Source organism: Tamandua tetradactyla, chromosome 4, assembly GCF_023851605.1.
Source record: "Tamandua tetradactyla isolate mTamTet1 chromosome 4, mTamTet1.pri, whole genome shotgun sequence".
NCBI classification, from domain to species: Eukaryota; Metazoa; Chordata; class Mammalia; order Pilosa; family Myrmecophagidae; genus Tamandua; species Tamandua tetradactyla.
The window spans coordinates 49,020,475-49,308,832 of NC_135330.1; the positions used below are offsets into that span (position 1 = coordinate 49,020,475).

General features: G+C 36.1%; 2 protein-coding genes, 1 non-coding gene and 3 pseudogenes across 4 annotated transcripts; 2 read left to right on the forward strand and 4 right to left on the reverse strand.

Moving 5' to 3' along the window:
- Positions 1 to 9,925: 9,925 nt before the first annotated feature.
- On the forward strand, positions 9,926 to 210,904 carry CDC73 (cell division cycle 73). Of its 2 annotated transcripts, XM_077157291.1 has the most exons (17): positions 9,930 to 10,468; positions 13,031 to 13,136; positions 17,114 to 17,183; positions 22,364 to 22,426; positions 22,503 to 22,555; positions 27,041 to 27,129; positions 50,333 to 50,549; positions 56,305 to 56,403; positions 58,010 to 58,088; positions 68,831 to 68,895; positions 136,791 to 136,848; positions 142,581 to 142,616; positions 142,902 to 142,989; positions 183,713 to 183,874; positions 196,391 to 196,491; positions 206,139 to 206,280; positions 207,192 to 210,904. In XM_077157291.1, the coding sequence occupies exons 1-17, from the start codon at positions 10,338 to 10,340 to the stop codon at positions 207,226 to 207,228; spliced, it is 1,596 nt and encodes a 531-aa protein (XP_077013406.1). In that variant the 5' UTR covers positions 9,930 to 10,337; the 3' UTR covers positions 207,229 to 210,904. The 2 variants fall into 2 exon arrangements, with proteins under 2 accessions (XP_077013407.1, XP_077013406.1); XM_077157292.1 differs by lacking the exons at positions 206,139 to 206,280; positions 207,192 to 210,904 and adding an exon at positions 197,365 to 204,406 and having other exon boundaries at positions 9,926 to 10,468.
- Positions 38,292 to 39,853, reverse strand: LOC143680789 (uncharacterized; annotated as a pseudogene).
- On the reverse strand, positions 115,764 to 125,384 carry B3GALT2 (beta-1,3-galactosyltransferase 2). Its single transcript, XM_077157293.1, has 2 exons — positions 124,776 to 125,384; positions 115,764 to 120,395 (listed from the first exon to the last, which is right to left on the reverse strand). The coding sequence occupies exon 2, from the start codon at positions 120,268 to 120,270 to the stop codon at positions 119,005 to 119,007; it is 1,266 nt and encodes a 421-aa protein (XP_077013408.1). The 5' UTR covers positions 120,271 to 120,395; positions 124,776 to 125,384; the 3' UTR covers positions 115,764 to 119,004.
- A 32,715-nt stretch (positions 210,905 to 243,619) lies between the features above and the next one.
- On the reverse strand, positions 243,620 to 243,912 carry LOC143678943 (protein S100-A10 pseudogene; annotated as a pseudogene).
- Positions 243,913 to 247,838: 3,926 nt separating this feature from the next.
- Positions 247,839 to 247,945, reverse strand: LOC143681812 (U6 spliceosomal RNA). The gene has a single exon (XR_013174870.1). It is a non-coding gene; the product is annotated as a U6 spliceosomal RNA (small nuclear RNA).
- Positions 247,946 to 250,018: 2,073 nt separating this feature from the next.
- On the forward strand, positions 250,019 to 255,825 carry LOC143680236 (high mobility group protein B1 pseudogene; annotated as a pseudogene).
- Positions 255,826 to 288,358: the final 32,533 nt, after the last annotated feature.

Below are 288,358 nucleotides of genomic sequence, written 5' to 3' on the forward strand. Positions count from 1 at the left end.
AGTTTTGATAGTTAATCAAATGGTATTTGAGATGGTGTTTAATTTTTAGATTTTTAAGAATCTCTGTTATCTGAATTTGTAGATTTTTTTTCCTTGTTGCTAGTTACTTAAGCTCCTACAAAATATTGATGGTTCCCTCATACATCACTATCCATTACTCAAACACTAATCCCGGTTAACTCTACTTCCCTTATCAAAAGAAGGAGAACCCTGCAGTTGTTGACCTCTGTTGGGAAACTATTCACAATCCACATATCTTCTGAGACTCCTTTTAATATCCCTGATGTAATTTTGCTAATTGATGGTTCATAAATAAAAAGAATAATTAAAAATTGCCAGGGCTATGCAATCACAACTCAAATTCACTCTTTAAAAAAAAATTTTTTTTAAACATGGCAACATACAAACATGAACATTTTTACCATATGATCATTCCATTCTTGTTATATAATCAATAACTCACAATATCATCACATAGTTGTATATTCATCACCATGATAATTTCTTAGAACATTTGCATCAATTCAGAAAAAGAAATAAAAAGAAAAAAGAAAAAAACTCATACGTACCATGCCCCTTACCCCTCCCTCTCACTGACAGCTAGTATTTCCGTCTACCCAATATATTTTAGCCTTGTTTTCTCCTATTTTTTTTTCTATACTACTGACCACTCCCTTTCATTGATCACTAACATTTCAATCTACTAAATTTATTTTAACATTTGTTCTATCAAATTTACTCTTGAAATAAAAGGTTCTCTCAGAATTCAATCAGTTCAGATTTAAAATTTTTTTCATCCCAAACTGGCAACTGACAAATCATGAGTATATATGTATATGTATACTTCCCCCAAATATTCATATACATATGCATATATATATATATAGATATAGATATACATATGTATGTAAAATCCAAAAGCAGCAACTTCTACAATGACCTCTATAATAAGTCTGTAAAATGGGCAACAAAGTAAAAAACTTTCAGATGCTTTGCTATTATCTAAGGAGGTGGCTGTAATAAAAGTAGAATTTAACAACAATTCTTCATGGCATTAAACACAATAGAAGGGATAAATTAGCAATGACTTGAACTAGCATTAATGGACTAATTTTAAGGGTATTGCTGAGGAGGTTTCCAGTAAGCATTCTACCAGCCAACAAAATTATCTGGCCAAGACTTTAAAGGGATATGGACAGAAGCCAAAACTTCGAGGGCCCTTTGAACACTGATAAATGGATTTTATATAAATTCTCCCAGCATTAAGCTATCCATATGTTGAGGTTGTTATTTGCTTACTCTCAGAATGGGTTGAAGCTTTTCTTTGCTGGTGAACTATGAAGATGGAAAAAATTACTTGACTGTATTTCCAACATTGGGAATTCTAATATATACCTTGTATCAGGGAAACAATTTTCACTGGTATTGTTATTATGACTCTGTTAAACTTTACCTTTTACTCAGAAGCTCTTTTTTTCCCTTATCTTGCATGAACTTTAGCAAAAGCAATACGAATTAATAGAATTCTAAAACTAAAATTAGTCAAGCTCTCAGAAACCTTTGAGCTTTCATGGCCCTTAAGATTGCCATTAGCCTTTATGTCAATGAATCTACTCCATACTCCCTTTGGGACTCACACATTTTCTTTTCATGAGTTAACACCCGCCCCCCTCTGCCCACTCATGCATTTGAAAATTTTACTTCTGTTCCTAGATTCTACCACATTACAGGTTAACCTGAATAAATACTACAAGAGACTTAAAATGCATCCAGATTTATCACTAGAAAGTCCAAACTGCATTTCCAAAATACCCTAAATAGACACTGTATGATATAAAACTTAGGGATTTGGTTTTTTGGAAAAGGAATCAGAAAACAACTGCCCTTGAGCATGATGTGAAGGACCTAATCAGCAACTGTTAACAACCAACATAGCTGTAAAACTCCAAGGTTTCTAACTAAAAAAGACATGTTACTTTCTCCTGATTGCCAGATGTCCTTTCCCTCAGGAGATCTCACAATGAGGATTCCTAGGAATTCTCCAGAAGTTGAAGAATGCAGAAATGGAGAGCTTTTGCCCAAGACAAACAAGATTAATTTTCTAATTTTCTTATTTCTCAGCTATATTGCTAATCTTGCCCATTATTGTATTTTGACATCCTCTATTAACTAAAATTAGGTATCTCAGTATGATCTCCTTTATATTCATACTCTATTTGTGAACTCGCATGGTCTCTTGCATTTAAGAAAAAAACAAGTCCTCTGGTGTGTTATTTTCTGACCATAGTTACTGCTCTGAATTCAGCTAATTGCTGAATCTGTTGTCCTCTTCGTGACTCTACTGATATAAAATTAATGGCTGATCCTTTAAACACTTCAGAAGGTAAATTTCTATGGGTACCTTCTAGTACTTTTGTTTCCCTCAAATAATTAATCCCAAATTTGGTTTTATAAAAGTTGGACCTTGACCCCCACCCACATCAATAATATGTGTCTTCTGAGGTAATTACAATCTTGCCAGTAAAACCTAGCCTATCAGAAATGGGAACTAATACTGGAATAGTTTTGCTACAACCATCAGCTTGCTCTCTTTACAGACATTTCAGGTTACTCTGCTTAACTCTAATCAAGAAACCTGCCTATCAAGAGGCACAACATTGGCTCACTCTTGTGACAAATAATTCTCGTACTCCTGTTCTAGTTTGCTAGCTGCCAGAATGCAACACACCAGAGACGGATTGGCTTTTAATAAAAGGGCATTTATTTCATTAGTTCTTCAGAGGAAAGGCAGCTAACTTTCAACTGAGGTTCTTTCTTATATGGGAAAGCACAGGGTGATCTTTGCTGGCCTTCTCTCCAGGCCTCTGGGTTCCAACAACTTTTCCTGGGATGATTTCTTTTTGCATCTCCAAAAGCTTGGGCTGAACTGCAAGTGCTGAGATAAGGTATGCTGAGCTGTTTGGGCTATGCTATGTTGAACTCTCTCATTTAAGCACCAGCCAATTAAATCAAACATCATTCATTACAGCAGGCATGCCTCTTAGCTGACTGCAGATGTAATGAGCAACAAGATGAGATTCACGTACCATTGCTCATGTCTACAGCAACAGAACTAGGTACCTTCACCCCTGGCCAAGTTGACAACCGAATCTAACTACCACATGTCCACCCCTTTTCAACTTGGAAACTACACGCATCACCTTAAACAATATTAAGGTACAAAAAATTCTCTTCTGGCTGTGGACCTATGAATCTCAAGACAAGTTATCTGGTGCCAATATGCAAAGAAGGGACAGACACAGGATCCATAAGGAGAAATTGGAAGGAAAACCTGCAGGGCAAACACCATTGGATTTCAAAGTCTGAAAATCATTTATCCTTCAGCTTTAGAAAGTGGCAGTCCCACCCTTTCCAAGGGCCTATGCAGTGGCTCACCTCTTTCCAAATCAACCTCAGGGAACACTGAGGAGACCACCTTTTTCTCGGCTCCACTGTCTCCAGGCATCGGGGTCACACCTGGATTTTCTGCCATTTCCAGGCACACACTCAGCCCCTCCATGTGGTGGCAGCCAGGCTCTCCCCAGTCCCCAAGGAGCATGTTGTACCTTCTCAAAGGGCTGAGGAGGCACAACGCTCCCACTGCAACAAAATGGGAGACTCATCCTCTGCCCTCAAGACAAACTTACCCTCTCCACGTATATGGGTGGGTCCACTCTCCTGGCTGAGGTTTCTTGGCTTCACACCCGAGCTTCCATGGTTCTCACTCTGCAAACTCCAATTTGTTCCTTTTGTGTCCCCCTTTGTCCAGATTGGCAGTGGTTTCATTTACACCAACAGTCTCTTCAAGCACTCTAGGACTTCTCCATGCTCTTCACAGTTCCTCCAAAATCTTCCCCTTAGCCATCCAAAAAACCCTTCCTACATATCTGGTATTTGCAAACTGCAGCAGCACCCCACTCTCCGGTACCAAATTCTGTTCTAGTTTGCTAGCTGCCAGAATGCAACATACCAGAGACGGATTGGCTTTTAGTAAAAGGGGATTTATTTCATTAGCTCTTCAGAGGAAAGACAGCTAACTGTCAACTGAGGTTCCTTCTTACGGGGAAGGCACAGGGTGATCTCTGCTGGCCTTCTCTACAGGCCTCTGGGTTCCAACAACTTTCCCTGGGGTGATTTCTTTTTGCATCTCCAAAGGCCTGGGCTGAGATGGGAGTGCTGAGATGAGGTATGCTGAGCTGCTTGGGCTATACTACATTGAACTCTCTCATTTAAGCACCAGCCAATTAAATCAAACATCATAGCTGACTGCAGATGTAATGAGCAACAGATGAGATTCACGTACCATTGCTCATGTCTACAGCAACAGAACTAGGTACCTTCACCTGGCCAAGTTGACAACCGAATCTAACTACCACACTCCCAATACAGTCTGTGCCCCATGAGCATACCACCACACTGCATTTTATGTAGACATCAGGCTTACACTTGCCTGCTGCAGACTAGCATCCTGTGATTTCGAGGTAATTTTTAGAGACTGTTAGATATAGAACTACTACTCCAGTGGATCATGCTTCCCTGAGAAGGAGATCTAGAAACCTCCAACAAGCAGCCAGCACAAATAGATAGAAGTGAAGGTGATTCTCTAGTGGGTCTAGAAGTAATATTACCATATTGAAGATGAACAGGATTGAAAGGGGTTGTATAGATCTACGTGTCCCACTGACTCACACTAGAAATATGAATGAGTTCTTGTAAGAATTACTTCAAAGATATGATTCTTGTATAAAGAGTGTTTAAGTCCAGGGTACAGGGGGAAAACTGCTATTGCATGCTATGAGCTATGTTTAAAAGGAAACTATCAGCACTTACCACAGCAACAGCAAAGGTAAATAATGGGGTGAGGAACAAGAGTTAAGGGGAGGTTTAGATTTCCTATTTGGTGAGGGTTTATTTAGCAGTTTTCTGTCTCTTGGGAACAATGAAATATCTAAAATTGAGAATGTTGATGGCCTGTGGACTTTGGACCCTCTACATGATGCCCAATGAATGCAGGCGGCTGAAGGATGCACTGATGGAGAAGGAGAATGGCGAACAATGGTTTATACTTATAAGCGAAGGCTGTGCTGCTACAAAAAGGAACAACATTGTGAGACATGCAATGATGTGAATGAACGTGTGGGACATTTGGTGAGATAAAATAAGCCAGAAACAAAAAAAACAACCTTTAGAAAATGCTTATAAGAAAACAGGGGCCTAGATTGTAAGCTTTTAGAGCAGGTACATTAAGTCTGGAGCAGTGATTATTATAATCTGGATTTTGAGAGGCTATTTTATATATATAACCTCATATTTAGAGATAAGAATGAAGCCGAACACGTTGGGGTTAAAATAACTCAGAACACAGGGGTAAGGAAGACAGTGTCTATATTTTAGAACCACACATACTCTATGAGACCAATGGAAGAAAGGTTTATTTGATCTGGAACTGAAATTTTCAGTACTGCATAATCTAATTCAACCTATCTGCACAGCTCATTTGAACAACTGAAACACAGAAAGCACAGAATGAGAAAGAGGTCCTTTAATCCTGTATAGATTATTGTAATGCCTGGAAACATCCTAGAGTATATTAACCAGATAATCAAAAAATATCAGCAAAGTCCCCTGAGGGAGGGAAGAAAGACTGTGGAACTATTAAATCTTACCATCAGGGAATCCTGATACTGTGTCAAGCTTTTGGGACACCCAAATCAATAGGCCATGCCCTCGATCATGAGGCTTACTTTTGTGAAGCTTATGTAGGTAGTGGAGAAGCTTAGACTACCTATCGGCATGCCTAACAGTTATTTCTGGAGGGCCTCTGTTGTTGTTCAGATGTGGCCTCAGTCTCTCTAAGACCAAGCTCTGCAAGTGAAATAATTGCCCTCCCTACTACGTGGGACATGACATCCAGGGGTGAAAGTCTCCCTAGTGACGTGGGAGAGGACTCCCAGGGATGAATCCAGACCTGGCACCATGGGATCAACAATTACATTCTGACCAAATGGGAGAAAAGAAGTGTAATTAATAAAGTATCAGTGGCAGAGAGAGTTCAAATGGAGTCAAGAGGCTACTCTAGAGGTTTGTCTTATACAAGCTTGTTACCTATAATTACCTGCCAACCCCAAACTAGGACCATTCCAGCCAATCCTAAAGAACACCTAGGGCAATTTATAAGATTCCACAAGGGTTCCAGGCACTAGAGTAACTTGCCAGAAACCTACAACATCCAGATGGGTCCTTGGTCCAGATAAGTCCTGAAACCTAGCCCAGCCTCTCCAGAACATCAGATAGTTCCATCTCCCTACCCCACATTAGTGACAGACCCTTCCAATATGAAAAATTTAGAACTGCCATAGCCCAAACAACCCTAATAAGAGGTATGGAGAGATCAAAGGGGATGGTGGAATTATACATAGAAGATAGACTTTAACAAAGGAATATGGATGCTGAATCATTAGCTGATATCTCTTAGTCTCTAGTATTTTAGAGCAGCTAAAAGAAGAACCTAAAATTGTGAAATTGTAACCCATGTCAAAGTCTGAAATATTTTCTACAACTAATTGTGGTGCTGTGCTTGGAAATTTATAGCTTTTTGTATATATGTTATTGTTCACAAGCAAGGAAGGAAAAAAAGTCAATTGTGATGATAAGAAAGTATTTAAGCCCTATAGCCTCCTACATTCTGGAGCAGCTAGAAGGAAAAATATGAGAGGATTGTGTGGTAGCCCATGACAAGCTCTGGGATCTACCTTGTAACCACTTTTTGAAGAGTGCTTTGAAAAACTATTGCTTTTTTATTTCTTTGCTTTGTACATATGTTATACTATACCATAAAAAAAAAAGTGAAAAAAAAAGAAGCAAGCTCCGGCTAATTGGGGAAATTTCCAGGTGAAATAACAGATTCCCTCTTCTGGTGTACCATGTTAGCTGCAATTTCCACAGTGGGAACAATACAACTGGAAATGGTGGCCAAATCTTGCTTCTGACCTTAGCAGAAGTTATAAATGACACAACTTCTGGCACATTTTGAACAACAAATAAGTCCAAATCTAAATTCATTAGCCAGAGATATCATAGATAATCATATGGCACTTGAGTTCCTTTTAGGTTGCCAAGGGGACTTTATGGTATAATAAACACTTTTTTTTTTTTTTGGCTGCATCTATGTAAATTTTACAGGACAATTAAAACAATCATGACTATTCTAAAAGAAAAGTCATCTAGAAAAGTCCCACCTAGACTTTGGGACATGTTTTGATGATCTGTTACCAGGATATATTGCAAGGTTTAATAACCATTGTGTTTCTGGTAATCACTTGTGTTCAGAGGCTTGAACAACTCAATCTGCAAACACAAGGAGCAAAAGAATTACTACAGTAGTCCAATTATAGGCTTTGTTACCTTAACAACTTTCCGATCAGCACAGACATGGCAATGGTAAATATCTGAGTATCACAAAATTAATGTCCTGTGATATGACTGTCTCTTCTTGACCAAATAAGGGTACTAAGAAAGAGAATAGCAGCCTCAGACGCCATGCTATTCTCCTTTTAAACATTATTTCACAGAGCACTAATGTCAGCAACTCTGTGATAGTGACAGAGCAGGACCAAAACAAGACCACTTTGTAGTCATATCTGAATGCTGACAAAAGCAAGAACATTGTCCAAACTATAAAACTGACCCCAATCAACCCTCTATACTGGATAATATGAGTCACTGCTTCTTTACCAGCTATAACTTTAACCATGTTTCATTCTTCCTTGCCTTCTGGACAAAAAGTACTAAGATACTTAATCATAGAAATACTCCTGCTTCCCTCAGTATCCAATCCAGGGCAAAGTCCTGATTTCTTGAATTCTCCCCCCAAATCACTTAACACAAACACAAATCCTACAATAAGTCTTTACCTTTAACTGAAACACCCCACAGTTTCCAATAGTGTGCAGATTATATCTCTCCACGAGTCAATAAACTTAACCTTGTTGAACTACAGGCATGTGCTTGGTGGTCTTTGGCTGGAGGATATCAACAGAAATCAAGAAAAAATCAGAAAGTCCTAGATTTCTCTTTTTCTTTACTCTTCTGTTTTCAACTACAGACTATTTCCTAAATATATGTTGAATTTATCCTGCCCTCTCAATCCAGCTGCCACTATTTTAATCTCACACCTTCATTTTCCACTAAAACAACAGCTTTTTATGATAATGCCACTTTCATACATTCTCTACTGTTGCTACATTTCGTTATTCCTCTGTGGAAAATGTTAAAATATTACGGTTAGCATCCCCTGAATGTGATTACATTTTGATGACTTGGTTTGTAACCAAAAGTTTTTTATGGTGGCCAAATGGCCCCAGAGATTAGGATTAAATTTATGTTGATGTAAAAGAAAAAAGTGGTTTATTTTGATGTATTAATTTTGACAGAAAATTGCGTGGATACTTTTATAACTTTTTTTCCCCCTTGCTGACACAAATGACAAATGACTGCAATCACAACATACTCTCATGGGCACAGGTTATGCAATGTTGCAGGCATGCCAAAAATAACTTAGCCATTTCCCACTCAAGAAATGCAGAAGAATGAGTGATGTTTTTATAATAACCATGAAGCTAATCCAATTTTAAAAAATTCTACAAATTTCAGACTAGAGTGTGGGTGGGGGATGTGACAGTCAATTACTACTGGAGGTTCCGATATAAGTACGAATATAGTAGACAGTGTGAGGGATAGATAAAAGAGTAATCCTTTCTTTATAGTGTGTGTTTTGGGGTGAAGTTCAGGAAAATATCAAAGGGTGAAAATATTTGCAGAACAGGAAAGTTTCTCAAATTCATAGTGCAAGATGGCTATAAAACATCGAAAATGAACCATATAGTTCTATATGTATATCCCTCGGTTCTGTACATAACCAAAATTGATATCTTTCAAAGCAAGTCAAGAAATTTTGTCAATCACAAACTTGCCTGCTTCTCCCCTGCTACAGTAAAAGGAATATTAATAATAATAAATTATGGGGCCCAAAGGATATGTTTGGTTCAAGGCACACAGAACAGGTCATAGCATACTGAATTTATTTCAGCACTTCGAGCACAGCAAAGACACCATTGAGCCTTCTGGGTGCCAATAAAAATAGGGTAGTCCGACAGTGTTTTTCTTATTCGCACAGTTTGAGGTTTCTGGTCTCTGATTTTTCCATGAGCATCCTAGAACGGAACCATTTTTATATCCTTTGGGATTAGGGGAGCGGGTTAGGCGATAGGTTGGGAAGTCATTATGTAAGGAACGGTGGGGAATACAATATTTACGATATTTTAATGATTTGCTAGACGCTTTCACCTTCTCACCCAATCCTCACAACATCCTTGAAGCTAATATCTATATATTAACTCCATTTTATCCATTAACCAATCAATGCCGCCAGAAGGTATGTAACTTGACTCAAGTCAGATAGCACCCAATAAATAGCAGTTCACGGAATTCATCTCCTCTGGACTTGCTCTTTTCCACCACGCGAATCCATTAAATCAACTAATCAAAACACCGCTCCCACCCCCGAAAAAAAACAAACCACACCACCACCAACAAAAAAACAAAGAAGCACCCTTCTAAATGGGCTTATTCGAATTGCTAAGCTCTCGAACCCTTTTTCTAGGCCAGGGTCCGACTCAGAAAGAAAGAGGATTCTTGCTTTCTGCAAATCCTTTGCCGAGTTCCACTCTCGCCCAGGTGGGGAACAGAAAGTCTCCCGCCCCTCTCAAGGCAGGTCGTTGAACGCTCTGTGCGCTCTCCAGTCAAACAGGGGCTGACCCGCCGTGCAGGTGCGCGCGCACCTGTCGCCCGGCGAGAGCGCTCCTAGAGTGGGTAGGTGGTCCGCGCGCGTGCGCCCGGTAATGTGCCCCGTGCGTGCGCCCTACGCGAGCGCGGTATCCCTGCGTTCTGCGTTTATTGCCGTGAGTCGGCTCTGTGCCAAGTAAGAGTCTGGGAGGGGCATTTTCCCGACCGGTCGCGGCTCCCCCTGGCGGTGGCCTTGCAGCGCTGGAGACGCGCAGTCAGGCGTTCTCCGCGGGCAGCCGGCGGCGGGGCCTTGCCATATAGCGCGGGGTCCTCGGCGGCCTTGGTGGCTGCTACCCCTGCTGCTGTCGTAGACGAGACGGCTGTTAGTGGTGCTGCTGTTGGTTCGCGGCGGCGGCAGCGGCGGCGGCGGCGGAGGAGGAGGGCGAGGCGACCAGAGAAGGAGGAGGCAGGCGCGGCGGCGGTGGCCGGGGCCGGCGGCGGCGAGGGGGGTGAAGATGGCGGACGTTCTCAGCGTTCTGCGACAGTACAACATCCAGAAGAAGGAGATTGTGGTGAAGGGAGACGAAGTGATCTTCGGGGAGTTCTCCTGGCCCAAGAATGTGAAGACCAACTATGTAGTTTGGGGGTAAGTCCGGCATGGCTGTGGCTCGTGGGTGGTAGGGAAGAGTTGGGCGCCCCCAGGTGATCTCCTTTTTAACCCCTCCCCCCGTTTCCTTTGGGGATGTGGTAAAACAGAGGTGCTCTGGGAAAAAGTTTCTCTCAAGAGCAGAAGTTGCACTTTTGGGACGAGGAGGGAAGGGGAAAAGCGCATTTTAGTGGTCCATCCCTTTAAATCTTTGAAAAGCCAAATGGGAAGGATAACGTGGGAGTTTTCGACTTTGCCAGTCGATTTTACCAATATATATTGGGTGCCATCACTGTGTAGGGCTGGTGCACAAATATTCCTGAAAATAGATGCAAAGGAGCGCGATGTCTGGTGTCGGAGACGTCTCTTTTTGTTCCTTATTTTCTTTCTTCTCTTGGTGGCTGCCATGTGTTGTAACTATCTCCGCTGCGCTTGTAGCTGTTCTATTTTTTTTTTTTTTCTGTATTGGTGATTGGGGAGGGGGATTACCCCTCAAGAAGAGAGAACCAACTTTGTGAAGTCAGGACGCAAGCAAATTTGGTGAATTTGCAGTAGTCATCAAAATCTTTGTTAGATGTGAAAGCAGGGAGTTTACTCAGGGAGAAAGTTGCTTGATGTATAATAATAGAGCTTTACAGATCTAAGTACGAAACTGATGCTGTGAATGGTTTTGGACAGTGTGTTAAAGAGTGATGGTTTAGAATGTTGATCCACGTGGGTTTCTTGAATTTAAATAACTCCGGAAAACATCTAGAGACAGGCTTAATAATCTTTGGTGGCCTTTTTAGTGATGTCACTATCTTTGGTGCTTCATTTGGATATTAGAACCTTGAGCCCGAACTTACATCCTCAGTTTTGTTTAATCGAATAGGTAGAATAGGATGTAATGAAGGGAGCAATGGGCTTTGTGAAGAGTTGATGAAAAGCTAGGGGAAATTTAGTTTTGTTTTTTTTTGGTCTTTGTTTTCTGGCCTAGAGGTTTATGGTTTAATTAGCTTTGTGAAATGTTGATGAAGTGACATTTTTATGAGTTATCTAACTGCTTTTTATTTTCAAAAGAATTATCACTGAAAGAATTGCATTTAATTGGATTTCTAATGAAGATTATTTTCTTTATAAAATGATTTAAAGGGAGAACTCAGTATTCAGAGCAGTTCCGTAATCAATCTGAGGAACAGAAAAATTTTTAAGACCCTAGCCCTGCCTCAGAGGAGGTTAACTTAATCGCAGTAGAGGAGGTAAAACAGATAAATTGATGTGAAGTGTTTTCTAGCTCATAAAAGGAGCAGTCACTTTTGACTGGAGGTATTAGGTAAAGTTTCATAGAAGCTTGTTTGCCAGATAGACATCCATTGCATTTTTATTTAATAAATGAATGAATGAATGAGCTTTAAAGAATGTGTAGGAATTCTGTTTGTGCAAATGGGGGTTAGACTTTCCTGAATGAGGGAACGTACATACAGCCATGAGAACTAGAAGGGGAAAGGTGACAAACAACAGTCTAGTGAAGCCAGTGATAAAGGAATGCTTAGAATAGAAGTTCAGTTGCAAATCACACCAAGAAATATATTTCCATTTAATTTATATGTATGTGTCCATGTGGACATGTAAATATATACATAGATGTGTGTATGCATGTATTTATAACATTAAACAATATTTACTCTTACTGAATACAGTGCATTCTGTTATTTTTTTCTATTCTTTTGTACACTGTTTTCAAAAAACCAAGAAACTAGTTGTTACCTCTATGTTTTCCCTCCATGGTAAAATAATTGATGGTGATGCATGGTTCGACATACACTGATTTAGAGGAAAAATAGGAATATTGGCGAAAAAATAGGTTTGGGATTGGTTATAGTGGGCTATATTTAGATGAATTCGATTTATACATTGACTGTTCTATTTCTGTATGGGAGACTGTAGTAGGAAGGGTGGGATTGGACATTAACATTTATTAAGTAATATGTGCTTTCATTAGAGAGTTTGCACCCCAAGAACACATTGTTTTTTCACAAGTAGAATTGTGTTTTGGTTTACATTATTTGTCTCATTTGGTGTGTGTAATAAGAGTCCTTTGAAATTCATTGTTTCATTTACTGGAAGAATGTTTTTGAGGATGTTATCAGTCTCTTCTTTAGCAGGAGCCATAGGATAAATTTCTTGTAAGCTTTAGCACCAATAATAGTTGCGCTACTCTGGACAGTGTGATTGTTTTCTCTTATGGATCCTATCTAATACATAACAGTTAGGGTCCTCTGTTGACAAAGTTCAGAACCCAGTTTGGGCCTAATTCTAATTAAAATACCTTAGAGTAAGAATTTTGAGTGCTTTTCTTACTTCTTGCTTTTTATTATTGTCTGTCTTTGTTATTTGCTTACTTGTGCCCAAAAGACATTTCTACTTACTAGATTTTATATTGTATGTGTATTTTTGTTAACCATGATTAATCCGTTATTGGATAGCAAAGTGGGTATAGAATAGTAAATATGTAAAATTAATTTTTAAGCCCAAGGAGTTGAATTATAATTGTGAGTAAAAATCTTGCCTTAATTATTTCAGGACTGGAAAGGAAGGCCAACCCAGGGAGTACTACACATTGGATTCTATCTTATTTCTACTTAATAACGTGCACCTTTCTCATCCTGTTTATGTCCGACGTGCAGCCGTAAGTGGAATTCATTTTAAAACTGCTTTTTTGACTTAATTGATATTGGTTATTATTTGACATAAATAGCTTCCCTCTTAGGTTTCGAATTAAAAAATGAAAGATCTGTTTGTAAGAATGTCTCAAAGAGGGTCAAAAATGGGCCACTGTCTGATTTACACGAACGTTTTTCACCTGTGATTTTTTCATGTGTATTTTGTGCAATATTCATAACAACAGAAGTTTTAAAACTATTTATAGTAATGCTTTCTGTTTGTTTTTTGGAGTGCGTGGGCCGGGAATCGAACCTGGCTCTCCCGCATGGAAGGCAAGAATTCTACCCCTGAATTACCTGTGTACCCCCTATAGTGAGGTTTTTAAATTAATATAACTCTAGAAGGATCCTGACATTTGGAACTCTAATCTCAAAAAAACTTTTTATTAATTAAAAAAATTAACAAACAAAACATTAAGATATCATTCCATTCTACATATAAATTAGTAATTCTTAATATCATCACATAGTTGCATATTCATCATTTCTTAGAACATTTGCATAAATTTAGAAAAAGAAATAAAAAAAAACAGAAAAAGAAATAAAACGATAATAGAGAAAAAAAGATTATACATACCATACCCCTTACCCCTCGCTTTCATTTATCACTAGCATTTCAAATTAAATTTATTTTAACATTTGTTCCCCCCTATTATTTATTTTTATTCCATATGTTCTACTCTTCTGTTGATATAGTAGCTAAAAGGAGCATCAGACACAAGGTTTTCACATTCACAGAGTCTCATTGTGAAAGCTATATCATTGCTCAGTCATCATCAAGAAACATGGCTACTGGAACACAGTCATCATCAAGAAACATGGCTACTGGAACACAGCTCTACATTTTCAGGCAGTTCCCTCCAGCCTCTCCACTACATCTTGAACAACAAGGTGATATCTACTTAATACATAAGAATAACCTCCAGGATAACCTCTCAACTCTGTTTGGAATCTCTCAGCCATTGACATTTAGTCTCATTTCACTCTTCCCCCTTTGGTCAAGAAGGTTCTCTCAATCCCTTGATGTTAATTCTCAGCTCATTCTAGGGTTTTTCTCAGTCCCTTGATGCTGAGTCTCAGCTCATTCCAGGATCTCTGTCCCACGTTGCCAGGAAGGTCCACACTCCTGGGAGTCATGTCCCACGCAGAGAGGGGGAGGGTGGTGAGACTGCTCGTCACCACATCTGAGCAACAGAAGAGGCTCTCTTGGGGGTGACTCTTAGACCTAAATTTTAAGTAGACTTGACCTATCCTTTGTGGGGTTAAGTTTCATATGAACAAACCCCAAGACTGGGGGCTCTCAAAAAAACTTTTTTAATGTCATAAGAAAAAAATCAAGATTAATACTTTTAAAAAATTAATCTTAACTCACAGCTTTTTCATACTCTATTGATAACTGCATTTTTTTTCTAGTTTTGTCTACTTTCTGCATCTCAGTGTTTGAAAATGTATTGTTCAGAGGAAGTCTTTAGAAACACTTGAAAGTAACTGGTATCATTCATATAGAATATTATGAGATTCTTCATCTGTGTATGTATTATAGATAAGTAAACAGGTTCACAGTTATTTGGGTATGATAGTTGTGAGACATGGCAAATTGTCGTTAATGCCCAAATACAATTCTCCAGAAAGGTGATAGTGAATTTTACAAATGAGACCCTCCTCTCAATTTTTTTTGGTAAGCTTGAACATCAAGTTTTGGCAGGGTTGGGGGGGTATATGGAATACCTTAGCTTTTAATTATTATTGCTTTAATTTACTTACATGTTTAAAATTAAATATGAAGTGCATTTTATTTGTAAACATTGCCTTTCTCCAGTTCTTTACGGTTCTTGAAATAATTTTATTCAGACTTTACAAACATTATCATCAATGTGTCTTTCATCACTAGAGCCACTTTTTGAGTTATCTAACACTCTTGTTAGGGATGTGTGTGAAATTTAAACTCATTAACTGGCACGAAATTTACTTCTACAACCTTCCACCTTCCCACCCTTCCTAACTAGTAATGGTTGCAATTGTTTCTGGCGAATGTGAGGTATCTTTTCCAAATAATACCTTGCCATTTAAAGTGAGTAAGAAAGGATTCTATTGTCAGATGTGCTTTGTAAGGATCAAATTGTAAGGTTGTTGCTTTCCTGAGTAAGAAATATGTAGTGTTAAATATAAATCAAGTTAAAATTTAAAAATTCGTATTTAGATCTTAAAAAAATAAATCAGTAATTAGCATTTTTTATGTATAAATATATCTACAGTCATTTTGGGGCAATAAAGATGATCTGGATATTTGGGTTAGATTTAGATTATGTTCTTGAGAAACGGTGGTAGAACATAACAGACACCTATAATCGTTACTGTAACCCTTAGGACCCTTGGGCACATAATATTTCTTTTATTTTTCTTAAATATTTGATAAGTTGAAAGGGCAGAATTCTCAAATTCTAAGGTCCTACGAATTTAAAGTTGTTCTCTCCTAACTCCTTTGTCTTATTTGCTCTTGTGAGCAGACCAAGTATTCCTGATCTATAGTGCCTGTTGTAGCATGAGTAGACAGTATCTTTTCAGTTGGCTATAATTTGTGCATAATTCAGTGGTGACCAAACGATGAAATATGTTATCAAACTTAGAAACAATAATTTAAAGAAAAGTAATTCAAATTTTTAACTATTTGTGATAGTCCATGTAGTCTGTTTTTTAAAAAAATACAAGCACAAAAGAACTTGTGGGCTCTTAAGCTTTTATAATTTTATAATTAAAATTTAACTTGACCTTTTTTTAAAGACTGGGATATAGGCTGTTTTTTAAATGATTAAGCCTATATCATTGAGAAATGTGTACAGAGAAATGTATTCACCACTCAGTGTTAGATAATTGCTTGAAGATACTAAGGATACCTTATTGTTATTTCATTGTTGCTCATGTGAGATGGAAAAGGGATTTTGATTATATAATTCTGCCATGATTTGCTTTCCTTACACTGTGTTGTTTGTTTACATTAGTAAAATGAAATGGGAAATTGTGGTAATTACAGGATTCACTGAATTCATGGCCCGAAGATGTGTTGGAGCTGAAAATATAGTTTTATTTGTTTTGCTGACTTCTTTACAAATTGCTAGTGTAGGAGAGAAAATGAAAATTGTCCATTTTAATACTAAATGGGTACATTTTTCAGGCTTAGTTTATCTTTTTTCCCTGTGAACAGTTTATAAACACTGAAGTATAAAAAAGAAATATGTAGTGTAAAAGTTGACAACCACTGTTAACAATTTCCTGTATAATCTCCCAAACTTTTCCTGTGCTTGAACAACAAATATCTATTGTTAATTAGCAAAATTAGTGGTTTTAGTAGCTAATTTAGTTTATTTGAAAGAGTTCAGGTGGAATATTTTGAGGGGATCTGATTTGAGTGTGAGAAAAAAGAACTCTGGATACTCTGATAAAGTGAGAAAGCAGTGGGACTAGAAAGATATTTGCCTCAAACGTGCAGATCCTCATGAGTTCAATTAAAAAGCAAATACTTAGAATAAGCTAAGGAAGAAAAAAAGACTAGAATTAATATTTTCTAGAGGGCTTGAGTTATTGCTTCATTTCTCATGATTATATTTTGTATACTTTATTGGCATTTCAAAAATAAAGTTAGTAAAAGTTGGTGTTTAAAAATTTCCAGGATTTTTGAAGAGATTTTTAGCCTATTTTTTATAATTTTTTTTTTTAAAACACAAAAATTATCATTTCACAGTTCTTTAGGTCAGGAGTCTGACATGAGTCTCACTGGGCTAAAACTAAGATGTCAAGGCTGTGTCCTTTCCCAAACCTCTACAAATATGATATTAAATTTGTTACAAAGACATGTTTGAATAAAATTCAGACATTATGTGATGTTATCTTTACTAAGTTTCATATAGTTATGTATTTGATACCTAATTTAAAATTTCTGCTTCAGACTGAAAACATTCCTGTGGTTAGAAGACCTGATAGGAAAGATCTGCTTGGATATCTCAATGGTGAAGCATGTGAGTAATTTTTAAGTTACTGTCACTCTTAAATAAATAGTTTTTTTTTCTCTATAAATAAGAAGCAGTGGGATGATAATTTATACTACAACTAAATAATTAACTAACCTTCCTGCAGCTGTGTCCATAGCCATGTCTTTTGTTCCTGTTAAGGTGAATGCACTGTCTTTACTCCTAAAACCATTTACCCCTTCTTTGTATAAATTCCATTTCCTTTAAACCTCTTAAAGGCTTTGCTCCTATAAATTGTCATTTCTCTCTTGCATCCTCAATTTTATCCTTTCATCTGCATCCTTCCCTTTAGAATAGACATATAGTAGTATCTTTCATCTTAAAATAGTCGTTTTGATCCCACATCCCTAACATCTGCTGTTCCATTTTTCTTTTCCTGTTTATTGCAAAATTCTGTGAAAGAGTTGTGTGGTATCACCATCACTGCTTCCTCTTCTTTACCTCTACTTCTCTGTTCATTCCACTCTAATCTGACTTTCATCCTCACCAGCCTGCTGAAGTCACTCTTATAAAAGCAGTGCTGACTTAAAGATTGTGAAATCCTTTCTTTTCTCTTCCCCGCAGTTTACTTGCTGTCTTAACTGCACTTGATATAATTGATCACTTCCATTTTGAAAGCCTTTATTCACTTGACATTTGAGATCCTAAACTCTTTTGGTTTTCTTCCTACCCATTACTACTCCTCAGTCTATTCTGCTTACTTTCTTCTGTACTTAATCTCAATTATAAAATTCCCTAGGACTTGAATTTTTTTCCCTTCTCTCTCTGTTTTTTTTTTTTGGCATGGGCAGGCTCCGGGAATCTAACCCGGGTCTCTGGCATGGCAGGTGAGAACTCTGCTACTGAGCCACGTTTGCCCACTCTTCCCTTCTCTTTTGAACCTTTATCTTTAGATGAGTTCTTCCAGTTTCATGCTTTAAATATTCATATGCTGATGATTCTGAGTATTTATCTCCAACACTGAATTCTTCCCTAAGTTCCAGATTTATAAATTCACTGTCAACATCTTCCCTTCAGTGTTCGATAGGCATCTGAAGTTTGATATGTCCAAAATAGTATCTGTTTCTCTGCTTCCCTCCCCCTCACCCCAAATAAAACAAAAACAAAATAATTCAACTTGGTTCTTCCCCAGTTTCGATTATAATTTGGTTCTCCATCCACATGAATGCTTAGGCAGAAACTCTGGTGAAATCTCTGATTTCTCTACTCTCACATCCATTCTATTATCAAGTTCTTTTCTATACCTTTAAAAATAAAATTTCTTAACATTCTGCCTCCACCTGATTTCATCCTCCCTTTCTGGACTGTTGTGTAGTCTCCTTGCAAGTCCACGGTCTTTATTTTCTTAAGTAGAGTTTCCACTTAAGCAGTCAGAGTAAACTGTTTTTGAAAAAAGCACGTAAACTTGATTGTGACACTCACCTGCTCAAGGCCAGCCTTGGCTCTCCATCAAACTTCGAATGAAGCTCATACTCCCTTCCGTGGCTTACAAGTCCTTCCCCTCTACATGATCTTTCTTCTTTCTAAATCGTTATGACCTCATCTTCTGTCAATCTTCCTTTGCTTAATGTAATTCAGTCTCATTGGCCTTTTAGTTATTCTTATTTCAGAGAAGTCTTCGTACTTGCTATTCCATCTCTCTTGAGTTCAGTTTGTCTACATTGATCACATGGCTCACTTCTTCACCTCATTCAGATCTGTGCTCAAATGTCCAACAGAGTGGACCTCTCTCTAAAATGTTGAAAGAGCCTTGCTCTCACTTACCCCACCCCCTTTCTGTCTATGTGTAGTACCATCTTGATATATTTTTCATTAGATCCCTTTCTTTGACCTGAAATTATTTGTGTACTTACATATTGTTTGTCTTCCTCACTGGAAGGAAAGCATTAAGGAGGCAGAAATTCGGCTTGTCCACATTTAAAACTGTGTTAGGTGCAGAGTAGGTGCATAAATGAATTAATAAATGATTATTAATTTCCTGTCTTACAGAATAACAAATAAGTTGGTATTATAATAAAACTGTTAGGTCTCGCCTTTCCTGGGGAGGATTTTACTACCTTTAAGTCATTGATAGCTGTCCTGTCATATATTTTGATCCATGCCTTTAAGCAGTAAGGTTGATTTGCACACGAATCTTGCTTCTATTGTAGAGCTCATCATCAATAGGAATTTTGTTTCCTGTGCTGTCTTCATTTGGTATTCAGCAAGCATTTATTGAATGCTTATTCTTAAATATACTGTGCTGGGTGCTGTGCAAAATACAAATCCCTGTCCAGAACATGTTCACTGTCTCTCATGGTAGACTTATAAACAAATTTAAAATTTTGCAGTAGTGTTTATCCAATTTTTTAAATCTTGAAAATCATGTACATTTGTTAAAAATAGATATATATATATTTTGCTTCAGGAGATCTAGAATATGTCTAGGATTCTTTATTTTTAATAAACATTTCGTGAGTTTGGTGAATAGGCTAGTTTGGGGGGAGTACTTTATAGCAAATTGGTTTTTCTTTTCAGAATCCGGAAAATAATTGCCCTTTATCCATCCACTTCATTTCCTGTAGGACAAATGTATTTAGTCATCAACATATTGCTTTTCTAATTTTTTTATTGCTAATTTAATGGTTTAACAAAAAATTGAGTAAATGTTGAAACAGACCATGGTCTTAGATAGGAAGGTGTCACAGCTTAAAGACGTGTTCTTTTTTTTTTTTCTTTTTAAAATAGTTTTTTCATACGCTATACACAATCCATCCTAAGTGTACAGTCATCAGCTTTTGGTATAATCGCATAGTTACACGTTTACCACCATAGTCAATGTGAGAATATTCTTTCTTCCAGAAAAAAGAAAAATCCCATACCCCTCATATCCCCCTAATAGTGACAATTAGCTTTGGTGTAGTGCCTTTGTTACAATTAATGAAAGAATATTACAGTGTTACTATGAGCTGTAGACCTTAGTTTGCCTTAATTGTATTTTTTCCCATGTACCACCTTATTATTAGCTCTTGTAATAGTAATGTATGTTTGTTCTAGTTCATGTAAGAGCTTTCTTATATTTGTACAGTTACCTGCTATCTTTGTCCATTCAAGGTTTTGCTAAATTATACAGTCTCAGTTTTTATTCTCTAGCTCTTCTCTGGTGACATGCACGACCCAAACCTTCCTCTTTCAACTATACTCACACACAGCCTTGTTACTTGGACATGTAATATTGTGCTACCAACTCAGAGTATTGTGCCATCCTTTTCTGAATCTTTACAATCAACCGTATTAAATGTTAATCCTTAAATACCAATTGCCCAATCTCTATACCCTCTATCTTCTGATAACCTGTGTTCTCAAATTTAACTCTCAGCATTTGCTCATTATAATGGATTCATATTAGTGAGACCACACATTATTTGTCCTTTTGTTTCTGCCTTCTTTCATTCAGCATAATGTCCTCAAGGTTCATCCACCTTGCATCACGACTTCATTCTTTCATACAGCTGCACAAATATTCAAAATGTTAGATCTTAATATAGTTTATACATTTAACATCCCAATAGAAATCCTGACTTTTTTTTTTTTCTTTGAGGAGGAACTAGTGGAACTAATTGGGCAGATTCTGAAGTTCATTTGGTAAAAGAAACAAAGTACAATAAAAATCTGGAGAGTAGCAATGAGAAAACACTGGCCATTTTAGAGTTACGTGCCCCAATAATTTAAAAAATGTGAATGACTAGATAAACTAATAGAGCAACCTTTGCTGTATGTTAGATTAGAAATACATATGAGTTTAACATCTAGTTAAAGTGACAGCTGAGATTAATTGGGGGGAATGGAATTATTCAGTAAATATGTTGATAAAATTTAAAAAGTTCTGCATTACAAAAACAAAAGATATTACAAATTGGGAAAAATTACTTATAACTCATTATCATAGAAAAAGGTCCAATCTAACGGTATGAAGTGGTTCTAGAAATATATATGCAAAAGACCATAACTCAATGAATTGTAGTCATAAGTTCATGGAAAAGGTGATAAAATTATATGAAAAGTGCTTGATTTTATTCATAGTAAGAGAATTGCACATTTAAATGATACAAAAGTACCATTTTTTAGCCTAATGGATCCAAATCCAGAAGTTTGATAATACATGTGAGACTGAGGAAACAGATATACTAATATAATGTTGGTTATGATATCAAATGATGTAACTCCCATTGAAGTAATTTGGCACTTCTATCATAAATACAAATTTAGCATAGAAATCCTGTTTCTAGGTCTTTATCCTAGATATATGTTTGGAAATAAATGAAATGACCTGTATACAAAGTTATTCATTGTGGCATTGTTTATAATTGCAAAAGACTGTTAGAACTGAAGTGCCCATCAGTAGGGGACTAGTTAAATAAATTATAAATAATCCATACATTAGAATACTTTATAGATGATAAAAAGAGTTAAGGAAATGCTCCACATACTAATATGGAGGACTGTTAGAGATATATGGTTAAGTTAAAAAGAATCAAGATGCACAGTTGCGTATAATATGATCCCTTTTGTATAAAAAAGGGGGGAAATAAAAAATATAACTCAGCATTTCCTGTTCCTGCAGAAACTTTAGGAGGATATATAAAAGGCTATCATTGGTTATAGAGGGTGGTGGGAATTAGGTAAATGGGGACAGTATACATGCCTCTTTTGTATAGTTTTATTATTTTAAGCCATTCAAATATTAAATAATTTCATTTAAAGAGTAATTTAAAGTTTTCTTACCAGTTGAGAATAACTAAAAATCGTATTTTGGAAGTCATGCTAACTTAAATAAAACAAAACGAGAAAGTTTCCCTTGTATATTTATGTACTTAGGTTTAGATGCACATTTTATGTGCTTGTTTTGTCATATTGGAGTGTGTTCTTTGAAGTGATCAGTTAATCTCAATCAGATCATCTCAACAGTTTGTAAGCTAAATTGTTAAAAATAGTTTTTTTAATAGGCTTCCTAATACAGACTAGCCTTTTACAATAAAGTGATTCCTATAAAGCTGCTTTATATCTTTTTCTAAGGGAAATCACCATATGGGAAATAAGAAATATAGCAAGACTTGAGCATTTCACTCAGTTTTTAAAGTATGTTTTCAAATATTGGTCTTTTCACATGAATCTTTTTAAATTTTCAGCAACATCAGCAAGTATAGACAGAAGTGCCCCCCTAGAGATAGGTCTTCAGCGATCTACACAAGGTAAGTCTTGTCACATATTTAGTTTGAATCTTCAAAACCTACCCGAAAACTTTATTTACTTCTTTTTTTCTTATAGTTAAAAGAGCTGCAGATGAAGTTTTAGCTGAAGCAAAGAAACCACGAATTGAGGTAATGAAACTTTATTTTAAAGACACTTCATGTTATTAAAATTGTGGTTGTATTAGTAGCCAGAATACTGTGGTCATAATTATCCTAGGAGCTGTTTTCTTGGAAAATTATTGTGGGACAAAGAACAGTTCATATTAATAAGTAGCTCAAACTACAGTTTGGCCCCCTCATGTATTGATTACATATGAAGAAAATTCTCTTAGTTTTTTTTTACCTTTTATATCCTAATTGATGAAAGTATTGAACTAGATTGGGGGTGGCAAATGTTCTTTAAAGGTATAGATAGTGTATATTTTAGGCTTCGTGGGATATATGGTGTCTGTTGAAACTATTTCACCTTGCCATTGTGGCCTAAAAGTAGCCATAACTAACAGGTAAGTGAACAAGTGTGGTTGTGTTCCATTAAAACTTTACAGAAACGGTAGCAGGTCATATTTGGCCTCCTTAGTCAGCTTACCCTTGTAACAAAAGTGGTGTGAGAATTTGCTTCACTCTGAGAAGCAGTGAACATAATATGCTTATTATAGTCACTACTTTAAGATATCAGTATATCAGGTTATAGGTTTATTGTAAGGTTTAATATCCAGCAAGGGGAATATTAGCCTTTGTTAATTTGGATAGTTCACATGAAATAGAAGTCATAAATAAATGTAGTTACCTTTGTATAAGAAAGTTTCTTTATCAACTTGTGCACTGTGTTACAAAGTTAAAGCTTAGGAATTTTATTGTGATTATGACATTATTTATGTGAATTCATAACCAGCTCCCAGCCTGTTACATGTAAACCCTCCTGAAAATAGAGCATAAGGCCCTAGAGGTACACTTAAAATTTGAAAAATAATAAGCTGATTATATGTCAATTAAAATCACAGTATAGGAATAAAAATCTAATTGTCATTAGTGTTAACATTGCTGGAAACCATAAATCCTTTCATTTCAGACTTTTCTAAAAATCAAATAGCTATGTTTATACATTTTTTGCTTGCCATATTAACAGCAACGAATCCACAATTAAGGACAAGAAAGGTAACTGTTAAAGGGACAGAGTTGATTGATAAATACACAGAGTAGAGTTAGTGACAAATTTAATTCTAAAATAATGTAATAATGCCTAAATAATTAAGCATACCTTGAGACATGGACCTGATATTTTTCGGGTAATGAAAACGTAATGAAAGTCATTGTTATTACTTTTTACTAGGTGATGTTCTAAGTACTTTATGTATATTAACTTATTTAGTCTTCATCACAACCTCCTGAAGTTGGTAGTACTATGCATTTCCTTTATGCATAACAGGATCAGAGATAATAAGTGACTTGCTTATTTGCAAGTTTATGAGCTAGTAAATTGCTCAGCCAGGATTGGAATCCAGATAGTCTTGCTGTGAGCCATTCTACTATATTAGTACAAATTTTATAGCAGTAATAGTGTTTTCCCCGGCTCTCTCTTTATGAAAGGAAATTTGACCCACTGTGAACAAATTTTGATTTTGGGATACCATTTATTTGGGAAAACCTCAATATTTAGTTCTTTGAAAATTTCAACTTATCGGCAGTGCTAATTTGCTAGGATTCCAGTAACTTGAAAGATCAACAGGAAATTAGTATAATACAATTATTTCCAGAACATTTGTAGAGATAAATTATGTTAAATGAACAGTTATATTATTTCAGCAGTTTTCAATTCAACAAAAATAAATTGAAGACCTGCAAGGCAGTACACTAGGATAGGAGACAGAAACTTGAAGGTAGAGATTTTTTTTTTCCCTTTTTAAAAATATGCAAACTATTTTATTTCATCTGTGTGTGATGTGCTTTAAGATTGCCATTTCCTTTTTTTTAAATTTTTTAATTTTTTTAAAAACTGTAACAATAAACATTCTTAACATGATCATTTCGTTCTACATATATAATCAGTAATTCACAATATCATCACATAGTTGCATATCATCATCATGATCATTTCTTAGAACATTTGCATCAATTCAGAAAAAGAAAACAGAAAAATATTCATACATACCATACCCCTCACCTTTCACTAACATTTCAATCTAGTAAATTTATTTTAACATTTGTTCCCCCTATTATTTGTTTTTATTCTGTATGTTTTACTTGTCTGTTGATAAGGTAGATAAAAGAAGCATCACACACAAGGTTTTCACAATCATACAGTCACATTGTGAAAGCTGTATCATTATACAGTCATCTTCAAGAGACATGGCTACTGGAACACAGCTCTACATTTTCAGGCAGTTCCCTCCAGCCTTTCCATTCATTTTGACTAACAAAGTGATATCTATTTAATGTGTAAAAATAACCTTCAGGATAACTTCTCAACTCTGTTTGGAATCTGTTAGCCATTGACACTTTATTTTGTCTCATTTCACTCTTCCCCTTTTTGGTCAAGAAGATTTTCTCAGTCCCTTCATGCTGAGTCCTAGCTCATTCTAGGATTTCTGCCCCACGTTGCCAGGAAGGTCCACACCCCTGGGAGTCATGTCCCATGTAGACACGGGGAGGGCGGTGAGTTTGCTTGTTGTGTTGGCTTGAGAGAGAGGCCACATCTCAGCAGCAAAAGAGGTTCTCTTGGGGGTGACTCTTAGGCCTAATTTTAAGTAGGCTTGAACTATTCTTTGTAGGGTTAAGTTTCATATGGACAAACCCCAAGATTGGGGACTCAGCCTATTGTTTTGGTTGTCCCCACTGCTTGTGAGAATATTAAGAATTCTCCATTTAGGGGAGTTGAATTTTTCCCCTTTCTCAGAAGGTAGATATTTTGATCATATTAAAATCTATACTGCACCCCTCTCTGCATGGGACATGACTCCCAGGGGTGTGGACCTTCCTGGCAACGTGGGACAGAGATCCTGGAATGAGCTGAGACTCAGCATCAAGCGATTGAGAAAACCCCTAGAATGAGCTGAGATTCAGCATCAGGGGATTGAGAGAACCTTCTTGATCAAAAGGGGGAAGAGTGAAATGAGACAAAATAAAGTGGCAGTGGCAGAGAGATTCGATACAGAGTTGAGAGGTTATCCTGGAGGTTACTCTTACGCATTAAGTAGATATCATCTTGTTGTTCAAGATGTAGTGGAGATGCTGGAGGGAACTGCCTGAAAATGTAGAGCTGTGTTCCAGTAGCCATGTTTCTTGATGATGATTGAACAATGATATAGCTCTTACAATGTGACTCTGATTGTGAAAGCCTTGTGTCTGATGCTCCGTTTGTCTACCATAACAACAGATGTGTAGAACATATGGAAAAAAATAAGGAATAGGGGGAACAAATGCTAAAGTAAATTTGGTTTGAAATGCTAGTGATAGATGAAGGCGAGGGGTAAGGGGTATGGTATAGATAATCTTTTTTTTTCTGTGATCGTTTTGTTTCTTTTTCTGTTGTCTTTTTATTTCTTTTTCTAAATCGATACATATGCGACTATGTAATGATATTGGGAATTGCTGATTATATATGTGGAATGGAATGATATGTTAACGTTTTTGTTGTTGATTTTTTTAAATTAATAAATACAAAAATTTTAAAAATGAAAAAAAAATCTATACTGCAGTTGTCTTTAAAATCAGCAGTCTCCTAAGGAACTTGAGTAATGTGCCATATACCTTTATTACAAATGCCAAAAGGGTGATGCATCTGCTGAACCATTCTTACATTCATTTTAGCCAGTGTGTCTATTTTAGTTTTCTACATGTCAGTTTAATATTAGAGCATGAATTACAGCTCAGCATTCTTTCTGGATCTTATGAATTAACTGATGTTATTAATAAAATTTCATTTTCTGTTAGCCAGAATATTCCTCAGTTTTCTCATTTGTAAAAATGTGGGCATTGAACTAGATCAGAGTTAAAAATTTGTTTTGTTTTTAAGCAGCAAACACTTTTCAGTCTAAATCATACTTGAAATCCTGATACATAAAATAGATGAAAGTTGAGCTATCAAGTTGGAATTCAGATAAGATGTCGATGTGGCCTTTGGGGCACTTTGTAGGAACCTTCTAATGTTCTGAGGAATATTCTTTGAAAACTATTTAAGTTTCATTTCTAGTGTTTTGATCTGTGCTGAGGTATTCAGGACCTTTAACAACAGATGAAAAATATTTTGATACAAAGTGAAATCTTTGACTTTGGTGAAAGCTTCTCACAGTTCAGTTATTAACTTTCCCAAAGAGAAGGAATTTTTTTGTTGTCAGATGTCTTTCTGAATGAAGGTGGCTATGATATGTTATGAGAAGACCACTTAAACATAGGAGAAAAAGTGGCTGACAAGTTTTTTGCAAGCTTTAGTCAGTTCTAATGTTACGTGATACTGCATATATTTATGACTGTTTTCTTTATATGACCTAAAGCCATTGATAGCGAGAACTTTGTGTGGGAGTATTCGTAAGGAAATGTTATGTGAAGTGTTTTTGTTTTTTTATCCTATTAAAAGTTAAATAAAGTTTTTAAGTATTCACTCAGCGATTATTTCAGGATGAAGAGTGTGTACGCCTTGATAAAGAGAGATTGGCTGCTCGTTTGGAGGGTCACAAAGAAGGGATTGTACAAACTGAACAGATTAGGTAAGGATTTCTTTAGTAGAAAATATGCAAAATATATGTAAGTGTATATGCCAGTAAGTTCAAAAGAAGATGATACGTGGGCATGTTTTATGATAGGGGGATTGGAAGCTGTTGTGCTAATCATGCTTTCTGGAAAGCTTTCGCTTCTTTTTTATTTTAATTCTGTATTGGTTTTCCTTTTTAAAATCAATTCTATAATCCAAGCCTTTAATTTTATCATGTAATCTCTTGCTGATGTGTAGCAGAGATCAGCAGACTTTTTCTGTAGAGTACTTTTGGCTTTGCAGGTCTTACGGTCTCATGCAGATCAACTCTTCAACTCTACCATGATAGGAAAAGCAGCCACAGATAATACATAGTTGTACAGACATGGCTGGAGTTGGCCTTTTATTGAAGTATAATTGACATATAATAAACTGCAGGTATTTAAAGTATACAAGTTGATTATTTTTTATGCATATATACATTTGTAAAATCATCATTGTAATCAAGATAATGAACATAGCCATCATCCCTTAAATTTCCATGAACCATTGTTATCCCTTGTTCCTCCCAATCTTCATGTCTGCCTCTCCCTAGGCAACCAATGGTTTGTTATTATAGATTAGTTTGCTTTTTTAGAGTTACCTTTGAAAGGAGTTATACAGTTACACAGCATGGATTTTTGTTGTTCTAGTTTCTTTTATTTAGTATAATTATTTTGAGACATCCATGTTGTTGGGTGTGTCAATAGTTCATTCTTTTTTTATTGCTGGGTGGTACTATTCCATTGTTTAGATACACCACAGTTTGTCTAACCTGTCACTTACGGACATTTGGGTTATTACCCTATTTGGGCTATTATAACTAAAGCTGCTATGAACATTTGTGTACAAATTTTGGAATGGACATATATTTTCATTTCTCTTAAATACTGAGAAGTGGAATGGCTGGGTCCTATGATAGTATAGATTTAACTTTTTAAAGAAACTTCCAATTTTTTTTCAATATGTGGTTTTACCATTTTGCATTTTGGTTAGGAGTGCATGAGAGTTCTTGTTCCTCCACATCTTGCTAACACTTAGTATAGTCAGTATTTTTAATTTTCACCATTCTAATAGCTATCTCATTGTGGTTTATCTTGTGTTTCCCTAACAATTAATGATCTTGTGAACGTCTTTTCATGTACTTTGCTGTCCCATATTTTCTTTGGTGAAGGGCCTTTTCAAATCTTTGTCCCTTTTTATTGGATTTTCTTTTTACTGAGTTTCAAGAGTATGTTATATGTTTGAATACAAGTCCTTTTTCAGTTATATGTGTTGCAAATATTTCTCCCTGTTTTTTCTTTTTCTTTTTTTTTCTGAGGCTGAAATATTAGGGTTTTTTATAATTTAATGCAGAATGGTTGTTACAATGTGACATAAATGGTTAGCTCCTTGGGGTGGGGGCCTCGGTGTTCCACAAGAAGGCTGAACTGTGTCTGGCCTTTCCCAGGTCCTCAGTGGCTCGCCAAGCTGCAGTGCTCACCTAGGTCCTGAGCTCATGGGAGTTCCACGGCTCTTCTTCCAGCCACTTGCTGGCCTTGGGAGATGTCTATCTCCACCAGGTCCCTGGGCCCAGGAAATGGCAGTGAGGAACATGGAGTGAAGATTGAGGTTCTTAGCTTGCCTTGTGTCATCCTGACGTTTCTATCAACGTGTTCTAGTTTCTGTCTGTGAGGTTATTATAAAATTTCTCTGCCTTCCAACTCAGTGGTGATGATGAAAGTCATGTTAAGGACTTGGGACCTATGGACTCTGAAAAACCGTGCTGCCCTTAACGCCTTTCCACCAACTGTCTGAAGTTACTGGATCTTCTGGAACAGGAGGACCAGGGCAGTGGGCAGGTAGAGCTGCTGACTCTCAGTGACCTAGGCCAGTCACCACCTAAGCACTGTCACTATGGCTTGTTTTTATTTTTTTTATTTTTATTTATTTTTTAAATTCCTTTTTGTGGCTTGTTTTTACATTCTAACAGGGCCTTTCAAAAACCAGAAAATTTTAATTTGGTGGAAAATAGTTTATCTGTATTTTGTGGATTTTTCTTTTGGTATTATATTTAAGAAATATTTGCCTAAACAAGGTCAGTATGATTGCCTCCTTTTTTCTTTTAGAAGTTTTATAGTTTCAGATTTTACATTTAAGTTTGTGATTCAGTTTGAGTTAAATTTTTAGTATTTGGGGTATAAGGAAGGTGTGGAGCAAAAGCTTTTTTAATTTTTTAATGAACTAGGGATCAAAGTTCAACTCTGTGCATATGGATAACCAGTTTTTCCAGCATTATCAGTCGCCACAGAATTGTCTTTGCATCTTTGTAAAAAATCAGTATGTAGGTCTGTTTTTCTGGACCCATTCTGCTCTGCTGATTTATCTGTCTTTATTTCAGTACTGCACTGCTTAACTTTCTGTGCTTTTATAATGTCTTGAAAGTAGGTAGATTTATTAGCCCCTGAACTTTTAAATTTTTTATTTTTTAAACTTGTAATTTTTTAACTTTTTACTTTAGAAACTTGCATACAGCTTAAAATTTTCCATTTTATACAACTCCAAATTTCCCATTTTAAGGAAAATTTAAAAATCATTATAAACATGATTGTGCAACAATGAAAATTTTTACTGTGTAGAGAAAGAGAGAAATTATAAAGTCCTTTATGGTGCTGTTATTTCATTGGTAAAATTCTGCAAAAAATAGCTCACATTTCCAAATTTAGAATTCTAAAGATTATTGATGCAATAATTTTTATTAAAATATACCTAGAGTAATCTGAAAGTACGTCAGTTTTGCAATACAGCTGAGTGGAATTGTTGCAACTGAATGACGATCAAGCCAAAAATGAATGGCACTTTTTTTTTTTTTAATTTTTTATTTTTTTATTTTTTATTAACGGAAAGAAAGAAAAAAAAAAGAAACACAACATTTAGAAATCATACCGTTCTACATATGCACTCAGCAATTCTTAACATCGTCACATAGATGCATGATCATCGTTTCTTAGTACATTTGCATCGGTTTAGAGGAACTAGCAACACAACAGAAAAAGATATAAAATGTTAATATAGAGAAGAGAAATAAAAGTAGTAATAATTGTAAAAAACAACAACAAAAAAACCCTATAGCTCAGATGCAGCTTCATTCAGTGTTTTAACATGATTACTTTACACTTAGGTATTATTGTGCTGTCCATTTTTGAGTTTTTGTATCTAGTCCTGTTGCACAGTCTGTATCCCTTCCACTCCAATTACCCTTTATCTTACCCTGTTGCTAACTCCTGCTGGACTCTGTTACCAATGACATATTTCAAGTTTATTCTCGAATGTCCGTTCACATCAGTGGGACCATACAGTGCTTGTCCTTTAGTTTTTGGCTGGACTCACTCAGCATAATATTCTCTAGGTCCATCCATGTTATTACATGCTTCATAAGTTTATCTTGTCTTAAAGCTGCATAATATTCCATCGTATGTATATACCACAGTTTGTTTAGCCATTCTTCTGTTGATGGACATTTTGGCTGTTTCCATCTCTTTGCAATTGTAAACAACGCTGCTATAAACATCGGTGTGCAAATGTCCGTCTGTGTCTTTGCCCTCAAGTCCTTTGAGTAGATACCTAGCAATGGTATTGCTGGGTCGTATGGCAATTCTATATTCAGCTTTTTGAGGAACCGCCAAACTGCCTTCCACAGTGGTTGCACCATTTGACATTCCCACCAACAGTGGATAAGTGTGCCTCTTTCTCCGCATCCTCTCCAACACTTGTCATTTTTTGTTTTGTTGATAATGGCCATTCTGGTGGGTGTGAGATGATATCTCATTGTGGTTTTGATTTGCATTTCTCTAATGGCCAGGGACATTGAGCATTTCATCATGTGCCTCTTGGCCATCCGTATTTCCTCTTCTGGTAGGTGTCTGTTCAAGTCTTTTTCCCATTTTGTAATTGGGTTGGCTGTCTTTTTGTTGTTGAGTTGAACAATCTCTATATATTCTGGATACTAGACCTTTATCTGATATGTCATTTCCAAATATTATCTCCCATTGTGTAGGCTGTCTTTCTACTTTCTTGATGAAGTTCTTTGATGCACAAAAGTGTTTAATTTTGAGGAGCTCCCATTTATTTCTTTCTTTCTTCACTGCTCTTGCTTTAGGTTTAAGGTCCATAAAACCGCCTCCAGTTGTAAGATCCATAAGATATCTCCCTACATTTTCCTCTAACTGTTTTATGGTCTTGACCTAATGTTTAGATCTTTGACCCATTTTGAGTTAACTTTTGTATAAGGTGTGAGATGCGGGTCTTCTTTCATTCTTACATATGGATATCCAGTTCTCTAGGCACCATTTATTGAAGAGACTGTTCTGTCCCAGGTGAGTTGGCTTGACTGCCTTATCAAAGATCAAATGTCCATAGATGAGAGGGTCTATATCTGAGCACTCTATTCAATTCCATTGGTCGATATATCTATCTTTATGCCAATACCATGCTGTTTTGACCACTGTGGCTTCATAATATGCCTTAAAGTCCGGCATCGCGAGACCTCCAGCTTCGTTTTTTTCCCTCAAGATGTTTTTAGCAATTCGGGGCACCCTGCCCTTCCAGATAAATTTGCTTATTGGTTTTTCTATTTCTGAAAAATAAGTTGTTGGGATTTTGATTGGTATTACATTGAATCTGTAGATCAGTTTAGGTAGGATTGACATCTTAATTATATTTAGTCTTCCAATCCATGAACACGGTATGGCCTTCCATCTATTTAGGTCTTCTGTGATTTCTTTTAGCAGTTTTTTGTAGTTTTCTTTATATAGGTTTTTTGTCTCTTTGGTTAAATTTATTCCTAGGTATTTTATTCTTTTAGTTGCAATTGTAAATGGGATTTGTTTCTTGATTTCCCCCTCAGCTTGTTCATTACTAGTGTATAGAAAAGCTACAGATTTTTGAATGTTGATCTTGTAGCCTGCTACTTTGCTGTACTCATTTATTAGCTCTAGTAGTTTTGTTGTGGATTTTCCCGGATTTTCGACGTATAGTATCATATCGTCTGCAAACAGTGATAGTTTTACTTCTTCCTTTCCAATTTTGATGCCTTGTATTTCTTTTTCTTGTCTAATTGCTTTGGCTAGAACTTCTAACACAATGTTGAATAATAGTGGTGACAGTGGACATCCTTGTCTTGTTCCTGATCTTAGGGGGAAAGTTTTCAATTTTTCCCCATTGAGGATGATATTAGCTGTGGGTTTTTCATATATTCCCTCTATCATTTTAAGGAATTTCCCTTGTATTCCTATCTTTTGAAGTGTTTTCAACAGGAAAGGATGTTGAATCTTGTCAAATGCCTTCTCTGCATCAATTGAGATGATCATGTGATTTTTCTGCTTTGATTTGTTGATGTGGTGTATTACATTAATTGATTTTCTTATGTTGAACCATCCTTGCATACCTGGGATGAATCCTACTTGTTCATGATGTATAATTCTTTTAATGTGTTGTTGGATACGATTTGCTAGAATTTTATTGAGGATTTTTGCCTCTATATTCATTAGAGAGATTGGTCTGTAGTTTTCTTTTTTTGTAATATCTTTGCCTGGTTTTGGTATGAGGGTGATGTTGGCTTCATAGAATGAATTAGGTAGTTTTCCCTCCACTTCGATTATTTTGAAGAGTTTGAGGAGAGTTGGTACTAATTCCTTCGGGAATGTTTGATAGAATTCACATGTGAAGCCGTCTGGTCCTGGACTTTTCTTTTTAGGGAGCTTTTGAATGACTAATTCAATCTCTTTAGTTGTGATTGGTTTGTTGAGGTCATCTATTTCTTCTTGAGTCAAAGTTGGTTGTTCATGTCTTTCTAGGAACCTGTCCATTTCATCTAAATTGTTGTATTTATTAGCGTAAAGTTGTTCATAGTATCCTGTTATTACCTCCTTTATTTCTGTGAGGTCAGTAGTTATGTCTCCTCTTCCATTTCTGATCTTATTTATTTGCATCCTCTCTGTTCTTCTTTTTGTCAATCTTGCTAAGGGCCCATCAATCTTATTGATTTTCTCATAGAACCAACTTCTGGTCTTATTGATTTTCTCTATTGTTTTCAGTTTCATTTATTTCTGCTCTAATCTTTGTTATTTCTTTCCTTTTGCTTGCTTTGGGATTAGTTTGCTGTTCTTTCTCCAGTTCTTCCAAGTGGACAGTTAATTCCTGCATTTTTGCCTTTTCTTCTTTTCTGATATAGGCATTTAGGGCAATAAATTTCCCTCTTAGCACTGCCTTTGCTGCGTCCCATAAGTTTTGCTTCTTGTTTTTTTTTTTTTTTACATGGGCAGGCACCGGGAATCGAACCCGGGTCCTCGGGCATGGCAGGCGAGCACTCTTACCTGCTGAGCCACCGTGGCCTGCCCGCGTCCCATAAGTTTTGAATATGTTGTGTTTTCATTTTCATTCGCCTCGAGGTATTTCCTAATTTCTCTAGCAATTTCTTCTTTGACCCAGTCGTCTAAGGAGTGTGTTAGGAGTGTGTTGTTGAGCCTGCATGTATTTGTGAATTTTCTGGCACTCCGCCTATTATTGATTTCCAACTTCATTCCTTTATGATCTGAGAAAGTGTTGTGTATGATTTCAATCTTTTTAAATTTGTTAAGACTTGCTTTGTGACCCAGCATATGGTCTATCTTTGAGAATGATCCATGAGCACTTGAGAAAAAGGTGTATCCTGCTGTTGTGGGATGTAATCTCCTATAAATGTCTGTTAAGTCTAGCTCATTTATAGTAATATTCAGATTCTCTATTTCTTTATTGATCCTCTGTCTAGATGTTCTGTCCATTGATGAGAGTGGTGAATTGAAGTCACCAACTATTATGGTATATGAGTCTATTTCCCTTTTCAGTGTTTCCAGTGTATTCCTCACGTATTTTAGGGCATTCTGGTTCGGTGTGTAAATATTTATGATTGTTATGTCTTCTTGTTTAATTGTTCCTCTTATTACTATATAGTGTCCTTCTTTGTCTGTTTTAACTGTTTTACATTTGAAGTCTAATTTGTTGGATATTAGTATAGCCACTCCTGCTCTTTTCTGGTTGTTATTTGCATGAAATATCTTTTCCCAACCTTTCACTTTCAACCTATGTTTATCTTTGGGTCTAAGATGTGTTTCCTGTAGACAGCATATAGAAGGATCCTGTTCTTTAATCCATTTCTGCCAATCTATGTCTTTTGATTGGGAAATTCAGTCCATTGACATTTAGTGTTATTACTGTTTGGATAATATTTTCCTCTACCATTTTGTCTTTTGTATTATATATATCATATCTGATTTTCCTTCTTTCTGCACTCTTCTCCATACCTCTCTCTTCTGTCTTTTCGGTTCTGACTCTAGTGCTCCCTTTAGTATTTCTTGCAGAGCTGGTCTCTTGGTCACAAATTCTCTCAGTGACTTTTTGTCTGAGAATGTTTTAATTTCTACCTCATTTTTGAAGGATAGTTTTGGTGGATATAGGAGTCTTGGTTGGCAGTTTTTCTCTTTTAGTAATTTAAATATATCATCCCACTGTCTTCTAGCTTCCATGGTTTCTGCTGAGAAATCTACACATAGTCTTATTGGGTTTCCCTTGTATGTGATGGATTGTTTTTCTCTTGCTGCTTTTAAGATCCTCTCTTTCTCTTTGACCTCTGACATTCTAACTAGTAAGTGTCTTGGAGAGCGCCTATTTGGGTCTGATCTCTTTGGGGTGCGCTGCACCTCTTGGATCTGTAATTTTAGGTCTTTCATAAGAGTTGGGAAATTTTCAGTGATAATTTCTTCCATTAGTTTTTCTCCTCCTTTTCCCTTCTCTTCTCCTTCTGGGACACCCACCACACGTATATTTGTGCGGTTCGTATTGTCCTTGAGTTCCCTGATACCCTGTTCAGATTTTTCCATTCTTTTCCCGATAGTTTCTGTTTCTTTTTGTAATTCAGATATTCCTTCCTCCAAATCACTAATTCTATCTTCTGTCTCTTTAAATCTATCATTGTAGGTATCAATTGTTTTTTTCCATCTTTTCTACTTTATCCTTCACTTCCATAAGTTCTGTGATTTGTTTTTTCAGTTTTTCTATTTCTTCTTTATGTTAACCCCATGTCCTCTTCATGTCCTCCCTCAATTTATCGATTTCATTTTTGAAGAGGTTTTCCATTTCTGTTCGTATATTCAGCATTAGTTGTCTCAGCTCTTGTATCTCATTTGAACTATTGGTTTCTTCCTTTGACTGGGCCATATTCTCAATCTTCTGAGCATGGACCGTTATCTTCTGTTGCTGGCATCTGGGCATTTAGTCAGATTTCCCTGGGTGTCGGACCCAACAAGGTTGTAAGATTTTCCTGTGAAATCTCAGGGTCCTGTTTTTCTTATCCTGCCCAGTAGGTGGCGCTCGTGGCACACATTTGTCTCACGTGTTTGGAATGGATCCCCCCTGGTCACCGATCTCCGCGGCCTGGGGATTTCTGATCCAATTCTCTCTGTTGGTTCAGGGGGCCATGCGTGGTGGGGGCGTCAGTCGCCGCGGCTTGAGGGGACCCTGTGGCTTGTCGCCGGCTGCAGCGGGCCCGGGGAATTCGCCACCAGACCAGGAATCCACCCGTGGGGGAGGGCCACCGCGGCTTGGATAGTCCTCTGATCCGAGACTCGTAGCCGTGGACTCGAAGCGGAGACTCGAAGCCGCCCGCAAAAGAGGTGCGCCGGCCGCCTCGGTTTGGGAAACTTGCCTCTCCGAGACTCTCAGCTGGCCGGGAAGGAGGGAGGGAGTAGCTCCGGCCGCCGCAGCTGCCGCTGCTCGGGAAATCGCGCGCCGCTCGGGGATCTCACCGCAGCCGAGTCTCGCAGTCAGACTAGCCAGTCCAGACTGGGGTACGCTGTGTGTCCATTCCCTGCTGTAGCCCCGGAAGCTGTTCTGCACTGTTTCAGTTCACCTAGTAGTTGCTTTGGAGGAGGAACTAAGACGCACGTACCTTACTAAGCCGCCATCTTGGCCCCGCCTTCTCTCAGCTCTTCTTCATTTGATTCTTGCCCTATATGCAGTACAGTTTTTGAAATTGCAGTTCTTGTGTTACTGTTTCATCTCCAAGAGGAAGCTTCCTTTCCTCTGTTCCTTTCCAGGAATCTTGATCTGTTCTGTTTATTTACTTATTGATTGATTTTACTTTTTTTTTTTAACCTACCCACATAAAGGATCTTTATTAGATGAACCTAAATTTAGAAAACAGTTTGGGTATTGAAACTGCTGTAAACTTTCAACCAACATTTCAACCTAGAGTCTACTGAGGTCCACCATGCTGTAGAATATCCTACTTCTGTGATTTTGAGATAAGGTGATATATTTGTAGGAGCTAGTGGTTGTAGGAGCCGGCAGTTGTCAAACTTGACCGACAGCGCATCCACAGACCAGGGACTTGCCCATTTTGCTTCCCAGAATAAAAGCTGACTTGCTTTTCTATTTTCGCTGGGTAGTATATTCCAGCTTGCAGTAGTATGGTCTCTCTCTTTCTCTGTGGTGTGCAGGGGAGAGTGCCACCAGAGGCTGTGTTTGTGAAGGCACATAGATGTTATTTTTTTTTCTTTATTGTTTTTTCTGAAAGTACTGAAGGAATAAAGATGGTGAAAAAAACTTAGGATAAGAGAATCACTTAAACTTTGGAGCACGGCACTGCTCCTGCCTGAGAACATCAGTGGTGCTGTTGATAGCATCTTCATTTATGAAATGATTCAGTATGTTGCTCACCTCCGTCAGAATGGGATGTGCATTTCCCAGAGAATGAGAGGCAATGATTACTTTCAAATGCAAAGGCAGAAATTCAAAGTTCTCTGCTTTTCGTATGAACAGGGTTTAATAACTTCAGAAACCTAGACAAGTGTAGGGTAAGGACCAACAAGGCTGTAGCCATTTGATATTTTGGAAGTGGCAAATGTACTCCAATGCAGTGGACACAGATGACTGAGGGAAGGAAACTAGAGGGGCGTCAGGGCGTTGTGAGAACTGGCCTTGGCCTCTCACTGTCCATGTTAGTTGCACATCAGGAAGTGTCAGGTCCCGGGTGTCAGTGGCACAGAATAAAACCAAGTTGGGACCCTCATACCTGAAGGGTGAGCATATCCCTGAGTGCTATGTGAAGACTGACTACAATGAGGACAACTGAAGGGTCATATATACACAGACTTAACCCCCTATTTTAGGTATCAGGTAGCTTGGTCAAGCTGAGGCACAGAGGAACTGTGTAACTTAAAAAGATTTTCAGATTCTGCCTCCAAAACAGGGATCACAAGTTCTGAAAGCAGGGTTTGTTTGCAAAATCCAGAATCTTGGACAGATGAGGTCAGATCCATACTCCCCAGGGCAAAATGTGGTGATGATAAGGGACACTGTGGTAGCAGTTGGGAGTTAAGTCAAAAGACAGACATACTGCTGTAATGAATTTTCCCAGAAGCAGAATATAGGTGAGAAAAGTCTGTGGGATTTAGACTAGGATATCTGACAGTGTGTTCAAGTAGAGGATGAGATGTATAGTTTAAATAATTCCTGCGCTGGGGCGGGCCAAAGTATCTCAGCAGGCCGAGTTCTCACCTGCCATGCAGGAGACCTGGGTTCGATTCCCAGTGCCTGCCTATGCAAAAATAAATAATTCCTGCACTGTTGCATCGGTGACTGCACTTTTATACTGAATGTCAGGAATGTGGTTGAAGAGAAAACTAAGACACCCATTAAGTAGCAGACCTCTTATATAAGAGAATGAGGCAGAATAAAATATTTATATATTGTTTTCTTTTTTTTTGTCCTTTTGCTGACAATTTGATAATTTTTCTTAATAGCGAAATGTAATTTCAACAAACCTATTTCTGTATTATTCATGAAACTCCGTTTTGGTTCTGACACCTGCCCTTTCATACCAGTTATTCAGTACTGTTATTCAACTCAGGCAGTACTAAACTAGGAGGAGTGTTTGCCATTTTAAATTCTCAAACCCACAATTTTGAAGCTTTATCCTCAGTAGAGAAAATTACACTATTAATATATGCTGTCATAGTTATTCTTCAAATAACTCTTAATTAAATAGTCTCCAAATAACTCTTAATTCTCTTAAATTCAGTTATCAAAATACTCAAAAGTTTTTCCATGTAAACCACATTCGTGTCATTTTTCTCCAATATGATGTCTCTGATGCTGAATGAGATTTGCAGTCTGGTTGAAGGCTTTCACACATTTATTATATTAATAGGGGTTTCTCGCCTGTGTGAATCCTGATGTTGAGTGAGGTGTGTGCTTCATGTAAAAGCTTTCCCACAGATTTTACATTTGTAAGTTTTTTCTCTAGTATAAATTCTCTTATGTTGGGTGTAGGCCAAATGGTCACTAAAGGTGTTCTCACATATACATGTAATACATGTGTAATAGGATTTTTTCTCAGTTTGAATTCTCCTTTGTTGGGTAGGGGTTGATTAGTCCCTAAAGGCTTTCCCACACAAACCACAACTGTAAAGTTTCTCTCCAGTATGAATTTTATGACGTTGAGCAAAGGACAAATATTCCCTGAAAACTTTCCCACGTTCGTAACATTTATGAGGTTTCTCTCCAGTATAAATTCTCTGATGTTCAGTAAGGGAAGAGTTCACTCTGAAGGCCTTTCCACTTTCATTCATTACATTCAAAAGGTTTCTCTCCAGTGTGAGTTCTCTGATGCCGAAATAAATTTGTACTTTGATTGAAAGCTTTCCATCATTCATTGCATTTATACGGATTGTTTTCACTATGAATATTCTGTTGTTTGGTAAGATGTGACTTGCAGACAAAGGCTTTTTCACGTATATTTAAAAAGTTTCTCACCAATATTTATTCTATGATGGTGGGCGATGTGTATGCTTCATATAAAAACTTTTCCATATAAGTTACATTTGAAAAGTTTTTCTGCAGTATGAATTTTCTGATAAATAAGTGAGGTGCTCACTGAGAAGCCTTACCACATTCCTTGCATTCATAAGTTTCTTACCATTATGAATTCTGTGGTAATGGATAAGGTGAAAGACTTTCCCACATTCTCTACATTCATATAGTTTCTCTTTAGCATGAGTTTTCAGATTTTTGCATCAAGTTTTGCAGTATGAATTTTCTGATGTTTATTAAGGATTGAACTCTTAGAGAAGACTTTTCCATACTCATTGTACACAGGCTTTTTTGCTAGCTTTAACTTTCTGACTCTGAATAAAAGATGAGCTTGTGGTGCAGCACTTCCCATATTCATCGCACTCCTGATCTCTCACCCCAGATATGGTTTACTGGTGAGTGACAACTACTTGCTGCAAATACATCTCCTCCTTGCTGCTATTCTAACAGGCTGTCACATTTCCAGTAACTGTTGAACCTTTCCTTTACCTTCCACTCATCTGGTTCTTCTTCAGGAATATCTGCCTTGTGAGTGAATATCTTATTCACAGAAATAGTCATCTAGTCAAGACAGGAGCCTCCTGAGGCATCCTATAGTATCCATTCTTCCCCTTTTCCCAACCGGGAAACCATATTTAGTCTGGGTCCTAAGAGTCCTAGAGTGACCAGGTAGCTGTAGTTCTCCAGCATCACATCCTTGTACGGGCCTCCTGTGCAGGGTTCAGTTGCCCCCATTTGTTCTAGGTGAAGAGTATGGCTACATCCTTAAATATCACTGATTCCTGTACCATGGTTGGCAGGCGCCTGAGGGCCATTCCTTCTTCTAAGAGCCCTCTTAGGGAAGGGCAAAGCAGGGAAGGAGACAGGTTTGGATCTTTGTGGCAGCTGGGGTCTCTTGGGCTGGGAACTCCTGCATACTACTGGGTTGCCCTTGGAGGAGCCTCTCAGCCCACAGAGAGATGGTGATAGCCACATCACAGGGCAGATACATTGAGCCTAGGGCCTGGCTCAGGAGTCTGAACTGTGCTTGCATGTTGCACCTGTTCTGTTTTTGTGTACAATTTTCTCTGCAGCTCCTATGATTTGTTTTAATTCTCTCACTCAGTGTCTGTTTTCCTTATACTTTTCAGTTTTAGGACCTGTACTGTCTTAGAGCAGTACTTTAAACCCCTTGCTCTTTTTTTTTTCCTCTGTAAGACTTTTGTGTCTCTGTTTTTTCTCAGTTAGGTATCCTGCCCAAGGAAGCCAGGTGGGGTCACTTCAGAAAGGTGGGTCACATCAGAGAAGTCCATTTTACCTTCAGGTGGTCTACCTGACCAAAACCGAATTGACTGAGGGCATAACAATTCTTATAAGCCTTTCTATTGCAGTCTTTTTTTTTTTTTTTGCCCCTAGGGGTCCTTTTGCATTCATTACTCTTCAGCAATTTGTGTTCTGTCCTGGGTCTCTGTGAACTTAGGACCCTGTACTTGGTTACACATGGAGTTCTAACTAACTTCTGTGAATCGCTCTACAGTTTCTGTACACGGTGATGGGAGGGACCTGGGTGGCCCTGCCTCTGTCCTGCACAGACCAAGTGAGGTGCAGAAAACAGGAACCAACTGGTGGTCTGTTAGAAAGAACACCATACTTGAAAGAGAATAAGTACTCACCCGATTGTGGAGAAGAGAATAATTTATTCATGGTCTTGTAAGAACGGGAGCATACCTGAAAAATGGTGGTCGGCATGCTGAGCAACTAAAAGCCATGATATTTATCTAACCCGCAGTTCCTTCCCCTGTTTCTCCACTGATTGGATACTCCAGAGTTTACAGCCTATCCCAATAATCTAACTAATTTGAATTTCCTGCTGAAGGTTCCCCCTTTGTTTATGTTTACGTTTTTAATGACGCTGGCCATTAAGGATTTGGCACCAGTTCTAAGCTTGCATCAGAGGCCCTCCCCTTTCCCTGCCTCCCATCATCTTTTGTGAAAGCTAAACTCCTTTGATTCTTATAGATCCAGGACAGAATTCTACCGGAGATTCTTCTGTTTCTTTGATTCAGCATTTGTGGAGTCCTTCTTCAGTCTCTGCTGTCCTCCAGAGATCTAGCAAGAGGGATTTGTTCTGTTATTCGTTAAAGCTCTGGGGAGGCATTTTCAGGGGATGTCTTATGTCACCATGTTGATGATATCATTCTCTGATTTTGTTTCATTTGTTTTGAAGCTCTCTTATTAGATGTAAATGTTTAATATTATTGTATCCTCTTGATGAATTTTATTACATGTAAATGTTTAATATTTTTGTATCTACTTGATGAATTGACCTTTTAAAATGTAAAGATATGTAGAATGTCCCTATCCCTGGCAGTAGTCTTTGCTAAAAAATATTTTTCTCTTATTAACTGAGATACTCCTAACACTTTTGACTTGTGTTGGTGTATTGTATATCTTTTCCATCCTTCTACTTTTAACCTAAGTGTCCTTATACTTTTAAGTGCATTTTTGTTTAGACCATTTACATTTAATGTGATTATTGATTATAGTTAATTTAAACCCATCATTTTACTGTAGTGTTCTATTTGTCTCTTCTCCTTTTCTGACTTCCTGTGGATTAAATGAATATTTGTTTTAATTCCATTTTATTTTCTCTATTGGCTCATTAGCAGAACTCTTTGTTTTGTTATTTTAGTGTTTGTTTTAGATTTTATAATATGCATGCTATATTATTACAGTCTTCCTTCAAGGGTAGACCACCACTTCACATGAAGGATAGGAACCTTATAGTAGCATGCTTCTATTTCTTTCCTCCTGGCCTTTGTGATACTATTGTCATTAATTTTTACTTGTGAAGACCTCAGCCTCTTCATAAAGACACATATTTTTTAAATAAGAATAACCTTGTTAAAAAAAAAGAAGATAAATGGCTGTTTAAAATAATTCTTATTTAAGCAGTCATTTATCTTCTTTTTTTTTTTTTTGCATGGGCAGGCACCGGGAATCAAACCTGGGACTCTGGTATGGCAGGCGAGAATTCTGCCTGCTGAGCCACCATGGCCCTCCCTCATTTATCTTTTAAGGAGATTTAAATAATAAGAAAAAATTCTTGTATATTTACATACCATTTCCAGTACTCTTAATTCCTTTGTGTAAATTCATATACCCATTGATTTCCTTATACCTGAGGTACCTCTTTTGATATTTCTTTTTGTGCAAGTCTGCTGGTGAATACTTCTTTCTGCTTTTTTGTTTCAGAAGAAGTCTTTATTTCACCTTAATTTTTTTTTGCACGGACTGGCACTGGAAATCAAACTTGGGTCTCCGGCATGGCAAGCGAGAATTCTGCCACAATCACACCGCCCTCACCTTATTTTTTTAAAATGATTTTTGCTGAATACAAAATTCTAGTACATTTTTAAAGTACTTTGAAGATGTTCTACTGTGTTCTTGATTGCTTGTTTCTTAGGAGAAATCTGTAATTCTTATATTTAATCTTTTTTTTTTGAAGTGTTTGTCCCCTCCCCAACCCCTGGTACTTTAAAAACTTTCCCTATCATTGGTTTTGAGGCATTTAATTACGTTCAGTCATGATGTAGCTTGGAGTCTTTTTCATGTTTCTTGTACTTGAGGTCCATTGAGCGTCTTTGGAGTATCCTGAGTTTATAATTCTCATGAGATTTGGAAAAATTCTGGCATTGTTTATTCAGATGTGTTTTTCTTTTCCCTCTTCCTAGACTTCAGCTTCTCAAATTCTGCTTGATGTTATCTCATAGCATTCTTACATCCTTTCCTTTTTTCTTTTTTTTGTCTTTTTTTTTCTAAGTTTATTCTCTTTGTGGATTTTTTTTTCCTGTTCAATTTGAATAGTTTATATTGTGTTCTTAAGTTCACTAACCTTTTATTTTGCAATCCAATGCATTATATTTCTAGCCTGTATCTTTGTAGATTTCATCTCTGGAAGTTTGTTTTGGCCTTTTTAAAAATGTATGTATGTATATATTCCATGTTCTGTTAACTTGTTGAACATATGGAATATGGTTATAATAACTGTTTCAATGTTTCTGCTAATTTTAACACCTGTGTCACTTTGCAGTTTGTTGAGTTGACTGATATTTTTCTTCATTTTGGCTAATTTTTCTGCTTTTTTTTGCATGCCAGTAATCTTTTTTCTCCTAACTTTTTTATTGTCTAGTATAATATATATATACATATATATACGAAGCAAAGAAATAAAAAAGCAATAATTTTCAAAGCAATCTTCAACAGGTAGTTACAGGACATATCCCAGAGTTTGTCATGGGCTACCATACAATCCTCAGATTTTTCCTACTAGCTACTCCAGAATATGGGAGACTAGAAGGAATAAATATTTGTTTATCATAATAGTCAACCTATTTTCTTCTGTTTTTGTGAAAAATAACATCTATACCAAAAAGCAATAAATTTCAAGAGCACGGCACCACAATATTTCAGAGCTTAACCTGCGTTACAGTTCCACAATTTAGGTTTTTACTTCCAGCTGCTCTAAAATACTGGAGACTAAAAAAGATATCAGTTTAATGATTCAGCATTCATATTCATTTGTTAAACCCTATCTTCACTGTATAACTCCACCATCACCTTTGATCTTTCCATCCCTTTCTCTCTTTTTTAAATTATTTATTTATTTTTATAGTTTATTCATTTTTATTTATGATACATATCCACATATAGACACAAACATTCTTATCATATGATCATTCTGTTCTTTTTATATCATCAATAACTCACACTATCATCACATAGTTGTGTATTCATCATCATGATCATTTCTTAGAACATCTGCATCAATTCAGAAAAAGCAAAAAAAAGAAAACAGAAAAAACTTCATACATACCATACCCTTACCCCTCCCCTTCACCGATCACCAGCATTTCAATCTGCTAAACTTATTTTAACATTTGTTCCCCCTATTATTTATATTTATTTAAAAAAATATTTTTATTGATAAACATACAAACACAAGCATTCCTAACATACAAACATTCCATACATGGTATACAATCAGTGGCTCACAGTATCATCACATAGTTGTGTATTCATCACCATGATCATTTCTTAGAATATTTGCATCACTCCAGAAAAAGAAATAAAAAGAAAAAACTCATATATATCATACCCCTTACCCTTCCCTCTCATTGTTCACTAATATTTCCCTTTACCCAATTTATTTTAACATTTGTCCCCCATTATTTATTTATTTATTTTTGCATTAAAAAAATTCATTTATTAATTAAAAAAACTAAGAACAAACAAAAACATTAACGTATCAGTCCATTCTACATGTTAATCAGTAATTCTCAATATCATCACATAGTTGCATATTCATCATTTCTTAGAATATTTGCATCATCAATTCAGAAAAATAAATAAAAAGACAACTGAAAAAGAAATAAAACGATAACAGAAAAAAAAAGATTATATATACCATACCCCTTACCCCTCACTTTCATTTATCACTAGCATTTCAAACTAAATTTATTTTAACATTTGTTCCCCCTAATCCTTATTTTTATTCCATATGTTCTACTCTTCTGTTGACATGGTAGATAAAAGGAGCATCAGACACAAGGTTTTCACAATCACACAGTCACATTGTGAAAGCTATGTCATTATTCAATCATCCTCAAGAAACATGGCTACTGGAACACAACTCTACATTTTCAGGCAGTTTCCTCCAGCCTCTCCACTACATCTTGAATAACAAGGTGATGTCTACTTAACCTCCAGGATAACCTCTCGACTCTGTTTGGAATCTCTCAGCCATTGACACTTTGTCTCATTTCACTCTTCCCCCTTTTGGTCAAGAAGGTTTTCTCAGTCCCCTGATGCTGAGTCTCAGCTCATTCTAGGGTTTTTCTCAATCCCCTGATGCTGAGTCTCAGCTCATTCTAGGATTTCTGTCCCACGTTGCCAGGAAGGTCCACACCCCTGGAAGTCATGTCTCACATGGACAGGGGGAGGGTGGTGAGATTGCTTGTTGTGTTGGCTGGAGAGAGAGGCCACATCTGAGCAATGAAAGAGGCTCTCTTGGGGGTGACTCTTAGGCCTAAGTTTTAAGTAGACTTGACATTATCCTTTGCAGGGTAAAGTTTCATATGAACAAACCCCAAGACTGAGGGCTAAGCCTATAGCTTTGGTTGTCCACACTGCTTGTGAGAATATCAAGAATTCACCTTGGGGAAGTTGAATTTCTCCCTGTTCTCACCATTCCCTGAAGGGGACTTTGCGAATACTTTTCCACTCAATGATCAAATCACTCTGGGATTCATCAGGGCATCACTCTGGACAAACCAACAAAATTATTTATTTTTAATCCATATTTTTAACTCATCCATCCATACTGTAGATAAAAAGCATCAGACACAAGGTTTTCACAATTACATAGTTACATTGCAAAAACTTTATCATTATACAATCATCTTCAAGAAATATGGCTACTGGAACACAGCTGAACAGTTTCAGGCACTTGCTACGGGAACACTGCTCTACGGTTTCAGACACTTCCTTCTAGCCTCTCTAATATGCCATAAACTAAAAAGGGGATATCTTTATTAGGTGTAAGAATAACCTCCAGGATAACCTCTCATCTCTGTTTGAAATCTCTCAGCCACTGACACTTTATTTTGTCTCATTTCTCTCTTCCCCCTTTTGGTAAAGAAGATTTTCTCAATCCCTTGATGCCGAGTACCCAGTTCATTCTAGGATTTCTGTCCCACATTGCCAGGGATGTTTACACCTCTGGGAGTCATGTCCCATGTAGAGAGTTGGGGAGGGCAGTGTGTGTGCTTGCTGTGTTGGCTGAGAGATAGGCCACATCTGAGCAACAAAAGAGGTTCTCTGGGGGTGACTCTTAGGCCTAATTTTAAGTAGGCTTAGCCTAGCCTTTGCAGGGATAAGTTTCATATGAACAAACTGCAACATTGAGGGCTCCGCCTATTGATTTTGTTGTCCCCATTGCTTATGAGAACATCAGGAATTCTCCAAATGGGGATGTTAAATTTCCCCCCTTTCTCACCATTCCCCCAAGGTCCATCCCTCTCTTTAGGGGTGTTTGGACTATGGCCATTCTAACTTTTTCATGTTGGAAGGGTCTGTCACTAATATGGGATAGGGAGATGGGACTAATCTGATGTTCTGGAGAAGCTGGGCCCTCTAGGTTTCAGGACTTATCTGGACTAGGGACCTATCTGGAGGTTGTAGGTTTCTGGAAAGTAACTCTAGTGCATGACACCCTTGTGGAATCTTTTGTATTGCCCTAGGTGTTCTTTAGGATTGTATGCCAGTAATCTTTAATAATAATCTTGGATACCAGACATTGTGAATTTTACCTTATTGAGTGCTATATGCTTTTCTATTTCTGTAAGTCTTCAGCTTTGCATTGGGGCACCATTAAATTACTTGGAAATTGTTTTTTTCCTTTTGGGTTTTGATATTAAGATTTGCTATATGAACAGTGTTGAATTAGGGGTAATTATTCCCATTGGCTAAGGCAAGGTCATTTATTCTGGTTACTCTACCAAAAGCCCCATGAATATGGAGTTTTCAGTCTGGTTAATGGGAGCAGGTACTATTCTTGACCCTGTGTGAGGGCTGGGCATTGTTCCCTGTAATCCTTGTGGATGAGTTTTCCCCACAGGCTCAGATAATTTCCTCATACCTAAGTACTAGTATTTTGTGGGAGTACTCAAGGGAGACCCTCTGTATTGCTCTCCTTTTCTCAGGTACTCTGGCCTCTGAATTTTAGTGACCTTGGTTTTACCAGACTCCCAGCTCGATATTTCTCCAACAAAAGAAGTCCTCTAAAAGTTCTGCCTGTGTTCTCCCTATGCCATGTCTTGAGAACCCTTAAGGAAGTAAACTGGGCAGTTTTAAGACTTGCCTTGATTGCATCTCATTTCTCAGGGATCACTGTCTTTCTTTCTTTTTTTTTTTTTTTATTAATTAACGGAAAAAGCCAGAAATTAACCCAACATTTAGAAATCATACCATTCTACGTATGCAATAAGTAATTCCTAACATCATCACATAGATGCATGATCATCATTTCTTAGTACATTTGCATCGGTTTAGAGGAACTAGCAACACAACAGAAAAAGATATAGAATGTTAATATAGAGAAAAGAAATAAAAGTAATAATAATAGTAAAAAAAAAACAAAACCAAAAAAAACCTATAGCTCAGATGCAGCTTCATTCAGTGTTTTAACATGATTACTTTACACTTAGGTATTATTGTGCTGTCCATTTTTGAGTTTTTGTATCTAGTCCTGTTGCACAGTCTGTATCCCTTCAGCTCCAATTACCCATTATCTTACCCTGTTTCTAACTCCTGCTGGACTCTATTACCAGTGACATATTCCAAGTTTATTCTCGAATGTCCGTTCACATCAGTGGGACCATACAGTATTTGTCCTTTAGTTTTTGGCTGGACTCACTCAGCATAATGTTCTCTAGGTCCATCCATATTATTACATGCTTCATAAGTTTATCTTGTCTTAAAGCTGCATAATATTCCATCGTATGTATATACCACAGTTTGTTTAGCCATTCTTCTGTTGATGGACATTTTGGCTGTTTCCATCTCTTTGCAATTGTAAATAACACTGCTATAAACATTGGTGTGCAAATGTCCGTTTGTGTCTTTGCCCTTAAGTCCTTTGAGTAGTTACCTAGCAATGGTATTGCTGGGTCGTATGGCAGTTCTATATTCAGCTTTTTGAGGAACCGCCAAACTGCCTTCCACAGTGGTTGCACCATTTGACATTCCCACCAGCAGTGGATAAGTGTGCCTCTTTCTCTGCATCCTCTCCAGCACTTGTCATTTTCTGTTTTGTTGATAATGGCCATTCTGGTGGGTGTGAGATGATATCTCATTGTGGTTTTGATTTGCATTTCTCTAATGGCCAGGGACATTGAACATTTCTTCATGTGCCTCTTGGCCATCCGTATTTCCTCTTCTGGTAGGTGTCTGTTCAAGTCTTTTTCCCATTTTGTAATTGGGTTGGCTGTCTTTTTGTTGTTGAGTTGAACAATCTCTTTATAAATTCTGGATACTAGACCTTTATCTGATATGTCATTTCCAAGTATTATCTCCCATTGTGTAGGCTGTCTTTCTACTTTCTTGATGAAGTTCTTTGATGCACAAAAGTGTTTAATTTTGAGGAGCTCCCATTTATTTATTTCCTTCTTCAGTGCTCTTGCTTTAGGTTTAAGGTCCATAAAACCGCCTCCAATTGTAAGTTTCATAAGATATCTCCCTACATTTTCCTCTAACTGTTTTATGGTCTTAGACCTAATGTTTAGATCTTTGACCCATTTTGAGTTAACTTTTGTATAAGGTGTGAGATATGGGTCTTCTTTCATTCTTTTGCATATGGATATCCAGTTCTCTAGGCACCATTTATTGAAGAGACTGTTCTGTCCCAGGTGAGTTGGCTTGACTGCCTTATCAAAGATCAAATGTCCATAGATGAGAGGGTCTATATCTGAGCACTCTATTCGATTCCATTGGTCGATATATCTATCTTTATGCCAATACCATGCTGTTTTGACCACTGTGGCTTCATAATATGCCTTAAAGTCCGGCAGCGCGAGACCTCCAGCTTCGTTTTTTTTCCTCAAGATGTTTTTAGCAATTCGGGGCATCCTGCCCTTCCAGATAAATTTGCTTATTGGTTTTTCTATTTCTGAAAAATAAGTTGTTGGGATTTTGATTGGTATTGCATTGAATCTGTAGATCAATTTAGGTAGGATTCACATCTTAATTATATTTAGTCTTCCAGTCCATGAACACGGTATGCCCTTCCATCTATTTAGGTCTTCTGTGATTTCTTTTAGCAGTTTTTTGTAGTTTTCTTTATATAGGTTTTTTTGTCTCTTTAGTTAAATTTGTTCCTAGGTATTTTATTCTTTTAGTTGCAATTGTAAATGGGATTTGTTTCTTGATTTCCCCCTCAGCTTGTTCATTACTAGTGTATAGAAATGCTACAGATTTTTGAATGTTGATCTTGTAACCTGCTACTTTGCTGTACTCATTTATTAGCTCTAGTAGTTTTGTTGTGGATTTTTCCGGGTTTTCGATCACTGTCTTTCATTGCTTGATATCCAGTGTCTAGAAAACTATAGTTCTGTAGTTTTGACTAGTTGTTTCAAGGCGAGAGGGTTAATTCAGTCTGTATTGCTTCATTTTGTCTGTAAGTGAAAGTTCAGTGCAGACTTTAAGACTTGATTATAGTTTAGATGCATATTTGAATTCAGTCCCAGGTGTGCTGGTATGCTTTGGATTTAAGGAAGAATTACAAAGTATTATACAAAATGAGTCAAATATCAGATACCTATTAAGTACTACTTACTATAAAGTACCGACATACCTAATATAAATAAAATAATACTATATAATACTATTGTGTTTAAACCTGCAGTAATTTCTGTCCTTTTTCCAGATTTTGCTTAAACATAATTCAAGATTTTCATCTTGTGACTAAAGTAATATTTTTGTCTATTGTTAAGGTACCCAAACACTTTTTAGCTCTTCTTATTTTACATTGTTTAAAAAGACACTAAGTTTAATATTATCATCTTCTGAAATCTAAACTTTCAGTCATAAACTGTTCTCTTATAATTTTGAAAGCCTAGCCTGTCTTTGCTGTTTTGCCTGTTATTTCAAGCAAAGGAAAGAAAAAAATCTTTAAAATATGCGTTCATCTTCTAGCAATTGAAAGGAGTGTATCTTTATGTGGCATTTGGCTACAAAGCTCTGTTACTTGTAGAATTGTGGTATTGCGTGCTATGGCATTCAGGTTTAAAACCTTGAAGTAAATTTTGAGGAAAAGTTAATTTTTGAATTCTTTACAAAATGAATTTTCACTCTCCTTTTAGGGTGGCCTCTGTGTGTGTGTGTGTGTGTATTTGTATAATTTTCATAGATAGATGGCATTAGCAGTAAAAGTCTCAAAAAATATAAAGATAAAAACACCCAAATTAATGGATTGATGCTTTTTTTGGGAAGACATGAGAAAACATACGTGAAGAATTTTGTTGCATTGATCTTTCTAAGAACTTATTACTTTGCTTATAGAGTAATACCTCTGCGGGAACCCTTTATCATCTATAAAATATCAAGTATGTGAGTTTTGCAGTTAAGAAGAAAACATTTAATCATTGCCATTTAAAAAGAAAATGTTTTTCCCAGGAGCTTGTAAATATAAGAAAATATATTTATTTTGTCATTGAGGAATCTTTGCTGTGAAAATTTAAAAACTAAATTACTTTTAGGTCTTTGTCTGAGGCTATGTCAGTGGAAAAAATTGCTGCAATCAAAGCCAAAATTATGGCTAAGAAAAGATCTACTATCAAGACTGATCTAGATGATGATATCACTGCCCTTAAACAGCGGAGTTTTGTGGATGCTGAGGTAGATGTGACCCGAGATATTGTCAGCAGAGAAAGAGTGTGGAGGACTCGTACAACTATCTTACAAAGCACAGGAAAGGTAATTAAAATATTTTTATTCATTGAGTGCATGCTTGTGTTTAATGTCAGTGGTTATAGAAATGGTTAAAATCTATGAGGAGGAGGTTTCTGATTTTTATCTTTTTTTTTTTTTTTTTTTCTTTTTGCATGGGCAGGCACCAGGAATCGAACTTGGTGGCAGGCAAGAACTCTGCCTACTAAGCCACTGTGGCCCACCCCTGATTTTTATCTTTTTGACTGTTCAGTAATGTAGTTTCTAAGTTGCCATTTTTATCATCTGTTCTAGCCAGTACTTGTTGGTCACCAAAGAAGCAAGTGCAAAATTGTGATTGGAAATGTGAGCCCCTTTGTGTACACATCATTTGTAAATCCAAAGAGTGACCTGATTTTCTCCTGGAATCAGGTTTTTTCTCTAAATTAGAGAACACAGGGAGTATTGATGGCAAGCTGTCTCTTCAATAATAATGTTGTTACTGTTTTTCCCCCACAAAGTAGAAAATGTATGGGAATTAATCAGCAAATATTTATTGAGTGTATTTCGTACATTGTATTTTGTTGTGTGAATGCAGCTTTATTTTGTTTCTTATGAATAGAGTTTTTTTGGCCCTCTACTTGTGTGTGATTTTCCTCTTTCCTTTCTTCTGTCCTTTCTCCTTCCCTCCTTCCCTTCCTTGCATTTCACTATTACAAATACTGCCTTAAAGAACACCTGTATACACACATTTGTATAAACTTCTTATCTTTGATTCCTGAAAGGGGGATTGCTAATCAGAGGAGATGTGCGCTTTCAGTTTCAAAAGATAGGAATTTAAAAGATACTGGGTGTCTAGTATCTTAATGACTCTCAAAAAAATTTGCATCATTTCTGCTTCACGTATTTCCTCTGGCTTTCCCTCTCCCAACCACCTCTTCTAAATATTACTTAATTAACTTCACTAATGGACAGTGGATTATAGTGCTGATTTGGAAGAACATTTGAAGAAGTGTTGTAGATTACTGATGAAACTGAACATTAACATTCTTTAAGGCAAACTTTTTTTTTTGCGGAGTTTTGGAGGTCTGGCCTTAAATTTACTATGCAGTTTCAGTAGGAACATAGCTCTTAGCAAAGAGTATGTGAAGGAAAGAGTCATTTCCTTTCCTTTTGTACTTTGACTTGTTCTAAAAGTGTTTGAGACAGAGATTGAGAATCATTCTCTGGAGCCTAGAATTATAAAGGAATCTGAGATTATGAATAGACTTCCATTTCCCATTTTTTGTGTCTGTGATAAGGTACTCGTTTTCTTTGCCTAATAAGTCCAATTAATATTGTGACATATAATTGTACTAATGATCATTATAATTATTGAAAAATCTGAAACTCATAGTAAAAAATAAAACACAAGTGATATGGTTTGCCTTATTTTTAGTTCAAGCATTATGTTTTCACATAACTCAGGTGAACAATTTTATTTGAGCTCTAGGTGGCGGGATTATACCATCATTTTAAAATTCAGTGCTAGTTCTAGTTTAATTTAATGTTGTGGTGCCATGCCAGCCACTGTAGCTTTTTTAAAAATAAGTTAATTTAAGGATTATTTGTTAACTATGTTTGTATCTATGAGTATTAACATTTTAAAAAATGAAAAAAAAATGTTTTTACTCAGTCTCCCAGTATGTTGTCTTCATCTGGTAAATTCTAAAAATATCCTTAGTTACTCATAGCCCTAGAATATCCTAAAAGTTTAGATTCACCTTCATTATTAATAGTTATTAGGTACTTATTTTTTGAGTTTCATGAGTAAAAGACAAGTTCAAGATTTCGCAAGAAATATGAAATATATTACTTTATGCAGTTATCTGTTGCAAGCACTCAAAATAAGTCAACCTGATCATTTAATGCCATTCAGAAACTTACACAAAATAGTCTATGTTTGCTATTTAAAAATTGATAAAGAGACCAGTGTAAGGAATGTGATAATCATCTACAAGTTTGGCACCCCAAAATAGCTATAATTACTTTTTTTTTTTTTTTTGCCTGGGTAGGCACCGGGAATCGAACCCGGGTCTCTGGCATGGCAGCTGAGAACTTTGCCTGCTGAGCCACCGTGGTCTGCCCTGAAATAACATTTTGATTGATCCTTCTGAAGTTTGTGTCTCGTTTGAAACTTTATTATTATTATTATTATTATTATTATTATTATTATTATTATTATTATTTTGAGTCCATGGTCCGAGAATCTAACCTGGGTCTCCATGAAATATGAGCATTCTGCCACTGAACCACCCATGTACCCTGAAACTTTATTATTTTTGAAATATTGAAATTTGATTTTCATAGTTTTCAACTATTTTCATAATGGAACTAGGCCTTTTTTATTTGAATAACTGTGTTCAAACTTTTTGAAAATGAAGGAAGTAAGCCTGTTCCTTCAAGGAAAGCAACTGACAGTAAGTATTTCTTGTCTGATAAAATGTGAACTTTCATGAGAGAAACAGAATTTTGAAATTTCTTTCTGCCATTGTGACTACAATAGCTTCTCAATTCTTATTTCTAATGAGGTCTGTGATAATTAAGAATGTAATTTGTTGTTAATATGTTAATACTTGGAATTTGCGTAATTCACTGATATGCTATTTTCAGATGACCAGATGCATGTTGTTACACAGTCATGCTTGGTAGAAGATACATTCAAATTGCAAGATAGATGAATAGATTTTAAAGTAAAAGAATACAAAAAGTTTATGAATGTGGTTTCAATATTACAGTAGCCTTGAAGAAACGATTTACTGTACTTGGTATGCTATCAAAAAGAAAATATCCACAGTTATCTGAAAAAGCCATTATGATTATCCTCCCTTTCCAAACTTCCTCAAATTTTTTCAAGTAATTTGCCCAGAACAAGATACTGTACTAAATATTGAATTAAGAAGCAGGTGTAAGAATATGGCTATGTTCTATTAAGCCATATATACAGGGATTGCAAAAATTTAAAACAGTACCACTCCTTTTTTAAATGCAATCTTATTGAGATATATCCACACATCATACTGTCCATCCAAAGCGTACCATCAGTGGTTCCCAGTATCATCACATAATTTTGTACAGTCATCACCACAATAAATTCTAGAACATTTTTATTGCTCTAATAATAATAATCACAATGAGAAGAAATAAAAATATAAAGACAATCCATTATTATCCCATACTCCTTATCCACAGACCCCTTATCGTTGACCCCTGATATTGATGTGGTACATTTGTTACTATTGAGAGAATTTTAAGATATTATTGTTATTATAGTTCATAGTTTGCAGTAGGTATATTTTCTCCCAAATACCCCTCTCTTATTAACTCTTTGTTATAGTGACATATGTTTGTTCTAGTTCATAAGAGAACTTTTAAAATTTGTACTGTTAATCACAACATTCAGAAGATTCACTGTGTTATACAGTACATGGTTTAACCTCTGGCTTTCCTTCAGGTGACATATATGTCTCTAAACTATCACTTTCAGCCACATTCACTTACAGTTCAGCACTGTTAATTATACCCATTATAATGTGCTACCATCACCTCTGTCCATCTCCAAATGTTTAAGTTCAACCTAGGTAAGCATTCTGCAAATAATAAATAACTCATCCCCATTCTCTAGCCTCACTCTATCCCCTGGTAACTTATATTCTATATTTTATGTCTATGAGTTTACATATTATAATTAGTTCATATTAGTGAGATCATACAATTGTTGTCCATTTGTGTATGACTCATTTCACTCAACATAATGTCTTCAAGGTTCATCCGTGTTGTTGCATGTTTCAGAATTTCATTTTTTCTTGCTAGCGAATAATATTCCATCATATGTATATACCGCATTTTGTTTATCCATTCATCTGTTGATGGACACTTGGGTTCTTTCCATTTCTTGCAGTGCCACTCTCTCATCACTTTTTTTTTTTCGTTTTTTTGAAAATAGTCTTTCCTAAAAATGTGTTACTTATATGCTTATACACTTAATAAAATCTAGAAATTTATTTTAAGGAATTAATAGTTTTAAAAATGTCTTAGTTTTAAAATTTAAATACAAATTATGGTAGATACAACTTACATAAACCAAAGCTGTTTAGGGTTCACAATAACTTTTTTAAATGTAAAGAGGTCCTGAGATCTTTACCTGCTGCCCTTTAAGGAATATAGGAACTTATATTGTTACTTTAAGTAGGGCGGTGTTAATATTCACATTTCAAGCTGCTTCTCATTTTATGTACATATTTGTTTGCATTTATTTGTGTAAATATTTATTGAACATCTGCAAGATAGCCACTGACTAGTGATTTATTGGTTCTAGCTGTCAATAGAGGTTATATTCTTTAGTAGGAGACAGAAAATTAAAAAGATAGTAATTGTGATATGTGCCATCATAGGATTGGCACCCAGGAAAAGCACCTAATTTAGTTGATAATAAAGGGAAAAGAATATACCTAAAGAATAAAAAGGTGTGAGGGATGAAGTTGGAAGAGTGCTGCAAAATGAGGGAGTAGTGTGCTTAACTGCTAGAAAAGATAGATCATACTGCTTTTGAGGAACTGAGAGAAAATTAGTATGCCTAGAAAGTGAGAGTACTTCTCTATAGTTCACCTCAGCCACCACCTTTCTGTTCCCATGTAGCTCCTGAGCTTTTTTCCATTTCATGGCCTTTGCATTTAGTAACCCTCTGCCAAAAGCACTTTTCTCTTAGGTATTTGCATGGTGGAGTATTTCTTTCTTCATTTTTCGACTCACAAATGAACCTCTTTAACCTTTCTGTGAAACGAGGGACCCCTCTCTACCCAGAGTTACTGTTTAGGACAGTACTTGTCTTACCCTGTTCTGTGATTATCTTTGTTTATTTTTCTCGGCTTCCCTCATTAGAAAATAAGGTTCACAAGTTCAGGGGCCATGTTTCTTGGTCCATTGATGATGGGCCAAGATGGTCCATCTTGACCATCATTGTATTCAAGAACCACCTTGGTGTTTGATTTATAATAGATACTTAATACATATTTTTTAAAATATTGAGTGAATGATAGGCAGAATAAGAAGAGTCCTCAAAAGAATTGTTAGGTATGTAGAAGGAAAAACACAGATCAGTGCCTGCCCATGAGGAAACAAAAAACAGAAAACAAAGAAAATAGTAGCTCCAGAGGCCAAGGAGGAATGTTTCATGAAGGAATGAGTAATCAGAGTAGTGAGCTGTGTTGAATGTTGCTAAGATTATTCATCAAAAGTTAATTTGTAAACACTTCTCAGTTTACAAATCTTTGAAAAGTGTTTAATTGACCCCAACAGTATCTCAAAATTTGCAACATTATATGTAAAGTGTAGCAGTTTGAAATTAGCACTTGGAGTTTACTATATCTAGAAGAAAATATAGTAGTTGATCTCTTTCAAAAGTAGGAAGGCTTTTTTGACAATGAATTTGTTATATTTTAATTTTATAGCTTGTTTCAGGGTTAAATATTTCAATAAATACAGAATATGAATGCACTTAAAACAAGTTTTGCAGTTTAAATAAAATGAAAATAATAGAATGAATAATATTGGGTTTATAATAATTGATTTCTGGATCAATTTCCCAGTAGCTGTTGAATATCTTTAGTCAGTTTGTATTTGTGTGTTTATAATTATGATATCTCATTATGTTAGAGCAGGGAAGAATTGCTAGGAAGAAAACTTAGTTTTGAATTGTTTATTAAGTTGAATTTTGTATATTTTAATTTTAAGTGTACTTAATTAGAATCCATTTATATTTTAGAATTTTTCCAAGAATATTTTTGCAATTCTTCAGTCTGTAAAAGCCAGAGAAGAAGGACGTGCACCAGAACAGCGACCAGCCCCAAACTCAGCACCTGTGGTAAGAATGTTTTACTGCTTATATAATAAAATAATTGTAATGAAAATGCCACTTGTATTTCAGTGTTGCAATTTTTAAGACATCTTATCTTAAACATTTTTAGATCATCAGTATGTTCTAAACCTTTTCCTGCTTTACTTGCCTGAAGAATATGAAAACTCCCACCATTAAAAATATTTTACTTCAGTGGTAATTTTTAAAAAAATTTTTGTTTTATTTTTGTGTATTTATTTTTTTCCCAGTGGTAATTTTTAACTGGAGGTGTATCTGGGTCAGTCTAATAGTGGTTAATTATGAAAAACCCTCTTGAGTAATTATTTTAGGTTAAGAGTTATCTTCCAGTTTGGGGTTCTTTTTTGAAATCACTGATATCTCTGGCATCTTGGTGGATGTATCATGTTTCTCTTGATCATCAGTCATATAGGCCTTTAATTGTGTCTCAGTTTCAGCTACTCTGAGTTTTGACTGCCTTCATCTCTGAGGTACCATATAGCCTTACAAAGTAAATTTCATGTATGACATATAACCTGTATTTAAACGTCTTTGTGCTTAAAGTTTAGTAGGAGATGGAGAAGAGTGAAAAGGTAGTGGGACAAGTGCTGTGGTGGTAAAGAATGTGTTGCTTTTAATTATGAATGAGTTGATTTTGTGAACAGTAGTTGATGGGAAACATGTCTAACAGTTTTATCATTATCTTTTTATCATGAATAATCTCTCTATACTTCCATAATCATTGGAGTATTAACTATAGAAATGTTTATCTAGTGACAACCTGGATAGCTATCTTTTATTTGAATAATATTTGGGGTACAGTGCTATTGTAGGATGTAACAAAATGAAGAGTATTTTAGTCTTCATGAAAACCATGAATTTCTATAGCAATTTGGGGAATATTCTTTAAATAAGCTCTTTTAGATTATTACCAACTGTGAGTTTTAGATAAAGAATTTGTGAATTAAATTATGCACCTTAGACAGCCTTTTCTATGTATTTCAAAAGAAATCACTTTTGGTACTTTAAACTGTATGGGTTCATTGGGTATATGGTTGTGTCATTTGTTAAAGATGAATAATTTGCTGGATAATTCAGTTAAAAGGTTCTAAATGTCAGCTTAGTAAACTTTGAATTAAACCTTTTTTTGATTTAAAAAATATTTGTAATTGAAGGGAGAATGTTATTTCAAATGTTGAACTAGTGTGTTTTTTAAGGTGTACGTTTTTATGTTTTACCCAAATGAAAAATTATATTGTCTAAAAAAATCTGCATAACATTCTAAAGTTCTAGGAAAAAGTTTAAGTAACCAGAATGAAATTATTAAAGTGTATTATATTTTTGCTGTTTCTAAGAGTTTTACTTTTTGCCTTACTGCAAATATACTTGAAGCCGTTTGCTCTTGTTTCTGATGAGAATGGTAATTTTCTAACAATAAAAAAATGCCTTGAAAATGAACCTCAAGTGACTGATGTACCTACCCTCCCAATCTTTGTATTATTGTCTATAGTAAAAAAAACTTATAAAATATGTATCCGTGTCATAATTTTAATTATGAATATTAAATAAGTAAAATTTAGAAATATCAAAATATAACTCAATTTAATTTGTACAGGATCCCACATTGCGTACCAAACAACCTATCCCAGCTGCCTACAACAGATATGACCAGGAAAGATTCAAAGGAAAAGAAGGCAAGTTGCTTAATTTTCATCTCCCTTTTATTGTGGTTGAAGTAGTGGAGACTGATGGTTAACAAACCATAGGTTGGCCAACTATGGTCTGTGGGCCAAATCTAGTTTACCACGTTTTTGGAAATAAAATTTTATTGGCACACAATCATGCTCCTTCATTTATAAATTTTCTAAGGCTGCTTTAGCACTCTGATAGCAGGATTGAGTTGTACACCGTATAGTCTGCAAAACTAAAACTATTTACTTTCTAACCCTTTATAGAAAATGTTTGCCAACCTCTGGTTAATAGCAAGGCTTCTGGGTCCAGATTGCCTGTGTTGCATTTACTTTTTGTGTGGAACTTTGGCAAGGTACTTTAACTCCTCTCTGTATCAGTTTCCTCATGTGTTATTAAATGCTAATAGTAGTAAGTAGTACCTACCTCTTAGGGTTATTGTGGGGATTAAATTAGTTAATAGAAACGAAGTCCTTAGAATAGTGCTTGGTATTTAATAAGTATCCCTAAGTGTTTGCTGTTATTAATACTAGTGCTGTTTGGTGATTCTGTATATCAAATCATGTTTTCTCAATTATAAATTGAGAACTTGGGAAAAAACTTAGAGCAGTGATGTGAGGACTTGTTTTGTGATAGTCTGTATGGTATGCTTGGTAATGCAGTTAGGGAACCATTTCTTTGTTAGTGAGATGGGGCTCTTGTGAGTTAACTGCCTGTCAGTATCTTTATTCATCTTGACTTGATTCAAGAAATAATGAGATTGGAGCACTGGAAGTTTAACACTGATTATTTTTCTGCATAATCTGAAATCTCCATTTAAGTTTCTTTAAAGGATATGTTACCTTGATGTGATAAATTTTGTGTGCAGACTTCACTTACTGAAGGCATGAGCTGAATATGTTCCATAGAAAGACGGTGGTCTATTCTTTTATTCACTGCAGTATTTTTCTGGTAGAATGAAATAAAGCAGGGATTGGCAAACTACAGCTCACAGACCGAAGCCTGCCCTCCATGTGTCAATTCCAATCATGCCAGTTTGTTTGCGTGTATTGTCTGTGCTACTTCTGTGCTACTGCATAATTCAGTAGTTGTCACAGAGACCACATGGTCTGTGGGAAGTAAAATATTTACTATGTGGCCTTCGGTAGGGTTGCACACAAACTTATGTAGGTTCTGCAGCAACTTCAGTAACTTCCAACACCAACACTGTGGGTACTAAAGTTCAGTTAGCAGCTGCCAAGACTGTAGTAACTCAGTTCAAATTCAATTCTGACTCTTGATTACAGGGAATTAGGGCCAACTCCGCAGGTTGAGGGCAATCCTCTACAAGATTGTCCTTCAGGCACCAGTTGCAAGTTTGGGGACCAGACTACATGTACTTCTGACCAAGTGGCTACTGGGGGTTCTGACCATTACCCTTAGGTTCTGTAATTTTCTAGAACAACTCAGATCTCACTGAAAGTGCTACACCTTTATTATAGTAAAAGGATACAAATAAGAAGAGGCCAAAAGAATAGAGGCATAGGGTGAAATCTAGGAGGGATTCAAAGGTAAGCTTCCATGTCTTCTCCACTTGGAGTCAGACCATGTCTTCCTGGCACAGAGATGTATGTTATCAATTGTGAAAGCTCCTCTGATAGGCATGAATGACTGAGCTGAGTGTCTGGAGTTTATATGGGATTTCATTTTGTAGACATGATTGGTGAATTCAATCTCCAAACGAACTCAAGCCCCCATCCTTAACCCCCACTCCTGGTTGGGAGGTTGGTCTAACATGACATGACTCAAAGCTCTAACCCTCTTGGTCTTTCTGGTTATCAGGTTTGGTCCTGGGTCCACTGCAAGTATCAAAAGATACTCCTATCACAAGAATTTCTAGAGATGTAGAGATTACCTCCCTAGGAAATTGGGACAAGCACCAACCAAGTTTTCTATTATACTATTGGCCCTTTTCAGAGAAAGTGTGTTAACCCCAGACATATTGTACTCTGTCCTGGAATCCCAATTCTTATTTATAATATTGCTTTTCTACAAACTATATAATGTATGCCTTATGATTAATACTTTTGGGAAATAGCTTTTTATAATTTTGGGATTTCTCTTGTTTTGGATGCTTCTAGTGGTACTGTAGTTGAGTATTAGAAGTAAATAATTTGGGGGTTTAAAGTATTCAGTCTTAATTTTTTGTATTCCCAACCAACTATGTGAACCTTGAATATAATTGCAGAGATGGCTTTAATCAGCTTCTATACAGTAGGCTTGTTGGTGTGTATTGAATTTGTATTTGACTAGGGTTCTTTTTAAAGTGTTTTCAGTATGTAATTAATTTTTTTATATTTAACTTTTTTTATTGTATAGTATAACATATATACAAGGCAAAGAAATAAGAAAGCAACAGTTTTCAAAGCACTCTTTGACAAGTAGTTACAGGACATATCCCAGAGTTTGTCATAAGCTATCATGCGCTCCTCGTATTTTTCCTTCTAGCTGCTCCAGAGTATAGGGAGCTTGAGGGCTTAAATTTTTTGTATCACCACAATCAACTTTTTTCTTCATTTTTTAATGAAAAATGGTATATATAAAAAGCTATAAATTTCCAAGCATAGCACCACAGTTAGTTGTAGAACATATTTTGGAGTTTGATATGGGTTACAGTTCCACAATTTTAGGTTTTTACTGCTCTAAGATACTGGAGACTAAAAGAGATACCAGTTTAATGATTCAGCATTCATATTCATTTGTTAAATCCTGTCCTTTCTGTGTAACTCCACCATCACCTTTGATCTTTCCATCCCTCTCTTTAGGGGTGTTTGGGCTATGGTAGTTCTAAATTTTCATATTGGAAGGGTCTGTCACTAATATGGGGTAGGAAGATGGAACTTTCTGATGTTCTGAAGAGGCTGGGCTAGTTTTCAGGACTTATCTGGACCAGGGACCCATTGGAAAGTTGTAGGTTTCTGAAAAGTTACTCTAGTGCATGGAACCCTTGTGGAATCTTATATATTGCTCTAGGTTTCTTTAGGATTGGCTGGAATGGTTTTGGTTGGGGGTTGGCAGGTTATGATAGGTAGCAAGGTCTGCCTGAAGCTTGCATTAGAGCAACCTTGAGAGTAGCCTCTTGACTCTATTTGAACACTCTCTGCCGCTGATACTTTATTAGTTACACTTCTTTTCCCCCCTTTTGGTTAGGATGGAATTGTTGATCCCACAGTGCCATGTCTGGATTCATCCTTCGGAGTCATCTCCCACATAGCAGAGAGACTTTCACCCCTAGATGTCATGTACCATGTAGGGGGGGTGGCAATGATTTCACTTGCAGAGTTGGGCTTAGAGAGACTGAGACCACATCTGAGCAACAACAGAGGTCCCCCAGAAGTAACTTTTAGGCATACCTGTAGGTAGTCTAAGCTTCTCTGCTATCTATGTAAGCTTTACAAGAAGAAGCCTCATGATTGAGGGCATGGCCCATTGATTTGGGTGTCCCTAAAGTTTGACACAGTATCAGATGATTCCCTGATGGTAAGGTTTAATAGTTCCGTATTCTTTCTCCCATCCCTTAGGGGACTTTGTCGATATATTTTGATTACCTGTGTAATATACTCCAGGATGTATCCAGGCATTACAATAATCTATAGAGGATTAAAAGACCTCTTTCTTGTTTTGTGCTCCCTGTGTTTCAATTGTTCAAATGAGCTGTACAGATAGGTTAAATTAGATTATGCAGTACCGAAAATTTCAGTTCCAGATCAAATAAACCTTTCCTCCATTGGTCTCACAGGAGTATGTGTGGTTCTAAAATATAGATCTTGTCTTCCTTACCCTCCCTGAATTACTGAATTACTTTAACCCCAACCTGATTGTCTTTGTTCTTATGTCTAAATGTCAGTATATCTAAGTATATAAAACAGCCTCTTGAAATCCAGAAATAATAATTACCATTCCGGACTAAATGTGTCTGCTATAAAAGCTTACAGTCTAGGTCCCTGTTTTCTTGTAAGCATTTTCTAAAGGAGACCATACTGTTATATGTTCTTTTGTTTCTGGCTTATTTTGCCTCACCAAATATCCCACACGTTCGTTCACATCATTGCTTACCTCATGATTCCTTTTTTGTAGGAGCACAATATTCGTTCATAAGTATGCACCATCATTTGCCAATCTACTTCTTAGTCATTGCATCCTTTTGCCACCTGCATTCCTCAGGGATCATGTATAGCGTCCAAAATCCACTGTCCATCATCACTCTCAGTTTTAGATAATTTCATTGTTCCCAAGAGAAAGAAAACCAGTAAACACACCCTCGCTAGTTAGGAAATCTAAACCTCCTCTTAACTCTTGTTCCTGTGCCCATTATTTACCTGTGCTGTTGCTCTGGTAGTGCTGATGGTTTTCTTTTGAACATAGCTCATAGCATACAATAGCAGTTTTTCCCCGTACTCTGGATTTAAATACTCTTTGTACAAGAATCGTATCTTTGAAGTGATTCTTGAGAGAACTAATTCATATTTCTAGTGTTAGTCAGTGGGACACATAGGTCTGTACAACCACTTTCAATCCGGTTTATCTTCACAATGGTAATATTATTTATAGGCCTGCTAGAGAACAATCTTCACTCCTGTCTATTCCCTTACATTGGAGTTCAACCTCATTAGCTAACGTTTCACCCATCCCTAGCTTCTGTGTATCTCTGAGTCCCTTATATTCTGTATTATAAGCCTTTGATTATACCTTTACGCTGGTCATAAAAGTGGAATCATACAGTATCTATCCTTTTGTGTCTGGCTAATTTCACTCAGCATTATGTCTTCAAGTCTCATCCATTTTGTCATGTGCTTCAGGACATCATTTTGTCTTATTGTTGCATAATATTCCATTGTACGTATATACCACATTTTGTTGATCCACTTGTCTGTTGAAGGGCATTTGGTTTGTTTCCATCTTTTGGCAACTGTGAATAATGCTGCTAAGAACATTGGTGTGCAATGTCTGTTTTTGTTGTAGCTGTCAGCTCTTCTGGGTATATACCAAGTCGTGCTATTGCTGGGTCATAGGGCAACTCAATATTTAGTTTCCTAGGGAACTGCCAAACAGTCTTCCATAGTGGCTTGCACCATTATACATTCCCACCAGCAGTTCATAAGTGTCCCAGTTTCTCTACATCTTCTCCAACAGTTATAGTTTCCTGTTTGTTTAATAGCAGCCATTCTTATAGGCGTGAGGTGGTATCTCATTGTAATCTCGATCTGCGTTTCCCTTTTAGCCAGTGAAAATCAGTATCTCTTCATGTGCTTTTGAGCCATCTTTAGCCCATTTTATAATTGGGTTGTTTGTTTTTGTTGTTGAGTTTAAGATTTCTTTGTATATACAGAAAATCAAACCTTTGTCCAATATGTGATCTCCAAATATTTTCTCCCGTTGAGTTGGCTGTCTCTTCACCTTTTTGTTAGTTGTTTTGAGGTACAGAAGCATTAGATTTTGAGGAGTTCCCATTTATCTATTTTTTCTGTTGTTCTTTGTGCTTTGGTGTAAAATTTAGGAAGCTGCCTCCTATTACTAGGTCTTGAAGATGTTTTCTTACATTTTTTTCTAGAAGCTTTATGGTGCTAGTTCTTATATCTAGTTTGATCCACTTTGAGTTAATTTTTGTTTAGGGTGTAAAATAGGTGTCCTCTTTTATTCTCTTGGTTGTTGATATCCAGTTCTTCCATTCCCAGTTATTGAAAAGACTATTTTGTCCCAGTTCAGAGGATTTAGGGGCCTTGTCAAAAATCAGTTGACTATAGATTTGGTGGTCTATTTCTGCACTGGTGATTTGATTCCATTGGTCAGTGCTTCTGTCTTTGTACCAGTACTATGTTGTTTTGACCACTGTGGCTTTATAGGTGGTTTTAAAGTCAGGGAGTGTTAGTCCTCCCACTTCGTTCTTCTTTTTTAAGATGCTTTTAGCTATTTGGGGTTTTCTTTCCCTTCCAGATGAATTTGATAATTAGCTTTTCCAAATCTTCAGATTACGTTGTTGGAATTTTGATTGGTACTGTGTTGAATCTGTAAATCAATTTGGGGAGAATTAACATGTTAACTATATTTAGCCTTCCTGTCCATGAGCAGGAAATGTCTTTCTACCCATTTAGATCTCCTTTGATTTCTTTTAGCAGTGTTATGTAGTTTTCTGTGTACAAGTCCTTTACATCCCTACTTAAGTTCATTCGTAAGTACTTGATTCTTTTAGTTGCTGTTTTGAATGGAATTTTTTCCTTAACTGACTCTTCAGCTAGGTCATTGTGTATAGAAATGTTACTGATTTTTTCACATTAATTTTATATCCTGCCACCTTGCTGAATTTGTTTATTAGGTCAGGTAACTTTGCTATAGATTTCTCAGGATCTCCCAAGTATAGCATTATATCATGTGCAAATAATGAGAGTTTTACTTCTTCCTTTCCAACTTGGATGCCTTTTACTTCTTTGTCCTGCCTGATTGCTTTAGCTAGAACTTCTAGCACAATGTTGAATAACAGTGGTGACAGTGGGCATCCTTGTTCTGTACCTGATCTTAGGGGGAAAGCTTCCAGTCTCTCTCCATTGAGTACGTTGCTGGCTATTGATTTTTCATATACGCCTTATCATGTTGAGGTAGTTACCTTTGATTTCTATCCTGTGGAGTGTTTTTATCAGAAAAGGATGCTGGATTTTGTCGATAGCTTTTTCAGCATCAGTCGAGATGATCATGTGATTTTTCTGTTTCAGTTTATTAATGTGCTGTATCACATCTGTTGATTTTCTTTTGTTGAGCCATCTGTGCATTCCTGGCATAAACCCCACTTGGACATGGTGTGTAATTCTTTTAATGTCTTGTATTCAGTTTGCTAATAGTGTATTGAAATTTTTGCATCTATGTCGTTAGGGAGATTGGTCTGTAGTTTTCCTTTCTTATAGCATCTTTATCCGATTTTGGTATTAAAATGATGTTAGCTTTATAAAATGAGTTAGATAGAGTTTCTTTTTCCTCAATTGTTTGGAAAAATTTGAGCAGTAGATGTTAGTTCTTTTTGGAATGTTAGATGAAATTCTCCTGTGAAGCCATCTGGCCCTGGTCTTTTCTTTGTAGGAAGAATTTTGATGACTGATTGAATCTCTTTACTTGGAATTGGTTTGTTGAGATCTTCTGTTTCTTCCTGAGTCAGTGTAGCTTGTTTGCCTGTCTCCAGGAATTTGTCCATTTCCTCTAAGTTGTCTAATTTGTTGGCTTATAGTTGTTCATAGTATCCTCTTATGGTTTCTTTTATTTCTTCAGGGTCTGTGATAATGCACCCATTCTCATTTCTGATATTGTTTATTTGCATCCTCTCTCTCTTTTTCTTTGCCAGTCTTGCTAGTGGCCCATCAATTTTATTGATTTTCTCAAAGAACCAACTTTTGGTTTCATTGACTCTTTCTGTTGTTCATTTGTTCTCCAATTCACTTATCTCTGCTTTAATCTTTGTTGTTTCTCTTCTTCTGTTTGCTTTTGGGTTTGTTTGCTGTTTTTTCTCAAGTTCCTCCAGGTGTGTCCTTGTTTTTTGCTCTTATTTTTTTAATAAAGGCATTTAGGGCAATAAATTTCCCTCTCAACACAACCTTTGCTGCATCCCATAAGTTCTGGTAAGTTATATTCTCATTTTCATTCATCTCCAGATTACTAATGATTCCTCTAGCCATTTCTTCTTTGACCCACTGGTTGTTTAAGAGTGTGTTATTTAATCTCTCTATATTTGTGAATGTTCTTGTTCTTCGGTGTTTCTTGAGATCCATCCTCATCCCATTGTGATCAGAGAAAGTGATTTGAATAGTTTCAGTGTTTTTAAATTTATCAAGACCTGTTTTGTGCCCCAGCATATGATCTATTGTGGAGAATGTTCCATGAGGACTAGAGAAGAATATATAACTTTGTGTTTTAGGTTACAATGACCTATATATGTCTGTTAGGTCTAAATCATTTATCAAGTTATTTAACTTCTCTATTTCCTCATTGATCTTCAGTCTGGTTTTTCTGTCTATAGAGAAGAGTGGTGTAGTGAAGTCTCCTATTATTGTTAAAACATCTATCTCTCCCTTCAGTTTTGTTAATGTCTGTCTTATGTACTTTGGAGCGCCTTGATTGGGAACATAAACATATATGATTGTTTTATCTTCTTGGTGAATTGTCCCTTTAATTAGTATATAGTGTCTTACTTTGTCTCTTATGATGTCTTTACCTTTAAAGTCTATTTTGTCTGATGCTAGTATCACTATTCCTGATTTCTTTTGGTTACAACTTGCCTGGGAAATCTTTTTCCATCCCTTTACTTTCAATCTGTTTTTTATCCTTGTGTCTAAGATGAGTCCCTTGTAAACAGAAATATAGCTGGATTACGTTTCTTAATCCATTCTGCCGTTGTGTATCTTTTAATTGGTAAGTTTAGTCCATTAACATTCAGAGTTATTACTGAAAAGGCATTTCTTGAATCCACCATCTTATCTTTTTAATTTTATTTTTTAGATCTATATGTTCTTTCCCTCTTTCTCTTTGTATTCTTTAAATTACCTTTAGTGGTACTCTTCAGTTCTGTGCCCTTCTCCAGACCTCTCTCTCCTGCCTTTTTTTTCAACTGGCGGAACTCCTTTTAGTATTTCTTACAGGCCTGATCCCTTATTGACAAATTTGTTCTGAACTTCTTTGTCTGTGAAAATGTGACTCTCTCCCTCAGTTTCGAAGGACAATTTGACTAGATATAGAATTCTTGGCTGGAAGTCTTTTCTCTTAGAGGATCTTGAATATATCATACCACTGCCTTTTCCCCTCCAAGGTGGTATTTGAGTAGTCTGAACTCCATCTCATTTGGTTTCCCTTGTGTTTAGTAGATTGTTTTTCTCTTGCTCCTTTCAGGATTTTCTCCTTCTCTATAACGTTTGACAGATTGATTAGTATGTGCCTTGGGGAAGGCCTGTTTGGATTTATTCTGTTTGGAGTTTGTTGGGCTTCTGTGACTTGCATATTTATGTCATTTATGAGGGTTGGAAAGTTTCCCCCCCTACTCTCCTGTCCCTTTACTACTTTCTGTTCTGTCTGGGACACCAATGATTCTTAAATTTGTGTGCTTTGTTTTGTCTATCATTTCCCTGAGATCCCATTCAAGTTTTTCCATCTTTTTTCGCCATTTGCTGTTTTGTGTCTTCGAAATCAGTTATCCTGTCCTCTGTATCACTTATTCTTTCTTCTGTCTCTTCAGATCTGGTGTTGTGTGCCTCTAGTATGTTATTTATTTAGTCAACAGAGTCTTTAATCTCTATGATATGTGTTTTTCTATTTATTCTTTCAAATTCCTCTTTATATTCTTCTACTGTCTTCTTGATCTCCTTTATGTCATTTGCTTTCCCATTTATTTTAGCAAATAGAGTTGCACAAACATCTTTGATTAGTTATTCCAACGTCTGTGTCTCCTCTGCTGTTTTAATTTGGTAATTAGGCAGGGCTTTATCTGTCTGCATTGTGATATGCTTAGTGATCTTCTGCTGTCTTTGTGGCATGTAAATATCTTGATTGATTTACTTTGGGAGTTGATTTCTTTCAGTAGTCTAAGGCCTTGTGTTTGCGGCATGGTTGTACAGCAGAGAGCAGGGTACAGGGTGGGGCACTTACTGTGGTGATTTGTTTCAGGTCAGGTATAAGCGCAGGTTGGGGATGTTGAATGTGGGCACCCAGCAGCTAGGAATGTAGCTATGCGGGTGCACCGATCTGGAGGGCGTAACCCTGGTGTGCGCTGGTGTAAGGTACAAGGCCCTTTGTGCACATGCGTAGAGCTGTGGCAGCAGGTCGGTGTTATGCCTTTGTGGGTTGGGGGCAGATGTGACCGGGCTGCGTAGGTCAACACTTTCTTAGAGCTGGGAAATGTGGGTGAGGGCCATGTATATGTGCAGTTCTAGGACTGCTATAAAGGGCTGTTTACAGAGTGAATGATGTGATTGGTGGCCTGTGCGCTTGCGTGGCCAAGGAATGCCGTAAAATGATGTGCAGAAATCAGGGGGGCAGAATGATGTGGTGTGACACCATGGGCAGGAAACAGGGGTAGCCTGGGTATTGAGGTTAGTGCCTGTAGCCTTTATGCGCTGGCATCAATCTGCAGGGAACAGGCAGGAGGCTGTAATGCTCTGGAGGGGTACAGAAGAGGTTGGGCTGTACTTGTAGTGGGGATGTGAGGCAGGTACGTGCACTGGGGTCTGGTGGGGTGGGGGCACCTGGAGTGTGAGGAATGGAAGCATGTGACCAGGTTCAGGTATGTGGGATTTGGGGTGAGTCGCTGGTCATGGGTTTGCTCTGGTGAGGGTAACGTGCCCAGGGAAAATGGCCTGGCTGACTGCCTAGTCTCCAGTTCCTGTCCGTGCACTCCCATGGGCTCTGCCTCCATACCAGACTCTTGTTTTTCTACCACTGAGTTCCTTGGCCTCTGCAACTAGGGCTGCCCCATATGGTGCAGAAGGCTCCCCCAGCTCAGCTGTAGTCCTAAATCACCACCTCAGTCGCCCTTCTGTCCCTTCTCTAACTTATCTGTAGAGCAGGGCTAATCTCGAGCTACTCTGTTCGTCCATCTTCCTGGAAGTCTGTAATTTAATTTTATAGTAGCTTCAAGATTTTGCTAGACTGTTTTAACAGAGATATAATGTAGACTATTTGTATTTGCTGTCGGTCATGAAATATATAAAATTTAAGAGTAAATCCCTTTTCTTTATAGAAACGGAAGGCTTTAAAATTGACACTATGGGCACCTACCATGGTATGACGCTGAAATCTGTAACGGTAAGTAAACTGTTGACTGCAAGGTTCTTTTGTCCTTGGTAGTTTATGTGAGTAGCAGGTGTTGAGGAAACATCTAGTACTTTCTGTTTCACATTTATTTTCAATGACCAGTTCTGTTAATAGATATATGGGTAAATTATTTGATACAAAAGTGTCCTGTTTTTTATTCTTTTTTTTTAACTATGTTAAGTATGTTTAAATAAAGTGCTGTTTTTCTTAACCTATAAATTAGACAGTTTTAACCTACTTGGCGTATTTAAAGCCAGCAAGAAAAGTAAAATGGCTCATTTTGGCCTAGTTCTTCTCAATAACATCTGCTTATGTTCTTTAAAATGTAGTCTTACATGCTTTAAAAAGAATAGAATACAGTGGTTAATGAAATGTTTCTGAAATACATACATAACAAAATACTTGGATGTGCACAAATATAAACCTTTGGTTTACTTCTAGTATACTTTCATTTTTATTTTGTTAATTCCCTAAAGATAGGTATTTATAGATGTTATGACCAAGTCATATTTAACATTTTTAGTTTTTTTTTTTTTGTTTGCATGGGCAGGCACCGGGAATTGAACCTGGGTCTCTGACATGGCAGGCAAGAAGTCCGCCTGCTGAGCCACTGTGGCCCACCCAACACTTTTACTTTTTATTTAACCAATGATAGGATGTAGTGAGGTAGAGCATGATTTCTGTTTACTTTATGTTGCGTATTTATTTTATAGAGCTTTATACATTTTATACTTTAAGATTTATAGTATACTAATTAGAATACCTACATACTTAGAATACAAATACCTAAGTCACTTTTATCTTTGTGAATCATTAGATATTTAAGGACTCAGTGTGGCATGGAATCATTTATATATTTGCTGTGGGATTGGTAAGAATTAAGATATCTTTATATACTTGGAATTTGCCGTGCTTTACTCATTTCCAGAAGCAGATAGCAAATATAAAGAAACTGATTTAAAATGGGATTTTTTTTCTTTTTCTGGTTTTCAAATTGGGATTATTAGATGTTTTGTTAATATACTAGTTAATTGTCATCAGATATGTCTTGATGTTACTGAAATTGTATGCAAATATGTTAATTCATACATCATGTACTTATTAAAACGTGTGTCAGACTCTGTTCTAGTTCCTGGGAATATGGCTGTGAATATGACAGATGGGATTTCTTTAAAAAGAGTAGGTAGAGAGGCCTCTCTGAGGAGGGAACAATTAAGCAGAGACCTGATGGAAGAGCGTTCCATGTGAGGTAGAGGCAGGAGTCAAGGCTGAGGCCCTGGCGAAGAATAGCAAGAAAGTTAGTCTTGTCCGAGCTTACTGAATGTGGGGAAATAAGTAATAAGAAATTAGATATTCCCATCATATGATATCTGGCCCATTTTTTTCTGATTTCAAAGTAAAGTTAATGAGCGTTAGATTTAGCTTAAATTCTGATATTATTCAGTTATGGACATTTTCTTTAGGACAGAACTTGTCTACTGGTCATTCCCCAAATGAATTGTTTTCTTTAGGTTGCCATCAAAATAAGTTTTTTGTTGAATGTTGTCATTATTTTTACTTTGATCTCGTTTCATGGCTCTGAAATGCCATGGCATTGATTTCATTATCTCAGCTCCTATGCATGCATTGAAATGCTATTGTTTCTACAGTGATGCTTTTTTACAGAGCAGTTTTTCTAAAAGCGAAGGGCAGTTTCTTCATTTTTTTTGAACAGTTTGAGGATATGACTTACTTATCAAAGACTTTGATGCCAAATGTACTTAGAAGAGAGGTGAATTCAAACTATTCCATACTGTCTGACTTTAAAGAAATCACAAAGACATAATTGTATAAGAATGCACTAGAAAGACTTAGTGTCTTAATCCCCGGTTTCAATTTCTGTGCTGCTTTTGACCCGATATATTTAGCATTTGTTGTAAAGAGAATACATAGGAAAGTTTAAACTTGAAATCTTTATTCAGATAATTGTTTCTTCTTAGTTGAATCTCACGTTTATGTTTCCAATTAAACATTTTTTTCCTCCTTTTATCTCTTTTGGCATTATTACTTACTTGTAAGTTTTACCAACTTTCTACCTTGGTCTCTGGTTGAGTGATTCTCTCTTACAGTATCCGCAAGGCTGTTAATAATCTGTGTTGAAAGGCTTTGCTGCACAGATGTACTTCTTTTCTAATTTATGTATAGTTTATTATTAGGTAATTTTCTCATTTCTTGCTATTGCTGTTCTTTATGGTTTTGATGTGCTTAGTTAGTATGCATAGTTACTGCAGTTAGAATCAATCTATGTTAGGACTGATGTAATATCTTTTGAATTCAAGATACCAGAGTGCTCTTAGATCCCAAATAAATTAATAATTGACTGTGCAGATGGTTAAAAATTTTGATGCCAAAAAACAAATAAACAAACAAACAAAAAACCCCAGGGTTTTCCCCATCTTTTGTGTGTTCTAGAGGAAGATGTGTGTTTTGGAAATAATATTTCTTAAAACTCAAGTTGTTGAAGTTTACTATAGAAACAAATGCACAGCCAGGATGTTTTAGGAAGGCTGTATGTTTTGTAGTATTTGGTAATATTTCATAAAAGTTCCAATTTATTATAGGAATAGAGCCCAATATCTTTAAAGTTAAAAGTTTCTTTAGTTGGATCTCAGGTTAACTATTAACTTTGGGCAAGAAATATGTCTCACAATAAAGGTTCCAGAGGAATAAGACATGAAAATGTTGGAGAATTGCTAGGGGGCTTTCGGAGTTAAGAGGTTTTTCCCAAAATGCATTACTTAATACTAGGGATTGAATCTGGACAGAAGGTCCCATGGGTTTGAACCCATTTGTAAGTAGAATCTTTGAAGATGTTATTGGTTAAGGTGTGCCCACACTGAATGAGGATGGATCTTAATCCAGTATGGTTTAACTGTCCTTATAAGCAAAGGAAATTGGACATGGAAAAGAAGCCATGGAGCTGCAGACAAGGCTACAAGGTTTTTGCAGAATTTGTAAGAACAGAAGCAGTTCCTGAAAGGGACAAAGAAGAGATTAATTGAAAGAAGAATGACTTCAAGAGCAGAACTATGTAAGCTGAGGTCCTGACTGAAGAGTTCTAAGGTTGAAAGAGGCCCACTGACATGTGGAAAGGGTAGGGCCCTCCTGTGCTTGCAAAGGGATGAACCTTAAGCCCCTTTATTCAGGGAGAGTGCTACCGTCCCAACGCTTAGAGATGATGGGGGCTTTTGTTCCAGTGTTTCCTGAAAGCCTGGCTTTCTGATGCTTGGAGAGGGTGTGACACATATACCTCAGTGTTCAGGGACCTCAGTGTTCAGGGAGAGCATGGTGGCAGCACAAACCCTTGAAATTGGTAGGGTTGCTTCTCCTTCAGGCCCTGAGAATGAAGAATCAAACTACAAATGGCTCTCAACTTTGAGTTCTAATGGAGCTTGTCCTACTGCATTTCAGACTTGTTTGGGACCCATTGTATTTTCTTCCCATTTTCTTTTTCTGGATTACCTGTCCTACCATGTGTATCAGGAGCAAATAACTTCTTTCTAGGTTTTATAGGCCCACAGATGGAGAGGAATTTTGCCCTATGATGGACCATGCCCATAACTTTTGTGATGAGATTTTGTATTTAGCCTTGTTCTGCAGTGGTCGAAGGCTTTGGGATGTTGTGATGGAAAGAATATATTTGCGTATGAGAAGAATTTGCCTGTTTTGGGGTCCAGAGTGCAGATTGTTGGTGATTGAATCATGTCTTCCATAAAGGGCATGTTCACATCCCAATCCCTGGTCTCGTGGGAGTGAATCCAATTGTAAATAGGACTTTTGAAGATGTTATTAGTTAAAAGGTATCCAAACTGAATGAGGGTGGGCCTCAATCCAGTATGACTGAAGTGTCCATATAATCAAAGGAAATTGGACACAGAGGAAAAGGCATGGGGATCAGCCAGAAAGTTGGAAGTCAACAGAACCCAGAAGAGAAAAGATAGGATACAGCATGTGCATTGCCATTATGACAGAAAAGCCATGGAACCCCAAAGATTTCCAGCAAGCCAGAAGATACTGACCCCAGGAAGAAGCAAACCTTCTAGCCTCTGAAACTGCGAGTCAGCCATTGTATGGTATTTGTTTTAGCAACTGGGAAACCATAGGTTTAAGAAGCATTAGATTAAACAGATTTTGTGGTACAGGCATCTCATTGTTTTAATCTCTGAATATTTAAGTATGCATTTTTCCCAAGCTTATTTATACCTACAGTTTATCCTTCCCCACCTCTGTTTGGAAATAGCTCCGTGAAGGAACTAGTGTTTGATAGAATCAGTTTAAGAAAAGCTGCCTTAGTAGTATATTTTGGGAGTACAGGCCATTCAATGAGGAGACCAGAATATATCTTCATGAATTCCTTTTGTGAAAGAAACCATCTTAGACTAAGAAATTGGCACTTGACAGTGCTTTTCATTCTATAATAAATAAGGGTAGATGATGGAGACCTGTCTTTGCTAGTTGAGTAGCCCCAAACCCATCTGAGGTTCCCCTGGAGAAACAATAGGAAGATATAATCACATTTCACTCTTGTAATATTTATAAGGATTTGGTAATTACATTGACGGGAGAACAGTTTCGTTTTAAACTCCCAATCTGGTTTGTTCATTTTCAGCTGGAAGGGTCACAAACTCGCACCTTTTTTTTCTTTCCCTTATTCCTGTAGAAGCACAGAATATCATTGGTTCCCAGTTACTTGCTGTCTTCGTTTTTGAAGAAGCATTTTGCATTCTGACATTGTGCAGATTGAAAGCTTTCCCTTAAGAACTTCATTGAATTAATTAACAGACATCCTAGTTCTTGCAGTAAATCTTTTTGCAGAACCGTTTTTCTGATAGTAAACTTAGATGAATTTCCATGATCTGTGTTGAGATGTGAAAATATCACCATCATCTTTCAATTTAAGGAGGGTCCAGCTCTTAAAAGCAAGAATACATGCATTAATAATCCACCCTTCTGTCTTACTCTCCTCCACTTTCCATTTTGTAAAACCTCCTTCATTCTTATTTGGTTATTGGTTAATTTGTTGTTCATCTCAGTGTTATAGGAGTGCTTTTGTCGCCACTATTGTTCTGGAGTTGGATGTAGGGCCCATACCAGCAGAAGATGGAGATAGTTCCTTAAGACTTTCTTACTTAGGACGCTCCTTTACTTCCCACCTTCCTTTCTGTCTTCAACAAATATTTGTTGAGTGGTTGCCATGTTATGTGCTGTACTAGGTGGTAAGATATCAAAGGTAAACCAAACCAAACAAGTTCTCACGGACTTTGCAGTCTAAAGGAGAAGAGACACATTTATCAGCCATTCATATATAAAATTATGATCAAGCTAAGTGTGTAGAGGAGAGGTATATTGTTCCAGGAAAGCCTAAAATTGGGGGATTTGTTGTAGGAGTCAAAATACTTCACTGAGGAGGTAATACTTGAAGTAAGATCTGAATTTTCAGTACGAGTTAACAAGGGGCAGGAAAGCATGTTTTAGAAACAGTGAACAAACAATATGAGTAAAAAGTGCATGGTAGGACAAGACTTGAAAGAAGACTATTTGCTTGTTGTGCAAACTTTACATACCTGTAGGAATGTTTAATTATAATAGATTTGTAATAAAACATACCAAGGACCACATTTTCTTCCTCTTCTCAGAGTCAGATGCAGCTTGTCCATAAGTGCCAAAAAACTGACATCACATGGCCTCTTTTCGAATATTTGTGGAATTGTTTGTTGTCCTTATCTAAATGTGGCCCCTAATTTATTAAACATTTATTGTAATTAAATTTTTTTTACAGATAAATTTGTTTTTACTGAAGGAGTTACTTTTCTTTCAATCCTTTATAAAACAATAGCAATTAAAAACTTCATTTTTGAAAGTAAAATATTTACATATGAACAAATAACTGCAAAATTTACACAAAAAAATGGGAAGACGGATTTCCTAAAAGACAAAAGGTGTGACAGTTTTCAGGTGTTGATAAAAAATACGAGCATTTAGTTCACATGTGCAAATTAAAGTCTAATGTGAGAATTCACATGGAGAAAGCCAAAGTATTTACAGTCATAAAAGTACTATCCATAGACAATTTATTGTAATAACCTCTGAAAATATAAAGAACCAATTAGTATATTTGTAATAAAAAAATAGGTACAAAGCAAGGACTCTGCTCCAGCATGTGGGAAGGTGACCCACAGCCTGTGCAATCTGTTATTGCAAAATAATTATCCTGTCCAGAGCCATTATATTCTAATCTCACGTAGGGGGGAGGGCAATGTTTTCACTTGCAGAGTTGAGCTTAGAGAGAGTGAGGCCACATCTGAGTTACAAAAGAGGTCCTCCAGAAGTATCACTTAGCTCTGCTACCAACATAAGCTTCACAAGAGTAAGCCTCAAGATCAGGGGCTTGGCCTATTGATTTGGATGTCCCTAATGTCTGACATAGTATCAGGAGTTTCCCCAGTGGTAAAGTTTAATAGTTCCATATTTTTCTCCTGTTTCTCAAGGGACTTTGCCAATACTTTTTAATTATCTGCCTAATATATTCTGGGATGTAACTAGGCATTACCTTAAGCTATACAGATCGAAGGCTTCTTATCCTAGGTTTCCTATGTTTCAGTTGTTCAAATCAGCTATCCAAACAGGTTGAGTTATATTATGTGCTACAAAAAATTTAGGTTCCAGACAAAATAAACCTTTCTACCTTTTTTCTCAAAGAGTAGGTACATTTCTAAAATATAGACAATGTCTTCCTTACCCTGTGTTGTGAATTACCTTAATCCCAGTCTGATCGGCTTCATTCTTGTCTCTAAATAACAGGTTATAGATATATAAAACATCCTCTCAAAATCCAGAAATAAAAATTACCACTTGGATTAAATGTGTCTGCTAGCTTATAGTCTAGGCCCCTGTATTCTTTTAAGCATTTTCTAAAGGAGACCATACAATAATTGTTCTTTCATTTCTGGCTTATTTTGCCTCACCAAATGTCCCACAGGTTCATTCATGTTGTTGCATGCCTCTCCGCTTCGTTCTTTTTTGTAGCAACATAATATTTGATCCTATAGGTGGCAGGGAATTTTAATGCATATAAATTGAAAGTTTATGTAATGTTACCTTTATTCATCTTACTGGAATTTATTGAAAATCCATTTCGTATTGGATGGTACTTTTGGTATAAGCCTATACAATTATACTTCATTAATTTAGCTGTGTATTTCATTTAAGGATAATTATTGGTTTAATCAAAACATCTCTATCTGTAGCATTTACTTTAAAATTAATTCACCAATGACCTTGTATTTAATATCACATTCACAGATCTCTTTGGGCTTTTATTTTTTGCATGGGCAGGCATCAGGAATCAAACCCAAGTCTCTGGCATGGCAGGTGAGAACTCGACCTGCTGAGCCACTGTGGCCTACCCTGGGCTTATTTTTGAAAGAAACGTAGACAAAGATTTTGTTGGCAGAAATGTCAGTAGTTGTCTGGAAACCGTTACGTAAATTTTTAAAAAACTTTTTAAATTGTATAATATGTATACAAAACAAAGGAATAAAAAGGCAACAGTTTTCAAAGCATTCTTCAACAGGTAGTTACAGGACAGATCCCAGAGTTTGTCATGGGCTACCATACGATCCTCTCAGATTTTTCCTTCTAGCTGTTCTAGAATGTAGGAGGCTAGAAGGAATAAATATTTTTTTTTATCATCATGATTGACTTTTTTTCTTTTTTGTGAAAAATAACATATATACCAAAAAGCAATAAATTTCAAAGCACAGCACCACAATTAGTTGTACAGCAGATTTCAGAGTTTGGCATGGGTTACAATTCCACAATTTTAAGTTTTTACTTCTAGCTACTCTAAGATACTGGAGACTAAAAGAGATATCAATTTAATGATTCATCAGTCATAATCATTTGTTAAATCCTATCTTCTGTTATGTAATTTTTAATAATGTTATCATCACCTGTCTTACAGTGTTTAATATTGATCATTGTGAGAATAGGACAAAACATAAACAAATTTGGAAATACTGTATTTTTTTAACAACATGATAAATATATATACTATGTAATTTCAGTTTGATTATATATTACTCTTTTGATTGTAGTTCCATGTGTAATGTTATAATTACACATGACTCTCAGAATTGCACAAGAACAAATTTTAGTTTTCCTTAAGTTTAATACTCTTTTCTTGGACGTACTACAGATGAACTTTTTGTTGCAATTCCACAGCTTTAATCTATTCAATTTTAAAACAAATAGAATCAGCATTAAAAGTATTTCACCAGTTTTAAATACAAACTACTTCTCAATGTGTTTTAGACTAACCACTACTTTTCTTGAATATACACATGGTTTTATTTTATATATTTCTCCTAATATTTTAAAGAAAAGAGTTTAATTTTTAATGTTTCTTTTTAGTTCGTAAGTGGTTTATCAATTCATTCATATGAAAAAACCAATATATTTAATAACATCCTATTTTGGTATGTTTAGATATGTTCTTGATGGTTACTTTTCCGTTTGCCATTTTGGCTGAGGGTTAGTTTCCTGTATCAATTTCTAGGTCTTCATAAAGTGATTTAAATCTTCAATAAATTTTCAATCTATTATTTAAATCCCGCATTCAAAACTTTTTCTTAGCTGTTTTAATGTTCATTGGATTATCTAATTAGCTCATCCCCTAACTCCCCCATCCCTGTTCCCCCACAGCCTTCCAAGCACCACATTTGATTTTTAATTCTAAGTTTTGGTTTCTTTTCCAGGTCTTTTTCTTGATGGATGTTTCTTTTAGTGTTGTTCTTCTTGTCTTTCCTGCTTCTCATGTTCCTCTGTGAGTGACTGTTCCCATGTTTTTAAAAAAATATCTATTTTAAGCTCTTCCTTGCTTCTGGTCAGGTCAGATCTTACTATTTAGATACTTAAGTGCTTATTTGAAATTTCAGAATGCTGCTTTGCTGTGAATTAGTTAAAGCCATATCCTTTTAAAATGCTTAGGAATTAAAGTTTTTTAAGATTTTTATTTTTGTTTTTATTGGAAACAGAGTCATACCATAAAACTCAGGTAATTGTCCCACTGTTGCACTTTTATATGTCATAGTTTATGTTCTCGTGGAAAAAGCATTTAGATTTTTATAATAGTATAAAAGATCAAATGCAGAATTATTTTGAAATCAGCTCGCGTTAACATGATTTTTATAAGTTACGATTAAAGTCGCAAAGAATTGATTCAGTTGTTCGTCACCATCTATAAGTGGTAAAATTTGGATGCTATCAGTCATTTATCTCATCATTTATCTCCCTCCAATTTTTTTTTTTATATACAGACTTCAGTTTTCTCACAGTGTCTTTTCGTTATTTCTGTCTTCTGTGTGTTGCCATTAGCAATCTGTAATCGAATTCCTTATATATTTTGGTATACAAAGTTTGAAAATTGAAATTAAGTAGCTCTTTGATACTTTTGAAGTACCAGAATCCTCATTTATATTATGTAAAAGTCTTTTAGTTTTCTTTTGAACAACAGCAAAAAACCCTCACAAGTTCTCCTTCTGATATGATTAGAATCTTTAAATAATTTATCTTAAAATGTTACACAAAATATTTCATAGCATACTTAGGAATTGTTGAGTTTTCTAATAGTAGATTTGTAGATACATTGTAATTATTCAAGAACTTTGATGTATATCATCACTTTTATATTGTAAAAATTATTTTAACAATAACAGAGAAAGAACTTTCAAAGCTTTAACTATTGAAATACATTTTGATGTTGGGAAAATATTTTTTCTTTATCTAAATTAAATGTAATTGATATAATTTACCTTACACTTTCTAATCATTTTTGGGGCAACCTGTGATATGGTTTGATTTATTTGTATTTCTGGGTAAAAAATTACAGTATAATTTAGCATTTTTGAAAAGTTTGTATAGTTTTTTTAAACTTTAAAATGAAAACATCAACATAAAAGTCATGGTAAGGTAAATATTAAAAAAAAACATGCTTTTTTATCAGTATGACACACTGATAGTAATACATTTATATTTTATATAGCAGCCCTCTTATAGATCACTGAAGACCAATCTGGTTTTCTTTCTTTATTTTTATTTTATTTTTACAATTGATGATAGCACATTTTTAAAATTGTACTTTTAAAAAAATATATTTTTATTGTAAATAGCAAACAAACGTACAAACATTCTTGACATGGTTACAATCATTGGCTCACAATAGCATCACATAGTTGTGTATTCATCACCATGATCATTTTTTTTGACATTTGCATCTCTCCAGCAAAAGAAATAAAAGAAAAACTCATACACGCCATACCCCTTACTTACCCCTCCCTCTCACTGACTACTAATAGTTCAATCTATTCAAATTCCAATCTGGTTTTAAATGCCTGAAGATTTTTCAACACTATTCTTGATAAGTAACAATTCAAAGGATATATAACTGCTTGTGATGAGTAGTGGTGCAGAGGATTGTGTTGCCTGGGAAAGAGCAGCTATTTGTATCCCAAGTCGCCTCTTAAAGTCACATTGCCGTAGTAATTTGCCATGGCCCAAAGAAAGGCTGAGACTGGGTGATGTTAGTACACCATGAGAGATCTGATTCATTTTAATCAGTATTATGAGAGTAACATCTGAAATGAAAAGCTGATTTATTTACAGTGAAAAATTCAATTGACAAGAACAGTGGACATTTAGATCTACTGTTTGACACATATTTATTCTCCTTTTTAAAGAAGCTGCATGGGAAACCACAGAATAATGAATTGGGTGCAACAGTGAGCACATAATAAACTATATACTTCAAATGTTTAAATGGTATTAGAATAAGTTAGTTTGGTGTCTGCATTTCTTCATTAAGGAAAGACCTGTTATAAGGCCAAGGCCCTCGCAGTGGTGAGATAGGTTGTCATCATTTGCTACTGTGATTTCTGTATTTCTTGTTTTGTCACTAACCCCTCTCCAGAAGGATATATTTGTGCTTTAGATGTATTGATTACTGATTCAGTTTTAGGCCTGACATCTCATCCTATACCATTTGACTTGTTAAAAAGTGTTGGTGAGGAAACAAGCTTTTTTTTTTTTTTCTTTCTTTGTGTCCTGGATAGCAGGGGTCACATTTCATTCTTTTTTCTTGTGAGTATCCCCTTATTGCAGCACTATTTGTTGAATTTTTGTTTTGTTTGTTTTTTCATTTGTTTGGGAAGTGCATGGGTTGGGAGCCAAACCCGGGTCTGCCACATGGCTGACAAGAATTCTGTCACTGAGTACCCTCACATCCCCTGGAAATGAGCTGTTTTGAATGTGAAATTCATAAAGTAGTTGACACAATCTGATTTGACGCAAGGCAGAGGAGGCAGTAGTAGAATGAACTTGATTCAAGTTTGCCATAGGCCTACCAATTAGTCCAGTTTAGTTTTGTTGATTTGGAAGGAGAGGCAGGGATGGGCATTGCCTGCTGGGTTTTGGAAATCACTTATAAGTTCTACCTGTTACGTAATCTCACAGGTTGATAATACACAATTTAATGTGATTTACTTGAATCTCACTCTCCTGATTAATTCAATAATTTTAATGATATAAAACATTGCAGTTTAAGCATTTCCTTTGTATAAAACTATTTTTAGAATTGGAGTGTAATGGATGAGTACAAAAATTAAAGATGAAGTGCAAATATAAGCACCATTTATGAAACTTTATAAATAGACATGTAATAATTTTTTCTTGAGGAACATTTTACATAGTTCAAGGAGATCACTTTTTTCTTTTCTTTTTTCTATTGTAAAAACTTAACATACAAACTTATATTTTTGGCATAAAAACATTCCATACATGGTGTACAATCAGTGGTTCACAATATCATCATGTAGTTGTATATTCATCACTATGATATATTTTTTTTAACATTTGCATCACTCCCGCAAAAGAAATAAAAAGAAAAAAAAATTCATACATACCATACTCCTCACCCCCCCTCTCATTGACCACTAGTGAGTGTTTCCACCTATGCAATTTATTTTACTCTTTGTCACCCCTATTATTTATTTATTTATCTATATTTTTTAGTCATCTGTCTATACCCTGGATATAAGGAGTAGCTCACCCAAGGTTCTCACAATCACACAGTCATATTGTAAACATTATGTCTTTATATAATTTTCTTCAAAAATCTAGACTACTGGAACACAGCTCAGCAGTTTCAGCTACTTCCCTCTAGCTACTCCAATACGCCATAAGCTAAAAAAGGATATCCATATAGTGCATAACCTCTCTATATAAGATAACCTCTAGACTCTGAAATCTTGCAGCCTCTAAAACTTAAATTTGTCTCATTTCTCTCTTCCCCCTTTTGGTCAAGAAGATTTGATCTCTTGATGCCAGGTCCTGGCTTGCACCAGGCTTTCTGTACCATGTTGCCAGGGAGATTTATACCTCTGGGAGTCCCATCCCATGTGGGGGGAGGCACGGCAGTGAGTTCACATGCTGAGTTGGCTTAGAGAGAGAGGTCACATCTGAGCAACAAAAGAGGTTCTTTGGGGGTGACTCAGGCCTAATTTTAATAGGCTTAGCTTATCCTTTGCAGGAATAAATTTCATAGGGGCGAACCCCAAGATTGAGGGCTCGGCCTATTGATTTGGTTGTCCCCACTACTTGTGAGAATATCAGAAATTCTCCAAAATGGGAAGGTGAATTTTCCCCCTTTCTCTCCATTTCCCCAAGTGGACTTTGCAAATATTTCTTTATTCACTGTACAGCTTACTCAGGGATTTATCGGGGCATCACACTAACTTGGACAAACCTACAAAATCTCATGCCCTGTTCAAGGTTCCATGTACTTATGGTGTTCAATTAAACTGCCTATATATGTTAAATTAGGAAATGCACTAGTCAAAATAGAAATTTTGTAGCAAATAAAACATTCCTTGCTTTAGTCTCACACAGAAATTGAAGCTCTAAAATATGAATGACCATCTATTTTCAACACCCAAGGAGAGCACTTTTAAAAATGCCACTCTCATCTGTTTGAAAGATGTAACTATATACTTGGTATAATCAAAGTGTGAAGGATTTTTTAAAATAAGAACAATTGATGGGTTTATAGAAAATTTTTCTGATTTTAGTTTACATTTCACTCAATAGGTTATACTTAAGATATTTAGTTGAAATTACTGAAGCTATTTTCAGTAATAGAAGGAGGAAATAACCTTCTCTCATACACATACATATATATTGCATATACTTCCCTGCCTCCCAGCAGACAAAAGTAATACATAAATAAAAATGTGCCTAAGGTCACCACTGGTACATTTAAAGTAAATATGTTAGTATTCATATTTGGTCTACAATGAAAAACCTGCTTTTTTTCATTTTGGCTTTTATTTCCTTATGCATTGACTTGTGTTTGCCTGTAAAAATAAGGAAGTCATCTTTTACTACATAACTGAATTTTGCGTATAAGCTCTGTTTTACTCTATAATTGTAGGTTGAATTCATTAAGAAACACTTATCAAGTTTGTAGCAAAAATAATTTCCAAAGCCATTCAGTGTTTTTATCCAAGCTGAATTCTTACAGATTTTAGTGGAAATTGTTTTTAACTAATGTGAATATGGATATTTTGAGTCAGATATGAATAAAGGTAATTGATATGGAAGAATTTGTATGGTTTAAGTGTGATTTCACTTATGTTTCTAGTTTTTAATGATTTTAAGGAGTTTAAATGTTAGTGATTTAAATCAGGGTTTTCAAGTATTTTCTGTAAAAGGCCAGATACCAAATATAGGCCTTGTGGACTAGCAGGCAAAATTGAAGAAATTCTCTGGGTACTGTCTTTATATAACAAGAGGTAAATAAAATTTTCACAAATTTTTAATGACAAATATACACAACTAAAATATTCTGTAATACAGGTCTACTGATGAGAAAAATGGAGTTTCCTCTGGGATGGGATAACAGTTTGTTTAATTGGGATTCAAAATTAGTGTTCCATGGCGTTAAAATTCATTATAAGTGGTCATCTCTTAATGCTGATCTGTAATGGAATTTTATGCATTTCATCTTTGAAAAAATATCTTCATACATATTGGAATCTCCAAATTGAAATCCGTCTATGAACATATGCAGATGATATTAGTTGAGCATATTTGCCACTTAAAATTCTCTAAGTATTTGCCTTTTTAGCATGCCATTGCATTGCAGATTAATCAATTCTAGTTGAAGTTTATATGGAATCTCAAATTTACAGTTAAATGGATTTTGAAATACAGAAATTTCTTTTCTACTTATATCAAGGTCGTAGGAATGTTGCCTGAATTCTGGTTTGAGTTTTGAAAATATGTGTTCAAATTTGTGTGGGAATGGAGACCTCACCTCGTTTTAATTTTTGGCATCATGGGGTATGTATAAAGAATCCTGAGATTACTTGTAATTCAAATAGTCTTAGTTGTCATCAAAAGCAATTTTACCAAGTATGAATTTCTCATAAGCCCAGTTTTGCCTTGTTAATTTTGTTTTCTAGGATTCATTAAGAAATAAGTATCAGGGTGTATGGGTAGGTTATGGTAAAATGCTTGCCTTCCATGCGAGAGACCCGGTTTTGATTCCCAGACCATGCAAAAGAAACAATTTTCACGTCTGTTGCAGAAGCTAATTTCCAGAGCCATTCTGTGTTTGATAAGAGTGGTTGAGGGTTTCAATCTTGGCCCTGAACTAAAAAATTCTTAATAAAACTTTACCACTGCTAAAGCATTGAACTTCTGTGCATGGTAGGGCAAATGAAGAGTATTTCTGACAGAAAATTATGGAATTGATAATGGTTAAACCCACAAAAGTGAATGAAGTTCACTGCTGTCAATAACAGCTTAATAGCACGTGATACCACTATTAGTTGTAACACGTCTTAGTATATTCCACTTAATGTTGTATTTCATTAGTAATTTCTGAACTTTGAAAATATTCTTGCCTGTAATTGTTCTTTGCAGGTCGTTTGGTTTGTAAAAGGCTAATTCTTCAGTCAATTTAAATAGAGCAGTCACTTTTTGAATATATTATTCAGTTTTATCAGTAGCATGTGTTGCCTCATCAAGAGCCAAAAAAATAAAAAGACAAGAACGCTTGAAATTGGTTACTTTGGCTTTTAATTGACTCTGTATTGCAACCATCATCCTCAGTTCTTTAAGCAGTGGTTTTTGATGAAAGACTAATAGTCTTAAGCAAGGTTATTTTCTCTGGATATATTCTTGCAGCTATTGCAGTCAAATATAATTTCATAGGCAAACTGTTCTCCTTGTGTGGCTAACAAATGAATTTTCAGAAATTTTGATTGCAATCTTATCTTCATTTTTAGTTTTTGTGAAGACGTTCTGCTGTGATAAAATATTTTATATTTTTTATTTTCTAGTTTTTTGATCATTGCTTTTCTTTGATTTGCAATTCTTGTGATGAGTGCTTGGTCTGATAATGTTGACATATATTCTTTTAGCACAGCTTTAGTGTCATTGCATAATAAACACAGTGCTTTGCTATCTAATTCAATAACAAAATAATCCATACTTCATTGTGCCTTTAATTACCATTCTTCCTTTCTTGGTTTGTTATGATTGATTATGCACAGGCAGTAAGAAATAAAATAAAATCTAAACATTACTGTATGACAAAAAAGGAATCTTTTGTATTTATTCAATATGTTTGTGCCTACTGTATGCCAGGCAGTGTTAAATTCATTCAGTGATGAAACAGGAGGGTGGGGGAACAAAATCATAGGTGCTAAGTGCTTTGTAGAGAATTAAAATAGGATGAAGTGATATAACTGCGTTACTGTGACTTGTAGTTATCAATTAGTGCTAAACGATAAGAATGCCGTATAAGGTCTCTTACTGTAGCTACTCAGTTCTGCTTTTGTAGCACAAGTCAGTGAGTAAACATAGCTGCAATGTTATAAACTTCCATTATGGACACTGAAATATGAATTTTGTGTAATTTCACGTCATGAAATATTATTTTAGATACTATTTAGAAATTTTTCCATCATTTAAAAATGTAAAATCTGGTTTTGATTAATGGACCATACAGCAGGGGGCAGCAGATTGGATTTGGCATACGGCTGTAGTTTGTTGACTCTTGCCTTAAATTTTTATTCTAATTTTTTTTTACTAGGGAAGTTGTGGGTTTACAGAACAAACATGTACAAAATATAGGATTCCCATATACCACCCCACCACCAACACCTGGCATTGGTATGGAACATTTGTTACAATTGATGATAGCACTTTTTAATAATTGTACTATTAATTAAAGTCCATGGTTTAATTTTCGGTCCACTGTGAAGTATAGTTCCATGGATTTTTAAAAAAAAATTATTGTTACCATATATATAATTTAACATTTCCCCTTTTAATCATATTCATATATATATATTTCAGTGCTGTTATTGGTTTTACGATGTTGTCTACCATCAATACCATCTGTTACCTACACCTTTTCATCATTCCAAATATTGTATATTTGAAGCCTTAACTTCCCATTCCCTATCACAATCCCATCCCCTGGTAACCTGTCTTCTAAATTCTGACTCCATGAATTTGCTTTTTTTAATTGTTTCAAATCAATGAGATCATATACTATTTGTCTTTTTGTGCCTGGCTTATTTCACTTAACATGGTATCTCAAGGTTCAGCCGTATTGTCAAATATATCAGGACCGGGCCATGGTGGCTCAGCAGGCAAGAATGCTTGCCTGCCATGCCAGAGGACCCGGGTTCGATTCCCGGTGCCTGCCCATGTAAAAAAAACATATATGTATATATATATATTAGGACCTTTTTCCTTTTTACATCCTTGACTTAAATTTTATCCGCTGATATAGTGACCAGTGATTTTTTTCCTACTATTTTAAGCAATCAATAATTGAGTTGAGTTTTATGTACTTAGGAATTAATATTTAGTTGAATTTTAGGAAGGATTCTATTTAAGCACACAAATTCCTAACGTATGCATTAAGTAAAAATGCCAGCTTTTACGTTAAACTTGTGAGTAGAGACAATTACATGATGACTGTTGCCTGTGTACTGTGGTTAAAATTATTGTTTCTAGGTTCCTAGGAAATGTAAAAATATTAAGTGAAAATTGTAATTGATGGGTTTGGATTATACTAAAACAGTGAGAAGTTGTATTATAAGATATATTTCCTAGTGCTGAAAGAATGTGAATTTTATCAGTAAATCTTCTGTAATCAATATTTTTTACTTAAAACCAAATCGAGAATGGGTTTTTGCTATTTTTTAAAAAAGAAAGCTTCTCATAGTAAATGAAAGAATATATTGACTTGTTAAGACATCCTCCTGATTTTTGACAACATGGTATTTGAGGGAAAATTAAAAGCTTTTTAAATCTGTCAACCAGGCTGAGAAAAGTTATGTAACGGACAAAGGAACAGTTTGTTAAAGAAGCTTTGTGAGCTAGCTGATAAATTAGAAGAGCAGGACAGTGATAAGCATGGGGAAGAACAGAAGATTAGCAAGCCTGTAGGTTGTAGGGCTTTATAAGTGTTCCTGCCTTAAATAAGTCTGATGAGGTATACAGCCCACTCCAGTTAAACTAAATGGAAAGGGTTCTGCTTCAATATTTTGACAACTTGTGAATCATCTCCTATGGCCCAGTTGTATTATAGGCACAACATTATTTCCTCCACATCCACTCATTTTTTCCAGTCACTGTGGAAACTACAGTGATCTGACACTGCATCCTTAACTTGTATTTGCAACCTACCTTCTTTATCTCCTCCCCACCCCATCTTCTAAATTGTCAGGTTTTTCCAGGTATGAGGCCATAACTTTAGTCATCAGCTTAAGACTCTTATTTTTCCTAAGCTTTTATTATGTCTAATGGCAAGATGTACTAGTTTGATTGTAGACAAATTTTCTGGACCGAAACAGCTTGTACAGTGGGAAATAGGTTTTTTTTTTTTTTTGAAGTGAATCTTTGTGTGCTCTTAGACAGACCTGCCCATATTCTCAAGATATGAGTAATACCAAAGCAGGTTTTAATGATACCTTTTATCTTACCTGAACCTAATGGGGGAAGACAAAGGAAGACAAAGTCTGGTGCCCTGGTCTAGGGGAACATCAGCCTCAGTGGTGAAAGGGGCACATTTTTCTTATTTGTCCTCTGAGAAGCAGTGCTACTTTGTGTTTTTTTCTCCTATAAGGGAGTCCTGTTTACAAATCGATTGTCCAAAGGCAGTACCTTTTTCTTTTTTCCCCTTACTTTCTTAACTATGAAAATTTCGAACATAAATAGAATTAGAGAAAGTAGAATGTGATTTTCCACATGCCCATCACACAAGTTCTATAATTATCATTTTTAAACCACCTGTCTCTTATTCCTGTAGTACTTTCTAGCAAAACCCAGATACTCTCATTTTATGCCTATATACTTTACATCTTTAAAAAATGCAGATTTTTTCTACATAGCCAAAATGGCATTATCTCATACTCACTTCACATTCCATTTTCTTTGATTTTCTGAAAAATGCCATTTTTTTTTTGCAGTTCATTTGTTGAAAATAGGATTCAAACAAGCCCCACAAGTTGCATTTAGTTTTTAGGATTCTTAAGTTTCTTTTCTTCTAGATTGGAGGTTTATAATCTTTTTTGGTGTCATGGACACACTTGGCAGCCTTGTAAAAACTATGGACCCTCTCTCAAAGAATGTTTTTACTGCCTAAAATAAAATATATACGGTAGGTAAACTTCCCCTTTCAGGATGACAGAATGAGACATTTTAGGGCTGCTTTCCCCACATAGAAGCTTTGAACAACCATCAAGAATTGACAGAAACATGTGTCTTAAAGGTCCAGAAAACAGTTAAAGGATTGCAGTAATAGGGCAAGTGCTGAATTGAGAAAAAGGCTACTTAAAAGCAGTAGGATCCCAGGGTGGATCTCTGGTCTCAGAGGGAGCGAAGTAACTCTTATGAACATCCTGGGACCATGTATGTCTGGCCCAGTCTGTCTGGTGGTGGTCTGGGGGACTTGGTGTCCCAGAACTTGACTTGAGTATAGATGGCACCTCTCTTAGAGAATGCTGTGGGAGAGCAGCAAATGGTCTGCCTGGGAAATGCATTACCTATGGCTGTAGGACATATAGGCATACCTTGTTTTATTGCACTTTGCTTTATTGTGCTTTGCAGATACTATATGTTTTACAGCTTGAAGGTTTGTGGCAGCCCTCCATCGAGCATATCTAATGGTACCATTTTTCCAACAGCCTGTGCTCACTTTGTAACTCTGTGCCATATTTAATAATTCCCACAATATTTCAAACTTTTTCATTATCTTTATTATCTGTTATAGTGGTCTGTGATATGCGATCTTTGATGTTATTGTAACTGTTTTGGGGCGCCTTATAAGACAGCAAAGTTAATCGCTAAACGTCTAACTGCTCCACTGACTTGCCTTTCCCCCATCCTTTCCCTCTCCTCAGGCCTTCCTAATCCCTGAAACGCAATATTGCAACTAATAACCCTACAGTGGCCTCTAAGTGTTGAAGTGGAAGGAAGAGTTGCATGTCTCATTTTAAATAAAAAACTAGAAATGATTAAGTTTAGTGAGGAAGGATGTTGAAAGACAAAATAAGCCAAAAGCTGGGCCTCTTGCTCTAAACAGAGAAGTTAGTGAATGCAAAGGAGAAGTTCTTGAAGGAAATTAAAACTATTACTCCAGTGAATATATGAACGATAAGGAAGCAAAATAACCTTATTGCTGATACAAGCACAGTTTTAGTGTTCTGGATAGAAGATCAAAGCTGCCATAACATTCCATGAGGTCAAAACCTAATCCATAGAAAGGTCTTAACCTTTTTCAGTGCAAGGCTGAGAGAAGTAAGGAAGCTGCAGAATAAATGTTTGAAGCTGGAAAAGGTTGATTCATGAGGTTTAAGAAAAGAAGCCAACTCCATAACATAAAAAGTACAAAATGAAGCAACAAGATGCTTATATAGAAGCTGCAGCAAGTCATCCAGAAGATCTAAGAAATTGAAGGTAGCTACACTAAACAGATTTTCACTGTAGACAAAACAGGCTTTCATTGTAGAAGATGCCATCTAGGACTTTCATAGCTAGGGAGAAGTTAATGCCTGACTTTCAAGCTTCACAGGATAAGCTCATTCCCTTGTTAGGTGTTAGTGCAGCTGGTGACTTAAATTAAGCCAATGCTTATTTACCATTCTGAAAATACTAGGGCCCTTAAGAATGATGCTAAACCTACTCTGCCTATGCTTTATTAATGTAACAACAAAGTCTAGATGACAGCAATCTGTTTACAATATGGCTTATTGAATATTTTAAACCCTCTGTTAGAAATGCACTGCTCAGAACAAAAAGATGCCTTTCAAAGTATTATTGGCTTATTGACATTGCACCTGGTCACCCAAGAGTCTGATTGCGATATACAACAAGATAAATGTTGTTTTCATGCCTGCTGACACAACTTCCATTTTGCAGCCTATAGATCAAAGAGTAATTTTGACCTTCAAATCTTACTTAAGAAATGCATTTCGTAAGGTTATAGTTGCTATAGATAGTGCGTCCCTTGATAGATGTGTGCAAAGTATGTTGAAAACTTTCTGGAAAAGATTCATGTTCTAGATGCCATTAAGAACATTCGTGATTCATGGAAGGAGATCAAAATATCAACATGAAAAGGAGTTTGGAAGAACTTAAGGATTTCATCCCTCATGGATGACTTTGAAAGTTTCAAGATTTTGGTTGGGGAAGTAATTCCAGGGTGGTGGAAATAGCAAGAAAACTAGAATTAAAAGTGGAGCCTGATGATGTGACTGAGTTGCTTCAATCTCGACGATGAAACTTTAGCAGATGAGGAGTTGTTTCTAACGGATGATCAAAGAACCTGGTTTCTTGAGAATGGAATTTACTCTTTGTGAAGTTGCTATGAATATTTTTGAACTAAGAAAAGATTTAGAATATTGAATCAACATAGTTGATAAATCAGTAGCAGGGTAGGAGAGAAATGACTCTTAATTTTGAAAGAAGTTATACTATGAGTAAAATGTTCTCAAACAGTGTTGCATGCTACAGAGAAATCTTCTGTGAAAGGAAGAGTCCATTAATGTGGCAAACTTTGTCTTATTGTAAGCAATTGTTTCAGCCATGCAAACCTTCAGCAACCACTACCCTGATCAGTCAGAAGCCATTGACATTCAGGCATGACCTTCCACCAGCGAAAAGATTATGACTCACTAAAGCCTCAGATGATTGCATTTTTTAAATCATATATTTTTAAAAGCATTAGGGTATGTACTTTTTTTAGACATAATGCTTTTGCACACTTAATAGACTACAGTGGTAGTGTAGACATAGCTTTTATATGCACTGAGAAACCAAAAAAATTGTGTGACTTGCTTTTTTGCAATATTTGCTTTCATTGCTTTCTTGTGGTGGTCTGGAACAGAGCCCTCAGTATCCCTGAGGTATGTCTCTGCAGTGCTCAGGCTTGAGCCTGTTTCCTCAGAAAGAGGGGACATTTGTATCCTTGTAAACAGTGGCTTTCTTAGGACCATATGCACATTGCTGAAGATGAGACAGGAGCTGAAAGGACCAGGGAGGTTATGCTTTGTCCTGGAGCTGATCCCCAAACACATTGTGTGGATAAGCCCTAAAGAAATGTCTGCCAAGACTCAGAAATGTATTTTCTTTTGTTTCCTTCTTTTCTTTTTAACTTATTTATAACATACATACAAAGCAAAGAAAGGAAAAAGCAATAGTTTTCAAAGCACTCTTCAGCAAGTAGTTACAGGACAGATTCCAGAATTTGTCATGGGCTAACATACAGCTGCTCAGATTTTTCCTCCTAACTGCTCCAGAATATAGGAGGCTAGAAGGCTTAAATATTTTTTTATCACCACAGTCGACTTTTTTCTTTCTTTTTTTTGTGAAAAATAACATATATACCAAAAAGCAATAAATTTCAAAGCAGAGCACCACAATTAGTTGTAGAACATATTTCAGAGTTTGGCATGGGTTACAATTCCACAAATTTAGATTTTTATTTCTAGCTTCTCTAAGGTACTGGAGACTAAAAGAGATACAAGTTTGAGATATCAGCTGAAAAATGATTCAGCATTCATACTCATTTGTTAAATCCTATCTTCACTGTATAACTCCACCATCACCTTTGATCTTTCCATCACTCTCTGTAGGGATGTTTGAGCTATGACAATTCAGGATTTTTCATATTGCATGGGACTGTCACTAATATGGGGTAGGGAGATGGAATTTTGAGAGGCTGGGCCCTCTAGGTTTCAGGACTTTTCTGGTCCAGGAAACATCTGGAAGTTGTAGGTTTCTGGAAAGTTACTCTAGTACATGGAACCCTTATGGAATCTTATATATTACTCTAGGTGTTCTTTAGGATTAGCTGGAATGGTCCTGGTTGGAGTTTGGCAGGTTGTGATAGGTAGCAAGGTCTTAACTGATGCTTGCGTAAGAGTAATTGTCAGAGTAGCCTCTCGACTCTATTTGAAACTCTCTCTGCCGCTGATACTTTATTAGTTGCACTTCTTTTCTCCCTTTGGGTCAGGGTGAAATTGTTGATTCCATGGTGCCAGGGCTGGATTCATACCTTGGAGTCATCTCCCAAGTCATCAGGGAGATTTTCATCCCTGAGTGTCTTGTCCTATGTAGGGGGGAGGGCAATGATTTCATTTGCAGAGTTGGGCTTAGAGTGAGGCCACACCTGAGCACAAAAGAGGTCCTTCAGGAGTAACTCGTAGACATACCTATATGTAGGTTAAGCTTCTCCGCTACTTACATGAGCTTCACAAGTGTAAGGGCATGGTCTGTTGATTTGGGTGTCCCTAAAGTTTGACGCAGTATCAAGGGATTTCCTGATGGTAAAATTTAATAGTTCCATATTTTCTCTCCCATCCCTCAAGGTACTTTGCCAATACAGTTTGATTATCTGCTCAGTATACTCTAGGATGTATCCAGGCATTATATTAGGCTATACAGGATTAAAGGATGTCTTTCTTATCTTGGGCTTCCTGTGTTTCAGTTGTTCAAATGAAATGTTCAAATTCAACAACTAGGTTGAATTAGATTATGTGCTATAGAATATTTCAGTTCTAGACCAGATAAGCCTTTCTTCCTTTGGTCTCAAAGAGTATGTGTGGTTCTAAAATATAGACCTTGTCTTCCTTACCCCTGGGTTCTGAATGACTTTAACCCCAACCTGATTGCCTTTGTTCTTATCTCTAAATATCAAATGTATCTCAGTATATAAAACAACCTCTTGAAATCCAGAAATAATAATTGCCACTTCAGACTAAATGTGTCTGATATAAAAGCTTACAGTCTAGGCCCCTGTTTTCTTGTGAGCATTTTCTAAAGGAGACCGTACCATTGTTGTTCTTTTGTTTCTGGTTTATTTTGCCTCACCAAATGTCCCACATGTTCGTTCATATCAATGCTTGCCTCACGACTTCATTCCTTTTTTGTAGGAGCACAACCTTCGTTCATAAGTATACACCATCATTCGCTGATCTTCTTCTCAATCAGTGCATCCTTTAACCACCTGCATTCCTCAGGGATCATGTATAGGGTCCAAAGTCCACTGTCCATCAACACTCTTATTAAATAATTTTATTGTTCCCGAGAGAAAGAAAATCAATAAACACACCCTCGCCAGCAAGGAAATCTAAACTTCCTCTTAACTCTTGTCCCTCCCCCCATTATTTATCTCTGCTGTTGCTCTGGTAGTGCTGATGGTTTCCTTTCAAGCATAGCCCATGGTATGCAATAACAGTTTCCCCCCTGTACCAAACATAGAGTTAAAACCCCACAATAACAAAAATTAAAAATTTTTGGAGGGGTTCAGCAGCTGATTGGAGCTGGTAGAAGAAAGAGGCAGTTAACTTGAAGATAAGACAATTGAAATCACTTAGTCTGAGATCAGAAAGAAGAAACAATGAAAAAAGCCTGGGGAACTGTGGGACAGCATCATGCATTCCATTATACTTTGTGGAAGTCCCAGAAGAAGAAAGAGAGAAAGGAGTAGAGAGACCATTAAAAGAAATAGTGGCTGAAAACTTCTCAAATTTAACAAAAGCATCAGTGTACACATGCAATATGTTCAATGACTCCAAATAGGATAACCCAAATAGACCCACACTATAGCATAAATACAATTTGATAGTTTTGGTGTAGTTAAAACTATCAAATACTAGAGATAAAGAGAGAATTCTGGAAGCTGCAATAGAGAAGAAACGTGTAACTTAAAAGAAGCCTAAATCAGTTTTAAGTGTTGTTTTCTCATTGGAAACCATGGGAGCAAGAAGGCAGTGGGATGACATGCTTATGATACTGAAAGCAAAAAATGCTCAACTAAAAATTTTGTGTCTGGCAAAAGTGTCTTTCAAAATCAAAGGAGAGATTAAGAAATACCAAGATGAACAAAAGCTAGGGAGTTTGTCAGCATTAGACTGGTCCAACTAGACATGCTAAAGAGAATTCTTCAGGTTGAAAAGAAAGGACACTAAATGATAGATAAAAGCTCCATGGAGAAAGAAAGATCTCCTGTGAGTGAAGCAGCATGGGTGAATATAAATACCTGTACTATTGTAGTTTTTGTTGTAACTCCATCTTTTAGTTCTTACAGGCTGTAAAAAGCAAATGCGTAAAATGGAATGATGAATCAGTGATTTTGGACTCATGTATAAACATGTTATTCATGACAAGATCTATATAAAGATGGGTGGGGTGAACAAGATTTAGGGCCATAGTTTGTGATGCTGCTGAAATTAAGTTGATATCAAAGCCAATGAGATAGAGATTTATGATACTGATTTTAAGTCTCATGGTAACTGTAAAGATAATATTAGAATATGCAAAGCTCATAGAGACAGAAATTAGACTATAAGATTCCAGGAGCAAGGTGGGCAGTGGGAAATGGGAAGTTATTGCATAATGAACATAGGATGTGTGTTTGGGGAGATGGGAAAGCTTTAGTACAATTTTTTTTTTTTAAATTAAGAGAAACTACAGAGGCAGTGACAATTAAATGCAATATATGATCCTGAACGGGATCTAGCAAGGGAGGAGAATAGACTCAAAAGGACACTAGTGGGTCATAGGCAGTAATTAAATTTAGACTGAACTCAACATCAATATTAAATTCTGTGAACTTGATAACCATTTTTAAGGTGGTCACAAATGAATATCCTTGTTCATAGTATATGTACATGGCAGTATTGAGTTTAAGGTGTATGATTTATATAACCTATACTCAAATGGTCAGAAAATGGATTGATAAGTAAAGAGATAGATGAATGGGATAGAATGATACTGTAAATGTAGCAGAATGTTAAATTGGTGGGATTTGAGTATATGGAGGATTAGGGGTACGTTGGAGTTCTTTGTATGGGGTTTGTATTATTTTGTAATTGTCACATGAGTTTGAAAGTATTTCAAAATAAAACTATATAGGATGACAGAGTAACTGTATTGATATATAATTATCAAATATTTTAGGGCAGTGCAGTCGTGGCTCAGTGGCAGAATTCTCACCTGCCATGTGAGAGACCAGGTTCAATTCCCAGAGCCTGCCCATGCAAAAAAAAAAAAAATTAAAATTAAAAACAATATCTTTTAAAAATACAACTTTTGACATGGTGATTTCTGCTGCTTTACCAGTGCATTAAAGAACAACATGTAATGACAAATGCAATAAATGCTTTACTTTTTATGTAGTCATGAGAATAATATTTCAAGATATATAAAACAATTATGATGTGTTATGAAAATATCTATTTTCTATTGTTGACAAAGTCACAGCCATTGCTAATAGTATTGGGGTTTACTAAAAAGACCCCCCTGACCCCCATCTAAATTGAGGAACTTTCTGAATTCTTTCTATAATCCTTTCTCTAGAGTAGAGACATTCATGCGTTAAGACTGGTCCTAAGCTTGCAATTCTGCTTCACTGGCTTTTTCTTTTCCACAAATGTGTAAAGTTCTTCTCAGCTTCCTGGTCTTTGTCCTTGCAATTCCTTTACCTGGAACATTCATCATGCTATTAATAAGACTGGCTCCTCATATTTTAGATGTTAGTTTTCAAGTCATTTTTAGAGGGAAACTGTTGCCATTTTTTTCTTCTAATAATTGTGTTGTTCACTTGTTTAACTATCTCCCTTCAAATATAAGTATCTAAAAGATAGAAACCATGTCTGTCTTGTCTTCCACTATATCCCTTGTGCTTAAAAAGAGTACTTGGTACATAGGTGTTGCATCTATATTCATAAGAGATATTGGGCTGTAGTTTTTTTTGAAGTCTCTTTACCTGGCTTTGCTTTGAGGGTGATTTTGGCCTTATAGAAATGAATGAGGGAATGTTCCATCCTCTTCAGTTCTTTGGATGAGTTTGAGCAGAATTAAGTCTTCTTGGAATGTTTGGTAGAATTCCCTTGTGAAGCCATTTGGCCCTGGGCTTTTTTCTGTAGGGAGGTTTTTGTTAACTGATTCAATCTCTGTAATATTTATTTTGTGGAGGTCTTCTTTTTGCTCTTAAATGAATGTAGGTAGTTTGTATGGTTTCTGTGAATTTGTCCGTTTCAACTAGGTTATGTAATTTATTTCTGTATAGTTGTTCACAGTATCCTCTTACAGTCTTTATTTCAGCATGGTTGGTAGTAGTGTCCCCCTTTTCATTTTTAATTTTCGTTATTTGTATTCTGTTTTATTGTCAGTCTAGCTAAATGTTTTTCAATTTTATTGACCTTTTCAGTGAACCAATTTTTGGTATTGTTAATTGTCTTTTTTTTCCTCTGTCTATTCCATTTGTCTCAGCTCTAATTGTTGATATTTCTTTCTCCTTGCTTTGTGCTTCATTTAATTTTTTTTTTCTAGCTTTTCCTATTTGAGGTTAGGACTCTGATTTGAAGTCTTCTCTTCTTTTTTTTTTAACATGGGCAGGCACTGGGAATCGAACCCGGGTCCTTTGGCATGGCAGGCAAGCATTCTTGCCTGCTGAGCCACCGTGGCCCACCCTGAAATCTTCTCTTTTAATGTAAGCATTTAGAGTTATAAATTTTCCTCTTAGCACTGCTTCACTGCATCCCATATATTTTGGTATGTTGTAGTTTCATTTTCATTCTCTTCAGCATATTTGCTATCATTCCCCTTAGGATATTTCCTTCCAATTTCCTCTTTAACCATTTGTTGTTTTAAAGTATGTTGTTTAATTTCACAGTTCTTTTATTGATTTATAGGTTCATTCTGTTGTGGCCAGAGAATATATATGGTATTATATCTGTATTTTTAAATTTATTGAGACATGTTTTGTGACCCAGTATATGGTCTTTCCCTGAGAATGGTCCATGTACATTCAAGAAGAATGTATATTCTTTTTGTGTTGTGTGCAGTGTTCTATGTATATGTCTGTTAAGGTCTAGTTGGTTTCTTGTTATATTTCCTTGTGAATCTTGTAATTTTCTGTCCATTATTGAATGTAGCGTATTAAGGTCTTTAATACACTCTTCAGTTATTTCAATATTTGTGTCCTGTATTTTGGGTTCTGCAATTAATTGCATATCCTTGTATATAATTGTTACATCTTTTTGATGAATTGTCCGTTTTATTAGTATATACTGTTTAGATTTGTTTAGTTTATCTGTTGTTTGTATACTAGCCCAGCTTTCTTTTGGTTCCTACTGCTTGATAAGCTTTTTCCATCCTATTACTTTCAACCTACTTCTGTCTTTGAATTTAAGGTGAGTCTCTTAGGTCTTAGGGTCATGCTTTTTTTTTTTATATTGTACACAAAAACCATACAAATGTTATTTACATACCCACATTCTGTACATGGTGTACAATCAGTGGCTCACAATATCATCATACAGTTGTGTATTCATCACCATGATCATTTTGTAGATCATTTGCATCACTCCAGAAAAAGAACTGAAAAGAAAAAACTCATACATACCATACCCCTCACCCTTCCCTCTCATTGACCGCTAGTATTTTTATCTACCCAATATGTTTTAACCTTTGTTCCTCCTATTTTTTTCCTATATCCCTTACCGTTCCCTTTCATTGATCACTAGTATTTCAGTCTACTCAATTAATGTTAACATTTGTTCCCTCTATTATTTATTTATTTTTAAACCATATTTTTTACTCATCTGATCATACCATAGATAAAAGGAGCATCAGACACAAGGTTTTCACAATCACACAGTCACATAGTGAAAGCTTTATCACTATACATTCATCTTCAAGAAATATGGCTACTGGAACACAGCTCTACAGTTTTTTTTTTACATTTTTTTAATTTAAAAAATTAACAACAAACAAACAAAACAATAAGATATCATTCCATTCTACATATATAATCAGTAATTCTTAATATCATCACATAGTTGCATATTCATCATTTTTTAGAACATTTGCATCGATTTAGAAAAAGACAACAGAAAAAGAAATAAAATGATAATAGAGAAAAAAAGTTATGCATACCATATCCCTTACCCCTCGCTTTCATTTACCTCTAGCATTTCAAACTAAATTTATTTTAACATTTGTTCCCCCTATTATTTATTTTTATTCCATATGTTCTACTTTTTGTTGATATGGTAGATAAAAGGAGCATCAAACACATGGTTTTCACATTCACAGAATCACATTGTGAAAGCTATATCATTGTTCAACCATCATCAAGAAACATGGCTACTGGAACACAGCACTACATTTTCAGGCAGTTCCCTCCAGCCTCTCCGCTACATCTTGAACAACAAGGTGATATCTATTTAATGCATAAGAATAACCTCCAGGATAATCTCTCGACTCTGTTTGGAATCTCTCAGCCATTGACACTTAGTCTCATTTCACTCTTCCCCCTTTTGGTCGAGAAGGTTCTCTCAATACCTTGAAGTTAATTCTCAGCTCATTCTAGGGTTTTTTCTCAGTCCCTTGATGCTGAGTCTCAGCTCATTCCAGGATCTCTGTCCCACGTTGCCAGGACAGAGTCAAGTCCCATGCAGAGAGGGGGAGGGTGGTGAGACTGCTCATCATGTTTGCTGGAGGGAGAGGCCACATCTGAGCAACAAAAGAGGTTCTCTTGCGGGTGACTCTTAGGCCTAAATTTTAAGTAGACTTGACCTATCCTTTGTGGGATTAAGTTTCATATGAACAAACCCCAAGACTGGGGGCTCTGCCTGTAGCTTTGGTTGTCCACACTGCTTGTGACAATATCGAGAATTCTACTTGGGGAAGTTGAATTTTTTCCCACTCTCACCATTCCCCGAAGGGGGCTTGCAAATACTTTTCCACTCACTGATCAGATCACTCCAGGATTCATCTGGGCATCACTCTGGACAAACCAACAAATAATTCTCATGTCCTACCCGAGATTCCAAGTACTTATGACGTTCAATCAGACTATCTCCATAAGTTATATTAGGAAATGCTCTAGTCAGAATATAAATTTTGTAACAAATAAACATTTTTTGTGTTAGTCTCACACATAAGGTGACATATTAAAATATTAATTACCATCTATTTTCAGCACCCTGCAATAATGACATTCCTTTATTCTTCCTCATGCAAAAACATTTTTAAAATTTGTACATTGTACATTTCACTATTGTTATACACTCTAGGCATTCCTAGATTATACCATCTTGATCTTTACCATCTATCTTTCTTTCTGATTTCATTTATGTCCCCAGCCCTACTCCCTCTATCATTCTCACATGCAGCTTCATTCAGTGTTTTAACATAATTGTATTACAGTTAGGTAGTATTGTGCTGTCCATTTCTGAGTTTTTATATTCAGTCCTGTTGCACAATCTGTATCCCTTCAACTCCAATTACCCAATATCTTACCCTATTTCTATCTCCTGATGGTCTCTGTTACCAAAGAGATATTCCAAGTTTATTCACTAATGTCAGTTCATATCAGTGAGACCATACAGTATTTGTCCTTTTGTTTCTGGCTAATCACACGCAGCATAATGTCCTTAAGGTCCATTCATGTTGTTAGATACTTCATAACTTTATTCTGTCTTACAGCTGCATAATATTCCATCTTATGTAAATGTCACAGTTCGTTTAGTCAGCTGTCTGTTGATGGACATTTTGGCTGTTTCCATCTCTTGGTAATTGTTAATAATGCTGCTATAAAGATTGCTGTGTAAATGTCCATTTGTGTCCTTGGCCTCGTGTCCTTTGAGTAGAGACAGCATATAAATGGGTCCTGTTTTTTAATCCATTCTGCCAGACTGTGTCTTTTGATTGGAGAGTTTAATCCATTAACATTCAGTGCTATTATTGCATGGGTAGTACTTTCTTCTACTATTTTGCCTTCTGGATTTTATATGTCATATCTAATTTTCCTTCTTTTTACCTTTACTCATAGTCTTCCTTTCTACACTCTTCTCCACACCTCTCTCTTCTGTCTTCGTATCTGTCTCTAGTGTTCCCTTTAGTATTTCTTGCAGAGCTGGTCTCTTGGTCACAAATTCTCTCAGTGATTTTTTGTCTGAAAATGTTTTAATTTCTCCCTCATTTTTGAAGGGCAATTTTGCTGGATATAGAATTCTTGGTTGGCAGTTTTTCTCTTTTAGTAATTTAAATATATCATCCCACTGTCTTCTCGCCTCCATGGTTTCTGCTGAGAAATCTACACATGGTCTTATTGGGTTTCCCTTGTATGTGATGGATTGCTTTTCTCTTGCTGCTTTCAAGATCCTCTCTTTCTGACTAGTGTCTTGGAGAACATCTATTTGGATCTATTCTCTTTGGGGTACACTGCACTTCTTGGATCTGTAATTTTAGGTCTTTCATAAGAGTTGGGAAATTTTCAGTGATAATTTCTTCCATTATTTTTCTCCTGCTTTCCCCTTCTCTTCTCCTTCCAGGACACCCACAACATGTATATTTGTGTGCTTCATATTATTCAATTCCCTGAGTCCCTGCTCATATTTTTCCATTCTTTTCCCTATAGTTTCTGTTTCTTTCTGGATTTCAGATGTTCCATCTTCCAGTTCACTAATCCTAACCTCTGTCTCTTGAAATCTACCATTGTAGATTTCCATTGTTTTTTTCATCTCTTCTACTGTACCTTTCATTCCCATAAGTTTTGTGATCTGTTTTTTCAGACTTTCCATTTCTTCTTTTTTTCATTCCTTGCCTTCTTCATGTCCTCCCTCAATTCATTGATTTGGTTTTTGATGAGGTTTTCCATTTCAGTTCGTATATTCAGAATTAGTTGTTTCAGCTCCAGTATCTCATTTGAACTATTGGTTTGTTCCTTTGACTGGGTCATATCTTCAATTTTCCTGGTGTGATTTGTTATTTTTTGCTGGCATCTAGACATTTAATTACCTTAATTAGTTTATTCTGGAGATTGCTTTCACTTATCTTACTTAGGGTTTTCTTGCTGGATGAGTTTGTTGTCTGTCTGTTTTTTGACCTTCAGTTCAGCTTTTTCTGGACCTCTAGCTTAGGTTTTGTTTACCAAGGATAATTTTTCTGTTCTTGTTTTCTTGTTTCTTGTCCTGCTTGTAATGTGCCTTTTCCCTCCCCACCCTTAGGAGGGTCTACATAGATAATACAGACTTCAGCCAAGTTTTCCCAGACTAAAATGGACTTCTGTCAGGGGGAAGAAGTCACCTGCATCAGTTTTCCCTGAGTGTGAGACCCAGCAGGTTAAAAGACTTTCCTGTGAAGTCTCTGGGATCTGTTTTTCTTATCCTGCCCAGTATGTGGCACTTGTTTGCCTGCGGGTCCCACCAGCAAAAGATGTTGTGGCACCTTCAAGTTTGGAAGGCTCTCCCTCCTTGGGGCGTGGTGGAGACAGAGGAGAGGTTGTAGGCTGGTTTTAATGGCTTCAAATTGCCGAGCCCTGGGTTCTGAATTCCTTGAGAGAAGGATTCCACCTGAGTTGGGCTTCACCCCTCCCCTGGGGAAGGCACAGGCGGGAGACAGCCTTGAAAGCAGTCCGTTTCTGCCTATGCCTGGGGCAGCTGCAGCCCGAGTAGTCCCGCCGCTGAATCCAGAGACAGCCAAGCCTCTGTAGAGACAGCCACAAAAATCTCCGTTTCGTCCTCTTTCCTCCCCTTCGGTTAGCCCAATAAGCAACCTCCACCTTGATCAGTTTCGCCTATTTTTAGTAGTCAAGATTTGTTAATTAATGCCACAGTTGCTGTTTGGTTGGACTTAGTCCTTGCTGCTGTTAGAGTGTCTTTCCTTTCCCTCTGGGAAGCCGCCTGTGGGGGAGGAGTGCCGGGCGCCAGCCGCCGTGGCTTGGGGAACTCACGGTTCCGGGGAGGCTCATAGCCGGTCCAGCTGGTCCAGACTGAAGCATGCTGTGTGTCCAGTTGCTGTCGTGGCTCCAGGAGCTGTTCTGTACTGTTTCTGATTATTTAGTAGTTGTGGTGGAGGATGAACTAAAACATGCACCTTGCTAAGCCGCCATCTTGGCCCTTCATTTCCAGCTCTACAGTTTTACACACTTCCCTCTAAGTGTAATACACCTTAAACTAAAAAGGGGATATCTATATAACATGTAAGAATAACCTCCAGGATAACCTCTCGACTCTGTTTGAAATCTTTCAGCCACTAACACTTTATTTTGTCTCATATCTCTTTTCCCCCTTTTGGTCAGAAGATTTTCTCAATACCTTGATGCCAAGTACCAGCTCATCCTAGGATTTTTGTCCTACATTGCCAGGGAGGTTTACACCCCTGGGAATCATGTCCCAAGTTGAGAGGCGGGAGGGCAGTGAGTTTGCTTGCTGTGTTGGCTGATAGACCACATCTGAGCAACAAGAGTTCTCTGGGGGGGACTTTTAGGCCTAATTTTAAGTAGGCTTAGCCTATTCTTTGTGGGATAAGTTTCATATGAACAAACTCCAAAATTTGAGCGCTTGACCTACTGATTTTGTTGTCCCCACTGCTTGCGAGAATGTCAGGAATTCTCTAAATGGGGTAGTTGAATTTTCTCCCTTTCTTTCCATTCCCCCAAGGGGACTTTGCAAAAACTTCTTTATTCACTGTTCGAATCATCTTTGGATTTATTGGGGCATCACATTGAACAAACCTACAGAATCTCATGCCTTATTCAAGGTTCCATGTACTTATGGTGTTGAATTAACCTGTCCATGTAAGTTATATGAGGAAATGTACTAGTTAAAATATAAATTTTGTACCAAATAAACATTTTTTGCTTTATGCATTCCTAGATTAGACCATCTCAGTCTTTATCATCTATCTTTCCTTCTGTTTTCATATGTGCCTCTAGCCCTCCTCCATCATTTTCACATTCCACTTCATTCAGTGTACTTACATTATTGTCAGGTAGTACTGTGCTATCCATTTCTAAATTTTTATAATCAGTCCTGTTGTACAATCCGAATCCCTTCAGGTCCAGTTACCCTATATCTATCCTATTTCTATCTCCTGATGACCTCTGTTCTTAACTGAAATTTTCCAAGTTCACATATTAATGTTAGTTAATAACATTACATACAGTAATTTGTCCCTTTGTTTCTGGCTAATCTCATTCAGCATAATGTCCTCAAGGTCGATCTACGTTGTTACATGCTTCATGAATTAATTCTGTCTTACAGCTGCATAATATTCCATCATATGTATATACCACAGCTTGTTTAGCCACTCTTCTGTTTTTTGTTTGCTCGTTTTATTAATTTTTTAACTTTTTAAAAAAATATAATAAATAAACGCAAACATTCTTAACTTATCATTCTGTTCTACATATGTAATCAGTAATTCACAATATCATCACATAGTTGTGTATTCATCATCGTGATCATTTTGTAGAACATTTGCATCACTCCAGAAAAAGAACTGAAAAAACTCATGCATATAATACCCCTTGCTCCTCCCTTTCATTGATCACTAACATTTCAATCTAAATTTATTTTAACATTTGTTCCCCCCATTATTTATTTTTATGCCATATGTTTTACTCGTCAGTTGATAAGGTAGATAAAAGGAGCATCAGACTCAAGGTTTTCACAATCACACTGTCACACTGTGAAAGCTATATCATTATACAATCATCTTCAAGAAACATGGCTACTGGAACACAGCTCTACATTTTCAGCAGTTCCCTCCAGCCTCTCCATTTCAGCCACTCTTCTGTTGATGGACATTTGGGCTGTTTCCATCTCTTGGCAATTGTTAATAATGCTGCTGTAAACATTGGTATGCAAATGTCTGTTTCTGTCTTTGCCCTAATGTCCTCTGAGTAGATGCCTAGCGATTGTATTGCCGAATCATATGGCAGTTCTATACTTTGCTTCCTGAGGAGCCACCAAAATGCCTTCCACAGCAGTTGTACCATTTTACATTCCCACCAACAGTGGATAAGTATGCCTCTTTCTGCACATCCTCTCCAGTACTTGTCATTTCTGTTTTTATTGATAATGGCCATTCTGGTGTGTGTGAGATGATATCTCATTGTGGTTTTGATTTGCATTTCCTAATAGCCATGGAAGTTGAGTATCTTTTTTTTTTTTTAAATTTTTTACATGGGCAGGCACCGAGAATCAAACCCGGGTCCTCTCTCATGGCAGGCAAGCATTCTTGCCTGCTAAGCCACCGTGGCCCACCCTGAGCATCTTTTCATGTGCCTTTTAGCCATTTGTATTTCCTCTTCTGAAAAGTTTCTTTTGCCCATTTTCTAATTGGGTTGTCTTTTTTGTTGTTGAGTTGAACAGTCTCTTTATATGTTCTGCATACTAGACCCTTATTAGGTATGTTGTTTCCAAATATCCTCTCCCATTGTGCAGGCTGTCTTTTACTTTCTTGACATAGTTCTTTGATGAACAAAAGTGTTTTAATTTTGAGGACTTCCCATTTATCTATCGCTTTCTTCAATACTCATGTTTTTGGTGTAAGATCTAGGAAACTGCCTCCTATTACAAGTTTTATAAGATATTTCCCTACTTTTTCTTCTAAAAGTTTTATGGTTATAGATCTAATGTTTAGGTCTTCGATCCATTTTGGGTTAATTTTTGTGTAGGATATGAGATATGTATCCTGTTTCATTGTTTTGCATGTGAATATCCAGTTCTCCAAGTGCCACTTTTTGAAGAGACTGTTCGGTCCCAGGTGAATTGGTTTGACTGCCTTATCACAGATCAAGTGTCCATAGATGAGAGGGTCTATAATTGAACACTATTCGATTCCATTGCTCAATATGTCTTTCTTTAGGCCGGCACCATGCTGTTTTGACCACTGTAGCTTTGTCGTAATATGCCTTAAGTCAGGTAGTGTGAGATCTCCAACTTCATTTTTCTTTCTTGGGATATTTTTAGCTATTCGGGGCACCCTGTCCTTCCAAATTAATTTGGTTATTGGTTTTGCTATTTCTGCAAAGTAAGTTGGGATTTTAATTGGTAGTGTATTGAATCTATAAGTTAATTTAGGTAGAATTGACATCTTAACTATAATTTAGTCTTCCAGTCCATGAACACGGTATGCCCATCCATTTATTTAGGCCCTCAGTGATTTCTTTGAGCAATTTCTTGTAGTTTTCTTCATATAGGTCTTTTGTATCCTTAGTTACATTTATTCCCAAATGTTTTATTCTTTTGGTTGCAATTGAAAATAGAATTTTTTTTCATTTCCCCCTCAGATTGCTCATTATTAGTATATGGAAACACTGGAGATTTTTAAGTGTTGATCTTGTAGCCTGCCACTTTGCTGTATGCATTAATTAGCTCTAGTTATTTTGCTGTGGGTTTTTCAGGGTTTTTGACATATAGTATCATATGATCTGCAAACAGTGAGAGTTTTACTTTTTCCTTTCTAATTTGGATGCCTTGTATTTCTTTTTCTTGTCTAATTGCTCTGGCTAGAACTTCCAACATAATGTTGAATAAGGTGACTGGACATCCTTATCTTGTTCCTGATCGTAAGAAATAAGCTGGGATTTTCTCTTTCAGCTTTCAGAAATCTCTCCTTGTTCTTTGGATTTGATAGTGTGACCAGTATGTGATGGCATATATTTTTTCTTCATGTTTACCCTGTTTGGTGTTCTGTGAGCTTCTTGGATGTGCACATTCATGTCTTTTGCTAGTTTTGGAAAGTTCTCTGTCGTTATTCCTTCTGCCTCTTTCCCTCTTCTCTTTCTGGAACTCCAGTAATGTCTATATTGGTATGTGTTCTAGTTTACTAGCTGCGAAACACAATATTCCAGAAGCAGAACAGCTTTTAAAAGGGGCGAGTTTATTAAGTTGCTAGTTTACAGTTCTAAATTATGAAAATGTCCAAATTGAAGCAAGACTGTAGAAATGTCCCATCTTAGGCATCCAGGGAAAGATCCTTTGGTTCAAGAAGGCCAGTGAAGTTCAGGGTTTCTCTCTTAAATGGAAAGGCACGTGGCAGACATGGCAGCGTCTGCTAGCTTTCTCTCCAACCTTCTTGTTTCATGAAGCTCCCCCAGGAGTATAATCTCCAAGGTCTCTGTTGTGGCTCTAAAAGTGACTCCCTCCAAAATGTTTCCTCTTTTAAAAGATTCCAGTAAACTAATCAAGACCCATGTGGACTAGGTGAAGTCATATCTCCCTATAATCCAAGGTTAATACCCATGATTGGTGAGTCACATCTCCATGGAAAGAGTCAAAAATCTCCCAGCTGGCAATATTGAATTAGGGTTAAGGAAATGATATTTCTGGGGATCCACCACAGATTCAACCCGCACAGTATGCTTGATGGCATCCCAGAGGTGTTTTAGACTATTTTAGCTTTTGATAATTCCTCTTTCCCTTGCTCTTCTGCCTGACTCATTTCAGGTGTTTTATATACAAATTCAGATTCTTCTTTCTGCTAGTTCTAATGTGCTCCTGAAACTCTTCTGGGTACTTTTGATTTCAATTATTGTTGTTTTCAACTCCAGGAGTTCTGTTCAGTTTCTTTTTAAAATTTCTGTCTCTTTGCTGATATTCTCACCTTGTTCATTCATTGTTTCTCTGATATTCTTTAGTTCTTTCTCTGTATTTTCCTTCATCTCTTTAAACATTTTCAAGTTTTTTTTAAAGAAACTTTTATCACTATGTCCATATTCTTGTCTTTGTTGCTCTTTTCTGGATTTTTTTCCTCTTCCTATAGAATGACCGTTATTTCATGTTTCTGTGTTTTTCTTATACTTTTGTTGCACACTGATCATTTTAATATTTTATAATGTTAGCCCCTGGATTTATTCTCTGAGATGTCTGATTTTTGATTTTGTAACCATCTGGTGATAAGATAGGTTTTCTTTAGCTTCTGCCATCTTTTTCACAAAGGTTTACTCAAGGCAAATGCAGTATACAGGCTTTTCCTTATCTTTATGGTCTTCTGTGTTATCCTGAGCTTTTTTTCTTATCAGTTGTTTTGGAGATCACCTCCTTACAGGAATTTGGTTCTCCCCGCTACTTCCTCGGGGACAGACCTCCCACTCACAGTTTGAAGCTGACAAGCCTTCACACCAGACATGCTGCCTTTATAATTTTTTACATACCTTTAGTTGTCTCGTGCCGCTTTTGCCTGGAGAGCAAATTATGGTAGAAGCAGCATTCAGGAGAAGACTTTCCCAAATTAGTCTTTCTCATCTGAAGTGAATTCTGGGACCCACAGTGGAATGCAGACAATATCCAAAGTTACCTCTGTGAAGAGTCAGTTAAGACATTAAGCAATTTTTTCATGGCTTCCCAAAGCTGAGATTTCTTGACCTTCCCAGTAAATTCAGCCTTTTAATTAACTGTGCTCCATAGCCCTGAGGAAGCACAGAGTCCTCAAGTTACCACTGCCACCCCTGTCCATCAGTTCAGGATGGGTTGAAACAGTGACTGTCACTTTCTTTGTCTGGGGCACGTTTAACCAATAAGGTTGCCTTCAGAGCAAAAATGTGAGGCTGTTTTATTGACTCAGATTTCAGTTCAGAGTTGCTAATCCCAGAAATTTTTTTGTTTGCTTTTTAAATCAATCCTGAGGAATAAAGGGGATAATTTACAGAACAAGAGGAAGAAGACCAGAATGAGATCAAAAGATTGGGTAGAAAAATTACCTTTATCAAGGAAGAGAATCTTTCGTTGACCTGTAACTAGTCAAAGACTTTAAGGATTTTGATATTTATCATAAGAACACGTGAAGAGTATTTTGGGAAGAAAATAAAGAAGTGTTTGCAAAGACTCTTAGGGACTGGGGGAAAAACGTTGAAATATCAAACTTTTCCACCTTGGGAATTCGTAATATTCTTGCAAGCATTAGGGACTCCCAATTTAGTCAAACCCTTGCTCTTGGGGCCTGCCCTTATGAACCTTATTTCTGCAAAGGAGAAGCTAAGCCTACTTATAATTATGCCTAAGAGTCACCCCCAGAGAACCTCTTTTGTTGTTCAGATGTGGGCCCTCTCTGCCAACTCTGCAGGTAAACTCACTTCACTCCTCCCTATGTGAGACATGACTCCCAGGGATGAGCTTGCCCCTGGCATTTGGTATTGAGAATGCCCTCTTGACCAAAAAGGGGAAAAGAAATGAAACACAAAACAAAGTTTCAGTGGCTGAAAGATTTCAGATAGTTGAGAGGTCCTTCTGGAGGTTATTCTTATATATTATGTAGATATTCCTTTTAAGTTTCTAGTGTATTAAAATAGGTTGAAGGATATACCTGAAACTGTTGAACTGTAATCCTGTAAACTGGATTATCTTGATGATAACTGTAAATCTTTATAGCTTTTATCATGTGACTGTGTGAGTGTTAAAACTTGGTAACTAATACTACTTTTATTCAGTGTATGGGCAGATGAATAATAAAGACAAAATAAATAAATAAGAGGGAGGATAAGTGGTCTGGAATGATTTGGGTGTTCTTTATTTTTATTTTTTTCTTGGAGTAATGAAAATGTTCTAAAATTGTGATGATGAATGACAACTATATGTGATACTGCGAGCCATTGATTGTATGCTTTGGATGGATTATTTGGTGTGTAAATATTTCTGAATAAAATTGCATTTAAAAAAAGAAGTGTGGGAAGCCATTGAAGTAGAAGGATGATATGATTTACTTGAAAGTACCATTCTGGATATAATATGGGTACATATTGCCTGGATATGAGGAAATTGGTTGAAAAGTTACTGCAGTAGTTCAAATGAGATACTGTATTAGAGGGAAGGATAGTGGTAAGATGAAGAGAAGTGGTTGAATTCCTTTAGGAATCCAAGTCTTTGTGATAGAAGGATATGGGTGGAAGGAGGTGGCAAGGATGACACCTGGTATTGTGATGTGGGTAGTCATCTAGGGATAGCCATTTAGTGTGATAGGATTTGCTGAAAGAATACCAGATTTGGGTATGAGAGAAGATAATTTGAATTTAAAAATACTTACTGTTCAGCAGAAGTGTAGAGACATAGAAATACCTTGTATTGTGGGTTATATTTAATGAATGTTAATTGAAAACTCTGTGTGTGTCCATGTGTGTTTGTATGTATGTATGTGTGTGTTGCCCTTAAGATTCAGATTACTACAAGAGAAAGTCTGATCATCTTAGCTTGATGAAAACAAGACATGGTACCTTGATTTTCAGTCTTACTAAAACTTCCCAAATTGAGGACAGGGTACCTTCCCGAAGTACATTTGCCAGTTCTAGGAATTTTCTAGAATTTTAACTAATCACTATTATTCAGTTTTTAGCAGTATACCATATCCACCTGTTGAAACTCTAATATATTTTAGAAGTAGGGTTTTAATCTGTTTCCCGATTTTTTTCTAACTTAATAAATAAGTAGTTCATTTTTATCAGATCTGGGCTCTGTGCTTTTTTTTTTTCCCTTAGTGCCATAGTTTTCTGTAATATGCAGATATTACTTCCACAAATAGTAAAAGGTCATTATTCTTTATAAAAGTACAAAACTATGTTTTTAAAAATACATGTAACTGGGCAGGCCACGATGTCTCAGCAGGCAGTTTTCGCCTGCCATACCAAAGAACCCGGGTTGTTTCCCAGTGCCTGCCCATGCAAAAAAAAAAAAAAAAAAAAAAAAAGATACATGTAACTTAGCTGCCAAAACTTCCTCCAAGAAGAATAGTTCTGATTCTTACAGACTTCCTGGGTGTAGGAGAGGCTTGGAAGTGGAGAGCGGAGAGGTCAGAGACTGCAGACTTAGGAGGGGTGAGGCGGTGTTTCTAGGAAGAACCTGCACGACAGCCCTGAGCCCAAATGGTGGACGCACAAACACCCATTTACCGGTGGTGCCACTGCCCTGGATGCATGGTCAGAAGAGGGCAGCGAGGGAGTAGGACGTGGAAGGCTGTGAGTGCAGGCAGCAGACAGGGCTGGTGCAACCTGGGGGATGGCAGCGGGACACAGGGCTGGTAGCCAGCAGGGGTGGTAAGCTCCTGACGTGGCAGCTCAGCAGCTGGCCAGGAAGATGCCTCAGGAAGAAAAGAATAAACAGAGATGATATCCTAAACTTGAGCTTGTGGGCTGCTTACACTTTTGGCAAAAGAAAACTTCAGTAGTGAAAGCTGGAAAAGTAAAATGAGCAGATGGTGAATAGATGCCGAGAGAAGGATGAGCCTCTGTTACACTGTGTGGAATCACCCACTCGTGAAATCGCCTGCTCATGGAATCACCCACTTGTGGGATGACCCACTCATGGGATGACCCGCTCATGGGATCACCCACTTGTGGGATGATCGCCCATGGAATCACCTTCTCGTGGGATCACCCACTCTTGGAATCACCCACTATGGACTCTCCTGCTCATGGATCACCCACTCATGGAATAACCCACTCATGGAAATCACTCATTCGTGGAATCTCCAACTTGTGTAATCACTTACTCATGGAATCACCTGCTCATGGAATCATGTTCTTAAGGGATCTCCTGCTCATGAAAACACTCTCTTGTGGAATCACATTCTCATGGAATCACCCACTTGTGGATTGTCCTGTTCATGGAATCTCCTGCTCATGGAAACATATTCTCATGGAATCATTCACATGTGCAATCAGCCACTTGTAGAATCACTCACTCACAGAATTACTCACTCATAGAGTCACCTGTTCATAGGATCGCCTGCTCATGGAATCGCGTGCTCATGGAATCATACACTCATGGGGTCATGTTCTTGTAATTTCCCCTGCTCGTGGAATCATTCACTAATGGAATCTCCTCCTTGTGTGGTCACATTATCGTGGAATCACTGATTCATGAAATCACATTCTCATGGAATCACTTATGGAATCTCCTGCTCGTGGAATCACTTTCTCGTGAAATCACTTACTCGTGGAATCACTCACTTGTGGAATCATGTTCTCATGAAATCATGCATATAGATGGTTTGACACAAATGCACCATGCGCATGTGTATCACACAGAAAACCTATTGTAATCCTTGTATTAAGAGCCTTTGAATTGCCTGCAAATCAAGTCCATGAAGGCAGAAATTATCTGCGAGTACAGACAAGTTAGTATATGGGAGGGACACCCTGCCAGGTTTGTCTGCTTTCTCAGGAGTCAGGTCCAGAAGTCTGGTTTTGCAGAACCGCCTGGCCAGCAGCTCAGCTGACATATACCTATCCTTATGGGTATGACGTAGACCCATCCCTGGTTGTCAGGCTGGGTGAGCAGCCAGGCCAGCTGCCCCCTTGTCATCCCTTTCACTGGCCTCTGGGAAAACAGGATCCTGACTGAAGTGGGCTGTGTGTTTTTAACAGTGATTCAAGCCAGGGCTTTTTGTAAAGTTTCTTAGTTCTGCGAAGAAATTTTCTACTCTCTTCCAGTTGAGGCATAATGGTAATCCAGATTTGATTGCTGTTTTTCCTTTTCTGATGCTCAGCTTTCCCCATACTTCTCATCCAAGCGCTTATCTCCTCTCCCCCCAAAATGTGTGTGTATAATCAGTCCACCTGTACTCATTATTATCATCACCCATTTATGGTTATATGGTGGCATCCTTTAGAATAAGTAATATATTTTATTTTTATTCAATTAAGTTTGCTTTCTGTACCTATTTTAGTGCTTAGGCACTTTAAGCATAGGTTTTTACAGAACATCAATAGAATATTCTTAATCTAAATTATTTACGTTATAAAATGAGCAGCTTGGAAGGACTCTGAAAGATTCTCTGCCTCACCTGTCAAAATTCCATCACATTTTATTGTAACTGCTTTTTTTTTCCCCTTTCCCTTGCTGGTTCAACTGAAGCTACAAAATGGTGACCATATTCTTTTTTCCTTTATTTGTCAGTTTGAAAGTTGGTTTCTTTGCTTCCTCCATTGGGGGCCAGGATTTTTTGTTATCGTCATTGTGAACTTGAAGATTTTTATATATTTGTTTTTCAGTTCATTTTAGTTAAAATCTATTTTGTTGCCCAAATTACCTCTTTTAGACCAGTTGGGACCCTTACAAAGTTTCAACATGACTTCATTAGTCTGCTAATGCTGCTTTGATTTTGCATGTGCTCATCTAGTGTATTCTCTGACCTAGAACTGAAATTAACCATTTCTACAAAGATTTGTTGTTCTTTTTTTAGTCAGTGATATTTAGAGACTACAGTTGTCATGTTTAGAGTGTTCTTTGCTATTGTTTCACTTTGTGTCTCTCTGGTATTTTCAGTAGGAAATTTATTTTTCTTTTTTAATGAGAGATAATCTCATTATATTTGTGTTGTTATTTTTTATGTAAATTCAAAATTATAGTTTTTTCCTTAAATTTGTTGGTTTTGTACTTGTATCTCTTTCTTCTGAGACTAAATGTTTTGTTTTGAAACATCTTCGTGTGATTTTTGTTTGCTCTGTTTAATTTCAAAATAACAATTCTAATATTACTATTTGCTATAAGATAGATGAATGCATTTTTTTTCCTTAGACTATATTCCAGTACGAATATTCAGCCTGAATATGGTCCCAATCCCATATAGATGGACATTTAGATTGTTTCTTTTCTTCTGCTACTATAAAATATGTCTGTTTTTATTTAGTCTTATGCATATTTTATTTCATACTGTTATCAGTGTATTTTGGGGAGAAATTCATTGATGCAGGATTTCTGGGTAAAGGATAGTTGCTTATGTAATTTTGCTGGATGTTAGTGAATTCCCCTCCATTAAGAGTTGTACCATTTGCATCCCCACCAGTATATATTAGTGTGTTTCTTTCCCCACAGGTTTCTGAATAGAATATGGTATTAGACTTAATGTTTTGCTAATTTAATAGCTGAAGAATGCTTTTTCAGTGAAGTTTTATTTGTATTTCTCTTATTGCGACCAAGGTTGATCATGTTTAGGAGCCATATCATTCTTTCTCTGTTAACTGTCTATTAAATAATTTTTTACCCGTTTTTCTGTTAGAATGTTTTTTTCTGTCTCTTTCTCATTATAACATATTGGGAATATGAATCTTTATAGGTTGCAAATTTCTTTTCCAAGCTTATCATTTATCTTCTGATTTTGTTGGTGTTTCTATTGCCATGTTTTGTTTTCAAATTATGTAATCTGTTTATAAATCTTTTGCTTCAGAATTTTGTCATAATTAGAAAAGTTTACTCCTCCCCCAAGTTTAAAGGAATTCACATATTCTCTTCATAGAACTGTTTTGTTGTTTACATTTAGATATTTGATCCATGCAGAAGCTATTCTGATAGATTGGTGAAGAACAGATCCAGTCTTTCTTCATCCAACCATGGATAACCATGGTTATCAAACATCGTTTATTAGAGACACATCATATCTTGTCTTTCATTACAGTGCCAGTGCCTATACTGGAAATAGTAAACTTTCAATAAATATTGGATGAGTGAAAAAAGTATCCCTTAAAGATCTTCTAGTCTGGCAACTTTGTTAAAATGTTGATTATCATAAATATTTAGAAATTCTTTAAAATATTTGACATTTATTTATTTGATGAGTGAATTTAGTGAACACAGTAAATATTTGCCAATTTCACAAGTTATATTAAAGTCCAAACTTTAACGTAATTCTCATTAGCTTGTTAATGACCTTATTTTACTTTGAGTGTAAATGCACAAAAATTTGAAAATGCAAAAGAATATGAGAAGGAAAATAGCCATTATTCTGTCAACCAGAGATCATTACTCTTCAGTTTTTTGCTGTTTATTTAATTTTATATTTTGGTATATGGTTATAGAATAGAGACCACACTGTACATTGTTTTGTATCTTGATTATTTTTTTTGCTTAACTATCGTTGAGTGCTTTTCCATGTTATTAAATAGTCTTTGAATTTCATTTTTAAGTGATTATAATTTTCCAGTAACTCTACTATAGTTTATTTCATCTCTGTTTTGGAAATGTAAAATATTTTCTGTGTTTTATTTTCCTGATTATTACCTTGTTATAGATTTTTAGTTGTGGACTAATAGTTCAAGGGCTCATGTTGCGTATTTTAAAACTGTTTTTAAAAAGACTGTACCAATTTAGTCTACCATTGGCAGTGCACATGGAACTTCGCAATTTTCTATATCTGCATAGTCTATGATTTTTAAAAATATATCCCAGTTTGATAGGTAAGGATGGGACATAGTTTCTAAGAGCATTTATAAGACTGCCATTGAGGCTGAATAATTTATTTATTGGATGATTTTATTATTGTGATTTAGTTTTTAGGATTTCTGGTCAAATTTTCAATATTCTATTGGAGTATCAATGACTTCTTACTGCTTCATAAGAATCCTTTGTATCAAGGATATTATCTTGCTGTTAATTATTGTAAATATTTCCTCAGTTTACAGTGTGCATTTTATATGTGGTGGAAGTTAATTTTCTTTATGTAAATGTTATTCTGTTTATCTTTTCTTGCTTGATTTCTTTCTCTGGCTTTGTACTTTGAAAGTCCTTCTCCCTCTATAATTAATTAAATGGTGATTCCTTACCTCCACATAAATGTTTAACAGTATTTGACACAGAGGATTTTGCTAGTTACCAGCACAGTATTGTTCTTACTTGGCTCCACCTGAGATTTATTTTTATAGTAGTATAAATAAATAATATGAGGACTTAACTTGACTCCTAAATATTAATTTCCAAGGATTAGCTAGTAGTTTTGTTGAACAATGAAATATTGAAATGATGTATTAAATCCTAATGCGTTCATGATACTGAGTTATTAGAAATATTAGGGTCATTTTCACATCTTTATTTTTCTTGATTTGATGCCTAATTCATGTGTTATTTCACACAATAATTGTTGTTGCTCTGTATTAAGTTCTTCATTATCATTATTTTTAGTATTTTCGTAGTTATTGATAATTATATTTCCATATTTAACATTATAATAATTTTGTGATTTCCAAACCCCCACACTAAAAACTTAAAAAATGACAAACAAAAAGGATTTGACTGTGCTTACCCTGACCCTATATACATTTATAAGGATTTTTTTCCCAGAGAATTCAGAAAATGCAGATGAACAAAACATTGGGAAAGAGTTAATTGGGGAAGGATTTCCATTTTTAATGTACCTAAAAAATGGTCTTTTTTTGGTCCCAATTATTATCTCAGTAAAATTTAGTTTTTTGCATGGAAATGTAGTTTTCTACATTTATTTTTTATTGTGATTATTTATTCTTAAGAAAATTTTGTGGTTGTGAATTAGTTTTTTCTGTACATATTTTAGTATTTTAATCTGGCTTTTGACTGATTTTTCTGGTTCTTTTTGCTCTTTGAATCAGTTGATTCTGTTGGGTTTTCTACACATACATGAAAAACACTTCTTTTTTCTTTTCTGTAGTCATTCCTGTTTCATTTTAACAGTCTTTGAGGTAGTTCCCCAATTTTCTTTCTTTTTTTTTTTTTAGCAATGGAATCCCTCTTTGAAATGAACTAGAACCCCTTCATATAAAACATAACATCACCAATGCCATTAAAGTAGGGGCAGAACTCTAGAGTACCACCCTTTGGTTTCACTAGTTATTATGTAAGCACCTGGAGAAATTAGTTTGAAAACTATTGTTAAATCATAAAACAATATCTAATTACAGGCTTAATGAGCATTTTTATTTCTATTCTGAATTTTGTCTGCCAATTAAGTATGATTTTGGGTAATAGAATATTGATCCAGTTATTCCTTCTATTTTTAATTTTTTAAAGAGTAATGTTTAAAATTTGTAGGTGGGGAAAATGTTTTATTAATCCCCTTTAAGGTAATCTATCAAGATGGTTAAAATTTGATTTTATTAACTTACTTCATACCCTCAGTATATAAGAAAATTTTCATTGCCATCAGAGCCTCATGTTAGTTCCCGTATATTATCTGTAATCAGACTTTGTAGTTGTGACAGTGAAGCAAATGGCCCTTAGTTTTATTATATTCTGCGAATTAGTTATCTTTTAAGCACATTCAATTGAAAATTCATTTATAAAAGCGTGACTTTAACATTTATGTAGTTATTGCTTTCTCTCATTTAGTATTTAGTTTTTATGCTGCTGTTGCCCTATTTTCATTTTTTGTAAATATTGAAGATACTGTTTAAAGTGAGATTGAAATGTAGAGTCTGTAGAATTCAGCTTGAAGTTGAAATATTTGTATTAATAAATATACTGAGGCAATTGGATGCTTTAGTTCCAGTTGTGTTTTAGCTCAGCCATTTGCTTTGGGAAAGGGAGAGGAAAAAATTCAGTGTAGATATCAGTGTAAATGTTTTTTCTTCCTCCTCTAGAAAATTATGTCTTGAGACCATTAAGGTTTTATAGTTACTTCGTATTTGATGGAGGGTGGGAGGATGTTAGGGGAGTGCAATACTGACAAGATTCTCCCTGAAACTGAAAGTGTCTCTTTCTAGTATTTAGTAGACACTCCTCTCAGAGTATAACTTAATGGATATTTCAGTATTCTGTGCAATATCCTAGAAATGTATGTATGGTGGGGTATTTTATTTTTTTGCTTACTACCTCACCACACATCAGTGGTGACTAAACAGTACAGTGAGTAAATGTAATACCATTTTTGTCTATTAAAAATTAATTGTACTTCAAAAGCAACACCTTTTATAATTTCTAGGTGCCATTTGCATTCCTTTTACAGATGTGCCTCAGTGCCAGAGGAGCAAGAGATAAGCAGTATGCACATGCTTTTTACCAGACATCCACAACTAAGGATAAGAGCTAATAGAATTCTTCTCCTTCCCTTTTCTTTATTTGCATCCAACATCAGGTTCCCAGTGTTTGAAAATGGCTCTGAAACCTCCAGGCCCTAGCAGAGATTTGCAACTCAGGCAGAGAATGGGAGAACAGGAGACAGGCTGATTTTGCTTAGTTTTTTAGACTTTTTTCAGGTGTCATATGTGAGATGTATATATCAGAATAGGTTAATGGTTATCAGCATTGTCTTTGAAATGAAACCCTGCTGCTTTATGCTTTACAATCTTAGGTATTTAACCTCTTACAATGAGTATTTCTTTCCTTTCACTTACTGTTGTTTATAAAGATCATATGAAATAATTCATGTAAAATGATTTAGCACAGAGCCAGGCACACAGTGCTTGCTCAATCAGTAAATCATTCATGCTGCTGTTACTTGTATTATTTTTGTAAGATTGTTGGAAATATCTATTAATAAGATTCTAGTTGAGATCGTAAATGATATATGTAAAGGGATGAGGAGAAATCTAAATTATTTGGTTGAATTAGAATTTTGTCACCCTAAATTTTAATCACAATAAGTTAGTATAAGTATAAAGTGACATTTTTCATCTTCCAATATATTTACTGAAAATTTGTTTGAACATGAGATTACGTGGTTGTCATTCCTGTGATTTTTTTTCTTTACCAAATACTGTGTTACCATTTAAAATTTTATTTTCAGATATAATAAAATTACAAAGTATAGGGCATGAAGAAGGCATAGTAAACACTTGAGATGTTTAAATAGCAGCTTATTTTCTTCAAGAAATCAACACATATACTGCTGAGAGTGGAAGGTCAAAAACAGATTAATAATAGAATATTTATTTTTAAATAAGAATTTTAAAAAGTACTGAGAAACTTTACTGATTGATCCATTATCTTTTGAGAGTTATAGTGTAATCAGTCTACCATTTTTTTTAAGATTGTATTATCAGGAATAATGGAATAATTTTTAATTGATGCCTGAATAGGAGGAATTGAGGTATCTGTCAAGAATTGTTTCTGCCTAAGTCGTTTTTTAAACCTGAATTTTTCAAGAAGGAAAAATGATCTTTTAAAGATCTTGCAGTAATCATATTTTGGACAACTAGAACTTGGGTCTGTCTCTCCTTGTGTGCATATATCCTCTCCCCGTTCTTTTACTTCTGAAGTAATTCTATATTGAGGGAAGGTTTCCTTTTTGTCTTTTATCAACTAATTTATCTGATTTCATATTATCCTTTTATGTGGCTTTTATTTAATAATTTTGGTCATTCTGTAGTCCTTATAAAATAAATTAAGTGAAAAAATAGATTTGAACTGAGAACTATAGAGTGTTATATAGGTCAGCTTTCAGAATTACTATAGGTATAATAGAATGCTTAGGTCACTGATTTAAAAATGGTAGATAAATTGAGTGTAAGAATTCAGCATATTAAGTTCTTTATTAAATGGTTTCTGAGACTTTCAGCTTTAACAAATGTTATAGTTCTGTTCTGGTGATTTGGGATAAAAATTGTTGTTATTATGTTAAGTAATATCCTGCCTAAATTAAAGTTGATAAATTTATACACTTATCTTTTAAAAATTATTTTTAAGTTAGTGGGCTAGTATTTCTTGATTTCAAAATTTGTGTGGAGTCAAACAAAATCACTGTGAAAATATCTGTACCATAACACTCAGGAAGATTTTTTTTTGTTTACCTTATTTTTTTATTAAAAACCGGATAAAAGTGCATCATATACATTGTTCATCCTAGAATCAAGTGTTCATCAAACATTCATAGCCTTTCCCACCTTCAAAAAAAGTTTTTAAGTGGTGATGCAGAATAGTTCCCATTGCCAAACTAAAAATTGCAGGTTTGTAAACTTGGCACTCAAACAAAGAAATAGGTGCCATAAATTAAGTATTGGCATGTGTACACCTGCTGTCAGGAAATAAACTTCCCATATGTTGCAGTTTGGCAGACATGCATCCTTAAAATGTATTGAATGAAACTGCTGTTGTTCTCTTTATCCTTTATCTTTTTTCATCAGTACATCCTCTTTGTGCCTCTAAGTGACTGCTCTTGCTCAGTTAGAGGAACATGATATATTTTTACAGTCAGATATACTTGAAGTTAAATGGTGGTACTCTATAAAAGAGCAAAGTATCTGATTTAATTGAATAGCTCATTGAAATACTAGTTTGGCCCTCCACACCAATGAGGACTCAAAATTTGACTGTTTTGAAACATTTTATAACTTTTTAATAAAAACTTGAGCCTGAGACACATTGATTTTTCATATTTTATCACGTCTTGTCAAAAAAATTTTCCCCAATAAATGTAAGTATTAATGAAAGGAATCTCAGTTACTTTAAAAAAGTAAATATTTAGATGAGAACTGCATTGTTGAAACATCTGAACTTTATAGATTTGTTTGTGAAATAACTAAATCTTATTGCATGGAATATAGTTTGAGAACTCTAGAATAGTCAGGTCAGAAATTTTGTCCTTTGCACAGTTACAAAGTTTCCTTAAAATTGATGGTAATGTTTTATTTACATTTAAATTGTGTATTGAAATGAAAAACTAAAACTAAATCTTTTGACTCTCTCCATTTCTGAAATAGTGGAAAATAAAATGCAAATATATTTTATTGGTGTCTAAAATAAGGATTGAACCATTGATGTATGCATGCTTGTCATTTGCATGTTAATACATGGAGTCCCTTCATACAGTTTTTATAGATTCTTTTGGGATACCTTTTTGATATATAATGTTAGTTGTTAAGAATTGCCCTCTTCAGAAATTAAAAAAATATTTCTTGAACTCCTTTACATGATGAGTTTTAACTAAAACTTGTCCTATGGATGTATCAGTTTTAACTATACATGCTTTTAGCAATATTTACAGGTTGCACATTTGAAAAAATTGTCTTTTCTAGTGTAGTTTACGATGGCGATACCTCCCTGCCTTTTCTTTTGCTGCATTGGTACAGGCGTTGTGCTTATTTTGTTGCAAATGGTTCCAGTATTTTATCAGTTCACTAGGCTGGAACTGATGAGAGGTAATTAGGTGGCTGTATTTACAGCTTGAATAAGAAACTCGCCAGTGATTGAATACAAACTCATTGGGAGGGGGCACAGGATCAATTCTCAACTTGGCAAGACAGATCCCCACATACACATCTTCCAAGTGCAAACGACGGATACTTAAAGAAACTTTAAATATCTTTTCTGCCAAATCTCCAGAAAAAACATAACCAGTTCCAGAACAGAAGACAGGGTAGCGCTCACTTGGATAGAGGTCTGGTGGCATGTACCACTTGCTATCTTTGTTTCGATTGGGTGCATATCCTCTCATTAGGTAACCAGTAAAATAGTTATGTTTAGGAGGCAGATCTGGCTTCAGTAACTTATGTATTAAATATTCAGTGTTGACAAACATGTCACTGTCAGTTTTCATAACATATGGAATATGTGGACAGTATGTTGCAACCCAGTTCATCCCCATTAGTGTTTTAATGGTCAAATTGTAGTATGTGTCTAAATATTCCTGTTGAATGATATCATGATGTTGTCTGCTTTCTTCCAGTATTGCATGCTGAAGGTAGCCATTTAGCTTAATACTTATGCCCAACAGAAATATGCGTGTGATTTGAATACCAGGTGCTAGGCTTTCATTGCCCCAAGTTTGCCGAATAGCTTTTCTAGCTTCTATTTGTCCGGGTTCTGCAGCTATTAGTAGTATTAGAAAAGGATTTTTCTCCTGGCATTTTTCAGGCTCATTGATAATATATTTGAAATAAGAATTTGGATATCCAGTACCTTTTTCATTGTAAATGGTTCCATTGGCACTAAGTGTATTCTCCAACCCTGTAACTCCTTGTGGTGACAGGTCTGTGTTATTGGAATTAGTTGCCGTTTGAGGTCGTAGAGTTTGAGGAGCAGTTTCTTTCCAAATATTCCGAAGGGAGCTGTGGTTTGTCTCACTTTTTGTAGAACGAAATCCTCGGAAAGTGTATGTCACAGGATTATCTTTGAATCCAGCTTTGCTTGGCAGCCAGTCATGATGATTGAAAAACAAAAACATAGCAAAAAGAAATACTAGAGAGAGTACACCAATAAGATGAGTACGGAACAGAGACCTCTTAGCATTCCAGGACATCTTTGCAAAGCACCAATGTCTTCTTCTCCACTGAAGCATGTTGTAAATATCCAGTAATGGGATGTGAGGAAATGGTGGCTTAGTGATGTTTTCGTCTCCTGAATCAGTACTGTTCTTTGGTAATCATTTTCCAGTTTCGTCACGTTGTGTCCCTTGCCGTCATTCTACAGAGATGGAGCATAAAAGTTGACAAAATGTTAAATATTACAAAACTGCCTGAAAGAGGGACATTAGAAGCTTATAATTTGTTTCCCCTTGTTAACAAAACTAATAATGTGCAGGATTAATTTCTTTAAAAGCATAACTTTGTAGTGAAATGAACACTATTTTCTCCCACTTATTTCATTTTTCAGTAGTTCTGACCATTTGTTGTTTTGACCCAAGTTAAAGATTGTATGCTTGTAGAAAAGGAAATATTACTGGATTCCTGAGAAAGCATGTGAAAAGGCCTTAAAGCAGGTGGAAAATTTATAGGCATTAATTAAAATTGATTTGATATACCATTGGTGATATGGTACACAGTCAGCACCCTTTTTTGTAAAATGGTCATGTATCAGTTGTGGGACAGACGGTGCAAGGTTGATTATGGCAGAGTTCTGTTAGTCACAGTACACTGCTTGGCATGTTTCCATTGGCCCCTGCTGTGTTGAGAAAGTCAGTGAGAAGATGCACCTGTCAAAATTAATTTTCAGGGTCCAGTAACTTTAGTGCAGGATTTTTAGAGAATAATAAATGGTAAACATTTTCAAGTACTCTTCTGATTTTAACTTTTCACTTCAAATATGAGGTATTCAGGAAATCATCGTCCTAACTTAGACTTAAGATTGATTTCAAAATATAGCAAGTAGTGATCGTTAATTGTCTATGGCCCTAACAGAGCACTGTGATATTTCTCAGTTTAGTCTTCACATTAGGATTAAACAAAGAATTACTTTTAACAGCTTTTCCAGATTTCCTACAAAATATAAGCAGTAGTTCCAATCACATCCAATTATTTAAATTTCAAGAAATACATATTTTCAAGATTCTTGAATTATGTTGTATTCTCAGTTTGCATATACAGAATTTGATAAATTGTTAGAAGTTTTGATGTGCCTTAGATTTTAAAAAGACGATAAAATTTCAGTGAGGTTTTCATTTACTACACATCGAGAACTGGCTGTGTTATCTTTGAACAAGGTTTTCTGTGTATAGCACAAACTTGATCATGGTTTTCATCTCTTAGTTTTTCTGGGCCAAAGCATAGGGTAGAAAGTGGGTGAGGCTTGAATTCCATTAAAAGAGGAAGAATTCTTTTGGAAGGGAGACTGGTAAATGTGTATTTTAATTTCTTTCAACTCTTAATTGTGAAAATTATTTCTTTAAGCAAAAGAAAACTAAGCAACGAATTTTAAAAAATTAATGTAGGAACATTTGTTTATTTGAAATTATATACATATATAAATTTATATGTTCATTTAGTCTGTGATAGTGAATAACTCATGGTCAGTAACAAATTTGCTTAACATTAAGATGAAATTTAATTGTTTTTTGAAGATAATAGGATATATATGGAAATCCTTATATAATTGGTTAATTACAAAGTAAAATTCACATATGTAATGTTAGTTACTTCAGAAATACTGGTTTGGAAGGTATTAGGTATACATGAATGAATGCTTATTTTAGTAACAGCCACTAGGAGGAGCAAGTAGGTGGGAATTTGAATGAATTGTTAAAGTACAGGCAGCAGCGTTTGATAATTTCTAGTTTCTAAAATTATGTAATACTTTTACAAGTTATGGTATTTCTCAAATGTAAAGAATTATTTAATCATTTTGAGAGAAATGAACGCTGTGATTCTTTAAGTTTTAGGAAGTTAAAAACAAATAATGGAGTTTTTAATCACATGAAATTTAGTTGTTCTTTACTATAATGAAGACCAGGGCTATTCATTGTACAAGTTAAACATAGCTCTGCTATGGCTAAGCTGAGAATAATAATGCTGAGTGTTCTGATATAGAAACTTACTTTCCCTCCTTTGTAAATAGTTGGCCATTTTGTTTAAACCAAGAAGCTATTTCTGAGTTTTTAATTTCAAATAAAGTATTTATAAACAACCCCCCCCCCCCCAATAAAAAAGTAGCTATTAGGAATTAAGGATCATGTGTTTCAAAAAACAAAAATTTCTTTTAAAATTTTTTTGATAATCTGTTTTAAACATTGCAGTGTAAATTAAATTTACAGCTTTCTGTTGATATAATAATGTTTGGAATCTGGTTGAAGTGCAGTCATTTAGATCTTTTAAAAATATGAATTTGATGTTTTAAGAGGCAATGGATGTAAGATCAGATGTTTGAATGAATGAATAAAGGAGTGCAGAACTGAATAAAGGTAGACATAGTAGTCATAAGTGGTAGTGTATTTGTGAAAACAATATATTTGAAGTGCTATCTCCAAATTATTTCAGTGAGACAGAAGACAAAAATTACTTTATGTTGTAATCTAGCATTAATACATAGGTTTTGGTCCTAATGATTTTATAGCAGTATGTGATAGAGATATCAACATGCATCTTGTTTAAATTTCCTGGTATTTAAAATTTGTAAATATTAAGCTGCCAATGTTTGAAATCCATATATACCTATTTGTTAATCTCTTACGATAAATTAAGTGCATATGTCTAGTCTTTAAAAATGCCTTATTAAAAGTTTCTTAGATACTTATTTTTTTTCTGTTAAAAAGAAAGTACAATTGAAGTAACTGTTCTTCCGTTTTATTAAATGATAAAATAATTCCCCAGTTAGTACCTGTTGTATTTAAATTCTTGAAATATGGGAACAAGATAAGAAAGTAATATTTTGGGGATTCAGAGTGGTTTTGTACTTTTACCTTTTTAGGATAGCATTAGCTCTGATTCATCTATTATAATTTTTTATGATAATACTTTCAAGTTAATACATGTTTAGATCTTACGCTTTTAAGTTCATGGGGGGACAATATTACTGTTCAGTTGCTTTGTACACACACATACACTGTTTTTTATCATTTTACTTTTAATAGTGTTGATATCTTTAGTCTATTAGAATAGTTATGAATTTATGTTGCTTTAATTAAAAATAGCTTCACTTTTGCTTTGAGATGATCTAGCTTGTAAAAAATGTTTAATAGGTGACTAACATTGAGAGATAAAGGCACTAAAAATGGACTTAAGGTTTCTGCCACCTATTTTTTGTTATTGAATACTATCTGATACCAGTCTGTATTTGAATAAAAATTCATGGCTATGAGTGAGAATTGATAATGAGATATAACAGTAATAGGGCTTGTGATAAACTTGTGTGATTTTCACTTTTTAATTTTAGAGTGAAATGCTTACGTATATCTTAAAAATATTTGCCTTTTGTTATTAAATAATAGGCTTTTGAGTAGTGTGTGAAATTGAGGAAAATTCAGGATCTTTGATAGCTTTGTAAAAAATTTTAGGAACATCTTTTGGGTTCTTGAGCCCTAAGTTGATGTTATAACTGTGATTCCTTTTAAAACAGTTTATTAGATTTATCTCTGCCCTGTACATACATATAGTGGCAGTAATTCGATACAACATATTAATATAGCCTGGAAGCACACTAGCTACATTTATCTTTAATTTTTGACCTTGTATTTCTATTCATGGATGTTTCTGTTTCAGAGTATTTTCATATTATGTTTTTAAATTTTGATTTTTAAATTATCATCAGGAATAACCATAGATTTTACTGTTTAAAAACAGTATGTTATCTAAAATAAAAGGCCAGCACTTCAAATGGGGAAATTTTTAGAAACTATTAATATCTCTTTGTTTAAAGTTGTATCATGGACACTGTAATAATATGCAAATCTACTTGGTGTTATTCTCTGCATAAACTCACACTACTTATGTGATCCTATGCGATGCTTACCTTTTGGGTTTCTTATAGCTTGGTAATAACTTAAAATTTGTTGATATTCTCTAGGCTTTGTTCATTGTGTTTATTTGGGAAGATGACTTGGAGGGAAGATTTTGTTAATAAAATGACTTGTTATATATATTAACATTTTATTTTAAAAGGACTTTGGAAAAAGCTCTTAATATTAAGATAATCTTTGATACTATTTAATGTAATTTCACTGTATTGTCTCTTTAGATAGCCATTTTTTTTTAAGGACATTTTGATTTACTTGATAAGTATTCAGTTTGACCTAATTTGCTAAGGGATAACTGTATTTTCTTTAGAGGGCTACAGATTTTTTTTTTTAAGTTTAATTTCTCTGAGAGTGCTTTAAGTACATCTTGTTACTATTTGCCTTTCCCCTCTTCTATTTCTGTAATCCAGTATTACTCCGAGCTATGTAGTTAACTGAATAAAGCAGTGGCAGCTTGCCTTCTGAACAATGACAGATTTAAAAATCATATTTTTAGAAAACCTTTCATAGTTTTAATGGCAATGAACTGTATGAACTTGTTTGTCAGATATTATTTCCTCCTCGGCTTTAAACAGGTAACAGACATTTAAATGAACATCATATACAAGGTTTTGACATACCTTCCTTGGTCAGGCCATTTATGGTGAGAGGATCATGCCCACTGAAAATACTTTTGGCACGCCATCACTTCAGCCTAAAAAGATGCTATCGAACATGCGCACATCCCCCAACAGTCTGCCTCCTGCGATTGCTTTTCACAGTATTCAAAGTGTCCATCTGTCTGCTTATCTTCGAGTTACCTTCCTTGTTTATATGGGTCCTAGTCTTCAGAGATTTTTCCTTTCTTTCTCTCTCTCTCTTTAAACAAAAGAACGATAGTTGTCCGTTCTGTTTGGAGCACTGTTGACTCTTCCCGATAGTTGATGCATTGAAGCTTTCTACATCTGCTGTTTTCCTGGCTGGACAATGCAGTGCTGTGTTCTCTTCTCAGTATCCATATTTCTGGTAATAACAGTGAGCTGCAATGTAAAGCAGCCAGAGCTAGAATGTAGTGCTTCGTTATATTGGAAAAGAATAGGATTTACCTCTTGTCTTTCGTTGTTGCCTGGCAGCTGCAAGAAGGATTTTGAGCAGTTTTACTGGGATTCTTTTCTGTAATATGAAATCCACGGTTCCTCAGCTGCTGCACAGGCAGGCAGCAGTTTAAATGTGGGCTTGACAGATGCTCTCTTCTGACAGAGCAGAATTTAACGTCACTGCTTGGCTGAATCCCACGTGATTGTTTGCATTCATTTTGACTAAAAACCTAAGGTAGGGAGAAGCTTAAGAGATTTTACTTCTATACTATCAAAATTATATATATTCAATGCAAGTGTAGTGATGAGTGAATAATACGAAAATGGGATGATTATGAAATGAATGGCTATGATGTTTTTTCTAGCTTATTTCCTGTTTTCACTTTAAGCTTAAGTACAGGCTTTATAAATGTTTTCAGTGTTAGATGTTGGTTTTCATGTTTCTTACATGTTTCATAGGGCATAAGTAATAAATACTTCTATCTGTAACTTGGTAAAATTTAACCCTTTCAGTGCACTCTTCTCCTTGAAGCTTTTTTCTCAAATTGTTCCTGTTTTACTAATATCCAGTAAGACTCATAAACCGTTTATCTTTTATCTGTAACTTGGATTTTTCTCCCTGTTCTCTGGCATTTATATAAATCAGCAGTCGTGGATTGCCCTGGTGACATGTGGTGTGATACAACCTACTTCTTTTTTGCTTTTATGTGGTTTCTAGTGCTCTTGAGGTAGAGAAACTATTTTTTAATCTCTTCTTCATGTCCGTATTTTTCTTTTATTTCTCCTTTTCATTAAAGTACATGTATGAGAGATTTCAACAAAGTGATATTGTAGATATAGCATACTTATACAGAATCGTCTGGGTGAGTAATGAGGTTTTACTAATTATACTTATCTGAATATTTCAGGATGGTAACTTGCCATTATACAGATTCTGCAGTAGGTATTAGAGCCTTCTAAAACGTTTGTTTGTATGGTTAGTGTCCTGGGCATCCTGGTACCTTGCTCATTGTTTTCTGTAAAGCACTCTGACAGTGTCATTTAAAAAAATACAGACTTAATTATTGATTTTAATTAGCAATTAACATCTGAAAATCTAAAATTTTGGAGCTTAAGCTGTTGTGTTTGTAGTCACGTATGCTCTTCATCTTGCCCATGTCTTCTAGTAATTGCTGTTAAATTTTATTTAATGTTTGTTTACTTTTTGTCCTCGTATTTTTGCATCTAGGTGATGAAAATACTTTGTAATTTTAGAAGTCTTGTGATTCTGTATTTTAGAAGTATATGTGACTTTTCTAGAAATGCTAACAGGAATATTAAGAATTTTATAAATAGGAAACATGAGGCCTAGAGCTTGGCTTTTTCCAAGTGTTAAAGGACAGGACTAAACTTAGGTTTCTTGGCTTTAGTCCTGATATCACCATACTAAAATGCCTACCACTCTTCTTTTTTTTTTTTTTTTTGTTTAAATAAGATACATTTAGATAGCAGCATAATACTTAGGTATTCTCCAAAGCTTGTAGACATGGATTTTTTAGATCAGTCTTTACTAATGATTGCTTCTATAGTATTTGATTATTTGATTATGCAGATAGCATCAGGTTACCATTTATTTATTGTTTACCCAAAGTCAGGCTGCATGTTAAGCCTGCCTGAGCTGTTTTATAAATGACTTTTTTCTTATAGTAAATTTATTATTGGACTACTCATTTTAAAGCTGATGAACTAGTTACTAGAGTAGTTAAATAGTTAGCCCAAATACCAGTTAATTAGTGATGAGAAAGGAAGCCAAGCTGGGAATTACAGCAAGATTTTCTGAGTCCATAGGCTCTGTACTTAACCATTATGATCATAATGCTGGAAAAATTATGGGAACTTTTTTATAGCACTGGCATAGCATATCCAGAAATCATAGCTAGACTTACAAATGGATTTTTAGAATATAAAATAAAATTTTAATATTATAAAATATGAATTTTATAGTATAAAATTATATTTTTGCTTTACTTACTTGTTCAGCAAATACATATTGAGGACTACCATATGCCAACATTTGCATGTAGGCACAGTTTATTAAATGCTGGGAATACAATGAATTAGACCCATTCCCTACCCTTTCCTCCAGGGGAGGAAATACAATTTTTTTTGCCAGCTCTTTTGATTGAACTCTCTTTCAGTGCCCCACCAGATTTATTATGTATCTTGCCTGTTAATAGAACTCCATGGATAACCTGCCCATTAGTTGTTCCCTCCAATATTGGACTGAGGCCCTGAATTTCTGGAGGGCTTTTGTCTCAACTATGCTTGTTTCAACTATGGGACAGTGTTTATATAGCAGAAGAGACTCTCTAAAACTACTAACAAAAGGTACCTATGTACCTAATACAGAAATTACTTCAAACCTTTAAAAACACCTGCAACCTGTTTCTTAAGTTTGCCTGGTTAAGAACTTTACATAAAGTACAGAAAAACAAAAGCAGACATGAGATAAAAGTTCTAATGACTTTTCCTAGCAAACCTACATGTTCTCTAACCAAGAGAAACTGCAGTCTTATGACAGACAAGCTTATACATGTTAGTTTAGTTTCTTTTAAAGTCTGAATTCTATGGTTTAAACTAACTCAGTAAATGTGACAAGTCTCTTTTGTCATACTCAGCAAACTGACAGTTATTTTGTTAAGTTTTATAGTTACAAATGTCTTATGATTTTTACTTGTATAAATCTACTTTTTAATCTTAAAATGCATCTCTGATGGAAAAAGTCATTATGTTGAGCTTTATGGCCATAACTATCCAGGCTAATTTTGGGATTTTCCTGGGCATGTCTATCTAGAATAGCCCTCAAAGAGTCAGATGTTAAAGACAGGATTTGTAATACCTCCTAATTTTTAGTTTCTGCTAGATATAGAAATAATTATTCTATTATTCATGAATAAAATGGTTATTTTATTTCATTTATTAAAAATGCTGCTCAAGTAGCTCACTAATAGTGAAGGTAAGTCATTTCATGGACCTATATAATCTATTTTATATCTTTTTAAGTTTAGCTATATGTTCTTGACAGAAAAGGGTTGAGGAAGAATATGCTACCCAGGGCTAGTGATTTCCTTTCATTGAGAAAGAGCAAATGCCCTTAAGCAATATGAGAAGGAAAAACAGGAATCTGTTTTCTGCATTCCTGTTTTCCTGGTCTGCATTCCTGTTTTTTCTTTAGTATGTGTAAGCCTAAATGTGTGCCTTTTATTTCAGCTGGTGCTTACCTAAAGAACTAGCTATCCCTTCCAGTGCTGGGAGAAAAATCTTAATGTTTTGAATCAGATGTAGTTTCCATGATACTATTCTGAAAACTGTCATTTGACACACTTACTTAGTCAAATTTTAGTTTTATTGAGTCAGTTTACAATTATAGCAATATTTGGTTGGAGTTTATCTCTCTACTGTTTTGACTTAAAGTTAGTTGCAATCTTTTCATTACAGAAAAGATTTGGACAAATGTCATGTTTTGATTATTTAATATTGATAACTAGTTTTTGTTTTTTGAAGAAAAATTATTAAATGTTTATTTAAAATAAATAAATAAAATTAAAATGTTTATTAAGAGTTTAGAATTTTCCTCTGAAATCATTTGGGTGATTTTTGAACCAGCTTTACTTTTCTTTGCACTCACAAAACAAGAATTAGCCTGACTTCAAATTAGCAATCTCTGAATGACCACAAGTGTCAGTGTTTGCCTGCTTTATTTTTCTGCTTCATTTTGTACCAAGTTATGCAGCCGATATCCTGTTAATGTAAGAAATTCTTTCTACTTTAAAGCAAAGTTAAACTTTAAATTTTCTTTCATAACTAATTATAAACACATTTATCTGTTTTAATTCATCTAAACTGTAAATTATCCTAAGGATAAATATAAGCATTTAAAATGAGCAGTGACTTTGATAAGTACTTTAATATTTTACTTGTTCATTATTTGTTTTTGTTTTTATAACATAACTTTCAGTTTAGCATAAATCAACTTAAATCATTTGTTTTTTTTTAGCCCACACAGGTGCTATTGGTTAGAGCTGTGGATCTCAATGAAAGGGAATGGGGAGTGGGGGATTGGGAGGGTGAGCTACTTAGAGATGGTGATGCTTTCTGGAAGTTTGTGAGGGTATTTTTTGTTAATAACATGATTGATGGACATTTAGTGAGTGGGGTCAGGAAAGGTATTAGTCAAGTAGTATGTGGGGAGGTCTCATACAACAGCAAATAGTTCCATGTTCTCCAGGACTTTTGAATGTCCTATTGGATAGTTGTGTGAGTGAAAAATTTGCTTTACAAGTAAGTGAATCTAGAACCTAACTAGAATAGTCTTTTTTCTACAGTTTTAACATGCGCTGAATTTTCTGTGAGTTAACTACAGTGTCCAACAATGGAAAACTGTATTTTGTTCTGAACTTTACCACTAATTCACCATTTTGAAAAATTGTATTATCTATGACAGTGATACTCATAGTAATTGAATTTCCAATATAGTATACCAGTCTGGCCATTTAGATTACTGCATTTGCTAGGATTTTATGTATAGGTACCGACAACTGATTGATTACTTCATTGTGTCTTCTGATAGTTATGCTTGAGAACTTAATTGAACAAACTGCGATGCACATTATTTTTATTATAAATTGTTTTTTCCCTTTTTATTAGGAAATTGATTTATTAGGGTATTGATTTTATAACAAGATTATTTATATAGGTTGGTTATATTACCTGTATTACCCCAGATAGTTAAAAGAGTCAATTGGAAATATTTCTTATGTAAAGGGGGTGTTTTGAGTTTGATAGGACTGTGAAGCTCACTTGGGTTAGCACCTTTGAATGAATTATTTCAGGTGCCTTATTCCCCACTCCCTGCTCCCAATACATTGCTGTTATTTAAAATTCTCAACAGTATCAACTCATTACAAAGTATAACAGAGTTTTGGTACATTCAGGTAGATTTAACACGTTGAAACTTAAAATTTCACTAACAAGCATAATTACTCAAGTACAAACGATTTAGAAATGGAAGATATTTCTTATTTTTAATGGAAATGTCAGATAAGGAAGTAAAGAAAGTGTCGGTAATGAGTAAACAGAATGTTTTTTCTAGAGAACTTTTTTGATGCGAGACGGTATTGTTGAGCATGCTCAATTCTGAATCCATGTAGCTATCTCCGTTGTAATTGTTTATGGTCTGATTGGAGGTAGTGACTTTAGTATGAAAGAAACTCTGTGATGCAGAAAAAAAGGCAGCAAAGGTTATGAACTAGAGTGCCATAGTATTTGACTTTAGTGTTTGATTCCTTCCCCCATCCTACTTCTAAGAGAATGTCTAAAGGGTTCATTTACCTTCCGTTGTACAAGCTATAGGGAAGTATGAGCTACATCACTAATTTTTTTACTTTCAAGGAATTTATAAACTTGGTAGGGACATAGATCATTATAAAGGTAAAATAACTGTAAATAAATGTTAAAGTTGTTTTCTTCATGTACAAATTAAATTCTCATGTGATTCATTATGGTGTCATTCACTCTTAACTGATTTTTTAAAAACTTTTTTATTGTATAGTATAACATGTACAAAGCAAAGAAATAAAAGCAATAGTTTTCTAAACACTCTTCAATAAGTAGTTATAGGACAGATCCCAGAGTTTGTCATGGGCTACCATACAATCCTCTCAGATTTTTCCTTCTATAGCTACTCCAGAATATAGGAGGGTAGAAGTCTTAAATAGTTTTTTTATCACCACAGTCAATTTTTTTTCTTTCTTTTTTTTTTTTGTGAAAAATAGTGACTATTTTGGTATTTTTTTTACTTTTGTTTGTGTGTGTCTAGTTAAGTAAATATAGGTCTATGTTTTATTTTAGCTTCCTTAGTGAATTTGATTCATGTTAAGTGGTGTTACAGTACTATTTCCCATTCTGCATATGTTCACAGTGATTGTAATTCTGTGGTTCCCTAAACAACCAGATTAATACCTCATTCCAAACTTGTGCTCTTTGATTGTGGGAGTTGGTTTTATTCACATGGTACAGAAGAAGACCGAATTTTTTTTATTTTATTTTTTTTAAGGCCAGATGTGTTTTATCCAACCTGTCATATTCAGCTGCCAGAAGATTAGCTAGTGTGGTACAAAACAAGAGAAACATTAAAATTAAAAATGGTTTTGAACATACCTGTATGTTCATTGTAATAAGAACTCCTTTATTTCTACTTTAAAAGTTACTTGAGTTACTTCCAAGTTAACAAATGCTTAAAATATATATTAAAAAACCCAGAATCCAATTTAGCAGAATCCATATACCCACAATTCAAATTTAATAGATGCTACGATTTTGCCGTATCTATTTTTTTTTAACTCTTTCTGTTTTTTAAAGACCAAAGCCTTCTGCTTTAGTCTTGAAACACCATTCATGGTTATTTGATTGCTAAGAAGAACGAATTTATATGACTAAACCATTATATCTTCGTCTTTGAAGAAACCCATATTGTATTATAGTTTCAAATTTAACCAGTTAATCGGACACTTTAAATTGTACTGTAATGGTATTATTCCTGGTGGAAAGGTGTTCCTATATTAAGATAATGGAATTTTAGAAATAATTAGACCTTTGAGGTCATCTAAAATTCTAGCTTGCTCTTACACATGAGGTAACTAAAACCCTGAGAGGTTGTGAATTGTTGAAAGTTCCACGCTTAATGTCTTAGAACCAGTTAAGACTCTAGGTCTCAAGACTTTTAAATGAAGATTCTTTGCACTGATTAAAACACAACATTGTGTTGGTTCTTTTAATCCCTGAATGTCCATAAAATTCATTTCATAAATATAAATGATACTGTGGGTCTTTTACCTTACCCATGCCCCAATGCTATTATAAAAATAATCCTGCTAGTTTTAAGTGAAGAAAGATAGTTCTTGATTAATTCTCAGTGAAATGTAAAAAGAATTGTTCATTTGTGCTAGAAGGTATGTTCTCATTATAGAATTTGATATTAAAGGAGATCGAAGCCCATGCTTTAGTTTGTTTCTTAAGCAGTTCTCTGATTAAGCGTTTCAACTGCATTCACATGGCTATCGTTTTTTAAATCAGATAAATATATTAAAAAATGCTTTTTTCGATATGCAAAAGTATGCCCTTAAAAGGAGTTTGCATGTCTGTATTGATAGATTTAATTACCTTCATGCATCTTACATATCTACTACCAGCTGGAATAATGTACACTTTAACTCAGGGACACATAAAAAAACTGTCTTAGCATGCTCACTGTTTTAGAATATGTTAGTGAATTTGTAGAGATAAGATTTTCACAATCCTTCTGTTACACCTTAAACACTTAATTTTCATCTAAATTTTATACTTGCCTTTTTTTGTGTGTGATTCATTCATTTTTGAACCAGTTTAATTTTCAACCAAGAAGGCGTTCTAAAGAAAGATGAATACAAAACTGATACTAATTTAGGTTTTTAATCAGTGAATGTCTGGCTTCTTTGTGATATTTAGTCATTAGTGCTGTGTATCCCAATTTTGTCTGTGACTATAAGGAAAATGAATATTCTATTCCCAGGTGAAAGTTTTAATTACTATGAGTAGATTTGGATAGGAATAGAATTTTTTCTTTTTCTTTTATTGAGATTAGAATATTCATTTTAGTCCAGGCTCTTTGTATTTTTCAAGTAGCAGAAACCCACTCAAGTCAACTTAAGTAAAAGATATATATTATAATGACATAAGGATATGTCACAGAACCCAAGACTGAGAAGTATAACTTGTCCTTTAAAAGAACACAGTGTGAAATTGGAAAGTTGTCAGAAATCCAGGAAGCTTTTCTCTGTTTCTGTTTGGGACCACATGGCCACATCTCACTTTTTCTTTATCTGTTCACCAGCTTTTTGCTCCTTTGTGCACATAGTAAGCCAGCAAAGCTGTATATACCTGTAGCTCAGATTGCTAAATCCTTATTTATCATTTCTTCCCCTCCTTTGATCATTCTCTCAAACTAAATTTCTAAGCCAACAAAGCTGTATATACCTGTAGCTCAGATTGCTAAATCCTTATTTATCATTTCTCCCCCTCCTTTGATCATTCTCTCAAACTTTGGGGATATCTGATAATGACCATTTTAACTCTTCATGCTGGAAAGGAGTGTTGACCTTATGGGACAGAGGAATGAAACTGGTTGATTTTTTTTATGAGAAACTAGTACTTCTGTGTTTCAGGGCATAAGAACAATCTGGAGGACTTAAGTTTCTGAAAAAATAAACTTAGAAAAACTTCTGTAGAGTCTTAGATTGAGCCCAGGGTATTCTTTAGGGTTTTCAGGAATATTGTGGATTAGGGCTTGGCATCCCATGGCAATTTGCAATATATGGCTGAAACTTGCATAAGAGTTACTTCTAGAATGACCTCTTAACTCTGTTTGAAATCCCCTAGCCACTGAAACTTTATTTTGCTTCATTTCTGTCCCCCCTTTTGTTAAGAAGGTATTATCAATCCCACAATGCCATGGCTAGGCTCATCCCTGGGAGTTATGTGCCACGTTGCCAGGGGAACTAACACCCCTGGGAGTTATGTCCCATTAGGGAAGAGGACAGCAGTTTATTTGCAGAGTTGACTTAGAGAGAGTGGCAACATCTGAGCAACTAAAGAGGTTCTCTGGGGGTGATTCTTAGGCATAATTATAAGTAGGCTTAGCTTTGACATTGCAGAAATAAGTTGTAAGGGCAAGCTTCCAGATCAAGGGCTTGGCTAATTAAATTGTGAGTCCCTAGTACTTGAGAGAATACCAAGAATTCCACAGGTGGGAAAGTTTAATAGTTCCACATTTTCCCCTAGTCCCTCAAGGGGATTTTGCAAATGCTTTTATTTTCTGCCCCAAATATTCTGGAATGTCTTGGGGTATAACATTATCCTGTAGAGAATAATATGATTTCATTCCCTATTCTGGGTTCCATGTAGATTGTTTGAATATAGTTATATGTTTGTATATTAAATGTAGTTATATATTATATATATAGTTATACTATAATGACTTTGGCAACTGAGGTTTTTAATAATTCTAAGAAGATAAAATTAGATAAAAATTTAATTTGTAACTTATAGAAGTTTGTCTCAACTGATAAAAAGGTGTGAGGGAGCTGTGTAGAGTGATGAGATAGAGGATTTCAATGAGTCATATAGTCAGAAGGGTTAGGGGTAGAATAGGCCTTTGCAGACCACTAAAAATGGGTATGATGAAAGGGATGATGTATTCCAGGATCTCTTGTCTTGCATTCTAGCTTCATTTTTCTCCTGCTGATGACTTTTCTTCATGAGTCAAGGGATATGGTTGTTAGTAATTCTAGACTTACCCTCTTGTGACCCCATGGCTTTAACAGGTAGCTTCAGTTTGTATAAAAAAGTCCTTGGACTATCACTGCATTGTCTAGCACATATGCCTTTCTTAGTGACTAGGGTTTATTGCAAAAATGAAGTGATTTGGGCTGGGAGGGGGTCAGGACAAAGACTGTTTACCAGGCAAAAAGAAAATCCTCATTATTGCTATTTAAAGGGATCAAGATTTAAGTTTATTCAAAAGTAGGCAAATTTTCAAGGATTATAATTTATAACAGAAAAGACTTTCTGCATATTATTTATATATATATTGACCCATGTTGTAAAAGCCATACTCTTTATTCATTTATTAAAGCAATTTTAGTAGTCTGTTAGATCTTTTTGTACACATAGAACTATATTCAAGTGATTTCAGAATTAGTCAGTGCTTTGCAACAGAATAATAGCTTTTGTTTAAATCCAGCCAGACTTATGGTAAAATGTAGACAAAGACTTTTTTTTATTAAGTATGTGCTCATTGTTCTTTTCCTGTCTCATTTCCTGTTTTTTTTTCCCTCTTTCTGTCTTATACTTAAGCCCTGCTTCCAAGAACCAGTGTTTACATATTGGAATATTATAAATGATATAGTTAAAGTTTACTCTTGTTATTTTAAGATACAATGTTTGGTTGATTTCATTTTATGCAAGAGCATGGGATAAAAAGCTGAAGTCACTTTAATTGAATTCTTATCTAATGTCTCTCCCTTGGCTTCTGATTTTTTAAAATCTAGACTCAGTTCCATTCAACAAACATCACTTGAGTACTTCTGTGAACTGTGATTACAAAAAAATTAAAACATTTAGACATGTACTTAGAGACAAATATGAAAAGAAAACTTCAACTTACTGTAATGATAGTGACTATTTAATATACTCCCCATCTTAACAGTGATTTGCTTATTTTTAAAGTTTTACTAGAGTATTATACTTGAAGGGAAATGAACATATCAGAAGTAAGCTTGATGAATTTTTACAACCAACACATCAATGAAACCAACACCCAGAGTGACTCAGTTTTAAATGCAGCAATATATAACTAAATGCATCATACTGAAAAAGAATATTCTGCTGCTGTTGGGTGATTTATTTTTAGTTCAAGCAGTTTTTGTTAGTTGCTATTATTGTTTCTTCCAGTAGAGAATGGGGTCTCTTGTTATTCTAACTGAATGCTAAGTATACAAGATATCGTGGGATAGCCTGCTCTCCAGAATGTTTTACTACATTAAATCACAATATTTGAAAAGAATGTAGTATGATAAAATAGGCTTTATTTAGGGATATTTATTTGGAAATATTTCTTGTGATTCTAATATTGATTTTCATTGTGAATTTTTGTAATTCACCTCATATTTGTCAGATTTCCTTCTGTTGACTACTAAAAGAGTAAAATCTCTGAGTTCACTTTTGTGAGATTTACATTTTGCATCTTTCTATAAGGAAAAATTTTTATGGAAATTACTGTGACTATTATTGAAAATACTTCTCCCAAGATAGACAACTTTTAAGTATCTTAAGTACGTTGGAGACATCTGTTTGTGAGTATATAATTGACATACTTCAACACTTAGCATATTTCCTTGTGCATATTACATACCCAGTAATTAGTTGAGATTTGTAATTCATCTTTTAAGATGTTCTCATCTGGTCTTAAATCAAATGTAACAAATCTCATCTTTATAAATGTGATTTTTTTTTGCAATATTTTGATTGTATTTAATTATTTGAAATTTTTTTGTACACTTGAAAGTAACTTTGTTTATATTTTTCTAATAGAAGTACGTGTATCATTTTATTTGTTTTGAGACTGTTTAGGGAGAAAAAGGTGACTTGATTTAAGAATATGTAATGACATTTCTAATAATATTAAAATTGTCAACAATTAAGCAATTCATTAAATACTTGAAAGATATTACATGTGTACAGTAAGGACTTTATGGCCACAATTAAATTTATTTTCCACTAAAGATACCTGTCACTACATCATGATAATGAAGAGAAGTTCCCTTCTGTGCGCTGTTTTTTTTTTTTTTAACTCTTAAGGTCATACCATGTTTGATGGAAGGAATGAGAGAGAGAGAGCTAAGGGATTGCTTTACAGTAAATTAAAATATTTAACTCTTATATAAAGGAATTTTGACATCACATATTAACTTTATTCTTTTAAAGGAGGGTGCATCTGCCCGTAAGACTCAGACTCCTGCAGCACAGCCAGTTCCAAGACCAGGTAAAAATATGAAACTTTGTTTTTTGTTTTTTCCCAAGTGGTTACACCAGTGAAAGTTTCTTGATATATTTAATATGTTGAAAGGTCATTTTCTTTAAATCAACTGTTGTTTAAATAGATCTTAAAACTGTGGTAGTATAAGAAATTATCATACTTTTATGTCTTTATATTTATATATAATTATATTATGCAACATAAAATATTATAGTGAGCTGTTTATTTTACTATAGTACTTTTAAACAGCTTAGCTGGGTTTTGCAATATTCTTTACTGTATAATTTTCTCAAAATTTGATTCAAAGGTGATTGATAAAATAGGTTATGTAACACTACATTTTTGAATAATGACTTCTAAGTAATACCATTGGAACATTTACTTGGATAAATATAGTTGAGTTAAAGAAAATTTTTAAGAAAATGTTTTTATTTTCAGATGTTAGAAAAATGTTTTAAAGGTCTGTTTATGTGTGTCTCCTCACCAATGCCCGGTCCTAGTTCCATGATAATATGTTACATTTAGCAAAATTTTAGTTCTGGGCAGTACTACCTGTCTTATTTATCTCTTTAGTGTTCCTGAAAAGGATTATAAAGAAAATGAAAAGGTAGAGGCAAGAGTTTAATTGGCTGATCTTCCTCATGAATTTGGCAGTATCAATAGTAGTGCAGATTTGGATGTCGTTTGTTCACAGTATAAAATAAATACTATAATACTCATAAAGTCATTCTAAAAGTTCTGTAGATTACAAATATCACCTAATTCTGGAAACACTTTAAAAGTATGGTATTAAGATTACATGGGGTTTATATTGAGATGGTTTTATAGGCTATTTGACTATGTTCTGAATGGGAGTTTAGGATTAGTCAGTCTAAGGAAGATCACATGAGAAATTCAGAAATGGTATAAAAGGGGAGAAATCACCATCTGAGGATTTTAACCCAGTTGTATGTTCTATGATGTTAAATTGTTTCCTTTTTACATTTTCTCATAATCAATTTGGCAAAAAAAGGTATGGGGAAGGCACTGATACCTAAATAAACTATTTTATTCCAGAGTGTAGGTGGATTAAATGAACTTAAGTGGTCTGGTCTGGGTTTTACCAGCCAGTTATGTGATCTTGGGCAAGATGGGTCTTTTCAACTCTTAATATTCTATCATTCCTTTTGTACTACCCTACCAGGATGCACTGCAGCTTAACCTTACACAAATTAATCTGAACGAATGTGTCTTAATATCTTTTAAGTACTCTGATAACCTGTTAATGTGAGCTCTCTTCTTCTTTTTTCCATTTTCTACTTGACAGTCATAGTTCGGTATTTTGTAACACTCATTTTGCAACAAGAGCTGATTTGAATGAATGTGAATGGTTTATAATCTTTATTCGTCCTATTTTTTTGTTTTGCTGCAGAAATATTAAATGTATTTCTGTGGTTCTGCTCAGTTTTGAAAGGCTATTATGTGATATATGTGTTCACCTGCATTCTTTTCCCTCTATTTTTCTGTAAGTTCTTTTTTCTTTTTTTTTAACTTTTTTCATTGTATGGTATAGCATATATACCAAGCAAAGAAATAAAAAAGCAACAGTTTTCAATGCACTCTTCAAAAGTGGTTACAGAATAGATCCCAGTTTGTTGTGGGCCACCTCTCATATTTTTCCTTCTAGCTGCTCCAGAATATAGAAGACTAGAGGGCTTAAATACTTTTTTATCATCACAGTCAACTTTTTTTCTTTCTTTTTTTATGAACAATAACATATATACAAAAAGCTATAAATTTCTAAGCACAGCACCACGATTAGTAATAGAACATATTTCAGAGTTTGAAATGGGTTACAATTTCACAATTTTAGGTTTTTACTTCTAGCTGCTCTAAAATACTAGAGACTAAAGGAGATATCAATTTAATGATTCAGCATTCATATTCATTTAATTCCTAACTTCTGTATGTAATTCCACCATCACCTTTGATCTTTCCATACCTCTCATTGGGGCTGTTTGGGCTATGACAGTTCTTAATTTTTGATATTGGAAGGGTCTGTCACTAATATGGGGTAGGGAGAAGGAACTATCTGATGTTTGGAGAGGCTGGGCTATGTTTCAGGACTTATCTGGACGAGGGACCCATCTGGAGTTTGTAGATTTCTGCCAAGTTACTCTAGTGCCTGGAACCCTTGTGAAATTGCCCTAGGTGCTCTTTAGGATTGACTGGAATGGTCCTGGTTGATGGTTGGCAGATTATGATAGATAGTAAGGTTTACCTGAAGCTTGCGTGAACGCAACCTCCAGCGTAGCCTCTTCGACCACGGATACTTTATTAATTGCATTTCTTTTCCCCCATTTGGTCAGGATGTAAGTGTTGATCCCACGGTGTAAGGTCTGGATTCATCACTGGGAGTCCTCTCCCACTTTGCCAGTGAGACTTTCACCCCTGGATGTCACGTCCCACATAGGGGGTGGGCATTAATTTCACTTGCAGAGTTGGGCTTAGAGAGAGTGAGGCACATCTGAGCAGCAGCAAAGGTCCTCCAGGAGAAACTCTTAGACATGCCTATAGTACTTATGCTACCTACGCAAGCTTCACAAAAGTATGCTTCATGATCAAGGGGATGGCCTATTGATTTGGGTGTCCCTAAAGTTTGACACAGTATTAGGGGTTCCCTGATGGTAAGGTTTAATAGTTCCATAGTCTTTTTCCCTTCCCTTAGGGGACTTTGCCAATACTTTTTGATTATCCACTTAATATACTCTAGGATGTATACAGACATTGCGATAATCTATACAGGATTAAAGGACCTCTTTCTCATTCTGTGCTCTCTGTGTTTCAGTTGTTCAAGTGAGCTATGCAGATAGGTTGAATTAGATTATGCAGTACTGAAAATTTCAGTTCCAGATCAAATAAACCTTTCTTCGATTGGTGCCAAAGAGTATGTGTGGTTCTAAAATATAAACACTGTCTTCCTTATCCCTGTGTTCTGAATTACTTTAACCCCAACCTGTTCAGCTTCATTGTTATCTCTAAATATCAGGTTATATATATAAAACAGCCTCTCAGAATCCAGAAAGAATGATCACCAGTCTGGACTTAATGGGTCTGCTCTAAAAGCTTACAGTCTAGGCCTCTGTTTTCTTATAAGCATTTTCTAAGGATGACCATACCATTGGTTTTTTTGTTTCTGGGCTATTTTGTCTCACCGAATGTCCCAAATGTTCATTCGCATTGTTGCATGCCTCACAACATTGTTCTGTTTTGTAGCTGCACAGCCTTCGTTCATAAGTATACGCATCGTTCGCCATTCTACGTCTCTTGTCAGTGCATCCTGCAGCCACCTACATTCATCGGGCATCATGTAAAGGGCCCATAGTCCACAGTCCATCAACATTTTCAATTTTAAATACTTTCATTGTTCCCAAAGAGACAGAAAACCAGAAAACACAGCCTCACCAAATAGAACATGTAAACCTCCTCTTAACTCTTGTCCCTCACCCCATTATTTACCTCTGCTGTTGCTGTGGTAGTGCTGATGGTTTCCACCTGCATTTTTTAAATTTGAAAAATGTAAACACCTAAAGCATAACTGGCAAGGTAGTATGTTATAGATGAGCAGTACAGATTTTTAGTAGTATTTGTTTGGTAGATTTTTTGGTCATTTGGAAATGGGCTCCAATCCATCTATTCCCTCCTTCAGTGAGGGGATTTAAAGATGGAGTTCCATTTTTTATTTATCCTCTCATCAAATATTTATTTAGCATTAATTGTGTCAGGCAAATACTAGGTAAATTTCAAGTTTTAATGTTTAAGTATTTACATTTATTCCCAAGCTCTAAAAATTCCTTTAAGGAATATCAACTACCAAGCAGCACGTGTTTTCCGATGGATTAAAAAGCATAAGCCTTTGAATAAACCATAGTCCTGGACTGGACTCATTTTCTTTTTATAGCCAGCTTCCGTCTCTTGTACCTGCCTACCTCTTTCAAATCCATACACATATCCACATTTCATTTTTCTAGCTTCTAATCAGTAGATTATCTGAGGTGAATAGGTGATTGTACCTCTAGTTTATCTGCTTATTATTGCTCATGTGAGCCTGAGAGAAAAAGTTAGTGTCCTAGATATTTTATAAACATTTCTTAGGCTATTCAGCTATTTAACTTACGACCTAAGTGCTGACTGAAGTGCTTCTGCACTCATTTACATAGTTTTAAAAATCTGTGCACTAGTGATTTCCAAACTTATATCCCCAATTCAGACATTTCTTCTTAGTTCTAATACCTTATAACAACTGTTTAACACTTAGATATTCCATAGGCATCTTAAAACTGATTTTAAAAAATTATTCCGTTATTTCTCCCGAGATCTCTTGCTCTGTACTTTTCTGCTTCTTCTTAAATAAGTGACAACACTATCAACCCTTCATTCTTTCTATTTCCTTACTTGTTTTTTGTTGTTCCCTTTAGTTATTCTCAGAGCAACTCCTGTCTCCTATTTATCCATATATGTAACCATCCTGTCATCCCTTTATCCCTCCAACAAATACCAAATATTTATTGAGGATATCTTATATGCCTGATGACAGTCTCGTTAATCAGATTTATCCATCAGTCCTTTTTCCTATTTATAAAAAACGATTTAAGAATGTTTTAGTATTTTTTCTCAGCAAGATGAAAGATGAGAAGGCTATAATAAATATGCATGTGTGTGAGTTTGTATTTGTGTGTATATCTTTCTGCTTTATGTGACTGTGAAAGGATCATACTACTGAACTCTGTAATACTTTATACCAATAAAATAGCTATACAAAAGATTATAAAGTATTAGTTGAACTGTATCATTTTACTGCCTTAAAACAAAACGTTCCCCAAGAGTGTGTGCTTAGTAAATTACCTTTAAAGGTAGTATCCTCTTATTATCTGATATTGAATTAGAATGTTCTGTCTCCTAAATATAACATTTATTTATTTTTGTGATTAAAAAAGAAAATCCTCATTATAGCACATGGCACGCATAGAAGGCAGCCAGTAAATTTTTATTGCATGGATAAATTCTGAAAATAGGACAAGCAGCACTTTTTAATCCTAAAATGTGGCCATTTTTTTTAACTCAGCTATTTTTACTGTTACTATGTCAACAAATATTTCTGTACATTTTAAGTTCTATTGCATATAGAAATAATAAATATATAATTATTTGTTTTATTAATAAAATGGTCAATTCCAGATAGCATAGACCTTCATGTACACTTGACTCATTGCTTATAGTATGCTCCTCCTCTATTAATAAATAAGAATTTAAAAATAGAAAAAAGGTAAGAAATTTTTTCATCTAGGTCTTTAGCTTCCAATAATTTTCCTTTCTCCTTCTTCTAAAACGATTAAGCACGTCCTCCCCATCGCATCTTTCCATCTCCCAGTGTTATGTGCTCTTGTAGTACTGTGTACTTCTTTTTTGTGTTCGTTACACTGGTAGTCAATTACTTGTGAAATTACTTCTTTCCTTTGTTAAATCTTAGTAGCCACTGTATATATCCACTTTCCATAGATTGTTGTATAATGCTAAGGAATTTTAACATTTTTATACAGCAGAGAAATAGCTATATTGTTTGAGAAGATTGCAGTACTTTTTTTTTTTACTAGTCACATGTGAATACAAGCAATTTTTAGGCCTTACTTGTTTTGTAAATTTCAAAATAAGAATATGATTTTTATGACACTCAACATTGTAATTTTTTTTCCTTACAGTTTCCCAAGCAAGACCTCCCCCAAATCAAAAGAAAGGTGAGGAGGGCATGCACATGGTTCTAAATTTACTCTAAAAAGTTAATATGAATAAATGAAATTATGAAAGTAGGGTTAATTCTGTGCAGCTATATTAATTGTTTGTGCTTTGTATCCATACTGATTATTAAGAGTTTTGAACATTACCCTTGATTTAAAATATTCCTTAACTCAAAAAAGTTATAATGACAAATTTATCAGCTTTTAGTTTTAGTAGGGAAAGTAGCTATAATTCCTTTTAATAATAATAGTATAATTGGTAGCTTTAAAATTTTGTCTTTACAGGATCTCGAACACCCATTATCATAATTCCAGCAGCTACCACCTCTTTAATAACCATGCTTAATGCAAAAGACCTACTGCAGGATCTGAAGTAAGTAATGTTAAACTATTCTTTTCATGGGATTATCTTCAGATGTCATGGAGAACTAACCAGCAGTTACTGATCCAATATTCATTTGGAGGAAATCATATTTCAGTTTCTGCACTATTGACTTTATAGATAGTCTGAAGTATAATTTTTCACAACATGATACCTTCTTATGTTTAGATCCTTTAAGAAACTGTGAAGTCCTAATGAAAAGGATACTATTTTAACTATAAATATAAATTATGTTTTGATATTTTTTTCCTTGAAGAGCTTTGAGGAGATTCTAATCTCATTCTCCCACCTCTCCTTTCTTTCTTCCTCCACTCAATTTCAATTGAAGAATGGAAAAAGTGGTATATAAACTCACTGTATATTAAATATCGACACTGGAGGGTGAGGGTGGGGGCATATTTATTTAATAGAGACAAAATTTATTTAGCTTATTTAGTTGTGAAAGTTAAGTAAATGAAAAAGGAACCTGTGCCCTATGTTACAGTTTCTAGATGCTTAACTTCTTGAAATTTTTAATGTCTTCACTTCCCATTTCCTTTCTAAAATAAGTACAGTTGTGCTCAAATTGTTCTTTAAAACATACGTCATGGTAGTGGGTACCAAAGAAATCTCTCCCCTCTCCAACAAGCTTCATACTTAAAAATTTAAAGTTTGTACATGTTTTCCAGAAGCATTTATCTTTATATGTATTAATATGAGAAGATATGCCACTTTTAGAGACTGTGACTGTGTACTACGTTTTTAATCTTTATGTTACCTCATGGATTGACTTATTCATAGAAGGAAAATGGTAATGTTAAGATTTTGAATACTCTCCAACAATCTCTGCATTTGCCAGGCTTTAAATGAGCCGTGGTTCAGTGGTGTTCAATGCTGTCATCTTTATTAGATCAGTATGGCACATAGTTAGTGACACTAGTGATTTCTTGATATTTATTTTTATACATGACAAATTGATACCTACCTCTTATTTTGAATTTCACATACCGGGTTCTTGTGAATTATTTGTGTTCTGATGTGTTGTATGTATCTGTTCAATTGTGGACAGATCTTTTTCTAAGTCATTACACTTTCCTGTGTTATAGGTTGGTTTAAAATTGGCTGTCTTCTTTCACTAAAACCCCAAAAGTGGAATGTGTATGTTTCTGTGTGTATGCAAATGTTCTCGACTACTATGCACGGGGAGACACCTGTATTTCTCTTCTTTTTAACAAATTCCCTTTCTCTTTGCCAGTGGTGATACTAGGATTAATCAGTTAAAAATGCTCATTTTAATAAAATATTTTCAAGGGGAAAACATTATTTCTTGTTGTCCCCATATATGGGCTTATGAACTAGGTTAGGAAATAATTTATTAACATTTATTGAAGGATTCACATGGTGTCAATGTGGAAATGCTGTTCAAAAGAAACAGAAGGCACTCTAGTCTTTAAATTGTTTTTCTCAATAGGTTTTGTTCCAGTCATATTCATTTAAAAAATGAGTAAATATTTTACATATTCATTTAACCATTGCCAGGTGATACAGGGTTTTAAATAAGTGTGCTGGTTTGAAATGATGTATGTACCCTAGAAAAGCCATGTTTTAATCCTAATCCCATTTTGTAAAGGTAGCTGTTTTTTGTAATCCCTATTCAACATTGTATGCCTGAAACTGTAATTAGATCATCTCCCTGGAAATGTGATTTAATCGAGTGGTTGTTAGGCTAGATTAGATGGATGTGTGTCTCCACCCATTTGGGTGGGTCTTGATTAGTTTCTGGAGTCCTATGAAAGAGGAAACATTTTGGAGAATAAGAGAGATTCAGAGAGAGCAGAACAACATAGCCACCAAGAAGCAGAGTCCACCAGCCAGCAACCTTTGGAAATGAAGAAGGAAAATGCTTCCCAGGAGCTTTCATGAAGGGAAGCCAGGAAAGGAAGCTAGCAGATGATGCCGTATTTACCATGTGCCCTTCCAGATGAGAGAGGAACCTTGACTGTGTTCACCATGTGCCTTTCCAGATGAGAGAGAAACTCTGACTGTGTTTGCCATGTGCCCTTCCACTTGAGAAAGAAACCCTGAACTTCATTGGCCTTCTTGAACCAAGGTATCTTTCCCTGGATGCCTTAGATTGGACATTTCTATAGACTTGCTTTAATTGGGACATTTTCTCGGCCTTAGAACTGTAAACTAGCAACTTATTAAATTCCCCTTTTTAAAAGCCATCCTGTTTCTGGTATATTGCATTCCAGCAGCTAGCAAACTAGAACAATAAGTAAGACAGTTCCTTCTATCAGGGGAAAGAAATGGGAAGAACCCTTCAAAGTTATAATGTTTTGTGAGTTAAGAGAGGCTGTGATCACTTAGAAAGAAGAGGCTTAACTGTATTCTGCTATAACTTTTTCAGTTTGGTGATTTCTTATATCTTCAGTAACTTCTTTTATACCCTTTAGAATTTCAAAAATATATTACATAGAAGTTGTCAAGTTGTTCAGTTATCTTGTATGTGTGGTAATGATTTAATTCTGCCATTTGTTAGGAATTTGGACTTTTGTTCACTAATCTTTAGCATAACTTTATGTGGAGAAATCCTGAACTGAAGACATGTCCTTTAAAAGTGGTTTTATGATTGCTTTTGCTCAGTGATCCAAGAATATCCAAAACCTAAAGTCAGGTTTTTTACGTTCAGTTCTTGATCTGAGGATTTCTAGTCCACCGGGTAGTACAAATTCAAATTCAGATCAGACATGAGTGATATTGTGTTGGCCCTTGGTTGACAGTTATCAGGGAGTCTTTTTTCTTTTCGTATTCCAGAGCCAGATCAAGACATTTAATTGGAAAAACTCTCCTCCCACCACTTCTGTTCCCCGTAGTTTGCTCTTTTATTGGTTTTGTGGCTCTTCTATGGTTCCACATATATACAGGTACTTCTGTCTGGTTTATTTGTGTCCTTTGTGGGTGGTAAAAACCAAGTCTGAAGACTACATGCCCCATCTTCTTTCTTTCACTGAAGCACCAATGCACTTGATAGGTTGTTAGTTTTTTCTTCATTTCTGGCCCATGACTATTTTCTTTCTCGTTTAACTGTATACATTCCAAAAGGTATTTTTATATATTTTATCTAGCATTTCTATCCATTTTGTAGTGGGAGAGTCTTTTTGATATCTGGCACTCTGCATTATTGGCACTCAAAATTTGTATGATATATTTAAGCCTCTCAGTAATGATGTGTGAGCCTGCGAAATGTATATTGCTCTTTTAAATCTACAGCAATTTTCTTAATTCATGCTTCTTAGTTGTCTGAATTGTATACCTGAGGAAATTAAAAATGCACAATATTTATAAAATATGTCTCTCTCCACTTAGTATACTATTTGGTATTGGAATACAGTCAACATTAGGAATAAAACGTTTTAATCCTTATTTGGTAAGGCAAAATGATGCCCTAGTTATGAGACAGATTGAGATGAATTTGGTGATTGATCTCATTTGAGGGAATTACTGTGTATGTTGAGTTTGTTCTTTGGACAAACATCTATTGAGTAGTAACTAAAAGCAAAGTTCTGTGGTGGAGAAATACATAAGCTCAACACTCTAGACACTCGTGGTAGTAGAGCTAGTGTGTTGTGAGTCATTGCTTGAAACTGATGAAAGATAAAATATGTCAAGGCATTATTATATGAAGTACAGTGAAAAATACAATTTCCTTTGACGCTTAAAAAACTTGAAGAATCACATCTTGAAGTTCAGCTCAAAATAAAATTGAGCCTCAACAGTCATCAGCCACTAAAAGCTTTACCTAGTTTCTCTCATAAATTACATGTTATTAGTGAGAATGTATATAACAATAGTGATTTTTCATAATCTAAAGAAATAACTTGAAATTTATTGATTCTAGAATCTGAGACCTCAAAAGAAATATGAAATATATCTAACGTCATGCCAGAAACCCGGGTTCATTTCCCAGAGCCTACCCATGCCAAAAAAAATTTTAAAAAAAGAAGAAGAAAATACTTCTAGCTTGACCCGCTCTTTTCCTCAGTGGAAATACTAAGACGTAAAAGAACCTTAAAGCTTACCCTGCTTAGTCACAGAGGAGAAAATACAATTAGCTATCTTGATGACTGACTGGCATGGTCACTTTCCCGTCAGACAGTTAGAGGAACCTAACAAATATTCAGATTAAGAAATACGGTGTTTTTCTGTACCTGACAGTTGTATGATAACCATCAAGAACAAAATAAACTCTACTCAAAATTCAAGGCATTGGATTTATTGTTAGAATAATTAAAATACCTGGTAATCTTAATGATCTAATGTTTAAAACTTCTTGTTAAATATTTTCAGTAGTAACTAGGAAAATATTTTCACATAGTAACATGATATCCAAAAGAAGAATGTGACATTCTCTTTATCCTCTCAGTAAAGCAACAATGACAACTCTGAGAAGGAAAACAAAAGTATCCTCACTTCCAAAGAGAAAACATACTGGTTCTAATTAACTTATGACTGATTAAAAACGAGGAAAAAAGTTGCAGTATTACTGATTTTAGTAAGTGCAGAATTGAGTTTTACAAACCTCCAACTTAAATTGCTTAAAAAAATCTAGGTAATCTACCGCATACTAATATAGCCACACATTGTGTTTTTTCTTTAGTACTTTTGAATGGCAAAATTCTCAAAAAACTTTTTTCCATTAACAGTATGGGAGAAAAAGAATATTTATATTTTATCAGGCATTTATGGTTAGCTTTCAACATTCTAGCAGATGTTGTATCGCCTAGCAGAGTGAGTCTTTTGATTGAATATGCCACCCAATGAGATTCTTCCTTCAAGTAAAATACAATTGGTTGAATAAGAAATATAATTTTGGCCTCGCTCTGAAAATATTATGTCAGACTCACACAGAAATGGATTTTATTAATTGCTTTTAAAAGAAAGGTTTGATTTTTTGTGTACGCATTCATGTATTCTTTCTACCTTCTTTCAGGAGTAGTGTTCTCATCATTTATATACTGGAAATATATGCATCTGTTTTGGTTTGGTTTGGTTTGCTTTTATGATGGTTTCTGTGTCTTGTAATTTATCATCTAGTCTTTCAGCCTCAGTTGTGAGTTCTTAAGAGACAAAGCTTGTTGAAGGTGTATCCACATTATTTAAACGGTGTTTATCTAATAGCAAGTATTAAATAAATATTTGAGGAAAGAGAAAGGGAAACACACTGGGGAAATTGGTGAATGAGGATTTGTGTACCTGAAATCAGAAATTGTTCGTTTTTATTTTTTCATGTTTTTATGCAACCTGTTACTTCATTAAGTATATTTATCTCTAATTTTAAATTCCATTTATGATATATGATAGTTGTTTCTGTACCAGGGACTTGATTCTAGTTCCGTGAAGCTGGGCTTTTTGCACATTACTGCATTTGAATCAGATGATCTTTAAGGTCTCTTTTAACTCTTGATGTTAAGATTTGTGTATTTAGTATTATCTAATCCTTACTAATTTTTAATAACTGTCAACTATCCTGTTTTATAAATATATGTTTGAATGGTTACATAAAATTTACAGTAAATGTGTGTAATGTTAAAAATTAGTTAAAAAGAAATCGATTTTAATTCTCCAATGTCCACAGCCTTTGAAATATTTATCTGAATATATTATAACTGATACTTAAATATTATTTTATAAGACGAGAGTAAACAGTGGAAAAATATCACAAAGTAAATTTACTCCCTTTTTCCATTGTTTTACTACAGAGAAGCAAAACAATTAGACAACATTCTCAGGATAGACCATGCCTAATTTTTCTTCTAAGTTATCTTCATTGTTTAACACCTCATTGCAACTGACATCTCCCCTACAGTTTGAATCAGCTGGAGGCTTTGCTGTGTAATTAATGCATAATTGAAACCTCCTCCACATAATTATAGTATTGGCTGTAACCCATAACTTATGTTGGCATAGATTCTATTTGGTTTCATGTATATTTGAGAATTTTTTCAGTTTTCTAGTCCATCAATAAATAATTGAAACAAAAAACCCAGCTTAACCTTTAATATGCTAAATAACAGTTATGGTTATATTATGGTAATATTAAAAAACTACATTTTGCATTTATAAACATGATCTAAGGAAAATTTTAGCCTCATAGGACAGAATTCTAAAGAGAAGGAATTGCACAGTACTCCAGAGATATGCAGAGAGTACCCCGTGCATTAGCTGAATACTGTTTGGGATATGCATGAGAGGAAATGAGGCCCAGGAAACAACCACTGGGGGGGAAAATAGGTGGATTTACTTGATATTACACAGGGCTGAAAATAGTTCAAGTTCTCAACAGCTACAGAAACACAAAATGATACAGTCACTTTGGAAAACAGTATGGGAATTTCTTATTTTTTCTCATTACATTGAAGATATTGTTACAGTGTTTTCTCGTTTCCTTTGATGATGATGTGAGCAATTAGTGTGACCGTGACGCCTATGAAGGAAATCTCCTTTATCTGATTATTTTAAAAACCATTTTAAATTCTGTGCCTATGTGGATTTCTTTTTTTCAATATCCAAGTTGGGATTTGTTAGCATTCTTAAATCTATTTGACCTCGTATTTTTCATCGGTTCTGAAAACTCTTGGCCCCCTCTGTCTTTGGATATTGTCTCTGTACCCTCTTTCTTTCCATTCCTTTTTTGGAACTCAAAGTAAGACCGTTTTTCATATTTCATAAACTATCCTGTTTTCTATTTCTTTGTCCTTCTGTGACCTGCATTCTATTTTTTTGAAGTTGTTGCTTTATTACCAGATTACAGGAACCACAAGGCTTCACTATGTTTTGCTATAAAATACCAAAAACAGTAACAGTAATAATAATGCTTTATCTCATAGGGAAAGTAAACATATTATTTCTTTTTTTCCAAACAACACTGCAATATTATTATATTTATATTGGAATTTTTTTAAGTTTTCTTTTTCTTTTTTATTGCTATATATTATGTATTCACAAACTGTGTAATCTTCCAAAGTGTACACTCAGAAATTCACATTATCATCATAGCTGTGCATTTCTCATCACAATCAACTATTTCTTTCTTTTTTGTGAAAAATAGCATGTACAGAAAAAACGAATTTCAAAGCACATTCATAACAATAAGTTGTAGAACAGATTTCAGGATTTTGTATGGGCTACAATTCCACAATTTTAGCTTTTTAATTTTAGCTCCTCTAAAATACTGGAGACTAAAGAAAATCAATATATTCAGCAGTCATCCTCATTTGTTAAATCCTATCCTGTCTGTATAATTCCACTATCACCTTTGACCTTTCTCTCACTCTTTAGGGGTATTTGGGCTATTCCCATTCTAACTTTTTCACATTGGAAGGGGCTGTTAATAATATGGATTGGAACTAGCTGATGTTCTGGAGAGGCTGGGCCCTCTGCATTTCACAACTTATTTGGTCTAGGGACCCATCTGGAGGCTGTAGGTTTCTGGAAAATTACCCTAGTGCACGGAACCTTTGTAGAATCTTATGTAACACTCTAGTTGTTCTTTCAGATTTCCAGGAGTGGTTTTGGTTGGGGTTTGTGAGCTATGGTAGATAGCAGTGTCTAACTGAATTTTGTGTAAGAGTGACCTGCCAGAGTAGCCTCTCGACTCTATTTGAACTTTCTCAGCCAACTAATAACTTATTGGTCAAGATGGCATTGTTGATCCCTCGAGACCAGGGGCAGGCTTATCCCTGGGAGTCATCTCCCACGCTACCAAGAAGACTTTCATCCCTGGATGTCATGTCTGACAGCGGGGAGTGATTTCACTTGCAGAGTTGAGCTTATAGAGAGAAAGTCTACTTCTGAGCGACAAAAGAGGTTCTCTGGCTCTTAGGCTTAACCTAGGTAGGTTAAGCTTCTTCGGTATATATAATAACTTTACAAGAGCAAGCCTCAAGATCAAGGTCTTGGCCTATTCATTTGGGTGTCACTAATATTTGACACAGTATCAGGGGTTTCCCTGGTGGTAAAGTTTTAATAGTTCATATTTTTAATCCTATCCCTCAAGGGACTTTGCTAATACTTTTTTTTTATTAAATGTTTTTTTGTTAAGTATAGCCTATATAGAAAGAAAAAGCAGTGATTTTCAATGTACACTTCAACTGGTACAGATTTCAGAGTTTGTTATGGGTTATCATTCCACTATTTCAGATAATTCCTTCTAGCTGCTCCATAATACTGGAGATAAGAAGAAAAATTTTTTTTTCTTTTTTATGAAGAATAACTTTTATTCAAATAATACATTTCAAAGCACATCACAACAGTTGGTTGTAGAACAGATTTCAGAGTTTGGTATGGATTACAATTCCACAGTTTTAGGTTTTTACTTCTAGCTGCTCTAAGATACCAGAGACTATAAGAAATATTACTTTAATGATTCAGCAATCATACTCTTTTGTTAAACCCGACCTTCGCTGTATAACTCCACCATCACCTTTGTTCTTCTTCCACTCTTTAGGAGTATTTGGGTTATGCCCATTCTAACTTTTTCGTGTTGGAAGGGGCTGTCAGTAATATGTGATAGGGAAATGGGGTGATTTGATGTTCTAGAGAGGCTGGGTCCTCTGCATTTCAGGACTTAAGTGATTCAGGGTCCCATCTGGTGGCTATAGGTTCCTGGAATGTTAACCTAGCATGTGGAACCTTTGTAGAATATTATATAATGCCCTAGGTATTTTTTAGGATTCACTGGAATGCTTTTGGTTGGGGTTTGGCAAGTTATGGTAGGTAGCAGTATCTATCTGAAGCTTCCGTAAGAGTGACCTCCAGAGTAGCCTGTTGACTCTATTTGAAACTCTCTTAGCTACTGATAATTTATTTGTTACGCTTTTTCCCCCCTTTGATTAGGATGATATTGTTGATCCCATAGTGCCAGGGGCAGGCTCATCTCTGGGAGTCGTCTCCATCACCACCCTTTCACCCCTGGATTTCATGTCCCATGTAGGTGGGGAAAGCAATGATTTCACTTGCAGAGTTGGGCTTAGAAAGAGAAAGGCCACATCTGAGCAACAAAAGAAGTCCTCTGGAGGTGACTCTTAGGCATAACCTATAGGTAGGCTAAGATTTTCTGCTACATACATAAGCTTCACAAGAGCAAGCCTCAAGATCAAGGGCTTGGCCTACTGATTTGGGTGTCACAGTGTTTGACAGAGTATCAGGAGTTTCCCTGGTGGTAAAGTTTAATAGTTCTGTAATTTTTCTCCCATCTCTCAAGGGACTTTGCCAGTACTTCTTGATTATCTGCTTAATTTACTCTGGGATATATTCAGGTATTACATTAAGCCATGCTGGATTAAAGGCCCTCATTCTTATTCTGGGCTCCCTGTATTTGAATTGTTTAAGTGATCTATCCAGACAAGTTAACTTAGATTATGTGCTACAGAAAATTTAGGTTCTAGACAAAATAAAACTTTCTTCCTTTGGTTCCAAAGAGTAGGTGAAGTTCTAAAATACAGATAATGTTTTCCTTACCTTTGTATTCTGAATTACCTTAATCCCGACCTGATAGGCTTCATTCTTACCTCTAAGTACCAGGTTATACATATGTATAGCAGCCCCTCAAAATCCAGAAATAACAGTTACCACTTCAGACTAAGTATGACTGCTGTAAGAGTTTATAGTCTAGGCCTTGGTTTTCTTAGAAGTATTTTCTAAATGAGATCATAAAATATTTACTCTTTGGTTTCTGGTTTATCTTGTCTCACCAAATGTCCCACAGACTCATTCACATTTTTGTATGCCTCCAGTTTGGCTCCTTTTTGTAGAAGCACCGTGTTCGAGCATATGTTTAACACCATTGTTCGCCAGTCTACTTCTCAGTCAGTGTATCTTTCAGCCACCCCCGTTTACTGTGCCTCATATGTAATGTCCAAAGTCAACATTCCATCAGCACTCTTGATTTTGGATAATTTCATTGTTCCCAAGAGAAAGATAGCCACCTCATCACCAAATAGAAAATCCAAACCTCCCCCTACTCTTGGCCCTCTCCCCATTATGTACCCCTGGTATTTCTGTGGTTGATGATGTTTTCCTGTTAAACACAGCATAGCAATAGCATTTTTCCCTCTATACCCCCAAATTATACACACTTTGTACAAGATTCATACCCTTGCAGTAGTTCATGTAAGAACTGATTTATATTTGTTAATTGGTGGGATACATGAGTCTATACAACCCCTTTCAATCATGTTTACCTTCAATATGGTAATATTACTTATAGACCCATTAGTGAACTGGTTTCACCTCTATGTGTTCCCTTTCAGCTACGTTCAATCTCATTAGCAAACTGTTCACCCATCTCAAGCTTCTGTGTTTATCTAAGTTCCCTATATTCTGTATTATAAGCCTCTAATTTTACATTTACTGTGGTCATAAAAGGGGAATCATACAGTGTCTGTTCATTTGTGTCTGGCATATTTCACTCAGATTATGTCCTCAGGGCTCATCCATCTTGTGTATTTCAGGACATCATTTTGTCTTTATTGCTGCATAATATTCTATCGTATGTATATGCCACATTTTTTTAATCCACTCATCTGTTGATGGGTACTTGGATTGTTTCACCTTGTGATGATTGTGAATAGTGCTGCTGTGAACATTGGTGTGCAAATCTCTGTTTGTGTCACTGCTTTCAGCTCTTCTGGGTATATACCATATAGTGATATTGCCAGACCATAGGGCAACTCAATATTTAGTTTTCTGAGGAACTGCCAGACTTGCTTCTACAGCGGTTAGACCATTATATATTCACACCAGCAGTGCGTAAGTGTCCCAATTTCTCCACATCCTCTCCAGCATTTGTAGCTTCTTGTTTGTTTAATAGCAGCCATTCTTATAGGTGTGAGGTGGTATCTTATTGTAGCTTGATCTCCATTTCCCTTATAACTAATGAGAATGAGCATCTCTTCATGTACTTTTTAGCCATCTGTATTTCCTTTTCAGAAAAATGTCTATTCATATCTTTAGCCCACTTTGTAATTGGGTTGCTTGTTCTTTCATTGTTGAGTTGTATGATTTTTTTTTAACTTTTTTAATTTTATAGTATAACATATATACAAAGCAAAGAAATAAAAAAGCAATAGTTTTCAATGCACTCTTCAAAAAGTGATTATAGGATAAATCCCAGAGTTTGTCATGGGCTACCTTTTTGTATACGGGATATCAAAACTATCTATCTGTTGTGTGATTTCCAAATATTTTCTCCCATTGAGTTGGCCGCTTCTTCACCTTTTTGACAAAAGTCTTTTGTGACACAAAAGCATTTGATTTTGAGGAGTTCCCATTTATCTATTTTATCTTTTCTTGCTTGTGCTTTGGATGTAAAGTTTAAGAAGCTACCTTACCTTCTATTACTAGGTCTTAAAGGTGTTTCCATACATTTTCTTCTAGTAGCTTTATGGTAATGTTTCTTGTATTTAGGTGTTTGTTCCAGTTTTTTTTTTCCAATTTTTTTTTTATTTAAGAAAACAAACAGTACACTTAGATCCACTAAAATGGGTATCTTTGTTAGTTTAGCCATAAGCATATTTAAATAAAGTATTCATATAATCATTGTAAAACCTGTGTTTGTACAGTAAGTTTCATAAACCAATTTAAAATTAAGGCAACAAGGGAAAAATTCAGATAGCAAAGTTCTTAAATTCGAAATATTAAACCCTAACTTAGATATCATTTGATCAGCTGTCAAAACTGAATGTTCTTAATATGTCAAGTAGAAAGTTCTTGCAAATATCTTGTATTGCTGTAGTAATGACCTGTTACTAAATATTTTCCTGATTTCAGAAAAATATGTAGAGAGAGATATTTGTACAATTAACATATGAAAATCTTAACCACCAAAAATGGATATCTTGGTTAGTTTATCCATAGGCATACTTAAAAAAAAAATCTAAGTAAGCATTATAAAGCCTGTTTGTACAATATGTTTCATAAACCAGTTTAAAATTAAAGCAAGGAAGGAAAAAATCTATAGATACAGATACTAAGTTTCTTAAATTCTAAATATAAAATACTATCTTAAATACCATTTGATTAACTGTCAAAATTGTGTGTATTCTCAAAATATCAGGTGAAAAGTTAGTATAAATATCCATTTTGCTACAGTAGTGAGCTGTGTTACTAAATATTTTCAAATTTTTGATTTCAGGAATTTATTTTATCTAATATTGCTATAGCTGCCCATAGTTTTCTTTTTACCGTTTTGTTGTTGTTGTAAAGTATAACATGTAACATATATATAGAAAGAAAAAAACAATAATTTTCAAAGGACACTTCTGCTGTCAGCTACAGAACAGGTCCCAGAGTTTTTCATGGGCTACCATGCCCTTATCTCAGATTTTTCCTTCTAGCTACTCCAGAAGACTGGTGACTTTATCAGAGTCATAATAACGGAATCATATAGTGTCTGTCCTTTTGTGTCTGACTTATTTCACTTAGCATTATGTCTTCAAGGTTCATCCATGTTGTCATATGTTTCGGAACATAATTTTGTCTAAATGCTGCGTAATATTCTATCGTATGCATCTATCACACTTTGTTTATCCACTCATCTGTTGATGAGCACCTTGATTGTTTCCATCTCTTGGCAATTATGAATAGAGCCACTATGAATATAGGTATACAAATGTCTATTCTTGTCACTGCCCTCAACTCTTCTGGGTATATATCAAGTATATTAATTAGTATTGCTGGGTCATAGGACAGTTCAATATTTAGTTTTCTGAGGAATCGCTGAACTGACTTCCACAGCGACTGAACCATTGTACGTTCCCACCAACCGTGGATAAGTGCTCCAATTTTTTCGCATGCTCCAACAAGTATAGTTCCTTTGTTTGTTTAATAGCAGCCATTCTTATAGGTGTGAGGTGATTTCTCAATGTCATCTTAATTTGCATTTCTCTTATAGCCAGTGTAGATGAGCACCTCTTCATGTGCTTATTAGTCATCTGTATTTGCTCTTCAGAAAAGTGCCTATTCATTTCCTCTGCCCATTTTATAATTGGGTTGTTTATTCTTTTGTTGTTGAGCTGTATAATTTCTTCATATTCACAGGATATCAAGCTTTTATCCATTATGTGATTTCCAAATATTTTCTCCCATTGAGTTTGCTGCCTCTTTACCTTTTAACAAAGTCCTTTCAAGCACAGAAGTTCTTGCTCTTAGGGAGTTCTCATTTGTCTGTTTTTTCTCTTGCAACTTGTGCTTTAGGTGTAAAGTTTAAGAAGTTACCTTCTATTACTAGATCTTGAAGATGTTTCCCTGCAGTTTTGTCTAGAAGATTTACAGTACTGGCTCTTAAATTTAGGTCTTTAATCCATTTTGAATTAATTTTTGTATGAGATATAAGGTAGGGTCCTCTTTCATTCTTTTGGCTATTGAAATCCAATTCTCCCATGCCCATTTATTGGAAAAAACTATTCTGTCCCAATTCAGTGGATTTGGGAGCCTTATCAAAGATTAAATATCCATAAATTTGGTGGTTTATCTTTGCACTCTCGATTCTATCCCCCGGTCAGTCCTTCTGTCTTTGGGCCAGGACCATGCTGTCTTGTCCACTGTGGTTTTTTTTTTTTTTTTTTTCTATACACATTTAATTATTTATTCATTTACTTTTTTTTTTTTTTTTTTTTTTTATTAACGGAAAGAAAAAAAAAGAAATTAACACAACATTTAGAAATCATACCATTCTACATATGCACTCAGTAATTCTTAACATCATCACATACATGCATGATCATTGTTTCTTAGTACATTTGCATCAGTTTAGAGGAACTAGCAACACAACAGAAAAAGCTATAAAATGTTAATATAAAGAAAAGAAATAAAAGTAGTAGTAATAGTAAAAAACAACAACAACAAACAAACCAACAAGCAAACAACAACAACAAAAAAACCCTATAGCTCAGATGCAGCTTCATTCAGTATTTTAACATGATTACTTTACAATTAGGTATTATTGTGCTGTCCATTTTTGAGTTTTTGTATCTAGTCCTGTTGCACAATCTGTATCCCTTCAGCTTCAATTACCCATTGTCTTACCCTGTTTCTAACTCCTACTGAACTCTGTTACCAATGACATATTTCAAGTTTATTCTCGAATGTCCGTTCACAACAGTGGGACCATACAGTATTTGTCCTTTAGTTTTTGGCTGGATTCACTCAGCATAATATTCTCTAGGTCCATCCATGTTATTACATGGTTCACAAGTTTATCTTGTCTTAAAGCTGCATAATATTCCATCGTATGTATATACCACAGTTTGTTTAGCCACTCTTCTGTTGATGGAGATTTTGGCTGTTTCCATCTCTTTGCAATTGTAAATAACGCTGCTATAAACATTGGTGTGCAAATGTCCGTTTGTGTCTTTGCCCTTAAGTCCTTTGAGTAGATACCTAGCAATGGTATTGCTGGGTCGTATGGCAATTCTATATTCAGCTTTTTGAGGAACCGCCAAACTGCCTTCCACAGTGGTTGCACCCTTTGACATTCCCACCAACAGTGAATAAGTGTGCCTCTTTCTCCGCATCCTCTCCAGCACTTGTCATTTTCTGTTTTGTTGATAATGGCCATTCTGGTGGGTGTGAGATGATATCTCATTGTGGTTTTGATTTGCATTTCTCTAATGGCCAGGGACATTGAGCATCTCTTCATGTGCCTCTTGGCCATCCGTATTTCTTCTTCTGGTAGGTGTCTGTTTAAGTCTTTTTCCCATTTTGTAATTGGGTTGGCTGTCTTTTTGTTGTTGAGTTGAATAATCTCTTTATAAATTCTGGATACTAGACCCTTATCTGATATGTCATTTCCAAATATTGTCTCCCATTGTGTAGGCTGTCTTTCTACTTTCTTGATGAAGTTCTCTGATGCACAAAAGTGTTTAATTTTGAGAAGCTCCCATTTATTTATTTCCTTCTTCAGTGTTCTTGCTTTAGGTTTAAGGTCCATAAAACCACCTCCAGTTGTAAGATCCATAAGATATCTCCCAACATTTTCCTCTAACTGTTTTATGGTCTTAGACCTAATGTTTAGATCTTTGATCCATTTTGAGTTAACTTTTGTATAGGGTGTGAGAGATGGGTCTTCTTTCATTCTTTTGCATATGGATATCCAGTTCTCTAGGCACCATTTATTGAAGAGACTGTTCTGTCCCAGGTGAGTTGGCTTGACTGCCTTATCAAAGATCAAATGTCCATAGATGAGAGGGTCTATATCTGAGCACTCTATTCGATTCCATTGGTCGATATATCTATCTTTATGCCAATACCATGCTGTTTTGACCACTGTGGCTTCATAATATGCCTTAAAGTCAGGCAGCGCGAGACCTCCAGCTTCGTTTTTTTTCCTCAAGATGTTTTTAGCAATTTGGGGTACCCTGCCCTTCCAGATAAATTTGCTTATTGGTTTTTCTATTTCTGAAAAATATGTTGTTGGGATTTTGATTGGTATTGCATTGAATCTGTAAATCAATTTAGGTAGGATTGACATCTTAACTATATTTAGTCTTCCAATCCATGAACACGGTACGCCCTTCCATCTATTTAGGTCTTCTGTGATTTCTTTTAACAGTTTTTTGTAGTTTTCTTTATATAGGTTTTTTGTCTCTTTGGTTAAATTTATTCCTAGGTATTTTATTCTTTTAGTTGCGATTGTAAATGGGATTCGTTTCTTGATTTCTACCTCAGCTTGTTCATTACTAGTGTATAGAAAAGCTACAGATTTTTGAATGTTGATCTTGTAGCCTGCTACTTTGCTGTACTCATTTATTAGCTCTAGTAATTTTGTTGTGGATTTTTCTGGGTTTTCTACATATAGTATCATATCGTCTGCAAACAGTGATAGTTTTACTTCTTCCTTTCCAATTTTGATGCCTTGTATTTCTTTTTCTTGCCTAATTGCTCTGGCTAGAACTTCCAACACAATGTTGAATAATAGTGGTGATAGTGGACATCCTTGTCTTGTTCCTGATCTTAGGGGGAAAGTTTTCAATTTTTCCCCATTGAGGATGATATTAGCTGTGGGTTTTTCATATATTCCCTCTATCATTTTAAGGAAGTTCCCTTGTATTCCTATCTTTTGAAGTGTTTTCAGCAGGAAAGGATGTTGAATCTTGTCAAATGCCTTCTCTGCATCAATTGAGATGATCATGTGATTTTTCTGCTTTGATTTGTTGATATGGTGTATTACATTAATTGATTTTCTTATGTTGAACCATCCTTGCATACCTGGGATGAATCCTACTTGGTCATGATGTATAATTCTTTTAATGTGTTGTTGGATACGATTTGCTAGAATTTTATTGAGGATTTTTGCATCTGTATTCATTAGAGAGATTGGTCTGTAGTTTTCTTTTTTTGTAATATCTTTGCCTGGTTTTGGTATGAGGGTGATGTTGGCTTCATAGAATGAATTAGGTAGTTTTCCCTCCACTTCGATTATGTTGAAGAGTTTGAGGAGAGTAGGTACTAATTCTTTCTGGAATGTTTGATAGAATTCACATGTGAAGCCGTCTGGTCCTGGACTTTTCTTTTTAGGGAGGTTTTGAATAACTAATTCAATCTCTTTACTTGTGATTGGTTTGTTGAGGTCGTCTATTTCTTCTTGAGTCAAAGTTGGTTGTTCCTGTCTTTCCAGGAACCTGTCCATTTCTTCTAAATTGTTGTATTTATTAGCGTAAAGTTGTTCATAGTATCCTGTTATTACCTCCTTTATTTCTGTGAGGTCAGTAGTTATGTCTCCTCTTTCATTTCTAATCTTATTTATTTGCATCCTCTCTCTTCTTCTTTTTGTCAATCTTGCTAAGGGCCCATCAATCTTGTTGATTTTCTCATAGAACCAACTTCTGGTCTTATTGATTTTCTCTATTGTTTTCATGTTTTCAATTTCATTTATTTCTGCTCTAATCTTTGTTATTTCTTTCCTTTTGCTTGCTTTGGGATTAGTTTGCTGTTCTTTCTCCAGTTCTTCCAAGTGGACAGTTAATTCCTGCATTTTTGCCTTTTCTTCTTTTCTGATAAAGGCATTTAGGGCAATAAATTTCCCTCTTAGCACTGCCTTTGCTGCGTCCCATAAGTTTTGATATGTTGTGTCTTCATTTTCATTTGCCTCTAGGTATTTACTAATTTCTCTTGCAATTTCTTCTTTGACCCACTTGTTGTTTAAGAGTGTATTGTTGAGCCTCCATGTATTTATGAATTTTCTGGCACTCCGCCTATTATTGATTTCCAACTTCATTCCTTTATGATCCGAGAAAGTGTTGTGTATGATTTCAATCTTTTTAAATTTGTTAAGACTTGCTTTGTGACCCAGCATATGGTCTATCTTTGAGAATGATCCATGAGCACTTGAAAAAAAGGTGTATCCTGCTGTTGTGGGATGTAATGTCCTATAAATGTCTGTTAAGTCAAGTTCATTTATAGTAATATTCAGGTTCTCTATTTCTTTATTGATCCTCTGTGTAGATGTTCTGTCCATTGATGAGAGTGGTGAAGGTCAAAGAGAAAGAGAGGATCTTGAAGTCTCCAACTATTATGGTATATGTGTCTATTTCCCTTTTCAGTGTTTGCAGTGTATTCCTCACGTATTTTGGGGCATTCTGGTTCGGTGCGTAAATATTTATGATTGTTATGTCTTCTTGTTTAATTGTTCCTTTTATTAGTATATAGTGTCCTTCTTTGTCTCTTTTAACTGTTTTACATTTGAAGTCTAATTTGTTGGATATTAGTATAGCCACTCCTGCTCTTTTCTGGTTGTTGTTTGCATGAAATATCTTTTCCCAACCTTTCACTTTCAACCTATGTTTATCTTTGGGTCTAAGATGTGTTTCCTGTAGACAGCATATAGAAGGATCCTGTTTTTTAATCCATTCTGCCAGTCTATGTCTTTTAATTGGGGAATTCAGTCCATTGACATTTAGAGTTATTACTGTTTGGATAATATTTTCCTCTACCATTTTGCCTTTTGTATTATATATATCATATCTGTCTTTCCTTCTTTCTACACTCTTCTCCATGTCTCTCTCTTCTGTCTTTTTGTATCTGACTCTAGTGCTTCCTTTAGTATTTCTTGCAAAGCTGGTCTCTTGGTCACAAATTCTCTTAGTGACTTTTTGTCTGAGAATGTTTTAAATTCTCCCTCATTTTTGAAGGACAATTTTGCTGGATATAGGAGTCTTGGCTGGCAGTTTTTCTCTTTTAGTAACTTAAATATATCATCCCACTGTCTTCTAGCTTCCATGGTTTCTGCTGAGAAATCTACACATAGTCTTATTGGGTTTCCCTTGTATGTGACGGATTGTTTTTCTCTCGCTGCCTTCAAGATCCTCTCTTTCTCTTTGACCTCTGACATTCTAACTAGTAAGTGTCTTGGGGAACGCCTATTTGTGTCTAATCTCTTTGGGGTGCGCTGCACTTCTTGGATCTGTAATTTTAGGTCTTTCATAAGAGTTGGGAAATTTTCAGTGATAATTTCTTCCATTAGTTTTTCTCCTCCTTTTCCCTTCTCTTCTCCTTCTGGGATACCCACTACACGTATATTTGTACGGTTCACATTGTCCTTGAGTTCCCTGATACCTTGTTCAAATTTTTCCATTCTTTTCCGGATAGTTTCTGTTTCTTTTTGGAGTTCAGATGTTTCATCCTCCAAATCACTAATTCTATCTTCTGTTTCTTTAAATCTGTCATTGTAGGTATCCATTGTTTTTTCCATCTTTTCTACTTTATCTTTCACTTCCATAAGTTCTGTGATTTGTTTTTTCAGTTTCTCTATTTCTTCTTTATGTTCAGCCCATAATTCAGCCCAATTTATCGATTTCGTTTTTGAAGAGGTTTTCCATTTCTGTTCGTATATTCAGCATTAGTTGTTTCAGCTCCTGTATCTCATTTGAACTATTGGTTTCTTCGTTTGACTGGGCCATATGTTCAATTCTCTGAGCGTGATCCGTTATCTTCTGCTGGCGTCTGGGCATTTAGTCAGATTTCCCCGGGTGTTCGACCCCACAGGTTGAAAGATTTTTCTGCGCAGTCTCTGGGTTCTGTTCTTCCTATCCTGCCCAGTAGGTGGCGCACGTGGCACACGCCTGTCTGTGGGTTCCACCAGCGAAAGTTGCTGTGGGTCCCTCTACTCTGGAAAACTCTCGCCGTAGGGGAGGTTCGGCAACCGAAGCGTCTTGGAAGAATGCCAGCCGGCCCGGGGTTCCAAACGTGGGGAGGGTCGCCGGCTGTCGCAGCACAGGAGAGCGTCCGGCCAAATTAGCTAGTCGGCCCGGGGCACCAAGCGTGGCGGGAGGGCGCCAGCTGTCGCAGCCCGGGAGAGTGCACTGCTCCCAGCCGACGGGGGAGTCACGTGTTTGGAAGGGATCCCCCGGTCACTGTTCTCCGCAGTCTGGGGATTTCCGACCCAACTATCTCAGTTGTTCCGGGGGGCCTCGTGTGGTGGGGGCACCAGCCGCCGCGGCCTAAGGGGACCGCCTGTCCAATTCTACCAGCTGGCCTGGGAAGGTGGAAGGGAGGGACTCCGGTCGCTTGCTGTCCCACCCAGGAAAGCCCGTGCCCCTTGGTGATCTCACCGGAGCTGGTTCTCCCAGTTAGTCAGCCGTTCCAGGATGGGGTACGCTGTCCCTTTGATCTCCCTCGTGGCTCCGGGAGCTGCTCTGTATTATCTCCACTCCCCCAGTAGTTGTTCTGGAGGAGGAAAGGTGAGGGCGGCAAGGCTGTCGAGGCTGGTGGCGGAGGAGCACGGTGAAGGCGGGGGAAGAGGGCACCGTGTTGGTTGGAGAGCAGCCGGAGCAGGAGGGGGAGGAGGGGGGTAGGGAGGTCGGGCGGCTCGGCTGCTGCGGGGCGCGTGCGCCGCGCGGCGGTCCGGCGGAGAAAGAGAGGGGGTAGGGAGGTCGGGCGGCTCGGCTGCTGCGGGGCGCGTGCGCCGCGCGGCGGTCCGGCGGAGAAAGAGAGGGGGTAGGGAGGTCGGGCGGCTCGGCTGCTGCGGGGCGCGTGCGCCGCGCGGCGGTCCGGCGGAGAAAGAGAGGGGGTAGGGAGGTCGGGCGGCTCGGCTGCTGCGGGGCGCATGCGCCGCGCGGCGGTCCGGCGGAGAAAGAGAGGGGGTAGGGAGGTCGGGCGGCTCGGCTGCTGCGGGGAGCGTGCGCCGCGCGGCGGTCCGGCGGAGAAAGAGAGGGGGTAGGGAGGTCGGGCGGCTCGGCTGCTGCGGGGCGCGTGCGCCGCGCGGCGGTCCGGCGGAGAAAGAGAGGGGGTAGGGAGGTCGGGCGGCTCGGCTGCTGCGGGGCGCGTGCGCCGCGCGGCGGTCCGGCGGAGAAAGAGAGGGGGTAGGGAGGTCGGGCGGCTCGGCTGCTGCGGGGCGCGTGCGCCGCGCGGCGGTCCGGCGGAGAAAGAGCTCCACTGTGGTTTTATAATAAGTTTTAAAATCAGGAAGTGATAGACCTCTCAGTTAGCCCTTCTTTTTTAGGATATCTTTAGCTTTTTGCGGTCTCTTTCCCTTCCATTTAAATTTCATAGTCATTGATCCAGTTTGAGTCAATTTTTATATAGAATGTAAGCTCAGGATACTCTTTCATTCTCTGAGTATTGATATCCCATTCTCCCATGCCTGTTTATTGAAAAAACTGTTTTGTCCCAGTTCTGTGGATTTGAGGGCCTTGTCGAAGGTCACCTTTCCATAGATTTGGTGGTCTTTTTCTGCACTCTGAATTCTATTCCATTGGTCAGTACTTCTGCCTTTGTGGCAGTAGCATGCTGTTTTGACCACTGTAGCGTTATAAGAAGTTTTAAAATTGGGACGTGTTAATCCTTTCACTTCATTCTTCTATTTTAGGATGCTTTTAGCTATTCGGATCCCCTTTACTTTCAGATGAATTTGGCAGCTAGCTTTTCCAAGTCTTCAAAATAGGTTGTTGGAATTTTCGTTGGTACTGCATTGAATCTGTAGATCAGTTTGGGGTAGAATTGATATCTTAAGTACACTTAATCTTCCTATCTATGAGCAGGGAATGTCTTTCCACCTATTTAGGTATTCTTCGATTTCTTTTATCAGTGTCATGTAATTTTCTGTGAAAATTCCTTTACATCCTCAGCTACTTTCGTTCCTAGGTGCTTGATTCTTTTACTTGCTATTTTGAATGGAATTTTTTCCTTAAATGACTCCTCAGTTTGGTTACTGCCTGTGTATAGAAATATTACTGATTTTTGCACATTAATTTTATATCCCAACACCTTGCTAAATCCATTAATGCAAGTAACTCCATAGATTTCTCAGGATTTTCCAATTATAGGATCATGACATCTGCAAATAATGAAAGTTTTACTTCTTCCTTTCTACTTTGGATGGCTTTTATTTCTTTGTCCTGCCTGATTGCTCTAGTTAGAACTTCTAGTGCAATGATGAATAATAATGGTGACAGAGGGCATCCTTGTCTCTTTCCCTGATGTTAGGGGGAAAGCTTTCTGTTTGTCACCATTGTGTATGATGCTATTATGGGTTTTTCATATATGTTCATTATCATATTGAGGAAATCACCTTTGATTCCTACCTTTTGAAGTGTTTTTATCAGAAAAGGATGTTGAATTTTGTCAACTGCTTTTTCAGCATCAATCAAGATGATTTTTCCCTTTCAGTTTGTTAATGTGCTGTAATACATTGTTTGATTTTCTGTGTGAAGCATCTTGCATTCCTGGTAAAAACTCAACTTGGTCATGGTGTATTATTCTTTTAATGTATTGTTGGATTGATTTGCTAGGATTTTATTGACAATTTTTTGGATCTGTGTTCATTAGGTAGGGTGCCCTGTAGTTTTCCTTTCCTATAGCAGCTTTTGATATTAAAGTGATATTAGCTTCATAAAATGAGTTAGGTAGTATTCCTGTTTTCCTCAGTTTTTTGGAAAAGTTTTGAGCAGGATTGGTGTTAGTTCTTTTCTTAGAATGTTTGATAAAAGTACCCTGTGAAGCCATCTGGCCCTGGACTTTTCTTTGTAGAGAGATTTTGATGACTGATTGACTCTCTTTACTTGTGATTGGTTTATTGAGATCTTTTGTTTCTTCTTGAGTCAGTGTAGTTTGTGTGTTTCCAGGAATTTGTCTATTTCATCTACTATCTAGTTGTTGGCATATAGTTGTTCATAGTATCCTGTTAAGGTTTTTTTTTTTTTAAAGTAAGGTCCATGGTAAGGACCCCCCTCATTTCTGATTTTGTTTATTTCCATCATTTCTCTTTTTTTCATTGTCAGTTTGCTGTGGTCTATCAATTTTATTGGTTTTCTCAAAGAACCAGCTTTTAATTTTATTGATTCTTCTTTCTATTGTTTTTTTTTGTTCACACATTCATTTAAGTCTGGTTTAATCTTTGTTCTTTCTCTTTTTCTGCTTGCTTTGTTTGTTCTTTTTTCTTAAGTTCCTCCAGGTGAGCAGTTAAGTCTTCGAGTTTTACTCTTTCTTGTTTTTTAATATTGGCATTTAGGGCAATAAATTTCTTCTCACCACAGACTTTGCCGCATTTCATAAGTTCTTTCTGATATGTTATATTCTTCTTTTCATTCATCTCCAGAAAGCTACTGATTTCTCTAGCCATTTCTTCTTTAACCTATTGGTTGTTTAAGAGTGTGTTATTTAATCTCCATATATTTTTGAAACTTCCCGTTCTTTGGTGGTTGTTGATTTCCAGCTTCATTGTGATCAGAGGAAGTGCTTTGAATAATTTCAGTGTTTTTTAAGTTCATAGAAAGCCGTTTTATGCCCTAGCATATGATTGATCTGTCCTGGAGAATGTTCCATGAGCACTAGAGAAGAATGTATATCCCAGTGTTTTTTGGTGTAATGATATGTATATGTTTATTAGGTCTAATTCATTTATCACACTGTCTAGGTTCTCTGTTTCTTTGTTGATCTTCTGTCTGGTTGTTCTATCTGTAGAGAAGAGTGGCATATTGAAGTTTTCTGCTATTATTGTTGAAACATTTATCGCTTTCTTCAGTTTTGCCAATGTCTGTCTCGTGTACTTTGGAGCTCCTTGATTGGGAGCCTAAACATTTATGCTTGGTAAATTGTCTTTTTATTAATATAATGTGCCCTTCTTTGTCTGTTTTGATGTGTTTACATTTAAAATGTATTTTGTCTGATATTTGTGTAGCTACTCCTTTCTTTTGGTTACAGCTTGCATCTAACATCTTTTTCCATCCTTTCACTTTCAGTCTGATTGTATACTTGTATCTAAGCTGACTCTCTTATAAGCAGCATATAGCTGTATTGTATTTCTTAATCCATTTTGCCAATCTATATATTTTAATTGGTAGGTTTAGTCCATTAATTTTGAAAGTTATTACTGTAAATGCATTTCTTGAATCCAGTATCTTATCCTTTGGATTTTATTTGTTAGATCTATATATTCTTTTCCCTCTTTCTCTTTTTATCCTTTGAGTTACCCTTATTGGTACTCTTCAATTCTGTGCCCTCCTCCAGACTTGGCTCATGTGTGTATGTGTTTTGTTTTGTTGTTTTTTAGCTGGTGAAAGTTCCTTTAGTATTTCTTGTAGCACCGGTCTCTTGACAAATTATCTTAGCATTTTTTTGTCTGAAAATTTTAATCTCTCAGTTTTGAAGGACAGTTTGTCTGGGTACAGTATTCTTGTCTGGAAGTCTTTCTCTTTCAAAATCTTAGATATATCATGTTTTCGCCTCCATAGTGCCAGTTGAGTAGTCTGAACTCAGTCTTACTGTTTTCCCTTGTATGTGTATAGATTGTTTTTTTCTCGCCACTTGCAGGATTTTCTGCTTGTCTTCAACATTTGACAGACTGGTTAGATTGTTTCTTGTGGTAAGCCTATCTGGATTTATCGTTTGGAGTTCATTGGGCATCTTTGATATGCATATTTATTATTTATTCTTACACATTCCTCTTTATTTTCTGCTACTATCTTTTTTTTAGTGTTTTTACATTTCATACATGATTTACAATCAATGGCTCACAATTTCACTACATACTTGTATATTTATCACCATGATCTTTTTTTTAACATTTGTATCACTACAGAAAAAAGAAAAAACTCATACATACCATATTCCTTACCCTTCTCATTGACCACTAGAATTTCCATCGACCCAATTTATTTAAAGCTGTGTCTCCTCTATTATTTTTTTATCCATATTTTTTACTCATTTGTCCATACCCTTTGTAAGAGGAGCATCAGGCACGAGATTTTCAGAGTCACACAGTCATATTGTAAAAGCTGTATTGTTATACAATTGTCTTCGAGAATCAATGCTGCTGAAACATAGCTCAGTAGTTTAGGTACTTTCCTTTAGCCACTTCAATATACCATAAACTCAAAACGGATAGCTATAAAATGCCTAAGAATAAGCTCCAGGATAACCTCTCGATCTGTTTGAAATCTCTTAGCCACTGAAACCTTATTTTGTCTCATTTATGTTCTTTCCCCTTTTGGTCAAGAACGCTTTCTCAGTCCCTTGATGCTGGTTCTGGACTCATCCTGGGATTTCTGTCCCACCTTTCCAGGGAGATTTACACCCCTGGGAGTCATGTCTACCATGTAGGAGAGGAGGGCATTGAGTTCACTTGCCACGTCAGCTTAGAAGCTATATTTGAGCAACAAGAAAGATTCTCTGGGGATGACTCTTAGGCCTAATTTTTTTAAAAAATGTTTTTATTGATAAAACTTAACATACAAACATTCTTAACATAGAAACATTCTATACATGAAGTACAATCAGTTGTTCACAATGTCATCACTTAGCTGTGTATTCATCACCTTGATCATTGTTTTGAACATTTGCATCACTCCAGAAAAAGAAACCAAAAAACATACATACCATACCCCCTACCCCTCCATCTCATTGACCACTAGTATTTCCATCTACTAAATTCATTTTAACCTTTGTTCCCCCCATTATTTGTTTATTTTTTATCCGTATTTTTTACTCATCTGTCCAGACTAGAGATAAAAGAAGCATCAGACACAAGGTTTTCACAATCACACAATCACATTGCGAAAGCTATATCATTATACAATCATCTTCAAGAAACATGGCTACTGGAACACAGTTCTACAGTTTCAGGTACTTCCTCTAGCCACTCTATGCCATAAACTAAAAGGGGGATATCTATATAATGCGTAAGAATAACGTCCAGGATAATCTTTCAACTCTGTTTGAAATCTCTCAGCCACTGACACTTTATTTTGCTACATTTTTGTCTTCCCCCTTTTGGTCAAGAAGTTTTTCTCAATCCCTTGATACTGAGTCCTGGCTCATCACAGGAGTTCTCTCCCACGTTGCCAGGGTGCTTTACCGCTCTGGGAGTCATGTCCCACATAGAGAGGTGATGACAGTGAGATCATTTGCTCTGTCGGCCTAGAGAGGGAGAGCACCACACCTGAGCAACAAAAGAGGTTCTCTAGAGGTGACCCCCAGGTACAATTTCACATAGGCTTAGCCTGTCCTTTTCAGGATAGATGTCACTAGGGCAAATCCCAAGATCAAGGGCTTGGCCTATTGATTTGTTTTGCCCACTGCTTGCAACAATATCAGATTGTTCCAAATGGGAAAGTTGAAGTTTCCCCTCTTTCTCCCCATTCTCCCAAGGGGAGTTTGCAAATACGTCTTTATTCACTGCCTAAATTACTCATTTTAGACTCATGGAGAAGCATAGATTGAAAGTGAAAGGTTGGGAAAAAACATTTCTTAGAAACAACAATCAGAAAAGAGCACTTGTAGCTATACAAATATCTGACAAATTAGACTTCAAATGTAAAACAATTAGAAGAGACAAAAAAGGACACTATGTATTAATAAAAGGAACAGTTCAACAAGAAGACATAACAACATAAATTTTTATGCACCGAACCAGAGTGCTCCAAAATACGAGGCAAACACTGAGCATACTGAAGAAAGAACTAGACACTTGTACCATAATAATTAGAGACTTCAATTCTCTGCTCTTATCAATGAATAGAATATCTAGACAGAGGATCAATAAAGAAACAGAGAATTTGAATAATACCATGAACAAACTACACTTAACAGACTTTTATGGAAAAGTACACTCACAGCAACAGGATACACCTTTTTCTCAAGTGCTCATGGATCATTCTTAAGGATAGACTGTATGCTGGGTCACAGAGCAAGTCTCAATAAATTTAAAAAGATTGAAATCATACAAAACACTTTCCCGGATCATAAAGGAATGAAGTTGGAAATCAGTAACAGACAGAAGGCCAGAAAATTCACAAATATATGGAGGCTAAACAACACACACTTAAACAATCAGTGGGTCAAGCAGGAAATCAAAAGACAATATTTGGAAATGATGTATCAGATAAGGATCAAGTATCCAGAATATATAAAGAAATTGTTCAATTCAACAACAGCAAGACAACCCAATTACAAAATGGGCAAAAGACCTGAACAGACATTTCTCAGAAGAGGAAATACAAATGGCTAAAAGACACATGAAAAGATGCTCAATTTCCCTGGTTATTAGAGAAACACAAATCAAAACCACAATGAGATATCATCTCACACTCACCAGAATGGCCATTATCAATAAAACAGAAAACTACGAGTGATAGGATGTGGAAAAAGAGACACACTTATCCACTGTTGGTGGGAATATCAAATAGTACAACCACTGTGGAAGGCAGTTTGGTGGTTCCTCAGGAAGCGAAGTATAGAATTGCCATATGACCTGGCAATACAATTGCTAGGTGTCTGTTGAGAGGACACAAGGGCAAGGACACAAATGGACATTTGCACACCGATGTTTATAGCAGCATTATTTACAATTGCAAAGAGATGGAAACAACCCGAATGTCCATCAACAAAAGAGTGGCTAAACAAGCTGCGGTATAGACATACGCTGGAATATTACCCAACTGTAAGACAGAACAAATTCATGAAGCATGTAACAACGTGGGGGATGGACCTTGAGGACATTATGCTGAGTGAGATTAGCCAGAAACAAAAGGACAAATACTGTGTGGTCTCACTGATGTGAACTAACATTAATGAGTGAACTTGGAGAATTTCATTCTAAGAATAGAGGTCATCAGGAAATAGAAATAAGGTAGATATTGGATAATTAGAGCTGAAAGATGCAGATTGTGCAGCAGGACTGATTGTAAAAATTCAGAAATGGATAGCACAATATTATCTGAGTGTAGCACAATAATGTAAGTACATTGAATGCAGCTGAATGTGAGACTGATGGAGGAGGGCTGGGGGCACACTTGAAACCAGAAAGAAAGACAATAAAGACTGAAATGGTATAATCTAGGAATGTGTAGAGTGTACAATGATAGTGACTAAATGTACAAATTGAAATATGTTTTTGTGTGAGGAAGAACAAAGGGATGTCAATATTGCAGAGTGTTGAAAATAGATGGTCATTCATATTTTAAAGCTTCAACTTATGTGTGAAACTAAAGCAAAAAATGTTTAATTGGTGCAAAATTTATGTTTTGACTAGTGCATTTCCTAATATAACTTATATGGACAGGTTAATTGAACCCCATAAGTACATGGAACCTTGAATAGGGCATGAGATTTTGTAGGTTTATCCAGTATGATGCCCCAATAAATCCCAGAGTAATTTGGAAAAAAGAAAAGAGAAGTTAGTAAATATCTCAAGGCAAATGAAAATGAAAATGCAACATATCAAAATTTCTGAGATGCAGTAAAGGCAGTGTGCTATGAGGGAAAATTTGCCTTAAATGCCTATATCAGAAAACAAGAAAGAGCAAAAATTGAGGGAGTAACTGTTCACTTGGAATAACTTGAGAAAGAGCAGTAAACTAACCCCAAAGCAAGCAAAAGGAAATAAATATGAAGATTAGAACAGAAATAAAGAACATGAAAACAGTTGAGAAAATCAACAAAACCCAAAGTTAGTTCTTTAAAAAAAAATCAGTAAAATTGGTGGACCCTTAGCAAGGTTGACAAAAAAGAAAAAGGGATGGAAATAAATAATATCAGAAATGGAAGAGGAAACTGACCTCACCGAAATAAAGGAGGTAATGAGAGGATACTATGAACAACTTTATGCTAATAAATTAGGCAATGTAGATGAAATGGATAACTTCCTAGAAAGGCATGAACAACGAACATTGATTCGAGAAGAAATAGATGACCTCAGCAGACCAATCACAAGTAAATAGATTGAATTGGTCATCAAGAAGCCCCCCCAAAAAGAAAAGTCCAGAATCCAAAAAAATCCCAGTCCATGTGAATTCTACCAAGCATTCGAGGAAGAATTAGTAACAATCCTGCTCAAACTCTTCATAAACCTTGAAGAGGCTACCTAATTCATTCTATGAAGCTAACATCACCCTCATACCAAAGCCAAAGATACTATAAGAAAAGAAAATTACAGACCAGTATCTCTAATGAATATAGATGCAAAAACCCTCTACCAGATTCTTAAAAATCAAATCCAGCAGCACATTAAAAGAAGTACATGCCATGACCAAGTTTCTTGATGACAACACTTCAAAGAATAGGAATAGAAGGAAACTTCCTCAGCATGATAAAGAGAATGTATGAAATCCCATAGCTAGCATCATCCTCACTGGGGAAAGACTGAAAGCTTTCCCCCTAAGATCAAGAACAAGACAAGGATTTCCACTGTCACCATTGTTAGTCAGCATTGTGTTGGAAGTTCTAGCCAGAGCAAAATAAGAAAAAGAAATCCGAGGCTTTCAAATTGGAAAGGAAGAAGTAAAACTCTCACTGTTTGCGGATGACATGATACAGTATGTTGAAAACCCTGAGAGGTCCACAGCAAAGCAACTAGCTAATAAATGAGTATAGCAGATTGGCAGAGTACAAGAGCAACACTAAAAATCAGTAGTTTCCCATACACAAGTAATGAGCAATCTGATGAGGAAATCAAGAAAAAAAATTCCATTTACAATTACAACCAAAAGAATAAAATATTTAGGAATAAAATTTAACTAAGAATACAAAAGAACTAGAGAAAGAAAACTACAAGGAATTGATAAAAGACCTAAATAAATAGAAGGACATACCATGTTCTTGGATTGAAAGACTGAATATAATTAAGATGTCAGTTCTACCTAAATTAATTTATAGAGTCAATGCATCATCAATTAAAATCCCAACAACTTACTTTGCAGAAATAGAAAAACCAAAAACCAAATTTATTTGGAAGGGCAGGGTGCTCCAAATAGCTAAAAATATTTTGAGAAAGAGCAGTGAAGTCCTCTTCTAAGAAGAGGAGATACAAATGGCCAAAAGGCACCTGAAAAGATGCTCATCTTCACTGGCTATTAGGGAAATGCAAATCGAAACCACAAGATATCATCTCATACCCACCAGAATGGCCATTATCATAAAAACAGAAAACAGTAAATGCTGGATAGGATGTGGAGAAAGAGGCACACTTAACCCATGTTCTTGACTTTAGTTCACCGAGTTTTTATATTATAGTTGGTCCATATGATTGAGGCATGATAGTATTTGCCTTTTTGTTTCTGACATTCTATTCAACATACAGTCCTTAAGGTTCATACACCTAGTTGCATGCCTCACAACCTCATTCCTTCTTGCAGCAAGTCAGTAGTTCATTTTATGTGTATACCCTAGTTCTCTCTTCCATTCATCAGTAGTTATACCATCAGGTCACCTCCATCCGTGTGGATCCTGAATACTGCTGCCATAAACACTAGTGTGCAAATGTCCGTTCATGTCCCCATACTCATTTCCTCCAGCTATGTACTGAGGGGTTTCAGGATCATATGGCAACCCCATCACTAGTCTCCTGTGGAACTGCCACTCTGCCCCCCAAAAGGCTGCACCGCTCAATTTCCCTACCAACAATGAATAGGTATGTCTCTTTCTCTACGTTTTCCCTAGCATTTGTTTCTCTCTGTTCATTTTCACACAGTTTTATTCACACATCATACAATGTAACCTAAATGTATAGACATACCTTCCCTACCATAATCTATCTGAAGACATTTTCTTTTCAAAGAATCCATACCCCTTCCCCATGCCTCCTGCCTGTTGACATGTTTTTCCATAATGCCTTTATTACATTCAGTGGAAGCATATTACGATGTTACTGTTGATTATAGACCCTAGATTGTATTCATTGTACTTTTTCCAAGTACCATCTGTTTTCATCACCATGCAATATTGACATTCATTTCTTCTCCCTCATGTAAAAACGTTTTTTTATTTATACATTTAATCACCATCATTGTCCACTATAGGCAGTTGTAAAGTATACCATCTCAGTCTTTATTCTCTATCTTTCCTTCTAGTTATGCCCCCAGCCCTTCTTCTATCATACATTCAGCTTCATTCAGTACTTCTATTATTGTGCTACAATCAGGTTGTATTGTGTAATCCATTTCTGAATTTTTACAGTCAAGTCCTGTTGTACAGTCTATTCCTTCATCACCAATTACCCAATCTTTACCCCATTTCTATCTCCTGATAACCTGTGTTCTTTACTTCAATTCTCAAGTTTGCTCATTAATGTTACTTCATATTAGTGAGACCATATAGTATTTGTCCTTTTGTTTCTGGTTAATCTCACTCAGCATAATGTCCTCAAGGTTTATTCATGTGGTTGCTTGCTTCGTAGCTTTATTCTGTCTTACAGCTGCATAATATTCCATCGTATGTATTATACCACAGCTTGGTTAGCCTCTCATCCATTGATGAACATTTGGGTTGTTTCCATCTCTTGGCAATTGTAAATAATGCTGCTGTAAACATTGGTGTGCAAATGTCCATTTGTGTCCTTTCCTTCATGTCCTCTGAATATATTCCCAATAATGATATTGCTGGATCATAAATGACATTTCTATACTTAGCTTCCTGAGGAACCACCAAACTGCCTTCCACAGCGGTTGTACCATTTGATATTCCCACCCACAATGAATAAGTATGCCTCTTTCTCCACATGTTCTCCAGCACTTGTTGTTTCCTACTTTTTTGGCAGTAGCCATTCTAGTAGGTATCGATGATATCTCATTGTGGTTTTGATTTGCAAACTTGTTTTATAAACTTCTTTTATAAACTTTGGCCTTTAATAAAAAGTGTTTTTGTTTGTTTATGGTGCCTCATTTCCTTGTGCATTTAGCTTTTCACTGTGCCTTACTTCTTTTCCCTGAAATTTTGTGAAAATTCTTTGAGCTCTGGAGTGAAAGTGAGAGCACTACAGAGAAAATTTGTATTTGTCTCTGCTAAAGATCTGGAAGTGTTACCAGTCCAGCATTGCTCTAAATTCAATTCTTAGTTTGAGGTTTTTAACATCCAGATATTATTATTAGTTCTTGCTGCAAATTGAAATGAGGTATAGTTTACAGCTTTGATACATTTAATTTTCCTTGCAATTGCCAGGATGGGGATTGAGGTAGAGATGAGAGTGTTAGAAGAGGCTGGGTAGAGGGTTTGTTTCTAGATGGCCTTTACACTGTGCTTAAGCCCTAGATTCCCAGCTTCATGAGGGAAGAGTTTCCTATTAGTTCCCCACTTTGAGCAGGGTTTGGGTTTTGCATCCTTTTGATGAGCCCAGTGAAATACATTGAAAAACAAAGTGCAAATTTAACTGATTTGCAAATGTCCTTTGTGGATAATAGTAGTTGTATTAGCTAGGGTTCTCTACAGAAATATAATCAGCAGGAGATACCTGTAAATATAAAATTTATAAAAGTGTCTCATTTAACCATGGGGATATGAGTCCAAGATCTGTAGGGCAGGTCTCAAGCTGGCAACTCCAATGAAGGTCCTCAACAAAGTTGCAGAAGATGCTGGCTGTCTGAAGCAGGAGTCCTCCTCAAAAGCCTAGTTGCTGATTAGATTAAGCATCACTCATTGCAGAAGACATTTCCCTTATCTGATTGCAAATACAGTCAGCTGTGGATGCAGCCAACATGGTCATGATTTAAGTCCATGAAATGTCTTCACAGCAACAGACATGTCAGCACTTGCCTGACCAGACAACTGGGCACCACCACCTGGCCAAGTTGTCATGTAACTTGACCATCACAGTAGTCTACAGTGGTGTTCTTACACTTTGGGCTCCCTTCTTTATGCATTCTCAGATTCAAAAAGTCTGTACTTCCTGCTAGCTAGCTTATTTTCCTTTAAGATATTCTTTATACTTTATGCAAAATTTTTGTTTTTATTGAAAGTATTGATGTAGCTGTTTTGAAGTTTGCTGTGTTACCTTTTTAGAAACAGAATAAAGGCTTAGTTTCTAAAAGTCCTAATTTGCGTTAATTTGTTCGTTATTCTTTAAAACTTTTCTTTAATAGACACAAAAATATAATTTCCCAAAGGAGGCCACAGAAAATCTTTCATAATCTTAAATAGTTTTACCTAAATAATTCTTCCAGGTTGAGATTGGTTTTTTTTTATTGTTGTTGTTCAACCAGTATTTGAGGAATGGCTGAATACAAAGCACAACAGCTGGTGGAAATGCTGTGTATATCTGAGTGATTAGCCCTGCCTTCACTTCACTACTAGATTGATGTTTGGTAGGGACATGCCAAAATTATGTAAATTACCATAATGAAATAATAAAAAGTGCTGTAAAATTGTAGAGAAATGAGTTTTACCATGAATACAGAAGGTAAATTCATAGTGAAATAAATACTGCCTAATTTAGGATTAATAAATAAATCCATGGAGATATATTTAAACTATAATAACCTAGGAAGCCAGAATTATCTTAGTTATTACATTTGAATGTCAGATACATTGTCCTTCTAGACTTCACTGTATAGAGTAGGTGACTATATTATTACTATTTTTTTTTACTATGTTATTTTATATCGACAGGCTGGGATTGTTCTGTTCTTACCTCTTGAATTAAGGGGAAGTGTGGAAATAAAATACTTCTTACTTTAAGACTTCAGTTTGGGTAGAACATGATAAGCTTTAATTTTTATCTTATTTTCTAAGAGGGTGCTGCCTTCTACTTTAACACACCAAATTCTGCTCCATCTGGTTATTTCTAGCATTAGGTAGTGATGCTTCTAAGCTTATTCCTGAGAATGGAGTTGTAGTTGTATAGGGATACAATAATAATTGACTATTAGCCTAGAGTAGCAGAATTGGTAGTGCTATTATATGCATGGCACTTGGGTCACATTCTTTATTAAATTTAGTTGTTTAAATCATCACATAGCTTACTGATTTTCATTCGCACATTTGCTCTTCATTGTTTAAAAATCTCTAAATTTGGAGATATGTCTTATAATGATTGAGGGTACCTTAGGGGTGCTGTTGGTTGGTTGGAAAAGATGACACATAATTTTCATTATCTGCATGTGCACATATTTGGTGATGGTAGTTCATAGTTCATCACTTATAATTTATGTATAATGTGTGATTTAACCTTGAAACTAGATTTAGAAGTTATGGAACATCAGTGAGAGAACTTACACTTCTTGATTTTAAGACTTATTGTAAAGCTGCTGTGATTTGTGATAATGACATGAAAATAGATAAATGGATCAATAAAAAATAATAGAAAATTTAAAAATTGACCCACACAGTTTATTTATTACAAAGGTATGAACACAATTTGATTGGGTACTGGAATATCTGAATATGGATATGAATCTCAACTTCATCGTCACTATATACAAAATTTATTTAAGATGTATTATAGACCCAAGTATAAAGTCTAACATTATAAAACTTCCAGAAGAAAACATAGGAGGATATCTTTGTGACCTTGGATAAAGATTATTTTTTTAGAATAGACAAGGAAAGAAAAACAGTGATAAACTGTATGTCATTAAAACTTTAAGCCTTTGCTCATCCAAAGATACCATTAAGATTCAGAATTGGAGCTCTGAAGCTATGAAACTCAGCAGTACCCCATACAGGAACTGTTAAAAAAGTTGAAAAAGGGGTCTGACTTCGAGTATAGTTATGAATGAAGCTGATCTGGAGAGGGCTAAGTAAATCGGAATACAGGGTAAAGAATGATAGCAACCATATTTTAAAACTTAAGCTTCTTGTGAGACCATATGGGTACAACCAGATCAATAGGCTGAGCTCTCGACTTTGAGGTTTGCCTGTATGAAACTTGTTCCTACAAAGGATAAGCTAAGCCTACTTATAATTATGCTTAGAGTCATCCCCAGAGTACCTCTTTGTTGCTCAGACACGAACTCTCTCTCTCTAGGTCAACTCAGTGGGTGAACTCACTGCCCTCCCCACTATATGTGGGATATATCTCCCAGTGGTATAAATCTCCCTGACAAGGTGGGTTAGAATTCCCAGGATGAGCCAGGACCTGGCATCTTGGGATTGAGAAAGCTGTTGTGACCAAAAAGGAGAAGAGAGAAATGAGACAAAGTAAAGTTTTCAGTGGCTGAGAGATTTCAAATGGAGTTGAGAGGTTATCCTGGAGGTTGTTCTTACGCATTATATAGAGATCCATTTTCAGTGTACAGTGTATTGGAGTAGCTGGCGGGAAATACCTGAAACTATCAAGCTGTGTTCTGGTAGGTTGATTCTTGAAGAAAATTATATAATTTATAATGTGACTGTGTGATTATGAAAACCTTGTGTCTGATGCTCCTTTTATCCAGGGTGTGGATGAATGAGTAAAAAAGATATGGGTAAAAAAAGAATAAATAATAGAGGGGATAAAAGGTAAAATAAATTGGGTAAATTACTTGATGATTGTGAGCCAGTGATTGATTGTATAACATGTATGGACTGTATTTGTGTGAAAATTTCTCTATAAAAGTATTAAAAAAAAAAAAAGAGGGCAAGAAATGGCTTGAAAGCCTTGTGCTCTAACAACTGATGTTAAAAAAAATGAATTAAAAGAAAATAATAGTTTCTGTAAACCTACAGCTTATCTAATTAAAAAACAGAAGAGATACATAGTTATATAAATCAATACTCCCTGCCTTCTTGAAGCTTGTATTCCAGACACATGGCAAAAAGAGATCTTACTGCCTAGAGAAAGATGCTTTGTTTTATTTCTCTCAGTAGGTCTATATCTAAATGTGGTTTAAATGTTTAAGTTTTACAGTTTCATGGAGACAGTGCATTATAGGCCAACCAGGGCTAGCTGGAGGGGAGGGGGTAAAATAAAATAAAATGTATAAATTGTTAAATATAATATTACATATATATCTCTTTTCTGGCATTTTAAATTTTAATATGATGTAAAAATATAAAATTCCTTTTGCAGAATTTACTTATAAACTTGAATAATGAATGAATTATACAATACATATAAATGTGTGATCTACCAAAACTCCCAATTTAAAAAGTCTGTTAAATACACAGCTATGTGATGATATTGCGAGCAACTGATTGTACACCTTGTATGGAGTGTATGTGTTGGAAGATTTCTCAATAAAAATGTTCTTTAAAAAAAGTCTGTTAAAAACCCAATTCAACTCCTAGTACATAAGAAATGAGGGTTATATAGCATTTGCATGTTTACACATTTGCTGACATAAGTGTATTTCAGGTTCAGAATCATGAATATATCTAAGTATTTTCTTAGGAGTGTTCTCAGCAGTAGAAAGCAGCTTTATTTCAAAATGATTTTCAGCTTCATCTCATTCAATAACGTAAAAACATAGCTTATGAGGCTTATGACTGTTTTCCTAAGCCTAAATCCACTAACTGAAGATTACTAACTCTACTTCTAGTCAACATGAACTTTAGCTATTCATATTACTGTATTTCACCAAATCTTAGATACTACTGACTGCTAAATATATCATTTATTTTGTACCAGTATGAAAGAAAAAAAATACTACCAATTAAACTATGTAAATGCCTTAATGATATTCTGCGTATCAGATCCATCATCCCTCTGATGGAATTGGCCATTTCTCCTGATTTTAACTTCACTGCCTGATGTGTATTTCTCCTGATTTCAACTTTGCTGCCTAAAGTGTATGATGGGCAATCCTTTTGCATGTATCTAAGTAGCAAAACCTAACACAAATTCATCTGCTATCTTCATTAAAGCAATAAATACTTGAAAAGCTCATAGTTTCTTTTGCAAGGAAATACGGAATTGAGGTCATTTTTCCAACAGGGAATATGTGCTTTATAAATATCAAATACATGTCCAGTACTCCTTTTCAGTGTATTTCTTCATACACATTTTTGGTGTAAAATTTACCTAGAGTATAATAGATAAGTTTTGATAAATCTGTACCTAGTGTAAGCTCTACTATAATAAAAGTAAAACATCTGCATCTCTCCAGAAAGTTTCTTTGACCCTCTCAGTGAATCTCTAATCCCCTCTCACCACACCTCACCTTCCTCCCCTGCCATCAGCACAGATTACTTCTGCCTGCTCTAGGGCTTCATATACGTGAGGTAATACAAAATGTGTTCTTTTGTGCCTGCTTTCTTTCATTTAATTTAATGTTTCTGGTGTTCATCCCCACTGTGGGGTGTATGGGTAATTCGTTCTTTTTGTTGCTGAGTAGAATTTTATTGTAGGAATACACTACAATTTTTTACCCATTCTCCTGCTGATGGACAACTGGAGGTTTGAAATGTTTGGTTAATATAAGTAAAGGTGCCATAAACATTCTTCTATAAATCTTTTTATAAACATGTTTTTGTTTCTCTTAGGTAAATACCTATGAGTGGAACCATTGGATCATGGTATATGCTTAACTTTATAATGAACTGCATAACAGTTTTCCTAAGTAGTTGTACCATATTAGGCTCCCACCAACAATGTATGAGTCTTCTAGCCTTTTTAGTTTTAGTCTTTCTATTGGGAGTGAAGTGATATATACGAATTTTACTTTGCATGTCTCTGACAACTAATGATACTGAGCAACTTGTTTTTTGTCCATTTGAATAGTACCTGTTTTGTGAAGTGTTTAGGTCTTATGCTCATTTTATAGAGTTGTTTGTCTTTTTTAATATTGATATGTAGGAGCTCTTTACATGTTCTAGATGTAAAGCTATTAGATATATGGAATCAGTAATATTTTCTTCCAGTCTGTAGTTAGACTTTTCATTATCTTGATGGTATCTTTTTATTTTTTTAAAGGTAAAGTGCCATATTTATTAAACAATTATTATAATTGTTTTTCTTAATAACTGAAATCTGCAAAACTGTGCTACCTTTATTATATGGGCCCCAATCTTTTTTTCTTAATATTATTTATTGATAAATCTCAGCATACAAACATTCCATACATGGCTTATAATCAGTGACTCACAGTATCATCACATAGTTATGCATTGGTCACCATGGTCATTTCAGAATATTTACATCACTTCAGAAAAAGAAGTAAAAAAGAAAAAAGAAAAAACTCATACATACTGCGCTGGTTTGAAATGAGGTATGGACCCTAGAAAAGCCATGTTTTAATCCTAATCCCATTTTGTAAAGGCAGCTGTTTTTTGTAATCCCTATTCAGCATTGTATACTTGAAACTGTGATTAATCTCCCTGGAGATGTGATTTAATCAAGAGTGGTTGTTAAACTGGATTAGCTGGAGGCGTGTCTCCACCCATTTGGGTGGGTCTTGATTAGTTTCTGAAGTTCTATGAAAGAGGAAACATTTTGGAGATTCAGAGAGAGCAGAACTGAACAACATAGCCACAAGAAGCAGAGTCCACCAGCCAGCAACTGGTGGAGATGAAGAAGGAAAATCCCTCCTGGGGAGCTTCATGAAACAGGAAGCCAGGAGAAGAAGCTAGCAGATATTGCCATGTTTGCCATGTGCCCTTCCAGATGAGAGAGGGACCCTGACCATACACCATGTGCCTATCCAGATGAAAGAGAAACCCTGACTGTGTTTGCCATGTGCCTTCTCACTTGAGAGAGAGACCCTGAACTTCATTGGCCTCCTTGAACCAAGGCATCTTTCCCCAGATGCCTTTGATGGGACATTTTCTCGGCCTTAGAACTGTAAACTAGCAATTTATTAAATTCGCCTTTTTAAAAGCCATCCCATTTCTGGTATATTGCATTCTGGTAGCTAGCAAACTACAACAGATTTTACCCCTTACCCCTCCATTTCATTGACCACTAGTATTTCCATCTACCCAATTTAATTTACCTCTTAACCCCCTATTTGTTCATTCTCCATCCGCATTTTTATTCATCTGTCCATACCCTAGATAAAAGCATCAGACAAGGTTTTTAAAATCACATAGTTGCATTGTAAAAGCCATATCATTATACAGTCGTCTTCAAGAATCAAGCCTACAGGAACACAGCTCAATAGTTTCAGGTACTTCCCTCTAGCCACTAATACACCGTAATCCAAAAAGAAATATGTAATAATGTATAAGAATAACCTCCAGGATAACCTCTCAACTCTGTTTGAAATCTCTCAGCCACTGAAACTTTACTTTGTCTCATTTTTCCCTTCTCCCTTTTGGTCAAGAAGGCTTTGTCAATCCCGTGATGCTAGGTCCTGGTTCATTCCAGAATTTCTGTCCCATGTTGCCAGGGAAACTTACACCTCTGGGAGTCATGTCCCATGTAGGGGTGGGGGTAGGGGTGGGGGTGATGAGCTCACCTGCTGCGTCAGTTTAGAAGAGTTCACTCTTAGGCCCAATTTTAAGTAGGCCTAGCCTATGCTTTGCTGCTAAGTGCCCCAGGGGCGAACCCCAAGTTTGAGGGCTCAGCCTATTGATTTGGTTGTCTCCATCAAATGGGGAAGTTCAACACTTCCTCCTTTCTCCCCAGTGCTCCAAGGGTATCTTACAAATACTTCTTTATTCACTGCCCAAATTAATGGTGGGATATATCTGGGCATCAAACTAACCTGGACAAACCAACAAAATCTCACACCCTATTCAAGATTCCATGTACTTACGGTGTTCAACTAAGCTGACAATACAAGTTAAATTTGGAAATATGCTACCCTAAGTTTAAATTTTGCATCAAGTAAATATATCTTCCTTTGGTCTCACAAGAAGTTGAAGTTTTAAAATATGGACCATATCATCCTTTACCCTGTATTCTAGTTTACCTTAGTCTTATCCAGATCAGCTTCATTTGTATCTATATTTGCAGTCTGATGTCTTTTTCAGCTTTTTAAACAGTTCCTGTATGGGGTACTGTTGTCTTTCACAGGTTTAGAGCTCTAACTCTAAGTCTCAGTTGCCACATAAGTACCCAGAGTTTCTGGGAATGACCAGGTTATAATCAAACAGCTTAGTATCTCAGAATTTAGAAATAACAGTTATAACTCATGAGTATAGGTGACTGCGGTAAGAGTTTACAATCTAGGACCCTTTACAATTGACTCCAACCTGATAATCTGTGCTCTTGACCTCAATTCACTGAGTTTGTATATCATGATAACAATGTATCTTGTATAATTTCTATATAGTACAACATATTTCATGTACTGTTCACTTAATATATTTTGTTAATGTTTTATATTAGACTTCAGTTTTCAGCAGTGCACATAATGTTAAATTTTTAAGTGGTTCGTTATTTATAATGTTATATTTGGCATTCTCTAAGTGAGCTTGATTCTGAAATAAAATAACTAGAATCCATAGGGAATGAAATGATTATCTTGTGGAAATTTTAAAATAAGGATATCTTTTAACTTTTCCATCAGACGTGAAATGGCTGTGAAAACAATCAAGTCAGAAGCAAAGTTCATTGTTATCACTGTCACCACATACTAAAATCATTCATGGACTACAAAGTGAATATCACCGTATGATGAATCTAATATATAGGATTAGCATTTTTCATAGTTAATGAATAGTTTCTATCAAGTGCAGGCTTAGTTTTCATAGTTTCTATCAAGGGCAGGCTTTTACTGTTCTTATTCATCTCCTTTGCTATATCAGCTTTTCTTCTCTTTTAAATTTTAAAAATAGAATGGTATTCAGTGTAGTGATAGTGGTGCCCCTTTAAGTGAAAGGGTGAGATCTATAGCTAGTAAATACGCTACTCAACTGTGTGTTAAGATTATACATAATTAGAATATAAAAGTGCTTTGAAATGCTTTGTGAACACTGATAAATTCAGAAATTAGCAACAGGACTCTAGATTGCTAAATTAATATAGAGAAAATCTCTGTTGGGGGGTACAAGTAGAGAATTGAATCATATAAGAGAATGATAGTTTACTGAAGTACAAGAGGGATTTACTAAAATAGGCTCTTAATATACACTGATTTATTTTCCCTACTTTAAAATTAACAAAGCAACCTTGAAGATTCATGGCCTTTTATGATTTTGCTGAGGCATAAATATGAAAGTGGTGTTTTGTGAGGTTCCTGGAGAGTTTCAGACATCTAAGGGAAGAATCCTAGCTAGGCACGACAGTATCTTCATCTCAGGTGACCTTTTGATTTGTAGTAAAGTTTTTCATCATCCTCAAATTTCCACTAGCATTTGAGAAAACAAGAATTAGTGTTGGTCCTTACGTAATCTTGGAAAATTCTAAGTGCTAGTTGAATTACTGTACATTTGGTGTATGTATGTGAAAGAGACAAACACATACACGTACCCTAACTTATGGCAGCTTGAGTTGTATTTGGTATAGGAAAGAAAGACCCATACTCTGAAACGTCATGATATTGACGTGCACTGCTATCTGCTATCAATATTTTTAAAATTATCTCCCAGTATAATTTATTTTCTAAGTTTAATTACATTGAATATATTTGACTTTTTCTCATCTCTCACTCTTTTTTTTTTTTTTTTTAAGATTTGTTCCATCAGATGAAAAGAAGAAACAAGGTTGCCAAAGAGAAAATGAAACTCTAATACAAAGAAGAAAAGACCAGATGCAACCAGGGGGCACTGCAATTAGTGTCACAGTTCCTTATAGAGTAGTAGACCAGCCCCTTAAACTTATGCCTCAAGACTGGTAAGATAATCCATATTTTTTTAATATTCAGTTTTTGTGTATTGTTAATTTTTTTATGTGAATAAGTATCAAATTTTAACAAGGGTTCTAAGTAAAACCAGTCCTTGAAACCTGTGTTAATGTTTATACATATCTAATTTGGTCATCAGTAATATTAACATTCTAATAATACTTAAATAAATTTATATTTTAGATAGTTATTCTTTATTTTACTTATTAGAAGAAGCACCCTAACGTCTAGAAAGCTAAGAGGATAAAAGTTCTGTCCATTTGCTTTGGGTCAACTTTTAAAATAAATCTTTCAAAATAGAATAATGTTATTTTAAGGCCCATATTTTATGTTTTCAATGTTGAGAATTCAACTTTTCTAATAAGAAATAATAAATGAAATCATTGCTACTTTTATTATAAGGGAATAATTTAAAAAAAAAAGAATTACTAGCACGATCACCTTGGTTTAGTTCTTTTACTGCATTAAAATGTCCTTTGGCAAAATTTTTTACTCTTTTTAGAATATAGTGCCTGTAAATGCAGATACATGCATTTATCTTGAATTATTTCACTAATGTATGATGGAATAAAAGTATGAGGTCTGAGAATGCTTCTCAATGATACAGAGTTCTGCTGCGCATGGCATATTAAAGGAAATTTACCTTTGATGGAGTACTTATTTTTCAGACTTTAGGAAGTCAAGCTGTTGAGAATAAGAGTATGTTAAAAAATGACTAAATAATTTTTTTTAATTATAATTCTTCCCTAATACCTAACAGTGATTCTGTGAGTAATATATAAAGTGAATAAGATGTCAGTTTCAGCTTTCAAGCTTAAAAACATTTAGGGAAGTTACACCATATATATGTTTGCAATTATTTGCAGAAAAGTGTAAGGGTTGGTTGTGCAAGAGTCATCACTGTAATATAAATATTCCTTGTGTTTATTAGCTCAGGTCCTCAGCTATTTGGTATCATAACCTGGGGGTAACATTTTTCCCCACTGTTTTGTTTTTCCTTTAATTGTCCTTTTAAGAATTCATGGCGGGGACTTCTGGAAAGATGGCTGAATAGAGTAGCTTGAGATTAGCCCTGCTTTACAGAAAAGTTAGATGAGGATGGGAGGGCAACTGAGGCTGCATTCAGGAATGCAGCTGACCTGAGAGAGCCTTGTGCACCATGTAGGGCAGCCTTAGTTGCAGAGGCTGAGGAACTGAGAGGCAGAGGACTGGAGCCTTGCATGGAGGCGCGGAGCCCGTGGGAGTGCACAGACGGAAGCCCAAGACTAGGAAGTCAGCCAGGCCTTATTCCTTGGGTGTGCTACCTTCATCAGCGCAGCCCTGTGACCAGTGACTCACCTCAAACCCCACACACCCTAACCCCATCACCCACTCCCATTCCCCAGGCACCCTCACCCCAACAGCCCCCAGTGCACGTATCTGCCCCACACTTCTACCCTAAGTATAGCCTAACCGACCTTGCCTACACCCCTCCTGAGCACTACCTCCCCCTCCCTGTTCCCTGGAGGCTGTTGCCAGTGCATAAAGCCTACAGGCACTAACCTCCATGCCCAGGTTACCCTGCCCATACTGTCACACAGCCCCTGCCCCACCCCATACCCAGGTCTGCACACCAGTTTGCAGCACTACTAGGTCAACGCATGTGCGTGGCTCGCCATTCACCCCAATCACGTCATCCAGCCCTGAGAACAGCATTTTACAGTAGTCCTAGAACTGCACATGCGCATGGCCCTTGGCTACACTTCCCAGCTCTGAGGAAGCACTTACCTCTGCAGCCAGGTCATATCTACACACAATCCACAAAGGCATAATCCACCTGCTGCTACAGCTCTCCTGCTGCTACAGTTTTCCTGCTGCTACAGTTCTCCGTGTGCACACAAAGGGCTCTGTGCCTTAGTCCAGTGCGCAGCAGGATTATGCCTCCAAGACCGTTGTACCCACACAGTTACATCCTCCTTGGCCACTGGGCATCCATGTTCACAAGCATCAGCGTAACATCCCCAGCCTGCTCCTATAACTGCCTTGAAACAAATTACCGCACTGAATACTCCACCTGTACCCTGCTCCCTGCTCCCTGCTAGATAACCATCCTGCAAACACAAGGCCTTAGACTGCTGGAAGAAGTCAATTCCCAAAGAAAATCAATCTAGATATTTACATGCCCCGAAGATAGCAGAATATCACTAAGCATATCACAATGAAGACAGACATATCCCTGCCTAATGACCAAATTAAAATACCAGAGGAGCCACAGACGTTGAAACAACTAATCAAACATGTTCATGCAACACTACTTAATAAGTAAGTTGGATAGCAAATGACAAAAAGATCAAGAAGACAGCAGAAGAGCATAAAGAGGAATTTGAGAGAAAAAATAGAAAAATAGCAGGTATCATGGAGATCTAAGACTCTGTTGACCAAATAAAAAATATACTAGAGGCAAATAACACCAGATTTGAAGACACAGAAGAAACAGTAAGTGATATAGAGGACAGGATAACGTACTTCGAAAACTCAAAACAGCAAATGACAAAAAAGATGGAGAAATTTGAATTAGATCTCAAGGAAATGATAGACAAACCAAAGTGCTCAAATTTAAGAATCATTGGTGTTCCAGAAGAAGAGAGGAGTGTAGGGCTAGGAAGAGTAGCTGAGGATATAATGGAGGGAAACTTCCCAACCCTCAAAAACAATGTAAGTATACAAGTCAGAGAACCCCAGCGAACTCCAAACAGAATAAATCCAAATAGGCCTTCCCCAAGGCACATACTAATCAGTCTGTCAAATGTTGAAGAGAAGCAGAAAATCCTGAAAGCAACAAGAGAAAAACAACCTACTACATAAAAGGGAAACGAAATGAGACAAAGTTCATACCACTCAGCTAGCACCCTGGAGACGAGAAGGCAGTGGTATGATTCATTCAAGATCCTGAAAGAGAAAAATTTCCAGCCAAGAATTCTTTACCCAATCAAATTGTCCTTCAAAGCTGAGGGAGAGATCAAACTCTTCATAAATAAAAGATGTCCAGAAAGAATTTCTCAGTAAGAGACCAACTATACAAGAAATATTAAAAGGAGTTCTGCCGGCTGAAAAAAAAAGGATAGGAGGAAGGAGGTCTGGAGGAAGGCAGAGAATTGAAGAAAACACTAAGGGTAATTTAAAGAATACAAAGAGAAAGAAAAGAATATATAGATCTGACAAATAAAATTGAAAAGATAAGATGGTGGAATCAAGAAACGCCTTTTCAGTAATAGCTTTGAATGTTAATGGACTAAATTTACCAATTAAAAGATACAGATTGGCAGAATGGGTTAAGAAACATAATCCAGCTATATGCTGCTTACAAGGTACTCATCTTAGACACAAGAATACAAATAAATTGAAAATGAAAAGATGGGAAAAGATTTTCCACATAAGTTGTAACCAGAAGAAAGCAGGAGTAGCTATACTAATATCGGACAAAATAGACTTTAAATTAAAGACATAGTAAGAGACAAAGAAGGATGTTATGTTCTAATTAAAGGGCCAGTTCACTAAGAAAATATAACAATCATAAATGTTTATGCTCCCAATCAAGGAGCTCCAAAGTACATGACACAAACATTGGCAAAACTAGAAGGGAGCAATAGATGTTTCAACAATAGCAGTAGCAAATTCCAGTGCACCATTCTCCTCTATAGATAGAATAACCAGACAGAAAATCAACAAGGAAATAGAGAAGTTGCATAACTTCATAAATAAATTAGATCTAACAAACATATATAGGTCATTGCACCCCAGAGCACAAGGTTATACATTCTTCTCTGGTGCTCATGGAACATTCTCCAGGATAGATCATATGCTGGGGCACGAAGCAGGTCTTTATAAATTTAAAAACACTGAGATTATTCAAAGCACTTTCTCTGATCACAATGAGATGAAGCTGGATCTCAATAACCACCAAAGAATGCAAACATTCGCAAATATATGGAGATTAAATAACACACTCTTAAATAACCAGTGATTCAACGAAGAAATTGCTAGAGAAATCAGTAGTTATCTGGAGATGAATGAAAACAAAAATACAACTTATCAGAACTTATGGGATGTGGTAAAGGCTGTACTGAGAGGGAAATTTATTGCCTTAAATGTGTATATTAAAAAATAAGAAAGAGCAAAAATTGAGGACTTAACATCACACCTGGAGGAACTTGAGAAAGAACAGCAAACTAACCCCAATGCAAATAGAAGAAGAAAAATAACAAAGATTAAAGCAGAGATAAATGAATGGGATAACAAAAAGGACATCAGAAAGAATCAGTAAAACCAAAAGTTGGTTCTTTGAAAAAATCAATAAATTGATGGGCCACTACTAGCAAGACTGACAAAGAAAAAAAGAGGATGCAAATAAGCAAAATCAGAAATGAGAAGGGTTGTATTACCACAGATGCTGAAGAACTCATAGGAGGGTACTATGAATAACTATGTACCAACAAACTAGACAACATAGATGAAATGAACAAATTCTCGGAGACTTGCAAACAAGCTGCACTGTCTCGGGAAGTAATAGAAGGTCTCAACAAAACAATCACAAGTAAAGAGATTCAGTCAGCCATCAAAAATTTCCTACAAAGAAAAGCCCAGGGTGAGATGGCCTCACTGGGAATTTTATCAAACATTCCAAAATGAACTAACACCAAACTTGCTCAAATTTTTCCAAAGAATTGAGGAAAAGCAAACTCTACCTAACTTATTTTATGATGCGAACATCATTTTAAAACCAAACCAGGTAAAGATGCCATAAGAAAGAAAAACTACAGTCCAATCTCGCTAATGAACATAGATGCAGAACTTCTCAATAAAATGTTAGCAAATCAAATCCAACAACACATTCAAAGAATTATACACCATGACCTAGTGGGGTTTATACGAGGAATGCAAGGATGGTTCAACGCAAGAAAATCTATTAAAGTAATACAGCACATTAACAAATCAAAAGGAAAAAGTCACATTATCATTTCAATTGATGCTTAAAAAGCATTTGACAAAATTCAGCATCTTTTTCTGATAAAAACACTCCAAAAGATAAGAATCTAAGGTTACTACCTCAATATAATACAGATAAGAATCTAAAGTAACCACCTCAATAATAACACTGATAGCCAACACATTGGAGAGAGGCTGAAAGCTTTCCCTCTATGATTGGGAAACAGTCAAGGTTGCCTACTGTCACCATTGTTATTCAACATTGTGCCTGAAGTTCTAGCTAGAGCAGTCAGGCAGGGCAAGGAAATAAAAGGCACTCAAATTGGAAAGGAAGAAGTAAAACTCTCATTATTTGCAGATGATGTGATACTATACTTTGAAGATCCTGAGAAATCTATAGCAGAGTTACTTGAGCTAATAAACAAATTCAGCAAGGTGGCAGTATAGAAAATTAATGTGCAAAAATCAGTAACATTTCTATACACAAGCAATGAGCTAGCTGAGGAGTCAGTTAAGGAAAAAATTCCATTCAAAATAGCAACTAAAAGAATCAAGTACCTTAGGAATGAATTTAGCTATAAATGTTTAGGACTTGGTCACAGAAAACTACATAACATTGCTAAAAGAAATCAAAGGAGATCTAAATAGGTGGAAAGACATTCCCTGCTCATGGTTAGGAAGCCTAAATATAGTTAGCATGTCAATTTTCCCCAAATTGATCTACAGACTCAATACATTACAAATCAAAATTCCAACAACCTACTTTGAAGATTTGGAAAAGCTAATTAACAAATTCATCTGAAAGGGAAAGAGACCACAAATAGCTAAAAGCATCCTAAAAAGAAGAATGAAGTGGGAAGATTAACACTCCCTGAAGTTAAAACCTATTTATAAAGCCACAGTGGTCAAAACAGGATGGTAATGGCACAAAAATAGAAGCATTGACCAATGGAATTGAATCAACAGTGCAGAAATAGACCACCAAATCTGTGGTCAACTGATTTTTTTTTTTTTACTTTTTTAATTTTATTTTTTTAGATACCAAAAAAACACCAAACGCAAACATTCCTATTTTGATCATTCCGTTCTACATATATAATCAGTAATTCACAATATCATCACATAATTGTGTATTCATCATCCTGATCATTTCTTGAAACATTTGCATCTATTCAGAAAAAGAAATAAAAAGAAAACAAGAAAATTCATACATACCATACCCCTTACCTCTCCCTTTCATTGATCACTAGCATTTCAATCTAAATTTATTTTAACATGTGTCCCCCTATTATTTATTTTTATTCCATATGTTTTACTTGTCTGTTGATAAAATAGATAAAAGGAGCATCAGACACAAGGTTTTCACAATCACATAGTCACATTGGGAAAGCTATATCATTATATAATCATCATCAAGAAACATGGCTACTGGAACACAGCTCTACATTTTCGGGCAGTTCCCTCCAGCCTCTCCATTACATCTTGACTAACAAGGTTGATGTCTATTTAATGCATGAGAATAACCTCCAGGATAATCTCTCAACTCTGTTTGGAATCTGTCAGCCATTGACACTTTATTTTGTCTCATTTCACTCTTCCCCCTTTTGGTCGAGAAAGTTTTCTCAATCCCTTGATGCTGAGTCTCAGCTCATTCTAGGACTTCTGTCCCACATTGCCAGGACAGTCCACACCCCTGGGAGTCATATCCCATGTAGATGGGGGAGGGTGGTGAGTTTGCTTGTTGTGTTGGCTGGAGAGAGAGGCCACATCTGAGCAACAAAAGAGGTTCTCTTGGGGATGACTCTTAGGCCTAATTTTAAGTAGCCCTGACCTATCCTTTTCGGGGTTAAGTTTCATATGAACAAACCCCAATATTGGGGGCTCAGCCTATAGCTTTGGTTGTCCGCACTGCTTTTGAGAATATCAGGAATTCAACTTGGGTAAGTTGAATTTTCCCCCTTTCTCACCATTCCTCGAAGGGGACTTTGCAATACTTTTTTATTCACAGTTCAAATCACTCTGAGATTTATCAGGGCATCACTCTGGACAAACCAACAAAATCTCATGTCTTACTCAAGGTTGCATGTACTTATGGTGTTCAGTTAAGCTGAAGAGGACCCTGTCTTACACCCTACACAAAAATTAACTCAGAGTGGATCAAACTAAATATGAGAACTAGCACCATAAAGCTTCTGTAAGAAAATGTAGGGAAACATCTTCAAGACCTAGCAATAGGTGGTAGCTTTCTAAACTTTACCCCCAAACACAAACAACATAAGAAAAAATAGATAAATGGAAATTCCTCAAAATGAAATTCTTCTGCATCCCAAAATTCTTCATCAAAAAGGTAAAGAGACAGCCAGCTCAATGGGAGAAAATATTTGGAAATCATGTATTGGACAAAGGTTTGATTCCCTGTATTTACAAAGAAATCATACAACTCAACAACAGAAGAAACAACCCAAGTATAAAATGTGCTAATAATATGAATAGGCATTTTTTTCTGAAGAGCAATACATATGGCTCAGAGGCACATGGAGAGAGTCTCATTTTCATTGGCTATAAGGGAAATGCAGATCAAGACTACAATGAGATACTACCTCACACCTATAAGAATGGCTGCTATTAAACAAACAGGAAACTAGAAATGTTGGAGAGGATGTGGAAAAACTGAGACACTTATACACTGCTGGTGGGAATGTATAATTGTGCAAGCCACTATGGAAGACTGTTCAGCTGTTCCTTAGGAAACTAAATATCGAGCTCCCCTATGACCCAGCAATAGCACTACTTGGTATATACCCAGAAGAGCTGAAACAACGACACAAACAGACATTTGCACACTGATGTTCATAGCAGCATTATTCACAATCGCCGAAAGATGGAAACAAACCAAATGCCCGTCAACAGGCGAGTGGATCAACAAAACGTAGTATATACACACAATGGAATATTATGCAGCGTAAGACAAAATGATGTCCTAAAGCACATGACAACATGGATGAGCCTTGAGGAAATAGTGCTGAGTGGAATTAGTTAGGTACAAAAGTGCAGATACTGTATGATTCCACTTTTATGACCAACATAAAGGTATAATCAAAAGTTTATAATACAGAAGATTGGGGACTTAGAGATTCATAGAAGCTAGAGATAGGTGAACTGTTAGCTAATGAGGTTGAACTCCAATGTAGGGGAATGGATAGGATTGAAAATGGTTCTCTAGTGGGTGCATAAGTAATATCACGAAATTGAAGTGAAGAAGATTGTAAAGAGTTTATAGCCCTACATGTCCCACGGATTATCAATAGAAATATGAATTAGTTCTCACAAGAATTACTTCAGAGATATTCTTTTACAAAAAGTGTTTAAGTCCAGGGTACAGGGAAAAACTGCTAATGCATGCTGTGGGCTGTGTTCAAAAGGAAACCAACAGTACTACCACAACAACAGCAGAGGGACAAGAGTTAAGAAGAGGTTTAGATTTCCTATTTGGCAAGGGTGTGTTTATTGGTTTGCTTTATCTTGGGAACAATGGAATTATCCAAAATTAAGAATGTTAATGGACTGTGGACTTTGGGTCCTATAAGTGATGCCCAATGAATGCAGGTGGCTGAAAGATGCACTGATGGAGAAGTAGATTGGCAAACAATGGTGTATACTTATGAATGAAGGTTGTGCTGCTACAAAAAGGAACAAAATCATGGGGCATGCAACTATATGAATGAACATGCGGGACATTTGTTGAGACAAAATAAGCCAGAAACAAAAGAACAAGAATGGTATTGTCACCTTTAGAAAATGCTTATAAGAAAACAAGGGCCTAGATTGTAAGCTTTTAGAGCAGACACATTAAGTCTGGAGTAATGATTATTATTTCTGGATTTTGGGATTTTGTTTTATATATATAACCTGATATTTAGAGATATGAGCGAAGTTAAACAGGTTGGGTTTAATGCAATTCAGAACATAGGGATAATGGAGATGGTGTCTGTATTTTAGAACGACACATACTCTTTGAGACCAACAGAAGAAAGGTTTCTTTGGTCTGGAACTGAAATTTTCTATAATGCTTAGTCTATTTCAACCTATTTGTATAGCTCATTTGAACAATTGAAACACTGGGAGCACAGAGTAAGAAAGAGGTCCTTTAATCCTCTATAGATTATTGTAGTGCCTGTATACATCCTAGAGTATATTAAGTGGGTAATCAAAAAGTATTGGTTAAGTCCCCTGAGGGAAGGGAGAAAGAATATGGAAAACCTTACCATCAGGGAATCCCTGATTCTGTGTCAAACTTTAGGGACTCCCCAGTCAATAGGCTGTGCTCTCGATCATGAAGCTTACTCTTGAGAAGCTTATGTAGGTAGTGGAGAAGCTTAAACTACCCATAGGCATGTCTAAGAGTTATTTCTGGAGGACCTCTTTTGATGCTCAGATGTGGCCTCAGTCTCTCTAAGCCCAACTGTGCAAGTGGAATCATTGCCCTCCCCTCTATGTGGGACATGACATCTAGGGATGAATGTTTCCCTGGTAACATGGTAGATGACTTCCAGGGATGATTCCAGACCTGGCACTGTGGGATCAACTGTTCCATCCTGACCAAGATGGGGAAAAGTGTAACTAAGAAAGTATCAGTGGCAGAGAGAGTTCAAAAAGAGTCGAGAGTCTACTCTGCAAGTTGCTCTTATATAAGCTTCAGTTAGACCTTGCTGCCTATCATAGCCTGCCATTCCCGAACCAGGACCATTCCAGCCAATCCTAAAGAACACCTGGGGCAGTATATAAGATTCCACAAGGGTTCCATGCACTGGAGTAACTTTCCAGAATCCTACAATCTCCAGATGGGTCACTAGTCTAGATAAGTCCTGCAGCCTAGCCCAACCTCTCCAGAACATGAGATAGTTCCATCTCCTTACCCCATATTAGTGACAGACCCTTCCAATATCCTAAATTTGGAATTGCCATAGCCCAAACACCCCTAAGGAGAGGTATGGAAACCTCAAAGGTGATGGTGGAGTTATACAGAGAAGATAGGATTTAACAAATGAATATGAATGCTGAATCATTAAAGTGGTATCTCTTTTAATCTCCAGTATTTTAAAGCAGCTGCAAGTAAAACCCTAAAATTGTGAATTTTAACCCATGTCAAACTCCGAAATATGTTCTACAACTAATTGTGGTGCTGTGCTTTGAAATTTACAGCTTTTTTGTATACTCTTGTTCAGAAAAAAGGAAAAAAGTATCATCTAAATAAAATATCAAATGATAATTTATTTGGATGATAATAAAATATCTAAGCCCTCTAGCCTCCTGTATTCTGAAGCAGCTAGAAGGAAAAATCTGAAGGGATTGTATGGTAGCCCGTGACAAACTCTGGGATGTATCCTGTAACTACTTGTTGAAGAGTGCTTTGAAAACTATTGGTTTTTTGTTTCTTTGCTTTGTATAAATGTTATACTATATAATAAAAATGTTAAAAATAAAAAATAAATAAAAGTATTCATGGGGAGTGACATTTATATCATCCCATTCCCCTCCTAATTGTATGAGAACTTGTAGGATATAGGTTACCTCTATACAGTAAATTCCCCTCAATTTAGCAGGCAAGTTAGTCTTTCAACTAAGTTTTTGGTATAGATTACATCATAAAATTAAGGGCTTGTTTAATAGTATGTGGTTTTAGCAATATGGGCCATGTATCCCATTAAAATGGGGGAAATATTTACTTATGGTTTAATTTTAGCCTTTGAGAGATTTTAAACAGATTGAGAGTTTTATGGTTTTACATAATTTTATGATTGTTGTAGATCTTTTATTTGAATAGAAGGTAATCCTGGTTTAATGTTTTGTTGGATATATAGTCACCATCTAATGCAGTGATTCTCAGAGTGTGGTCTGTAGATCTCTAGGTGTTCCCAAGAGTCTTTTCGGAAGTCTGAGGTCAAAACTATTTCCATAATATTGCCAAGATAGCTGTTTTGATGATTTTTCAGTCCTCATCAGGAATAGTAGCATACCCAGTGCTGCATAAGATTAATCATTTATTCTTTTTTCTTTTGTTCAGTCATTCACTCATTCCTGATTGGTTGCTTGTGTTCAACACATGCCAGTACTCTCTAAATAGCAGTATTCTACAGAGAATTCTTTAACAGGAAGGAGAATAATATAGTGCAGCAGTTGGCAAAGTGGTCAGTGGAACACAAGGAGGGTGATGGTTGCTAGGCACCATCAGAAGATCAACCAGGTTAAAACTGTAAAAATACTAGGACAGTTTTCCCTTTTCATTGAGTTAATATTTGCACCTATGGAGCAAAGTCAGTGGTAGGTAAACTTGCTGATACTTTAGCCTGGAATCAAGCTAGTGCCGCTAAACTTCTGGCTTCGTTGTATTCTTCACTGCTATAAACTTGCATCAATCAATCAATATCATTGTTTCTTGAGAGACTAAGAGATATGATTTTGCATAAAATAAACTTGTCTTATGCAATAGAAACATGTTAACTAGCTTTTATTTAGGCCAATCTTTAAATTGCCAATAGTACTTTTCCTTGTGTAAATATTGATTTTTGTTACTGATATGCTGAACTGTTCTGGCTAATAGGCTTTTCTTTTGTATGCCCCTGTTCTTTCCTCATATGTAAAATGGAGAAAGTAATAGTACTCACCTTATTTGCTTGTTTTGGGATTAAATATGTTAATATAAATAATGTATAAAGTGCTTAAAACAGCACATATAGTAAAGGGTCATAGTAAATGTTTCTAATATTAACCATTATTGGTGATGTAATTGTTCCCACCAATTTTGTTGTAGCCTTAAATTGTTCATGAAACTTGTGTTTATTATACTTTCTCACTTTAATTAAATATTGTTTAAACTAATGAAATAGAAAGTCCTAGAAAGAGAGATTTGTTTTTTCCAAGAAAACTAAGTTGAATGCTTGGGAAGACAAGTTGCTTTATAAAAAAATCCTATGGAATTTTGGGCAAACGAGACAGTTGTAAAAATAATCTCAAAAATTATAACAGTCCAGATGGTTTCTTAGTTTACTTCCTAATGATAAGAACTCTCAAAGATAAGGCCTTGGGGGCTTCATAAGATGGTTAGTGAATTATTGTCATTTAATGTTTTTAATTAAGGGAAAGTATTTAAGGTGTCTTCGAATTTTAAATAGTATTTTAAAACTAACTTTTTTGATTGATTAAACTATCACATGCTGTTTCTTCCTGCATTCAAAAGAAAACACTTAGTCTAATAGAAGAGCAGAGATAAAAGGCTCAAAAGATCACATATAAAGATTGTGCATGTAATTATGTTTAAAAGACTTAGGTGCAGAAAGTAGATGCATGGGAAGTATAGCAAAATTAATTTGTTATAATGGTAATGTTATAATGAAAAGTTATGCTAATGCATGTACTATGTTTGCCTCACAGGAGTGTTGACAGTAGACTATATCACATGAATAAATATGAGATACTTCCTTAGGGATTTACAGTAGCTAAAGCAAAAAAGAGATATTCTCTTCTTTCCTTTCTATTTATAGGGACCGAGTTGTAGCAGTTTTTGTTCAAGGCCCTGCATGGCAATTCAAAGGATGGCCATGGCTTTTGCCTGATGGATCGCCAGTTGATATATTTGCTAAAAGTAAGATTCTCTTTATTTTTATTATTTCTCCACTATGTAAATGTTCTTTCTTTATTTAAGAAAAAGAACCTAATAGGTCTCATAGTTTTCCCCCATAAAATCTATTCATTATGTGAGTTTTGACAATTTTTAGAGAAATAAACAGTAATTTAGTTATTATTGATTAGTTCTTGTTTGGCCATTGAAATTGGCTTTATATTTCAAATTTTCTCTTATTAAGGAATGAATTTATTAAAATTAGATGCTTATTATTATTTAATCAAGGAGTAACTTCTGTAATATGCCAAATTTAAGAACAGTTGCTTCCCATAACTTTAAAATTCACTTTAATTAGTTCTTTAAACATTTGTGTTTTAAAAACCTTCAGTTTTGCAGATAGGAAAAAAAAATATGAAAAGTCTTGGCTTTGTATATATAATGTATATGTCAAAGAGTTGCTATTAAATAATATATCTTAATTTTCAAGTACCTATGAAATATTTTTAAAGTTTTGTTTATAAATTAGTATTTTTGTGTACTTATTACATGTCCTTATATTTTTATTGAAATGCAAGACCAGTTTTTGAATGAGTGAAGTAATATGTAGCCTTACTTTTAAGTGCCATGTGGCACTTCCCAGCTGTTCACATTTTCTGGAATGATTGTGAAATGATGGGCTTTTTATTTTCATTCAGGGCTAAGTTCAAATGTTCCGTTTTTAGAGAATAAAGAAACCAACCTGGTTGAAATATCCAGCACTTCGCTCATTTTATTTTCTTCGTAGTACTAGTTGTTGCATAACATTATATTATTTTTATATCTTTATTGTAAGTCTTTGGCTACGGTGCAAGTTTTGGAGACTTACTTGCCTTCTTCACCATTGTGTGTCCTAAGCACAGAATAATGCCTGGCCTGGGATTGGGGACGGATTCATTAAATAGCTGTTGAATGAATGACATGATGCAGCTTATATCCTTTATTGAACATGTATTGGCATAAATTGATATGATAAAAATAGATCATTTAGACTTCCTGTTGACCAAGTAACAGGTGCCATTCCTCAATGCAGTCTATGAATAAATAGCAAAAACATGCAAAGCCATTTTCTTCAAAATGCCTGAAAAACAGTTAAAGGGTTGTAGTGACTGGGCAAGTGCCAAATCAAGAAAATAAAGCTTTAAAATAGTAGGGGAAAACTGTGGTGTCCTTGCTGGCAGTGCAGTATAGAGCCTATCTGCAGCTCCCATTGTGGGTTGCTAGCTATTTTCTGAAAGGAGTAGAGTAACCCCTGTACACGTGGGGTACCTGTAAGTTGATGCCAGTGTATTGGCTAACATTATAAATACTGAACTGGGAAAATCCACTTGGACTTGCCCTCACAGATCTTTCCCTGCAGGTAGAAGCAGCTTGCTGACAGCTAAACCAGTATAAGAAACAGTTGAGCAAAAGTGGCTTGGGCAAAGGTTTACCTTTTTTAAGTCATACAATAGAGCACCTGGAAGGGAGAGAAAGACTGTTTTGTAGGGAATAGGCCAGCAGCAAAAACCAAAAAGAAGAGAAAAGACTGAGAGGACCCTGCACTTCGCATTTGCCTTGGGCTGATCCTTTTGGTAAGAGGGCGAAACTTTGAAGGAGAGCACCAGCCAATGCAGAGTCAGTTTGCAAGGTCTTTGAAGGGCATTTTTAACATTGGTTGGTTGGTTCTTATTAAGTCATGGCACTTGAGGAAATCTCTGTCTTTTCACTAGTTGGATATAAACTTAAGGCACAGACAGCTCAGGGAGTAAATCCCAGAGTTAACCCTTCAAAATATTAACAATACAATGTAGCAAAGGATGCAAGACAGAGAGAAAAGGATGGCCCCTCCAAAGATACATGATAAAAATCCTTCCACACCATTAGCGGAGAAGACCAGACTTTGAACATAGTGGACAAAGACTTTGAAAAACAGTGCTCCTCAATATGCTCAAGGAGTTGAGCTAAGGTATATAAGGAAAACAAATGAATGACCAATATGAGAATCTCAATAAAGAGAACATTTTTTAAAGGAACCAAAATAATAATAATAATAGCAACTGGAATGGAACCCCACAATAATAAGAATGAAAAATTCTCTGGAGGGTTTTAACAGCAGGTTGTAGCTGGCAGAAGAAAGGATCAGTGAGCTTGAAGAAAAACAATTGAAATGATTCAGGCTGATGAACAGAAAGAGAGAAAGAATAAAAAGAGAACAGAGTCCAACAGACTTATGGAACACCATCAAGCATTATGGTAATCCTAGAAGAAGAAGATAGATAGAAAGGGGCAGAACAAATATTCCAAGAAACGATGGAAGCCAATTTCCCAAATTTAGCAAAAGACATACATTCAAGGTTCCATCAACAGGATAAACTTGAAAAAAAATCACACCCAGACACATAGTACTCAAATGATCAAATGCCAAGAACAAGGGGAGTGTACTAAAAGCTGCAAAATAAGAGCAAATCCCAATAAGATTAAGTGGTGATTTCTCATCAGAAACCAAGTAGGCAAGAAGAAAGTGGCATAAAATATTTAATGGGTTGAAAGAAAGTAACTGCCAACCCAAGGATTTCACAAAAATGTAGAAATTAAACAGTACACACTAAGCAACAAATGGGACAAAGAACTCACAAGGAAATTACGAAATAACCTGATGTCCACTAAAAAAGCCATATTTTAATCAAAATCCCATTTCGTAAAGGCAAAATAATCCATATTCAGTACTGTATATTTGAAACTGTAATCCGATCATCTCCCCGGAGATGTGATTTAATCAAGAGTGGTTGTTAAGCTGGATTAGGTGATGACATGTCTTTCCACCCATTTGGGTGGGTCTTGATTAGTTTTTGGAGTCCTATAAAAGAGGAAACATTTTGAAGAAAGAGAGATTCAGAGAGAGCAGAGCAGAACAACATAGCCACTAGAAGCAGAGTCCACCAGCCAGCAACCCTTGGAGATAAAGAAGGAAAATGCCTCCCAGGGAGCTTCATGAAACAGGAAGCCAGGAAAAGAAGCTAGCAGATGACACCATGTTCACCATGTGCCTTTCCAGAATGAGAGAGAAACCCTGAACATCATCCACCTTATTGAATCAAGGTATCTTTCCCTGGACGGATACCTTTGATTGGACATTTCTGTAGACTTGTTTTAATTGGGAAATTTTCTCAGCCTTAGAACTGTAAACTAGCAACTTGTTAAATTCCCCTTTTTAAAAGCCATTCTGTTTCTGGTATTTTGCATTCTGGCAGCTAGGAAGCTAGAATACCTGAGGTGAATGAAAATGAAAAAGCAACATATCAAAACTTAAGGGATATAGCAAAGGTCATGTTGAGAGTGAAATTTGTAGTGCTAAGTGTTTTCATTAAGAGAGAAGATCTTAAACTAAAAACCTAACCTCACAGCTGAAGGATCTAGAAAAGAAAAGCACACTGAGAGAAAACAGAAGGAAGGAAACAACAGTGATTAGACATCAACAGAGCATTAAAAAACAGTAGAGAAAATTAATGAAACCCAAAATTGGTTCTTTAAAAAGATAGATAAACTCAAGAAACCTTTAGCTAGAATGGCAGTGGAAAGTTAGAGGACACAAATAATTAAAATCAGAAATGAAAGTGGTGTTGTGGGGCTCACCGAAAGAGAGACCACATAGTTCAAAACTGCAGTCCAATTTGGAGTGTTTATTAGCCGGCCAGTGACTGCCTCAGAAACCTCCAAAAAGGAAGATTCAGAGAGCAGACCCCAGAGGTTTTCAAGGTGTGCTTATAAAGGCTAAAATCATGTTGTGGTTTTGCAGTTGCTAGCAAGCAAGCATATCATAGAAGCAGAAAAATGCCATTAGCTGTTGCCAAAACACGTCCCATTCTCTCAGTTTCCTAACATTGGTTATTGTTTACTTTTGGAGACATTCCACCCCAATGTTGTGGGGACTTTCCCTGCTTGATTGATTCCTCCTGCTTGGGCCTGATTGATTGTTCCTGGCTGTCCACAGTGGGAACATTACTACTGACCCCACAGCAATAAAAGCAAAAAAAAGATGCTATAATTATACACTGAAAAATTAGATAATATAGATGAAATGGACCAATTCCTAGAAACACACAAATTGCTTATGCTGACTCAAGAAGAAATAGAAGATCTCAGCAGACCAAAAGCAAGAGATTGAATCAGTAATCAAGAACTACCAACAAAGGAAAGCTGAAACAAATGGCTTCATTAATGAGTTTTATCAAGCATTATAAGAACAGTTAACATCATTTCTGTTGAACCACTTCCAAAAAATTGAGGAGGATGGGAAACACCCCCTATCTCATTCTATTAGACCATCATCATAACACCAAAACGAGAAAAAGATACTATAAGAAAAAAAAATTACAGTCCAATACCCCTTATGAATATGGATACAGACATCCTCAACAAAATACTAGCAAACTGAATCCAGCAGCATATTGAAAGAATTATACACCATGATCAAGTATATTTATCCAAGGTATGCAAGGGAGTTTCTGCATAAGAACATAAATGTTAATACACTACATATATAGAACAAAGGAAAAAAGTGATACTCTTAAATGACACAGAAAATACATTTGACAGAATCCAGCACATTCCTTGAAAAAGACGCTTAGGAAACTAGGAATAAAATGAAACTTCATCAAGATGATAAAAGGATGTATGAAAAACACACAGCTAGCATCGTAATTAACCGTGAAAGACTGAAAATTTTCTCAAGATCAGTTTTCATCACTGTTATTGAATATTATAATGGAAACTCTAACCAGAGAAAGTAGGCAAAAAAAAAAAAATAGACATCTATATTGGAAAGAAAAAGTAAAACATTGTCTTTTTGCAGGTTACATGATCCTATGTGTAAAAAATCTACCATAGAGCCAATAGAGCTAATAAATTCAGCAAAGTGGCAGGGTACAAGATCAGCATGCAAAAATAAATACAGTTCCAATACAATAGTAATGAACAATTTGAAGAGGAAATCAGGGGAAAATGTCATATACAGTAGCAGTTAAAGAGACACATCTTGATTCTTTAATTGGAATAAGTTTAAATGAAAATATGTGGCTTATACACATAAAACTATAAAACATTGCTAAAAGAAATCAAAGGAGACTTAAATAAATGGAAAAAAAACATGCCATCTTCATGGATTTGGAAGATTACATATTAAGATGTCAGTTTTACCCAAAACAATTTACAGATTCCGTGCAATCACAATGAATATTCTAACAGCCTTCTTAGCAGAAATGGAAAACCCAGTCATCAAATTGATAGGGATGAATATGCTTCCCTGCATATCCAAAACCAACTTGAAAAAGAATGAAGTAGATCTCATACTTCCCAATTTTACACTTTTTACAAAGCCATAATAGTCAAAACAGCATGGGGAGGGGATGTGTCAACATTGTGAAATAAGATATCCCCTGGAAATGTTTCCCTTAAGAATCAACAAATGAAAGGACAAATTCTACTTGCTTAGAACTCTGGAGGATGATAGAGACAGGAGAAGGAATCCACGACTGTTGAATAGAAGAAGGAAAAATAGATTCCAAATTGAGGTGGGAAATTCGTAGGTAGTTCCTACAATTCATACCTCTCCCATTCACTTGGTCTGTGCACCTTTCGAGTCCCACAGAGGCAGCACAGCCTGGGTCCCTCCTGCTGTGTATGCAGTCTGTAGAACCACTCAGAATAGTGAGTTAGAATCCCACACATCCAGGCACAGGGACACAAGTCAGCAGAGACCCAGAGTGGAACACAAGCTGCTGAAGTATTTTCCAAAGCTGTATAATAAAAGGGAGAGAGAGAGAGAGGATGCAGCAGAACTGTTAGTGAGAGTTACACACTTCAGTCCAGTTTCTGGATAATGTTAATGCAAAATGAACTCATCTGGGTTGACCCATCTTTCTGAATGATCGACCCACCTTTCTGGATTGACTTACATGTCAGTCTTTGGGGCAGGATACCCTAATAGGGAAGAAACCAGAAGCAGAAAAATCACAGAGAAAATTTAAAGGCAGAGGGTCTTTAAACTGAACTTCTCTAAGATATGATGGGGCACAGACCTGAAAAGTGTCAGGAAAACAGGGAAGTGAATGAGAGAATTTTAAAAAATTACAGGAGAAAAAGCTGGGGATAAAATTCTGTGCAGAAACAAACAGAGCAGATCAAGATTCCAGAGAAGGAACAGAGGAAAAGTATCTTTGTCTTGAAGGTGTGTGAGAAGGTGTGAAGAAATGGGATTACTCATTCATTGGTGGAAATGTAGAATGGTGCAGCTACTGTGGAGAGTGATTTGATGGTTTTCTCAGAAGGTTAAGTATAGCATTACCATATGACCTGGAATTTTTCTCCTAGATCTACACTTCCAAAAATTGAACGCAGGAGATATTTGTAAACAAATATTAATTGCATCATTATTTACAGTAGGCAGGGTGTAAGCAACCCAAGTGTACATCAGCAGATAAATGGATAAAAAATGTGGTATATCTACAGATCCATGATGAATACATTGGGAATTGGAATGTGAGTGCCATGTTAATGAGCTTCCCATTCAGTTCCAGGATGACTTTGTCCACTGCCTTGGCAGCATTGGTAGATACAGGAAGGGGGTTCTGGGCAGTCCCGTGGCCATCATGTTACATTTTAAAAACTTTCTTATTGTAAACCACAAACAAACATTCAAACATTCTTGACATGGTTATAATCATTGGCTCACAATATCATCACATAGTTGCATATTCATCACCATGATCATTTTATTTTGAATATTTATATCTCTCCAGCAAAAGAAAGAAAAAAGAAAAAACTCATACATACCATATCCCTTACCCCTCTCTCTCATTGACCACCATTTCAATCTACTCAATTTATTTTAACCTTTGTTCCCCCTATTATTTGTTTATTTCTTATGCATATTTTTTACTCATCTGTCCATACCATTAATAAAAGGAGCATGAGATACAAGGTTTTCACACAGTCACACTGTAAAAGCTATATCATTACATTGCACAATCATCTTCAAGAAACTTGGGTACTAGAACACAGCTGTACAGTTTCAGGCACTTCCCTCTAGCCACTCTAATACACCTTTAAACTAAAAAGAGAATAGCTATATAATGCGTAAGAATAACCCCTGGGATAACCTCTTGACTCTGTTTGAAATCTCTCAGCCACTGACACTTTATTTTGTCTCATTTTTTTCTTCCTCCTTTTGGTTGAGAAGGTTTTCTCAATCCCTTAATGCCAAGTCCCAGCTCATTCTAGGATTTCTGTCCCACATTACCAGGGAGGCTTACCCTTTTGGGACTCATGTCCCGCACAGAGTGGTGGGGAGGGCAGTGAGTTTGCTTGCCATGTCGGCTGAGAGAGAGAAAGGCCACATCTGAGCAACAAGAGAAGTTCTCTGGGGGTGACTCTTAGGCCTAATTTTAAGTAGGCTTAGACTATTCTGTGCAGGGATAAGTTTCATAGGGGCAGACCCCAAGATTGAGGACTTGTCCTATTGATCTGGTTGTCCCTGCTGCTTGTGAGAATATCAGAATTTCTCCAAATGGGGAGATTGAATTTTTTCCCCTTTCTCCCTATTCCCCCAAGGGGACTTTGCAAATACTTCTTTATTCACTGTTCAAATCACTTTGGGATTTATCAGGGCATCACACTAACCTGGGCAAACCCACAAAATTTCATGCTGTATTCAAGGTTCCACGTACCTGTAGTGTTCAGTTAAACTGTCCATGTAAGTTAAATTAGGAAATGCACTAGTCAAAATATTAATGTTGTACCAAATAAACATTTCTTGCTTTAGTCTCACACAGAAGTTGAAGTTTTAAAATAGGAATGACCATCTATTTTCAACACCCTGCAATTTGACATTCCTTTTTCTTCCTCATGCAAAAGCATTTTTTTTTTTTTTTTTTTTTTTTTTTTAAAGGAAAGACAGAGAGAAGGAAGGAAGGATAGAAGGAAGGAAGGAAGGAGGAAAGAGAAACATTTTTAAACATTTTCTTGTTTTATTGTATTCCGTTTCTCCGTTTTTGTTACATGGGGTGGGGCCGGGAATCGAACCGAGGTCCTCCGGCATAGCAGGCAAGCACTTTGCCCGCTGAGCCACCGCGGCCCGCCCCGCATTTTTTAATTTGTACATTTAGTCACTATCATTGTACACTCAAAGCATTCCTAAATTATACTATCTCAGTCTTTATCATCTATCTTTCCTTCTGGTTTCATTTGCGTCAAGCCACATTTTTCTGGAGAGGCCATCCACAGTCTTCTAGGTGGCAGTGATGGCATGGATGGTGATCGTGAATCCCTCCATGATGCCAGATTTGTCATGGATGATGACTTTAGCCAGGAGGCCAGATAGTTGGTGGTGCAAAAATTGCTGATGATCTTGAGAGAGTTGTCTTCTCATGGTTCATGCCCATCACAAGTGTGGGGGCATTCGCCAAATGGGAAGAGATGATCATTCTTTTGAGGCCATCCTTTAACTGAACTCCAGCCTTCACTACTATCATGAAGACACCACTGGGCTCCATAAATATTTGGCACCAAGATGGGATCATGCTCCTGGAAGAGGTAATAGGAATCTTTCTCAGCATCTGCAGTGCCTTTGAACTTGTCCTGGGTGGAATCATACTAGAACAGGTAGACCATGTGGTTGAGGTCAGTGAAGGGATCACTAGCAGCCCTGGTGACCACTTGCCCAATACAGCCAAATTTGTTGAATCTTCACTATTGTGCCTCAGGAATGCAGCTGTCTGTCTAGCAGGGAGGAGCAGAGAGCCTAGATATGTTTTTGATTGCGTTTTTTTGTTTTCTCCTCTTCATCATTTCTTACTTTTCACTCCTCAGTTTTCTTACTTTTTACTCCTCAATTATTTCTTGAATCTTTTTTCTTGCCATTTGTTTAACTTTTACACAATTTGGGAAATCCATCTCTTTCCCCTCTAGATTACTAAATTTTTTCATTAGTCTCTGCTAACCAGTTTTTAGTGATCCCCATGTCTCTTAGTGCAAACTCCTTTATATGGCCTACTAGGCCAAAATTGTTCCAGACCTCTGTGGTCTTTGTCTCTTATCCCTTTCCTGCATTTTACATGATGCAGTTCCATTAAATTTCTTCAATGTCTAGAATAAACCATTTTCTCTTAGCACACTCTTCTTTGCTAACAGAATTACTTCTATGCCTACCTAATTCTTCCTCCACTTTTTGATGTTTGGTTAGACCATTTACTGCCTAAGCAAACCATTTCTGAATTTCATACTCTGGGAAAGGTACTTTTGTGTCTCTGTGATACCATACTACCTTTATTACACTGTATTTAAATAGTCCTTTTCTTATCCATATCCTTTACTGGACGTTAGACATTTTATCTTACCTTAATCCTCATTTTAATCTTTGGCTAGAATGTATAAACCCACTACAAATATTTCTTGAATGTTTTTGAGGATACTACAGTGCTTAGCATCTATTTAAAATATCATTATATATAATGATATTATAATTATTATATAATGCATCATCAGAAGAAGAGGGATTGAATTTTTTTAGCTTTTTTATTAATGTCTGTATTCTATAATCTTTTCTACTCTTCTATAAAATATTTTTATAATTTCAATGTGTTTTCTCCAAATAGTTAAAGCCTTCCATCTCAAGTATGATGAAGTTCGTCTAGATCCAAATGTTCAGAAATGGGATGTAACAGTATTAGAACTCAGCTATCACAAACGTCATTTGGATAGACCAGTTTTCTTACGATTCTGGGAAACATTAGACAGGTAATTCTGATCCTAAAATAAACTTACCTCTGCTTTGTTACAGTGATTTACCTGTCTCCTCAGCTAGAATTTAAGTTCACTAAAGTTGTAAGCCATATTCTCCAATACCCTTCTCCCAACATTGTGTAGTTTGATGCTATCAAATTAATAAATATCTGGTGATATATTGACTTCAGAAACAGATGGAGTAAGGTTTTATAGTCTGATAGAATGGACTCTTAACTCTGAGTTAAAAGAACTAAATTTTAATTTTGGTTTTGTGTCTGGCTCTAATTAATTGTAACCTTTCTGAACCTCAATTTTCTGTCTATCCAAGCGGTTTACATTAAGTGATTTCTATGTTTTCTGTCAGCACTCTTTGACTCTGGATTTATGTGGGTTGTGGATGTCATGAAAAGAATTGAATTTGAATTGGTGTTTTAAAATTATTATGTAAGTAGCACAATAAAGATCTTAAAGCCCCTTACAATAACAACAGTTTTGTAATTAGAAAATTTAAGCACAGCATAGGATTACAATTAGTATCATTGAATCTCTTGCTCTGTTTGAGGTGCCCTTTAAAATCTATAACTTTCTTGATTAAAATATCTTTCTGGATATTATAGATTGCCTCAGTGTCAGAAATGATTGAAGTAACCCAATATGACTATAAGTGATAATATGCTAAAGAGAACCATCATTCTAACCAGAAATTATTAAATTATAGGTTTAGTGAGAGGAATATATTCCTTCTAACCTACCTCAGTTCTTATATCCCCAAAGGTTACATTATCAGGTTTCTGTGTTTTTAAAAAGCAAAACATTTTTTTCCATTGTCAATTTTAAGTTTTAAGAAATGTCGTGTTAGTTTTACATATAAAAACTATAAAATTCCTATAATTGGTATAACCTATTATGATATTATTTTTCAGATACATGGTAAAGCATAAATCCCACTTGAGATTCTGAATTACCTGGTTTCTCCTTTTTCTGGAAATTTGGATTAAGAAGCATGGATATACCTTGATCTAAAAGACTGAGACTCAAGTTTTATGAATTTATCAAGAACTTAAAAATGAAGAAGCTTACAGATGATCTTTTATAAGACCTTATTTGATGCATTTTTGCTTCAAGGGGATGATGCCTGTCACCCATATAAGCAAACTTTTTGACTTACAACTATTTTTTTAATATTAGCCTTCTAGTCTGTAATGGAAATTGTATATTTTGATAGACGTTTTTTCTCCATTGGTTTAATTAGCATTACTTAAAATTTGTTTCTTTAGAAAATAAATACAGGTTACAAATGTGTGTATATTTAGAGGTTACAAGGCTCTCTCAGCCACCTTGCTTCTGATTTTTCATTGCTCTATAGTTCCTTTTATTGAAAATACTGTGTTATGAATGGTATTAAATTTTAGTCTCTGGAACTTCCAAAACTAAGCAAAAGGATGTGACTATTTTGAATGACTCAAAATGTCAAACTGTGTGTATACTGTATCTACACTATTTAAAAAGGAATAATGAAAAATCAAAAACAATTCTTCAGCTATGGTTGAACTGTTCAGCCTTTCCAAGACTTCTTTACTTATATGAATACATTTAATGAATGTACATTATTCTCACTGAGTTCGGTGATTTTAAAACTTAGAATGATATATTTCTATCTGTGATATCTTTCACTTGAAAAATTTCAAAACAAATTAAAAACTGAATAGGCTGTAGTACTTGGGAGCCAGAGTATGATGTGGGGGAAGGACTATATGTATCAACTCTACTGCAGTGTAACTTTAACTTCCATATCTTTTCTCATAAGTCCACCTTTGATTCTTATTTTATATGGTAGAGGATTTGTAGTCTTCTAATTCTAGGCATGTCAAATCTTGGAACTTCTTATTTCCCATTATCCCTAAATATTGATAAATTCTCCCAGACACCAAAGAACATATTTGCTTAATTGTCTGAAAAGAAACAACATAAAAACACTGGTATTTTTGTGTGCTTATTCAGTGTGGTATAAAATATAAAACCTATATTTTAGCTTAGTAAAATATTTTGCTACTTCTCTACTTTAGAGACAGAGTGCTGTATCCGAGGTACAACAAATGAGCATTTTCCTTGTCTTGATTTTGCCTTTAATTATTTAAAAGCAACTGGGAGTTCATTGTCTAAAGAGTTTTTGCTAATAGAATTGTTGCTGAACATTCAGTCTTAAGTCATTTTTCTCCATTTTTTTTTCCAGTGATCTCTCATAGGTCAACATTTCTTGAAAATGCTGTTAATCTTACATATCCTAGCCCTTTGAAATTTAATGCTAACATAGAAATGAGAAGTATATATTATTTATTTTTTAAGTAATCACCAAAGTCCATACCAAAAAGAATAGAAAAGATATTTATTCATATGGAATTCACAAGACTCTTCAGAAGGAAAGCAGTCAGCATTTTAAATTATTAGATTTTACTGTAATTTACAAGGTTTGAATAATAGATCCTGCCCTCTCCCCTTCTGTGCATCCCCTCATCTTGAAAATAAAAGAAAACAGATTTGTTCACATTAGAATTTCTCAGCATATACAATTAAGGTATGATTTATGTGTTGTTTAAGTTCACTCCATGATGAAAAAGTTAAGGACTAGCAATCTAATATTTTAATGTAAGTTTACTTGTTAAGACTACTACAAGTGGACATGAACTACCTTTCCATAAATATTCTTAGTATTTATTCTTATGCTGTGTATGAATTTTACTTGATGCAGAGTGTGGTTTAAATCGAGAACATGTACTTTGAACAGGGTTTATTTTTCTATCTTGAATATTCCTTAAGTATATTCAAAGGCTTCTTAAAATAATATAAGAAACATGAAGAAAAGTGCAAATGTGCTATGCCATATATTTTAAAATCAAACCCTTAAAATGAACTTATTTCCTTTTTTTGGCAGTTCAGTTTTTCATGTAGGGCCATGTGATTTATTTTTATAGCTATCAATTATAAAAAACCCCACAACTTTCAGCCAATCACTTCATTCTCCCATGACAGTAGCAGTAGCACCAAGCACAGTGCCTTGCACGTAGTTGACATTGAGTAAATATTTATATGCATGAAAGAATGATGTATTTTCAGTCTAATTGATTTATTATATAAAAAAATTTCACTGTACTTGGTCTTGGAGTTTGAGAATGCAGAATTACAGGGAATGAAGGAGCAGAAGCAGAAATTTTAATAGAAATGAAGTGCAAATTAATAAACTTCACTTAGAAATAACTTACTGTTAACTGGAGATACCCTTGTCTGACCATCATTCTGTAAAGGAAAACCTTATTTCTTTATCCATGGGACACTCTTCTGAGCCAGGTAACTATAAGAAACTTGAAGGTTTAAATCAGTAGCTCTTAACCCTGATCACAGTAGTCATTTGGGGAGCTTTTAAAAATACTGATGTCTAATCATATCCCCCATAGATTCCAATTTATCTGGGATGGGGCCTGTTAGTATTTTTTTAAAAGTTTTCCTTGTAATTTTAATGTGTGGGAAGGCTTGAGACTCACTAGATTAATTTGTTGTGGTAAACAGTACCAGTATTAAATGTTCCTTCTTTTCCTTACCTTCCTCTTTTTTTCTTCTTCTTCTTCTTTTGTGGCCACCTTTTGCACTAGACCATCACCTATTGGTGATATTGGCCTATAATCCCATAATGACCAATCTAAATCTTAATTATTTATTTAATATAGAAGGAGTATTTTGCTGTTTAATATTTAAACAATGTTTAATATATTTCATTATAAACTAGTATTATAGTTTATGGTTTGTTTCCCATGTGTCCATTACTAATTTTTTTAACAGAGCACGGCATTGTACCATTCAGAAATAACTAATTCGTAATGAGGATAATTTCATATTTAATTTTTAAGATAGAAGGAAGTAAAGTATTAATTTTTTATCTGCCATGCGAAATGAAACAATTTGCTTATGAAAGGAGAGGCATACTTTTTAATTGATCCGCATAGAAAAGTAAAATAAATTATTCATTTAAATAAGATTCATTATCTGATAAACAATGAAGGGGATATTTTTTCTAAATAAAAATTTTTGTGACTCCTAACAAAATTAAAGTGATGGCATTGTTCTTTTATGGAGGGAGGGGAGTGGGTTTTTAGTTGCTTTATTTCTTAGTATATAATAAGCGACTCTATTTATCGGTGTTAATAATAGAAATAATAATGGCATGATATATGTATGTGGTACAAAATAATGTACCACTTTGTCAGATAACTTTTATCTTTTATGTTTGTTGAGCTAACCTAGAATATAAAATTCTTTGAGACTAGCAGTATATTTTGCAATATTACAAATATAAAAATTACAAAAGCCAGTCAAAATTAATGCCTTAGGAAGTGGCTTTACCCTTTGTGCTTTCAAATTGTTCATTTAAATGCGAAAAACCCACTAAGGTAGAAAAGTTTATTGAGAGACACACACATTTTTTTTAAATCCTTGATAAAGACATGGGTGATAAGGAGAGAGAATTTATAAATGAGAACTTTCGAAGTTTGGTCTCAACTGAAAAGTTGACAGCTGCTGTGTGTGTTGGTTTTGTGTTTGAAAGAAACATAAAAAAATAAATGTAATTTTATTTGTGTTAATATTCCTTGACTGAATTTCCACTATTTCTTCCCTTGAATTTAATATTCACCTGTTTACTCTAACCGTATTTTATTAACTTTACAGATAAATGACTAAATTTGGTATAAATTGAGAATTGGATTAGAAATTTTGAAATGCTATAACCTTTATGTTCTGGTATATTAATTGCCACATTTGGAAGTATAACTGTGGTTTCTATATTATGTTGTGATAGGAACTAAGGAAAAATTGAAACTGTATAGTAGATGTATAAAGAATTATATTTAGTAAATGCATTGTAGGTAATAATACTTCCAGATTATTGATTTGTTTAGGTCTATATGTGTTATTTTAGGGAGTGTTTATAAGAGTGTCTTGGAAGTTAGAATTGTGTGCCATTTACTGAATGCAGTGATCATTTTTAAATGAGTATAGCTAATGAAATAAAACTGGTTTTATTGCCAGGATTTAAAAAGTGGGGTGATACTATGTCAAATTTCAGCAAATGATCTCTGGAATGTTTTTTTTTTTTTTTGCTATTGAATTTCATGTCTATTCACTTTACGTTTACTAAATACTACTTAACCTCTAAGTTTAATTATAGTACTTAATATGTGTTGCAATTCATGTACATGGAGTTGGTGCTCTAAGTGATTGCTTAACTACCAATTTGTGCTATTTCTCAAGCAAAGTGATTCTTGAATAGAACGTAAATTTGGTTGTCATATTATCTGGTAAAATGTTCAACTCACTCTGATTCCATTTTGGTGGACTTTTAAATTTCAGGTTTAATTGTAAATAAAACAGTTTATTGTACTTTACATTTAGATCTTAGGGGCATTTCCCCCAGCCTCTCCCCAAGCAAAAATAAAAATCACATTTGACCAAGAAGGTAGAAATTGTATTTTGGGATATAATGTTGATGGTGAAAGTCTTTACATGAAGTAATTCATGAGATTCGTCAGAAATAATACTTCTCTGGAAATAAATGAAATACAGGTTTTCACTTTGAAAACAAATGAGTTAACTCCATTCACAGTCTCCATTTTATAATCTTTTTATCTTAAAAACAGTGAGATAGTTAATAGTGTAGAAAATCATAGTTAATTATTCATAAAGGTAGTAGGAGTCGTGCTCTCTTGAACTTAGTTTGGTTGTAGTAAAAATTTTTATGGTATTGTAATGGAATTAAAGGTGTATGTTGATATATTACATTATCTTTACAGTTTATTGAATGTCCTGATGTTAAATTTTATAATTTCAAAACAAACTGTACCCACATGTAATCAAATCATTAATGGTATCATCATATTGGTGGTACTAGTAATGTGTGAATTTTCTGCAACAAAATTTCTTTAATGTCGAGCTTAATGGGCCATATTCTAACTTAATTTTCATTCAGTTCATAATTGCCCACTAAGTATGTATTTTAATCTGCTGTTCTGTTCTTTTGCTTATCTGCTCATGGGTGAGCATCTGTATAACTTAAATAGATACAGCATGACTTGTAAATGCTGCTGGATTTTTTAAGGCTCAGAGGTGGCTAGTATATGGATAACACAATGCCAAGTAAGCTTTTTCCCCTCATCTTCCAGAACAGTTTCCTTTTATATTTAATTGTGTAATGATTAGCAGTTGTGGGCTTGAAGACTTTTTCTCTCAGTTTTCTTAAATTGACCATATAAAATATAAAATTGCTCTGAAGAAAGCTGTTTTGTTGAGTCTACTAATAAATATTTGCAGATCCTTTGGGACAGAATTGTTTAGGGTTTATAATTTACCCTCATCAAGAGAATGTTGATATATATTACATAAATAATGTCTATATGGCTGAGACCTAATGAAACAGAAGGTGCTTGAGAGATTCTGTTTATCACATTTGGATATTTTATTGGACTGTACTTCATTTGCCAACAGATTTCAAGTGAAAACACATTGGGTTGTACAACATTGACTGTGAGAAATTAAAGCATGTACTCACAGAAAACTGAGTACATAGAGTTTACCATGTTAAAATGTGAATGTGGTAATGGCAGCTCCATGTTTTTCCTTTAAAATCAAACAACTTGAAAGTGTTTATCAAGTGAGTAATTTTAGGGAAGATAAGATGACCTTTGTCATGACTCAATTGTTTTAGCACAATTGAGTATTATTAGTTTTCATGGTGGTTTTGAATGTTAAATAGTTTTAAAATGTTTGTATTCTTAGTTGTGTATTTTTAAATTTATCCCATAATGCACCATTGAATAAAAAAGGAAGTGTAGGGTTACTAATGATGAAATAAAAATGGTTTAAGGCTACAGCAAGCTGAGGTAGGATTTTAAGGAAACGGAGAAATTATATGGGAATTCCAACTCAATGGGAAAATATAATAGGAATTGGATAGCTTTGCATCCTTTGCGGTTTCTGGTCATGAATATAAGGGAAACTAGGTAAACTAGGAAAAAATGAGATTTTTCTCTAGCAACATTTAGCTGCTTTAATGCAGGTGCAGAAGAGACAGATTTTAAACTATTTTGACGGAAGTATAAGCTGACTGCAGAGTTTAGGATATTTGCAAAGTGATGATTGTAGTAGTGGAACATGGAATCTAAGCTGTTCAAGCCAACAAATGATAGAAAGGAGGTGATAAATAGAAAGTGGCAGTGTTCCCTGAACTGGAAGCCTCAGTGAAGTGAGACTATAAATGAGCCTTTCAAAAGATAAGACGGTAAATTTAAAAAAATATGGGGTGTGTCAAGATTTCAGAAATGATATAAAACATCATAAAAAGTCAAGGCCTTGCAGGTGGTGCTGTGGTGGCTCAGTGGCAGAATTCTTGCTTGCCATGCCGGAGACCCGAATTCAATTCCTGGTGCCTGCCTATGCCAAAAAGAAAGAAAGAAAGAAAAAATAAGGCCTTGGAAATGCAGCTGATAGGAGGAGGAGCTCTTTGAAGTTAGGAGTCAAGAATCTGTTAATTAAATGAATATTGAAATAGCGGAATAACAATAACAGGAGTGACAGGGAAGATAGCCACAGGCTGGTAACTCGGAGGTTGATGGTAGTAAGAAAATGGTAACTGTACAGCCTGAGATTTAAAGGACCCATAACCACAAAATTCTGTTTCTATGTTAAAAGATGTATATGTCAAAAAAATCAGATTTGAGTTTACAGATTACAGTATTCAGGACAAGGAAACAGCTTTGAGCAAGTGATTTTTATAGACATAGAAAAGAAGTAGCAAAGGGTGTTAATAAAAGAGTATGTGGGAAACACGTGCACAAAAGCAATTCGAGTTCTATTGATTGGGTGGGAGTTTGTTAGTCTTACAGGAGAAGGTTTAGGGCAGGTGGGCTTAATTTTCTATTAGGTCAAACATAACTAGAGGCTTAGTTTGCTATCTGGTCAGCCACCTTTGTGGAGATTGCAAAAGGAAACTCGAGGATATTCAAAGAGTAAATAGGACACGGGTGTTTATTTGTTGTGTTTTGTTTGAATCTGACGGGGTCCCGAGGGCTTTCTCTATATAATTTTATCACATGAATGATTGTACATTTAGATATTTTAAAGTTTATTAATGAAATGTTTAAGATAAGGTTTACAGCATTTTAATGACACCCTCCCCAAACACACTTTGAAAAAATTGATCATGTGCTGATCCCATTAGCACAGATTATGAGGGCTTTTATGTATAAATTATTCTTGACAGCCATCCCAATTCTCTGAGTATTTATTTTCCCCCGACTTGTTCCCAGGAGAGCTGGTTCTTGTGTTCTTTACACTTTTCAGCAGTCTGAGAATATTGGCAATGAATAAGCTTTTGTTGGAAGACCTGACCTCTGTTCTTTTCTGGGTTTTCCATAAGTGCCAATGCTAAGGTCATTCCCCACAGGTTGGTTATGCATCTCCCAAGTGGAGAACAACCTCAATGGTTCCCTAATCGGATTTGGCACACAGAAAAACAGCATTTCTTAGAGATACTGGTGGTAGGAATGAGTTTTTTATGCTTGAGTGGTTGTGTTTGTTTTCTCTTAGCTGCCTCTTCACTCATTACCTCAGTTTGCTTTGTTCTAGATTTTGAGTGAAAATTTTTAGAATATTATGAACTTTTTTTTTCCTATGGTAAAGTGGTTTAGATGCTATCCTGAGCCTTATGCTAGGTCTGACCTGAATCCATTTCTTCCTTGGTTTCCTTGTTATCATGAGGCCGTGTACCTTTTCTTGTTTAGTAGCTGATGATTTTATGTACGTTTGACCTTCTCATTTGTTCCAACTATGGTTCAGCATTACTCTATTGTCTGCACCCAGAAGTGACCCTCCCTTTTCGTCACAGAGAAAGCAGAAGCCATCGACTTCCTAATACTATGTCTCACAAATGTGTGCCTCTGATAAGCATTCTTCCTTTCTTTCCTTCATGACAGTGCTTTAAATGTCCTGTCACCATTCAGGACTTGGCCATATATATATATCTTCTACTATTTTTTCCATTCCATTATGGATTTTGCACTATTACTATTTCCTCTTTTATATCTTTACCATATCACCCTGTACTCATCCCTCACTACCCATATTTAAACTTGGTTGCACCTTTTATCTTTAAACAAACATAAATGTGGATTTCTGGGGACATGGCTTGAATATGTGTCCTTAATTCCCTCCCCTCATAGCCTTCAATTCAACCTGCCAGTTATCTCTCTTGGATAGAGCAATCACTATGAAACTGGACCAGACCATTTGGGGTAGTGGCTAACATGCTGCCCCTTGATTCTACCAGAACATGGTAGGGGAAAGCTTGACATTTGATATTCTTCTCTAGTCCCAATGAAGACCTAAAGACCATCTGCTGAGAAGCCTTTGCAAGGATCTGAATTGAAAGAGCCTCATTTCAAAGATCCACGAACTTCCACATATCTTTGTGGAAGACTAGCCTTATAGTACCTGCTGGGTTGCTCCATGGTGGGTTCATTTCCACATCTCCCCTAAGGCTGGGAAAGAGCAAGCTCTTATGAATAGAGAAAACAAAGTGGAAAGATGTTCCTCTTGATGCCTGTAACTGGGTACTGACAGCTTGCTGGTCAATACACCATTATTGACAGAAGTACACAGAGGCAGAACTAATTGGCTTCTGTTGCTCGTGGGTTTATCACCACTCAGAGTATCCCACAGTTTGTCTTGTGCCAAAGAGTGAATGAGTAGACAAAGCAAAATAGTCCGAGGAAACCTAAAGGAAAATTAGCAGCAATTAGAACATCAGTTGTTGTGGTTTGGAACTGTATGTACCCTAGATAAACATGATCTTAAATTTAATCCATTCCTGTGTGTGTGAATCCATTGGCAAGTAGGACCTTTTGATGAGTTTACTTCAGCTAAGGTGTGGCCCACCTCATTCAGGTTGTTTCCTAATACTATTACTGTAATCCTTTATAAGTAGAATGAAATTCAGACATAGAGAAGGCTACAAGGAGCAGCTGAAAGCTGAACTTCAGTGGAACCAAGAAGAGAATGAAAAGGCTGCAATTTGCATTGCTGTGTGACAGGACCAAGGATTACAGGCAGCCAGCCCCAGAATGCCACAGTGTTTGGGGGAGAAAGCATTGCTTTGATGATGCCTTGATTTAGATATTTTCCTGGCCTCAAAACTGTGAGTAATAAATTACCATTGTTTAACCCCACCGTTACATGGTGTTTATTTGATCAGCCTAAGAAACTAAAACAGTTGTGGAAAAGAATTGCTGGTGGAGATGGAGGAAAACTTCATTTTTGATGAAAGCACATACATTCAATTGCAGTGTGACATAAACATACTTCAACTAAAAAAAAATCAAAAGAAAAGAAATGCATGTTACAATGTGGTAGAAAAGAGGCCATCTTGCCTGTCATGCTGGAGACCCAGGTTCAATTCCTGGTACCTGCCCATGCAAAAAAAAAAAAAAAAAAAGACCACTATTGATCAAATTAGTGGCCTGGAATATCATATAGAAGTAATTTTTTTTTTTTTTTTGGCTGGTTTTGGATAGGTAGAAGACATTCATTCATACAAGGTCTCAAATTTAAATACTATCTCCAAGTGAGACTGTATATTTCTAAATTATATGTGTAAAGAGTGTAATAAGCCCTTATAATATGCCATAATGTTATCCTACTCTTGTCAGTTTTTATTTGCTTGTTAAATACAGGTCCTCCCTCTTCCCCAGTGTTCTAGTTTGTTAGCTGCCGGAATACAATATACCAGAAACGGAATCACTTTTCAGGCTAGTTTACAGTTCCAATGCCGAGAAAATGTTCCAATTAAAACAAGTCTATAGAAATGTCCAATTTAAGGCATCAGGGGAAAGATGCCTTGGTTCAAAAAGGCCAACGATGGTCAGCGTTTCTCTCGCAGCTGGAAGGGCACATGGTGAACATGGAGGCATCTGCTGGCTTTCTCGTGGCTCTACCAAAAAGGGACTCTCTCCAAAATGTTCCCTCTTTTAAAAGATTCCAGTAAGCAACTCTACCTTCAGTGGGTGGAGACACACCTCCATGGAAATCATCTAATCAAAAGTTACCACCTGCAATTGGGTGGTTCACATCTTCATGGAAACAATCAAAATGCTCCCACCCAGCAATATTGAATCAGGATCAAAGGTCATGGCTTTTCTGGGGTCCACCACATATTCAGACCGGCACACCCAGTAATATTCTACCACCAGCAAGGAGCAGGTAGCGAAAGGGTTACTAGAGGGAATTGGTTCAGAAGCATGGATTTTGGAGCCAGCTCCTAGTTCTTTGTGAGTCATGTCATGTTCTCTGAAGCAGGGAGAGAACCACTGGGTTCTGAGTTCAGTGGTCCCTTCACAGAATTTCTGACACGTGGCTGGCAAAGTTGGGCAGAATCACAGGGTGGGTGGAATGGAGCCTGAGAGGGGTGTGGGTTCCAGGAAGGAAAATCTGAGAAAGGTTTTCTTATAAGGGGTGCTCGTCTCAGAGGAAGCGGGAGCTGGACAGATGACTATGGCCCACAATGCATATGCATGGCAATGTGGGCTGGGGGGGGGTGGGGGGTGCTTCCAAGCTGCCTATCTCCAGCCTTCCAGCATCTGGAGTGCTCAGCGGGGAGGGCTGTATGTGCATCTAGTTTTCATTACCTTTTTCCTCCTTTATGTCTCATGCTGAAAAACAGAAGGTGCAGGAGCAGAACAATCGCAAGTTACACTACTAGCTCTGCAGCCAACAAGTGTAGGGCCATCCAGGCGTCCATTATACCACAGACTTCCCATTAAAGTAATTAAGGTTATGCCCATGTGGACATATCTCCGAAATATAAATGGTTAGTGTTTACTTTTTCCATGTTGGTACTTTTGGGGAAGAGAAAACATTCCAATGAGGCAAGAAATTGCAGTGGGAGAGTCACAGTGCTTATTGTAGGGTCACTCTTTGAGGAATTCCCCTGGTCTGGAATTTGGCAGGACATTTGACTCGGGTTTAGCCTACTCTGAGCTCTGGATGCCTGCATTGAACAGCCTCTTGGTCAAACCACTTTCCCTCAAGGTAAACATTCTGCATCTGATTTTTGTGTCTCACATCCACATCCCTGATGACTGATGCTGGACCTTTCAGAGTCTGCTGCCAGGCACAGCCAAATAATTTCTTAAAAAGCAAAACCCAAAGACATGGGGTTGTAACAAAAATGGACAAACAAAACCTGAAAGACAGGTCTAGGGTCTTCAATGTTGGTAAGGAACCACAAGGAGAAAAATGAAACAGACTTAGGAAGATGCAATTACTAAACACTAGAGGTAATTTACCATAGTTGGTGCATTTCAAGCAACACTGGATGAAAAAGACACCTAAATAAAAAAAATTTATTTCATTAAAATATTTGTTAAATTCATAACAACAAGCACTGCTTTAGTCACTGGAAATAGTGAGTGAACAAAACACTGGTCATACCCTTATTGAGTAAGATAAGTAGGCAATAAGGAAACGAATATATCTTGGATAGTAAGAAGTGCTACTAAAAAAAAAACAACAAAGCAGGTAGAGTGATGAGCTTGTATTTGAATAAGGGTGGTGGGAGGATTTACTACTTTATATGGGTGGTCAGAAATCTCATTAAGGTGCTACTTGGGCAGAGATTTGAAGGAAATGGGAGCCAGCCAGTCTTGCAAGTATTTGGGGAAAACACTAGTGAGGGGGAACAGAGAGTTTAAAAACCTTAAGCATGATTGTATCTGCTATTTCAAGCACTGACAAGAAGGCCACTTGGCTAGAGATGAGGGAGCAAGTATAGAAGACATGAGAGAGGCATCAGGACACAAAATTATGTAGTCACTTGTACACTATTATAAAACCCTTGGCTTTTATTCATTGATAAATATGGGGAGATATTGTAGAATTTTTGAGTAAAGGACTAACATCGTGTGACTCAAGTTTTAAGAGAGTTACTCTGCTGTTGTGCATAGACTACATTTATAGCAAAGACAAAAGCCAGAAGACCAAATCATTGGCTACTGAAATATAGACAAAAAATAATGAAACCATGAATAAGGGATGTTATCACTTGAGGAGTGACAAGTATTCAGATTCTGAAAATACTTTGAAAATAGATGAATTGGGTGTAGTGTGTGAGATAGAAGAGTCAACAACAGTGAAAATTATTTGCCTGAATAACTGGAAGAGTGGAGTTCCTGCTTACTAGGAAGAGAAAGAACCTGTAAGGGGCATGTTTTGGAGTGGTGGCAGCAGGGAGAATCAGAAGTTCAGTTTCAGAATGTTGAGTAGATGTGTTTGGGATGCTTGTTAGATGTGTCAAATTTTTGAATTTCAAAGTCAATAGGATTTTACAAGGGAAATGATAAATCAAAACTAAAGACTTTAGAGAAAGACTGTAACCAACAATTCCAATTTCAGTTAAGATATTAATCTGGAGAATATGCAAGAATTCAAAGAATGTATCACTCAAGTAACCCAAATGAGGAAAATGCCTTAGGAATTCTAAGCAAACAACAAATTAATCAAAACAAAGACTTATGTTCTGTGATAAAGAGTAAGGGTTTGTCATGTTGAGTACTAAATATGTATTCTTCAAGTAGAAAAGGCCACAAACATCTAACACCAGTAACTACAAGTACTATGCTTTTTAAGCAAAACTTGTGAGTGAATGAGCACTGGGCAGGGAAAATAGACTGAGTAAAAACCTTCTAAATTTCTCATCTCTAGTAGGGGAAAAAAAAGTGGACAACACTTTTTTTTTGTAACCAATCAGATACTATGTGTGTTTAACCAACAGCTTTTTAAAATGCACAGGAGCATTTTGCAGTAACTTTTTAATAACTTTTTTTTTTTAAGGTTTTGGAGGTTTTTACATAGGTCAGGAAATTATTTCTAAGTTTTTAAATTGTGAAGATACGAAAATTTTGAAAGGTATTCATTTTAGTTTCCTAGGCTGGCTCCAGCAAATACCATGAAATGGGTTGGCTTAAACAATGGGAATTTATCTGCTCATGGTTTGAGATTGGAAAATGTCCAAATAAAGACATTATCAATATGATACTTCCCAAAGACTGGAGGCTGGTGATCCTTAGCTCCTCTGGCAAGGCGCATCCAAAACACATGGCAGCCTGTACTGGTCTCTCCATTCTCTTCCCAATTTTGTTGATTTCAGCTTCTTATGTATGTGGTTTTCTTTTTCTCTGTTTTCTTTCCATTTATAAAGGACTCAGGAAAAGGTTTCAGACCCATCCTAGTCAAGGTGGGCCGCACCTTAACTAAAGTAACCTCATCAAAAGGTCCTACTTACAGTGGGTTTATACCCACAATAATGGACTAAATTTCAGAACATGTTTTCTGGAGTGCATACAACTTCAAACCACCATACTTCACCCTCAGGATCCCAAAAAGACATGTTCTTTTTGTATGTAAAATACTTTCATTCTGTCACAGCTTTCCCAAAGCATCAGAAACAATGCTTAGTACAAAGTTTCATCAAAATCAATGATAGGTGTGGTCTGTCCTCTGGCACAGTTCCTCTCCATCTGTGGACCTGTGAAACTTAAAGAATATATGCTTCTGATATATAATAGAGGAATAGGCAGAAGATAAACATTTCTATTCCCATACAGAGAAATTGGAAGGAAAACAAGGGTCACAAGATGCTAAACAATTCTGAAACACTGCAGGCATACTCCTTTAGATTTCAAGGTCTGAGAGTCATTTGTGGAACAACAGGTCCTGTGGGCCTGATAGAGCAGCAGCCCCAATCCTTCCCAGAGCTTGTGAATTGGCCATGCTTTCCGTGAACACCAGGGTGAAGATTTTACTCTCTTTAAGCATTAAGGTGATGGCCAGGCTCTGCAATTCCCTGGGCACAGAATATATTGGGATGGCAGCCAGACTGCAATTCCTAGGGCACAGGTTTCGCTCTCTGAGAACACTGGGGTGCCAGCACTGAAAAATGGGGTGGAAAGCCTGTCCTCTCATGTGTCTGGGCAGACTCCCCCACACACCTGGGTGAGCCCACTCTCTTGGCCTGAGAAAATGTCTTTGATTTAGACCTCAGCTTCCATGGTTATGCTTTTGAAGTGATTTTTCCTTCAAGCTGTCCTTTTTCTGTCCCTTTTAGTACAGACTGGTAGTCGTTCCATACATACAGCTCTCACAAAAAAAATATCAGTTTTTCAGGTAGTACATATAAGTCCAATCAACCAAACAGTACGATTTACCATCGATCCTTCCTGGATATGATCCTTCCAGTCATGACTCATGACTTGTACAGAAACTGCTAATTGGATTCATGTTCCATCAAATCCTCACCTAGAACACTTTTCTCTGGGGACTCACTTTCCAGAAACAGAATTTTCCAAACCATCAATTTCTGTTTTCTTTTGTGCCCAGGAGTTCAGTTTTCAGTTTATCCCTTCCTCAGTTTACTATGGGTTTACACCCATATGAATGGATTAGATTTAAGTGCATTTTCTTTAAGCTGCAAAAGAAACCAGGCTGCACTTTCCATATGTAGCTTAGAAATCTCAGCTTAACGTCCAAGCTTATTGTTATCAAATTCTGTCTTCCATTTGACACCAGAACTCAATCATGCCACTTTTTTTGGCCAAAAAGGATTGCCTTTCCTCCAGTTTCCAATAACATATTTATCATTTTCTTCTAAGGCATCATCAGAAGTAGTTTTAGCATCCATATTTCTACAGTCTATTCAAAGCATTCTAGGCCTTTTCTATCAAACCAGCTCTACCTATCACCCAACTCCAAAGCCATTTCCATATTTCATAAATTGATTGGCTTAAACAATGGGGATTTATTCACTCATGGTTCAAGACCATGAAAATATTCAAATCAAGCCATCATCAAGCTGATGCTTTCTTCTTGAAGACCAGCCACCAGTGATCCTTGGCTCCTCTGTCACATGGTAAGGCACAGGGTGGCATCTGCTGGTCTCTCCCTTCTCTTTCAGGTACCCGTGGTTTCACCTTCTTGCTTCCATGGTTTTCTCTGTCTGTATTCAATTCCTTTTATAAAGTAATCCAGTAAATGGATTAAGACCTATCCTGATGGAGGTGGGTCACAACTAGAGTAGCCTCATCAAAATGTCCTGCTTACTGTGGGTTTATATCCATAGATTCCTATGGATATAGATTTAAGTGCATGTCTTTTCTGGGGTACATACAGCTTCAGACCACCAGAGTAGTATAGTTGGGTTGTTTTCAGGCACAAAAGAAGACAAAAAAACAGTATACCCAATAAGCATTTTCAAAATATTCTTTCCATAGTTCAGACAAGCAACAACCCACCCACAATCTGCAGTGAGACTGCCTGTCACTTTGTGAGGTGCTCCAGCACAGAAGCTCTGGCCCTCTCTCCTGGCAAGTTTCTTCACCATCCACAGTCTTTGTGTTCCTGGGGCAGTAATCCCCTCTCCAGGGAGTTCTTTTTCAACTCTGGGGTAGGGATTGGGGGGTGGGGACAAGGTGGTGCGTATAAATTATTAAGTTTCTTTTTCACTCTGCCATGGCCACAGCAGTAGTAGTTTCTTTCAGTATTCTTTCTTTTTCTTTCTTTCTCTTTCTTTCTTTCTTTCTTTCTTTATCATGAACAACAAACAAACATAAAACATTCTTGACATAAAACATTCTTGACATGGTTGCAATCAATGGCACACAATATCATCACATAGTTGTGTATTCATCACCATGATCATTTTTTTTTAACATTTTCATCTTGCCAGCAAAAGAAAGAAAAAAGAAGAACTCATACATACCATACCCCTTACCCGCTCTCTCATTGATTACTACTATTTCAATCTACTCAATTTATATTAACCTTTGTTCCCCCTATTATTTGTTTATTTCTTATCCATGTTTTTAACTCATCTGCCCATACTGTAGATAAAAGGAGCATCAGACACAAGGTTGTTATTTCTTTATTCTTAATATCCTGCTTTACTCCTTTTAGCAGTTAACCATCTTTTATTAGTCAACAGTTCTATTTCTTCAAATCATTCGAATCAGGTTTCTGTCTCTTGATTGGATTTTGACTAATATACTGCTAATGATATGATATGACTAATAAGCTGCTCATGAGAAATTTCTTTCAGAATAGAAAAATAATTACTTTCTAGAAGCTGTGCTGCATCAGGAAGGGACCATGTGTTAAAATTATAGATACATGAATACATGTGGTATCAAGAAGCAAAATAACATCATAGTGACATAATTGTGTGGCAGTTAGAAATTAGTGATGCTTTGGTGGTTACTCCAATTATGAAACCGTAATGATAGTAGTAGGAATCTTTAGATTGAGAAATATTGATTTATTCACATGCTGGTGATGAATGCTGTCTCCAGATTTCTGGGTAGTTGAAAAAACATGCAATTATACTTCCGTCTCCATTTTTTCATAAATATTAGCATTCGTGTTCACTTAACGTATCTTGGAAGTTGTTGCACATGCACTCAGTATTTTCGTCGTAAAAAATATTTTAGATCAATGTAAATATCCATTACAATAAATATCTTGTTCCTTTTAGCTGGCTGCATAGTACTTGACAGAATGGGCATGTCAATGCTTACTAAACCAAGCCCCTATGAAGGGACTGCTTATATAGTCTCGATACCAGTGCTTTGTCACATTTGTGGTTTGCAAATATTTTCTCCCAGCCTGAAGTTGTCTTTTCAGCTTCTTAGCAGGGTCCATCAGAGCAAAAGTTATAAATCTTGATGGAATCCAATTTATTATTGTCTTCTTTTTAAAGATGGAGCTTTGGTGTCACATCAACGAATTCTACCTAGCCCCATGGTTCTTAATATTTTCTCCTACGTTTTCTTGTAAAAGTTTCATAATTTTATATATTACATTTAAATCTATGATCCATCTTGTGTTATTTTTGGAAGATTATGTCCAGGTTCTTTTTTGTTTTGTTTTGTTTTGTTTTTGCATTGAAGTCCAGTTTCTTTAGTACCATTTGTTTAAAAAACTATCTTTCCTTCACTGAATTGCTTTTGTTCCTTTGTCAAAAATCAGTTTTCTCTATTTGTGTGGGCCTCTATTTCTGGGTTCTCTATTCTGTTCTATTGATCCATGTGTCAGTCTCTCTACTAATGTAACACTGTCTTGATGACTGTAGCTATTTAGTAAGCCTTTAATAATGGGTAGAATGATTGCTCCCATTTTATTCTTTTTCAAAATTGCATTAGTCTAATTGCTTCTCTTTTCATATAAATTTTAAAACCAACTTGCTTAGGTGACTTCATCAGCATGGTGACCTAAAACATCCTCTGTACGAACTTCCCCAGAGATTCAGTAGATAAAAGGACAAATCCCACTTGCTTAGAACTCTGAAGATGGTAGAGAAAGGCAAAGGACTCAACAAATGTTGAATCAAAGAAAGGAAAATATCAAATAGGAAACCTCCTTATTCTCGGCCCACTTCCTCTTCCCTTCCCTCATTCTGCCCTGCACAGCTTCAGAGCTGCTCAGAAGCAGTAGCCCGGCTCCCTCCAACTTCCCACTGGAAAAAGAGGAAATGGTGGATTGTATATATGGTAACAAGTAAATATTTTAAAAACTTCCATGAAACCACACTACACACCATGAACTCTAAGTTAAATCATGGACTTTAATTAATGGTACATTTATAAAAATGGACTATCATCTGTTGTAACAAATGTTCCATGTTACTGAAAGGTGGTGGTGGTGAGGTGGTATATGGGAATCCTGTATTTTATGCATGATTGTTCTATAAACCCACAACTTCTCTAATAAATTTTTTTAAGTTTCCATATTATTCATTCTCACTAAAAGCTTAAATTTTGGGGGGAATATAAGATAATTACAAGATACATTACTAATAGTACCCCTGAGAACCACTGGCTTAATGGTAGTGCTATTGCTTTAAAAGGGCTATGATTTAAAATCACTCTCAGTGTATTATTTATCTATTCTATCTACCTACCTACTTACCTATCTATCTATCTATCTATCTATCTGTCTACATACTTACCCATCTATTATCAATATATCTATTTTTAAAAAGTATTTTTAGTAACAAATCTTCACACACATACATTCCATACATGGTGTACAATCGGTGACTCACAATATCATCACATAGCTGTGTATTCATCACCATGATCGCTTTTTGGAACATTTGCATCACTCTAGAAAAAGAAATAAAAAGAAAGCTCATACATACCTACCCTTTATCCCTCCCTCTCATTGACCACTAATAGTTCCGTCTACCTAATTTATTTCACTCTTTGTCCCACCTATTATTTATTTTTTTATCAATTTTTTTTTATTCATCTGTCTGTACCCTGGATAAAAGGAGCATCAGACACAAGGTTTTCACAATCACACAGCCACATTGTAACAGCTATATCTTTATACAATTGTCTTCAAGAATCATGGCTACTGAAACACAGCTCAACAGTTTTAGGTACTTCCCTCTAGCCAGTCAAATACACCATAAGCTAAAAATGGATATCTATATAATGCATAAGAATAACCTCCAGGATAACCTCTTGACTTTGTTTGAAATCTCTCAGCCACTGAAATGTTATTTTGTCTCATTTCTCTCTTCCCATTTCTGGTCAAGAAGGCTTTTCCAATCCCTTGATGCTGAGTCCTGACTCATTCCGGGATTTCTGTCCCACATTGCCAGGAGATTTACACCCCTGGGAGTCATGTTGCATATGGGGGGAGGGCAGTGAGTTCACCTGTTGAGTTGGCTTAGAGAGAGAGGCCACATCTGAGTATCAAAAGAGGTTCTCTGAGGGTGACTCTTAGGCCTAATTTTAAGTAGGCTTAGCCTATCCTTTCAGGAATAAGTTTCATAGGGGCAACCCCCAAGATCGAGGGCTCAACCTATTGATTTGGTTGTCCCTACTGCTTGTGAGAATATCAGGAATTCTCCAAATGGGGAAGTTGAATATTTCCCCCTTTCTCCCTAGATCCCTGAAGGGACTTTGCAAATATTTCTTTATTCACTGCCTAAATTATTCTGGGATATATCAGGGCATCACACTAACCTGGACAAATCAACAAAATCTCATGTCCTATTCAAGATTCCATGGAATTATGGTGTTCAACTACACTGAACGTACAAGTTAAAATTGGAATTGCACTACCCAAAATATGAATTTTGCACCAAATGAACTTATCTCCCTTTGGTCTTACACAGAAGTTGAAGTTTTAAAATATGGGTCATATCATCCTTTACCCTGTGTTCTGATTCACCTTTGTCCTATCCAGATCAACTTCATTCATATCTACGCTCTAAGTCTGATCACCTTTTCAACTTTTTGAACAGTTCCTGTATGGGGTACTGCTGACTTTCATAAACTCAGCACTCTAATTCTGAGTCTCAGGTGTCACATAAATACCCAAAATTTCTAGGAATGATCAGGTTATAAACAAACGGCTCAGTATCTCAGAATTTAGAAATAACAGTTACAACTCATGCTTATATGTGACTGCTACAAGAGTTTACAATCTAAGACCCTTTATAATATAAGCCCCAACCTGATAACCCATATTCTCAACTTCAGTTCACCAAGTTTTTATATTATAGTTGATACATATGATTGAAGCATGATAATATTTGTCTCGTTGTTCCTGACATTTCATTCAACATGCAGTCCTTAAGTTTCATACACCTAGTTACATGCCTCACAACTTCATTCCTTCTTGTGGCTGCTCAGTAATCCGTTGTATGTATACACCCTAGTTCCCCCTTCCATTCCTCAGCAGTTGTACCCTTAGGCTACCTCCATCCATTGCGGATCTTGAACACTGCTGCCATAACCATCAGTATGCAAATGTCCATTTGTGTCCCCACACTCAGTTCTTCCTGGCATATACTGAGCCATGGGGTTTCAGGATCAAATGGCAACCCCATCCCTAGTCTCCTGTGGCATCACCACTTTGCCCTCTGTGGTAGATTCAGTTGTCAACTTGGTCAGGTGAAGATGCCTAGTTATATTGTTGTGGACATGAGCCAATGGCATGTGAACCTCATCTGTTTCTGATTACATTTGCAGTCAGCTAGGAGGCGTGCCTGCTGCAATGAATGATATTTGAGTTAATTGGCTGGTGCTTAAATGAGAGAGCTAACATAGCAAAGCCCAAGCAGCTCAGCATACCTCATCTCGGCACTCGCAGCTCAGCCTAGGCCTTTGGAGATGCAGAAAGAAATCACCCCTGGGAAAGACGTTAGAACCCAGCGACCTGGAGAGAAGGCCAGCAGAGATTGCTTTGTGTCTTCCCACGTAAGAAAGAACCTCAGCTGAAAGTTAGCTGCCTTTCCTATGAAGAACTATACGTTAACTAAATAAATCCCCTATTATTGAAAGCCAATCTGTCTCTGGTGTGTTGCATTCCAGCAACTAGCAAACTAGAACACCCTCCAAAGGCTGCACCTCTCACTTTCCCTACCAACAGTGAGTAGGTACATTTCTTTCTCCACATTTTCTCTAGCACTTGTTTCTCTCTGTTCATTTTTAAAAAGTTTTATTCACATACAATGTAGCCCAAGTGTATAGACATAATCTATCTGAAGACATTTCCTTTTCTTCCACAAAAAAATCCATACCCCTCTCCCATGCCACTACCTGTTGACAATTAGTTTTGGTATGATGCCTTCGTTACATTCAGTGGAAGCATATTACAATGTTAATGTTGGCTATAGGTCCTAGCTTGCATTGATTGTACATTTTCCCATATACTATCTATTTTCAACATCATGCAATGTTGACATTCATTTGTTATTCTTCATGCAAAACATTTTTTATTTGTACATTTACTCACTATCATTGCATGGTTTGCATTAACTCAAGGCATTCCTAAATTATACGTCTCAGTCTTTATTCTCTACCTTTCCTTCTTCTCCCTCAATCATATTCACATTCAGCTTCATTTAGTGTACTTATATTATTGGGCTACAATCAGGTAGTATTGTGCTATCCATTTTTGAATTTTTATAATTAGTCCTGTTGTACACTCTATATTCCTTCAGCACCAATTGCCCAATCTCTACCCTATTTCTATCCCCTGATTACCTGTGTTCTTTACTTCAGTTCTCAAAGTTCATTCATTAATGTTAGTTTGTATTAATGAAACCATACAGTATTTGTCCTTTTGTTTCTGGCTAATTTCACTCAGCTTAATGTCCTCAAAGTTTATCCACGTTGTTACATGCATCATGAATTTATTCTGTTTTATAGCTGCATAATCCCCCATTGTATGTATATATATTTACCACAGCTTGTTTAGCCACTCATCAATTGATGGACTTTTGGGCTGTTTCCCATTCTTGGCAATCATAAATAATGCTGTTATAAACATAAGTGTGCAAATGTCCATTTATGCCCTTGCCCTCATTTCCTCTGAATATGTACCTAGCAATGGGCTTGCTAGATCATATGACACTTCTATACTTAGCTTCCTGAGGAACTGCCAGACTGCCTTCCACAGAAGTACCATTTTACATTCCCACCAATAGTGGATATGTATGCCTCTTTCTCCACATTTTCTCTAGCACTTGCCATTTTCTGCTTGTTTGTTTTTTAACTTTTTTTGCATAAGCAGGCACCAGGAATCAAACCTAGGTTTTTGGTATGGCAGGTGAGAATTCTGCCACTAAGCCACCATCACACTGCTTCATTTTCTGTTTTTTTGACAATGGCCATTCTGGTAGGTGTCAGATGATATCTCATTGTCGTTTTGATTTGCATTTCCCTAATAGCCAGTGAAGTTGAACATCTTTTCATGTGCCTTTTAGCCATTTGTATTTCCTCTTCTGAAAAGTGTCTGTTCATGTCTTTTGCCCATTTTTTAATTGGGCTGTTTGTCTTTTTGTTGTTGAGTTGAAGAATCTCTTCATATATTCTGGATTCTAAACCCTTATCTGGGATGTGGTTTCCAAATATTGTCTTCCCTTGCATAGCCTGCCTTTTTCACTTTCTTGACAAAATTTTTGACGCACAAAAAGTGTTTCTTTCTTCAGTGCTCATGCTTTGGTTGTAAGGTCTAGGAAACTGCCCCCTATTACAAGTTTTCTAAGGAATTTCCCTATATTTTCTTCTAAAAGTTTCATGTTTTAGCTTTAATGTTTAGGTCTTTGATCCATTTTAATTAATTTTTGTATAGGATGTGAGATATGGATCCTCCTTCATTCTTTTGCATATGGATATCCAGTTTATTGAAGAGGCAGCTCTGTCCCAGGTGGGTAGACTTGACCCATAGATCAGAGGTCCTATATCTAAACACTCTATTTGATTCCATTGGTCAATATGTCTATCTTTATGCCAGTGCCATGCTATTTTGACCATTGTAGCTTTGTAATATGCTTTAAAGACAGTTAGTATGAGACTTCTCACTTCATTTTTCTTTCTCGAGGTTTTTTTTTTTAGCTATTCAGAACATGCTTCCTTTCCAAATGAATTTGGTTACTGTTTTTTCTATTTCTGCAAAATAAGCTGTTGGGATTTTAATTGGTATTGCATTGAATCTATAAAGTAATTCGGGTATAACTGACATCATAACTATATTTAGTTTTCCAAACCATGAACACTGTATACCTTTCCATTTATTTAGATCTTCCATGATGTCTTTTAGCAATTTCTTGTAGTTTTCTGTGTATAGATCTTTTGTATCCTTAACTTTATTCCTAAATATTCCTTTATTTACTATTATAAATGGAATTTTTTTTTTTCATTTCCTACTCAGATTGCTCATTACTAGTGTATAGGAACATTACTGATTTTGGGGTATTGAGCTTATACCCTGCCAATTTGCTGTGCTTATTTATTAGCTTTAATAGCTTTGCTATAGATTTTTCAGGATTTTCAACATACCATCTGCATATAGTGAGGGTTTTACTTCTTCCTTTCCAATTTTGATGCTTTCTATTTCTTTTTCTTGTCTAATTGGTCTGGCTGGAACTTTCAGCACAATGTTGAATAACAAAGGTGATAGTGGGCATCCTTGTGTTGTTCCTGATCTTAGAGGAAAAGCTTCCAGTCTTTGCTCATCGAGGATGATGTTAGCTGTGGGTTTTTCATATATTCCATTTATCATGTTGAGGAAGTTCCCTTCTATTCCTATCCTTTGAAATATTTTCATCAAGAAAGGATGTTGAATTTCATCAAATGCCTTTTCTGTGTCAATCAAGATGATCATGTGGTTTTTCTACTTTGATTTGTTATATGGTGTATTATGTTAATTGATTTTCTTATATTGGACCATTCTTGCATGCCTGGAATAAATCCCACTTGGTCATGGTGTATAATTGTTTTAATCTGCTGGATTCAATTTGCAAGTATTTTGTTGAGAATTTTTGTGTCTATATTCATCAGAGAGTTTCTTTCCTTGTAGTATCTTTGTCTGGCTTTGGTATGAGGGTGATGTTGGCTTCATAGAATGAATTAGGTAGTTTTCTCTTCTCTTCATGTTTTTTTTTGAAGAGTTTGAGCAGGATTGTTATTAATTCCTTATTGAATGCTTGGTAGAATTCACATGTGAAGCCAATCTGGTCCTGGATTTTTTTTTTTTTTTTTGAGCTTCTTGATACCTGATTCATTCTCTTTACTTGTGATTGGTTTGTTGAGGTCATCTGTTTCTTCTTGAGTCAATGTTGATTGTTCATGCTTTTCTAGGAAATTGTTCGTTTCATCTACATTGTCTACGTTTTTAGCATAGAGTTGGTCATAGTATCCTCTCATTACCTCCTTTATTTCTGCAGGGTCAGTGGTATGTCTCTGCCTCCATTTCTGATTTTATTTATTTGCATCTGCTCTCTCTCTCTCTCTCTCTCTCTCTTTTGTCAACTTAACTAAGGATCCATCAATTGCATTGATTTTCTCAAAGAACCAACTTCTGGTTTTGTTGATTTTCTTGACTGTTTTCATGTTCTCAATTATATTTATTTCTGCTCTAATCTTCATTATTTCTTTTCTTTGGTTTGCTTTGGGGGTGAGTTTGCTGTTCTTTCTCTAATTCTTCCCAGTGAACAGTTAATTCCTTTATTTTTGCTCTTTCTTACTTTTTAATGTATGTATTTAAGGCATAAATTTCTTTCTTAACACTGTTTTTGCTGCATTCCATATATTTTTTTCTTTCTTTTTTTTTTTGGAATGGGGCAAGCTCTGGGAATCGAACCTGGGTCTCTGGCTTGGCAGGCAAGAACTGTGCCACTGAGCCACCATTGCCTGCCCTGCATCCCATAAATTTTAATATGTTTTGTTTTCATTTTCATTTGCCTTGAGATATTTACTGGTTTGTCTTGTAATTTCTTCCTTGATCCACTGGTTGTTTAAGAGTATGTTGTTTAGCCTCCATATATTTGGGAATTTTCTGGCCCTCTGTCTATTATTGATTTACAACTTCATTCCATTATGATCTGAGGAAGCGTTTTGTATGATTTCAATCTTTTTAAATTTATTGAGACTTGCTTTGTGCCCCAGCATATGGTCTATCCTTGAGAATGATCCATGAGCTCTTGAGGAAAATGTGTATCCTACTGTTGTGGGGTGTAATGTTCCATAAATGTCTGTTAAGTCTAGTTCATTTATAATATTATTCAAATTCTCTGTTTCTTTATTGATCATCTGTCTAGATGTTCTGTCCATTGATGATAGTGGGGAATTGCAGTCTCAACTATGGTAGAAGTGTGTATTTCTCCCTTTAGTGTTATTAGTGTTTGTCTCATGTTTTGGAGCACTTTGGCTTGGTGTATAAATATTTATGATTATTATGTCTTATTGTTAAATTGTTCCTTTTATTAATACATAGTGTCCTTCTTTGTCACTTTTAATTATTTGTCATTGACGTCTAATTTGTTCTATATTAGAATAGCAACTTCTTCTCTTTTCTGATTGTTGTTTGCATGAAATATCTTTTTCACCCTTTCACTTTCAACTTACTGTTATTAGGTCTCTAGCGAGTCTCCTTTACACAGCATATAGATGGGTCCTGTTTTTTTTTTTTTTTTTTTTTTAATTTTTTTATTAATCAAAAAAAAGAAAAGAAATTAACACAACATTTAGAAATCATTCCATTCTACAAATGCACTCAGTAATTCTTAGTATCATCACATAGATGTATGATCATCATTTCTTAGTACATTTGCATCGATTTAGGAAAAGAACTAGCAAAACAGCAGAAAAAAATATAGAATGTTAATATAGAGAAGAGAATTAAAATAATAATACTAATAATATATATACATATATAAAGGAAAAAGAAAAAAACAAAAACAAAAGATACAAACACACAAACAAACAAAAAACCATATTTCAGGTGCAGCTTCATTCAGTGTTCCAACATAGTTACATTACACTTAGGTATTATTGTGCTGTCCATTTTTGAGTTTTTGTATCTAGTCCTGTTGCACAGTCTGTATCCCTTCAGCTCCAATTACCCATTATCTTACCCTGTTTCTAACTCCTGCTGGTCTCTGTTACCAATGATATATTCCAAGCTGATTCTCAAATGTCAGTTCACATCAGTGGGACCTTACAGTATTTGTCCTTTAGTTTTGGGCTAGACTCACTCAGCATAATGTTCTCTAGGTCCATCCATGTTATTACATGCTTCATAAGTTTGGTCTGTCTTAAAGCTGCATAATATTCCATCGTAGGTATATGCCACAGTTTGTTTAGCCACTCGTCTGTTGATGAACATTTTGGCTGTTTCCATCTCTTTGCAATTGTAGATAATGCTGCTATAAACACTGGTGTGCAAATGTCCGTCTATGTCTTTGCCCTTAAGTCCCTTGAGTAGATACCTAGCAGTGGTATTGCTGGGTCGTAATCCATTCTGCCATTCTATGTCTTTTGATTGGGAAATTCAGTCCATTAACTTTTAGTATTATTACTGTTTGGATAATATTTTCCTCTACCATTTTGGCTTTTGTATTATATATATCATATCTGATTTTCCTTCTTTCTACACTTTACTCCATACCTCTCTCTTCTGTCTTTTCATATCTGACTCTAGTGCTCCCTTTAGTATTTCTTGCAGAGCTGGTCTCTTGGTCACAAATTCTCTCAGTGACTTTTTGTCTATAAATGTTTTAATTTCTCCTTCATTTTTGAAGGACAATTTTGCTGGATATAGGAGTCTTGGTTGGCAGTTTTTCTCTTTTAGTAATTTAAATATATCATCCCACTGTCTTCTAGCTTCCATGGTTTCTGCTGAGAAATCTACACATAGTCTTATTGGGTTTCCCTTGTATGTGACAGATTGTTTTTCTCTTGCTGCTTTCAAGATCCTCTCTTTCTCTTTGACCTCTGACATTCTAACTAGTAAGTGTCTTGGAGAACGCCTATTTGGGTCTATTCTCTTTGGGGTGCGCTGCACTTCTTGGATCTGTAAATTTAGGTCTTTCATAAGAGTTGGGAAATTTTCAGTGATAATTTCTTCCATTAGTTTTTCTCCTCCTTTTCCCTTCTCTTCTCCTTCTGGGACACCCACAACACGTATATTTGTGCGCTTCATGTTGTCATTCAGTTCCCTGATCCCCTGCTCAAGTTTTTCCATTCTTTTCCCTATAGTTTCTGTTTCTTTTTGGAATTCAGATGTTCCATCCTCCAGTTCACTAATTGTAGCTTCTGTCTCTTTAGATCTACCATTGTAGGTATCCATTGTTTTTTCCATTTTTTCTTCTTTGTCCTTCACTCCCATAAGTTCTGTGATTTGTTTTTTCAGAAGATCTATTCCTTCTTTTTGTTCAGCCCATGTCTTCTTCATGTCCTCCCTCAATTTATTGATTTGGTTTTTGAAGAATTTTTCCATTTCTGTTCGTATATTCAGCATTAGTTGTCTCAGCTCCTGTATCTCATTTGAACTATTGGTTTGTTCCTTTGACTGGGCCATATCTTCAATTTTCCGAGCGTCATCCATTATTTTCTGCTGGTGTCTGGGCATTTGATCAGATTTCCCTGGGTGTGGGACCCAGCTGGTTGAAAGCTTTTTCTGTGAAATCTCTGGGCTCTGTTTTTCTTTTCCTGCCCAGTAGGTGGCGCTCGTGGCGCTCGTCTGTCTGCACGGTAGTCGGCCCGGGAAACCGCGCGTGGAGGTGGGGGTCGCTGGCCGCCGCGGCTTGGGAGAGTGCCGGTCCTAATTGCCCAGCTGGCCCGAAACGCCAAGCGTGACGGGAGGGCCCCGCTATCCAACGTTCCCAGTCAGACCGGGGAGCCACGTGGGTGGAGGGGACCCCAGTCGCCAGCCGACCCGGCCGGGAAAACGCGCGCCCCTCGGGTATCTCACCGCAGCAGATTCTCCCTGCCCGTTCAGCTGTTCCAGAATGGGGTACGCTTTCTTTTTGGTCTCTGTCGTGACTCCGGGAGCTGTTTCGTATTGTTTCTGTTTCTTTAGTTGCTTTTCTGGAGGAGGAACTAAGACCCGCGTGTCTTACTAAGCCGCCATCTTCTCCGGAAGTGGACTGGGACTATCTGGGTCCTGTTTTTAATCCATTCTGCCAGCCTGTATCTTTTGATTGGGGATTTTAGTCCATTGACATTTAATGTCATTACACTAAAGGCAGTACTTTCTTCTACTATTTTGTCTTTTGGATTTTGTGTCATATCTCATTTTTTTCTCTTTTTTACCATTACTGATAGTCTTCATTTCTACTCTTCTCCAGACCTCTCTCTCCTGCCTTTTCTTATCTGCCTATAGTGTGCTCCCTATAGTACTTCTTGCAGAGCTGGTCTCTTGGTCATAAATTCTCTCAGTGTTTGTTAGTCTGAAAATATTTTAATCTCACTATCATTTTTGAAGGACAATTTTGCTGGACATAGAATTCTTGTTTTTTTTATTTTTTAGAATCTTAAATATATTATAACACTGCTTTCTTGCCTCCATGGTTTCTGCTGAGAAATACACATATAGTCTTATTTGACTTCGCTTTTATGTGATAGATTGCTTTTCTCTTTGTGCTTTCAAAATTCTCTTTCTCTTTGACATTTGATAATCTGATTAATAAGTGTCTTGGACTGTGTCTATTTGGATCTATTCTGTTTGAGGTATGCTGTACTTCTTTGATCTGTAATTTTATGTCTTTCATAAGAGATGGTAAATTTTCAGTGATTATTTCCTCCATTAGTCTTTCTCCTCCTTATCCCTTCTCTTCTCCTTCTGTGACACCTACAACACATATATTCATATGCTTCATGTGGTCATTCAATTCCCTGAGACTCTGCTTATAGTTTTCCATTCTTTTCCCTTTATTTTCTTTTGTGTGTTGGATTTCAGATGTTCAGTCCTCTAGTTCACTAATCCTTTCTTATGCCTCTTCAGATCTGTTGTTGTAGGGTTCCATTGTTTTTTCCCCATCTCTTCAGTTGTGCCTTTCATTCCTATAAGTTCTCTGATTTGTATTTTCACGCTTTTGAATTCTTTTTTGTTCACCCAGTGTCTTTTTATATCCTCCCTCAACTTCTTGATTTGACTTTTTGATAAGATTTTTTATGTCTGTTCGCACATCCTGAATTAGTTGTTTCAATTCCTGTCTCTCATTTGAACTGTTGTTTTGTTCCTTTGACTGGGACATATCTTCAATTTTCCTAGTATGACTTTCTATTTTTTGCTGGTGTCTAGGCATTTGATTTTCTTAATTAGTTTTTTCTGGAGGTTGTTTTCATTCTTTTACCTAGGATTTTATTGCTGGAGGGCTTTGTTATCTATCTGTTCTTTGACATTCAGGTCAACTTATTCTAGACCTGTAGCCTAGGTTCTGTTTAACTGATCCAAATTTTTCAGTTCTTGTTTTTCTGTTTCTTGCCCTGCCTATATGGAACCTTTTTTTGAGGAGGGTCTCCTCAGATATTACAGACTTCAGTCAGATTTTCCCATACCAGGCAGGTCCATGTCTCAGGAGGAAAGAGTAAGCCAGCATCAGTTTTACCGGCGGGTGAGACCCAGCAGGTTGACAGACTTTCCTAAATAGCTTCTAGACCCTGTGCTTTTCCTATCCTGCCCAGCTTGTGGGACTTGTCTGCCCTTGGGCTTCCCACCAACATAAAATGATGTGTTTTTAATTTCAGCAGACTCTCCCTGCTGCAGGTGTGGTTAAGACAGAGGTGATGTTGTAGGATAGCTTTAACTGCTTCAGTTTTCCAGTCCCTGGGGCCTGAATTACTTGAAGGAGGGATTCCACTTGAGCTGGGCCCCAGCATTCTCTTGGGGAAGATATACCCTTTAGGGAATTAACCTCTTTCATCTGACTTTGTCTCTCAGACAAGGTTAATTCTGCCCTTGCCTGGAGCAGTGCTGCAGCCTGAGAATGCTTCCAGTTCTATCTAATCAGCTTTTCTGGAGCAGAAAAAAGCCTTTTCAGTGCAGGAACCTACTCTTGAGGTTTTTCAATCAGGATCTTAAGTTGGTATGTGGCTCTGTGTATCTCCAGGCTCTATGTGTCCCTTTTTCTTGGGGTCTAGCCCTTTCCCAATATTTTGTGCTGTCCAACTAAAAAAGCCTCTGTTTTTCTTTTTCTATCAGTCCCACCCCCTCACTGCCAGGCAAGAACTCCTAGAATCTTTGGTTCTTGTTCAGGTTTAATTGTGGTGGAGGCCTATTTTCAGTAGTCAGAATTGGTTAATTAATTCTGCAATTGGAGCTTGATTGAGCTTAGCCCTTGCTGCTAGTAAAGTCCATTTCCTTTCCCCTTGTGGAACCAGCCTACTATGCCCATGAGAGAGGGGTGCCAGCTTCCACAGCTTGGGGGACTTACAGTCCTGCATCTGGTCTCAGCAATTCCATCTGGTCTGGACTGGAGTACTGGAGTCACTGATGTTCCACCAGCAGTTGTTCTGTACTGTTCCTGGGTATTTACTAACTGTTCTGGAGGACAAACTAAATTCCGCATCTCACTAAGCTGCCATCTTGCCCTACCTCTCAATTTATCTATTGCTGTGTAACAAAATATCCCCAAAACTCAGCAGTTTAAAACAACAAACAGTTATCACCTCACACAGTTCCTGAGAGTCATAAATCTGGCAGTGGCTTAGCTTGTGTTTCTGGCTCAGGAACTCTCTTGTGGCTACAATCAAGTAGTTGGCCAGGGCTGCAGTCATCTTGAGGCTCAAATGGGGCCAGAGAATCTGCTTCCAAGCTTAGTTATGTTATTTACAGACTTCTGTTCCTTTCTGACATGTTGGCTGGAGGCTTCATTTCCTGATGATATGACCTCCCCATACGGCTGCTTACAACAATGGCAGCTGGCTTCTCCAGAGTGAGTTATCTAAAAGGAAGACAGTGAGTGCCCTAGGTGGAAGTTGCAGGGCTATTTTTATTTTTTTTTTGTTATAAGCTGTAAGACGGGGTCACATTTCATTCTTTTTCCATGTGAATATCCCATTATATGTAGCACCATTTGTTGAATTTTTTTTGTTTGCTTGTTTGTTTTTCTTGGTTTGTTTGTTTGTTTGTTTGGGTAGTGCATGGGCTGGAAATTGAACTGGGGTCTCCCACATGGCAAGCGAGAATTCTACCAGTGAACTACCCTATCATCCCCCCATTGCAGTGCTATTTGTAACTTAATCTTGGAAGTAAGATACCATCATTTCTTACATATGCTATTGGTCACAAAGATTAATCCTGTAAAATGCAGGGGCAACTGCCCAAAAGTATAAATGCCAGAAGATAAGCTTACTGAGGGCCATCTTGGAGGATGGCTGCCATGCAGAAACAATTGACCTACAAAAAGGAATCATTTCTAATAATCCAAGGCAGCTGCTGAAGTCTGTTGCTGCCTCTCCCCTGAAGGGCCTCAAAGAACTTTTTGTGCTGGCTGCTAGATTCTTTATAGTGTTCTCCTTGGGGGTCCAGGTGGATGGCTGGGTGAGATAGCATTAATTTCAAGCATCTTGAGGAGGAGTGGAAAGCTTGCAGAAGCAGGAAGTTCCAAATTTAAGATTTGAAGCATCTCTTCAATCTTGCCTCTTTCTAACTACATAGGCTTAATAGACCTATTTAATCCTTGCATGTTTGTTGAATCTTGGGCAAATAATGTTGAACAAGGTAGAAGTGATTTAGACCCTTTCATAATTTTCAGTATGGCAGGCAAGACAAATATTAAACAATTAATTTCAGAGACTCAATTGTGATAATTGCAAGAGGTTTTTTTTTTTTTTTTTGTGCCTTATTTTATATGTCACATGGCAGAGACACATTTCATTATTTTTCCATATGAGTATCCCATTATTGCAGCATTTTTTTTAGTGTTTTCTTTGCTTGTTTATTTTTTTTATGAAGTACGTGGACTGGGAATTGAACCTGGCTTTCCCACATGGCAGGCGAGAATTCTACTACTGAGCTACTCTTGTACCCACCTCCCCTTTTTTTTGAAGTCCATGAAAATGTCAACTCTTCTCTCCCCAGCCTGGGACAAGGTCACCTTGGAGCAGATCTTGAGAGGCCTCATAATTATACAACTGCCAAATGAACCTGCAGCAGTTATCTTTGGTTTAGAATATACAGCCTTTTTTGCAAGGGGAGGAGTATGATTGTAAATTCTGCTTCTTTCATGGCATGATGAGTTTAAAGGGCCACATGTAATCTCACATTAACTTTACCTTCTGAGTCTCAGCTATTTCTTCAGCATGTCGAGCAATAGTATTTCTGGGAAGATTTACAATTATAGAAGTTTATTTCTTTTCAGGACATGTAATTTCTGCTGCAGTCAGGAGGTGCATTTAAAAAGCTTGGGCAATTAGTTAATATTTGATGTGTGTCACATCCTCCAGTTTATTCATGTTAAAAACAAACACAGTTGTAATTTTAGTGTTTTTTTTTTTGCACACAGTTCTCACCACAAACCTTTTAGATTTATTGGTCACAATTCTTGCTTTTTTCCATGATTATGCTATCATAGCATCCTAGCTAGACTTCTTTTGATAGAGACACACTTTTTTTGAATAATATATAGAATTATTTTCACATCCTGAAGTAAATATGTTTTTCCCATTTTTCTTGAAACACAGAGACTCAGTTTACCTTTCATTTCCGCACATTTGAGAGAACCATATGTAAAGAAATAGTTCACTTTTGTCTTGATGCTTCAAAAGGAACAGCTTATCCACACTGATAATTGGCAGTTGATAACTTGGCCTTGAGTTAAGGAAGTCACAGGGGGTGGGAGGGACGGTCGCAGAGGATGCACGCCTCATCGATGGGAGCAGCTGCTTTGCTGTTAACAGAGCCCATTGCTGCTGTTTGGGAATGTAGGCCTAGCGTAGGAAGATCTTCCACATTTTCAAGCATGTAACTCCAGGTTTTTATGTGAAATCTGGCATTTAAAGTTAACTCTTATATTTTAAATAAAGAAATAAAAATACTGGGCCAAACAAAACAAATCTGTGGGCTGAATTTGATTCATGTCATGCCACAAACTGGGGCCTAATAGTTGTAGGGTGTGGTGGTTTGAGGAATGATGGCTGTGCAGTTGAGGGTGAACCAAATATGGGGCCCCACTAAAATCAGGCCAGAACCTGGATCTACAAGAAGAAAGCAGATGCTGCTGACAAATCTTGTCCATCAAACTGTTTGGGACTAGTCCTGTGCAGTGACACTGGCAGTGATATGTGATGCATTGACTGACGGTACAGGCTGCAGTTTGCTCTTCACTTAGGCACATATACTTTTTGAACCATTTAAGCTCCAGCATGTTGGGTAATTTAGAAGGGGACCTCAAGGAGACAGTGGGCTTCCTACTTAATGATTCTGGTAGATTTGGGGACAATAAATTGGTGGAGGATAGGGAGGAAAAAGAGAGAAAAAGAGAGGGTAGGGAATAACTATGCATACATCTATGTATCTGTCTAGGATTCATTAAGCCAGTCACAAAAGTTATAAATGCCATGAAGGAGAGAAAAGAAGGCATAACAGAGGATCCGATCTAGTCTAGGGCTTAGGGGAGCTGCCCTGTGAAAATGATTTTAGTTTGAGATATGAAAAGTAAACAGGAGTCAATTAGGACAGGGGCAGGAAAAAAAAACTTCTAGGTATGGAGAACACTAAGTGAGATGCCCTGAGGTGGAAAGGATCATGGTGCAGCGGACTAATCCAAAAACACACAGAAAGGGAGAATGCTTCTTAAGTGCTGGAGCTGTGTTGCCAATGGTGTTGACCTGCAGTCCTAAGACGAATGTTAAATAGTATGTTGGCATGATCAGGTGAGTGTTTCGTTTCAAGTAGACTTCTGTTGAAGTGTAACAGTTGTGGAAAAGAGAGCACAAATCACAAGTGTGCAGCTTGATGAATTTTTATGAAGTCAAAACATCCTATAACTGGACCCACATTAAGAAACACAAGCTCCAGCACTTGAGAATTTCCTCTTCCAGTCATTATCCCTCTCCATTTAGGATTATCAGTATTTTTACTTTCAACATCATTTATTGACTTTGCCTGATTTTGAATGGTATATATGGAATTATAATGTATGTATTTTTTTGTGTCTGATTTACTTTACTCAGTGTCATGCATTTGAGACTCATCCATTTTATGCTGCATACCTGTAGCTCATTTTATTTACATCACTATGTAGAGTTTTAGTGCATTGTTTCTACCATTATGGACATTTGGGTTATGCATAGTTTGGTCCTGTTACAAATAATGCTGCAAGAAATATTTCTATACCTGTCTTTTGGTAAATAAAATGTTCATATGTGTATAGTTAGTATTTTATAAAGGTCAATGTAGCTTCTATGGATGCATGAAACAGAGAAGGCAAGAATAGATGTGGAGAGGCATGGAAAATCTATTGTAGTAATCCAGATACTGCAGTGATGCTGGCTTGGACTATGGTAGTAACAGTGAAGATGACAAATGGATGGGTGCTAGAACAATTTAGGAGCTTTGTGAAGATTTAACTAGTTATAGGATACAGGGGGTGAAAGAAGTGCAAATGTAAATAATGCCTCCAAAGTTTCTGACTTGTTCCATGTGGAAATTGATATTGAATACATTGTTAAGCCACTCTGATTCTTACTAACGTGGAAGGAATTTGGAGAAATGTATGAGTTGTTACTGCTTACATTTAGAACTGTGAATTTAGAAAAGTAATGATTTTAGAAAGTCAACTAAAACAAGGTATAATTATTTGTATGTAATGTTTGCAAAAATCTGATTACTGTAATCTTAAATTTAAGGAATAGATATTTTATACTCTCCCTAGAGTGATTTTAAATGTACCTTTAGTGATGTTCCAATTTTAAAAGTGTTCACATGAAAAACCATGTGGATGGATAAGGCTAGATTTCTATGCCTAAGAGAATTCAAGCATTTTCACTTTTGTCATGGCTTGATAGAGACTGAATTGTATCAGTTGATAGCTGGATATTTTGTAAAATGAATTGTTCTCAATTCAGTTTCTTATAGACCAATGCCTCCATTCCCCAAATTGCTGTTGCAATAGCTACCTTATTGGCAGTCTTAGCAAGAAGGGGCTGACGCTGAATGAGCAAAACCTCAGTCATTGATTGATTCCTGAGTATGGATCTGGATACAGATTTAGGTGCATTTGTAAAAGGAGGCGTGGAAACTTACTAGGAACCTTTGCCACATGAACTGAAAAAGCCTGAACTTAAAATATATAGTTTAGGACAATGCTATCACACATATAATTCTAATTTTCTAGTAGCCACATTGAAAAAGTAAAAAAGAGTTGAAATTAATTTTAGTAATGTGTTTGATTCACTTAGTACGTCCAAAATATCATTTTAGCATGTAATCAATATAAAAATTATAAATAAAATATTTTGCATTCCGCTTTTTTTGTAACATTTTCAAAATCCAGTGCATATTTTCAGTTATATCACATCTCAATTTAGACCAGGCGTATTTCCAGTACTCAATATTCACATGTCTACTAGCTACCATATTAGGCAATGTAGATCTAGAAAGAAATATTGACAGAGGTTAGATGACAGCAATGGAAGAGAATAAACCTTCTGTATAATTTTCTGCTGTTTTTACATTTCACATAATTTTCATTTTATTTATTCATTCAACAAGTATTTACTAAGTATCTACTATGTTCTGAGTACTGTATAAGGCACTGGGGACATATAAAGTGAACAAAATTTAAAAATCTCTTTGCTACTGGAGTATACATCCTTGTATATCATCCTTGTGGGGGAAATTAAGACAAAAAACAAACAAGGAAATATTTCTGATGGTAGTAAGAGGAGAACAATATGATAAGAACAAAGTGGGGAATTACTTAAGTGAAGGAAGAACCACAAATAGCTGGAAGAAAATTATATCAAGCAGACCAAGCAGCAAATGCAAAGACCCTGAGGCACAGAGTGCTTGGCAATATTTAAGAAACAGTAAGGAGGCCAGTGTGGACAGAGCAGACAGAGTAGGTGAGAGAGGAAGTGTAAGAGGTGTAATCAGAGAGGGAGTGGGAATGTATGTTTTAAAAAGATCACTCTGACTTCTTTTTATAATACACGAAGAGGTGTCAGAGAGGTCAGGAAGGAGGCTGTTACAAGAATCCTGTTGAGAGAAAATCTTGTTAGTGGAGGTGATAAGAAATCATGGGATTCTGGGTATATTTTGAAGTTTTAGATGAGAGAACTGGTTGATGGTTTGGATTTGGGGGTAAAAAGGAAAAAGGAAGTCAAGTATGCCTCCGAGGCTTTTTTTCCTGCTGTTTTTGGCATGAGCAGTCTCTGGGACTCGAACCAGGTCTCCATCATGGCAGGCGGGAATTCTTCCACTGAGCCACTGTTGCCTCCCTGCCTCCAAGCTTTTGATCAGAGCATCTGGAAGAATATAGTTGGCTTTTATTGAAATGGTGAAGACTGTGGTCAAGTAGGTTTATGGCAGTTGTGTGTATGTGCTCAGTGGATAGAGATAGGGGGAGTTCAGTTTTGGGCATGTTAGATATCACAGTCATCCAAGTGAAGATGACAGGCATGCATTTGGATATATAAGCCTGGAGCTCAGGAGAGAGATGGGGGCTAGAGATATCAGGGCTGAAGATGGCTTTGTGTAGAACTGTGTTTATTTATTTTAGATATTAAAAAAGAAATTGGTTTATTGAGGGCAAGAGGATGCAAACAGTATAAAAGTTAAAAGCTTTTCTGGCATTTAATTGAATGTTCTACTGCTTGTCAAGTGATTTTATTTGTACGTTTTCTAAGTACCCGATCTGTTTTGAAATCCTTATGCAGAGGGAAGCTGTGGGGGCAGATTCCTTAAGCGACTCTTGGGATAATTTTTATAAGGGTGGGGGGAATTAATTCCTCAATTCTGCCTACTTCTTTCCCCTCTGCTTCATGTGTACTACCAAATAGTCATTGCATGCAATAGTGAGCCCGGCAATTAGCGAAAAGAAGCTCTGGAAGCCCACTTTGCCATCTCAACGCTGGTCCAAGCTCCTCATTATTTTGTCCACAGCCAGATGGTCTTTTTGATTTTCCAAAAATCCAGGGAACTCCCCTGCATGAGTACTCTCAGGTCCTCCGTTGTTAAGTAGGCTTTATCCCTGGCAAATCTGTGAAACACAAACATCATAGTTTCCACAGCGTGCTCCATTTGAGATGGCATTTAGGGACATCTGTTGAAACCTTGGCCAGGAGGCATGCAGCGGTAGCAAGGGAGCCGGGATGCAGAGGCAGTCTGTGTAGAACTGTACTTAAAACCATCATTGACGAGAATATGAGAGAGAGAAGGCAATATAGAAGGGAAGAGATACAAGGATCATAGCCTGGACGCTCAAAGATTTCTAGGTGGCGTTGACCTAGAATATGAATCTATCAGGTAAAAACAAATCCAAGAGAATTATGAGTACCAAAAATCAATGAAGAGAGTTTTAAGAAGGTGTGAGTGATGAACTCTTAAATTTGTGTAGGAAGAAAGTTAAATGGGAGGAAGGGTGAGCACTTACCTTTGATTTTAGCAATATGGACATTTTTGATGGCCCTGACAAAAGTTGTTGCTCGGGATTGGCTGATTCAAGAAAGAATTCTGTTTCAGAAAGCTCTCGAAAGAGTGTCCTTATGTATGCATATTTGGTAAACTATCCAGTTGTTTCTTCAGGATACACGCATAAGTTGTCCAAAGAATATATGTATATGTGGTAATGGAGAAAGATTTTGACTAATATACTCCTATCACTTACTACTGGTTCTCTTTGAAGAGTGTAATTAGGGAGAAAATTTTATTTTCTGTTTTATACTTTTCAATATTATTTGGTTATCTTAAGCATTAATTTTTAATTTAGGAATTAGATTAATATATATACACACAAATGGACATTTAATATACATAAATGTCATCATATCACAGGGAAGGGTTTTTTTTTGGGGGGGGAGTAAAATGAACTTTTTTTTTTCTTTTGTCCTGTCCTCCCAGCTCTACTATTAGTCGTTCTCTTCCCCAAGGAATCCATATTAAAAACCTAGTGGGTACCCATCCATATTTGTAATAGAAAAAGTTAGAAACAAATTATACAACAGAGAGGATAATAAATTATGGATATTTATTTATTGGTATGTTATAAAATTATTGAGAGATGATGCAGAAAAATATTTACTGACATGGAAATTTTTTTAGTTATAATAAATTTTTAAAAAGCCAATTATAAAAGAGCTCCTGTTGGAAATTTGTTAAAACATTGGAAGATAAATACCAAAAATTTAAAGTGGCTCTGTTGAAATTCTGGTGGAAGAGAGAGAAATATAGAGAATTATAAAACATGTAGAAAACCAGTGTTAGAGATAGACATGGGTTTTGATGATGGGAAAGAGACTCTGATGGCTTTTTGAGGAAATGTCAGCCTTAGTCTAAGAGAATAAATAGAGATTAACCTTGAATTACTATGGAAAGCCCATTTCAGGCAGACAAGAGGGAGAATTACCTTTTGAATCATTCTATTTTAGATTTAGAAAAAAATTGCTGAATGATGAGTATTATATGCAGAGAAATAATTTGAGTCTCATCAATATTGGAATCGCATATGAATTTATAATACTGTACATAAAATGGAGTCAGAGTTACTGTTCAAAGCTTATATGTTTTGAGATATATATATTTCTTATTAGAGAAATTCTGGGTTTACAGAACAATCATGAATAAAATACAGGATTCCCATATCACTCCAACACCAGCACCATGCATTGGTGTGAAATATTTCCTATAATTTATGATAGCATATTTTTATAATTGCACCATTAATTAAAGTTCATGGTTTAACTTAAGGCTCACTGTTTTTTGTGTGTTATAGTTCCATGGATTCTTTAAAAAAATTTTGTTCTGTTACCATATTCGCAATCTAACATGCCCCCTTTAATCATGTGCTCTTTTTAGTATACTATATAAAATTTTCTCCTTTCATTCTTTATATACAGAATAGAGCTTTCTAAGGAAGTTTCAGATAAATTTCAATAACAATAATTATCATTCATTAAGTTCATACTACATGGAGGCCCTAAGTACTTTATAAATATTAACTAATTTAATCCTCAAAATCAGCCTATGATATACATGAGAATCTAAGACAAAGCAGTAGTATAGCTTGCTCAAGGTCAACGATTAAATAAAAAATGTAGAATTTGAACCAAAGCAGAATTTTACTGCAGATCTCCTGTGTTATGAATCTGAAAGTACTAAAACATTGAGTATCACTCTTTTGTGTGATAATTTAGCCATTAATCTTTTCTGACAATGATAAATGCATAGATAAAGCTTGATTGGTAAAGGAATCTTTTGTTGGGAAAAAAATTGAACGGAAATTTTATTCAAACTAATTTTAAAGTAGTATTTAAGGAACTGAAAGAAGAGCTGTCTCTTAGCACCATGTTCTCAAATCGCCTGTGGGGAAACCTCAGAAAAGAATGTTTTGGGGTAGAGGAGAATGACAAGGGCAGGGGATGGAGAAAGCCTATGGTCAATCTAGCTTCTTTATCAAACAGGAAATGAATTTAGAGAGCTACAGCATATCGGATATTTGCCAAAATATAACCTCAGGAGGCAGCTTGCTAACCCCCACTCCCCCACCCCCCCAAAAGAACAGAGCTTTTCAGGTTATGCTTCCAAGAGCACAGGACCAAAATATCACCACAAGCATGCAGACAATGACAACAGAAGCTAAAACAAAGTATTTCCCTTGAAAACAAAATCCAAATGAATAAAACCACCGTGTATCTATCTACACCCCACACTGCTCCCCAAAGCAATAATGCTGTCTTTATTCCCAAGCAGAATGAATTATGAAGAGAAATGATGTTCTTAAGTTAATCTTGTGGCAAATTGTTGGGAGAACCATTTGGTGTAAATTCTATTTTTCCTACATCAGTGATACAGTTTGAATCCATTTTGAAAGACCTCAGTTTAATAAGGAGAACAATGCCTTGACTATGTAGGTTCACAATCCCTTATCTACAATTTTGAGATCTAAAATTCTCTGTTTTTAGTAAGTTTGGTACCACAATGCATTTGGTTGCAAAACCTGACTTGAACTGATGTTAGACCATATATGTTTGTATTTTTCCCACTTACTGGAATATGCATACACTTTATAACGCAAAAATGTAACATGGTGCTGCTTCTGACCCTTCTGTGGTGTTGTAGCAGGAAAACCAGGAATGGGGCCGCAGGCCTCCAGGAACATTCTGTGAAGTTAGAACAGGCTGAGACTAAGGATCGTAGTTTCGGGAAGCAGGTTTTATTTGCTATGGCCATAGGGCTCAGAGAGTAGCCTCTGAAAGTCTGAGCCCTGAACAAAAGGCAACCTTGGCTTTTATAGACTCTTTGACATGTTAAAGACAAGGTAAACAATTGGCTGATTTAAGCTGAGAATGGCCCAGAGTTGAACCGTTGAGAAGCCCCCACCCCAGAAATGTCTTCTTTTGACTATGTGCATCTTCACCAGTTCCTGAAGGCTAGGGGAGGGGGTTTCTATACCAGGAAATGTGCCTTATCTCCCTTGCCTACAAGGAGAGGGGGTTTGGGGATTTTCCAGAGAGCACAGCTGAACTAGAAAGAGGGGGAAGGCCTGCCTGCTACAGTGTAACATAATAAACAGCGAATGTATCATGTTACTTTTCTAAAGTCCATAACCTTCTGAATTACCAAATACATCTTGCCCCAAGGCTTATCAGTGAAGCACTGTGGATCTATATTGGGAAACTGAATGAACTGTGGACTTTCTATTTCTAATTTAGATTATTTTCATATTATATTCCTGTTTGCCAAAAATTAAAATCTCAGGAAGTAGCCAATATACAATCTTTCTGAATCACTCATATTAACAAAATCAAGATAAAGTGTCAAGTTTTTGAAACATTGTTTCAAAGAAAAAGTGATTTTTCCTTTTTTTAGTGTGTGACGCTCTTTTAAAAAAAGGAGTCAAGTAGAATTAAGGTTGATCTTCAAATATTTAGTGGAATGATGTCAAAACAAATTTCTCAAACGTGGATTTGTTACTACCTGATGAAGTTAAATTGAACTCTTTTTTTTTCTTCTTTTTAAAAAAAAATATGGAACGCTTCACAAATTTGCATGTCATCCTTGCACAGGGGCGGGGCTAATCTTCTCTGTATCGTTCCAATTTTAGTACATGTGCAGCTGAAGCGAGCACTAAATTTAACTCTTAATGAGGGAAGGGTAGGAAGACAAAAGGAGTGTTTCAAAGAATGCTTGAGGGACAGACTTGTGTATAATTGCCCAGGAAAGGATTGCCTAGATAAAATTGCCAATTGCATACAAGTCCTGTTATTTTTAAATAAATTTAGAGAAGCTACGTTTCTTTAGGCTTGTCTTAGTTTTCCAGCACTGATGTGACAAATGACACACAATGGGCTAGCTTAAACAATAAGAATTTATTGTCTCAAAAATTTGGAGGCTAGAAGTCCAAAGTTAAAGTTTTCACAGGACATGCTTTCTCCTGGGGCCTGTGGCATTCTGGTGCTGGCTTGCCATAATCTTTGGGATTCCTCAGTTGACATCTTTGCCTCTGTCACGGAGCTTCTTCTTCTGGCTTCCATTTCTCTTGCTCAGTTGTCTTTGTCTGGTTCTAGATTTCCTCAGGATTTCAGTCATAGGAATTAAGGCCCACACGGATTCAATGTGGCCTCATCTAAATAGGATCTTCAAAGGTCCTATTCACAAATAGGTCCACATCTTAACTAATAATAATTAACATCTTAAAAGTTCCATTTACAAATGGATTCACACCCTCAGGAATATTAAGACTGGATTTTTCCTTTCTGTGGTACTTGATTCAATCCCCAATAGGGCTATACAATTTTATTAAATGTTTGCTCAAGTTATGCTTTCCTTATTATACACTTGTAAGTTTTATATAATTGATCAAATATACAAGAAACCAAAGTTGTATTGCAAGGGTGTGCCAGAAACAAAGTTTTACTTTTATTCCATTGATTTATTAGAAAATGTTCTAACATGACATAAACTGAATTGTTGCTTGAACTAACAATCCAAATTTTGCCTTTAACAAATTTATTTTATTTGTTTAAAATTTCTCCTGTCTAAAGTATAGCAGGTTAATATGAACTATTTCTCCAGAAAAACCCAAACAAACAAGAGGCATTCATTGCATTTTTAAAAAAATTAATAGACTTTGTTTAGAATTACAGAAATAGTGATAAGTATGGTGTTCCCATATACTCCTTTGCTTACTGTTTTCCTTATTAATTTGGATATAAATAAATACACTTATTACAGTTAATCAATCAATATTGATTCATTATTATTAACTAAAATCCATAGTTTATTTATAGTTCCTTAGTTTTACCCTAATTTCTTTTTTTTTTGTTTCAGGATCCCATTCAGGATACCACATTACACATGTATTTGTCATGTCCCCTTATTCCCCTTTTGACTGTAACAGTTTCTCAGGTTTTCCTAATTTTTAATGCCCTTGGCAGTTTTGAGGAGTACCAAAACTGGTGCGCTGTAGGAAGTCCCTTTATTAGAATTTGATATTTTACTCATGATTGTTTTGGGGTTATGGTTCTTTGGGAAGAAGATCTGAGAGGTAAAGTGCCATTTTCATCACCTTGTATCAAGGCTATGTACTATAAATGTGACTTATGTCTGTTAGTGTCCACCCTTTAGGGTGGAATGTCTACATAATGTATTTGGAATTCTTATGCTTGGAAGATTTGTCTCCTCTCCCCCATTTATTCATTCATTTAATTATGTTTTTATATCAGTATAGATTCATGGATACTTATTTTATATTTTGGGTTATAATCCAATATTACTTTATTTCATTGCACAAATACTTCTAGCTTTGATCATTGGGAGCTCTTTCAATTGGTTCTGTGCTAGGATGCTCCTTTGATACACTTCAACAGGCCATTCACAAATATGCCTCAGCCTTCACTTCCTGCTGGCCCTGAGCCTATAGATCAGATACTGGTGAAAGATTAGGGTATTTTTAGGTCTTTTCTGACCATGTGTCCTGTCCTGACCAAGCACATGACTTTCTAAATTTCCCAATATACATGGATACTTTTGAATCCCCTAATTTCCGAAAGAAATCTTTTCCAGGTTTTCTTCCCTTGCTTTATTTAAAAAATAAATGACGTTTTAAATTAAATAACTGAACTCTTTTTCCCCTGTAGCTGTGTGTTTTTCAATCATCTTACAATGTTTTCAAGCAATACCCACTGTTTTTCTGCCCTGAATGGACAGGTAGGTTAGAAACGACAAACATAATTAGTGAATAAAAAGTGCTCAGCTCCCTCTGGAGTTACAGATCATGGTCCCACCCTGGGAATATAGTCTCCTGTCTTCAAGATTGCTTCTGCTTGGAGGGATAATTGCTAGTAAAAATACCACAAAATTTCCCTAAAAGCACAAAGCCATTTAGGGGTGTGTGTGTGTGTGTGTGTGTGTGTGTGTGTGTGTGTGTGCGCGCATGGTCTAGGATTCAAACCCGGGTCTCCCACATGGGAAGCGAGCATTCTACCACCGAACCACCTGTGCACCCCACACAAAGATTTTTAAAGTTTCCTTTTTCTTGATTCATCATTTGCTTGTTACTGTAAATATTTTACTGTCTTCCAGAGTTCTCACAAAGTTAATTCTGACTATTTCTGGTTGTTTTTTACGTCTTTGTGGAGGAACAGGAGTTTGGAGCTGTCTACATTGACATTTTGCCGAGTCTCCATCTCTTTACTTTTACAATGGATTTATTTTAAACAGCATATAGCAGGATCTTTTTTGTGAATCCATGCTAACATTCTGCTTTAATTGGTTAAAATTAAGTGATTTTTGTTAAAATTAAGTTTATATCTTTTGTATCTTTTATATCTACCATGATTCCTATTCATTGCACTTGTTGTTTATCTTGTTTTTAATCTTTCCTTCTTTTTCTACCTTATCTCATTTGAATTGAGCATTTAATATCATTCCATTTTCTCTCTTGTCTTAGCATATCAGTTACACTTAAAAATGTATTGTAGTGGTTGCCCTAGAATTTGCAATATACATCTACAACTAATCTAAGTCCAGTTTTTCAAATAAATGCTACTGCCTCATGAGTAATGAAGGTACCTTATAACATGTATTCCCAATTCCCAATGACCCACAGCTGTCATTCATTTCACTTAACTAAAGCAATGTTACCACTATTACTTTGAACAAAGAGTTACCTATTAGACTACTAGAGCAATTAAGAATAAGAAAAATAAAGATTTTATTTTACCTTCACTATTCCTTCTCATACACTCTTCCTTTCTTTATGTGGATCTGTGTTTCTTATCTATATAATTTTCCTTCTCTCTGAAGAAGTTCTTTTAACGTTTCTTACAGGGATAGTTTATTGGCCATAAATTCCTAGTTTTTATATTTCTAAGAAATCTTTCTACTTTACTTTTTTTTTTTAACTTTTTTTATTGTATGCGTAACATGTATACAAAGCAAAGAAACAAAAAAACAATAGTTTTCAAAGCACTCTTCAAAAAGTGCTTACAGGATAGATCCCAGAGTTTGTTATGGGCTACCATATGATCCTCTCAGATTTTTCCTTCTAGCTGCTCCAGAATATAGGAGGCTAGAGAGCTTAAATACTTTATCATCACTATCAATTTTTTTTCCTCCTTTTTTTGGTGAACAATAACATATATACAAAAAAGTTATTAATTTCCAAGCACAGCACCACAATTAGTTGTAGAACATATCTCAGAGTTTGACATGGGTTACAATTTCACAATTTTAGGTTTTTACTTCCAGCTGCTCTCAAATACTGGGGACTGAAAGAAATATCAATTTAATGATTCAGCATTCATATTCATTTTTTAAGTCCTATCTTCTATGTATAATTCGATCATCACCTTTGATCTTTTCATACTCTCATTGGGGTTGTTTGGGCTATGGCAATTCTAAACTGTTGATATTGGAAGGGTCTGTCACTAATATGGGGTAGGGAGATGGAACTATTTCATGTTCTGGAGAGGCTGGGCTAGGTTTCAGGACTTATCTGGACCAGGAATCCATCTGGAGGTTATAGGTTTCTGGCAAGTTACTCTAGTGCCTGGAACCCTTGTGGAATCGTATAAATTGCCTTAGGTGTTCTTTAGGATTGGCTGGAATGGTCCTGGTTGGGGGTTGGCAGGTTATAATAGGTAGCAAGGTCTACCTGAAGCTTGCTTAAGAGCAACCTCCAAAGTAGCTCTTGACTCTATTTGAGATATTTTATTAATTACACTTCTTTCCCCAACTTCTTTTTTGCCACTGATACTTTATTAATTACACTTCTTTTCACCCCTTTGGTCAGAATGGAATTGTTGATCCCACAGTGCCAGGTCTGGATTCATTCCTGGGAGTTCTTGCCCACGTCGCCAGGGAGACTTTCACCCTGGATGTCATGTCCCATGTAGGGGGGAAGGCAATGATTTCATTTGCAGAGTTGGGCTTAGAGAGACTGAGGCCACATCTGAGCAACAACAGAGGTCCTCCAGAAGTAAATCTTAGGCATGCCTATAGGTAGTCTAAGCTTCTGTGCTACCTATGTAAACTTCACAAGTGTACGCCTCATGATCGAGGGCATGGCCTATTGATTTGGGTGTCTCTAAAGTTTGCCACAGTATCAGGGGATTCCTTGATGTTAAGGTTTAATAGTTCCATAATCTTTCTGCACTCCCTCAGGGGACTTTGCCAATACTTCTTGATTATCTGCTTAATATACTCTAGGATGTTTCCAGGCATTACAATAATCTATACAGGATTAAAGGACCTCTTTCTCAGTCTATACTCTCTGTGTTTCAGTTGTTCAAATGAGCTATACAGATAGCTTGAATTAGATTATACACTGCAGAAATTTCAGTTCCAGATAAAATAAACCTTTCTTCTATTGGTCTCAAAGAGTATGTGTGGTTTTAAAATATAGACACTGTCTTCCTTACCCCTGTGTTCTGAATTACTGTAATCCCAAACTGTTCAGCTTTATTCTTATCTCTAAATATCAGGTTATATATATAAAACAGCCTCTCAAAATCCAGAAATAATAATCCCCCCTCTGGACTTACTGTGTTTGCTCTAAAAGCTTACAGTCTAGGCCCCTATTTTCTTAAATGCATTTTCTAAAGGTAACCGTATCATTGTTGTTTTTTTGTTTCTGGTTTATTTTGTCTCACTAAATGTTACACATGTTCATTCACATCGTTGCATGGCTCACGACATTGTTCCTTTTTTGTAGCAACACAGCCTTCGTTCATAAGTATGCACCATTGTTCGCCAATCTACTTCTCCATCAGTGCATCCTTCAACCACCTGCATTGATCGGGCATCATGTAGAGGGCCCAAAGTCCACAGTCCATCAACATTCTCAGTTTTAGATAATTTCATTATTCCCAAGAGACATAAAACCAATAGACACCCTCACCAAATAGGAAATTTAAACCTCCTCCTCGCTCTTGTCCCTCACCCCATTATTTACCAAACCTCCTCTTAGCTCTTGTCCCTCACCCCATTATTTACCTCTGCTGTTGCTGTGGTAGTGCTGATGGTTTCCTTTTGAACATAGCTCATAGCATGCAATAGCAGTTTTCCACCTGTACCCTGGACTTAGACACTCTTTATATAAGAATCATATCTTTGAGTAATTCTTGTGAGAGCTAATTCATATTTCTAGTGTGAGTTAGTGGGACATGTAGGTCTGTACAACCCCTTTGAATCTTGTTTCTCTTCAATATGGTAATATTACTTCTAGACCCACTAAAGAATCACCTTCACTCCTATCTAGTCCCTTACATTGGAGTTCAACCTCATTAGCTAATGGTTAACCCATCTCTAGCTTCTACGTATCTCTAATTCCCCTGTATTCTGTATAATAAGTCCTTGATTATACCTTTATGCTGTTCATAAAAGTGGAATCATATGGTACCTGTACTTTTCTGTCTGGCTAATTTTGCTTAGCATAATGTCCTCAAGGCTCATCCATCTTGTCATGTGCTTCAGGACATCATTTTGTCTTACTGCTGCATAATATTCCATCATATGTACATACCACATTTTGTTGATCCACTCGTATGTTGATGGGCATTTGGTTTGTTTCCATATTTTGGCAATAGTGAATAATGCTGCTATGAACATTGGTGTGCAAATGTCTGTTTGTGTCATTGTTTTCAGCTCTTCTGGGTATATACCAAGTAGTGCTATTGCTGGGTCATAGGGGAGCTCGATATTTAGTCTCCTAAGGAACCGCCAAACAGTCTTCCATAATGGCTGCACCATTGTACATTTCCACCAGCAGTGCATGAGTGTTCCGGTTTCTCCACGTCCTCTCCAACATTTATAGTTTCCTGTTTGTTTAATAGCAGCCATTCTTATAGATGTGAGGTGGTATCTCATTGTAGTTTTGATCTGCATTTCCCTTATAGCAAGTGAAAATGAGCATCTCTTCACATGCCTTTGAACCTTCTGTATTTGCTCTTCAGAAAAATGTTTATTCATATCTTTAGCCCATTTTACAACTGGGTTGTCTGTTCTTTTGTTGTTGAGTCATATAATTTCTTTGTATATACAGGAAGTCAAACCTTTGTCTGATATGTGTCTACTTCATTTTTGAATGATATTTTTGTTGGAGGTAGAATTATAGATGGGTAGGCTTTTTCTTTCAATACCTTAAATATTTTATTCTACTTTCTTCTTGTTTGCATGGATTCTGATAGAAGTCTGATGTAATTATTATCCTTGTTCCTCTAGATATAGTGTCTTTTCTCTCTGACTTCTTTAACTCCACTATGGTAACCACCTCTCTTTGGAAAGGCTGGTCAAAAGAGAACTTGATTATGTACAGCCATTGCAGTACATTGAGCTCCGTAAAGACAATGCAGGGGCAAATGAGAGCTGAACAGGCACTGGGTGACTCTATTCCTTGTGGATAAAAAATAATTAGACATGGGGAAAGGAGACCCTCGAGGCTGAGTGGCAAAATGTCATCATATGCATCCTTCATGCAAACTTACTGAGAGGAGCAAAAGAATAAGCACCTGGATGCTTCAGTCAACTTTTCAGAGTTTCCTAAGCAGTGCTCAGAGAGAAAGGAAAATTTGAAGACATGGCCAAGGTAGACAAAGCCCATTATGAGAAAGAAATGAAAACCTATGACTGTCCCAAGGGGACACAAAAAGAAAGTTCAAGGATTCCAATGTACCCAAGAGGCCTCCTTAGGCCTCTTTCTTGTATTCTTCTGAATATTGCCCAAAAATCAAAGGTGAATATCCTGACCTATCCATTGGCAGTACTGCAAAGAAACTTGGAGAGATATGGACTAACACTGCTGCAAATGACAAGCAACCTTATGAAAAGAAGGCTGCTATGCTGAAGAAGAAATACAAAAAGGATATTGCTGCATGTTGGGCTAAAGAAAAGCCTGATAAGGCAAAAAAGGGAGTTATCAAGTATGAAAAAGCAAGAAAAAGAAGGAGGAGGAATGTATTGGTTTGAGGCTGTTGTGTACCCCAGAAAAGTCATGTTCTTTTTTCTCATCCGATCTTGTGGGGCCAGATCTATTGTTTAGGGTAGGACCTTTTGATTAGAGATTTCCATGAAGCTGTGTCTCCATCCATTCAAGTTGGGTCTCAGTCCACTTACTGAAGTCCTTTAAGAGGGAACCATTTTTGGAAAAAGCTCAGAGCCAACACAGACAAAGACATTTGGAGATGCAGAAAGAAAATGCACCTGGGGAAGCTATTTGAAACCAGAAGCCAAAGGATCAACAGATGTGCCTTCCCAGCTGACAGAGCTATTCCTGAGGCCATTAATTTTTCTTGAATCAAGGTATCTTTTTCTGGATGCCTTAGTTTGGACATTTTTATGGGCTTAGAACTGTAAACTTATAACTTAAGGAATCCCCTTTATAAAAATCCAATCCATTTCTGGTATATTGCATTCTGGCAGCATTAGCAAACTAAGACAGAGGAGGAAGACAAAGAAGAGGAGGAAGATAAAGATGATGAAGATGAAAAAGGAGATGATGATGGATAAGCTGGTTCCAGTGCAGTCTTTTTTTTCTTGTCTAGAAGGCATTAAACTCCCTGTACACAACTAACTCTTAAGAAAAAAAAATAGAAATGTAAGTCTACATACAATTTATTTTTGAACTGTACATTGTCTGTTTTTGTACAGTTACATTACTGAATGTGTCTTTAGATAGCCCTGTCTTGGTGGTGTTTTTAATAGTCACTAACTTTGCCTGGTACAGTATGGGTGTTGTAAACTGGCATGGAAACTTAAAGCAGGTTCTTGTTGGTGCAAGCACAAATTAATTATATGTAGGGATCGTAGTTTTTCGTCTTCAATTGTCTCTGATGCAGCTTATCTAAAATAATTGTCTTTCTGTTAATTGAATACCACTCTGTTATTGAAAAAAAAATTGTAGCTGTTTTGTTGACATTCTGAATGGTTTTAAGTAAATACAGTTTTTTAAATCCTTTTCATAGGCCTGAAATTTTTCTTCTTGAAGGGAAGCTCGTTTTTTGCTTTTGCCCATTTTGAGTCACATGACAGTATGACTGTTCATCTTTTCATATAGTTCACTGATAAAAAGCTTTATCTGAAGAATTGTGCCAGGGTTAATAAAATTGGGTTGCAACAGTTTTCATTCATAAGTGAAACTCAAAAATCTAGATTAGTTGATATTAAACTTTGCATAGCTCAGCTACCACATTTACAAAATAAAAGATAACCATTCCCTTCACAGGATGGGGTTATTAGTGCCAAACATTCCGTTAATCTGTTTTTGAAGGACTAATAGAAAGGTATATTATAATCTTTGCATAAAGACTCTACAGTCTCTAAATCCATTACCATGTAAAAGCAGTTATATTTGTAGTTCCCATGTTAAAAAAGACCTGAGAATGCATCCCCAAAAGTGTGAGCTTAAAATATAAGACTGCCATATCACATTTTGTTGACATTAGTCACACCAAGGGCTCTTTGAGAGTGCTGGCTATAAATGTCTTTTCCAGTTTATCTAAATATGGGTTACTTAGGAACTTGAGATTCTCCACTGTAATTAAGTATTTTTAATTAATTGGGATAGCTTTTGAAACGATGGTGCTGCATTTAAAGTAGGGAATATTTTCATATATTGTGGCTTGTCTGTTTATGAGTGAAATACACACAAGGAAAGAAAACACTTGAACTTTGCATCTCAGTACCAGTTATCCAATTTATTTGAATTTGGCTTTTCTTTATATAATCCAAACTCATTCACTAGGATCATTTTTAACTTCTTAGCAGCCGAGGGAACAATTTGGCAACTTTGTGGTTTTTAAAATTATTGTTCTTTTAAAGTGCCATTGTGTTAAAATTGTGTTCTTGTAATCATAAGTGATGGAGTACTGTTTTGTTATATTATTTTGACTTTTGTACCCCATTTGTATTTATTTATGCATGATTTCAGGAGAAATTCTGAACACCTGAGTCTCGGAAACTACTAATAAACTAAATAATTGCAAAAAATGGATGCAGAATGAAGAAGGATTGAAAAAGGTAAGTGAAATCTTCTTTCTCTCAAGTTATGTAGAGGTAGACTTTGCTAATGGTTAAGAAGTTATGCAATGCTGAAGCAAATAAAATTTGTTTTAAACTGAAGAGAACATTCCTATTAGAAATTTATCTTTTTAGTATTGTGTAAACCAAGGCCCTGCAAACTGTAGGCCAAATCCGATTTGCAGCCTGTTTTTGTAAATAAAGTTTTACTGAAACACAGCCATGCCCATGCATTTACATATTGCCTATGGCTCCTTTTGAGATCTGAAGGTACAGGTGAATAGTTAGAGCAGAAAACATATGGCCTCCAAAGCAAAAAAATTTACTATCTGTCCCTTTACAGTAAAAGTTCGTACTATCCTGGTTTAAATGATAAAACATACTTTTTAAAGCATTAGATTAAGTGCACAGTATATCCCATGTAACCTTTACTAAATGATTCTTTTGAATTTTTAAAGACATTTTTATAATGATTATCAAAGTTTTAGTTATCTTTTATTTTCATTTTTCTCTTACCAAGCATGATTGCTTTTAAAAATATACTTATTTCTCTTTCTATCCTTTTCTATTTGAAATTTCATGTCTTAACACTTTATTTTCTATAACTTTGGACGAGTCAAATGAAATGTTGAAGTTCAATGTCATGTCCATGCTGCTACTTTAATTTTCACTGCCAATAAAATGCATTTTGTGTTATAACTTTCCCCATAAGAACCGAGTGTTAAAATAGCAGATAAAAGGCACCTAATACCAGCTTTATATAACAGAATCTGGAAGTATTCTGCTGAATTCTGGAGGTGAATGGGTGTTCTAGGTAATAGAGCAACATTTCAGAAAATTTTATTTTATTTTTTTCCTTTGAAAATAAATACCCATTTCATGAGTATAAATGACACTATAAGGTTATTTTGAAAAATATTTTATTTAAAATTCTAGGTGATTTTCCCACTTATCCATTTATTTTATTTGTTTTCATTTAATCTAATGCCTGGTAATTTAAAATTAAGGACATTAATAGAACTATGTCCTAGGATATAATTGAGTTGTGTTACAACAGCCTTTTCAAAAAATTAAATTTCCTATTAAGTGAGAGTAAGTTGGAACAACCGAATACTTAAGTGCTCTTGATTAATATTTAAGAATCTCTATGACTACATTTGCATACATGGGTATTATGAAAACATTATATGAAATCAGCTCCAATTTGAAATAAAGATTTGGTGAAGGGCATTTATATTTTTCTATTTTCACCTTATAACAGAAATGTAGTTTTTCAATCAAATGTGAAGTACAGATTATTAGAAACATAGGATAAAATTTAAACCTACTCATTATTTTGCATATCCTGAATCTAATTTGGTATAATTATAATTTTCATGTATTATAAATAATAAGCATGTGATCTGTTCAACTATTTTAGTGGAAGGAATATAATTTAATAATTATAGAAATTAATAAAACATGATTTCTGCCTTCAAGGAGTTTATAATCTCATGAAAAATTTAAGTATATATAAAAGAAACCATTCATTCTTTCAACAAATCCTCATTCTGATCTTTCTGTATGCCTCACTGTCTATATGCTAGGCCTGTAGGACCCAATAGTGCACGGCAGTATCTTGCTGTCATGGGATGTATAGCAAAAGCTGAGTGAAAAGAGCCCTAAGAGAAGTAACAAAAAAAATCTGAGAGATTAGAGTTAGAAAAAATAAATTTGGGCTGATAGGAGCAGGGATTGGGGTAGAACACTTAATGGATGATAAAGCAATGAATTACACCCCAAAGGCTAATAGAAATTAAGATGCAGGCATTCCAGAAAGTGAAAGGAGAATGAACAAGGATGCAGAGCTGAGAAAGTTGTATATAGAATGTTTAAAGAAAAGCAGTTATAGTATAATCACTTTGGAAATCTGCTTGTCAGTTTCTAATAAAGTTAAACAAATACCTCACCCATCACCCACTAATTCCACTCCTAGGAACATATCCAAAAAAATGCATTTGTTCATTAAAAAGACTCACAAGATTATTCACATTAGCTTTATTCATAATAGCCCAAACCTGGAAACAACCCAACAATCTATCAAAGAGCAGAATAGATCAACAATTTGTGTTATAGTTATACAATAGAGCACTATTCTGCAATACAAAGGAATGAGCTACTGATATATGCAGCAACATGATGAATCTCATAAACATGATGTTGTGCTAAATAATAATGTAGGAATCAGAAGATTCCATTTATATGAAATTCTAGAACAGACAAAACTAATCTATGGTGATAAATATCAGAACAGTTGCTGACTTGGGTCTGGGGGGTAAATTGACCAGAAAGGGGGCATGAGGGAACTTTTTAGGGTGATGGGAATGTTCTATATATTTATCTGGATAGTGGTTATATGGGTATTTTAGTTTGCTAAAGCTGACTAAATGCAATATACTAGAAATGGATTGGCTTTTACAATGAGGATTTATTAATTTACAAGTTTATAATTCGAGGTCATGAAAATGTCCAAATCAAGGCATCATCAAAATGATATCTTCTTCCTGAAGGAAGGCTGCTAGTGATATGGGACTCCTCTGCCACATGGGAAGGTACCTGGTGTGTCTACTGCTCTCTCCTTTCTCTCCCAGGTTTCACTGCTTCTAGCTTCTGGCTTCAATGGCTTCCTCTCTGACTTTTTATGTGTTTCTCTCTTTTAGCTGCTGTGTGGCTTTTTCCTATATCTTCTTTTTATCCTCTTATAAATGACTCTAGCAAGGATTAAGACCTACCTTTAATGAGGTGAGCCAAATCTCAAGTGAAATAACCTAATCAAAGTTCCCACCTACAATAGGTCTACATCCACAGGAGTGGATTAAAAGAACATGACCTTTCCCGGGGTCATATAGCCTCAGATCATCACACTGGGTGTGCCCATTTGCCAAAATTCATCTATGCATTTTATAATATGTAAGTTTTGTCTCAACAAAATACTGTTAGGGTAAAAAAAAAGGAAGTGGTTCATTTTGGCTAGAATATTGGACACATGGTACCAGGAGATTCAATATAACAACAAAAATTTTAATAAACGTTAAAGCAGTTACTTTTTCCTTCTGGTTTTTGTTTTTGTGAAGTAAAGTAGGAGTTAAGATCGTTGTTGAAAGGAGTAAGGCTTGAGGTATTAAAGAAAGGGTTAAATTTGGAAGAGCAGAATATGGAAGGAAATTATGATAAATTGATAAAATCCACTCTTTATTTTATTTCTTATGAGGTTTCAATTGCCTTCATGTCAATTTAAACAATCTGTGTAGACTGATATGTTCAGTTGGTTAGATCTCGGGGAAAATGTGCTCAGTTTCTGCAAAGACTTAAAGAAAAACAAATTAGCAGATAAATTACACACCATTTGCAAAAAAGTTCTTGTGTATGCTCCCAGTGTTCTCCCTAGATGGAATCAAGTTTCATTGCTTAGGAGACATCTGGAAGCAGCCTTTGGCATTGCATAGATCAGCTTTAGTAAGTTCTCAACTTCCTTATCCATAAAATGCACATATCCAATAGTTACCTCACATTTCACATCTAGAAATGATGTATGTAAAGTGACTACCAGATTACCTGGAACAATGTTGGAACACAACAAATATCAACTATATTCATTAATATTGGAGAGTTGAAGTATTTTTATAACAATAAAGCTTAAATATTATGCTTACATTCTACAGTCCTTCAGTTTGATTTGTCTTCAGAGATTAGAAAAGATTATTTTACTTTAGCCAGAGCATTATTTACATATTCTAGAGCAGAGGTCAACAAATTTTCTTGTAAAAGAACAGAGAGCAAATGTTTTAGGCTTTGAGGACCATACGGTCTCTGTCGCATCCACTCAAACTCTGCCATTGAAGCAGGAAAGCAGCCAAAGTCAGTATATAAAAGAGTGACTATGTTCCAATAAAACTACATTTTCAAAAACAGTCACCAGGTCAGATTTGGCCCACAGTCTGTGTTTTGCTGACCCCTTCTAGATACAGTCAGTTTCAATATTACATGATACTTGTTACCTGTTCGTTATTTACTTACCTCATTATGATTCCTTCTAATGACTTTATTTCATAGATGTTTGCCTGTAATTTCCAGAGGTCTTTCCAACACAGAATTTTTATTGTTTTGAAAATGTTTACCCAAATTTCTCTCATGGATAATTTACCTAATTAACTTGAAATAATAATATAACAGAAAAAGTTCAATAATGATATGAATAGAGATCAGCCCCTCCTATCCCAACCGAAAAAATATATTTTGTGTATATCTATGTAAAATATTGTTTAAGATTATACAGCATATAAACTTCTAGGATTTTCCTCTTTGAGAGCCATTTTAAGGGAAATTACCTTTTTGGTGTACTTTGGATTTCTAATTGTATTTGGGTTCATCTGAGCCCTGAAAATGGAAGAAGATTGGTGCCAGGCTAGTGGAGGATAGATGATACACAGACACCCCTGAATAGTCCTGCCTGGCACCCCACGCTTCTTGAATTTGAGAAATTCTGACTGATACTCAATAGGGAGTATAAACTCAACACTTGTGCATTTTAGGTTAGGCCATCACCAAGAGATGCTCACATTTAAGTGATAAGGGAGAAGAATGACACACATATACATACATGTCTTTCTTAGGCCATTTCCCATCAGTGATTCTATTATCAGTTTATCCCCCAGATAGTATTCTGTATAAAGAAATGCCCTTCATTTGGTTCCTTTTTTCACAGGTTATTGGAAGAAAACCTAGGATGCCTATCTTTGGGGTTGGACTGCAAATTGTCGCTGACAGTTTTTTCATTCATAACTGTAAAACCTGCCACTTGTTCCTTTCTATTCCTTCAAAAAGATTGCCCAAGATGGTGGTATGAAACCAAACCCCAACGATAGAGGAATTCCTGGGTTTTTCAGGTTCATTTAGCTGAAATGTCATTTGTGTTCTTTAACATAAATTTTGTCCTTTGAACATGTATATATATATATATATATATATATTTTTTTTTTTTTTGGTATGCTGTGTGGTGGGGTCACATTTTATTCTTTTTTCATGTGAGTATCCTGTTATTGCAGAATTATTTGATGAATTTTTGCTTATTTGGTTTTTTGTTTGATTGCTTGTTTTTGTTTTTTGGGGAAGTGCATGGGCCGGGAATTGAACCCAGGTCTCCTGCATGGCAAGCGAGAATTCTACCACTGAACTATCCTTGCACCACCCTTGAACATATTTTTGATCTGTATTGTCATTGTAACTAGTATAGGGCTAAGCACATAGTAGATTTTCAATAAATATGCATTAACACCCCAGCCATTTTATCTATAGCACTAATATTTGTATCAAGCATACATGCCAATGATTTTTACTCATTGGACTATCACTGTTAGAGTGGTATGTCAGGGAGAAATACAAAGTACAGTACAGCAAATGCTCCTATGCTTTTGTGTTCAAAGATCATCTATGTAAACAATGATCAGAATCTACCACAAACAGTGTAACAGTCACAAAAACAATTTCAGTGTGCCTTAAGCTATCAAGAAGAATAGAGTTCATCTTGCATCTAATAAGAGCAATTTCATCATTCAAAATGCAGAGCTGCAATAAAGAGGACTAAAACCAAAGATATTTGACTAATGCTTTGATATAAAAATAGAGGGAGGTTTCTGGATTCATCCCACGGGGACCTCATGGGATGAGGTTTCACAAAAGTTTTATGAAATACAAACACACTTGGGCAACCTCTTTCTTGCTCTGGAATTTAATGTGTAGAAGACAGCTTTAGATGAGAATTGAAGGGTACTGGTAGAAAGTCATCTCTGGTATAAATAACATCTCCATTTGCTAATAAACATTTACTGTAATGGGACAAAAATATAGAAAGCCTGTTTAGAAAATATGTGGTTGACATCCAGCTGAGAGGAAGGGGCAGGAGACAGAATATTGATGAATAAGGAATTAAAAAGATCGCAATAACCTATTAGGATGGTCTAAAAACCAACAAAGATTTTTTAAAAATTAAAGTTGAAGAAAATTTGTTTTGACAGTGTGTTAAATGAAATATTTTTGGGATTTAGTTGACTGTAAATTCATTAGGAACATGTTATAGGAACTGTGCTCAAATTAATATATATACATATATATTAGTAAATAAACAGCAAAGCAGAGAAATCCATGCAGGTAATAGACTTCCTGTTCTGGGTGCCAGGAGGCCCACATCCATGGTATTGTGTCTGTGTCAGTGTCAATGTGCTCTGCTTTCAGAGGGACATTTATACACCAAGAAGACATGTGTCCACTAAACCCTAGTTGGTAAGGGAATCTATTCTGGCTATAGTTTAAGCCACTGTCATCTCTTGCTTGGATTATACCGTGGTCTCCTTCTCTCCTTGTTTAGAGTTTTGTCTTCTCCAATCTTCTCTGTGGCCAGAGTGAATTTTCTGAAGTGGTAATCTTATCATTTACTTCACCGGCTCCCCATTGCTCATAATGCAAGGTCTAAACACTGTGCTGATCTGTCAGTAGATGAAGCACTCAAGTTCTGTTCTTCCATGTGTTAACGTGTGTGTGTAGGGGGAGCGATCAATAGATAAAATGAACAAATAATAAGAGGAGCTCATGTGGCAGTAAGTGCTACAAAGATGATGAATCTGTAATGGGATAGCGATTAGAGCCTGGGAGCCCACTCTGAGGAGGGGAGCGTTGGACTGAGGGGTGAATGGTGAGGAGTTAGCCGTGAGAAGATCTTCCAGGCGCAGGAAGCAGCATGTGCACAGGCCCTGCGTAGGCAATGGTCCTGGTAGGGTTAAAGCACAGAGAGAGGCCTGTATTTCTTGACAATGCAGACAAGGCTGGTATGACCAGTGTCTTGAATAGCGCCTATGAAAGAGGTAAAGGCAACTAGAATTTACTGAGCCTTTCTATTTTTATTTCTTTGAATTTTGAAGACTTTTGAAATTATCCTTTTTTATCAGATGAAAACCAAAGAAAAGAAGATCCCAGAAGTGAAGTAACCTGCTCTGACTCTTATAGCTCGTAGCAGTAAAACTGGGATAGGAACTCAATTATGTCTGATTCTAGCCACACCTGCCTTCTTTATGCAATTTCCTTGCTAAAAGAATTCAAGGTGTTTATCACTGATGAAGAGTTTATCAGCAACTCTTCATTTGTCCTTTATTTGCGTAGTAGTTATATCCTTTTATACCTGCAATATAATTCTGCTTTAGAAAGTAAACCACCAAGAGTCACGATCATGACACTCTTAGAATCCCCACTGTACTTAACCATGTTTAAATATAAACCCATCAGGATTGAGTTTCAGTGATAACTAAAGGAGTTAAGGAGTCTCTTAACAGAAACTCCCTTATGCGAAGGGAGCAATTTAGGGCCTGTGAGATAGTCTCACATATAATGATTCATTTTATGTAATCCTGGAGTTTATATTCTGGTCTCCCTTGTTGCCACCAAAGGGGCTTAAGCATATATGTCAAACAGAGCAGAAGTTCTACATTTTAAAGACGTTTTTATGTTCCTTAATAGAATGACCCTATTTACATTTTTTTGAAGTTTCTTTCTTTTTTTTTTTTTTTTTGGCATGGGCAGGCACCGGGAATCGAACCCCAGTCTCCAGCATGGCAGGCGAGAACTCTACCTGCTGAGCCACTGTGGCCTGCCCCCTATTTACATTTTTATAATAAAAAAATAAGGCATGAAATAAACTGAGTTATGGTGGTTCAGCAGGAAAATATACAGATATTTTGGTTCTGCCAAAATCATGACAAAGAGTGTGAGGAAGACTACCGTGCATGATAAGCTGTCTAGAATGCTATTGCCTCGTGGAGAGGAAAGAATTAAAAAGCCATTTCTTGCATGGGTACTGAGTGAAAACTTCAGTTAGAGTCTCCCATATTTCTCTTTTCTAAAGAAAATCCTCTTTTTCACTTTCTACTGTATTTCAAATTTGTTGATATTCAAGAAATCCCATAAAGATCATCATTAACAGATATACTCTCCTCTTTAGTAGCTGGACCTGCCCTTTGCTCTTACGTGATATCATCAGGAAGAGACACTGTACTGTGTACTGTGTAGCAGGAGTAATTTAGAGTTGTTTAATTATGTATGATCAGTTCCTGCTTGAGCTAAGGCAGCCTGGCTTTGTGTAGAAATGTTGAGGTGGACTGTGGAAAAGGAAAGTGGAATTTTTGAGTGGGAAAATTAGCTGTTCAGTGAGGAAATAAACTTTGTGCACTTCAAGTTTGGTGGCTAGTTTGTGGACAACTTATAGGAACATAAAATTAAAGGAATCACAGTAAAAGCACTGTAGGAAGAATACAAAGACAGAAAGCAGTAAAGAGGATACAAGGACTACATGGCAGAACAGTAAGATAGGAAATAGTGCAGGCAGCATGGATATGTAAACAGGATGGGAGGGATAAAATATGTGAACCAAATGCAAGAAGCCAACCCAGAGGGAAAAATAGTTATGGAAATAGGCTAGAATTCACAGAGGAAGACTGAGAACAAAGCCGAGGGCAGTGGAAAGGAAAGGCTGGGAGACAGATTGAAGTCATGTCAAGAGATAGGAAGTAATAGAAGCACTAGATCAAAGCAGCCGCCATGATGGAAAATAAAAGAGAAGCTAGGTGTGACACCAATCTCAGATTTCTTTTCTCTGAACTTGTTTTGCTCTTGGTAACAGATCTAGCAGCAGAAGCAAAACAATCCAATGCTTCTTTGTAAAAACGTGATTCGAAAGGGCAAGACTTGAAAAATGAATGGAAGATTGGTTGTCTCAAAATAGGTCACTGTGTGTGGTCACTTTAGCAATAGCTAAAGTGAATATTGTGTCTATTTCTTACCTTTAGTCAGGCCTTTTGCATTTTGTCAGATGGTCCATCTTCAGGCTGCAAAGTGCAGTAGAGAACAAATTGACTTTTGATTTGAGTGCTTATAGCTTTTATTATTTAAAGTATCAAAGCAATATTAGTTAGTCTGATTGATTGACTGAATATTCAGAGAGTTGGGGAAGGGGATGAGGTGGGAAGTTGTTTCTGCTTTAGAGCTGATTGCTCTTAAATAGTTATTTCATTTCTCAACTTTCTTCCTCAACCCTTTTTAAATTCTCTGTGGTAATAACCACAAAACATGCAATCTGTTGGTATATCTCATTTCATAACATTACAGACTTTCAGTGCTCCTTTAGCCTCATAGATAAATCATTTATGCTTTTGTATGACATTTACTGTTTTCAAATTCATCACAAGTTGCTGCATGACAACATAATTGACAAGCCTACATTACACTGGTAAATAACTGCGATAGATACTAGCATCCTCTGCTCTGCTGTTCTCATGCCTGCCTGTTGAAAATCACTCTGCTGCTTTGACAAGGAGGTTACACAAACAACTATCGTCATCACCATGGTTCATATCCAGGAACAAACGTAGGGAGATTCTGATGTTTGTTCTTGAGTCTGATGAAAGTAACTTGGCACCTTACTTAACAAGGGAAGAATGATTGGGTGGGACAGATGGGGTTTTAGTTCAGCAAGAATGGGTATCATGCTGCTTTGTGTGGTTTTGGATTCATATGTTTGCCGTGTCCAGGTGTACTTTCCTCTTGTTTCTCACATTTCCTTATACATGCTATTACACACAGAGGTAGGCCATTCCCTGCCCACCCACTCTGGGACTGCAATCTCTATTTCCATGAGTCATGGATTAAAGGACATTGTAGAGGTGGGAGGACAGTAAAAAGATTTTTTTCCTCCAACCATCTATAACCTTATGTTTATAGATGTTCCCAACACTTTTTTCTCTTTCAGCTATAGCGGGATGAAAACAAATATTTCAGCAGCCAATGCTAGAGTTCCTCCTAAGGAGAGTCCTGTTACATTTCAGGATAATGTGAATCTAGGCTGTCATGGGGGTATAAGGTGAGGTCTCAAGCTTAGGACCTAGAAAAAAACTATGTAACAATGAGATGGTAAATTGCTCTTCTGAAGGAGGGTAGAAGAATTTGATGAAGGAATATGAATACTAGGCAAGAAGGGGAGGAGGCTAGAGAAGACACTGAGGGAGCTTTTAGCATGACGGACTGCAGAGAAAGGAGGCCTGAGAGAAAACTAGGTGGAAAGATGGTCAAAATACTTCAAGAATAGGATTTCATATTTAATTTTAAATTATTGGCAGTGCTAGGATATGTAAACTTTTCTGATTGCTTGAATTTTTAATCAAAATCTGCTCTATATGCAGCCTTGTGTTAGTGACATTTTGGGGTGTGAAGGGATTGGGGGCGGTGTCCAACATGAAATGATGAAGTATGCAAAAAGAGTGCCATACACTGGGCAGCAAGATGTTCCAAAAGCCGGATGAACTGAGAGACAGTAGTAACTCGGAGCCAGACATGACTAGGAGAAAAGCAACCATTTGCCAAGAGAGATTTCAGGGCCACTGGCTTCCCTGCAGCAAGAGAAATGGGTGTGCTGGCTTATTCATTTGAATGCAAAGGACAAGGTGGCCTTGGTTGGCATCTCAGTTTTTCAGATATAGTCGTTGACTTATTTTGTCTACTGCAGCTCAGTTCACTTAATAATCCAAGTGCTATTTAACTTATTATGGTTGAAAGCAAGCAGGGATATAGTATATGTGTGCTGTGAGAATGGAGGCCAGAGAGGAGGGCAAGGTGAAACCTAAATATTGCATTCAGGCCCATCCAGGGGCCAGACACAAATCTATTTATATGAAGAAGTGACACAAGCCTCATGGGTGGTATTCCTTCTCAGAGAAGAGTATCAGACAAAGGCAACCTAGAAACAGATCCTCAGGGATGAGGAAGCGGGGCACTTGAGAATTCAGTCGTACATTAGAGTACAGCTCAGGCTGTCCCAGACCGTCTCTGTGGGTCTCTGAAGAGAGAGGGGGATCTGTAATTAAATGTATTAAAAATTCTAAAACAGATTGGGGAACAATACTTGGTATCTCAGAAAAAGAACACAGCATTCAAGTCTGAAATAGTCTAATCCCTTCAACTTAGAACCCTGCACAGCTCTGGACGCTGAGGGCTTCAGGGTGATGGCACAGACTGAAAGAGGAAATATTAATAATAATAATAACAATACTGGCATGATGGAGAGCTACCCTGTCCCAAGCCTCAAGATTTTTAAACTCATTTAATCTTCACAATAACCTATGCGGTGAACCTTCTTTTGCAATTCCTATATTCCAAGAGTTGCAAGCCCAGGGCCTCAGGCACCCATTTTTCTTGCTAAACTCCTTCCAGGTTTGTTTAAATTGCCTTTTATTTAAATTGCAATTGCTGCTAACCTCAAACCCACAGAATATGCTCTCCAGGACTGGCTTATCCTTAGACTATCTCCATTTGAGAACAGATTTCAGAGCATTTGCCTCCCATTCTATACATCTTATTCCTGTTTCAGTCATCCTTTTCTCCCCTGACCCATAACATAGAAGCTCTGCTAAATGCCGGAAGGCAAGGCAGGCCCTTTTTTCAGGCTAGTTCTCCTGTGATGGCAGCCAACAAAGTTTTCTTTCTTCTCGTCTGCTTTCTTGGTGGTTTCACTGTAGGAACCTTGGCACATAGCTAAAGAATTCAGCACTTTCATTGAGACATTTACTGCTCTATACCCTCTATCAGTCCACAGGTCCTCCCTTCCCCAAGCCTCAGGCATCATTATTTTTCTGTTCTACCCATGTCTGTGGCCAAGCCTGGGCTGTATTCTCTTTTGCAGCTCTTATTGGCCCTGAGATGAGAAAGATTGCTTCCTCATTTTAAGCTCTCTTTAAATTTAGATTAAACCTATTTTCTCATGGTTATTTGGTCCCCCAGGATTTTGCCCACCTATAATATCTCTGATTAGCCTTCTATAGGTTTGGGGCCCTGGGCAACTTACCTACTCTATTTTCCCAAGTACACTACACTTATTGTGTGTCTGCCACTGTCTCACTTTCCCCCTTCTGTCTTCTCTTAATGTCTTTTGGTCTTGCCCTTGATCTTAAAACTATTCTAGTAGGATGTTATTCTGTTTTAATCAATAAACATTCTGAGTCCTGAGCACCTTTTCTGGACTGAATCTTCCTGTGTTCTGTCAAGCCTCATCTTGCAACTCTTAATTTAGCTAAAAATAATTTTAGCTCCCCAAATTGTGATCTTCCTGCCTTTTTGCTTTCCAAAACAAATGACCTGAAGTTTCCATTTCTCCATGAGCTCGCAGGAATAAAAGTGCTTGGCCCCGGGAAATCCCACCTGCTTTCCTCATGAACAATGATTCAGTAATACTCAAAAGATATTTGTTGAATTAAGTAATTAAAAATCAAGCTTTGGAAGAATATTTAATGACATACTTGCTATATATCGTTAGCATTAAAAAAGAAGCTTATAGGGTGGGCCACAGTGGCTCAGCAGGCAGAGTTCTTGCCTGCCATGCTGGAGACCCAGGTTTGATTCCTTGTGCCTGCCCATGCGAAAGAAAAAAAAGCTTATAGATCTATATGCAGAGTAAGAACTCAATTTCGTTTTAAACATTTATATGTGTAAATATATAATACCAAAATTTCAAAGTCGTGCTCATATTGAGGAAATTATGATTAATTTAAATTTCTTCTTTTGGCTTATATATTGTCCAAATTTTCTATTTTGAAGTATTACTGTTTGTAAAAAGAAAAAAAGCTTTTATGTAAACATCAATATTCAAATATGCCTAAAACTGCACATTTATATTTTATTACATCTTTCTTTATCCTTCCCTGCTTAATTCACAATCAGTTCTCAGGGAGAAGTATTCTTATAATCAGGAATGTATTTACAGTAGAGTAAAGGAGCACTGATCATTCCCCAAATGATTTGTTGACTTATACTAGCAGGGGAGGGAAGTGAAGGAGAAGGATTGATGAGATTTTAGAGGATGTGGATCTCAAGGAAGATTGTTCCAAGAAGAGGACTGTTGCAAGTGCAAAGGTCCTGAGGCATGAATGAGTTTGGCTTGTTTGAGGGACAGGAGAAAGGCTGACATGAGAAAGATCAGTGATCAGGTGGAAGAATGGTAGAAGTAAAGAAGGTACCAGGCAGAGGCCAGATTTTTGCCCCTAAATGTGGGTAGCAGTAGGATGAGATTTTGCAAAGGAGTGAAAAATTGACTTACATCTAAAAAAGTTATTCTGCCTGCTATGATTACTATCTTACCTTTCCTCTAACTTTTAGAAATCTCCCAGATTTATGACAGGTATGGAAACACTCAAATACTCTCTACTATCTTCTAAAATTTCTACCCCCCTTTTTGGAAATTTAAAACTTATCAACCCTTTTAGGGGCTTTCCTACACTGAGGCAAGGTGGGTTTTGGTGAAAGTTAGGCTTTCCCTGAGTAATTTCAGAAATGTAATCTTTTTGTTTCCCTGAGATATACGTGATGTTTTAGTGTTTGTCAAAGTGCCTCATGGGCTTTTTCTCCCCCAAAAGAGAACAAAACAAAGAAAGTAAATAATTTTGATCTTAAATGGACAGAAAGCTCTGTTTGATGCAATTATTGTTTAAAAACTATATTCCAGAGTTGGATAATAAAGTAGTCTATTTTCATATATTCATATGGTAGGGTTCAGGGCCCTCAGAAATTGGGTACACAGATTTAAGGGGGATTGGATGCTAGGAAATATGCTGTTATTATTTCTACTTTAGGATCTTTTAGGTTTTTTGGCTAGGACTTTTCAAATGAGGAATAGAAACTACTTAGTTCTCTAATTTGCTCTTATAATTATTTTGGAAAATAAAATAGTTTGTAGTTGCCTGAATTTTTCAATTTGTTTCTTTATAAGTGAAAGAAAGGATTCCTATCTGAGCTATTAGCATCTTATATTAGTGAGTTACCTTAATAAACTAGTTCTGTAATACCTTTACTCTTATTTCTAATCCTTAAGCACTATGATGAGGAGTTAAATATAGATAAAAGATGTTAGCTTAAGCATGCTGTGCTACTAATTATGGGTTGCTCTTTTTGTTTCAAGCCTAAAATGAGTCTAAGGAAAATTACTCCACAGTTCGTACAAGTTTGTTAAATACTAAGTTAAAGGCCAGTGGCATCTTTAGGAAAGTAAATCTTCTGATGGTAAACATCCCATTTCCAGCTTTCTCTGGGAGGTTTAGAACAAAAGGAGCTACTGGTCTCATCTCTCTATGCATCAGGCTTTAAGTGTCTAGATGCAGACTGGCAAATAGATTTATTTCATGTACCGACCCTTATCCGTGGGTTGTGTTTGCTGCCAATGATAATGCTCCTTGAACTACACCATTGCCTTTGCCATCTTCTGATATACTGAGCAGGATTCTACTGCTAGGCTCCTGATTTGGGGAAGAGAGTGCAGTGCTGGGTCAGTACTGTACACCACGGGCCAGACATCGGCAGGGAGGCATGGGTGCCTTAGATTTGCTAGCCCTGATGTAGATTTTACTGAGGACATGTCTGCTTTCAGATGTGTGTGTAACCTGTCGTCGATTGTCTGTTAGTAGGACTATTTATTGCATTTCAGAAGATGGCAATGGTGTAGTGCAAGGAGCACAGTTATGACAATTAGGAAATATTTGCTCTTGTGTTGATCTGAAGCTGTGATAATGGACATTCTTGTCTTAGTCCAGATTTTAATGCAAAAGCGTTTAACGTTTGCTGTAGGCTTTTTAATATACTGTGATAAGCAGAATAATTGCTCCTTCTATCCCATGTCTTAATCCCCAGAAGCTGTGAATATGTTAAATTACATGGGAAAGGGGATTGACATTATGGATGGAATTAAGATGCTCACCAGCTGATTTTGAGATGGGGAAAATATCCTGGATTATGCAGGTGGGTCCCATGTAATTGCTTGGATCCAAATAAGTAGAAGAGGGAGACAGTAGAAAGAGAGAACAAGAGATGATAGTATATGAAAAGGACTTGACCACTGTTTCAGGCTCTGAAGAAGGGGGAAGGGGCCATGAGCCAAGGAATATGGACAACTAGAAGACAGAAAAGGTAAGAAAACAGACTCTTCCCTAGAACCTGCAGAAGGAAATGCATCCCTGCAAATATCTTGATTCTAGCCCAGTGAGACCTGTTTCAGACTTCTGATCCCAAGAGACGTAAGATGATAAATTTGTGTTGTTTTAAAAGCCACAAGGTACGTGGTCATTTGTTATAGCAGCAATAGGCATACAGGCACCCCTTTACAGATTAAGGAAATTGCCTTCTAGTTTTTGTTCATTCATTTTTAAAAATGCTTGACATTTATTTATTTATTTATTTTTTGTATGCTGCATGGCGGGGTCACATTTCATTCTTTTTCCATGTGAGTACCCATTATTGCGGCACCATTTGCTGCATTTTTTGTTTGCTGGTTTTTTGTTTGTTTGTTTGCTTGTTTTGGGGGGAAGTGTTTGGGCTGGGAATCGAACCCAGGTCTCCCTCATGGCAGATGAGAATTCTACCACTGAATTACCTTTGTACCCTGAACTACCCTTGCACCCTCAACATTTATTTTTATCAAAAATATCTCAATCTATTTGAGATGACCATTGCACATTCTTATTTAATTTTTCATATGAATAATATACATAGGTTTTTAAATATTAAATCTACCACTGCATTTTTTTGTGATTTAACCTAGCTTATTAAATAAAGTGAGAAAGAGAAAAGTGGTCCCTGACATTCTGGAACTGGCTTGGTGCTATCAGCTAGGCCTTGGTTTTCTATGGGTTGGTCAGGTACTCACACCTAAGTCTTGGTATTCTCATGTCAGATAAACAATTTCACAGGACAATCATTCTGAGACTTCGATAGCTCAAGACAAAAGTAAGACCACTCTGTAACTACATTTGAACACTAAGTAAATGTGAGCATATTGCAAACTACAAAAATGACCAAATATCACCCTATCCTGGCTAATATAGTTGACTGCTGCCATTTATTTACTTATTCATTCCTCTATCTCTTCATCCATTCATATATTTTTACCAATTATACTTCACCCTCACTTTAGTTTTCCCTCCTTCTAGATACTCAATCTTAAAGTTAAACTAGCTTTAAGGCAGCATTCAATCTAGACCAAATCCCCACTTCCTTATACTCTTCTCAAAATCACAGAAACCCATAGGAGTGGAATTGCTGAATCATATTGTATGTTTGTTTTTTTTAATGCATAGTATAACATATATACAAAGCAAAGAAATTTTAAAAAGCGGTAGTTTTCAAAGCCCTCTTAAACAAGTAGTTACAGGACAGATCCCAGAGTTTGTCATGGGCTACCATATGATCCTCTCAGATTTTTCCTTCTAGCTCCTCCAGAATATAGGAGGCTAGAGAGCTTAAATACTTTTTTTATCATCATAATTGACTTTCTTTTCCTTCTTTTTTTCTCAACAATAACATATATAAAAAAGCTATAAATTTCAAAGCACAATGCCACAATTAGTTGTACAACACATTTCAGACTTTGACATGGGTTACAATTTCACAATTTTAGGTTTTTAAATCTAGTGTCTCTAAAATACTGGAGACTAAAAGATATATCAATTTAATGATTCAGCATTCATATTTGTTTAAGTTCTATCTTCTATGTATAATTCCACCATCACCTTTGATCTTTCCATACCTCTCTTTGGGGTTGTTTGGGCTATGGCAATTCTAAATTTTTGATATTGGAAGGGTCTGTCACTAATATGGGGTAGGAAGATGGAATTATCTGATGTCTGGAGAGGCTGGGCTATGTTTCAGGACTTATTTGGACCAGTGTGCTGATTTGAAAGGATGTATGGACATCCATAGAAAAGCCATGTTTTAATCTAAATTCCATTTCATAAAGGTAGAAAAATCCCTATTCAATACTGTAAGTTTGAAACTGTCATCAGATCATCTCCCTGGAGATGTGATTTAATCAAGAGTCATTGTTAAGCTGGATTAGATGATGACATGTCTCCACCCATTTGGGTGGGTCTTGATAAGTTTCTGGAGTCCTATAAAAGGGGAAACATTTTGAAGAATGAAAGAGATTTGGAGAGAGCAGAGAATGCTGCAGTACCATGAAGCAGAGAGTCCACAAGCCAGTGATCTTTGAAGATGAAGGAGGAAAATGCCTCCTGGGGAACTTCATGAAACAGGAAGCCAGGAGAGAAAGCTAGCAGATGACACCATGCTCGCCAAGTGCCCTTCCAGCTGAAAGAGAAACCATGACTGTGTTCACCATGTGCCTTCTCACTTGAGAGAGAGATCTTGAACTTCATTGGCCTTCTTGAGCCCAGGTATCTTTCCCTGGATGTCTTTGATTGGACATTTCTATAGACTTGCTTTAATTGGGACATTTTCTCAGCCTTAGAACTGTAAACTAGCAACTTATTAATTTTTCCTTTTAAAAACCATTCCATTTCTGGTATATTGCATTCTGGCAGCTAGAAAACTAGAACAACCAGGTACCCATCTGGAGGTTGTAGGTTTCTGGAAAGTTGCTCTAGTGTATGGAACCCTTGTGGAATCTTATATATTGTCCTAAGTGTTCTTTAGGATTGGCTGAATGATCCTGGTTGGGGGTTGGCAGGTTATGATAGGTGGCAAGGTCTACCTAAAGCTTGATTAGAGTAACCTCCAGAGTGGCCTCTTGACTCTATTTGAACTTTCTCTGCCACTGATACTTTATTAATTATACTTCTTTTCCCCCTTTTGGTCAGGATGGAATTGTTGATCCCACATGTGGTATGGTTTTATAAGGAACTGTGAAATTGTTTTCTAAAGTAGTTTCCACAAATGTAAATTTGTGGAAATTTACATTTCCACAAGCAATGTATGAAGGTTCCAATTTCTCCACATCCTTGCTGATACTTGCTATTGCCTGCCTTTTGATTCTAGTTATGCTAGTGGGTGTGAAGTGGTATTAGAAAGCTCCAGTTCTTATCTCACGTTATGTTTTTATAGCTGACTATAAAACCATAGCTGACTGCTTTGTCCTTGGACTCTGAGACCATTTTCCACTGGTTTTCCTGGATTCTTTCTGGCCTTGCTTATTCAATAGACTTCTCTTTAACCCAATTCTTGAAATATTGTTGTTCTATAAGTTTCTGACCTTGGTGATCTATTGTCCATAACACCTGTATGCTGATATTCCGTATCTAGTTTGACATGCCAACTTTCTTTCCTAATCTCTAAGACATGCATATCCAATCCTCTGCCAACTATATCCACTTGGTGGTCCCATGAGAATCTCATTCCAAACTTGCCCGAAGCCAAGCATACTTGTTCAATAAATAGCGAGTACCTACTTTGCGTAATATGAGTCTGTGACCAAGATAAACATATCTCTATATCCATGGGGCTTATCATCATCATCTTTTCTTACTGCACAAAGAATAGATGTATTTCTTTTTTTGTGTGTTTCTAATTTATTTCACATTTTTTATTGTAAATTATACATATATACAAAACAAAGGAAGAAAAAAGTAATAATTTTCAAAGCACACTTCAGAAAGTAGCTACAGAATAGATCCCAGAGTTTGTCATGGGCTACTATTCCACCATCTCAGATTTTTCCCTTTATCTGCTCCCAAACACTGGAGGCTAGATGGAACATTAATACAGTGATTCAGCAGCCACACGTGTCTGTTAAATCCCATTCTCTCTGCCATACCTCCTCCTTATCCCCTGGGCAACACCCATTCAGACTTTTTCATGTTGAGAAGGGGTGTCGATACTAAAAGATAGGGGGATGTAATTAACTGATAATTTTGAAGAGGCTGGTCCCTCTGGGAGTAAGGATTTATTTTACTTAGGAAACTTCCAGGAATTATAGGTCCCAGGAAAGCAAACTTGGTGCATGAAACCTTTATAGAGTCTCAGTTTGATCCGTAGGTGTTCTCAAGAGTCAACAGGTGTGATGCTGGTTGGGGTTTAGCAAAACATGGTAATCAGCACTATTTAATTGAAGCTTGCATAAAATTTGCCTCAGAGTAGCTTCTTGACTCCATCTGATCTCTCTTGGACACTGATGCCTTATTTTATTAGGCATCTTTTAATGCCTCTTTTCCTCCCTTGTTCTGGAAGGCATTGCTGATCCCATGGTGCCAGGATAAGACTCATCCCCTTTAGTCATACCCCACACTGCCAGGGAGGACTTCACCCCTGAATGCCATGTCCCACACAGGGGAGGAGGGCAATGACTTTCCTTGCAGAGTTGGATCTAGAATGAGAGAGGCCATAACTTGGGAATAAAGAGGCTAACTGGAAAGAACTCCCAGGCCTTGCCATGTACAGTTCTTAGTTTCTCCCCACAGAAACAAGTTTCATAAGATTAAGCCTCAAAATCAAGTACCTGGCTCATTTTCCTGAGAGTCCCCTTTAGTTGAGAGGGTACCTGGGGCTTCCCAAATGGGAAAGTTCAATAGTTCCATATCTATATCATCCATATCTGTATCTATATCTACCTATATATCTATATTTTGCTATCTCTATCTATTCTTATATCTATATCAATATCATATCTATATCTGTTTCCTTCAGACCCTCAAAGGACTTCACCAACATCTCCCAATTATCAGCCCACCAGAGTATGAAGTGTGTCCTGGCATTACACCAAGCTGCACAGAACTAGAAAGTCTCATTCCCTTTCAGGATCTCAGGAGTCTGGGTTGCTCAAATGAGCTATTCAGACAAGTTGATGTAGATTACGTGTTACAGAAAATTTAGGTTCTAGATATAATAAACCTTTCTGCCTTTGGTCCTGTACAGTATGTGAAGGTCTAGAGTACATACACTATGCTCTTTTATACTATATTCTGATTTACCTTCATCCCAACCAGATTGGCTTGAATAGTGCAGTTATGAACATCGGTATTAAAAAACTTTAAATGAGGCCTGATCGCCCCTTCAGTTGCTTTAACTGTTTTTATATGTAGTTATACTAATCTCAGAGCTGCAGCATTCCATCTCTGGGTCTCAGGTATCACAGAGTTACTCAAAGTCCTAGGAAAATACCAGCTGACACTCGTTTACCTCAGCATCTCACCATCCAGAAGTACATTTATAATTTCAGACTAAGTGTGGCTGCTATAAGAGCTTACAATCTAGGTTCACATTTCCTTATAAATATTTTCTGAAAGAGACCTTAGCATGTTTGCTCTTATTATCTCTGATGCCCAAAATAAACAAACCATGTCTTACAGTAGTCTCACTTGATTGTACATCAGCAGCATTCTGAATTTTAGGCGATTTTCATTGGTCTTTATTGGAGTCATAATAGTGGAATCATGCAGTATCTGTATTTTTGTGTCTGACTTATTTCACTCAACATTATGTCTTCAAGATTCATCCACATTGTCACATAGTTTGGGACCTCATTTACTGCTGTATAATATTCCATTGTATGCATACACCACACTTTGTTTATCCTCTAGTCTGTTGATGGGCATTAAGATTGTTTCCATCTTTTGGCAATTGTGAATAATGACTCTGTGAACATAATTGTGCAAATTTTGTGTCATTGCTTTCAGCTCTTCTGTGTATATATCGAGTATTGGTATTGCAGGGTCATAGGGCAACTCAATATTTAGTTTTCTAAGGAATCACCAAACTGTCTTCCACAGTGGTTCCACCATTTTACATTTCCACCAACAGTGAATAAGTGCTCCAATTTCTCCACATCCTCTCCATCATTTGTAGTTTTCTGTTTGTTGAATAACAACCATTCTTATAGGTGGTGGTGATATCTCATTGTCATCTTGATTCACATTTCCCTTATGGCTAATGAAAATGAACATGCTTTCTTGTGTTTTTTAGCCATCTGTATTTGCTCTTCAAAAAAGTGTCTATTCATATCCTCTGCCTACTTTATAATTAGGTTGTTTGCTCTTATGTTGTTGAACTGTATAATTTCTTTACGTACGCAGGGTATCAGACAAGTATTTGTTATGTGGTTTCCAAATATTTTCTCCTATTGAGTCATCTGCCTCTTCACCTTTTTGACAAAGTCCTTTGAGGTGCAGAAGCTCTTGATATTAAGGAGTTTCTATTTGTCTATTTTTATTTTCACTGCTTGTGCTTTAGGTGTAGAGTTTAAGAAGCTACCCCCTATTACTAGATTTTGAAGATGTTTCCCTGCATTTTCTTCTAGAAGTTTTATGGCACTGACTCTTACATTTAGGTCTTTAATCCATTTTGAATGAATATTTGTATAGTTTGCAAGATAGAGGTTCTCTTTCATTCTTTTAGCTATTGATATCCTCATGCCCATTTATTGAAAAGATTATTCTGTCCCATTTCAGTGGTTTTGAGGGCCTTATCAAAGATCGAATGTCCATAGAAATGGTAGTCTATTGCCACACTCTCAATTCAGTTCCATTGGTTGATACTTCTATGTAGGAGCCAAGGGTTAATAGAAAGCCTGTGGAATTTATTGGGAGTGACTGGCTTCAAAGTGACATCGGCAGTAAACTGTGGAGACTGTTATCTGTTTACTTGGAGGACAGTCTGAGAGGGAGAGGACATTTGTTTTTTCTTAAACCCCAAGGTCTTGTTAGCTATCTCTTGTATGTAGGAAGTAATAAACTGAAAAGTAGGCACTCTATTTTATCACGAAACATCTGTATGCTTTTAGTCACGTAAACCCTGCAGTATATAAGCAGGAACTAGTCAAGAATAAAGTTGTCTGTTGTCTTTGCTGCTAAAGCTTCAGACCCCCTGATCCCTTTCTCTCTCTCGTTTTTACTTTAACACTCCTTAGGGTCATAACAGCAGCCAACACTTCTATCTTTGTGCTAGTACCATGCTGTTTTGACCACTGTGGCTTTATAGTAAGCTTTAAAGTCAGGAAATGATAGTTCTCCCACTTTTCTTTTCTATTTTTAGCATTTGGGGTCTCTTTCCCTTGCAAACAAATTTGATAACTAGTTTTTCCAAGGCTTCAAAGTAGGTTGTTGGGATTTTGACTGGTACTTCATTGAATCTGTATAAATTTGGGTAGAATTGATATCTTGATGACAGTCAGCCTTCCTATGCACGAACATGGAATGATTTTCCATCTATTCAGGACATTTTAAATTTCTTTTAAAAATTGTAAATTGTAAAAACTTGTAAATTTTCTGTGTACAAGTCCTTGACATCTCTCATTAAGCTTATTCCTAGATAGCTGATTCTTTTGGTTGCTATTTTGAATGGAATTTTTTCCTTAATTATCTCCTTAGGTAGATTGTTGGTGTATAAAAACAGTACTGATTTTGTACATAAATCTTGTATCCTGCCACTTTGCTGAATTTTTTTATTAGCCCAAGTAGCTTTGTTGTAGATTTCTCAGGGTTTTCTAAGTATAGGATCATGTCATCTGCAAATAATGAAAGTTTTACATCTTCCTGTCCAATTTGGATGCTTTCTATTTCTTTCTTCTCTCTAATAACTCCAGCTAGGACTTCTAATACAATGTTGAATAATAGTGGTGACGATGGGCATCCTTGTCTCATTCCTGATCTTATGGGGAATGGTTTTAGTCTTTCCACATTGAGTATGATGCTGGCTATGTGTTTTTTGTATATGCTGTTTAGGATATTAAGAAAGTTTCCTTCAATCCCTACCTTTTGAAGTGTTTTTATCAAGAAAGGATGTTGAATTTTGTTGAATGTTTTTTCAGCATCAATCTATATGATCATGTGATTTTTTTCCCTTTCGATTTATTAATGTGCTGTATTACATTGATTGATTTCTTGTGTTGAAACTTTCTTGCATTCTTGGTATAAACCCCACTTAGTTGTGATGTATAATTCTTTTAATGTGTCGTTGGATTCAATTTGCTTGTATTTTGTTGAGAATTTTTGCATGTATGTTAATTAGGGAGATTGGTGTGTAGTTTTCCTTTCTTGTAGCCTCTTTATCCGGTTTTGGTATTAGAGTGAAGTTATATGAAGTACATGAAGTTGGCTTCATAAAATGAGTTAGGTAGCATTCCTCTCTCCTCAAATTTTTTGGAAGAATCTGAGCAGGATTAGTTCTATTTGGAATGTTTGATAAAATCCCCTTGTGAAGTCTTCTGGTCCTAGGCTTTTTCTTTCTCAAGATTTGTAATGACTGATTGAATCTCTTTATTTGTATAAAGACATCTATTTCTTCTTGAGTTTGTATAGGTAGTTTGTGTGTTTCTATAAATTTGTCCATTTCACCTAAATTGTCTAGTTTGTTGGCATGTAGTTGTTCATAGTATTCTCTTATGATTTTAAAAATTTCTTTAAGAGCCATGGTTATGGCCCACCTCTCATTTCTGATTTTGTTTATTTTTGTCCTCTCCTTTTTTTCTTTGTTAGTCTAGCTATGGACCCATCAATTTCATTGACTTTCTCAAAGAGCAAACTTTTGGTTTTGTTGATTCTTTCTGTTGTCTTATTATTCTCAGGTTTGTTTATCTTTGTGTCAATCTTTTTATTTCTCTTCCTTTATTTACTTTGGGGATTAGTTTGATATTCTTTCTGTAAATTCTCCAGGTGAGCAGTTAAGTCCTCAATTTTTTCTCATTCATTTTTTTTAAAATATGGCATTTTGGGCCATAAACTTCCTTCTCAGCACTGCCTTTGCTGCATTCCATAAATTTTGATATGTTGTTCTCATTATCATTCATCTCTAGATATTTACTGATTTCTCTAGCAATTTCTTCTTTGACCCACTGATTATTTAAGAGTGTGCTGTTTAATCTCCATATATTTGTGAAAACTCTGGTTCTTTGATGATTGTTGATTTCCTGCTTCATTCCATTGTTGTCAGAGATTTGAATAATTTCATTTTTATTAAATTTATAAATACTCAGTTTGCATTCCAGTATATGAGCTATCCTGGGGAACACTCCACATGTACTGGAGAAGAATGCATATCCTCATGCTTTGGGGTGTAATGACCTATATATGTCTCTTAGGTCTAATTAATTTATCAAATTATTTAAGTTCTCTATTTCCTTGTTGATCCTCTGGCTGGTTGTTCTATCTATAGAGGAGAGTGGCATATTGAAGTCTCTTGCTATTATTGTTGAAATGTCTATAGCTCCCTTCAGTTTTCTCCATGTTTGCCTCATGTACTTTGGAGCTCCTTGATTAGGAGCATAAACATTTATGACTGTTATTTCCTCCTAGTGAATTGTTCCTTTTGCAAATATGTAGTGTCCTTCTTTGTCTCTTATGATATATTTATATTTAAAGTCTATTTTATCTGATGTCAGCATAGCTACTCCTGCTTTCTTTTGGTTACAGCTTGCATAGAACATCTTTTTCCATCCTTTTACTTTCAATCTAATTGTATCTTTGGGTCTAAGATTCATCTCTTGTAAACAGCATATAAATAGATTATATTTTTGATCCATTCAGCCAATCTGTATCTTTTAATTGGTGAGTTTAATTCATTAATGTTCAATGAATTACTATAAAAACAGTTCCTGAATCTACCATCTTATCCTTTAGTTTTTATTTGTCAGATCTATATTTTCTTTTCCCTCTTTTTTTTTTTTTATTCTTTAAATCACTGTTACTGGTATTCTTCAATTCTGCACCCTTCTCCAGACCTCCATCTCCTGTCTTTTTTTTTTTTTTTTTAGCCAATAGTGCTGCCTTTAGTATTTCTTGTGGGGCAGGTCTCTTGTTGACTTGTTCTCTTAGACTTAGTTTGTCTTTGAAGATTTTAATCTCTCTGTCAATTTTGAAGGACAACTTAGCCGGGTAAAAAATTCTTGGCTGGAAGCCTTTCTCATTCAGGATTTTAAATATATCATACCACTGTCTTCTTGCTTCCATGGTGCCTGTTGAGTAGTCTGAACTTAGGCTTATGTGTTTTCTCTTGTATGTAGTAGATCGCTTTACTCGTTCTACTTTCAGGACTTTGTTTCTCTTCAACATTTAACAACTTGATTAGTATGAATCTTGGAGTAGGCCTATGTGGATTTATTCTATTTGGAGTTCAATGGGCCTCTTTAATTTGTGTATTTGTCTTTTATAAGGGTTGGAAAATTCTCCCCAATTATATCATCAACCAACTTTCCCAGCCTTTTAGTCTTCTTCTCCTGGAACACCAACGGTTCTTATTTGTACACTTCTTGTTGTCCTTCATTTCCCTTAGATCCAGTTCAATTTTATCCATCTTTCTTGCCATTTATTCTTTTGTGCACTCTAGTTCAATTATTATGCCTTCTAGCTCACTTATTTTTCCTTCTGGCTTCTTCAAATCTACTATTGTGTGTCTCTAGTATATTTCTAATTGGTCTACTGTATCTTTCACCTCTGTGAGATATGCCATTTTTATATTTAATCTTTTGAATTTTTCTTTATACTCTTGCTCTAGTTTGCTAGCTGCCAGAATGCAATATACCAGAGACGGAATGGCTTTTAAAAGGGGGAATGTAATGAGTTGCTAGTTTACAGTTCCAAGGCCGAGACAATGTCCCAATTAAAACAAGTGTATAGAAATGTCCAATTTAAGGCATCTGGGGAAAGATACCTTGATTCAAGAAGGCCGACGATGTTCAACATTTCTCTCTCAGCTGGAAGGGCACATGGCGAACATGGTGGTGTCTGCTGGCTTTCATGTGGCTCTACCAAAATGGGACTGTCTCCAAAATGTTTCCTCTTTTAAAGGATTCCAGTAAGCAACTCTACCTTCAGTGGGTAGAGACACACCTCCATGGAAATCATCTAATCAAAAGTTACCACCCACAATTGGGTGGGTCACATCTTCATGGAAACAATCAAAATGCTCCCACCCAGCAATACTGAATGAGGATTAAAGGGCATGGCTTTTCTGGGGTCCACCACAGAGTCAGACCGGCACATTCTTCTAGTGTCTTCTTGCTATCTTTTATTTCTTTATAAATATCCTTGAGTAGTTGTTCCATATTCTGTGTCCCCTCTGATGTTTTGATTTGGTCATTTGGCTGGACCATTTCTGCTTGGAGCTTCATGTGCTTAATGATTTTCTGCTGTGTTCAGGACATTTGATTATCTCAATAAAGTTGTTTTGCAAATTCGTTTCCTTCACTTACCTAAAGTTTTGTATTCACTTGGTTTTGCATTGAGGGTTTCCTTTTGCACTTGGTTTGTCAGTAATTCCCCACTAAACCAAGGTCTCATAAAGGGGATATAATTTTAGTTAGGGGTCTATAAAAGCTAGGCTGGGGTGCATAGGTACTTCTGTGGCAGAATGGGAGACTTAGGCTTGATTCCTGACCTGTACACCCCCCCAAATTTTTTAAAATAAATATTAAAATAAGAACATATAAAAATATGAAAACATAGCAAAACAAAGAAAGCACACCTCACCAGCAGTAGGCCCCAAAGTCAGGAGACACTTTGGGGATGAACTGGTGCCTACAGAAGGGAAAAAAATAAAAATTAAAGAAAAAGTAAACAAATAAATAAATACATTAATAAAAATAAGAAATAAAAAATTTAAAAAATCAATGAAAATAAAAATATATAAAATATATAAATAAAAACACTACTACCACTAAATAATATAGATATAAATATATATATTAAAATATATATTGAGAAAAAAATGGAAAAAAGACAAAAGAAAAATGAAGAAATAAAACCTAGGGAGATAGTGAGTTCCTGCCTGCACTTACCATGGTACTACTAAGGCACCTCCTTCCCTCAAGCTGGGCTGCAGAAACCAGCTGGGGAGAAGATGTGCACAGAGGAGGGGCCAGTCCAGCTGTGGTGGCAGGACGGGAGAGACAATCAGCACCCAGAGTGGGGGGAAGCAACTGACCCACAGCATCATGCCTGATGGAACAGCTATATATGGCACCCAGCCGGCACCCACTCCCAGCCCCCAGGGGCATGGCATTTCATGCAGACAGTGGGCCTGCCTCCCGGGTCCCCATGGCTGCTGCTGGCTGTGGATCTCCTTAGGGAGGTTTCCCCAGCCAGCAGCTGGGAAGGCTGTAGAGGAGGGAGGTCAGCTTCCTCTGATCCACACCTCTCTGAGTGCTACCATCTGCACCTGGAGGAGCTCCATGCCAATGTAACCCACTCCTCTCTCCCCATCCTGAACCCCCACCCGTCTCCTCCCCAAAACACCCTGAAGACCTTCCTCAGTCACTTACCCCCAAGGACCGCAGTCCTGGTCATTCTCTTCCTGCCCCATTTATTGTCCCACAGAGAAGGGATGACTTCCCTCTGTCCTGCTCCACCATCTTCCCAGAAGTCCTTTCTGTATTTCTTATATCAGAGGATTGTAACCCTATCATTTATACATTCGAGGAAGTCATATGTCTGTATATTCTTCCTCAGCACACACATTCTTTCAGGACACACAACTCCTATTTCTAATTAGTTCTCAAGTCCAGTCAATCCTAATTCTCTTCTCTTCTCTAGGTCACTTCTGTGGTTCAGACCCTTATATTTTCTTACCAGGAAGACAATAGAACCTAATGGTTTTTCTTTTTCCTCATCCCTCCTTGCAATGGTCTACATTACTGTCATTCTGATACCATGAATTACTTAAAAGTAAATCATGGCTTTCATGATTTAGAGGCTTTCATTGCCTTATATTGGTACATAAGGCCAAAGCAATCTTTAAAAAGAAGACACAATTTTAAGGACTCACACTGTTTGATTTCAATATAAAGCTACAGCAATCACAATAGGTAATAGGTATATGAATGAATAAATAGATGAATGGAACATAGTAGAGTGTCCAGAAACTAACCCATGTGTAATCAGTTGGTCTTTGACTAAAGCACCAAGACAATGTAATGGGGAAAGGAAAGCTTTTTCAACAAATGACCTTGGAATAACTGGATAAGCATAAAAAAGAATTTCACTGCTACCTAACTCTTCACACTAAAATTAATTTGAGATGGATCATGAACACAAACATAAAAGCTAAATCTATAAAACTTCTAGAAGAAAGAAGACATACATAAAGTTGGAGTGAGGAAAATTCATACCACAATAAAAGAAATGAACTATTAATACCTTCAACTATATGGTTGAATCTCAAAAACATTATGTGGAAGCCAGCCATAGAAGAGTACACACTGCATGAAAGAAGTTCTAGAACAGGAAAAACTGATCTATGGTGTTAAAAAGCAAACAATGATTGCCATTGGGGGTTGGAGAGAATGGAAGGGGCCATAAGGGAACTTTCTGGGTGATGGAAATATTCTACATCTTGCTTGTGATGATGGTTACACAGGAGTATATATTTATTATCAAATGATATAATTAAGTTCTGTGCATTTCACTGTATATAAATTTTACCTCAATTTAAAAAAAAGAATATGATAAAAGAAAAAAATTAATCAGATTCAGTTCTACTCTAAAAGTTATGAATATAGGCATTCCTAATGCTGGATACCAGTCTCTGAGACAACAGAGAGGAAATGCTTTTGCTGTCAGGTAACCCTTTGTGAAAGTTTTGTCCCATTTGGTCCTAGCCTCTTTCATCAGCGTATATAACAGTTTCTACCAAACAAGTTTCGAGAATGATGAAAAGTATTACTCTGCACATCTCTAAAATGACTCACAATACTTTGAGAATTCCTTACCCTATCCCCTAGTAATTAAAAGACTCTCAGCTATGGAATGACAACAGCAATTTAGCGTAAGATGATGGCATCTTGAGTTGAGATTAAGTTGCTTCCTTTTGAAAGGACTCCATCCATCGAGGTTTAGAATTACTGTATCTCCCCCTACCCACTGAGCTTGCCCTTTAAGTAACTTCTGATGAATTGAGTGTGTCTCTCAGGAATGCTGACCAACTGGAAACTGAATAAAATGTTTCCTGAAAACATAAAGCCATATTCTACAAATGATATACAGCTGGTGTAGAACATGCAGCATTCTTAATAACTGCTTTTTCCAAATGGTTAAACTTGATTCATGCTGGAATTGCAGCAGAATAAAGCATAGTTAAGCTTAAAAAGTTCATAGTGCTTTGAGCCAGTGACTGTACTTACAATTTTCATTGTGATCCGTGGAATTCTTCATGTCTATTTACTGTCTCCTCACTTTGCACAATTAAGAATATCACTAATTTGAGGTTATGAAAGAAAATATGTATGTATTGTTAGAACCTACTAAGAACCAAGTGAGACTCTGACCACCTGCCCAAATGGATGCTTAAAGACTGTGAGGCAGTTGGACCCCCACAAGGAATCAAGTCAGATATCCTAGGGCCTTATTTGCTCCATCCAATTACCACTGAAGAATTACCTCGATTTCACAAGAAGTTTATATGGTTTCTCTTTTGGATTCCTATATTTGCAAGAGAAAGGGCCTTAAGGGATAAGGAAACAGGGACCATATCTATGCGTACTGTCACTGTGGTACTTCTGCCCCATTTTTTTTTTTATGGGCAGTTGATTTTTTTAAAAAACATTTTTAATGAGAAATCTTCACACATATACAGTCCATCCACAGGATACAATCAGTGGGTCACAATATCATTACATAGTTGTGTACTCATCACCATGATAATTTTTAGAACATTTGCATCACTCCAGTGAAAGAAACAAAAAGAAAAAGGAGAAACTCATACATTCCATACCCCTTACTCCTCGCTCTCATTGATCACTAGTATTTCAATCTACCCATTTTTTTATGCCTTATCCCCCTACTATTTATCCATTTATTTTTCCTTATTTTTTTACTCATCTGCCCATACTCTGAATAAAAGGAGCATCAGGCACAAGGTTTTCACCACAACATGGTCACATTGTAAAAGTTATAAAGTTACACAGTCTTCAAGAATCAAGACTACTGGATCACAGTTCAACAGTTTCAGGTCCCACTAGCTACTCCAATGCACCATAAACTAAAAAGGGATATCTATATAATTCATAAGAATAACCTCCAGGATAACCTCTTGATTCTGTTTGAAATCTCTTATCCTATTGAAACTTAATTTTATCTCATTTCTTTCTTCTCCCTTTCACTTAAGAAGACTTTCTCAATCCCATGATGCTAGGTCCTGGCCCATCCTAGGAGTCCTGTCCCATGTTGTCAGGGAGATTTACACCCCTGGGAGTCATGTTCTGTGTAGGGATGGGAGTCGGGGGAGAGCATGAATTCACTTGCTGAGTTGGCTTAAAAACATCTGAGCAACAAAAGAGGTTTGCTGAGGGTGACTCTTAGGCATAATTATTAGTCTGCCCCAATTTTAACATCCAAAGCTGAGTTCCTTCTATTGGAGTTGGATCCCTGTTCTGCCTGTAAATTTTAGCCTGGAATCTTAGGCCATTATCATACTGTATGCAGGCAGATGTGGGGGTGAGACAAACATATGCATTCAGATTGACAAGCAGGTATTTTATGGAGAACTTTCTTATTATTCTCATTTCAAAGTGAATATCTGAAATAGTTACCTAAAAGGGCATGGTGAAATAAATTAAATTTCTCTTTCTTTTTATTCTCTTAAACCTCTATTATATCATTTCCCATATTATATTTTAATATATCAGCACAAACTCTATCACAAAATGGCAAATGAGATAATCTTACCCTGGAATGGAGGCTAAAGCCCAAAGTGGAGAACAAAACCACTAGGTACCTCATATTCTAAATAGACCTCCTGCCCCCAGTAGGCACATCCCCACAGAGATTATTGAGAAGCACCAGGGAAGAACCGCACCAACCAACAAATATTCCTATCGCCAACAACGTAAAAGGAAGCCTGGGGAGATAATAGTCATCAGCCTTGCAGAGGATGCAGTGCCTGTGGTGAAAAGCTATTATTTCTTCCCTTTCTATTGGAAGAATCCCATTTGGTCCTTAGCAGATTCTAAGAATATATACATACTTTCTTCCACAACTTCAAATTAGTGATATTCTTAATTGTGCAAAGTGAGGAGGAAGCTCACGCCAAGCCAACTAAAAAGAAGCCAACTGGAGATCCTGCAAGAAAGGAAATCTGGCAACTATCTCCATGATGGGAAGCCTGCTAACTGCAGAACCCACCAAATCCATTTTGGTTTTTGATCTTTAAATGTTTTACTTGGTTTTTGTATCACCCAGGTATCATCACTCAAATG

Bases quoted from the DNA above. Each gene is read 5' to 3' on its own strand.
- CDC73 (XM_077157291.1), top strand. From the start codon at position 10,338: ATGGCGGACGTTCTCAGCGTTCTGCGACAGTACAACATCCAGAAGAAG. The intron at 22,427-22,502 runs GTAAGTCTTGTC...TTTTTCTTATAG, and splicing joins TCTTCAGCGATCTACACAAG to TTAAAAGAGCTGCAGATGAA. The intron at 142,990-183,712 runs GTAAGTAATGTT...TTTTTTTTTAAG, and splicing joins GACCTACTGCAGGATCTGAA to ATTTGTTCCATCAGATGAAA.
- B3GALT2 (XM_077157293.1), bottom strand. From the start codon at position 120,270: ATGCTTCAGTGGAGAAGAAGACATTGGTGCTTTGCAAAGATGTCCTGG.